A 288358-nucleotide genomic window follows, 5' to 3' on the forward strand; every position below is an offset into this window, starting at 1 on the left:
GGAGCCTTTGAGGACACCCACCTTTAGCAGGAATAACCTAAATGAGAATCCAGCAAAGAAAACAAAATATTTAGAAGAACCAGGCTAAAGAATAGTGATGTAAAAATCTGAAGTGTGAGAAATAATTGCTAATAACTAATATCTTAGAGGTTTCAGAACTGATTGAACTCTTGTTATCCTTCAAATTTCCATGCCGGTGGAAGCCATTGGGTTCTGCTCAGACTTGGCTGGAGTGTGCATTCTTAGAATTGATAGCCTAAAGTTATGGGAAGTCTAGTAAAGATAATTTTCTCTATCCATCTCCAAGAGATAAGCCCTTTTAAAATAAAGCCTACATCCAATCATTTGTTGATCAGTTATAGATTTGATTGCTATTTGATAAACTCCCTACTGTTTTGAGTGGTGTGTGAGCTGTGGGTCTGCCCTTGATAGATTTTGGTCTTAAGAAGGCCAATTGACCATCTTTTTATTAATAACCTGCTGGCCTATTAATAAAATGGTTAAATTGCTCAGAAATTTCTCTCAAATTTTTTGAGAGCTATGGCAGTCAGAGGGGCTTTAGAAGAAAAGAGACATGTCTGGCTTCAGGTCTCCAAAAATGTCCCTCCTCATTCAAGTGTTGATGATGTGGTCTCCACCTAGAGAGAGATCCTTTCTTGAGGAACTTGTAAATGAAGATTTTGATTTTGCTCAACCCAAAACTTCTGATTCCAACCTATCATCATCTCTAGTTAAGTGCATGTCAAGCTATTAGGAGACCCCATTTTCCTGAGCCAAGGGCTCAGCAAGCAGGTTGTGCCCTGAGCTTGGCAGAATGGCAATCCTTTGAATTTACCCTCTGGATCTCAGCCCAGCAAACTCCCACAAATGTTTGTGGAGCCCAAACATGTCTGCAAGCCTAAGACCCATGAGCAGGCCAGCTTATTCTGGGACCACATCAACACATGATGGTTACTACAAATTGACGCAGAAACCGGCCAATAAGGAGGCAGCACCACCAGGATGCAGAAGAGGACACTGCACTGCCAGCCCATCAGTCTTGCCCCCAACCTGGTACCTACACAGCCCGCTCCCTTCGCTGTCCTTGGGTAGACTTAAGCTAGTTTTACTGTCACCACCTGTGAGGGAGACTTTGCTGAGCTCTCTGGGTAACCACGTGCAGTTCCACAAAGCCCCTTCATACTAGCAAACACTCTCAGGGCCTCAGAATTTACTATCTGAGGATGTAATTGTCCGCATTTGCTCTATAAGTCTTTGTCCGGCTTTGCCGGACTGCTGTCCCCTTCGGGGAACTTGGGCCACCACTGGGGCAGCAGCGGGACACGGGCCTGGTACCTCAGCAGCTCTGCTATCTGGCCTTTGCTCATGTGGGCAGCTCCACGCTCAACCAAATTTTGAACCTGCAATTGGGAGTGCTCACTTGGGTAGAATCCTTTGTGTCCGTATCCGTCTTATACTTGGTCTTGGCTTTGTAAAACGGAGAATGTGGTGTCGTGCTTGTGTTGTGAGCTAGATTCTGAACTTCAAAAGGTTTAAAATGTAGCCATGCAGGAAAACTGAGGGTGAGCCCGAGAATTTAAAACCCTGGAAAAGATGAATGAACTTTCATCGTTGAAGCAATTGTCCCAGTAAGCAGATGGGATTGCCACTTTAGGCTTTCCTTGGGAGATTAGGTTGTAAGAAGAGGAAAAAACAAACTTGTAAGATACTTTTTTTTTCTTGCCATTCCAGTTTTGGCTGTGTTAGGATGCGGGTGGGAAGGGAAATCATCTAAGTTTATAGAACCATTAAAAACATCATCACATTCTGGAGATTTGGAAATTAGACATTAAGGAGTTAGATTTAACATTTTTAAGACTGCAGGAGACAACTCCTAAGACTTTGGAGGTAATTCTGGGAATTTAATTCATTATAAAATGTCTTAGTAAGTTTTGGGGTACTAACTCTATAGAATTTGTTTTAAGAAAAAAATAAGGATTAAATTTTATACTACTTAAATGGCAGGATTACTAGCCTCATTCTAGGAAAATGAAGGAAGTCAGCTAGTTTGAAAGTGATGTGAAGAAAGAAAAAAAAGTTAGGTAAACAGTTTGCATCTTAACAGTAGCAGCCTCTTATTAGCTCTTCATATTTCTGCCATGAAAAGAGAAAAGAGTGTTTAAACCAAAGCAATTGCTGTGACTCCCTCAGGTCAAGAGATGTAATCCCTGTTATGTCCACTCATCTTAGTTCAGACCCCAAATACAGATATTGAAAAAAATGCTGGAAAAATATAGGGAAATTTAAATTACATTCTGCCCTCCAGGGCCCACATGGTGGAGGAAAGAAGCAGCTGCAGTGAATTCCACCATTGGTAGTAACCACCACAACCCGGTAACCCTGTGCATCCCTCACTCTTTTTTTTAATTAAAGCTTTTTATTTTCAAAACATGCATAAATAATTTTCAACATTCATCCTTGCAAAATCTTGTTTTAAATTTTTTTCTCCTTCCCTTTCCCCCACCTCTTCCCCTAGATGGCAAGTAATACAATATATGTTAAATATGTACAATTCTATACATATTTTCACAATTATTATTCTGTACAAAAAAAAATCAGATCAAAAAAAGAAAAGATGACAAAGAAAAAATACGAACTTAAAAAAGCGAAAATACTATGTCCCCACTCAGTCCTCTCTCTGGGTGCAGGTGACAGCCTAACTTTCTAAGATATCACCTCGGGGGCACTGTCTCATGCCCACTACAGAAATTGCCCATGGCCTTAGCCCCAGCAGCACCTGACCCCAAACCTGTAGCTGCTAGAGGGGTCAGGTCCCATGCCAGCATCCACTTTGCCCCGCCACAAGTTGCTACTATTGATGGAAAAATCCTGGCCCTAGTCACCTCAGCCACAGGATTCCTATTTTGCATCCAGTGCCCTCTGCTTCAGCCCCAAATCTAGTCAGCTGCCTTGAGAAGGCCCTGCTCAGCTGCTGCCTGGAAAGCATCCAACATGGCAGTGTGAGGTGGGTAGGGGTGCGGCAGCCAGCCTCTTCCTTTGATGAGTCCATCTTTGTCTGCTCTGATTGCAGAAACTTGCTGTGAAATTTTAGGCAAGTTATCTCTGTCCCAGTTTCCTGATTTGTAGAGAAAAATAGCAATAGTACCCATCTCTCATTGTGAGGATCAAAATAATATGACTATAAAGTGCCTAGCCCAATGACTGGCATATGCTAAGCACTACATTATTATTATTACCATACTTCATAACTAAAGTGATTTTTAAAATGTCAAAGGTATTAAGATCAATGATTGTTAGATGTGATCATTTCCAAGTGCAACTGATATTCCCTAAAGTTAATTTTTGTATTATTATTGCATTTCTAAATTTTCTTATATTATGAAATTTGAGAAACCATTTTAACAGAAATGCTGTTAAACAAAACAATTTAATTTGGATGCTGTCATATATCAATTGCTTTTTAAAAGGATGTGATAATGGTATTTGGAAATTGTTAAATATTTCATGAAATATATTTTGTTATAAAGATAATATATAACAGTAACTTTTCATTTAAAATTCTAGACTATTATGAAATAATATAGGATGGTTTAAAGATGTAGCTTCAACATGTTAATGATGAGTCAACTATCAGGTTTTTGCTCTATGTCTAAAGCCCCAGAATATAGTTAGTTTTTACTTTATTAGAAAAGGACAACTGAAATGTTAACTGTTAGGGAAGCATCAGGAAAGATATTCAAGTACTAAGTTATGGTTAGTGAAATTTTGGTATTTAAGATAAAAAATTCCTGGGATTGTAATTTGCTATTATTTTGAGTTTTGATTACAGGGTTAGATGTTTAGGTTTTCATGAAGCTAATAATAGAAGATGGTATGTGCTAGTCTGGAAACTGCTAAAGGTAAATACTTATGCTCAGGAAAACTTTGGGCGATGATGGGGTTTAGGTAGGATCTTCCAGATTCTGTTTCTCTCATCTACTCTTTCTTTTATGAAAAGAAAAATCCCCATCTGATTAATACTAAACCTTGCACTGTAGAGACAGGGCATGGTTTGGCTCTCATATATGACTCATGTCTAGAATCAAACAGAGGTAAGGGAGTTTTTCCTCTCTGTCATGATATGGGACATTATAACTATATCCTTCATTTTCCACGTATAGCAAATTACTATAATCAAGAAGTTTTGTAAGTACAATATGAAATCTATTAAATAATAGAATGATGTTACAACCTATCTGTTACTATAGTAGGATATAAATATGAACATCTTACCATTTTAATCTTTTTGTGGTCAATTTGTAATATAGGAATGTCATCCTCCTAAGGAGGAAATGATTAGACAAAGTAATAAGACAAAGTTTTAATGTTGTGGAGATTGCTAAGAACACAACAGTCCCTGCCTCTGTTAACACTCACATCCCAGATCAGATTAATAAAATGCTGGAGAATTGTAGAGAAACTTGAATCACATTTTAGCCCACCTGATACAGGGAGGTGCAGCAGCCACAGCACCTCCTCTCATCACCCCTGGCAATGGCCCTAGTCTCCCAGCACCCGCAGCTGTCAGGGATGGTGAGGTTCCATAGTCAGTCTTTGCTTTGTCCTGCCACCAATGGGGAGGTCCTGCACCAGCCACCTGCAGGCAGTGCCCTCTACTGTACTCCCCAAAGCCCAATCAATCAGTACCAAGGGCAGGTCCCCACCCAGTTGCTGCCTTTGACAGGACCCAGTGTGACAGGATGAGCTGGGGGAGCCAGCCAGCACTTCCCTTTGGTGAGTCCACCTTTTTGTGTTTGGGATAAAAAACTGTATTAGCAGTGTAATCTTAGACAAATTATCTTTTCTCTATTTGCTTCCTGGTGTATAAAGAGAAAAATAACAAGGATTGTAGGGAGATCAAAATGATTTAATGATTCTAAAGTGCTTACCACAGTGACTGGCATATGCTAAGCACTTTATTTTTTTCTTTAATTGAATGTAATTGTTCCATGACTGGTAACTCTAAAGTGGTTTTAAAGTGCCAAAGGCACTAAGACCAATAATTTTTATATGTGATGATTTGGAAATACAATTGATGTCCTCTGAAGTTAATTGTTTATATTTGTATTTTTATTATTTTATTATTGTATTTCTAAATCTATATTGTAGAATTTGAGAGACCACTGTAAATCAGAAATGCTGTTAGAGAAAACTTCCCTTTTTAATCTGGATGCTATTACACATGAATCAGGCCTTTTAAAAAGATGTGATTAAAAATGGATATTTGAAAATTGTTAAATGTTTAATGAGTAAGTAAATACTACTACTACTACTACTGGACCTATTAATAATGTTTGCTACAATAGTGGATTTTCATTTTAAAATTCTTGGCTATTATGAAAGGGTTATAGATTGTTTTAAAGTTTAAATCAATACGATTGTTCATCATATTGATGATGAGTCAATTATCAGGTATTTGTTCTATGTCTGAAGCTCCTGTAGTAGTTTTAATTTATAAATAAAGGATTAATGAGTTAAGTGTTAGGGAAATATCAAGTTGTGACTAGTGAAATTGTACTATTTAAGATAATCTGTATTTTACTATTTCTTTGAACTTTGATTACAGGGATAGTGGTGTGAATTGTCCTGAAACCAATAGTAGAAAATACCATGGACAGCTAGGTAGAACAATGGACATAGTACCAGGCCTGGTCTCAGACACTTAACACTTGGTAGCTATGTGACCCAGGCAAGTAACAACCCCAGTTGCCTTACTCTTCCCACCCCCTCTCCCTCAAAATGACATGTGCTAAAATCTGAGAATTGCAAAAGGTTGGTTTTCCAAATTTGATTTTCTAATAATAGATATAAGGTCTGAGCTAACTTTCATTGTCTGAACTGATAATTAGCAAAGTAAATTAAACTTGTAATAAGATAAATTTTGTAGGAAATTTTTGGTAAAGAATTTCTGTGACAAATCAGAGAAGAACTGCTCTAAGACCACACCCAAGCCACAGGGCTACATCAGATGTTTCTAGAGGAACAGAAGGAAGACAAATCTACAAATTTTGTTTTACTGTTTATTTTTTTTCTCTTTATGCCTTTTATTTGTATGGTCTACTTATCTAAGGGGATCGCCCTCTTTGATTTTTTCAAAATGTTACCAAAAGAAATTACCTTTTTCATCTTTCCCTTTTTCTTCTCATATTGTCTCCTCTTATAAGTCCCATAGTTAGAAATCCTTGATCAAATGTCATATCAGTTATTGGTTCATTGAGATATCACACTTCTCAAGAATCAAATGGAGAATATGAGAAATGATTATCAATAACTAATTATCTTGGGGAGCTTCAGAACTTCCCCTTCCCTTTTAAAGTCCTGACTTTTAAGTTAAATTTTTAAAAGATATTGCTGATGATGCTGAGGTCATTCAAGACCTCATCCTGGTAGAAGCCATTGTGTTCTCCTCCGGCTTGGATGGGGTATATATTCTTTGAATTGATAATCTAAAGCTATGAGAGGTCTGGTATAGAGATACTTTCCCCATCCAAGAGACACTCAGCCCTTCATTTTAATGTAACCCACCTCCAATCATATTGATCATATAGATTTGATTGCTGTTTGATAGATCACTTATTGTTTTGAGAGGCATATGAACTGTGAGTCTGTCCATGATTATCTTTGGTCTTTGGTCTAAAAAGAAAGCCAGTTGGCTATCCTTATTAATAAACAAAATTAAAATACCCAGAAACTATGTCTACTGAAATTGTTACAAGACAGAAAAAAATATCAAGAAGCAGGGTGTGATAAATAGTACAAAGAGGTCAGTCAGGATAAGGACTGAAAGAAGGCCATTAGAATTCAATTAAGAAATTATTGGTAACTTTGGAGAGAGCAATTTCAGTTGGCTCAACTTCTCAGCGGGCTTTTTCAAAAGAAATTTAGCAAAGCTGGGTTTTAGCAAAAATGGGCTTACACTGTGAAATAATGTCCTCAGTGGGCCAAATAGCGAAAGGAATTAGCAAAGATGGGTTTACACTGAGAAGAAACAAGTTCCCAGTAGGCCAAATCCTGTTGGGATTTTTAGCAAAGCATTGGAGTTCAGCCTTTCATTATATTGGGTTTTTATGGCCTGAAGCTAGGGAATGATCTCCAGAGGAATTTGAGGGACTAATTTTCAATTCAATAAAGGGTGGTGATTATGTCCTAGGCCAAGATCCCCAGTTGAATTGTAGGTGGAGCTCGATGTGGGAGTTTCCCCAAGGAACAGAAGAGTGGGGTATTTCCCAGACATCAGGAAAGGTTGAGATTTTAGGGTTTCTCTAACCCAGTCCACCCCCCCACACACAGTTTACATCAAATCCAGGGGAAAAGAAGCCACCCAGGGACCAAGCAAACCAATATATCCAATGAGATAGAAAAATTTGTGACAATAGTAATCCTTTGTGATCCAGGATTCTATTCTAGAATAGAGCAGCCCAGTTAAGGGCCCTCCAAGGAACAGTCTTAAGATGGGAGGGAAAACTTCTAGACAAAGGTGTTTGGGGTGGGGGCAGAGGTAAGGATCTCTTTCCCCAAATTCCCCAAAATAGTCCAAAATAGTCCAAAAAGGGCTGAGTAAATATTAGGGTGATCTAGGATCACAGGAGTATGGAAGAGTTTCACATGGGAATGCGGAAAGGATATTGTAATGCCAGAGAAACTGAGGCAAGATAGAAATTAAAGTTTTTAATGTTTTATTTGAGAAGGAGAGATTATGCTGGGGGTATGTTGCCCCCAGGGCTGATGTCCGAAGCATCCAGCTGGGAATGTGAGGTTCCCATAAAATATATATATATATATTCACATTAGGCTCCAACCTACCAGGGTAGACTGAGGCAAGGGCATAGTCAGAGCACTGAGAACGGGAACGGACTATCAATACGGTTCTGACAGGGTGGGGGGAGGCACTGGACATTCTGATAAGTAGGGAATGTGTGGGGTCATGATGTCTAAGATAGAAGGTCTTTCTCCCTATCTGGATTAAACATTTACAATTTTTAATCTTAGCATAGGCAGCCCTAAATTATATCAGTTCTAATGATCAGGAGGGAAGGATGGTGTTGCAACCAGGGGGATTGAGGCAGAACAATTAAGGGAAACTGAGGCAGGACAATTAGGGAAACTGAGGTAGGACAATAAAAAGGAACTGTGGCACAACAATATTTACAAGAAACTCTAGGGGATAAGGATTAAAGAGGTGGGGCCTCTCTTCTCTGGAAAACATTTCTCTAAAAAGAGGTGAAAATAGGGAAGGAACAACTCTGTACTAAACAGAAAGAAAAGGAGTTTAAAAGCTGCATGTGTGTGTGTGTGTGTGTGTGTGTGTGAGGGAGAAAGTCCACAACGACTCTAAAAGAAGAAAAGGTGGAGCTGGATAAGCAGGGTGTGTAGGATAAGTACTAGACCCCCTTCCCCAAATTAACTAAGCAGAGACATCTTCAGGCACAACGAGAAAACATTTATTTAGTCTCTGCAGGGAGAGGCCCAAACACACCTGGGAGACATCTCAGCTCCCAATATGTGCTCATCAACCTGACAAGCCAGAAGCAGTAAAGCTAGTGAAATACAAAAGACCCAAGCTTTCCATTGGGTAGACTAAAAGGAAGTAATCACTACTGACCAATGGTCACCAGTGTTGTCTGCTTTCTGTGGGTCACGTCACTTCCTGTCATTAACCTAGGGTCTTAGTCTTTAGAGACTTCTAGGCTTTGAGAGCATGTGACTTCCTGCAACCTGGGCCCAAGACCTGATCTTCAGTCTCTGGAGACCTCTGGGAATAGGGATCACGTGACTTAGGCTTAGTCTCATAGACTTTGAGAAAATTTCACCCACGCAGTCCCATTCAAGGAGAAGCAGACTGAGGTCCCTTCCCCCTAATTTATAAACTGGACTGGTTTTTTAACCGTTTTTCTAGCAAGGTTATTTCATCAGCCCCAGAAAAAAAGCTTGATCCTTAATATAAAATTCCCTTTGCAGGTGAAATTGTTTTGAAATCTCTCCACTTTTGAATTTATGAAAATTCTTGATTAGGATTTTGCGGAATTAAAATTTAGGATTTCCTAATCCTGAAATGTAGGATTAACAATTCTAAAGTAGTTATTTGCGTGGTTTTATTTTAGATTAGTTGATTCTAGAAGGTGAGGGCATAGTCCATCTTTTCCACACTGGGTGTGACTGCTCCTTAGTTCTGGCCTGAACCTTAACCCTGGGGGCAAGAGAGGGAAATGAAGTGGAAAAAACCTACCATTTTACTAGTGATCAAACCCACTCCACTCCTGAACCCTCTCTGGTCAAGAGAACTAACCAAGATTTCTGGTTAACTAAAATTTCCAAAAATGGTTATTTCAAAACCCATTATTTATACCATGGTTTCCAGCTGCCTTCAGCAAATTATTTAATATTAATTGCATCATGGTCTCATTGTTTAATGAATATAATAGCAAATATGATCTACAGCTTTCTTAAAATACCTAAAAGCAGGATTTTAATCTGACAGTCCTGCTCCTAGTTTTGAATACGCTTTGCCCAAGTGACTCCTAAAAGTGCCATTAAATCTCCTCTTCTAAAACATGTTCAGAAGAGGAATACTTGTCTAAAAGACTGACAGACTTTTCACAAATATTTCATGTACAAATTTGGGTTAAACTCTCTATCTCAACATCCTGTTTTTTTTTTTTTTTTTCCCCAGGGGATTACTCTCAGATTGTTGTTAAGGAAGGATTGAATGCCTCTATGAGTCTGGTGGGCCCCTCCTTCCTGAAAATTGTTTTAGGGTTTAATATAAGTTCAATTCCCTAAAGCAGTCTCCTTAATGAGGGTCTTGAATTATTCCCTTTGCTTGATCCCTCACTTCTAATCAACATCCCAACATTAAGTGTGACTTTTGTTCTTAAATAGGCTTTTGGTGGAGGTCCTAGAAACCAAGATATCTGGAGACTTCACCCTATCCTTCCTTTTAATTGTTTTAATTGTTACTTTCTTTATTAAATGAGTGCACGGTTTCTCCTTGCAGATAATGTAGTTTCTATTAAGAGATTGATGCTTAACTAGCTATTTGAAGAATCTTTAGAGAAGATATAACCATATCTACATCTAAGTTCTTGTCCCCTCCCCTCCCCTCTCCTCTCCCCTCCCCTCTCCTCTCCTCTCCTCTCCTCTCCTCTCCTCTCCTCTCCTCTCCTCTCCTCTCTCTCCTCTCCTCTCCTCTCCTCTCCTCTCCTCTCTCTTTTTCTCAGGAGTGCCTGCCAGCACTCTCATCTGTTCCCATTCAATGGAAAACTATTACACTGGTATGGCTGGAACAGTAGTAGCCCTTAACTAGTGAAAAAATTCAGGCCTTATTAGATATAGTAAGGACACTTAGAACCTTATCTAAATCCTTGAAATTTCTCTGTATTTGCTATAAAAAAGAAATTTGGAAAATGGAAGATGTTGACTGATCTAAAAAAAGTAAATGAACAAATAGAAACTATGGGAACTCTTCAGCCTGGACTTCCATCTCCTATTCAATTGCCTCGAGAATGGCCTCTTTGGGTTATAGACATTAAGGATTGTTTCTATTCTATCCCTCTAGATAAAGAGGATTTGAAAAGATTTGTCCTTTCAATGCCCAGTGTTAATTTAGCTGAGTCTTATAAAAGATATGAATGGACAGTTTTGCCACAGGGAATGAAAAATAGCCCTACTATGTGTCAAATATATGTGGCTGCTGCTCTTACTCCAGTAAGAAAAGCATTTCCAAAAGTTATGTTATTACATTACATGGATGATACATTGGGATATGCACCTGAGGAGCAAATGTTAGAAGCATGTCTACAAAAGACTATTATAGAAACAGTAAGGAACTACAAATTGCACATAGCTCCAGAAAAAATTCAAAGACATGCTCCTTTTCAATAGTTAGGATATGAAGCCTATCCTAACATGCTTACGGTACAAAAACTTTCTTTAAGAACAGAGAAGATTGAATACCTTAAATGACTTTCAGAAATTGATAGGAGATATCCAGTGGATGCATCCAACTTAATTACCTATCAATTACAACCATTATGTGACATTTTAAGGGGAGGCATTGCTTTAAATTCACCATCCCAGCTTACAAAAGAAACTCAAGAGGCTTTGAGAGAGGTTGAACTATCCAATGTGGTTGAAAGAGTTACTCAAAAACCTTTGGAAATATCAGTTTTTGCTATAAAAGAGGCACCCACAGCAGTCCTTCATCAAGGAGACTTTGTGATTTATCCAATGTGGTTGAAAGAGTTACTCAAAAACCTTTGGAAATATCAGTTTTTGCTATAAAAGAGGCACCCACAGCAGTCCTTCATCAAGGAGACTTTGTGATTTATCCAATGTGGTTGAAAGAGTTACTCAAAAACCTTTGGAAATATCAGTTTTTGCTATAAAAGAGGCACCCACAGCAGTCCTTCATCAAGGAGACTTTGTGATAGAGTGGGTGAACTTCCCAGTGCAACCAGAACAAAGCCTTACTCCTTACCCAGTGTTTGTGGCTAGAATTTTATTAAAGGCTATTAAGCAAGCAGTATAATTATCTAGTGTGGGGAATAGATAAGGTGAAGAACTTACAGCAATGTATGAATTATTTTTCTGTATTTTATTATTTCTGTGTCTCACCTATGACCTGTATAATATGTGCAGGCTCATATCTACTTGAGCCTTGGCCAGCTAGAAACATATTTACTTAACCTGAGCTGATGACATTTATTGGTATTGACATTTATCAATATTTAGTCTATTAGCTGGACCACTGTCTGCTTGATTAAGCTTGAAGGCCTGACTTTCTGTTTCCTAGAAATTGGGAGATTTCAGGGAAACAGAAACCTTCCATCCCAATCTCTCCAAATAGCAACAACCAATTAGATGCCTCCCCATCCCTTTCTCAATGCTCTTTTACTTGTGATGTAATTTCTTGTATAAAAGCTATTTATCTTTACTACTTCTTTAGCCCTCCTACCACGAGCTTTCTCTTTCTTATCTCGTGATGGAACGGCTCATCCTCCGGAGGTTTTCAATAAACAACTTTTCTGCCTTCTACTTAGTGATCTCTGAGTAGTCATTTTGAATAAGGGTCTTCTACATCCCTCACAGTTGGGGGCTCATCCGGGATGGGGTCTTTGGGGGAGATGACTATGTGCACCCCGAACCCCTGTTTTCTCCATGGCCTCTGGCTCTGGGTGAGCAGCCTCCCTCCCCTCTTAGACAACAACCTGAAGCAGGGATACTCAGTGGAACGCAGAATTGAAGATTGAAAGAAATAGAGTCCTGATGGCCAGCATTTGCAACCTGAAAAGAAACATATGTTCTCAAGGTAAAGCTCTTGGGAAGTCTGGATGTTTATTGGCTGGGTCAAGGGAAACACTGAGAGCCCTCTTAAATTTATTTTTGGTGTGGACTGCTGTTAACCCCAATGATAAAGGACTTTTCCTAAGGAGGCTCTCAGGTGGCTGTGGGGGCGTGAGAGTAATGTAGGGCCTCCACCAACACCTGGATCGGGTCCAGGGTGGTATAGAAGCAGTCCAAAAATTAGTATTAGGACATTAGCTAGGAAATTCAAGACTGGAATGAACTTCCCAGATATACAAGGGAAGAAAACTGGGAGGATGTATATCCCAAGACTATTTGGGTATATCGGACTTAAATCTGTATGTAAAAGGTGAAAATAGAGTTTTGTGAATGTCTTTGTGTGTCTGCTTTGCATTGCCTTTGTTCTGTGTTAAAAGTTAGAAGGCTCATAAGAGATAAGAATTCAGCTTTGTGTTACAGGCTTAGAAAAATATCAGGCTGAATTGTGGGAACTGGAATTCATTCAGAGTAGTAATTCTTTCAGAGTGGCTCAGAATGTATTGGTCTTAGAATTTGGGAACTAGTTTTGGGCTTCTCAAGAAAAGAAAATCTTTTTTCTCTTTCTTTCCCTCTGTCTCTGGCAGTGGCTTTGAAGGAAGGGGGGAAAGAAGGGGGAAAAATAAAAACATAGATTGAAAGTTTGGAAAGTTTTGAGAAAATAGAAGAACAGTGGCTATAACCCCTGTAAACAAGGAGCCTGTTATAAGGACTCAGCCAGAGAAAAGAATTCTCAAGGTAAAGCAAAGATTGGTGCTTAACTCTTTCCTGGTTACTAAAGAAAAGATGTGGGAATGAAGTACCTAGGTAGATTTTAGGAAATTTCACAAACTAAAGTACTAGTTAATTTTAAAATAACTTTAAATTGGTGTGTGTGTGGGGGGGTTAAGATTGGAAAATTTAAGAATGGAAATAAGAAACTGCAGATATTGGAAGCGAGGAATAAAAATAGAGTAAGAGAGGTAAATAGCTGAACACAGGGGTGCTCTGACCTGTTGGACCTGTGGGAAAACTAGCTATACTTCTAAAAAAAAAATTCCAGGAGAAGAAAGAAAAATCATTATTCGTAAGTTTTCCTTCATGGAATTAGAGAACAGAAAGTTTAAGAAGACTAAATTGGGTAATTATTTGTCTGCAATATTTGATTAAGAGTTAGGAATTTACTATATTTTAAAGAGGTACTATAATTTTGAAATTGAAATAAAATTAAAATTGGGGGAAATAATTTTACTGTTGCCTTGCACATGTTAGATTTACTAAAAGGATAAAAATTTTAATAATTGTTTGAATATTGTGGCCTTTACAATTGAAGAGAAAAACTTTTTTTTTTTTTATTATTTGGTTGGACTTCAAATTGAAATATAGATTATTAAACAAAATGCCAGTAGCTTACCTTAGGGAGGGTTCGTGTTTGTATCTCCCTACTTAAATGGTATGTTGCTTTTTAAAAGTATTGGGTAATTTGTAAACTATATTATATGTTATATGAAATTTGATTCAAAACTAATTGTGAATCTTGAAATTTAAAGTTTTTTTTTTTTAAAGGTGATTTAAAGACAAGGGAAAAGAGATTGATTTACAAAAGCAATTAATTTAAATAGATCATCTAGTCAGAAATATTTTGGAGAAGGTTTGAGCAAGTAGGCATTGGTAGGAGACAGAGAGAAGGGACTGGAGAATGAAGGTGATTTAAAAAGGATTGATTAGTAGAAACAAATGATTTCAAGAACAAGTCAGTGGGAAAAAGAAGGAATTGGTTGGAAAGGGTAGTCACAGAGAGATGGCTGTGAGATGGGATGTGTTTTTGCGGGGAGAGAGCAGCAAAACAGCAGTGGAAAGTAGCAGCCGCTTGATTCCTTTGGCTGGAAGAAAACAAACGATTATTTAAAGGGGCAAGCTATTCTTACAAGATGTTAATTGATTGAATATTTATTTCTTTAGATAACTAATGGTTATGAATATTAAAAAATACGATCAGAAATGTGGCATATAGTTTGAAAGGGTTATTTCAAAAAGTTTAATTGATGTTTTCAAGAACTTTTCAGATGATTATTTTTATGTGAAAATAGAAAGTTTTTATTAACTGTATTGATGCCAATTATCTGAAAAGGGACTCTAAAGATAATAGCTTTTGCCTTCTTCCTTTTGAAAATGTTTTTGTTGTAAACAATATGTAGTTTGGGATTTTTCTGTGTATTAGGTATTTTACAAGCAAAATGATTGGTATAATATTCAATTTATTCAAGATGCAACATCTATTGGGTATGTAAGAATTGTGTGAATTTTCTGGGATAAATTTCTTACTGTTAGTGATATAAGGTCATGGTAAATAACTGTTTGGGATTTATCTGAAACTTCGGAGATAAAATTCTTTGGGCTTATAATTAATGCTATTTGGGAATTTTAAAGCTCCACTCCGATGTGCTGAAGATTGAGTTTTAACTACTTATATTATGTTATAGTTATGTTCTTGCATTTGTTCCTCCTGTGACTGATTTCTATGATCAGAACAATAGTTAATAAGAACTGTTAATGCAATTCAAATATGTCATACCTCGCTTATATATGTAATTATTATATCCTAAATACTTAGGCAAATAAGTATTTAGCCTGGTCATCTGTCTGTTACTGGATATTTGTGTTTTATTTTTAAAATGTTTTTTTTTTAAATGATAAGAGGACAATTTACAATAGTCTGTGAAACCTAACTGCTATTTGTTGGGACTATAACCAGCTGCTTGTCCTGTGAAGCAAACTTATTTCTTCACATAGGAACTGCTGGCCAATCTATACTGGCCTCCCCACATGTTGTTGCAGCTCCAGACTGTTCTAATCTTGTTAGATTTGGTTTTTGGTTGTTCTAGATTTTGGTGAAATTACAAATTATTGAACCTCTTCTGAGACATGGATTGGCCCATCTGAAGCTTAGATTGACACCATTCCCATCCCCCTGCTTGGACTGAGAACCAGTTCTTCACCCATTTATCAGCCCGAAGCAGCTAAGATTGAGACCATCACCCATGCTCCTGATGTAATTTGAACCGATATGGGGGACTTGGTTAAACCCTGACTTGGTCATCTATTACTGTGTGTTTAAGATTTGGGGTGGAAATTGTTAAAATTGGTAACTGCTGCTGTTAAGGAAGTTATAATATGTTTATAATATCTAAGTTCACTTCAGAATATGTAATTTTTTGAGGTATTTGATTTGATTTGATTTTAGGAAACTCCTCCTATACTAGACTGTTATGTATAGGAACTTTTAATTCACTCTTGGGATTTATATGTGGATGGTTATTTGACTATTTACTTTTTTTTTTTTGGATGATTCCTTTCCATGAGGAAAAAAAAGGAGAGGAAGAGATAGGGAACTAGGGAAACTGGTGGACTTTTCTCAAAATACCTAAAAGAGTGAGAACCCTTAGTTTTCTGTTCACTTTGCCTTAGGTACTTTTGCCCCACCCCCTATACCACCAGTTCAGATTGAATTGGAAGTCCTTAAGCAATCCTTTTTGTTTTTACTATGTTTTAGCTTTGAAACCCCTTATTCTGTGGAATTGCCTTGGCAGACTCAGTTTGGGGAACTATTCTGCTTTTAAGAAATCTCCAAGAAAAAGACACCTGTCTTGGGACTGGCAGTCTCCAACCCTGTAACCTCAGTTTCTTAACTGGTATCTCAGCATTTTAAATAACATTGCCCTTTTGAGATCAAGCCTCTAAAGTTTGGGGTTTGCCTGCCTTCATGTTCTAACTGTGCATGCTCTGAAAGCTCTGCTCAGAAATCTGTATTCCAGTAGCAGCCCTGTCTGTCCCTCTGGGTGGGGACAGGTGGAGCTACTCCAAGCCTCCTCCTTCTTCCCTGGAGTGAGGTGCCCCTCTGAATGGGCAGCATGACTGTCTCGAGTCCTGCTACTCCCTATATAAGCAGAAGCTGAGTTAAGTGCACAAATGACTGAAGACCACCTAACTCAGTGAATTGTCCATCTCAAACTGGATTCTCTGGCTGAGATGAGGGCTTTTGTACTGCTGATAACTCTGGGGCTGTCAGGAAGAAACTTGCCCTTGCCATAAGTCCTTGCATTTTCTAGTTTCATTTTGATTTATTTGCCTCACATTGAATTGGTCAAAATTATGGTGCTGAGATTTCCCAGGTTTCTAGGGGAGGTAATTCAATAATTCAAATATTCAGAAGAAGAGTGTGTAATGTTGTGCCTCAGTTTCCCTAGATTGTTATCTTGGTTTATTTATCTTTGTATTTTTATGTTTGCCAAATGCCAATCTGTTCTGTGATAACTGTTTCCAAGACAGTTGATGGAAGCAATTTTTATGGTATGAACTTATTGCAATCAGTGGTATTATCCTGTTGCCACTATGTCCTGAATAATTACATTAGTAACTAGAATAGTTCAATGGTCCCTATCAAAATATTGCATACAGAAGATGCTATTAAAATGATGATTCTTCTGAGAAAAAACTGGAATGTATTAAAGAGGGATGATCTTGATTGTGAACTTGATAAACAATGTATAGATATACTAACTGATTTTGAACAGTGTGTAAGTTTTTCATAGAAATATGATAAAAATCATTTACATATTAGAAGGAGGGAGGTGAAGAACTTACAGCAATGTATGAATTATTTTTCTGTATTTTATTATTTCTGTGTCTCCCCTATGACCTGTATAATATGTGCAGGCTCATATCTACTTGAGCCTTGGCCAGCTAGAAACATATTTACTTAACCTGAGCTGATGACATTTATTGGTATTTGACATTTACCAATATTTAGTCTATTAGCTGGACCACTGTCTGCTTGATTAAGCTTGAAGGCCTGACTTTCTGTTTCCTAGAAATCAGGAGATTTCAGGGAAACAGAAACCTTCCATTCCAATCTCCCCAAATAGCAACAACCAATTAGATGCCTCCCCCTCCCCTTCTCAATGCTCTCTTACTTGTGATGTAATTTCTTGTATAAAAGTTATGTATCTTTACTACTTCTTTCACCCTCCTACCATGAGCTTTCTCTTTCTTATCTCACGATGGGATGGCTCATCCTCCGGAGGTTTTCAATAAACAACTTTTCTGCCTTCTACTGAGTGATCTCTGAGTAGTCATTTTGGGTAAGGGTCTTCTACATTCTTCACATCTGGGATAAGACCTGACAAGATATATATCTTTTATACCAATGCACAAACTAATGTAAGCTGTGAAACCATCCCAGAGTGGCAAATTTTATTGGCCACAGCTCCAAATTTTACACATGGATCTCCATTAAAGATAACCTGGCTATCACATAATTGGCAATGGATTTTTGAAGAAAAGATTTCTAAGGTTACTCTTATTTAGGATCAACTATCTTTACAAATGCATCCAAACATTTGTGCTGTATGCTCTTGTGACTTAACTATAAAGAGAGTAGTCAGAACTCCTTTTTTTTTTTTAATAACTTTTTATTGATAGAACCCATGCCACGGTAATTTTTTACAGCATTATTCCTTGCACTCACTTCTGTTCCGATTTTTCCCCTCCCTCCCTCCACCCCCTCCCCCAGATGGCAAGCAGTCCTTTACATGTTGAATATGCAGAACTCCTTTTTAATCCACTCAGCAGAATGAATTGTTTGCAATCATTCTAGCTCTTACTTATTATCCAGGAGATATAAATATAATATCTGATTCAGCTTATTCAGTAGATGTGGTAGAAAGAATTGCCACAGCCCAAATAAAATTTGTAGCTTCTAATATATATCAGCTCATTAAGGAGCTTCAAGAGCAAGTGAGAAAGCATCCAGGTCAGATTTATATGTTGTATGTCCACTGTCATAGTGGACTTCCAGGTCCTATTTTTGATGGAAATTTAAAGGCAGATCGCCTTCTAACCATGTTAGCCAATGTTCTTTTAAATCAAGAAGCCCATTAATCTCATTCTAAATATCATCAGGCTGCTTGAGCTTTACATTTGCAATTTGGGATAACAAAAGAGGAAGCTAGGAGCATAGTAAAAGCCTGTACAGCTTTCCTTCCTGTCCATGCTCCTATGCTCCCTCCAGGGAAGAACCCTTGTGGTTTCAGACCCAATGAAATCGGCAAATGGATGTGAGCCATTATAAATCTTTTGGTCACCTGTCTTTTATCCATATTGTAGTAGACAACTTTTCAGGATTTACTTTTGCAATACCACCAGCAAAAGAGGCTACCCAAGTATTCATTGAATTCCTTATATAAGCTTTTGTAATTATGGGTGTGACACAAGCAATAAAAACAGATAATGGATCTGCATATACTTCTAAACATTTTGTACACTTTTGTGCACAATATCAGATTTTACACACCACTGGCATACCTCAAGGACAGGCAATAGTAGAGAGGAGAAACAGAGACATCAAGATGCTTGTCCAAAAACAAAAGGGGGAGCCAGAGGTAACCTTAGAAAACTTTTAAATTTAGCTCTTTACACTATTAATTTTTTGATTTTTTGATAAAGATGCACTGGCTTCAGCAGGTTTTTTTAACTACCAGAAGGGCAGTGTCCAGTGTGAGCAGTTAATGAGCAAGTAACTGCTTGGGGGAGAGGGTTTGCTTGTGTCTCTACAGATGGAGAAGGAATCAAATGGGTGCCAACAAGCCATATTTGCCTTGTCCATCTGAGAGATGGAAAAAGAGAAGACCCTTAAAACAAAGGAGAAGACCTAAGGAACATCAGATGGTTCCATTGCTGACTGTGCCCACCACTAAAAAAGCATGGCAGTTATGGCAATTGACTTATAAACAAAAAATTATCAATGAGACTGTTGCAGGACCTTAAAACCAACAGGAATTATTGGATTCCCTGAAGACATGATGAGACTGTTGCAGGACTTCAAAACTTGAGGAATCATTGGGTTCCTTAACACATGAAATAATGGACAATAGATTGGTTTTGGACTATTTTTTGGCTGCTGAAGGAAGTATATGTGTGATGGTTATTTATAGTCCCTCCTAGAACTTATGGACATGTATAATTTCTCATGTTGATTCATGTTGTTTGTTACATTAGTACTAGCCTGTGTTATATTACTATATGCTTGTGTAATACCTCCCATGCTGATGGATTTATGTGTATCTATTTCAATTACCCTTCAGCCCAGAGGAAACCTGCTAACAATATCTGGTTTGACTTCCCATTTCCCTTTGGTGTTTTCATCTCCTTTTCTGAGAAGTCAGGGAAGGTGTGACCACCTATGTTCTAAAACAAAAGAAAGCAGGAGATGCAGAGGACCAGAATTCTGAAAAGGTATACTTGTATCAAGGACAGCAAGGTGCTTATAGTTAATCACCTACTTAATGTGATTGATGGGATAATAATGCTCTAGTTAAACATATGCTTAATGTGATATAATGATATAATCACTCTAGTTGGAATATACATAGTGTAATATTACTATATGCTTGTGTAATACTTGTGTATTACTATATGCTTGTGTGATATAATGGTTCTACTTGGCACATGCTCAGTTGTTGTAGTGATATAAACGTACTGAGGTATTTAAGGGTTGAGAGGACTGAGATCTGGGAGTTTCAGCCACAGACACAGAGAAGACTTCAGCCTCATGGTGGCTTTCCTGCCTCCACTTAAGACCAAGGCTTTTCCAGAGATCCTCCAGAAAGCTAGTCTGGACCCTACATAAAAGATTTAAGACAACTGATAGACACCAATGCCTAGATAGAATTGGTAAAGTATATTTTCAAAATAGGATGGCAGCTCATCCCTGACTTACTCTCTGATACTGCTAAGTTCCATGGGGTCTTGATAAGTCTTGTTTTTAGGTAGTAGGCAACTTTACAGTATAAAAAAAGATATTGAAGATAGATGAGAAGACAGGATAGATTAGAATTTCTTATGTATGTAGAAAGGTTTTTCCTTGATAAGAAAGACCATTTATTTTATGAGACAGGGGTAGAGGAGATAGTGGGTGAAGGCATCAGAGGGATATGAATTAAGGAGGAGAGGAAAAAAGGAGCTCTGTACTGGCCTTAATGTTTTTAGTGAAATATAAGGTGAGGTTCTCATCAGAGGGAAATACATAGGTTTTAGAAATGATTAAAAAGTATGGAAGATCTGCTGTAACATAGTGGCTAGATTAGGGAGGTATAAAAAGTTTGTCTTGGCACAGAAAGACCAAATGTGATCTGCATTAAGTATCTTTGACAACTATATATTTCAAACCATTCTGTTAGTAAAACTTCTGACTACCAGGATGTTTTATGGAATTAATCTATTTTCTGCTGGTTTTAAGTAGAAACTCATTAGCAAAATGGGCAAAAATCTGGGCCATTGACTGTTAATGTTCCCATGGATTTTAGGATTCCCCACTCCCCAACATAAAAGAAATATCCTTCAAAAAAATATACACATTAGAGAGAAGATTCTGGGAAGATGGTGGAGTAGGTCAGAAAATTCCAAGCTGCTCCAGATCTCTCCGACAAACAACACAAAAATAGCACCTGAGAGTAAATGTACAGCAGGTAAAAATAAACAAAAGCTGGGGAAAAACCGTACTCCTCCTGGGACAACCAGAGAAGATCTGAAGAAAGATATCAAGACTGAGGTTTGGCTTCAGGGAAATATAAACACCTCTAGGCTAGGCTGAAAGGGCACTGGGGTTAGCTGGGTCAGAAGATAGTCTCAGCCCCAGCCATAGGAATTTTCACCTCCCAGAAAGGTATGGGGAGTCGGGCATCTGAGCTAGAGAAGACTAAAGAAACCACTGCTGAGAAGGGATACCAGGTCTAGCTGTCCTGCCAAGATGCAGTCTGGGTAAGAAGCAACTAGCACATGCCTACTGATTGAAGAGGCAGTGGGATGGGGTTGCTCTAGCTACAAGAATTTGTAGGAGGGCAAAGTTCTTGTTTTGATTCCAGGTAAGAGGGAGGAATTGAAGGACATGAAGCCAGAAATACCATCCTCCCATACCCCAGGACTACAGGTGATAACACTAACAAGCTCTTATTTTTTTTTTAAAAGAGCAAATAAAAGAGAAAGAGTCTAACTATAGAAAATTACTATGGGAATAGAGAAGACTGGGATTCATCTTCAGAGGAAAATATTGAAGCAAAAAAAAAAAAAAGTCTCACCAACCCCAAAGGGTAATGTCTTTGATAATTCTTATAAAATAATTCTTACAAATTCTTACAAAATATTTCTTACAAAAAGTTAAATAAGATTTAAAAATCAAATGAGAGAAACTGAGGAAAATTTTTTTTTTAAAAAGAATCCACAAAAAGCAAGAAGATTATGAAAAGAGTCAACCAATTGGAAAAGCAGATCCACAATCTCAGGGAAGAAAACTATTCTTTTTTTTTTTAATTTTATTTTATTTAATAATAACTTTACATTGACATAATCCATGCCAGGGTAATTTTTTACAACATTATCCCTTGCACTCGCTTATGTTTCGATTTTTCCTCTCCCTCCTTCCACTCCCTCCCCAAGATGGCAAGCAGTCTTATATATGTTAGATATGTTGCAGAAGAAAACTATTCTTTAAGAGATTAGAATTGAGCAAGAAGAAGCCAGACAAGTTACAAGAGACCAAGAGATAATAAAACAAAATATAAAGAATGAAAAAATAGAAGAGAATGCAAAATATCTTAGAAGAAAAACAAAAGATTTGGAGAACAGATCAAGAAGACAAAAAATAATAATCAGACTACCTGAAAGGTACAATCAAAAAAAGAATCTTCATACAGTCATACAATAATACAAGAAATAATTAAAGAAAATTGTCCTGAAGTATTAGAACAAGAGGAAAAGTTCTGCCCCAACTCTTGTTTATTTTTTTTCTGCTCTACATTTACTTTCAAGTGCTATTTTTTGTTGTTTATGGGAGAGATCTGCAGAGAAACAAAAAATGGAAAAAAATCCAATCACCACCTGAAAGAGATCCTACAATGAAAACCTACAGGAATATTATAGCCAAATTCTAAAGCTCTCAGCTCAAGGAAAAAATAAGAGCAATTAGGAAAAGATCATTCAAAGCTGGTAGAGCCACATTTAGAATCATACAAGACCTAGCCAGAGTTCAACAACAATACTGTATGAGGATGTATTCTGATGTTAGTGGAGTTCTTTGACAAAGAGATCTAACTCAGTTCTAACTGATAAATGATAGACAGAAGCAGCTACACCCAAAGAAAGAACACTGGGAAATGAATGTAAACTGTTTACATTTCTGTTTTTCTTCCTGGGTTATTTCTATCTTCTAAATCCAATTCTCCCTGTGCAACAAGAGAACTGTTCGGTTCTGCACACATATATTGTATCTAGAATATACTGTAACCTATTTAACATGTAAAAGACTGCTTGCCATCTGGGGGAGGGGGTAGAGAGAGGGAGGGAAAAAATCAGAACAGAAGTGAGTGCAAGGGATAATGTTGTAAAAAACTACCCTGGCATGGGTTCTGTCAATAAAAAGTTATTATAATTAAAAAAAAAGACCTAGCCAGAGATATACTAAAAGATTACAGGTCTTGGAACATTACATATTTAAAAGCAAAAGAACTAGAATTATGATCGAAAATATCATCCCCAGCAAAGTTAAGCATAATGCTGAAGGGGGAAAAAAGAATATTCAGTAAATTGCCAGACTTTCAGCATTTTGTTGGGAAAAGATGTGAACTTAATAGAAAATATGACGTATAGGATTCAAGAGAAATATAAGGTAAATATCAAAGACCAGTGTGACAAGGGTCTCAGTAAGGACAAACTTTATTTTTTATATGTGGAAATGTAAGCTGTGTATCTAAGATTGTCATTATTGATTAGGTAGTTCAAAAGAAAGATTAAGGTAGAGTTGAACTGAGTAGGAGTTATTCTACAAAACAGAATCTTATAGGAAAAGGTTAAAAAGTGTAATTATACAAATGAGGTGCAAGAGGAAGAACTAGCACAGAGGAATCTGATGAGGGAAGAGGCCTGGTGGTTCTGGAACCCTACTCTTATTGAAAACACATTAAAGGGGGGGAAATATATATATTTTTGGAAGAATATAAGTCTTCTAAATTCAGAAAGAAATAGGAGGATAAGGGGTTTTGGGAGGGAGGAGAGAATAGGGAAAGGACTTTTAGAGGAAGCCCCACTCACATCAGATCTAGATTAAAGAGAATACCATATATATTTAGAAGGGAATAAAGGTCTTCTAAATTTATAAAGAAATAAAAGGGTGAAGGAATGAGAAAAAGGGTGAAGGAGAGAAAAAGGTGTGTAGATTAATGGGAATGAAATAAAGATATTTATAAATAAATATATATAAATTCATATATAAATAAAGACACAAACATATACATTTGAAAGGTTGTAATATTCAGATAAATACAAGAGAGCAGAGAGAAAGCATTGAGGGGAGAAGATAAAAGAGGGATCCTTGGAAGTGGGGTAGGTTAAGTAATGAGAGGGGAAGGTAATGAGTAGAATTAAAACAGAGGAGTTGGAGGGATAGGAAATAAGAGGTACATAAGCATAATAAAGAGCAAGAGCAGACTGCATTAGGTAAAAAAAAAAATGCAGGAGTAGTAATAATGATGATGACAAAATTAAATCCAAAATAGATTTAATCAAAAGAGGAAAAAACAGAAAAACTACATTATATGTAAGCCATATTAATCAATATAGTTTTAGACTATATAAAATAGCTAGGAAGTATAAAGTATTGCTGGGGTACAGGAAATAATTTGGATTTAGAAAAATATGGAAAGATCTGTACTTATGAAGGAAAGCGTTATCCATTTTCAGACAAACAGAGGACAAACAAGCAAAGTATGGTCTTAGATGTATGTGAATGTATATGAACACACATATATATGATTAAATACTTATGTATATGCAAGTATGCAAATAGGTATATACACATACATGTATACATACATGAACACATGTACATATATGTGTATATACATCTGTTATTTTAGGTTAGCCATAACCTTTCTGAGGAAGGTGAGGAAGGGGGAAGATGAGGGAAAAAAGAATGAAGTAAAAATTGTACAGCAGAGACAAAAGAAAACCTATAAGGAAACAAAGAAAAGATGGATAGTTCTGAACATAATGTGTAGTATTTATTATATAGGTTTTCTTGAAATGGAAATTTAGTGCTATATATTTTGAGTTCTCTCATGTTTTGCTTTCCACATGGCAATTTTTTTTTTATATTTTGTATTTAAGTTTTAAATAAATTAAATCAAAAATATATACACCATAACAATTTTTTATTTAGAAATCTTTGGAAAATGAATTTAACCTAAAATCAGCATACAAAGAGTTTGCAGTCATATATTGATATTTTCAATCAAGTTCAAGAAGTAACATTAGTAATTCCACAGTCAATCATATGAATTTGAAAAATGAACTTGAGAGTTATGTAGGAATTTACAGTTTTTAACTAGACCAGTAGAGGGCACTTGCCCTTTGAAAATGTATCATGTGTAGCCATTAACTCCTACTAAGTTAGACATAGATATTACAATGGTAAAAATTTGAGCAGCAATATATATACTTTATTCCAAGTATCTAATGCTTAACACAATTCACACAATGATAGACAATTTAAGAAGCATTATGTAAATATCTGTCCATAAGTAGAAAGCTTAGAGTCAAACAAATAGTGTACTTGATCCCTAATTAGATATGGTCTGAATGATGTTTAGAAATCCACAGTAAGCTGAAATGCTTTGGATCATGTTCATCTTTAACTTTTTCAAAATTAAAAGAAAATTTAAAAGATTGAACTTAGCTACAAACACTATCAAAAGATTAAACTAGAATGTTAACAAACTCCTTTATTTTGAAGAGACAGGATTTATAGAACACTACACTCTAGCAGTCTAGATGAGATATTAAGGGCTCAATTTCTAAAGAATTAAATCCAATGCTTTTCCACAGGGATATATTATTTTGATTATAATCTAAGAATTGATCAATACAAATGATTTTTTTCAAATGACTTTTTAAAATAAAAATTCATAGTACTCACAAGATTTTTATTTTGTTACTATTTTGTTTGTACTACTAGTGAACAATAACTTTTACTCCTGTATTCCTTATAGTTTCCTTTACTCTAAGATATCCACACTTTTCTCATTCGCATATTGGAGGTAATCTCTCTCCCTGAGAAAAGAAAAGCATTCTGTTTAATTCTTGCTTTTACAAGCCATAGGAGTAATTTTACTCTGTTCTGAATTTAGGTATTACTAGTTAAGATAAAATGTGGAAGAAATCTTTTAGCAATTCTTTTTTTAATAGGTACTATGATCACTATTTTTCTAACAATTTCCTGTGAGCTTAGAAATATTTGGTAATGATTTTGAATGGATGCTCTCTAAAAAGTGAGAAATTTGAGATTCTTTTTGAAGCCCAGAACCATTTATTTCTGTTTTATTCTCAAGCAATGCAGGGCCTTGGAAATCCCAATTAAGTAAGTTTTTTTCTTCAGTGAATTTCAGTTTTTTATTCTAATGATTTTGGTAGTAATCTGATGATTGAGTGAATACTTTGAAGTATTCAATGTTCCAAGATCTTGTGCTATCAGGAAGATGGAAGTAAGAAAAAAAAAAAAGAACAGGAGGAGAAAACAGGGAAGGTCAGAATAAGCTCAAACATTTTATAGTTAGGTAGAATCATGCTTATTTTCCAGTCAACTATACTTGGGAGTTTATAACAAGTTCCTCACTTTTCAAAAAAAAATTTGTAGGGTGGCTAAATGGGAATATGCCTTCTTTTCAGATAGTTGATACAAAACATATTTCCTGCCATAACAAATGAAAAATTCCACTGCCCCTTTGGAAAGAAGATAACAATGAGCTCTGAACAGGGAAATGCTGAATCAAAGGGTTATAGCAGTAAAGTTCAGTTCAAAGATGCTTAAGGCACATGTGAATTGCAATTTGGTTATTAGAAAGTGAGTATGAACAAATGAGGAAACTGAATCCCAGAGACCATGGAACTTCATGGTCACTCAGAAAAGTTGGTAGTCGAGCTCAGGTAGACTGACTTATCAGTCCTAGAGCATCAAGCTATGGTCACCCACCATTTGGGACAAGTTGCACTCATAGATCAGGATTAAAGGGTGCTTGAATGACTCTTGGAAATTTTATTTTCATTGTGAAAATAACAATTGTGGATGTAGAAAGGAAAGATAGGAAATCAAAAGAAAGAAATCAGATGATCAAAACCAAATAAAAAGATTGAGGAATAATTCCATTTGAATTTTTTTTTTTTGTTTGTTCTATCTCCATGTTATTTTCAATGACTTTTATACTGTAGTTTTTATAATCTTCTGGGAAAATCTTTAGTAACAAAGACTAAAGAATAAAAAGGAAACAACTCTTAAAAGTGCTTCTTTTGGTACATTTCTTCTCATATAATTACTACTCTGATTATTTGTGTACATGTTTTATCTTTCTAAATTGGTTGTAAACTCAGCAAGGATAAGAACTATCTTATTTGTCTTTGAATCTCCTTCAGGGCTTATGTACAATGCTTTGGAAATTATAATAGTTATATAAATATTGTTGAATTAGAAAAAGGAGGAGTTTGTTCAAATCTCATAGCAGCTAGACTAAATCATACTAAAGCTCCTTTTTTCATCTCAATCCCCCATCCTCAACCTTAGGTATTAGAGGAAATTATGCCCTCTTTTGTTTTTTTCCTGTTTTACCCAACTTCCGGCAGCAAAATAAGCAGGATTTGGTGACTATAAAGACAACAGTTGCTACACAGGCAAGTAGGAAGCCAATCACATCCAAGGAGTGGTACTGATACCAGGTAAGGTCATGGGCAGCAGGTCTAAGGTGCTTAGCACCTTTGTGACGCATCACAAACTCTATCCAGAATACAGCTCGGTCTAGGGGTTTCACGGGTTGATCATGGTGAATTCTTGATAATCTCATAGCATTCTCTTTGTATCTAAAATGGAAACACATAAACAAAATAGAAGAGAGTAAATCACTTTTTTTTTGCCTTAGAGTATCTACAAAAGAGTCATCCTGCTGATAATTCTGTTTGAGAGTCATCCTGCTGATAATTCTGTTTGAGCTGGTCAAGGGAGATGAGCATCTTTCTTACCTGTCTGATTCCCATCCCATAATTATCTTTTACTAAAAAGAAACCAGGGAGATGAACTGTGAGCCATATTACTTATTATCTGAAACTCTGAAAGAATTCTTTTTTTCTCCTTCATCAAATGTCATATCAATTAAAGGTCACATGAACTTAAAAAACTTTACTTTTCCTTTTTTGCCTTTCTCTGTCTCTGTCTTTATTTTCTGAGATTGTCTCCCTATTTTGCTTAGGTTGGAAGTATAGTGACCTGCTCAAGGATCAACCCCATTGCTAATTAGCGTGGAACTTTGACATAATCTATTTCCACCTTTGTCTAATTCTTCCCTTATTAAACAGCAAAACAGAAAAGAAAATTCTTAATGTTTAATGAAGTTTTTTTTTTTTAAATACGGCATGTGTTTTATGAATCAGATGTGAAAAATCACCATGGATATGGATATCATGGCCAATCTCCTTATCTAATCATATGGGAAACATTATGAGAATTAAGAGGGTCAGGCAAAAGAGACAACATCAGCCCTTCACGAGTATCCACCAAATGTCAAAAGACCTAGTAGGACTCTTATATTTGCCAGGTCAGATCTTCTGTGGATATATATAGAAAGATATGAATAGCAAAGAAAAAATATTGGTGTTGTGAATAGCACTTATGAAGGGATGATAAGAAATTAAAGTATTCAAGCAACTATTGCATTTGGAAACTTTTGTCCCAAAGGGCTATTTTTTGTTTGTTTGTTTTTGTTTGTTGTTTTGTTTTGTTTTGTTTTGTTTTTTGCTAAGGCAAGGTCTTGCTACATAGCTAGGAAGTGTTAAGTACCTGAGGCTAGATTTGAACTCAAGTTCTCCTGATTTCAGAGCTGATATTCTATCTATTATGCCACCTAGCTGTCCCCCTCAAAGGGACGTTTTAAAAAATTTCTGACTCACTAATATTTTCATTAATTCAATTCATCACTCATTAGGCAACCATTATATATAATGTTCTATAAACATAGAGAGGTTCAGTAGCATGTTATAGAGAGAAGTAGGTGCCCAAATATAGCAGCTGCATTTCAGATATCACATTCACTCACTGAAAATAAGCTCTTTTAAGCCAAGTATAGCAGGGCACACCTTTAATCTCTAGTACAAGAGAAGTTTAGACTGGTGGATCACTTGAATTCAGGAGTTCTGAGCTACAGGAAGATTAAAGTCAATCAGATATATCTATTAAGTATTAGAAGAGATTGGGCCTTCTTTTGCTTCCTGTTTTATCAAACTTCAAGCAGCAAAACCAGTCACATTTAGTGAAGGGAAGAACTGGACAAGAGTGGATATAAATTGTGTCAAAATTCCATGCTAATTAGCAATAAGGTTGATCCTTGAGTGGCCACTATACTTCCAAGATAGAGAGACAGTCTCAGAAAAGAAAGAGAGGGGCAGAAAAAAGGCACAGTGGATAGCCCTGGTCCTGAAGTCAGGAAGACTTGAGTTCAAATTTGTCCTCATATGCTTACTAGCTGTGTGATCCTGGATAAGTCATTTATCCCCAATTGCTTCAAGAAAAAAAGGAAGGAAGAAAAAAGACAGAAAAATAAGAAAAGAAAAAAGAAAGGAAGTGTTTTTAAAATTACACATGACATTTAGTTGATAAAGATTATAGGATCAAAATTTAACCCCTCTCCCCCCAAATTTTAGAGACTATTTAATCCAACATCCAGAGAGAGGTAAAATGATTTGCCCAATGTCACAAGTTGTTGTTCAATCCATTTCAATCATGTCTAATTCTTTGTGACCCCATTTCTTAACAAAAATAGTGGAGTGATTTACCATTTCCTCCTTCAGCTCCTTTTACAGATGAGGAAAAGGAGTCAAACAAAGTGAAGTGACAGGGTCACATAGCTAGTAAGTGTCTGAGGCCAGGTTTGAACTCATGAAAATATGTTTTCCTTGATTCCAGGGTTTGCATTCTACAAGGATTCAAACTCTGGTCCTTTGATTGCACATCTAGAGGTTTGTTTCATGATACTAGTTCCTAGTAATGGCAGATAAACTTATCAGTGGTAAGAAAGCAGTGAATTATAATACTCACGAGGGGTTATTGATGACTGTCTTTAAAGCATTAACCATGTCTTCAGTTGTCATTGAGTTAAAGTCCACCTCAACAGCTGCTCCCTTGGCCTTCATGTGAGCAATGTTATCAGGCTGATCTGCAAACATGGGTACACCTATCATGGGAATTCCATGATAGATAGCTTCATAGATTCCATTGGTTCCACCATGAGTGATAAAAGCCTTGGTTTTGGGGTGACCTAAGTTAGAAATGGAAGGAAAAGGGATTTGTTTAAGTAAATTATGAGGGATTTAGGAATAAAGAAGGAATGGACAGTATAAGTCATTGAATGAGGCAGTGTAATTAAAACCGGTATAAAAATGGGATCATTTGGAACATTGGATATTTAAGGAAAGAACACAAGGTAGCATAGTGTCTACATACTGATCTCTGGCTACAGTTATGAGTAATAAGTAAAGAAATTGAAGGTAGATCAAAAAAAATCTTGCATTAAGCCACTTAATTAATGTTTAAAGAATGTATGCAGAATCAGAGAAGTCCCTTCTTCAGGAGAGCCCTCAAACAATTGTACTTTCTATGTATGCATTTGTCTAACAGAATATTTTTGTGGACATCCACTCTCCTCTATTTCTCTAATTACAACAAGAACACACAAAACAGGTCACTTTTAATTTTCTCTCACTTTAATCAACTCAATTTTTAGTTTTCATCTCAAAGTTATGTAGCTAATTTGAGATTTTACCAGATCTGTTTCCTCTCTCTTTATTGTGAACCGCTCTTATTTTATTTCTTTCTCCATTTCCTCTCCCCATTTTGGTTGACTTAGAATGTCTAAAGAACTCATGGACTTAATTCTTAGAATAATCTTTTTTTTTTTTTTTTTTAAAGAAGGAATGGAATCTCTCATAACAGAAGTTCTTATTTTTTTTGTGTGTGTCACGGATTCCTTCGGCAGTATTGTTAATCTTATGGTCTCCTTATCAGAATAATGTTTTTAAAAGCATAAAATATCAGACAGAGGATTACTAAAGATACCTGTTATTTTTAATCACAATTATCAAATACCTTTAAAAAGAAGTTTAAAGTGCTTAACTCTTTACCAAAATGCTCTACAATTTTGACTTGTTCATAGAATCACAGATTTAGAACTAGAAGGGATGTCAGAACTCATTTAGTCCTACCTTCTCTTATTTTACACAAAAGGAAAATGAAGCCCCGCAAAACTTAAATGACTTATCAAGGTCAAAATCTGGCACATAAGATTTAACCTAGATCCCTACATAAAATATTAATTTTGACTGCTTAGGTGTAAGAAGTGTTTTTTTCCCCATCATTGCAGATGATGACCTTTTTTATTGCTTAGTTATAGAGTTGCTTAAGGCTCATAGTAATAAGTTATTAGACCAGACACACTAAACTAATATGTGTCAAAGACCAAATTTGAACTTAGATCTCTCTGATTCCATATCTCTCCACTTATACATTACTTTTCTGGGGATCTTATTAACTAGAAATATTTCATAAAATTAATGACTTTTTTTTTTTAGCACAGAGAATTTTCATCAATATTTCACTTACAAAAATGTTCTAGTACTGACAATGAGAAGGTTTGTATAACAGATGGACGAGTCTCTAAAATACCCCCTCCCCCTTTTCCAATGGAAAAGAACTAAGAAGATATGATTTAATTTTGTACATTCAATATTTCTAGTTGATAGTCTTACCAAGAAGATCATTCTGGGGAATCCAGTCAAAGGTTTTGGTATTTGGACCTAATGTGTCTGGCTTCTTTCCTTTGTATCTCCATAGAACCTTTCAAAGTAAAAGAGGGGAAAATGTAATATGAGTAAAATCATAAAACTCTAAAATAAGAAGGACCTTTAATGAGAATCTTGTCCAATTCTATCATTTCTGTAATGAAGAAATGGGCCGCAGAGACAGTATGTAACAAGGACTTTCAAAACATAAAATAGCAAAGCTACTTTGTATCTATCCTTTTAAAGAAATTTCATAGACATTCTATTAAGATTATTACTATCATTCCATTTCCATTTAATAAATAAAAAAAAATAACTGATGGGATGGGGGTGGGGAACCAACACAGAATTTAAGATACTGGTTTAGAATATACAGGACAATTTATTTTATAGAAATGTGTTCTGTGAACCATTCTAGCTCTCAATTTAAATTCAGAGCTGCTTAGGATATATATTTTGTTTTAATGTTTATTGAGAAGTTTAGTTATAGTTACTTCTTCAGGAAATGTTTTATTAACTTTTTTCCCCCTGAGGCAACTGGGGTTAAGTGACTTGCCCAGGCTCTCGCAGTTAGGAAGTATTAAGTGTCTGAGATCAAATCTGAACTCAGGTCTTCCTAAGTTCTGGGCTGGTGCTCTATTCACTGCGCTACCTAGCTGCCCCAGAAATATTTTATTAACTTTATCTAATTCAACAAACATATTATATGTGTGTAAAACGTGTTTAGGTGCTGTTGAAGCAAAGGAAAAAACAGGATCCTACAGAAATTTACTAGTGGGTGCAATACATATCCAAATAAGCAAAGACAAGGAATTAGAGAAAAAAAGAAATACTATTTTACTAGGGGAGATCAGGAAAGGCATCACAGAGAAGGGAGTCCCTGAATTGAGCCTTTAAAGAAGATAAGGATTTAAAAAGAAGATGATGGGAAAAGATATAGGAGATAGCTTATCTAAAATCATGAAAAATAACAAGACAGAATTCCTAGTTCAGGGAAAAGTTAGAAATTTACTTTGGCTACAGCTAAATCATGGACAGCTTTAAATGTCAGACTTAATTATTAGTATTTTAGAAGCAATAGGGAACTAGTGAAGAATTCTGAGCTAGGGAGTAACATAATCAGAAGTGTACCTTAGGAAGATTATTTTTGTATCTGTGTAGATGAATTGAAGAGGGATAAATAGAAACAAGAAAAATAATGGGATAAAATGGGTGCAATGGAAAGATGTTGAATTAGTTGAAGAATGTTGACCTGGTGTTGTGTGACTGTGGACTTGATTCCTATGAAAAGAGAGTAATCCTTATACTATCTCCTGCTGTGAGAAATATTGGAATAAAATTCATTCTTTGTAGAAATTGTAATATATTTGACAGTCAATTTCAGGATTCCTGTTACAATGTCAAAAGGAATCACAATGTTCTAAAATCTCAAATTTAGAAGGGACCTCGGTGATCATTTAGTTCAACTTTTATTTTAATCTGTCTTCTCTCCAGTTTTCCTGACAGTGGTCAGCCCATCTTTGCTTGAAGAACTCTGATTCTTCCACCCTCCAAAACTGTTTGTTCCAATTTTGGCTCTAATTATATATATATATATTTCTTACTTTAAGCATCCATTTCCCTTTTTGGATCTTAGTCTTATCATCTGGGATCAGACAGAAATAAGATATTGCTATATGTAAAAACTATAGAATTTTAGATCTGGAAAGAATCTTAGAAGTCCTCTAGTCAATCCCTTTCATATTACAGAAGGGAAAAATGAGGCCTTAGTTCTTTAAATCTTTTTTTTTATTATGTGGCAGAGCCACAAGTCAAGTGCAGGCAATAATATAAAATGAAAGAATATCAATAAAAGTAATATTTATGAAAAGAATACATGAGCCATTTTGATTAGGGCAGAATAGAATTCAGCACCAAATGATTTTCCATTCCATTGTGTTTTAGAAAAAGTGGGTAGCTAAAGCTAATCAGACGTCTGATTAATTCCAACATTTTGCATTTGTAGAGATTATAAAAAAATATTTTTATATCACCTATATTTTCTCCCATATTCTTTTCCCTCTGCCTCTCAGAAAACCATTTCTTCTAACAACAATCAAAAAATAAAGAAATAAAGGGGAAAGAGGAGGAGAAAAAAGTTCTACCCAGTATGTCTCCCAGTTTTTAAGGTCAAACAGCATCCACCAGAATAAAAACTCGAATCCAAGTGGTATGGAGTCCAAGTCTTTGAAACCACTCCAAGTGACTCTCTAGTCACCCTCTTTCTGTATAGAGCTTTGCAGTCTGATTTCACATATATTAGTATCTCTAATTATGTATAATGGATTTTTAAAATATTAGGGTATAAAAGCTAGTGGAAATGATCCTTTAGAAATAAGGACGCTTAAACTTTTATATTTCAGTTTCACTCCATTTAAATTTTTTATATTTATTTTTATTTCATATTATAATTTTATTTATAAAATTTATAAATTTTTTTAAATTATAAAAACTTTAATTATAAAACTTGCTCAGTTCTAACAAACTAAATGTTTATTGCTGAGTGAAGGAGAGAAACATACAACTCACCGAGAGAACAAAACAAAATCAAACCCCAAACCAACAACCCCAAATACATTTAAGCCATTAAATAACATCAAAGGAAAATAGTGTAATGATATTTTTCCAGTGAGGTTTTGTCACTAGTGTAAAGAAGCTAAGTATTCTATTGCTTGCAGCAACGTATCACAAAGGCAGAAATGTACAAAACTGCAAGCCAGCTACAATCAGGCCTTTAAGTGTTATATTAAGTTGATCCACATGTAAATGAGGGTCAATATGACCGCTAAAAGAAAATTTAATAGATTTACAATTACTTTGTAATATTGCTAAGAGGAGAATGATTTTAAATAATACACTTTTGATTAGGGATATGACAAGAATTTGAAAGCATTTTCTGACCATAACTCTAATGATAGTTAAATGAGGAAGTATCTCATCAGGTTCCTTGTTCTCCCAGATTCTTTCCTGCTCTATCTGCTATCTTCTCCCTCCATCTTTTTTTTTTCCTCCCACTCACCTTCTCCTCATTCACTTGTACTTCAAACTCCTTTTTTCATTGATCTCCATTTCCTCTTCCTGCTATCCCATCCTAGAGTACTGGGTTCAAATTCTGACTCAGTTACTTATTTCCTATGCAATTTTGCCATGTCTTTTCTATTGTTCACCCCCCCCCCCCCAGTCTCTTCATCTGTAAAACGAGGGAGCTGGACTAAATGAGGCCTTTTTCTAAGGTCTCTTCTAGCTCTAAGTCTGTGATTTGTGATCTTTCCTGCACATTCGGTCTTTCCTTGGTCTCTTCCCTTAGACTCTTCCTTCTTTTTCTGGCCTCCTGAAATCTCTCATCCTCATCTGGCCTTCTCCCTACTTTCTTGCTCTTTTCCAGGACCCTCTGCTCTTTCTTTCCTCTGTTGTCTTCAATGTTCTTCCTTTTTCTCCTTGTTCCCCTACTCTTTCTTTGTTCCTCATATTTGCTCTGTTGTTCCACACTCATTTACATTCCTTGCCATCCCCTCTGTTTTTTCCCATGAGAAACTAACCATCCAGCTTTGAGATTTCGTTACCATATTTATAGACTTGGTCCTCTCTGTGACATTACCCACACTATGGCCCATCCCAAGTTCTGGATTCTCTATTTACTTTGGAACCAGGGGACACCAATGTACTAGTTATGTGATCCAGTTCTCTCTAATCTCAATTATCCACAATATCCTGAGGTTATCCACAATTGATTATATTTATATACATGGCAATGAATAGAGCACTAGTCTTGGAATCAGGAAATCTCATTGTCATGAGTTCAAATTTGGCCTTAGACACTAGTGTCTGGTTAAATGTATGATTAAATGGTTAATAGCTTTAGTAAACGACAGATTGAGGATTTGGACTGACACCTGAGAACTTTTCCCACCATGACTGCATTGAGATGAGCCCCTCATCTTAAAATGAGGTAAAGAAGGAAATGACAAACTACTCCAGTATCTTTGCTAAGAAAACTGAAAAATGGCTGAAAAAATATAGACATACATAAATATATGTGCATATACACATACATATAAATCATGTGTGTGTGTCTCTGTGTGTGTATCTGGTTTGTACATAATTATTTGAATGTTGTGCTTCCCAATGAACTGTGAATTCCTAGAATGCACCATCTTTTTTTTTTTTTTTGCATTTCTTTGTATCCTCAGCAGAGCGTCTGACACATAGATATTTGGGTAACTTTATTGTGTTATAACAAAATAACTATTGAGTATCTGAGGAGAGGAAAGAATAGAAGAGTAAGTAACTTTTAAATACATATTTAAAATATCTTTAGGACTTTCCCAAGCAAACTAGAGGGCTGGGTATAAATGGTTAGTCCCTATTAAAAAAAAAATTACCTCCAATTCTCCCTGTGCAACAGGAGAACTGTTTGGTTCTGCAAATATGTATTATATCTAGGATATACTACAACATATTTAACATATATAGGACTGCTTGCCATCTTGGGGGGGGGTGGAGGGAGGGAGGGGAAAAAACAAAACTTAAGCGAGTGCAAGGGATAATGTTGTAAAAAATTACCCTGGCATGGATTCTGTCAATACAAAGTTATTATTAAATAAAATAAAATTAAAAAAAAATTACCTATTGCTACAAATTTTTCAGAGCTGGCAATCTAGCAGCTACAATCTGGTCATAATACCAGCAAAGAGCAGGAGATGGTAGGAAAGAGTACCTGATGTTCTATGCAGAATCAGAAGAGAGCCACAGTGACTCTCCAGTTTACAGGCTCATAGAGGTGAGGTTAACAGGTTGACTTGTTTTACAGATGAGCTACTGGGGGCCCAGGATATGGATCAATGACTTGCTAAAGTCACAGTTTTAGTAAATGACAGAATGAGGATTTGAATTTACACCTGAGGACTCTTTCTACCACATTGACTGAAAATGTGCAACATAGAGGCAAGACCTAAGAGACTAGTATGCAAATGCTTAGCAGAGAACAGTATGATAGAGACTAGAGCAGCAAAAAATCCCAACTCAGTGGAGAACAAAATTTAGCCAATGAATCCTCTGATGACATCACAGGCTCTGCTGAGCTGAGGCTATGTGTTGCCTCAGCTATTAATGTAATCTGGCTATATAAGTTCTAACCCTTCAAGTAGGATAATAATGCATCAGGGAAATAGTATTGGGTTTAGATGCAGGGAATTTCAGCCAGGACTGCAACCTGGTACTTATTTGACTTGGGGTAAGAAATGTAACTTCTCAGATTCTCTCAAATTAAAAATCTTTGTGTCCTTTCACTTATTCTGTGTGTGTGTGTGTGTGTGTGTGTGTGTGTATGTACCTATGTTCTCCTCACACATGCTCTAGATATATGCTGCCTATGTGTGTGCTCTGCTATACATATTTCCCATGTCATTTAAGTTCCCTATGGTGATTCCATTCCCTCTTAGTGATATGGTAACCTGTAGAAAAGCATACTTTTTTTTTAGAGAGGAGAAAATATCACTTATATTTCTATGCTTTTAAACTATTTACTTAAAACAACAACAACAACAACAAAGAAAAACCTTTGTCCTTAGCTTAGTTGGCAAAAAAGGAACACATTGGCTGATTTTCATGAATCACAGTTTTCAGCAAATGCTGACTCACTATGACTAAGGCAAACCACCTAATCTCTTTCTGGCATATTATATAATGTGTTTAGTAGGACCCATATATAATTAAAGTCTCTGTTATGCCACTGAAAATGGTATGTGAAAATTCTTGGAATGATACAAAATGTTTTCACTAAAGAGAAACAGTTTCTAAAAACAAACATTTCCTCCTAATAGGTTTTTAGAAACTGTTTCCCTTTACTGAAATGTAACAAAATATATTCTTTTTTTTTTTTTTTTAGGCTTTTTATTTTCAAAATAGGTATCTTCAAATAACCTTTTGAGATACTGATGAGCCTGTCTTTAGACAGGTCTGCTAGATGCATTCCATCTAGCTCTCCACGCCTTCCTCTGACTTCCTGACTTTACTTCTCTGGTATCACTGAAAAAAAAACAAAACAAACCCAGGCTGTATTTCCCCTATAAAAGTAATGCTAAGGATGAAGATCTTTGCTAAGTTTTTTTCAGTACTAAACCCATTGTAAGATGACTTTCTCTTTCTCTTTATAGTGCCCTCCCTCTAATGATGTCTTTCTCTTTACTCTGGCTAACTCTGGTCAGTCTAACCTTCCAGTCAATGGCTTACTCATGGAGGATTTCCTTTCTCCTAGTTAATCATGAATTCCCCTGAAGAACTTGTCTTTTTCCTTGCCAACTATATGCTCTCCCAACTCTATTTCATGTTTACCTTTTCTGGTTCCACTTCTAGTGCCTATTTCATCTCTTCATTTTGTCTGTAACCTGTTCCCCTAAATAAACCTGCCTTCTGTCAAAGAGAATGACCATTGTGAATTTGTCACACGTTTATTTCAAACTAGGTATTGCTATCTCAACCTTATCCCATGAACAAATAAAAAGAATGAAACCATCCTTATGCCCAAGAAACTTGCATTTTAATGGGGTGAAGGAAACAACAAAAATAAATAAAATAAATACATACAAAATTAATATGAAGAGAATAAATTCAAATAAAAAGCAGTTAGCACAAAGTAGTTAGGAAGAGAGGGCAATGAAGAGATAATACAGAAGGTGTGACTTGAATTGTGTCTGGAGGAAGAAAAGGAACTCCATGAGGTGAGTGTGAGGAAGCAGAGCATTCCAGGTTTAATGGACAGCCAACACAAATATCAGAGATGAAGTGTTATTATGTTAGGAGCAGAGAAAAGAGCAATTTGGTTGGTATGTGGGAGGAAGACTGATGTACAAAGAGGATTGAAAGATAGGTTGGAGATAGATTGTGGAGGCTGTTAAAATGTAAGCAAATAAATCTATATTTTTACTTTAGAGATGATAAGGATCCAGTTCAGTTTAATGATAAAAGGAATTATATGGTTAAGGAGTTTAAAAGTTTAATATGATCTATGGTTAAGAAAATTCATTATTGGCAGCTTTTGTATGTAAGAAAGTCTGGAGAAAGAAGAGCCATGAGGAAGAATGACTAATTTGGAGACTACTGACATGTTTTATGAAAGAGGTGATGGGACCTGAAATAGGGTCCTATGAGTAGACTGATGTGAGAGGTTTGAGGAAAGAAAAAAAATGTTTGTAATATTTTCTGTGGGCAATGAGACCAGAAATTAATTAGGGAGGAATAAAAGGGTTAACTTGCTATACTGAAATTTGGATAGTATGAATTTATGGTGTTCCCAGTCAGTATAGATGTGAGATTTCCCCTCAGCATTATTCATATAACATGAGTAGAAGCTGGGAAGAGACAGATAATGAGACTAATTAAGGGCTTTTGTTTGGCAAAAAATGAGCAGTGATGAGACAAAAGGAAAAGATATCCAAGAGTAGTTGACAATGAAATGTTGAATTGGTTATCTGTATGATCAAGGAAATTATCACAATACTCAGGAACTTACCTTCGCAATTTTGTGCATATCAAGAGCAGGAGAAATATTTCAAGTCTGAAAACTTTGAAATCTACATTTTGAGTAATTCCAAAAGCTATTCTTTTTTATACTGTTCAGAGACTGAATTGGGGTGATGGTAATATTACAGGATTATAGTACATTAACTAATATACAAATTACCCAATTATAACAATGGGAAGAAATTTAGGAGAAGCCCCTGCTTAGAAAAGCCTGATACCAGTCTAAGTCTAGTTACATCTTGATCCTGAGACCCATGGGGCTAAGGTACAAGTGGACTCTACAATCTGGATTGTTTTTCTCATGATCATGTCCTACTTTTACCATCTGCTGTGTCAGCACCCATTTGTTTCCAGGTTATATAAGCTAAAAATTGTCCAGGATCCTTGGAGAAAATGCAGCTCAAGCTGGACAGTGACAAATACTCTAAATCAGCTATAGGAGTTTAGTTCCTATTTTTTTTAAACCATCAATAATCCTTTGCAATAGTAGAACAAGAGCTAAATTTGGCAGGCACATGCCTCACTTGGTTTCCCTAAGGTTTAAAACTTAAGAAGATATTTGAGGACTCATTCTATTAGAAGTAAAATTTATTATGAGTCTACTCAATTTATTTAGAAAATCTTGCTAAGAGCATGACAATCATGGAAATGTAGAAGAATTGCACATGTTTAACCTATATCATATTGCTTATTATCTTGGAGGGAGAGAAGGGAATCAAATTTGGAATACAAATTTTGCAAAGGTGAATGTTGAAAACTAATCTTTGCATGCATTTAGAAAAAATACTATAAAAAAACTAAAAAAAGAAAAGAAAAGAAAATCTTGCTTAGCAAATCTTCCTTTAACATTTCAAATAGACAAGGCAACAGAAGAGTTTTCTTCTTTTTCTCACCTTCTGTGGAATCTGGGCAAGAGCTGCAGCTATCAGGTTACTCTTTTCATCAGTTAGGTTTTTGACCATTGACCCAAGAGAAAATACCACAATACCATGTTCCCCAGAGCTCTGGACGAATTTTTCCATATCCTGTAAAGAAGAGATTTATGATCTATCAGATGGAGAAAAATACCATAAAAAAATCAATTCAACCTAATCAAGCTAACAAATATTTATGCAGTAACAAGTCTATATTAAGCATATTCTTTTTGTTTTCCATTGTCCTTCTCTGATGCCTTATGACTGTATCCTGGCTTCTCAAAGTATGCTAGCTTGCTGAAAGGCTTCAAATAAGGGCCTCCTGCGGATATTCAAACACTTGGCTAGCTGTGTTTGCAAAGGTTCACTATCAGAGGGTTTGATTACTGGTGATTATTATTAACCACGGTAATTTAATGAAAACAATTCAATCTGCCAGTCTATTTAAGTATTGAGAAGCTGCTTGTAAAAGGGAGTATTAATATCTCATTGGAAGTATTAACAAATTATATAAGAAGCAGTGTGGGAGACTCTAGGAACATAAAGCTCAGAGTTGGAAGGAACTTCAGAAATCATCTAGTTCAATATGGATCTGAAAAGGAATCCAATCAGATAAATCAAATGGTTATCCAGCTTCCTTTCTCTAAGATGTATGTACTAGGTGGTACAGTAGACCTGGAGCTAGGAAATCAGGAAAGTTCTGATTTCAAATCCAGTTTTAGACACTTCTTAGCAGTGTGATCTTGGGCAAGTCAAGTAACCTCTGTTTGCTTCAGTTTCCTAATCTGTAAAATGGGGGTGATAATAGCATCTACTTTCAGATTTATTGTGAGGATAGAATCAGATAGTATTTGTAAAATGTAAGCTTAAACTAAACATATGGCACACCCACACAATGACTGACTGATGATCCAAACCATGACATTTAAAGAACTATAACAATAGAATTAAAATTATAATGAGGCTATCTTGTTTAGAGGTGTTTAACTTACAATCTATGAACTTGTATTTTAAAATATATTTTGATAATTCTGTATATACAGAGAAAAAGAGACAGACTAGTTAGTTCTCCCTATTTTGCTCAGGCTAAAGGAATAACGGTCACTAATAAACCAATCATACTACTGTATGAGAGCACTGACATTCTCTGTTTCTACTCTGGACCAATTTGTCTTTCCTTAGGTAGTCTGGTGGCTCTCCCATATTGGTAGCAAATTTCTTATGGACACCAAGAATTCTTGAACTCAAATAACTCCCTAGACTTCATTCAGCTTTCCCTATAGCAGAGATTACTGGCATATGCTATGATATTCATCTATTAACTGTATTTCAATAACACTTGGTTCTTTATAACTATTTATTTTATTTTGTATGTATTTAAAAACATTGTTCAGAGAAAGGATCCATTGACTTTACCAGACTGCCAAAAGGACTCACAATACCAAAAAATTTTAATACTCCTGCTATATATTTCTTTTGTGCAAAGAATTGCAAACTAAAGGGAGTAACCATCAACTGGAGAATGGCTGAACAATTATGGTATATTAATATAATGGAATATTGTTCCATTAGAAAGAATGAAAAGGATGATTTCAGAGAAATTTGGTAAGACCTGTAAGAACTGATGCAGAATAAAGTGAGTCAGGAAAGCATAATACCTTGTGAAGACAAAGTATTCTATTTAATGCAATCATCAATCAGGATTCCAGAGGACAAGTGATTAAACATGCTACCAACCTCCTGCCCTTATCCTGAGGGATACTAAGTATAGATAGAAAAACATACTTTCTGAACACGGTCAATGTGAAGATTTGTTTTGATTGATTACACATATTTGTTTTAAAAAAGGATTTTTTTCTCTTCTTTTTTATAATGGGGGAATGGAGATGGGAGAGAAAATTTTTTGTTCAGTTAAAAATATATTTTTAAAAATTAAAGAACCACTATAGATGAAAATACAGAAGTTCATTTTTTTTTTGTCTGTAAAATCAATCTTCTTGCTTTATGGTTTCACTGTGTACATGTCTTAAATATACATAGTGGCCAGTGATTAGGATATTAACTTTCTGTTTTCTCTCTCTCTGGTTTGTGTTACCTTTAAGATAATTTATCTCTAACTATATTCTATACATACTGATTCTATGTATGGTGTATAGTTCTACTTCAGTCAGTTTTATAGGACCCTTGAATGAGGAGCAACGTCAAATGAACTAGTCAAATGTCCAGATCATGATGGAGAGCATCCATTTATATGAAGATTTCTCACAGGCAGAGTTCAAAACTAGTTGTGGTTGTTTTCATTTCAGCATGGCATAGTAAAAAGAATATAGTAGGAAAAACCATTTGAAGAGTTAAATTTTCATCTTGAGTTCTGCCTTTGTTATTTCCTAACCATATCACCCTGGGTAAATTATTTACCTTATCATCTCTTCCCCCAAGGAGCTAAGTTCCTATTGCTTATATTTATTTTGTTTTTTTAAAAAGTCCATAGATCATTCTTCTTGGCAGAGAAAATGGGAGCACAATTAAAACTAAACAATCATCTTTGCTTTTTGTCCCACCCACTTTAACTAGTAGTCCTATACCTCTTTATATTCCCTAAGGGGCAGCTAGATGTGTGGTTGATAGAGAATCAGGGGAATGTGAGTTTAAATGTAGCCTGAGACATTTTACACTAGGTATATTTTTCTGGGTAATTATTTAACCCCAATTGCTTCGCAAAAAAATGCAAGAATAATAAGTTATGTTTTCTTTGTTTCTCCAATATATCTAATTCCATCTTTTTGTTAACTTTGAGAATCCTGGTAACTTCAACACATTTTGAGTTTCAGCACTTCTGAAATTATTCTTACACAAATGTACTGTCTTTTTATATTTAGCCTATTATGCTGTTATCTGCTTTTCTTTCATCTTCTGTACATTTCTTAAAAAAAAAACTAAATTAATTCATATGCTCCTTTGAATGACTTCCCCTTTTCTTAATTTCTCACTGTCTCTCACTATCTTTATTCAATCAGTTGCAAAGTCTCATCAATTCTACCTATATAGCATGTTTTTCATCTGTCCCCTTCTCTTCTCTCATAGATCCACCAATATAGTTCAGATCGTTATCACCTCTTACCTTAACTACTACAATTGGTGTTCCCTTTTCTAATCTCTTTTCTCTCTGATTGATCCATTTTCCACAAAAGGAAGTGATATTCCTAAAACAGAGATCTGACTATGTCATTCCCCTGTTTAAAAAGTGGCTTCCTAGTTTCTTTAAAATAAAATGAAAATTTTACATTTTGATATTCAAAGTCTTTCACAATCTGGTCTATTTTTCCAAATTTCATCTCTCTCTTTCATATACTCTATAATTTAACAACTATATACAAAATCAAAGAGAAAGTGATCTAAAACTTCAAAAACACATGTGGTTACACACACTTCCCAGAAATCCTTTATACTGGAGCCCTTTAGATATCTCTCTTAGATATGGTGCAAATTTTTGTCTGTTTGTTTTTCTCCTGAACTTTCTGTAGAACCATCCATCTTTGTGAAATCTGTCCTTGACTCCTAATGTAGAAATGTACATGACCTGTTCTGGAGACCTTGCCAGGTCACTCAAGGGAAGTTCAAAATCCTTTGGACCCTCGGATGTTCACAGGAGATCTATGGCAAGGCATTTTTTTTCTCTTCAATAGATCAATTCTCAGATGTGGCTCTCCCTTTTCTCTATCACCACTCAAGCCTTGACTTCTGAACTGGTTTAATATTTCATAGAAGACCCATATGATGTGACTAAGTCTCTGAGCCAATCAAAACAAGTAGTGTAGTGAATAGAATAATAAACCTAAAGTCAGAAAAACTTAAGTTCAAATCCTAACTCGGACACTTACTGGTCCTATGATCTTGAACAAATCATTTAATCCCTGTCTACCTCAGTTTCCTTATTTATAAAATGAGTATAATAATAGCATCCACTTCTCAGGGATGTTGTAAAAATCAAATGAGCTAATAATATTTGTAAAGCACTTAGCATAGATCTTGATACATAGTAAATTCTATATAGTTAAATACCAGGTATTATTTGTTGTTGTTTTATATAGGGAGGCATCTAAATCTTGTTCATACTTAATGAACTCTGAAAATATATCAGAGTATAGCATTTTATCATTTAGTTTAAATGAGGATAGTTTAAATATTTCAGATAATTTTCCACTTCCCATCTGCACCAAAATTCTTTAAAACCTCTCTTGGTAAGGGAGAAAATCAATTAAATATCCACGTCTGTCCACATTTATCACATCTATAATCTCAAACTTTCTCTTCTATATTTAGGAGAAGGGAGGAATTAAATTTTCCTTTTCAATTTTCCATAACTGTACTGCATACACAATACAAAGAAAATCAGACCGCCATCCACTTTAGTTTCCTCCACTGTAAAATAAGAAAAATACTGGCACCAACTCCCAGAGTTGTGAGGATAAAATATGATATTATTTGCAAAGCAGTTAGCACATTATCTGGCATATAGTAAATACTTAATAAATGTTTGTTATTAGGGCAGCTAGGTGGCACAGTGGATAGAGCACCAGCCCTGAAGTCAGGAGGACCTGAGTTCAAATTTGACACTTAACACTTCCTAGCTATGTAACCCTGGGCAAGTCACTTAACCCCAATTGCCTCAGCCAAAAAAAAAAAAAAAAATGGTTATTATCTCTCTTCCCTCCTTGCTTTTGTGCATAGAAAACAGGCCATCTTTGCAGGAGATTAAACTTGTAAAACCATATGATAGGCTTACTTCAGGAAGAGGCTTGGCAGGTTTGCAGTGGAGTCCTCCGACAAACTCAAAATTTGGCAAGTATGGGCGAGGAAATTCAAAATCCCAGTATGTTCGAATCAGCCACATTTCAGCTTTTCCCATAGTTTCACATAATGTGGTGGGTCTTCCTAAGGGAAGAAATAAAAAAGGAGTTAGTTCTGTCATGGATAGCTACAACCTCCAGGCTAAGGAATTTTAACCTTTGGTATGTCATAAACCTTTTTGGCAGTCTGGTGAAATATTATGTGGATTCCTTCTCAGAAGAATATTTAAATGCATTAAACAAAATACATAGGAAAATAAAGGAAAGCAATTATTGAAAAAAAAAATCAGGTTAAGAACCCCTGCTCTAAGCTCAACTGAGGATCTTCAATTTCTAGGAAGGTCTCCAAACATATAGGGACTCATGGTGTTCAAAGACACCATGCTCAACCTTTTAATGCTAGTGCCTCCCTCTGAGATTATGGTCAATCTATGCTGCATATATCTGAAAATACTTGTTTGGTAGTCATGTCTTCTCAATTAAACTGTTAGCTCCTTGAACACTGGGATTGTTTCTGCTTTCTTTGTACCTCTAGACCTTAGCACAGTGCCTGCATATAATGGACACTTCATAAATGTTTACTGACTTGACTTGGTCTGGGGGGGTGGGGGGGTGGGAGGGAGTGGGAGGGAGAGATAAGGGAGGGGAGAAACAAAATACTCATCCAAACAATTTTTGTCAGGGACATATGAATAAATAAAAATGCATAATTTTGCTCCTTAAGATCATGGAAAGCAAGAATATTGCATAAAAGGTAAGAAAAAGTAGCAAAATCCAAACCAATCTATAATCCCTATTGAAATAAATCTACATTTTTTTCGACCTCAAATCATATCAACTTATAGATAATTCTCAAATATTATTCAAGACCTTCAATTAATTGTCTCTGTCTTAGCTTTCCTAATTCATCTCAAAATACTTTCTTTTTCAACCTTCTGCTTCAGTAGATTTTGTTCCTCTGAAGTATTTGTCTCATCCATTCATTGTTCACATCTTTGAATTTTCATTCATGCTATTCCTGTCACCTAGGAATAATAGGATCATCCTTTATAGTTCTAGAGATAGCAGCACTTCAGAAGCTATTTTATCCAATTTACAGATGAAGAAACTAAGACCCAGAGAGATGTCAACTTTCCTGAAGTTGGAGAAGTAGGAGGATTGGACAATGATTCCATGAGTTAACTAAGCTCTTTGTTGATGCTATTGTATATTCAAAATAATTTGGTAGAATAGGTAGTACAAATATTTTTATATTCAATTTATTGATGAGTCCAAATGGTTAGCACAAGGCAGTCAGTCTATAAATGCCAAGGATAGGGCTCAGACCTAAGTAATTAGTCCAGTTCCCCATTTTCCATCAATCTACATGCTACAATTCTACTTAAGTACAATTAAGGAATGTTTTCTCTCATATAGCCTAACATGACTAGTTCTTTTCCATAGTTATCATCCCCTTTTATTAGACCCTCTAGGTATTTGTCATCCAGCAACAAATATAAGGCACTTTCTTTAAGTTTTCTTGAAATTATTCTTTAATTCTTCAGTTATTTGCTACTTCCTTTTTTGGTAGAGAAGCATACATATTTGAAAATGCTCTGATCAACCCGAAATAATGTAATCCATCTGATCAAATTTATAGTTCACAGATCTCCTGAGTGGGGTTAAACCAGATGAAAAGTAATTGGGAAAGGTTTAACAAAACAAACAAAAAGACTATACCGCATAGATAATGCTAATTTGTGATTTTCTAAGTTGTCAATGGAATCCATTTCTATTTGAGTTTGACACTATTGAAATCCAAAGTTCTCATAACATGACCAAAAAATGATCAAAACCTGTGGGAGGTGGGGGGGAAGCCTGTCTGCAATTGGGCATTAGATGCCTGGATTCTTCTTAGCACAATCAATTTTCTGGCCTCCATCTCTTTTATTTTTCTCTAATTCCTGATGTCCATATTTTCCTTCTATAGACAATGATCAAAAAATTAGGTACATGGATAAGTATTTTTCTTACATATCTGACTGTTTCTTCTTTCTTCTTGGATAGGTCTTTATTCAGGTTATGACTTTTAAACTAAAGCTCAGTCCTGGTCCTTCTTCTCTTCTTCTGCTATACAATATCACTCAATAATTTTATCAGCTTCCATGAATTTGGTTATCATCTTTATTCAGATGATTTATAGTTCTATTCTTGCATCTATTTGTGCAATCCTAACCTCCCTCTCTATTGCTAGTCTCTTATCTCCAATTACTACTGGACATTTCAAAATGGATGTCTTATAGACATCTTAAACTAAATATATACTAATGACTGATTCTAAGGATTATTATTAAGTTCATTGGACAAAATTTTTTTCTATTTGGTCTCCAGGACCACTCATTATATATGATTTAGGGTGCCAGTCTGGCTTCTATCTTCTTCACAATCTTGCCAGATCTCTCACTGGTTTTCCCTAGTAATAGTGTTTTCTTTGTGTTATTTTTCCTTCCTTTTTAAAAAAGTGTTTCTAAGAGCTTAAGTCCTTTTGGGATGGGTTCATTCTACATGCTTCCTATCTCTGCTTTGTTTTATTACTGTGTAAAGAGAATTAGAGCCAGAAGAGCACATAGCAACAAGGAAACTGACTCCCAGAGAAACTGACTTGACCAAATTTACATAGCCAATTTGTGGGAAATACAGGGTTAGAATCTAGACCCCATGTTCCATTGATCTTGGATTCCTATATCACAATGCTTTTAACTTCAGTCTGAACTTCAGTCTGGATTTACTCAGCTTTCTCCATTAAAGGATGAACATTCTCACAGCTAGCCTCTATACTCCAATACTCTGAATTCCTGTGGATCACCACTCAAATTCTTCATTCCCTTTTTGGTTCCTCATTCTCATTCTTCCTGAACCCTTCTACCACAAAGTTTTATAATAACTTCACCCAGCCCTTCCATTTAGCCTCTAGAATGCTTGTTCCACAGGTAATAAACTTCCCTTTATTTTAAATAATTTCCTTCCATCTACTACTTCTTATTGAAAGCTGCTTTTCCCTGATGACAGTCTCTGTGGCCCCTCTTTCTAGTACTGGCTGTATCCCCATTTTTCTTGGTTTGCTGGTCAAGGTGGAAGAGTTGGAATACTCCTTGGGCCCCATTGCTACTTTCAGGCTCTCACCCCTACCTTTATCATTCAGTAATACCTCTTCCTTTGAGGTTCATATCTATCACCCAATCAAAATTCTGATTGCTATTGTCTTCAAATCCCTAGGTCACTACCCTTTTTTCCTCAATTAGTTCCTTATATTGTGTATAATTTTTCTCTTCTTCTGAACTCCTTCCCTCAAAATAGGGCACTTGACATACATTCTGACTCCCCTTAAACACCCTAACCATTTAGTTCATCAAAATTCTCAGCCTGTAACCCCAAGATATGTGAGCCAGGTATGGTGGTACATATCTGTAGTCCTTGTTACTGGGGAGGTTGAGGCTGGTGGATTAATTCAGTTTAGGAATTCTGAGATAAAATTGGGCCAGAGCCGATTACGCATGCTCACTAAGTCTAGCATCAATATGGTGAGTCTCTATGATTAAGGGAGGGAATAAGGGATGCAGGCTACTTGAGGAGGATGAACTGGCTCAGATTAGAAACAAAGCTTCTATGTCAATCAACCAAGGCTCTGACTCATGAGAGGCCACGTCAGTTTACCATGGAATATTCATATATCATAAGAATATTCAATATCAAATTAAAAAAAAAAAACAATGTTACTCTCCTCCAAATCATGTTAGTTCTTACTTTTATGAGCCAATTTTTCTGCTCTGAAGATTTAGTTCATAAAGTATCAGTTATATAGAAGTTACATATATTTTAGTTAACCAAGTCATATTGTTAAAACAAATTCCATGCCTCACCAGAAATAGTTAAACAAGGATCTTCATAACTTATCTTGAGATATAACTTTATCTTGACCCATTTATCTTGAAATATACAAAAAATTGTGGAGTGGCTATATATTCCTGATAAATAAGTCATAAAGAAACTACAGGCTTACCTAACATATTAGTGTAAAACTGATCCCAATCCTTCACATCAAAATTCTGAATCCAAAAGTCAAAATAGAGGAAGAAAAACATATTTTTCACTCTTTCCATGAATGTCATCTTATCAGTCAATTCTGTCAAGACCACAGGCACATAGGAAGGGGGGGAAGGGAGTCCTCCACAGTATTTTTCATATGTATTGCCAAAAGTGAACCGAAGAGTATAGACAACAGGTATTCCAAGCATCTCAGCTATGAGCTCACCACCAGGAGCTAAAGCATCTGAAATAACAACGTCATATTTGGCCTCCCTCAATGTCTTCATAAGCCTCTTGTTCAAAACAACACTCTCACAAAAGTGTTTGATAACCTTTGAATATTCAAAAAATATGGCCTGCATCTTTTTAGCATACTTCCAAGGTGAAAGCCTTGGCAGCTCATACACCCATTCCTCAATCCATTTGTTAAAATAAGCAACAATATCTTCTTTAGTCAATGACACAGGATAAACCTCAAATTTGAGAGCAGATGTTTCGGTAGGACCAATAAGAATGGAAGCTGTAGATGTCAGCACAGTCACCTCATGGCCCCTCTCTATAAGTCCATCCAGGATGGTCTTTAAATTGATCCAGTGGCTATATTCCATAGGCCAAACCAGGACCTTCCTACAGAATCCATAGCTGAAGCAGCACAGCTGCAGCAGCAAAAAAGTTGTAACCCACTTTTCAGATCTCATGGTTCATTTTAGGAACCACTAGCTACCTCTTATTATGTGTTATGATTTATATCATGAAAGGTATTGATAAAGAAGTTAAAGTGTAATTGAGATATGTCAAGTCCTTATCAAAAAAAAATACTTAGTCATAGTTGTTCATGGTAAAAAAAAAGTAGACAGTAGGCTGATATGACATGAGGTCAAGGTAGTTCATGGACTTTAGCGTCAAGGGAGGACATTTAGCTAATCTCACAAAAGGTTTTGGTCCAAACAAAGTTGAACATTACTTTCTTTGCTGTCACACTAATCAAGAGGCTTCTTTAGGGACTGGAATGGTTTCAATTACGAAGGCTTTAAAAAAATAACTTCACTTTTTTATTTCAGGAGAAAAAGTGAAAGGGCATAAATGATGAATGTGTTTTGATTCTCTATGTCCTTGAATGTCCAGATGGACTAGCATTGGCTCCGTGTATGCCAGAGAAAAATGCTGATGAATTTTAAAGACATCCGTTTGTAGTTCTTATTAGATTAGAGGCGATTGGGACACAGTGAAGGCCAATTTCTGATCCCATTTGGGGGGGGTGTTCTTGTTGGAAACTTTTTCTCTATTACTTCAATCTCTGTGGCCTTTAAAATTTAGGTCTGATAGTCTTCCTGTGATTATCATCTTCTTGAGCTCACAATATAACCTGGTATGTAATAAATTCAATGACTAAAAAAACTGGGAACAACCTCTTCAAAAATGATTTTATTAATAATAATCTCTTGTTCTAGCAATACTAGATATTCTGTCCAAAGTGATTTGCAATTTGGCTTTCTGTTACTGGACTTCCCAATAGTTTCTCAAGATTCCAAAGGCCATTTGACCTCACACATAGGGTGGTCTCTGTAGTTATTCCTCACATTGTTGGAAACATTCATTACTAGCTCATATTTCTTGTTCCATTGGATCTACCCATTCCCTTCACTGGAACTAATAATTCAGACACTCCTTTTGAGTTGCATTGTTGAGTAAAGAGTAATATAGGAACTACAATATGACAGGGAGTCTGAAAAATACATTCTATTAATGCATACACACACAGAATGGCCTTGAATACTTGGTTGAATCATTCCACACCCTCAGTTTGTGAATTGTAGATGGAACTATGGCAACACCAAAAGTTGAAGATCTAAAATAAATGCTTAAAGAGGTGAGATTAAAAAAAAAAAAGAAGTTCCATTTTCGAGAACCATGTTCTGGGTTATCATTTAATATGCCCTGCAAATTCTGAGTATATACTTGTCCACTGAGAGGTAGTTTTTTTTTTTTTTTCCTGTTTGATGGTGACTCTTACTCCAAATGCCAATCTATTCTTTCAGGTGAGAAAGCTACCAGTCTCCCAGCTTCTCCCAAGGAAGCAATCTGTTTTAGTTTTGTGGTCTTCAACAACCCTCATACTTTCCCAATGGGTTGGGAGATATCTTTGCAAAATAATAACCAATAACAACCCATAATAACCAAGACAATTTGACCCTATAATTTGTAGAATAATTTCCTTATTTTCTCCCTTAGTTCTTGAGGACTAACAAGTGTCAAATTTTTCTAGTTTACGGTGTAGGCAGTTACATGGTATGGAGAGAATCAGCCTTGAAAATAGGAAGACCAAGGCTCAAGATCTTCCTCTGGTACAAACAGGCTGAACATTTTAGATTGTTTCAGCCTGAAAGTCACTTTATTATAGGTGACTTTAACTTTTTAAGTTCTAGAAAAGGGGCACTGATGGAAGGGGTTTCCAGGAGTTTCCTATACTAATGAAGTCACAGTTCCTGCTACTGTGTTCATCCATTATGCAGATACTGCCAGAGTAAATAACTTTAATACATTTTAAAGGATAACCTTTAAATGGAAGTATTCTCTAGCTTGGGCCATTCTTTTCCCCCTAGAATACACATGAAACTTCACAAACAGGCTATGCCTTCATAGATGTCCTATAAATCAGGATATCTGATAAATTATAAATAAACTACTCCTGAGAAAGTGGTAGGAAATGGGAAAAAAAATAGAAGGAATATGGGATGGAGATAGTAGGGATATTTTATCAATTAATTCTGTGGTCTTAAACAAAGAAATATTTCTAAGAATTAAATTTCCAGAAAATGAATACTCAACAACACGATTGATATAACCTTCCTCTTCTAAATTATATTTCCATAATATCTGATATATAATTTTATACCCAATATACACATAAAAATATAGCCTATGTATATATACACACTTGCACATGTTATATATATATATATATATATATATATATATATATATATACACTCATCCTTTACACATATGTAAGTATATGTATATATCTTCTAAAATTCTAAGTAGCAGACATATATTTGTATACATACATATGTACACATACACACATACATAAACATAGATTTCCTAGATAACAAATATATCTATGTATACAATGTTTCAAAAATCTTAAGGTAAGTTTAAGCTTTGATAGTTTAAAGCAAGTTTAAAATTTTAATAGCTTAAGATTTCACTGAGACTTTCAGAACAGCCTGTATATAAACATATACATATATTTCCTAAGTAGCAAACATATCCATATCAGGATATATGTATATGTATGTGTCCATACAGCAATATATGGATATGTTTGCTATTTACCTTTTTTTAGTTGCAATTTCAGTTCAAGTTTCTTCCATTGTCAATCTAGATGAATGGATATTTCTTGTTGTAAGAGAACATCCACTCCTAGCTATATTATAATGGGGAGGTCTTTCCCCCCTAATTTTTATATACTGAATTTCTTGGCTTTCTTTTCAACTTGGGTAGGATTAATCTGGAAACTGGTTATTGTATTCCACGATGAATGCCTTAAACCATTTTCCATGATAATCCTAGGATAGTTTGTCTTCTCTCCAACCATGCCTCCCATTACCCATACAGTTTTTTTTGGCAGTTTCAAGATTACTTTATGTTATGCCCATAAACTGTTGGTAAAGCATTTCTTCCAAAATGATAATTATAATCATCTCAGCCTCAATGAAAAAAATTTTTTTTGATGACTCTCATTCCTATAGATAACAAGTTTTATGCATCCTAAGCAGAGAGAGAAAAATCAGCTCTACAGTAGTTCTGCCATTTGGTTACTCACTGAACTTGAATGTCTGGGCACAAGAAAATCTAAATATTTCCATTTACCCAAAATGGAACCTTTTCTGTGTAAAATGAGAGGCTTGAGGAGCCATCTTCAAGATTTCAAACTCATTGTCCATCATGGATTTATCATTACTCTGAGTGAGGTCATAAGTTTTTGCTGTATCCAGATAGCTGTTGTAGAGAGCCAAACTGAAATGAGCCTGAGGAACAATTCACATTATATCTTCTTCTCTAAGAGCTCTGCTCATTGCAAAAAAAAAAAAAATCTTTCAAAAATTCTTATTAGGTAAGGTGAAATTCTGTGCTTGTAATGTCTTTATTTCTTTGGGCACAGATAAAGGGCACAGAACTGAGGTCAAAAGATTTACAATCAAATGAAGTCTCAGAAACTTGCTAATTGTATAAACTTGAGCAAGTCACTTAACCTCAAGCTACCTCAGTTTCTTCATCTATTAAATGAGTGTAATAATCGCACCTACCTCTCAGGGTCATTGTGAAGAAAAAATGAGAGAGTATTTGTAAAGCATTTAGTACAGTACTTGACATATAGTTGATGCCATATAAATGTTATTTATTTATTATTACTATTATGCCTTGGTATGATCAGAATATGTGGAAAAAAACATCAATATCACCATTATGTGCTAGACACCTTGTTAAGAGCTATACAAATATTATTATCTAGTTTGATTTTTTACAGGATTCTTCAGGGTAGGTGATATTATTAGCTTTGTTTTTCAGTTGAGGAAACTGAGACAGACAGAGATTAAGTTTCTGCTTAGTATCTCAGGCCATATTTAAATTTAGGTTTTCATGACTCGACTTAGAGATCTAGCCCCTACACCACCTAGCTGCCTCAAAATCATTTATTTAAATTAAGGTTTCTTAACCTGGTATACATGATCACCATGGTTCCAGAAACAAATTTTAGGAGGGGGAGGATGATCTGTGAACTTTGACAGAGAAAAATACATCTCTATTTCCTCAACCTTTAATTGAAATTTATCATTTCCTTCAATTATAAATTTTAAAACAAAAACAACATCATTCTAAGGAGTCCGTGATTTTTACCAGGTTTTTAAAGAATCCATCTCACACACACACACACACACACACACACACACACACACACACACACACACACACATCTGATTACTCCTCTCTAATTTGCATAGTAATTGCTGGTTAATATTAGAAACTAATATGGGCACCAGGAGTTATTTCCTTTTTTCAAAGATTCTTTTTAAACCTCCAAATTAACCATAACTGAGAGCTAAAGGGGATAAATACCATGGTATCTACCAGAACCATAACTGTTCCAGACAGAACTGTCATTATTGGATTTAATACATTCTGTTATTGCTAGTCATCTCCATCACCATTCTAAAGAACTAATGTTTAGTTCTTTAAAAATCACCATGCAAAGAACTTGTACTAGTCAGGGACTAGTAAGCAAAAAGATTTGCAATCATATTGATTAATAAGCTTATTTCCACATAGACACACAAAACAGGGTCAATATTCTTCTTTGAAAAGCACACACACACATACAAAATAAAATCAACAGCCTTTAAACAAGCAATTTCTATAAAAATCAGCCTAAGGAGATTAAGTAGATTCTGGAAACATCATCCAGAACAAGAGGAACTCATACTTAAGAAACCCTTCCCCATATACTTCTTGTAAATCTGCTTCCCTCCACCTTTATTTTGTATTGATTCAAGTTTAAGATCATAGAGCAAAAATATACCTCAGTGACATATATTTCATGGAAAATTAAGCCATTTTGACAATTTTTTTCTTATTCTATTGACTGCTGACCAACACGATTGCCTCAAGACATTAAGCATCCTGCCCATTCACACTGAGGTGCATAAGGATGTTAGGACATTATTGAACAGGTTTGACATGAAAACCAATGAAGAAATCATAGGCTTACCTAGCATCTCACTGTAAAACTGGTCCCAATCCTTCGCCTCAAAAGTCTGGAACCAAAAATCAAAGTAAATGTAGAAAAGCATATTTTTCACCCTCTCCATAAAGGTCATCTTGTCAGTCAATACTGTCATGAGGACAGGTACATAGGAAGGAGGGGATGGGAGTCCACCACAGTATGTTTCATAGTAATTGCCTATGCTGATGCGTAAACTATAGATGGAGGGTATTCCAAGTATCTCTGCTATGAGCTCAGCACAAGGACACATAGCGTCAGAAATAATCACTTCATATCTGCTTTTTTTCAATTTCTCCATAAGATCTTTGTTCAGAACGGCACTCTCACATTGGTGTTTCACCAGCCTTGAATACTGGAACATTGTGTCTTGCATGGCTGCACCATACTCCAGTGGTGAAAGTTTTCGCCATTCATAAGTCCAAAGTGTGATAAGGGTTTCAAAAAATTTTGCCAAATCCTCTTGATTTATCCTCACAGGGAAAACCTCAGCATGGAGCCTGGATGAATTACTGGGATCAACAAAAACAGTAGCTGAGGGTGTCAGCACAGTCACCTCATGGCCCCTCTCTAGGAGCTCATCCAAGATGGTCTTTAGATTGATCCAGTGACTATACTCCATTGGCCATACCAGGACCTTCCCACAAAACCCACAGCTAAAGTAAGACAGCTGCAGCAGCCAAAGAGCTGAAACCCACTTCTCAGACCTCATGGTTATTTCTGCTTTACAAATTATTAGTCTCTTTCCATGGTTATATTGTTTATAACCAATAAGAAGGTTAAAATTTAACTTATCCCTCTAAATTCCTTATCCAAATAAGGAACCTTTCGTTTTAAGATAGAGTATAAAGAGGTCTTGAGTAGGTAAGGAATCAACAACTACATGGCATAGCTTTAGCTGGTATTAAAGTCTCCCATTTGCACAAAGTCTAATAGCCTTATTGTTTATTGGTAATTTAACCAAAGATCATAGAAGACTTTAATTTCTCTGCTTTAAGTATCAATACTATATAGATGTTAATACTATTGCATTCTTTAAAGATATGCAGATTTTCTTCTGGAAATAAATTCAATGTATCTTAAACCTCTTTGCCATTGCATCTCAAGATGAACTACCTTATAAGCAGTGTCCTCCCAGAAGTCGCTGGAAAAGTGAGTCAGTTATTAATTGCCAGTGGTAACCAGAGCAAACTGGTCTCCAATTTCTGGATGGCTGAACCCAAACTGAGCAGGCTAGAGACAAGAACAGTCAGGAATCCAAAAGAAGCTTAATTTCAAAGTGAAAACAGCAAAGAGGGAAATTAGACACTTGTACCCCAGCCCTGCCCCTTGTGGGAGGACCTGAGACAGTGTGGGGAGATGTCCATACTCATATCAATGGTTGTTCAATGAATTGTAGCTTTGATATTGAAGGGTAACAGCTACAGTATGACAAGTTTGAGTTGTATCAAGGCTTCATTCCCAGAACTTGTCTAAGCTCATAGAACACCTAGTACTAGTCAAAGTCATACAATAATTATCTGATTTTCCCAGAACTTAAGATCATTTTGAGGATGAATGCAAAGGAGTATTGTTATACCAGTCCCAGGACAGGGACTACTTGTTGGACCTTAGGTCTGGAAAATAGATTGTCTCCTAATATCTTGACATCAGGTCATCCCTCAGCTGGTCTTGTTGAATTGTGTGGTAGGGATCACAAAGAGACAAATTTCTAATCCTATTTGAAGAGTTCCTGTTGGAAGAACTTCCTAAATCTCTCCAAATCTTGTGGCTTTTCAGATAAAGGTCTGATATTCTTTTTAGTGATTATCATGCTGCCTATGATCTTGAGTTCATGGACAATTGACTATGACTTGGCATATAATAGATTCCATGACTTCATGAAAGAGAAACAGGCTCTTCTGAATAACCCAAATGATCTCATTAACAATAATCTCTTGTTCTAGCAGTAATTGATATTCTCCTAGAAATTTCTACAATTTAGCTTATTATTACTGAGTTTTCAGATACTTTTCAAAGCACTCATATTGTTGGAAATGATCATATTGGCTCACATTTCTTATTCTGTTGAACCACAGTTCCCTTTTATTGTCCTGACTCAGTTTCCCTAAATTTTTCTGCCTCAGTTTCCCTAATTGGTCCTGCCTCAGTTTCCTTAATTGTTCTGCCTCAATTCCCTTAGTTGCAAACCCACCCATCCTCTCTCTGGTTCATTAAGACTAGTATAACTCAGAGGTTATAAATTGTCAATGTGTAAATTCAAAAAGGGGGAGTCCAGACTTTCTGTCTGTAGCCAGACACTTTCTTACCTCCCCTTTAGTAAGAATTTATGGTCCTACCCTTCCCCCGCCCCCCCAACCTGTCAGAACTGGATTAATGGTTCCTGCCTGGAAACTCCTGCTTACTAGAGTTTGGATTCCACCCCCCTGCCTTTGTTTAGCTACTGTGTATGAATATTCATGGAGAACTCACTTTGACTGCTGGATGCTGGATTCTTGGAGACAATAGTCTCATTCAGCCCTGGGACCAAACCATGGATCCATTTGGTTCCAGTAAGTCTCTCCCTTTCAAATAAAATGTTAAAAACTCTCTGATCTCTATCTTGCCTCAGTTTCTCCGGCATTACAGTTCTATGGTGTTTACCCCAACTCTGAAATCTAGAACCCTTCTAGGGTTTAGGGTTGTATGCCTAAAGACTTGAAATGATGTTTCTAGGTTCTACAAAATGCCAAGGAGTCTTTAAAAAACTCACAAAAACATTCTACTAATGCATGACCACATAGAATGGTCTTAAGAATGCAATTAAAACATTTTACTAGCCATCTTGTATAAGTTGATGGTAGATGGAAGTATAATAACACAAATAGTCTGAAGATCTGCAATAGATACTCAGAGAGGTAGAATATAAAGTCCTATTTTTGATTACTTTGGTCTGGGTTCTCAGCTGACATGACCTGAGTTAAGATTTATGGACTTCTTAATCTAAATCACTTCTTCCAGGGGATCGAAGAATGATGGATTTGTTTGATGATGGATTCTTACTGCAAAATCCTGAGATTTCTTTCTTGAGGTAGGAAAGTTGAGTAACCAAATTTTACTGGATAAGGAATCCATCCTAGCTTCATTTCTTCAGTAATCCTTATGTTTTTTCATTTGTTTGGTAGGTAATTTTGCACAGAATTCTAAAATATTAGGAGATACCCTTTTTGCCAGAGTTAAAACTCAGCAGGCAGTCAGTGCTTTGAACTTGACAACAATCCTTTACACTCACCCTTAGGACGATCTTACCACCTAGGAAAACCATATAACTCTTATATTGTTTTGACTAGCACCAAGTGTTCTCTAACTTTGGACAAGTTCTGGGAATGTAGCCTTGATATGACTCAAATGGTTTTTTAGCCCATAATCCAATTTTCTCATCATTTTTTTTTTTTTTTTTGCATTTTCAGGTACTAAGAAGTGTCAAAACTCCCCATTTTGTAATGAAGTCATTGCCAGTTTCTGTGAAAGCATTTAGGGTCTATCTAAAGAAGTTCTTGAAACAGGAATTCTATAATCTGGGATAACTTGGGATAGCCCGGGCAGTTTCTTCTTTGTCAGTAGGAATACAAGATATTTCATAAACAACATATACATCTACACAGATGATTAGTATAATGTAGCCTAGCTCTGCCTGATGGCAATCTCCTTATGTTGAACCCTGAATAAAAAAAAAATCATATTCCCCCTTTCCTTGCCATTAGGACTGGAAATTAAGTAAAAAAGAAAAAAAGAAAGAAAAGAGCCCTGGAAAAACCTGGAAACTCTAACCACTTTACATACCATTGTATCACAAACTCCCAGTGCACTATCTTGATCATTGCTAGGATAATTCCCCCTTTTGAGTATTGTCTCTGGCCTCACTATCTCCTGCCCTTGACCTTCTTATCTTGACTGTCAGGAATAAATTATGATACTTTCTTGGAATTATGGCTTTTCTGTCCCCCCAGTGTTCTCGCCCTCCCTCCCCCCATCTGTTTTTGTTTCCCTTATAAGATTGTATACTCAGATTATGGATTGTGTTTGCAAATCCTGGTTAGCTAACACTTTATTGAACTTCCCTGACTCAGTTTATCTGCACCGAATGCTCAGAACAAGAGTCCCATGTGTTTGGCTAGCCTAAACTCACCACATTAAAGATTTTTTAAAAATCAATCTTTTTCTGCCTCAGTTTCTCTGGTATTATACTTACTCCTCATTTCTAAAATAATAAGATCTTCCTGTTCACTGATCTTTTTGCCAAATATATTAATTTGAAAGCTCTTTTTGTATTCTTTGACCTTGAAAAATATGCCTTCTCAGACTTCTTTTGACTGATCCGTTTTTATCCTATTGTTGCTGGGATATAGCAGTATATATGGAACCCTCACCAGCGACTGCTTGAAAATTTTCAAATTATACTCTGTCTTGGAGCCCATGAGGTGCAGTGAACAGAAACTAAATTAGATTAGAGTGTTTGCATTCTGAATCTAGAACTCCATATGACTAGAATGAGCAAATCAAATTAGATTATTTTAAAGACCATCAGATATTTAGATCTCTCTTTTTATTATCCAAGAGAAGAGAAGAGAAAGGAAGGAAAGAGAAAAAAAAGGAAAGGAAGGGAAGGAAGTGTTTAGCCTCAGACACTTACTAACTATAGGACTCTGGGTAAATCACTTAACCCTGTTTACCTCAGTTTCCTCATCTATAAAATGAGGAAGGAAAAAGCACTTTGGTATCTTTGCCAAGAAAATCCCAACTGGGTCTCAAAGAGTTGGACATGAATGAAATGATTAAACAAGAAACCTAGGAACTGCTTCCAGAAGAGTTATAATCTCTGTCTCCTCAAGGGTCACACTTACTAAGGACCTCAGAAAATAAGATCTCATCACCAAAGTCCTATCAGTTTGTTCAATGTGAGTTATGAATTTATTTTTTATCAGTAGCAATAACATTAAAGAGGATAAATTATCATTTGCTTTGTCACTATCCTCCCCAACCCTCAATCCCACTCAATCAAAACTATGTGTATTGTTTTCCTCATAGATATGCTCCTGTAAAGAAAAAAGTGGTATTACTTTTCTGCTTTTACCCCAGAACACAGCACGGTGTTTTGCACTCACAATGTGTCTAACAAGTGTTTTTATGCTGGTTCATTGATTTAATATTCTTGTTCGCTGGCTTTTCTATTTTCAAACTTCAGATTGTTTAGTAACTTTTAGATGTCATTTTTAATAATTCTTTGGATAAGTGAATAATTTTGTCACAAAACATTCCATATCTGATTGCAATTTAAAAAATTGATTTTTTTTCATGACATTAAAGTCCTGCCCATTCACACAGAGATATATAAGGATGTTAGGGCATTATTGAACAGGTTTGACATGAAAACCAATGAAGAAACCACAGGCTTACCTAGCACATCACTGTAAAACTGGTCCCAATCCTTCACATCAAAATTCTGGAACCAAAAGTCAAAGTAAATGTAGAAAAGCATATTTTTCACCCTCTCCATAAAGGTCATCTTGTCAGTCAATATTGTCATGGCGACAGGCACATAAGAAGGAGGGGATGGGAGTCCTCCACAGTATATTTCATAGTAATTGCCCATGCTGAAGCGTAAACTATAGATGAAGGGTATTTCAAGTATCTCTGCTATGAGATCAGCACAAGGACACATAGCGTCAGAAATAACCACTTCATATCTGCCTTTCTTCAATTTCTCCATAAGGTCTTTGTTCAGGACAGCGCTCTCACACTGGTGTTTCACCAGCCTTGAATACTGGAAAAATATGTCTTGCATGGCTGCACCATACTCCAGTGGTGGAAGTTTTCGCCATTCATTACTCCAAAGTGTGACAAAGTTTTCAAAAAATTTCACCAAATCCTCTTGTTTAGTCTTCACAGGGAAAACCTCAGCATGGAGCCTGGATGAATTACTGGGATCAACAAGAATAGTAGCTGAGGGTGTCAGCACAGTCACCTCATGGCCCCTCTCTAGGAGCTCATCCAACATGGCCTTTAGATTGATCCAGTGACTATACTCCATTGGCCATACCAGGACCTTCCCACAAAACGCACAGCTAAAGCAAGATAGCTGCAGCAGCCAAAGAGCTGAAACCCACTTCTCAGACCTCATGGTTATTCCTGCTTTACAAATTACTAGTCTCTTTCCTGTATGAATCCCTGGTTATATTGTTTGTAACCAATAAGGAGGTTAAATTTTAACTTATATCTCTAAATTTCTTATCAAAAAAAGGAACCTTTAGTTTCAAGATAGGATATAAGGAGCTCTTAAGTAGGTAAGGAGTCAATGAATATATGGCATAGCTTTAGCTGGTATTAAAGTCACCCATTTGCACAAAGTCTAATAGCCTTATTGTTTATTGGTAATTTAACGAAAGATCACAGAAGACTTTAATTGCTCTGCTTTAAATATCAACACTATATAGATGTTAATACTATTTCATTTTTTAAAGACATGCAGATTTTATTTTGAAATAAATTCAATGTATCTTAAACCTCTTTGCCATTGCATCTCAAGATGAGCTACCTTACAAGCAGTGTCCTCCCAGAAGTCTCTGGAAAAGTAAATCAGTGATTAATTGCCAGGGGCAACCAGAGCAGGCTGGTCTCCAACTTGTGGATGACTGAACCCAAACTGAGAGACAAGAACAGTCAGGAATCCAAAAGAAGCTTAATTTCAAAGTGAAGGAAACAGAAAGGAGGGAAATTAGACACTTGTACCCCAGCCCTGCCCCTTGTGGGAGGACCTGAGGCAGTGTGGGGAGATCTCCATACTCATATTGAGGAGGGGAGCTCTGAAACTCTTTCTCTTTATCTCTCTCTGACTTTAAGAGGGAACACTAAGCTCTCCCCTGAGAGACCTGCTCCAGAGAATCAAAATAAAGTCGTTTTCATTCTGTTCTCTGGGAGGGACCACTCCTAACCCTGGTGAGTTGGAAATTAGCCCAGAGACATTCATTCAGTTCCAATATTTTCTATTCTGATTCCAGCTCAAACTGCTTCCAGCCCCCGGAAATAGCTGTCCCCAGATTCTAGCCAAGGTTTCAATCATTAAAAGAGGCGACTTGGGGCTCACTCCTTGCACAGGACCTAACATGCCATGCCAAGGAACCTCTCTCTCCCCTTGGCATAAGCTGCCACCCTTTGCCTGCTGAAATGATATTTTCTCTCAGTGTTACTCTCTCTTTATCTTTATCTCTCTATTTCTCTAACAAGACCTTATTCACTTTCTCTGCTAGAATAGGATTTTTCTGCTAAAAACGTTATATTCCTCCATGGGACCTTGTCATCAAGGAATTCAGTCGTTCTAGCAAAGGCTGACTTCTCAAGGCCAATAATAAACTTCTTTTAATCAGTCTAGCTTTTCAGGTTCAGAAATTCCTTTGTGAAGGACCTCTGCGCCGACCAAAGAGTTTCCCACAACTCCCTGCCCTGTGCCAAATCCTAGGGGAATGAAGGGGACCCTGTGCCAAACCTCATTATTTGGGGATACAACTTTTCAATTTCAATAGTTGCTCATTGATATTGAGGGGTAACAGCTACAATGTGAGAAGTTTGAGTTACATCAAGGTTCCATTCCTAGAACTTGTCTAAGCTCATAGAACATCTAGTACTAGTCAAAGTCATGCAATCTTTATATGATTTTCCCAGAGCGTAAGATCATTTTAAGGGTGAATGCAAAGGAGTGTTGTTATACCAGTTCCAGGACAGGGAGTGGTTATTGGACCTTAGGTCTGGAAAATAGACTGTCTCCTAATATCTTGACATCAGGTCATCTCTCAGCTGGTCTTGTTGAATTGTGTGATAGGGATCACAAGGAGTCCAATTTCTGATCCTATTTGAGGAGTTCCTGTTGGAAGAACTTCCTAAACCTCTCCAAATCTTGTGGCTTTTCAGATCAGGGTCTGATATTCTTCCTAGTGATTATCATGCTGCCCATGGTCTTGAGTTTATGGACAACTGACTGTGACCTGGCATATAATAGGTTTCATGACTGAAAGGAAGAGGAACAGGCTCTTCTGAACATCCCAAATGATCTCATTAACAATAATTTCTTGTTCTAGCAGTAACTGATATTCTCCTAGAAATTTCTGCAATTTAGCTTATTCTTACTGAGTTTTCAGATCCTTTTCAAAGCACACATATTGTTGGAAATGATCAGATTGACTCACATTTCGTGCTCTACTGGGTTTACCCCTACCCTGATATCTACAACTTCTTTAGGGTTTAGGGTTGTGTGCCTAAAGATTTGAAATGGTATTTCTAGGTACTACAAAATGCCAAGGAATCTTTAAAAAACTCACAAAAACAATCTATTAATGCATGCCCATCCAGAATGGTGTTAAGAATGGAATTGAAGCATTCTAGTAGCCACTTTGTGTGTATGGTATATGGAAGTATTATAACACAAATAGTCTGAAGATCTGCAACACATATCTGAGTGTAGTAAACAGAAGTATAATAATACAGATAATCTGAAGATCTGCAACAGATACTCAAAAGGTTGGAATATAAAGTCCTATTTTTGATTACTTTGGTCTGGGTTCTCAGCTGACATGACTTGTATCAAAATTTATGGACTTCATAATCTAAATCATTTCTTCTGGAGGATAGGGGAATGATGAACTTGTTTGATGATGGATTCTTGCTCCAAAATACTGATCTGTCTTTCTTGAGATAGGGAAATTGAGCAACCTAATTTTACTGGATAAGGAATCTTTCCTAGCTTCATGTTTTTCAATAATCCTTATGTTTTCTCATCTGTTTGGTAAGTAATTTTGCACAGAACTCTAAAAATATTAGGAGATATCCTGTTTTCCAGATGCAAGACCCAGCAAGCAGTCTGTGCTTTGAGGTTGGCAATAACCTTTTGTATTCACCTGTATCATATTACTATTGTAAGGGTTTGACTAGCACCAAGTGTTCTCTGAACTTGGACAAGTTTTGGGAATGTAGCCTTCATATGACTCAAAAGGTTTTTTAGCCTGTAAAACAATTTCTTCATCATTTCTTTTTGGATTTTTCAGGTACTAAGAAGGGTTAAACTCCCCATTTCGTTGTGCAGTCACTTCCAGTTTCTGTGAAATCATTTAGGGTCTATCTAAAAAAGTACTTAAAACAGGAATCCTATAATCTGGGGTGGCTTGGGATAGCCCAGGCAGTTTCTCTCTGTCAGTAGAAATATAAGATATTTCATGAACAACATACATTTCTCCACAGATGAGTAGTATAATATGGTCTAACTCTGTTTGATAGCAACTTCCTTTCTGCTCACTTCTGCAGTGAAAAAGTCTTCCTGACCACCAACCTCCTGTTTGCCAAACCTATTAAAATAAAGGCTCTTTTTGTCTTCTTTGACTTTGAAAAATATGCCTTTTCAAACCTCTCTTGTCTAATCCATTTTCATCCTATTGTTGCTGGGATATAGCAGTATATATGGAATCTTTACCAGCCACTACTTGAAGTTTTTCAAATTATACTTTCTCGGAGCCCATGAGGTGCAGTGAACAGAATGCTAATTTAGATTAGAGTGTTTGCATTCTGAATCTAGAACTCAATATGACTGGAATGAGCAAATCAAATCAGATTATTTTAAAGACCATCAGATATTAAGATCTCTCTTTTTAATTATCCAAGAGAAGAGAAGGGAAAGGAAGGAAAGAGAAAAAAAGGAAGGAAAGGGAAGGAAGTATTTAGCCTCAGACAGTTATTAACTGTAAGACTCTGGGTACATCACTTAACCCTGTTTACCTCAATTTCCTCATCTATAAAATGAGGAAGGAAAAAGCACTTTGGTATCTTTGCCAAGAAAATCCCAATTGGGTCTCAAAGAATTGGACATGAATGAAATGATTAAACAAGAAACCTAGGAACTGCTTCCAGAAGAGTTATAATCTCTGCCTCCTCAAGGGTCACACTTACTAAGGACCTCAGAAAATAAGATCTCATCACCAAAGTCTATCAGTTTGTTCAATGTGAGTTATGAATTTATTTTTTTATCAGTAGCAATAAGTTTAAAGAGGATAAATTATCATTTGCTTTATCACTATCTTCCCCAACCCTCAATCCCATTCAATCAAAACTATGTGTATTGTTTCCCCCATAGATATGCTCCTGTAAAGAAAAAAGTGGTATTACTTTTCTACTTATACCCCAGAACACAGCACAAAGTTTTGCATGTACAATGTACTTAACAAGTGTTTTTATGCTGGTTCATTGATTTAATATTCTTGTTCGCTGGCTTTTCTATTTTCAAACAAGATTGTTTAGTAACTTTTAGATGTCATTTTTAATAATTCTTTGGATAAGTGAATAATTTTGTCACAAAACATTCCATATCTGATTGCAATTAAAAAAACTGATTTTTTTTTCATGACTTTAAAGTCCTGCCCATTCACACCGAGATGCATAAGGATGTTAGGGCATTACTGAACAGGTTTGACAAGAAAACCAATGAAGAAACCACAGGCTTACCTAGCACATCACTATAAAACTGGTCCCAATCCTTCACATCAAAATTCTGGAACCAAAAGTCAAAGTAAATGTAGAAAAGCATATTTTTCACCCTCTCCATAAAGGTCATCTTGTCAGTCAATATTGTCATGGGGACAGGCACATAGGAAGGAGGGGATGGGAGTCCTCCACAGTATATTTCATAGTAATTGCCCATGCTGAAGCGTAAACTATAGATGAAGGGTATTCCGAGTATCTCTGCTATGAGCTCACCACAAGGACAAATAGCATCAGAAATAACCACTTCATATCTGCTTTTCTTCAATTTCTCCATAAGGTCTTTGTTCAGAACGGCGCTCTCACACTGGTGTTTCACCAGCCTTGAATACTGGAACGACACGTCTTGCATGGCTGCACCATAGGCTAATGGTGAAAGTTTTCGCCATTCATTACTCCAAAGTGTGACAAAGTTTTCAAAAAATTTCGCCAAATCCTCTTGATTTATCCTCACAGGGAAAACCTCAGCGTAAAGCCTGGAAGAATTACTGGGATCAACAAAAACAGTAGCTGAGGGTGTCAGCACAGTCACCTCATGGCCCCTCTCTAGGAGCTCATCCAACATGGCCTTTAGATTGATCCAGTGACTATACTCCATTGGCCATACCAGGACCTTCCCACAAAACCCACAGCTAAAGTAAGACAGCTGCAGCAGCCAAAGAGCTGAAACCCACTTCTCAGACCTCATGGTTATTCCTGCTTTACAAATTACTAGTCTCTTTCCTGTATGAATCCCTGGTTATATTGTTGTAACCAATAAAGAGGTTAAATTTTAACTTATATCTCTAAATTTCTTATCAAAAAAAGGAACCTTTAGTTTCAAGATAGGATATAAGGAGCTCTTAAGTAGGTAAGGAGTCAATGAATATATGGCATAGCTTTAGCTGGTATTAAAGTCTCCCATTTGCACAAAGTCTAATAGCCTTATTGTTTATTGGTAATTTAACGAAAGATCATAGAAGACTTTAATTGCTCTGCTTTAAATATCAACGCTATATAGATGTTAATACTATTGCATTCTTTAAAGACATGAAGATTTTATTCTGAAATAAATTCAATGTATCTTAAACCTCTTTGTCATTGCATCTCAAGATGAGCTACCTTATAAGCAGTGTCCTCCCAGAAGTCTCTGGAAAAGTGAGTCAGTGATTAATTGCCAGTGATAACCAGAGCAGACTGGTCTCCAACTTGTGGATGGCTGAACCCAAACTGAGCAGGCTAGAGACAAGAACAGTCAGGAATCCAAAAGAAGCTTAATTTCAAAGTGAAGGAAACAGAAAGGAGGAAAATTAGACACTTGTACCACAGTCCTGCCCCTTGTGCGAGGACCTGAGGCAGTGTGGGGAGATCTCCATACTCATATTGAGGAGGGGAGCTCTGAAACTCTTTCTCTTTGTCTCTCTCTGACTTTAAGAGGGAACACTAAGCTCTCCCCTGGAAGACCTGCTCCAGAGAATCAAGATAAAGTAGTTTTCATTCTGTTCTCTGGGTGAGTTGGAAATTAGCCCAGAGACATTCATTCAATTCCAATATTTCTATTCTGATTCCAGTTCAAACTGCTTCCAGCCCCCATAAATAGCTGCTCCCAGCTTCTAGCCAAGGTTTCAATCATTAAAAGAGGCAAATTGGGGCTCACTACTTGCACAGGACCTAAGATGCCATGCCAAGGAACCTCTCTCTCCCCTTGGCATAAGCTGCCACCCTCTGCCTGCTGAAATGATATTTTCTCTCAGTGTTACTCTCTCTTTATCTTTATCTCTCTATTTCTCTAACAAGACCTTATTCACTTTCTCTGCTAGGATAGGATTTTTCTGCTAAAAACGTTATATTCCTCCATGGGACCTTGTCATCAAGGAATTCAGTCCTTCTAGCAAAGGCTGACTTCTCAAGGCCAATAATAAACTTCTTTTAATCAGTCTAGCTTTTCGGATTCAGAAATTCCTTTGCGAAGGACCTCTGAACCGACTAAAGAGTTTCCCACAACTCCCTGCCCTGTGCCAAATCCTAGGGGAATGAAGGGGACCCTGCACCAAATCTCATTATTTGGGGATACAACTTTTCAATTTCAATGGTTGCTCAGTGATATTGAGGGGTAACAAGTTTGAGTTATATCAAGGTTCCATTCCTAGAACTTGTCTAAGCTCATAGAACATCTAGTACTAGTCAAAGTCATACAATCATTATATGATTTTCCCAGAGTGTAAGATCATTTTAAGGGTGAATGCAAAGGAGTGTTGTTATACCAGTTCCAGGACAGGGAGTGCTTATTGGACCTTAGGTTTGGAAAATAGACTGTCTCCTAATATCTTGACATCAGGTCATCCCTCAGCTGGTCTTGCTGAGTTGTGTGGTAGGGATCACAAGGAGTCCAATTTCTGATCCTATTTGAGGAGTTCCTGTTGGAAGAACTTCCTAAACCTCTCCAAATCTTGTGGCTTTTCAGATCAGGGTCTGATATTCTTCCTAGTGATTATCATGCTGCCCATGGTCTTGAGTTTATGGACAACTGACTGTGACCTGGCATATAATAGGTTTCATGACTGAAAGAAAGAGGAACAGGCTCTTCTGAACATCCCAAATGATCTCATTAACAATAATTTCTTGTTCTAGTAGTAACTGATATTCTCCTAGAAATTTCTGCAATTTAGCTTACTCTTACTGAGTTTTCAGATCCTTTTCAAAGCACCCATATTGTTGGAAATGATCAGATTGACTCACATTTCATGCTCTACTGGGTTTACCCCTACCCTGATATCTACAACTTCTTTAGGGTTTAGGGTTGTGTGCCTAAAGATTTGAAATGGTATTTCTAGGTACTACAAAATGCCAAGGAGTCTTTAAAAAACTCACATAATGCATGCCCATTCAGAATGGTGTTAAGAATGGAATTGAAGCATTCTACTAGCCCCTTTGTGTGTATGGTATAATGGAAGTATTATAACACAAATAGTCTGAAGATCTGCAACACTTATTTCAGTGTAGTAAACAGAAGTATAATAATATGGATAGTCTGAAGATCTGCAACAGGTACTCAAGAGGGTAGAATATAAAGTCCTATTTTTGATTACTTTGGTCTGGGTTCTCAGCTCACATGACCTGTATCAAAATTTATGAACTTCTTAATCTAAATCATTTCTTCTAGAGGACAGAGGAATGATGAATTTGTCTGATGATGGATTCTTGCTCCAAAATACTGATCTGTCTTTCTTCAGATAGGAAAATTGAGCAACCTAATTTTACTGGATAAGGAAGGAGGAGATAAGGAATCTCTCCTAGCTTCATGTTCTTCAATAATCCTTATGTTTTCTCATCTGTTTGGTAAGTAATTTTGCACAGAACTCTAAAAATATTAGGAGATATCCTGTTTTCCAGATGCAAGACCCAGTAAGCAGTCTGTGCTTTGAGCTTAGCAATAACTTTTTGTACTCACCTGTATCATACAACTATTGTAAGGCTTTGACTAGCACCAAGTGTTCTCTGAACTTGGACAAGTTTTGGGAATGTAGCCTTGATATGACTCAAAAGTTTTTTAGCCTGTAAAACAATTTCTTCATCATTTCTTTTTGGATTTTTCAGGTACTAAGAAGGGTTAAATTTCCCATTTTGTTGTGAAGTCACTTCCAGTTTCTGTGAAAGCATTTAGGGTTTATCTAAAGAAGCACTTAAAATAGGAATTCTATAATCTGGGGTATCTTGGGATAGCCTGGGAAGTTTCTGTCTGTCAGTAGAAATATAAGATATTTCATGAACAACATATATTTCTCCACAGATGATTAGTATAACATGGTCTAACTCTGCTGGATAGCAACTTCCTTTCTGCTCACTTCTGCAGTGAAAAAATCTTCCCATACACCAACCTCCTGTTTGCCAAACCTATTAAAATAAAGACTCTTTTTGTCTTCTTTGACTTTGAAAAATATGCCTTTTCAAATCTCTCTTGTCTAATCTATTTTCATCCTATTGTTGCTGGGATATAGCAGTATATATGGAACCCTTACCAGCCACTACTTGGAGCCCATGAGGTGCAGTGAACAGAATGCTAACTTAGATTAGAGTGTTTGCATTCTGAATCTAGAACTCAATATGACTAGAATGAGCAAATCAAATCAGATTATTTTAAAGACCATCAGATATTTAGATCTCTTTTTTTATTATCCAAGAGAAGAGAAGGGAAAGGAAGGAAAGAGAAAAAAAAGGGAGGGGAAAGAAGTGTTTAGCCTCAGACACTTACTAACTGTAGGACTCTGGGTAAATCACTTAACCCTGTTTACCTCAGTTTCCTCATCTATAAAATGAGGAAGGAAAAAGCACTTTGGTATCTTTGCCAAGAAAATCCCAATTGGGTTTCAAAGAGTTGGACATGAATGAAATGATTAAACAACAAATCTAGGAACTGCTTCCAGAAGAGTTATAATCTCTGCCTCCTCAAGGGTCACACTTACTAAGGACCTCAAAAAATAAGATCTCATCACCAAAGTCCTATCAGTTTGTTCAATGTGAGTTATGAATTTATTTTTTTATCAGTAGCAATAACATTAAAGAGGATAAATTATCATTTGCTTTTTCACTATCCTCCCCAACCCTCAATCCCACTCAATCAAAACTATGTGTATTGTTTTCCTCATAGATATGCTCCTGTAAAGAAAAAAGTGGTATTACTTTTCTGCTTTTACCCCAGAACACAGCACGGTGTTTTGCACTCACAATGTGTCTAACAAGTGTTTTTATGCTGGTTCATTGATTTAATATTCTTGTTCGCTGGCTTTTCTATTTTCAAACTTCAGATTGTTTAGTAACTTTTAGATGTCACTTTTAATAATTCTTTGGATAAGTGAATAATTTTGTCACAAAACATTCCATATCTGATTGCAATTAAAAAAACTGATTTTTTTTTCATGACCTTAAAGTCCTGCCCATTCACACCGAGATGCATAAGGATGTTAGGGCATTATTGAACAGGTTTGACATGAAAACCAATGAAGAAACCACAGGCTTACCTAGCACATCACTATAAAACTGGTCCCAATCCTTCGCATCAAAACTCTGGAACCAAAAGTCAAAGTAAATGTAGAAAAACATATTTTTCACCCTCTCCATAAAGGTCATCTTGTCAGTCAATATTGCCATGGGGACAGGCACATAAGAAGGAGGGGATGGGAGTCCTCCACAGTATATTTCATAGTAATTGCCCATGCTGAAGCGCAGACTATAGATGAAGGGTATTTCAAGTATCTCTGCTATGAGATCAGCACAAAGACAAACAGCATCAGAAATAACCACTTCATATCTGCCTTTCTTCAATTTCTCCATAAGGTCTTTGTTCAGAACGGCGCTCTCACACTGGTGTTTCAACAACTTTGAATACTGGAAAAACATGTCTTGCATGGCTGCACCATACTCCAGTGGTGAAAGTTTTCGCCATTCATTACTCCAAAGTGTGATAAAGTTTTCAAAAAATTTCGCCAAATCCTCTTGATTTATCCTCACAGGGAATACTTCAGCGTGGAGCCTGGATGAATTACTTGGATCAACAAAAACAGTAGCTGAGGGTGTCAGCACAGTCACCTCATGGCCCCTCTCTAGGAGCTCATCCAAGATGGTCTTTAGATTGATCCAGTGACTATACTCCATTGGCCATACCAGGACCTTCCCACAAAACCCACAGCTAAAGCAAGACAGCTGCAGCAGCCAAAGAGCTGAAACCCACTTCTCAGACCTCATGGTTATTCCTGCTTTACAAATTACTAGTCTCTTTCCAATATGAATCCCTGGTTATATTATTTGTAACCAATAAGGAGGTTAAATTTTAACTTATATCTCTAATTTCCTTATCAAACAAACAAAGAACCTTTAGTTTCAAGACAGGATATAAGGAGCTCTTGAGTCAGTAAGGAGTCAATTAATATATGGCATAGCTTTAGCTGGTATTAAAGTCTCCCATTTGCACAAAGTCTAAGAGCCTTATTGTTTATTGGTAATTTAACCAAAGATCATAGAAGACTTTAATTGCTCTGCTTTAAATATCAACGCTATATAGATGTTAATACTATTTCATTTTTTAAAGACATGCAGATTTTATTCTGAAATAAATTCAATGTATCTTAAACCTCTTTGCCATTGCATCTCAAGATGAGCTACTTTATAAGCAGTGTCCTCCCAGAAGTCGCTGGAAAAGTGAGTCAGTGATTAATTGCCAGTGATAACCAGAGCAGACTCGTCTCCAACTTGTGGATGGCTGAACCCAAACTGAGAGACAAGAACAGTCAGGAATCCAAAAGAAGCTTAATTTCAAAGTGAAGGAAACAGAAAGGAGGGAAATTAGACACTTGTACCCCAGCCCTGCCCCTTGTGGGAGGACCTGAGGCAGTGTGGGGAGATCTCCATACTCATATTGAGGAGGGGAGCTCTGAAACTCTTTCTCTTTCTCTTTCTCTGACTTTAAGAGGGAACACTAAGCTCTCCCCTGAGAGACCTGCTCCAGAGAATCAAAATAAAGTCGTTTTCATTCTGTTCTCTGGGAGGGACCACTCCTAACCCTGGTGAGTTGGAAATTAGCCCAGAGACATTCATTCAGTTCCAATATTTTCTATTCTGATTCCAGCTCAAACTGCTTCCAGCCCCCGTAAATAGCTGCTCCCAGCTTCTAGCCAAGGTTTCAATCATTAAAAGAGGCAACTTGGGGCTCACTCCTTGCACAGGACCTAACATGCCATGCCAAGGAACCTCTCTCTCCCCTTGGCATAAGCTGCCATCCTCTGCCTGCTGAAATGATATTTTCTCTCAGTGTTACTCTCTCTTTATCTTTATCTCTCTATTTCTCTAACAAGACCTTATTCACTTTCTCTGCTAGGATAGGATTTTTCTGCTAAAAATGTTATATCCCTCCATCGGGACCTTGTCATCAAGGAATTCAGTCGTTCTAGCAAAGGCTGACTTCTCAAGGCCAATAATAAACTTCTTTTAATCAGTCTAGCTTTTCAGGTTCAGAAATTCCTTTGTGAAGGACCTCTGCGCCGACCAAAGAGTTTCCCACAACTCCCTGCCCTGTGCCAAATCCTAGGGGAATGAAGGGGACCCTGTGCCAAACCTCATTATTTGGGGATACAACTTTTCAATTTCAATGGTTGCTCATTGATATTGAGGGGTAACAAGTTTGAGTTATATCAAGGTTCCATTCCTAGAACTTGTCTAAGCTCATAGAACATCTAGTACTAGTCAAAGTCATGCAATCTTTATATGATTTTCCCAGAGTGTAAGATCATTTCAAGGGTGAATGCAAAGGAGTGTTGTTATACCAGTTCCAGGACAGGGAGTGCTTATTGGACCTTAGGTTTGGAAAATAGACTGTCTCCTAATATCTTGACATCAGGTCATCCCTCAGCTGGTCTTGCTGAGTTGTGTGGTAGGGATCACAAGGAGTCCAATTTCTGATCCTATTTGAGGAGTTCCTGTTGGAAGAACTTCCTAAACCTCTCCAAATCTTGTGGCTTTTCAGATCAGGGTCTGATATTCTTCCTAGTGATTATCATGCTGCCCATGGTCTTGAGTTTATGGACAACTGACTGTGACCTGGCATATAATAGGTTTCATGACTGAAAGAAAGAGGAACAGGCTCTTCTGAACATCCCAAATGATCTCATTAACAATAATTTCTTGTTCTAGTAGTAACTGATATTCTCCTAGAAATTTCTGCAATTTAGCTTACTCTTACTGAGTTTTCAGATCCTTTTCAAAGCACCCATATTGTTGGAAATGATCAGATTGACTCACATTTCGTGCTCTACTGGGTTTACCCCTTCCCTGATATCTACAACTTCTTTAGGGTTTAGGGTTGTGTGCCTAAAGATTTGAAATGGTATTTCTAGGTACTACAAAATGCCAAGGAGTCTTTAAAAAACTCACAAAAACAATCTACTAATGCATGCCCATCCAGAATGGTGTTAAGAATGGAATTGAAGCATTCTACTAGTCACTTTGTGTGTATGGTATGATGGAAGTATTATAACACAAATAGTCTGAAGATCTGCAACACTTATCTCAGTGTAGTAAACAGAAGTATAATAATATGGATAGTCTGAAGATCTGCAACAGGTACTCAAGAGGGTAGAATATAAAGTCCTATTTTTGATTACTTTGGTCTGGGTTCTCAGCTCACATGACCTGTATCAAAATTTATGGACTTCTTAATCTAAATCATTTCTTCTAGAGGACAGAGGAATGATGAATTTGTCTGATGATGGATTCTTGCTCCAAAATACTGATCTGTCTTTCTTCAGATAGGAAAATTGAGCAACCTAATTTTACTGGATAAGGAATCTCTCCTAGCTTCATGTTCTTCAATAATCCTTATGTTTTCTCATCTGTTTGGTAAGTAATTTTGCACAGAACTCTAAAAATATTAGGAGATATCCTGTTTTCCAGATGCAAGACCTAGCAAGCAGTCTGTGCTTTGAGCTTAGCAATAACCTTTTGTACTCCCCTGTATCATATAATTATTGTAAGGCTTTGACTAGCACCACGAGTTCTCTGAACTTGGACAAGTTTTGGGAATGTAGCCTTGATATGACTCAAAAGTTTTTTAGCCTGTAAAACAATTTCTTCATCATTTCTTTTTGGATTTTCAGGTACTAAGAAGGGTTAAATTTCCCATTTTGTTGTGAAGTCACTTCCAGTTTCTGTGAAAGCATTTAGGGTCTATCTAAAGAAGTACTTAAAATAGGAATTCTATAATCTGGGGTAGCTTGGGATAGCCCGGGAAGTTTCTGTCTGTCAGTAGAAATATAAGATATTTCATGAACAACATATGTTTCTCCACAGATGATTAATATAATATGGTCTAACTCTGATGGATAGCAACTTCCTTTCTGTTCACTTCTGCAGTGAAAAAATCTTCCCATACACCAACCTCCTGTTTGCCAAACCTATTAAAATAAAGACTCTTTTTGTCTTCTTTGACTTTGAAAAATATGCCTTTTCAAACCTCTCTTGTGTAATGCATTTTCATCCTATTGTTGCTGGGATATAGCAGTGTATATGGAACCCTTACCAGCCACTACTTGAAGTTTTTCAAATTATACTCCTTCTTGGAGCCCATGAGGTTCCGTGAACAGAATGCTAATTTAGATTATAGAGTTTGGATTCTGAATCTACACTCAATAAGAGTAGAATGAGCAAATCAGATCAGATTATTTTAAAGATCATTAAATATTAAGATATTCTTTTCATTATTCAAGGAAAGACAAGGGAAGAGAAGGGAAGAGAAAGGAAGTGAAGGAAAGTAAGAGAAGGGAAGTATCTAGCTTCAGACTCTTACTATCTGTAGGACTCTGGGTAAGCCACTTAACAATGTTTACCTCAGTTTCCTTATCTGTAAAATGAGCTGAACAAGGAAAAAGCAAACCACTTTGATATTTTTGCCATCAAAATCCCAACTGGGGTCTCAAAGAGTTGGACATGAAGTAAAGAGTAAGCAATAAATCTAGGAACTGCTTCCAAAAATGTAATAATCCTTGCCTCCTCAAGAGTCACAGTAACTGAGGACCTCAAAAAATAAGATCTCATCCCCAAAGCCCTATCAGATTGTTCAATGTAAAATATGAATTTATTTTTTATCAGTAGCAATAACATTAAAGAAGATAAAGTATCATTTGCTTTGTCACTATCTTCCCCGACCCTCAATCCCACTCAATCAAAATTTACTATGTGTCTTATTTCCCCCATTGATATGCTCCTGGTAAGAAAAAAGTGGCCTTGCTTTTCTACTTATACCCCAGGACACAGCACGGTGTTTTGCACATACAGTGTGCTTAACAAGTGTTTTTATGCTGGTTCATTGATTTCCTATTCTTGTTATCTGGCTTTTCTATTTTCATTTAGGATTCAAACTTAAGATTATTTAGCAACTTTAAGATGTCACTTTTTATAATTCTTTGGACAAGACAATGATTTTTGTCACAAACTATTTCAAGTCTGATTTCAATAAAAATAACATTGTTTTTCATAACATTAAAGTCCTACCCATTCACACTGAGATGCATAAGGACATCAGGACATTACTGAAAAGGTTTGACAAGAAAACCATTGAAGAAACCATAGGCTTACCTAGCACATCACTGTAAAACTGGTCCCAATCCTTCACATCAAAATTCTGCAACCAAAAGTCAAAGTAAATGTAGAAAAACATATTTTTCACCCTCTCCATAAAAGTCATCTTGTCAGTCAATATTGCCATGAGGACAGGCACATAGGAAGGAGGGGATGGGAGTCCTCCACAGTATTTATCAAAGTAATTGCCCATGCTGAAACGCAGACTATAGATGAAGAGTATTCCAAGTATCTCTGCTATGAGCTCAGCACAAGAACAAATAGTGTCAGAAATAACTACTTCATATCTGCCTTTCTTCAATTTCTCCATAAGGTCTTTGTTCAGAACGGCACTCTCACACTGGTGTTTCAACAACCTTAAGCTCTTGAAAAAAAAGTCTTGCATGTCTGCACCATAGGCTAATAGTGGAATTTTTCGCCATTCATAAGTCCAAAGTGTGATAAAGTTTTCAAAAAATTTCACCAAATTCTCTTGATTTATCCTCACAGGGAAAACCTCAGCGTGGAGCCTGGATGAATTACTGGATCAACAAAAACAGTAGCTGAGGGTGTCAGCACAGTCACCTCATGGCCCCTCTCTAGGAGCCCATCCAACATGGCCTTTAGACTGATCCAGTGACTATACTCCATTGGCCATACCAGGACCTTCCCACAAAACCCACAGCTAAAGTAAGACAGTGCAGCAGCCAAAGAGCTGAAACCCACTTCTCAGACCTCATGGTTATTTCTGCTTTACAAATTACTAGTCTCTTTCCAATATGAATCCCTGGTTATATTGTTTACATAACCAATAAGGAATGCAACCTTTATCTTGTATCTCTAAATTCCTCATCCAAATAAGGATCCTTTAGTTCCAAGATAGGATATAAAGAGACCTTGAGTCAGTAAGGAGTCAATGAATATATGGCATAGCTTTAATGTAAATGGGGGATACTCAGTTGGTATTAAAGTCTCCCGTTTGCACAAAGTCTAAGAGTCTTGTTGTTTATTAGTAATTTAACCAGAGATTATAGAAGACTTTAATTTCTCTGCTTTAAATATCAATACTATATAGATGTTAATACTATTTCATTCTTTAAAGACATGCAGATTTTATTCTGAAATAAATTCAATGTATCTTAACCTCTTTGTCATTGCATCTCAAGATGAGCTACCTTACAAGCAGTGTCCTCCCAGAAGTCGCTGGAAAAGTGAGTCAGTGATTAATTGCCAGGGGTAACCAGAGCAGAGCAGAGGGGTAACCAGCTTGTGGATGGCTGAACCCAAATTGAGCAGGCTAAAGCTACACTAAAACTAATACAAGAACAGTCAGGAATCCAAAAGAAGCTTAATTTCAAAGTCAAGAAAAAAGCTTTCAGGCAAGGAGGGAAAGTAGACACTTATACCACAGCCTGCCCCTCGTGGGAGAACCTGAGGCAGTGTGGGGAGATCTCCATACTCATATCAATGGTTGCTCAATGAATTGTAGCTTTGATATTGAGGGGTAACAGTTACAGTATGACTAGTTTAAGTTGTATCAAGGCTTCATCCCCAGATCTTGTCCAAGCTCAGAAAACACTTAGTACTAGTCAAAGTCATAAAATAATTGTATGATTTTTCACAGAAGGTAAGATCATTTTGAGGGTGAATGCAAAGGATTGTTGTTATACCAGTTCCAAGACACCAACTGCTTCTTGGGCCTTGGATCTGGAAAACAGACTATCTCCTAATATCTTGATATCAGGTTATCGCGACAGGGGTACAAAACTGTGTTCCCTTTAATCTGTAAAATTATCACTCTGAAATTGTGTCCCCTTTTGATCTGCAAAATAAGAGAGATTGGGGTTTCCCAGACTCCAGAGACTCTGTGAGAGAGCATATTTCTCAAGCTGGGCCTTTTTAAGGCAAATTACCCCCATTGATAGCTGAATATCCCTTCAAATCCCCCCAGTTCTGGGGCTGATACTGTGAGTGTCTTCAAACTCCACATTTCTAGGCCTGGGGGCATTGGCTTTCTTTTCAACCTGAAACCTGAGCCTCAAGATTCCCTATTAAAGGGCAATTTAAAACTCACTTCTTTGCAAAATGTCCAAAGTAGTATACTTTGTCTCTTTGGCATAGCTTCCAGGACCCTGTCACCTGTGAAGCCATTCTCTTCTGAGTGCCAGCCATCTTTTCTCTAATAGGACTTTGCCTCTAGGAAGTCAGTCTCTTTGCAAAATTGTCTTCTCATCCAACAATAAAGTTCCCTTTTTGCCACTTAAAACTCTTTAGGTTAGTAAATTCTTTCACAAAAGATTTCAGCTGACTAAAAGGGGATTTTCACAACTCTGACTGTGACTAGAACCCCATTAATCCCTCAGGGGTCTTGTTGAATTGTGTGGTAGGGATCACAAGGAATTCAATTTCTGATCCTATTTGAGGAGCTCCTGTTGGAAGATCTTCCTAAACCTTTCCAATTCTTGTGGTTTTTCAGATCAGGGTCTTATATTCTTCCTAGTGATTAACATGACAAAACTGAGCTTTTTTGCGGGGAAGGGTTGGAGAAACCCTTTAAACTGTGGGGGAAAGGTGATTCAGGTTCTCAAACTCTCCTCTAAGAGGGGCACATTCTCATGTCCATAAAGGAAACTCCCAATATAAGTAATCTCATTCAATTTTGAATTGAATTGAATTGAAAATCGGTATCTCAGCTTCATCCAAAGATCAAAAAAGCCTCAAACCTCAAAAAGCTAATAAAAGGCAACTCTGAACCCCGAATCTTTGCTAAGTCCTAACAAGATTTTGCCCACTAATAAAGATATTTTCTTCTCAATGTTAACTCACCTTTGCAATAATTCTGTCAGGACTTTGCCCACTAAGAAAGCTGTCTTTTTAGCAAGCTGTCTTCTCAGTGAAAATAAATCCCTTTTTGCCACAGACTTCAGGTTTGCCAGTTATTTCACAAGGGATCTGCAACATCAACTACAGGGGATCTCTTATCTTCAATTCTCATACCTCATCAATCATGCTGCCCATGGCCTTGAGTTCATGGACAACTGACTATGACCTGGCATATAATAGGGTTCATGATTGAAAGAATGAGGAAGAGGCTCTTCTGAACATCCCAAATGATCTCATTAATAATCTCTTGTTTTAGAAGTAATTGATATTCTCCTAGAAATTTCTACAATTTAGGATTACTCTTACTGAGTTTTCAGATACCTTTCAATGGCGCTTATATTATTGGAAATGATCATATTGGCTCACATTTCTTGTTCTATTGGGTTAACCCATAACCTGAAATCTAGAAGACCTTTAGGGTTTAGGGTTGTATGCCTAAAGATTTGAAATGGTGTTCTAGGTACTACAAAATGACAAGGAGTCTTTTAAAAAAAACACAAAAATATTCTACTAATGCATGCCCATACAGAATAGTCTTAAGAATTCAATGGAAGCATTCTACTAGCCATCTTATGCCTGTAGATAATAGATAGAAGTATAATGACACAAATAATCTGAAAATCTGCAACAGATACTTAAATATAAAGTCTTATTTTTGGCAACTTTGATCACCTGATATGACATACATCAAAATTTATGAACTTCTAAATCTAAATCACTTCTTCCAGGGGATAGAAGAATGGTGGATTTGTTTGATGATGGATTCTTGCTCCAAAATACTAATCTCTCTTTCTTAAGGTAGGAAAGTTGAGCAACCTAATTTTACTGGATAAGGAATCTCTCCTAGCCTCATGTTCTTCAATAATCCTTATGTTTTCTCATCTGTTTGGTAGGTAATTTTGTACAGAACTCTAAAAATATTAGGAGATATCCTGTTTTCCAGAGTTAAGACCCAGCAGGCAGTCAGTGCTTTGAGCTTGGCAACACTTCTTTACACACTCTCTCCTAGGACGATCTTACCATCTGGGAAAATCATATAACTGTTGTATTGCTTTGACTAGCACCAAGTGTTCTCTTACCTTGGACAAGTTCTGGGAATGTAGCCTTGATATGATTCAAATGGTTTTTTAGAGTGTAAAATAATTTCATCATCATTTCTTTTTGGATTTTCAGGTACAAAGAAATATCAAACTCCCCATTTTGTTGTGAAGTAATTCCCAATTCCTGTGAAAGCATTTAGGGTCTATCTCAAGAAGTACTTGAAACAGGAATTCTATAATCTGAGGTAGCTTGGGATAGCCTTCACAGTTTCTCTCTGTCAGTAGGAATATAAGATATTTCATGAACAACATATATATTTCCACAGATGATTAGTATAACATGGTCTAACTCTGCTTGATAATAACCTTCTTACTGTTCACTTCTGAACTGAAAAAATCTACACTCAATAAGAATAGAAAGAGCAAATTAGATCAGATTATTTTAAAGACCATCAGATATTAAGATATCTCTTTTCATTATCCAAGGAAAGACAAGGGAAGAAAAGGGAAGAGAAAGGAAGAGAAGGGAAGTAAGAGAAGGGAAGTGTCTAGCCTCAGACTCTTACTAGCTGTAGGACCCTGGGTAAGCCACTTAACTCTGTTTACCTCAGTTTCCTCATCTGTAAAATGAGCTGAACAAGAAAAAAGCAAACACTTTGATATTTTTGCCAAGAAAATCCCAACTGGGGACCTCAAAAAATAATATCTCATTCCCCAAGTCTTATCACATCATCTAATATGAGATATGGATTTGTTTTTTATCAGTAGCAATTAACATTAAAGATTTATTATCATTTGCTTTGTCACTATCCTTCCCACCCAGCAATCCCACTCAATGAAAACTTACTATGTGTATTTTTCCCCCCATTGATATATTCCTAGAAAGAAAAAAAAATGGTCTTGCTTTTCTGTTTATACCCCAGAACACAGCATGGGGTTTTGCACACACAATGTGCTTAACAGATGTTTTTATATTAGTACATTGATTTATTGTTCTTATTATCCTGCTTTTCTATTTTCACTTAGGATTCAAATTTAAGATTATTTAGTAACTTAGATGTCAATTTCTATATTTCTTTGGAAAAGACAATGATTTTTATCTCAAACCATTTCAAGTCTGATTTCAATAAAAATAACTGACTGTTTTTCATAACATTAAAGTCCTACCCACTCACACTGAGATGCATAAGGATGTCAGGGCATTACTGAAAAGGTTTGACAAGAAAACCAATGAAGAAACCATAGGCTTACCTAGCACATCACTGTAAAACTGGTCCCAATCCTTCACATCAAAATTCTGGAACCAAAAGTCAAAGTAAATGTAGAAAAGCATATTTTTCACCCTCTCCATAAAGGTCATCTTGTCAGTCAATATTGTCATGGGGACAGGCACATAGGAAGGAGGGGATGGGAGTCCTCCACAGTATTTTTCATATGTATTGCCCATGCTGAAGCGTAGACTATAGATGGAGGGTATTCCAAGTATCTCTGCTATGAGCTCAGCACAAGGATACATAGCATCAGAAATAACAACTTCATATCTACCTTTCTTCAATTTCTCCATAAGGTCTTTGTTCAGAACGGCGCTCTCACATTGGTGTTTCACCACCCTTGAATACTGGAAAAACATATCCTGCATGGCTGCACCATAGGCTAATGGTGGAAGTTTTCTCCATTCATAAGTCCAAAGTGTGATAAAGTTTTCAAAAAAATTTGCCAAATCCTCTTGATTTATCCTCACAGGGAAAACCTCAGCATGGAGCCTGGATGAATTACTGGGATCAACAAAAACAGTAGCTGAAGGTGTCAGCACAGTCACCTCATGGCCCCTGTCTAGGAGCTCATCCAAGATGGTCTTTAGATTGATCCAGTGACTATACTCCATTGGCCATACCAGGACCTTCCCACAAAACCCACAGCTAAAGCAAGACAGCTGCAGCAGCCAAAGAGCTGAAATCCACTTCTCAGACCTCATGGTTATTCCTGCTTTACAAATTATTGAGCTTTTTCCAGTATTAGTCCCTGGTTATACTGTTTATAACCAACAAGGAGCTAAAATTTTAACTTATATCTCTAAATTCCTTATCCAAATAAGGAACCTTTAGCTTCAAGATAGCATATAAAGAGGCCTTGACTAGGGAAGGAGTCAATGAATATATGGCATAGTTTTAGCTAGTCTTAAAGTCTCCCATTTGTACAAAGTCTAAGAGATTTACTGTTTATTGGTAATTTAACCAGAGATCATAGAAGACTTTAATTTCTCTGCTTTAAATATCAACACTATATAGATGTTAATACTATTTCATTTTTTAAAGACATGCAGATTTTATTCTGAAATAAATTCAATATATCTTAAACCTCTCTTCCATTGCATCTCAAGATGAGCTACCTTATAAGCAGTGTCCTCCCAGAAGTCTTGGAAAAGTGAGTCAGTGATTAATTGCCAGTGGTAACCAGAGCAAACTGGTCTCCAATTTGTGGATGGCTGAACCCAAACTGAGCAGACTAGAGACAAGAACAGTCAGGAATCCAAAAGAAGCTTAATTCCAAAGTGAAGGAAACAACTTTCATGCAAGAAGGAAAAATAGACACTTATTCCACAGCCCTGCCCCTTGTGGGAGGACCTGAGACAGTGTGGGGAGATTTTCATACTCATATCAATGGTTGCTCAATGAATTGTAGCTTTGATGTTGAGGGGTAACAGCTACAGTATGACAAGTTTGAATTGTATCAAGGCTTCATCCCCAGAACTTGTCCAAGCTAAGAGAACATTTAGTACTAGTCAAAGTCATACAATAATTATCTGATTTTCCCAGAACTTAAGATCATTTTGAGGATGAATGCAAAGGAGTGTTGTTATACCAGTCCCAGGATACAGACTGCTTGTTGGATCTTAGGTCTGGAAAACAAACTGTCTCCTAATATCTTAACATCAGGTCATCCCTCAGCTGATCTTGTTGAGTTGTGTGGTAGCGATCACAAGGAGTCCAATTTCGGATCCTATTTGAGGAGTTTCCACTGGAAGAACTTCCTAAATCTCTCCAATTCTTGTGGCTTTTCAAAACAGAGTCTGATATTCCTCCTAGTGATTATCATGCTGCCTATGGTCTTGAGTTTATGACAGTGACCTGGGATATAATAGTTTCCATGACTGAAAGAAAGAGGAGCAGGCTCTTCTGAACATCCCAAATGATCTCATTAACAATCTCATGTTCTAGCAGTACTTGATATTCTGGCAGAAATTTCAACAATTTAGCTTAATGTTGTTGAGTTTTCAGATACTTTTGAATGGCACTTATACTGTTGGAAATGATCATATTGGATCACATTTCTTGTTCTACTGTATTTACCCCTACCCTGAAGTCCAGAACCCCTTTAGGGTTTAGAGTTGTATGCCTAAAAATTTAAGGTGATGTTTCCAGATACTTCAAAATGCCAAGGAGTTTTAAAAAAATTCACAAAAACCATCTACTAATGCATGCTCACACAGAATGGTCTTAAGAATTCAATTGACCTATTCTACTAGCCATCTTTTGTCTGCAGAGGATAGAAGTATGATAACACAAATAATCTGAAGATCTGCAACAGATACTTAAAGAGATGACATATAAAGCCCGATTTTTCATAACTTTGGTATGGCTTTTCAGCTGACCTGATCTGGATCAATATTTATCAACTTTTTTTTTTAAATAAATAAAAACAGGAAAAGAAAAAAAGAAAAACAGAAAAGGAATACAAACAAAAGAAAACATTGTCATGTGCCCAGCAGTACACCGGGGAGAACTGAAAATATATAATCACAAATGACCAGTTTACTACTTTTTTGACTTTATTCCTTTTTTTCTCCTTTCTTCCCCCTATCCATCCTGAACCAGGCTATGGTTATGAAAAGATATATTTATGTATACATTTGTCAATTTATACATATACATACATACACATAGAGACACATTCTCCCCCAAACTACAGACATATTTCTTATTCCTGCAGACACTTTGCTTTAATTCTGCTCCTTAACTTGCCTTACTATTACTTAAGCTTTCATCACCTATGGATTCTTCCATTATCTTCTTCCTTCACCCTTTGCTTCCTTTTCCCCCCTTATTTCTTTGTGGATTTTGGAGGATACTATACCCTTCAGGTATATATGTAGTGTTGCCTCTTTAACCCATTTCTAATGTGAATAGGTTTTTGGAACTTCAAGAACATCTTCCCCCTTTAATGCTTTTCTGCAACTCATTTGCATAATATGATTACTATTGTTATCTCAACTCTGTCTCAATATTTCTTTTGAACTACCCTAATGTTGATGTCAGTCTTAAATATATGGTGTCTATTTCCCCTGAAAAAAATTAATTTGTCCATCGGAGTTGCTTAAAATTGATCTTTGATATTGGTTCTTATGTGTTAAGTTTTGTATTAAGTTGGGTTTGTTAATAGAAAGCCCTGAAAATCTGCAAGTTCACTGAATATCCATTTTTTCTCATTCAGTGTGAGTTAATTTTGCTGAATATGATATTTTGACCACAAGACTAGCTCTTTTGATCATTGGTAGCTATGATTCCAGGACATGTGAACTTTTATTATGGCTGCTAAGTCTTATACAATTCTCATTGTAGCTTCAGTATATTTTAATGTTTTTTCTTGATTCTTGCAAATTTTTCTCTTTGATCTGGGGATGTTGAAATTTGTCAATAATATTTCTATGTGTTTTCCACAGAGGATCTCATTGAGGGGATGATCAGTGGATTTTTTTCTATTTCAAATTTCCTCTCATATTCTATAACTTCAGGACAATTTTCTTGGACTTTTTTTTTTTTTGCACTAGTGTGTCAAGATTCTTTTTTTTAAATCACAACTTTCAGGCAGTCCAATTATTCTTATATTTTTTCTTCTTGATTTTTCTCCAGATCTGTTTTTTTTTTTTAATGTCTCACATATTGTTCTATTTGTTCATTCTTTAAAATCTGTTATTTCTTGGTCTTTAATATCTTCACTGGTTTCCCCTTGTCCAATTCTAATTTTTAAAGAGTTATTTTTATCTTTGAGACTTTGTATTGTAATACTTCAGTTTCCCTACCTCAGTTTCCCCAAATTATTCTGCCTCAGTTTCCCTGGTGGCCATCTCCCTCTCCTTAACTCATTAAGCCTGAGAGAACTGGGGCCTCAAAACTCTGGCCACTCTCACATTCTAAAGAGTCATAAAACTCCAGATGGTTTATCTCAAAATATCTGGTTATCTCCTGCCTCAGACTTGTCTTCTGTTGACCATCTTTTTGAACCCCAACCTATCAGAATTAAAAAGTTATGGTCCTTTTCTGAAATTTCCACTCACCCAGTGTTCTGCCCCCTCCCTCCCCTTTGTTTCTTTGATATCTGGAGCCCTATAAAATTCTCTGGAATTACTTGCTTGATGCTGGATGTTTTGAGACAAGAGTCCCATCCAGCCTACTGGCTATGGCTAGTTCAAATTCTCCACTATTAAAATATTAAAAACCTAATCTCTGTCTTGCTTCAGGTTCTCTGCTATTACATTTCCTCTTTTTCTAATTGGTTAACATTATTTTCATAATCTTGTTTTTCTTGGATGGTTTTTATTTTTTAAGGTTTTTTTTTTCCCCATGCCTCATTTGATTCCTAAATTCTTTTGAGTTCTTCTATGAATTCTCTCTGTGCATGAAGCCATTTCACATTACTCTTTGGGGTAGAAGATTTTTTTGTACTTCAGTATCCTCCTCTGAATAAGAATCCCAGTTTTTCCTGTTCTCATAATAGGGAGGTTCTCTAGGGGGTTCATTTTTTAAAACAAGCATTATTAACATAAGTACCTCTAATCCAGAGATGGGGGGATGGTGCCTCAGGTCTCCACTTTGACCAGGAACCCCAAACCAAGAGCTCCACTCTCCTTCAACTGATCACAGCCAGCAGTGTCCCTACCCTCCAGCTTCTGCACTTCCTGGGTGCTTCTCCCTCAGGGCTGTGACTCAGCATCATAGTGGGTCCTAAGATTCCCAAACAGTTGAGGTTCACTTTGTTCAGGACTCAGACCCAGATTCTCCAAAAGTTAAAATCCCTGTGGTTTCTGCTGAAGTTCCAGCAACACCCACAGCCTGAGGGCTCCCCACTTAGAGCCAAGTGTTTGCACTTGGCTAGCTAGCAAGGAGGTGTTTGCACTTCAGACAGGTTAATCCTCAGGCTGGGGTCTTCCTTTAGATATTCTTGGTTGTGTCAGGAGGACCTGTTCTACCCGAAGTCTTCTTGATTTTTCACCAGTCTATGTTCAGAACTCTGAGGCACAAATTTGTTCTGTATGTGGGAGAAATCATGAAAGCTTACAATTTACCAATGTACTGTGCCATTTTCCCAGAATCCTCATTTATGAATTTGTTCATCTAAATTGCTTCTTCTAAGGGATAGAAGGAGTTTTCTCTTGTTTGATGATAGATTCTTACTCCAAAATCCTGATATCTCTTTTTTGAGATAGGAAAGTTGAGTAACCAAATTTTACTGGATATGGAATCTCACCTAGCTTCATGTTCTTCAATAACCCTTATGTTTTTCATCTGTTTGGTAGGTAATTTTGCACAAAATTCTAAAATATTAGGAAATATCCTGTTTTCCAGAGTTAAGACCCAGCAGGCAGTTGGTGCTTTGAGCTTGGCAACAATCCTTTACACACTCTCTCTTAGGGTGATCTTACCACCTGAGAAAATTATATAACTTCTGTATGGCTTTGACTAGCACCAAGCGTTCTCCGACCTTGGATAAGTTCTGTGCATGTAGCCTTGATTCAAATGATTCAAATGGCTTTTTTAGCCTGTAAAACAATTTCCTCATCATTTTTTTTTACTGTCAGGTACTAACAAGGGGCAAAATTTCCCAATTTGTTGTGAAGTCACTGCCAGTTTCTGGGAAAGCATTTAGGGTTATCTAAAGAAGTACTTGAAATAGGAATTCTGCAATCTGGGGTAGTTTAGGATTGCTTGGGCAGTTTCTCTCTATCAGTAAGAATATAAGGTACTTCATGAACAACATATATGTCTCCACAGATGATCAGTAAAACATGGCCTAACTCTGCCTGATAGCAACCTCCTTACTGCTCACTTCTGAAGTGAAAATAGTCTCCCTCTTCACTGACCTCCTTTTTGCCAAACCTAATAAGCTGAAGGCTCTTTTTGTCTTCTTTGACCTTGAAAAATATACCTTTTCAAACCTCTCTTGACTGATCCATTTTTATCCTATTGTTGCTGAGATGTAGCAGTATATATGGAACCCTCACCAGCCACTGCTTGAAGTTTTTCAAATTATACTGTCTCTTGGAGCTCAGAATACTAATTTAGATTAGAGAGGATGCATTCTGGGTTTGCATTCTGAATCTACAAGTCAATATGACTAGAATGAACAAATCAGATCAGATTATTTTAAAGACCATCAGATATTAAGATATTCCTTTTCATTATCCAAGGGGAGAAAAGGGAAGAGAAGGGAAGAGAAAGGAAGGCAAAAGAGGGGAAGGGAAGGGAAGGGAAGAGAGGGGAGGGTTAGGGAGGAAAAACGAAGAGGAAAAGAGGAGAGGGGAAATCCCAACTGGGGTCACAAAGAATTGGACATGAATAAAATGATTAAACAACAAACCTAGGAACTGCTTCCAGAAGATTTATAATCTCTTTCTCCACAACAGTCATAGTTATTAAGGACCTCAAAAAATAAGATCTCATTCCCAAAGTCTTATCAGATTGTTCAATATGACGCCTGGATTTATTTTTTATCAGTAACAATAACAATAAAGAGGATGCATTATCATTTGCTTTGTCAATATCCTCTCCATCTCTCAATTCCATAAGGATCATGGGGAGGGACTCTGTCAGACATTCAACTAAAACTTTCTATATGTATTTTCTCCCATTAATACACTCCTAGAAAAGGTTGTCCTTCTTTTCTGTTTATCCTCCAGAACACAGCAGTGTTTTACACATTAGCTGTGCTTAACAAATGCTTTTACACTCATTCCTTGCTTTATTATTCTTGTTACCCCACTTTTCTGTTTTGACTAAAGATTCAAACTTCAGATTATTTAGTAAGTTTTAGATGGCAGTTTTCAGGTTTACTTGGAGAACTGAATCATTTTGTCACAAAATATTCCATATCTGATGGCAATTTTTAAAAAACCTGATTTTTTTTTTCATGACATTAAAGTCCTCCCCATTCACACCGAGATACATAAGGATGTCAGGGCATTAATGAACAGGTTTGAGATAAAAACCAATGAAGAAACCACAGGCTTACCTAGCACATCACTATAAAACTGGTCCCAATCCTTCGCATCAAAACTCTGGAACCAAAAGTCAAAGTAAATGTAGAAAAGCATATTTTTCACCCTCTCCATAAAGGTCATCTTGTCAGTCAATATTGTCATGGGGACAGGCACATAGGAAGGAGGGGATGGGAGTCCTCCACAGTATTTTTCATAGTAATTGCCCATGCTGAAGCGTAAACTATAGATGAAGGGTATTCCGAGTATCTCTGCTATGAGCTCAGCACAAGGACACATAGCGTCAGAAATAACCACTTCATATCTGCCCTTCTTCAATTTCTCCATAAGGTCTTTGTTCAGAATGGCGCTCTCACACTGGTGTTTCACCAGCCATGAATACTGGAAAAATATGTCTTGCATGGCTGCACCATACTCCAGTGGTGGAAGTTTTCGCCATTCATAAGTCCAAAGTGTGATAAGGTTTTCAAAAAATTTCGCTAAATCCTCTTGATTTATCCTCACAGGGAAAACCTCAGCGTAAAGCCTGGAAGAATTACTGGGATCAACAAAAACAGTAGCTGAGGGTGTCAGCACAGTCACCTCATGGCCCTTCTCTAGGAGCTGATCCAAGATGGCCTTTAGATTGATCCAGTGACTATACTCCATTGGCCATACCAGGACCTTCCCACAAAACGCACAGCTAAAGCAAGACAGCTGCAGCAGCCAAAGAGCTGAAATACACTTCTCAGACCTCATGGTTATTTCTGCTTTACAAATTACTAGTCTCTTTCCAGCATGAGTCTCTGCTTATATTGATTATCATCATAAGGAGGTTAAAATTTAACTTACATTTCCAAATTTCTTGTCCCAATAAGGAGACTTTAGTTTTAAGATAACTTATAAGGAGACCTTGAGTAAGTAAGGAGTCAATGAATATATGGCATAGGTTTAGTATCCATGGAGGATACTTTGCTGGTATTAAAGTCCCCAATTTGCACAGTCTTATGTCCCTATTGTTTGTTGGTGCTTTATGCAGGGATCATAGAATACTGTAATTACTCTAATTTAAATATTAACCCTTTTCAAATATTATTATTACTTCATTCTTTAAAGACATACAGATTTTTTTCTGAAATAAATTCATTGTATCTTAAACCTCATTGCCATTAGATTTCAAAATGAGCTACCTTACAAGCACTGTCCTTCCAGAAGTAGCTGAGGAAATTGAATCACGTCAGAGTAATAGCTCTTCTTCTTCTTCTTTGAGCTATCTTCCAGCTGCAAAGAATATTCTTTATTAAACTGCGTTAGGATATGTTAAATTGTCTGTGACCTATTTATTGCTTCCTTTGGCAAGGTTGTAACTTTATCACAAAATTTTTTTTGAAAGGAAAGTGCTCTTTAGTGTGGAAGTAATATGGAAAGGAGAATAGGATCAATATTTTTCTTTTGCTTCTTGTAGATTCTCAAAGTACTTCTAATTCATTTTTTTTTAAAGGAGTAGGGTGCTAAAACCATCTCTACAGTCACTTCTAGAGCCAAAGTTAAATAATTTATCTCCAATCACCTTTGTCCCTAGCTTCCAATAACCCTTGATCTTTGTAGCTAAGGTCTGGACTTTCTGGATGTCACAAATCCAGCTGCTAGTAGGCATTTCCATCGATCGGGTACAAATAATCATGCCATAACCACGCTCAGGTCAAGACAAAAGGAGTTGTCGATGATAGGGACACTGACAAACACAAGGGTTTGTAATCATATTTGTTCAACATATTGTCCCAGATGTACTCATAAGACTCAATATTTTATTATATTTCAATATCTATATTAAACAATCCAAACAAAACAAAACAAAATGATATCCTTAGCTAGATTAAAGAGTTTCTGGCAATGGCAACTAGAATACGGAAAACTTTTACTTTAGAAAACCAAATGGCAATGACAGATCTTACCAGCTTAGAAAAATCAGGAAAACATCAAAGGAGGGAAAGGGCATGAAAGGGAAGTAAATCTATTGCTCCCATGATTCACACCAAGATGCATAACGATGTCAGAGCATTATTGAACAGGTTTGACATGAAAACCAATGAAGAAACCACAGGCTTACCTAGCACATCACTGTAAAACTGGTCCCAATCCTTCACATCAAAATTCTGGAACCAAAAGTCAAAGTAAATGTAGAAAAGCATATTTTTCACCCTCTCCATAAAGGTCATCTTGTCAGTCAATATTGTCATGGCGACAGGCACATAAGAAGGAGGGGATGGGAGTCCTCCACAGTATATTTCATAGTAATTGCCCATGCTGAAGCGTAAACTATAGATGAAGGGTATTCCGAGTATCTCTGCTATGAGCTCAGCACAAGGACACATAGCGTCAGAAATAACCACTTCATATCTGCCTTTCTTCAATTTCTCCATAAGGTCTTTGTTCAGAACGGCGCTCTCACACTGGTGTTTCACCAGCCTTGAATACTGGAAAAATATGTCTTGCATGGCTGCACCATACTTCAGTGGTGGAAGTTTTCGCCATTCATTACTCCAAAGTGTGACAAAGTTTTCAAAAAAATTAGCCAAATCCTCTTGATTTATCCTCACAGGGAAAACCTCAGCATGGAGCCTGGATGAATTACTGGGATCAACAAAAACAGTAGCTGAAGGTGTCAGCACAGTCACCTCATGGCCCCTCTCTAGGAGCCCATCCAACATGGCCTTTAGATTGATCCAGTGACTATACTCCATTGGCCATACCAGGACCTTCCCACAAAACGCACAGCTAAAGCAAGACAGCTGCAGCAGCCAAAGAGCTGAAATCCACTTGTCAGACCTCATGGTTATTCCTGCTTTACAAACTACTGAGCTCTTTCCATCATGAGTCTCTGCTTATATTGATTATTGTAAATAAGATGGTTAAAATTTAACTTATATCTCTCAATTCCTTATCCAAATAAGGAACCTTTAGTTAGGTTTTTTTTTTTTTTTTTTTTGTTATCATAGCTTTTATTTACAAGTTATATGCATGGGTAATTTTTCAGCATTGACAATTGACAAACCTTTTGTTCCAATTTTTCCCCTCCTTCTCCCTCCCCCTCCCCCAAATGGCACATTGACTAATACATGTTAAATATGTTATAGCATAAATTATATACAATACAAGTATACATGTCCTAACAGTTATTTTGCTGTACAAAAAGAATTGGACTTTGAAATAGTGTACAATTAGCCTGTGAAGGAAATCAAAAATGCAGGCGGACAAAAATATAGGCATTGGGAATTTCATGTAGTGATTCATAGTCATCTCGCAGAGTTCTTTTGCTGGGTGTAGCTGGTTCAGTTCATTACTGCTCTATTGGAACTGATTTGGTTCATCTCATTGCTGGAGATGGCCATGTCCATCAGAATTGATCATCATATAGTATTGTTGTTGAAGTATATAATGATGTACTGATCCTGCTCATTTCACTCAGCATTAGTTCATGTAAGTCTCTCCAGGCTTTTCTGAAATCATTCTGCTGGTCATTTCTTACTGAACAATAATATTCCATAATATTTATACACCACAATTTATTCAGCCCTTCTCCAATTGATGGGCATCCATTCATTTTCCAGTTTCTAGCCACTACAAACAGGGCAACCACAAACATTTTGGCACATACAGGTCCCTTTCCCTTCTTTAGTATCTCTTTGGGATATAAGCCCAGTAGAAACACTGCTGGATCAAAGGGTATGCACACTTTGATAACTTTTTGATCATAGTTCCAAATTGCTCTCCAGAATGGCAAATGTATTCACAATTCCACCAACAATATATCAGTGTCCCAGTTTTCCCACATCCCCTCAAACATTACGCATTATCTTTCCCTTTCATTCTAGCCAATCTGACAGGTGTGTAATAGTATCTCAGAGTTGTCTTAATTTGCATTTCTCTGATTAATAATGACTTGGAGCACCTTTTCATATGCCTAGAAATAGTTTCATTTTCTTCGTCTGAGAATTGTCTGTTCATATCCTTTGACCATTTGTCAATTGGAGAATGGCTTGATTTCTTATAAATTATAGTCAATTTCTCTATATATTTTGGAAATGAGGCTTTTATCAGAACCTTTGACTGTAAAAATGTTTTCCCATTTTATTGCTTCCCTTCTAATCTTGGCTGCATTAGTTTTGTTTGTACAAAAACTTTTCAATTTGATATAATCAAAATTTTCTATTGTGTGATCAATAATGATCTCTAATTCTTCTTTGGTCATAAATTCTTTCCTCTTCCACAGGTCTGAGAGAACCTTTAGTTTCAAGATAGGACATAAAGAGGTCTTGAGTAGGGACGGAGTCAATGAATATAAGGCATAGCTTTAATGTAAATGGGGGCTACTCAGCTGGTATTAAAGTCTCCCATTTGCACAAAGTCTAAGAGCCTTATTGTTGATTGGTAATTTAACCAGAGACCATAGAAGACTTTAATTGCTCTGCTTTAAATACCAACACTATATAGATGTTAATACTATTTCATTCTTTAAAGATATGAAGATTTTATTCTGAAATAAATTCAATGTATCTTAAATCTCTTTGCCATTGCATCTCAAGATCATCTATCTTAAAACCAGTGTCCTCCCAGTTGTCTCTGGAAAAGTGAGTAATTAATTGCCAGTGGTAACCAGAGCAAACTGGTCTTCAATTTATGGATGGCTGAACCCAAACTGAGTAGGCTAGAGACAAGAACAGTCAGGAATCAAAAAAGAAGCTTAATTTGAAAGTGAAAGAAGCAGCTTGCAGGTAAGGGGGGAAATTAGACATTGTACCACAGCCCTGCCCCTTGTGGGAGGACCTGAGGCAGTGTGGGGAGATCTCCATACTCATATCAATGGTTGCTCAATGAATTGTAGCTTTGATATTGAGGGGTAACAGCTACAATCCGACAAATTTGACTTGTATCAAGTTTTCATCCCCAGAACTTGTCCAAGCTAAGAGAACATTTAGTACTAGTCAAAGTCAATCAATAATTATCTGATTTTCCCAGAATTTAAGATTATTTTGAGGGTGAATTCAAAGGAGTCTTGTTATACCAGTCCCAAGACACAGACTGCTTATTGGGTATTAGATCTGGAAAACAGACTGTCTCTTAATATCTTAACATCAGGTCATCCCTCAGCTGATCTTGCTGAGTTGTGTGGTAGTGATCACAAGGAGTCCAATTTCAGATCCTATTTGAGGAGTTTCCATTGAAAGAACTTCCTAAACCTCTCTAATTCTTTTCAAATGGCTTTTCAAATCAGAGTCTGATATTCTTCCTAGTGATTATTATGCTGTGTTTATGGACTACTGTGACCTGGGATATAATAGTTTCCATGATTGAAAGAAAGAGGACCAGACTCTTCTGAACATCCCAAATGATCTCATTAACAATACTCTCTTGTTCTAGCAGTACTTGATATTCTGGCAGAAATTTCTACAATTTAGCTTAATGTTGTTGAGTTTTCAGATACTTTTGAATGGCACTCATACTGTTGGAAATGATCATATTGGTTCACATTTCTTGTTCTACTGTATTTACCCCTACCCAGAAGTCCAGAACCCCTTTAGGGTTTAGAGTTGTATGCCTAAAAATTTAAGGTGATGTTTCCAGATACTTTAAAATGCCAAGGAGTCTTAAAAAAATTCACAAAAACCATCTGCTAATGCATGTTCACACAGAATGGTCTTAAGAATGCAGTTGAACCATTCTACTAGCCATCTTGTGTCTGTAGATGATAGAAGGATAATATCACAAATAATCTGAAGATCTGCAACAGATACTCAAAGAGATGACATATAAAGCCCTATTTTTCATAACTTTGGTATGGCTTTTCAGCTGATCTGATCTGAATCAATATTTATCAACTTTTCAAAAAATAAATAAAAACAGGAAAAGAAAAACAGAAAAGGAATACTAACAAAAGAAAACATTGCCATATACCCAGCAGTACACTGGGGAGAACTGAAAATATATAATCACAAATTACAAGTTCAAGAAAGTATATGTATATATTAGTAGAAGAACTTCATGAGTCTATCTTTGCTTTACTTCCTTGTAAATTGTTCTTTTGTTCTCTACTGAACACCTTTTTGACTTTATTCCTTTTTTCTCCTTTCTTCCCCCTATCTACCTCGAACCAGGCTATGGTTATGAAAGGATATATTTATGTATACATCTGTCAATTTGTACCTACACATACAAACACATAGAGAAACATTCCTCCCCAAACTACAGACACATATTTCGTATTCCTGCTGACACTTTGCTTTAATTCTGCTCCTTAACTTGCCTTGCTATGACTTAAGCTTCCAACACCTATGGATTCTTCCACTATCTTCTTCCTTCACCCTTTGCTTCCCTTACCTCCTTATTTTTTTGTCAATTTTGGAGGGTACCATGTCCTTCATGTATATATGTAGTGTTGCCTCTTTAATCCATTTCTAATGTGAATAGGTTTTTGAAACTTCAAGCCCACCTTCCCCCGCTAATGCTTCCCTGCAAGTCATTTGTATACTATGATTACTATTGTTATCTTAACTCTGTCTCAATATTTCTTTTGATCTACCCTAATTTTGATGTCAGAGTTAAACATATGGTTTATATTTCCCATGTAAAAAAAAAAAGAATTTGTCCATCTGAGTTGCTTGAAATTGATCTTTGATATTGTTCTTATGTGTTAAATTTTCTATTAAGTTGGGTTTGTCAATAGAAAGCCCTGAAAATCTACAATTTCACTGAATATCCATTTTTTCTCATTCAGTATGAGTTAATTTTGCTGAATATGATATTTTGACCACAAGCCTAATTCTTTTGATCATTGGTAGTTATGATTCCAGGACATGTGATCTTTTATTGTAGCTGCTAAGTCTTATACAATTCTCATTGCAGCTTCAGTATATTTTAATGTTTTTTCTTGATTCTTGCAAAATTTTCTCTTTGATCTGGGGATTTTGAAATTTGTCAATAATATTCCTATGTGTTTTCCACAGATGATCTCACTGAGGGGATGATCAGTGGATTTTTTTTCCATTTCTAATTTCCTTTCATATTCTATAACTGCAGGACAATTTTCTTGGATTTTTTCTTGCATTATTGCATCGATTCTTTTTTTTTTAAATCACAACTTTCAGGCAGTCCAATTATTCTTATATTTTTTCTTCTTGATTTTTCTCCACATCTGTTTTTTTTAATGTCTCACATACTGTTCTATTTTTTCATTCTTTATAATCTGTTATTTCTTGGTCTTTCATAGGTTTACTGGTTCCCTCTTGCGCAATTCTAATTTTCAAAGAGTTATTTTTATCTTTGAGACTTTGTTCTATAATATTTCAGTTTCCCTGCCTCAGTTTCCTTGGTGGCCAACTCCCTTTACTTACCCCATTAAGACTGAGAGAATTGGGGCCTCAAAGCTCTCACTACTCTCCCATTCTAAAGAGTCATAAAACTCCAAATGGCTTATCTCAAATACCTTATTATCTCCTGCCTCAGACTTCAGTTTTCTGTTGACCATGTTTTTGACCCCCAACCTATCAGAATTAAAAAGTTATGGCCCTTTTCTCGAATTTCCAGTCTCCCAGTGTTCTGCTTCTCCTTTCCCCCCCTCTTCCCCCCTTCCCTACCCCCTTTCTCTCCTCCCCTTTCTTTCCTTGATAGCTGGAGCCCTATAAAATTCTCTGGAATTACTTGCTTGATGCTGGATGTTTTGAGACAAGAGTCCCATCCAGCCCACTGGCTATGGCTAGTCCCAATTCTCCACTATTAAAATATTAAAAACCTAATCTCTGTCTTCCTTCAGTTTCTCTGCTATTACATTTCCTCTTTTTCTAATTGGTTAACATTATTTTCATAATCTTGTTTTTCTTGGATGGCTTTTATTTTTTTAAGATTTTTTTCCCCATGCCTCATTTGATTTCTAAATTCCTTTGAGTTCTTCTATAAATTCTCTCTGGGCATGGAGCCATTTCACCATTACTCTTTGGGGTAGAAGATTTTTTTTTTTTTTACTTCAGTGTCCTCCTCTGAATAAGAATCCCAGTTTTTCCTTTCTCATAATAAGGAGGGTCTCTAGGGGGTTCATTTTTAAACACAAGCATTATTAATATAAGCACCTCTAATCCAGAGATGGGGGGATGGTGCCTCAAGCTTCCCCTCAGGTCTCCACTTTGACCAGGAACCCCAAACCAAGAGCTCCACTCTCCTTCAACTGATCACAGCCAGCAGTGTCCCTACCCCCCAGCTTCTGCACTTCCTGGGTGCTTCTCCCTCAGGGCTGTGACTCAGCACCATAGTGGGTCCTAAGATTCCCAAACAGTTGAGGTTCACTTTGTTCAGGACTCAGATCCAGATTCTCCAAAAGTGAAAGTCTTTTTGGTTTCTGCTGAAGTTCCAGCAACACCACAGCCAGAGGGCTCCCCACTTAGAGCCAAGTGTTTGCACTTGGCTAGCTAGCAAGGAGGTATTTGCACTTCAGACAGGTTAATCCCCAGGCTGGGGTCTTCCTTCAGATATTCTTGGGTTGTATCAGGAGGACCTGTTCTACCCAAAGTCTTCTTGATTTTTCACCAGTCTATGTTCAGAACTCTGAGGCACAATTTTTTTCTGTATGTAGGGGAAATCAAGAAAGCTTACAATTTACCAATGTACTGTGCCATTTTTCCAGAATCCTCATTTATGAATTTGTTCATCTAAATTATTTCTTCCAGGGGATAGAAGGAGTTTTCTCTTGTTTGATGATAGATTTTTACTCCAAAATCCTGATATCTCTTTCTTGTGGTAGGAAAGTTGAATAACCAAATTTTATGGATATGGAATCTCACCTAGCTTCATGTTCTTCAATAACCCTTATGTTTTTCATCTGTTTGGTAGGCAGTTTTGCACAGAATTCTAAAATATTAGGAGATACCCTGTTTTCCAGAGTTAAGACCCAGCAGGCAGTTGGTGCTTTGAGCTTGGCAAAAATCCTTTACACACTTTCTCTTAGGATGATCTTACCACCTGGGAAAATCATATAATTGTTGTATGGCTTTGACTAGCACCAAGTGTTCTCTGATCTTGGATAAGTTCTGTGCATGTAGCCTTGAGTCAAATGATTCAAATGGCTTTTTTAGCCTGTAAAACAATTTCCTCATCATTTTTTTTTCACTGTCAGGTACTAACAAGGGGCAAAATTTCCCAATTTGTTGTGAAGTCACTGCCAGGTTCTGGGAAAACATTTAGAGTTTATCTAAACAAGTACTTGAAATAGGAATTCTGCAATCTGGGGTAGTTTAGAATTGCTTGGGCAGTTTCTCTCTATCAATAAGAATATAAGGTACTTCATGAACAACATATATGTCTCCACAGATATCAGTACAACATGGCCTAACTCTGCCTGATAGCAACCTCCTTACTGCTCACTTCTGAAGTGAAAATAGTCTCCCTGTCCACTGACCTCCTTTTTGCCAAACCTAATAAGCTGAAGGCTCTTTTTGTCTTCTTTGACCTTGAAAAATATACCTTTTCAAACCTCTCTTGACTGATCCATTTTTATCCTATTGTTGCTGAGATGTAGCAGTATATATGGTACCCTCACCAGCCACTGCTTGAAGTTTTTCAAATTATACTGTCTCTTGGAGCCCAGAATGCTAATTTAGATTAGAGAGGATGCATTCTGGGTTTGCATTCTGAATCTACAAGTCAATATGACTAGAATGAACAAATCAGATCAGATTATTTTAAAGACCATCAGATATTAAGATATTCCTTTTCATTATCCAAGGGGAGAAAAGGGAAGAGAAGGGAAGAGAAAGGAAGGCAAAAGAGGGGAAGGGAAGGGAAGGGAAGAGAGGGGAGGGTTAGGGAGGAAAAACGAAGAGGAAAGGAGGAGAGGGGAAATCCCAACTCGGGCCACAAAGAATTGGACATGAATAAAATGATTAAACAACAAACATAGGAACTGCTTCTAGAAGATTTATAATCTCTTCCTCCCCAACAATCACAGTTATTAAGGACCTCAAAAAATAAGATCTCATTTCCAAAATCTTATCAGATTGTTCAATATGACACCTGGATTTTTTTTTTTTTTATCAGTAGCCATAACATTAAAGAGGATGCATTATCATTTGCTTTGTCAATATCCTCTCCATCTCTCAATCCCACAAGGATCATGGGGAGGGACTCTCAGACTTTCAACTCAAACTTTCTACATGTATTTTTTCCCATTAATACACTCCTAGAAAAGGTTGTCTTTCTTTTCTATTTATCCTCCAGAACACAGCAGTGTTTTGCACATTAGCTGTGCTTAACAAATGCTTTTACACTCATTCCTTGCCTTTTTATTCTTGTTACCCCGCTTTTCTGTTTTGACTAAAGATTCAAACTTCAGATTACTTAGTAACTTTTAGATGGCATTTTTCAGGTTTCTTTGGAGAAGTGAATCGTTTTGTCACAAAACATTCCATTTCTGATGGCAATTTTTAAAAAAAAACCTGATTTTTTTTCCCATGACATTAAAGTCCTGCCCATTCACACCGAGATACATAAGGATGTCAGGGAATTAATGAACAGGTTTGACATGAAAACCAATGAAAAAACCACAGGCTTACCTAGCACCTCACTGTAAAACTGGTTCCACTCTTTCACACGAAAATACTGGAACCAAAAGTCAAAGTAAATGTAGAAAAGCATATTTTTCACCCTCTCCATAAAGGTCATCTTGTCAGTCAATATTGTCATGGGGACAGGCACATAGGAAGGAGGGGATGGGAGTCCTCCACAGTATTTTTCATAGTAATTGCCCATGCTGAAGCGTAAACTATAGATAAAGGGTATTCCAAGTATCTCTGCTATGAGCTCGGCACAAAGACAAACAGCGTCAGAAATAACCACTTCATATCTGCCTTTCTTCAATTTCTTCATAAGGTCTTTGTTCAGGACAGCGCTCTCACACTGGTGTTTCATCAGTCTTGAATACTGGAATGCCATGTCTTGCATGGCTGCACCATACTCCAGTAGTGAAAGTTTTCGCCATTCATTACTCCAAAGTGTGATAAAGTTTTCAAAAAATTTCACCAAATCCTCTTGTTTAGTCCTCACAGAGAAAACCTCAGCATGGAGCCTGGATGAATTACTGGGATCAACAAGAATAGTAGTTGAGGGTGTCAGCACAGTCACCTCATGGCCCCTCTCTAGGAGCTGATCCAAGATGGTCTTTAGATTGATCCAGTGACTATACTCCATTGGCCATACCAGGACCTTCCCACAAAACGCACAGCTAAAGCAAGACAGCTGCAGCAGCCAAAGAGCTGAAATCCACTTGTCAGACCTCATGGTTATTCCTGCTTTACAAACTACTGAGCTCTTTCCATCATGAGTCTCTGCTTATATTGATTATTGTAAATAAGATGGTTAAAATTTAACTTATATCTCTCAATTCCTTATCCAAATAAGGAACCTTTAGTTAGGTTTTTTTTTTTTTTTTTTTTTTTTTTTTTTTTTTTATCATAGCTTTTATTTACAAGTTATATGCATGGGTAATTTTTCAGCATTGACAATTGACAAACCTTTTGTTCCAATTTTTCCCCTCCTTTCCCCTACCCCTCCCCCAAATGGCACATTGACTAATACATGTTAAATATGTTATAGCATAAATTATATACAATACAAGTATACATGTCCTAACAGTTATTTTGCTGTACAAAAAGAATTGGACTTTGAAATAGTGTACAATTAGCCTGTGAAGGAAATCAAAAATGCAGGCGGACAAAAATATAGGCATTGGGAATTCCATGTAGTGGTTCATAGTCATCTCGCAGAGTTCTTTTGCTGGGTGTAGCTGGTTCAGTTCATTACTGCTCTATTGGAACTGATTTGGTTCATCTCATTGCTGGAGATGGCCATGTCCATCAGAATTGATCATCATATAGTATTGTTATTGAAGTATATAATGATCTCGTGGTCCTGCTTATTTCACTCAGCATTAGTTCATGTAAGTCTCTCCAGGCCTTTCTGAAATCATTCTGCTGGTCATTTTTTTACTGAACAATAATATTCCATGATATTCATATATCACAATTTATTCAACCCTTCTCCAATTGATGGGCATCCATTCATTTTCCAGCTTCTAGCCACTACAAACAGGGCTGCCACAAACATTTTGGCACATACAGGTCACTTTCCCTTCTTTAGTATTTCTTTAGAGTATAAGCCCAGTAGAAACACTGCTGGATCAAAGAGTATGCACAGTTTGATAACTTTTTGAGCATAGTTCCAAATTGCTCTCCAGAATGGCTGGATGTGTTCACAATTCCACCAACAATGTGTCAGTGTCCCTGTTTTCCCATATCCCCTCCAACATTCCACATTATCTTTCCCTTTCATTCTAGCCAATCTGACAGGTGTTGTCTTGCTTTGCATTTCTCTGATTAATAATGACTTGGAGCATCTTTTCATATCCTAGAAATAGTTTCATTTTCTTCATCTGAGAATTGTCTGTTCATATCCTTTGAGTATTTGTCAATTGGAGAATGGCTTGATTTCTTATAAATTAGAGTCAATTCTCTATATATTTTGGAAATGAGGCTTTTATCAGAACCTTTGACTGTAAAAATGTTTTCCCATTTTATTGCTTCCCTTCTAATCTTGGCTGCATTAGTTTTGTTTGTACAAAAACTTTTCAATTTGATATAATCAAAATTTTCTATTGTGTGATCAACAATGATCTCTAATTCTTCTTTGGTCATAAATTCTTTCCTCTTCCACAGGTCTGAGAGAACCTTTAGTTTCAAGATAGGACATAAAGAGGTCTTGAGTAGGGATGGAGTCAATGAATATAAGGCATAGCTTTAATGTAAATGGGGGCTACTCAGCTGGTATTAAAGTCTCCCATTTGCACAAAGTCTAAGAGCCTTATTGTTGATTGGTAATTTAACCAGAGACCATAGAAGACTTTAATTGCTCTGCTTTAAATACCAACACTATATAGATGTTAATACTATTTCATTCTTTAAAGATATGAAGATTTTATTCTGAAATAAATTCAATGTATCTTAAATCTCTTTGCCATTGCATCTCAAGAAGAGCTATCTTAAAACCAGTGTCCTCCCAGTTGTCTCTGGAAAAGTGAGTAATTAATTAATTGCCAGTGGTAACCAGAGCAGACTGGTCTCCAATTTATGGATGGCTGAACCCAAACTGAGCAGGCTAGAGACAAGAACAGTCAGGAATCCAAAAGAAGCTTAATTTGAAAGTGAAAGAAGCAGCTTGCAGATAAGGGGGGAAATTAGACATTGTACCACAGCCCTGCCCCTTGTGGGAGGACCTGAGGCAGTGTGGAGAGATCTCTATACTCATATCAATGGTTGCTCAATGAATTGTAGCTTTGATATTGAGGGATAACAGTTACAGTCTGACAAATTTGAGTTGCATGAAGTCTTCATCCCCAGAACTTGTCCAAACTAAGAAACACTGGAACTTCCAGTTAAGATGGCGGAGAGGAGGCACACAACTGCATAAGCTCCGTGCTTTCTCTCACTATCCATTTCATTACAAGCCTCTGAATTAATGCTTGACTGAAAAAAACCCCACAAATAGTTACCAAGAGAAGCCATCCTTGAGATTCGCCAAGAAAGGTCTGTCTTTACTGGAGGGCTGGGACGGTTTTAGATAGGGCGCAGGCGGCGGGCAGTGGCAGTGAGAGCACGGGAGCAGACTGGAGAGGGGGTGGGGAGTGATCGCAGCCGTCTCTGCGGGGAGAGCTTCGCTACAGGACTGGATACTTTGCTCCGGCAGCAAGTCAGCAGCCCAGCAGAGAAGCTAAAAACACCGGGGCTGAAGAATACAACCCCTAACAGCTGGAGTCTCTCGGGACCTGGCCGCTCCCCCTTACCCCCCGACAGTGACTCAGCATGCTCTGGGATCTCAGAGCACAGGCGCACACAGTCCTGCTAGTGCCTCACTGCTGCCCCCTGCAGTCTGGAGAGGAAGCTTGGTAACATACCCAGCCCCCCCCCCCCCCCCCCCCAAGAAAGACTCCAGTTTTTTCTGTTTTTCTTTGGTAGTTTGTCTTTGATTATTAGACAGAATGAGCAAGAAGCTGAAGAGGACTTTAACCCTTGACAGCTTCTACACAGATAGAGAGCAGACTCTAAATCCTGAGGAGACTAAAAACAGACAGTCCCCAGGTGAATCCCCAAAGGAGGAGATCATCTGTTCCTCAGCACAGATGAACCTCATAGAAGTAATTAAAAAGGCTCTCACAAGGGAGCTAGAAGAAAAATGGGGAAAGCAGAGTGAGGCTTGGCAAAAGGAGAGGGAAGCTTGGGAAAAGGAGAGGGAGGCTTGGCAAAAGAGTCTGGAGAAAGTTAAAGAGAGAGTGGATAAAGAAGTAAAATCCTTGAAAAATAGGATTGGTGAACTGGAAAACAAAATTGGCGAAATGGAAAAAAATTCCACAGAACAAAAGAACTCAATGGGACAATTAGAAAAAGATTTTTAAAAAGTGAGTGAAGAAAATACTTCACTGAAAATCAGAACTGAACAAGTGGAATTGAATGACTCGAGGAGACAAGAAGAATCAGTCAAGCAAATCCAAAAAAATCAAACAATGGAGAAAAATGTGAAATACCTTCTGGGGAAGACAACAGACCTGGAAAACAGATCCAGGAGAGACAATTTGAGAATCATTGGACTTCCAGAAAAACATGATGAAAAAAAGAGCCTGGATACGATTTTCCAGGAAATTATCAAAGAGAACTGCCCAGAAGTCATAGGAACAGAGGAAAAAATAAACATTGAAAGGATTCATCGATCACCCACTGAAAGGGATCCTAAAATCAAAACACCAAGGAATATAGTGGCCAAATGCCAGAACCCTCAGATGAAGGAAAAAAAATATTGCAAGCAGCTAGAAAAACCCAATTCAAGTATCAAGGAGCCACAATAAGGATCACCCAGGATCTGGCAGCATCCACATTAAAAGATCGAAGGGCCTGGAATATGATATTCCGAAAGGCTAAGGGACTTGGTATGCAACCAAAAATAACTTACCCAGCGAGAATGAGCATCTTTTTCCAGGGAAGAAGATGGACATTCAACGAAGTAAGCGAATTTCATCTATTTCTGATGAAAAAACCAGAACTTAACAAAAAGTTTGATCTACAAATATAGAACTCAAGAGAAATCTAAAAAGGTAAAGATTAATCTTGGGAACTATATTTTGACTATATAGATGTATAAAGAATACATATATACCTTGTTCTAGAAATTGATGTGGAAAGGACATTGTATCAGAAAAAGGGTAAAGTGGGGGTAGTACATCTCATGAAGAGGCATAGGAAACCTATTATATCTGAGAGAAAGAATGGAGGGGGATGAATATAGTGGGTATCTTACTGCCTTCAGAATTGGCTTTAAGTGAAAAATCTTAAGACATATTCAATCTATGCTGAAACTTCTCCCACCTCATTGAAAAGTAGAAGGGAAAAGTGAAAAGGGAAGGAATAAGCTAAGCGGAAGGGAATACGGGAACTGGGAGGGAAAGGGGTAAGATAGGGGGAGGAACTCTAAGGCGGGGGGAGGGATACTAAAAAGGGAGGGCTGTGAGAAGCAAGTGGTGCTCACAAGCTTAATACTGGGAAGGGGGGGGGAAAGGGGAAAGAAGGGAGAAAAGCATAAACCGGGGTTAACAAGATGGCAAGTAATACAGAATTGGTCATTCTAACCATAAACGTGAACGGGGTAAACTCCCCCATAAAGAGGAAGCGGTTAGCAGAATGGATTAAAAGCCAGAATCCTACAATATGTTGTTTACAGGAAACACACCTGAAGCGGGGAGATACATGCAGGTTAAAGGTAAAAGGTTGGAGCAAAATCTACTATGCTTCAGGTGAAGTCAAAAAAGCAGGGGTAGCCATCCTGATCTCAGATCAAGCTAAAGCAAAAATTGATCTAATTAAAAGAGATAAGGAAGGGCACTATATCTTGCTAAAGGGTACCATGGATAATGAAGCACTATCTATATTAAACATATATGCACCAAGTGGGGTAGCATCTAAATTCTTAAAAGAGAAACTAAGAGAGCTGCAAGAAGAAATAGACAGTAAAACTATAATAGTGGGAGAGCTTAACCTTGCACTCTCAGAATTAGATAAATCAAACCACAAAATAAATAAGAAAGAAGTCAAAGAGGTAAATAGAATACTAGAAAAGTTAGATATGCTAGATCTCTGGAGAAAATGTAATGGAGACAGAAAGGAATACACTTTCTTTTCAGCAGTTCATGGAACCTATACAAAAATTGACCATATATTAGGACATAAAAACCTCAAACTCAAATGCAGTAAGGCAGAAATAGTAAAGGCATCCTTTTCAGACCACGATGCAATGAAAATTACATTCAACAAAAAACCAGGGGGAAGTAGACCAAAAAATAATTGGAAACTAAATAATCTCATACTAAAGAATGATTGGGTGAAACAGCAAATCATAGACATAATTAATAACTTCACCCAAGAAAACAATAATAATGAGACATCATACCAAAATGTATGGGATGCAGCCAAAGCGGTAATAAGGGGAAATCTCATATCTCTAGAGGCCTATTTGTATAAAATAGAGAAAGAGAAGGTCAATGAATTGGGTTTGCAACTAAAAATGCTAGAAAAGGAACAAATTAAAAACCCCCAGTCAAACACTAAGCTTGAAATTCTAAAAATAAAAGGTGAGATCAATAAAATTGAAAGTAAAAAAACTATTGAATTGATTAATAAAACTAAGAGTTGGTTCTATGAAAAAACTAACAAAATAGACAAACCCCTAGTAAATCTGATTAAAAAAAGGAAAGAGGAAAATCAAATTGTTAGTCTTAAAAATGAAAAGGGAGAACTCACCACTAACGAAGAGGAAATTAGAGCAATAATTAGGAGTTACTTTGCCCAACTTTATACCAATAAATTCGACAACTTAAATGAAATAGAAAAATACCTCCAAAAATATAGCTTGCCCAAACTAACAGAGGAAGAAGTAAATATCCTAAACAGTCCCATCTCAGAAAAAGAAATAGAACAAACTATCAATCAACTCCCTAAGAAAAAATCCCCAGGACCAGATGGATTTACATGTGAATTCTACCAAACATTTAAAGAACAATTAATTCCAATGTTATATAAACTATTTGAAAAAATAGGGATTGAAGGAGTCCTACCAAACTCCTTTTATGACACAGACATGGTACTGATACCTAAACCAGGTAGGCTGAAAACAAACTAAGAAACACTTAGTACTAGTCAAAGTCATACAATAATTATATGATTTTCACAGAGCTTAAGATTATTTTGAGGGTGAATTCAAAGGAGTGTTGTTATATGAATTCAAAGGAGTGTTGTCACACCAGTCCCAGGACACAGACTGCTTGTTTGATATTAGATCTGGAAAATAGACTGTCTCTTAATATCTTAACATCAGGTCATCCTTCTGCTGATCTTGTTGAGTTGTGTGGTAGAGATCACAAGGAGTCCAATTTTGGATCCTATTTGAGGAGTTTCCATTGGAAGAGCTTCCTAAACCTCTCTAATTCTTTTCAAATGGCTTTTCAAATCAGAGTCTGATATTCTTCCTAGTGATTATCATGCTATTTTATGGACAACTGTGACCTGGGAGTGAAATGGACAAATCTCTCCTTTCCGCCTCGGGCCAGCAGAAGAAAGTTTGCTTAGTTAGATTGGGGATCTCTTTTGTATTTCAAAAGACCGGGTCAACGATGCCCTTAAGGTTATCTGTTCCAGGTGGGTGGTCTATTTATGCAACAGAATACCTACTCCCACCCTGTAGTAAAATGCTAATCACAGATTCCAATGTAATAATAGCCAAACAAATATAAAAGCTATCCCTAGTGTTGTGAGGGCAGGGAATTCAATTAGAACTCCGGCCTGAGCTTGTTACCAAATAAATCCTAAATCTACCTCATTGTGGCTGTCTCGAATTTTATTGCCTGGGCTATTTCAGGATATAATAGTTTCCATGACTGAAAGAAAGAGGACCAGGCTCTTCTGAATATCCCAAATGATCTCATTAACAATAATCTCTTGTTCTAGCAGTATTTGATATTTTGGCAGACATTTCTACAATTTAGCTTACTATTACTGAGTTTTCAGATATTTTTCAATGGCATTCATATTGTTGGAAATGATCATATTGGTTCGCATTTCTTATTCTACTATATTTACCCTTACCCTGAAGTCCAGAACCCCTTTAGGGTTTAGGGTTGTATGCCTAAAAATTTAAGGTGATGTTTCCTGATACTTCAAAATGCCAAGGAGTCTTAAAAAAAATTCACAAAAACCATCTGCTAATGCATGTTCACACAGAATGGTCTTAAGAATTCAGTTGAACCATTCTACTAGCCATCTTTTGTCTGTAGATGATAGATAGAAGTATAATAACACAAATAATCTGAAGATCTGCAACAGATACTCAAAGAGATGACATATAAAGCCCTATTTTTCATAACTTTGGTATGGCTTTTCAGCTGACCTGATCTGGATAAATATTTATCAACTTTTTTTAAAAATAAAAACAGGAAAAGAAAAAAGAAAAACAGAAAAGGAATACAAACAAAAGAAAACATTGCCATGTACCCAGCAGTACATTGGGGAGAACTGAAAATATATAATCACAAATTACAAGTTCAAGAAAGTATATGTATATATTAGTAGAAAAACTTCATGAGTCTATCTTTGCTTTACTTCCTTGTAAATTGTTCTTTTGTTCTCTACTGAACACCTTTTTGACTTTATTCCTTTTTTTCTCCTTTCTTCCCCCTATCCACCCTGAACCAGGCTATGGTTATGAAAGGATATATTTATGTTTACATCTGTCAATTTATACATACACATACATACCCATAGAGAAACATTCCCCCCCAACTACAGACACATATTTCGCATTCCTGCTGACACTTTGCTTTAATTTCTGCTCCTTAATTTGCCTTGCTATTACTTAAGCTTCCAACACCTATGGATTTTTCCATTATCTTCTTCCTTCACCCTTTGCTTCCATTCCCTCCTTATTTTTTTGTGGATTTTGGAGGGTACTATACCCTTCAGGTATATATGTTGCCTCTTTAACCCATTTCTAATGTGAATAGGTTTTTGGAACTTCAAGCCCATCTTCCCCTGCTAATGCTTCTCTGCAACTCATTTGCATAATATGATTACTATTTTTTACCTTAACTCTGTCTCAATATTTCTTTTGATCTGCCCTAAAGTTGATGTCAGAGTTAAACACATGGTGCATATTTCCCATGTAAAAAAAAAAGAATTTGTCCATCTGAGTTGCTTAAAATTGATCTTTGATATTGGTTCTTATATGTTAAATTTTCTATTAAGTTGGGTTTCTTTAATAGAAAGCCCTGAAAATGCATTTTTCCTCATTCAGTATGAGTTAATTTTGCTGAATATGATATTTTGATCTCAAGCTTAGTTCGTTTTATCATTGGTAGTTATGATTCCAGGACTTGTGATCTTTTATTGTGGCTTCTAAGTCTTATACAATTCTCATTGTAGCTTCAGTATATTTTAATGTTTTTTCTTGATTCTTGCAAATTTTTCTCTTTGATCTGGGGAATTTTGAAATTTGTCAGTAATATTCCTATGTGTTTTCCATAGAGGATCTCATTGAGGGGATGATCAGTGGATTTTTTTCTATTTCTAATTTCCTCTCATATTCTATAACTGCAGGACAATTTTCTTGGATTTTTTCTTGCATTATTGTGTCAAGATTCTTTTTTTTTTTATCATAACTTTCAGGCAGTCCAATTATTCTTATATTCTTTCTTCTTGATTTTTCTCCAGATCTGTTTTTTTTTTTAAATGTCTCACATACTGTTCTATTTTTTGTAATGGGCTGAGGCTTGAGTTGATGCACTGAGGTCCCAAACGTGTGAGGCTAACTAGTAATTGGACCATACTCTATTAATATATATACTTGGGAAAAGAATGGCCCTCGCCCACTCTTTGTGCAAGTCCTGATGTGTTGTATAGGAAATGACGATTTTGGTGGGTGGAGGCAGGGTTGTAGAAAGGGAAGTGGAAAGAGAGACTGCTGGCTGGCATCTTGTCATAGCTGCTTGCATTACTATCATGACCGCCCTTCACCTCTGATCCCCCTCTGCTAGCTGGCTTCCTATTGCAGCTGCCCATATTGCTATCGCAATCCTTCTTCATCTCTACTGAGAATAAATATTGAAGATTTTTCCTTTAACCTGAATTCCTGGCTCTGGCTGATTTTAAATACGCAGTCATTACAATTTTTTCATTCTTTATAATCTGTTATTTCTTGGTCTTCCATTGCTTTACTGGTCTCCCCTTGTCCAATTCTAATTTTCAACGAGTTATTTTTATCTTTGAGACTTTGTACTGCAATACGTTAGTTTCCCTGCCTCAGTTTCCCTGAATTGTTCTGCCTCAGTCTCCCTGGTAGCCAGCTCCCTTTCCTTACTTCATTAAGACTGAGAGAATTGGGGCCTCAAACCTCTGACCAGTCTCACATTCTAAAGAGTCATAAAACTTCAGATGGTTTATCTCAAATACCTGGTTATCTCCTGCCTCAGACTTCTATCTTCTGTTGACCATGTTTTTGACCCCCAACCTATCAGAATTAAAAAGTTATGGTCCTTTTCTGGAATTTCCAATCTCCCAATGTTCTCTGTTCCGCCCCTCCCCCCTCCTCATTGTTGTCTCCCTGATAGCTGGAACCCTATAAAATTCTCTGGAATTATTTGCTTGATGCTGGATGTTTTAAGGCAAGAGTCCCATCCAGCCCACTGGCTATGGCTAGTCCAAATTCTCCACTATTAAAATATTAAAAACCTAATCTCTGTCTTGCTTCAGGTTCTCTGCTATTACATTTCCTCTTTTTCTAGTTGGTTAATGTTATTTTCATAATCTTCTTGTTTTTCTTAGTTTTTATTTTTAAAGTTTTTTCCCCCATGCCTCATTTGATTTCTAAATTTTTTTGAGTTCTTCTGTAAATGCTCTCTGAGCATGGAGCCATTTCACATTACTCTTTGGGGTAGAAGATTTTTTTGTACTTCAGTGTCCTCCTCTGAATAAGAATCCCAGTTTTTCCTGTTCTCATAATAGGGAGGTTCTCTAGGGGGTTCATTTTTTTTAAGAAGCATTATTAGCAAAAACACTTCTAATCCAGAGGTGGGGGGATGGTGCCTCAAGCTTCCCCTCAGGTCTCCACTTTGACCAGGAACCCCAAACCAAGAGCTCCACTCTTTTTCAACTGATCACAGCCAGCAGTGTCCCTACTCCCCAGCTTCTGCACTTCTTGGGTGCTTCTCCCTTGGGGCTATGACTCAGCATTATAGTGGGTTCTACGATTCCCAAACAGTTGAGGTTCACTTTGTTCAGGATTCAGACCCAAATTCTCCAAAAGTGAAAGTCCCTGTGGTTTCTGCTGAAGTTCCAGCAACACCCACAGCCTGAGGGCTCCCCACTTAGAGCCAAGTGTTTGCACTTGGCTAGTTAGCAAGGAGGTATTTGCACTTCAGACAGGTTAATTCCCAGGCTGGGGTCTTCCTTCAAATATTCTTGGGTTGTATCAGGAGGACCTGTTCTACCCGAAGTTTTCTTGATTTTTTCACCAGTCTATGTTCAGAACTCTGAGGCATAAATTTGTTTTGCATGTGGGGGAAATCATGAAAGCTTAAAATTTACCAATGTACTGTGCCATTTTCCCAGAATCCTCATTTATGAATTTGTTCATCTAAATTGCTTCTTCTAAGGGATAGAAGGAGTTTTCTCTTGTTTGATGATAGATTCTTACTCCAAAATCCTGATATCTCTTTTTTGAGATAGGAAAGTTGAGTAACCAAATTTTACTGGATATGGAATCTCACCTAGCTTCATGTTCTTCAATAACCCTTATGTTTTTCATCTGTTTGGTAGGTAATTTTGCACAAAATTCTAAAATATTAGGAAATATCCTGTTTTCCAGAGTTAAGACCCAGCAGGCAGTTGGTGCTTTGAGCTTGGCAACAATCCTTTACACACTCTCTCTTAGGGTGATCTTACCACCTGGGAAAATTATATAACTGCTGTATGGCTTTGACTAGCACCAAGTGTTCTCTGATCTTGGATAAGTTCTGTGCATGTAGGCTTGAGTCAAATGATTCAAATGGCTTTTTTAGCCTGTAAAACAATTTCCTCATCATTTTTTTTTCACTGTCAGGTACTAACAAGGGGCAAAATTTCCCAATTTGTTGTGAAGTCACTGCCAGTTTCTGGGAAAACATTTAGAGTTTATCTAAACAAGTACTTGAAATAGGAATTCTGCAATATGGGGTAGTTTAGAATTGCTTGGGCAGTTTCTCTCTATCAATAAGAATATAAGGTACTTCATGAACAATATATATGTCTCCACAGATATCAGTACAACATGGCCTAACTCTGCCTGATAGCAACCTCCTTACTGCTCACTTCTGAAGTGAAAATAGTCTCCCTGTCCACTGACCTCCTTTTTGCCAAACCTAATAAGCTGAAGGCTCTTTTTGTCTTCTTTGACCTTGAAAAATATACCTTTTCAAACCTCTCTTGACTGATCCATTTTTATCCTATTGTTGCTGAGATGTAGCAGTATATATGGAACCCTCACCAGCCACTGCTTGAAGTTTTTCAAATTATACTGTCTCTTGGAGCCCAGAATGCTAATTTAGATTAGAGAGGATGCATTCTGGGTTTGCATTCTGAATCTACAAGTCAATATGACTAGAATGAACAAATCAGATCAGATTATTTTAAAGACCATCAGATATTAAGATATTCCTTTTCATTATCCAAGGGGAGAAAAGGGAAGAGAAGGGAAGAGAAAGGAAGGCAAAAGAGGGGAAGGGAAGGGAAGGGAAGGGAAGAGAGGGGAGGGTTAGGGAGGAAAAACGAAGGGGAAAGGAGGAGAGGGGAAATCCCAACTCGGGCCACAAAGAATTGGACATGAATAAAATGATTAAACAACAAAAATAGGAATTGCTTCTAGAAGATTTATAATCTCTTCCTCCCCAACAATCACAGTTATTAAGGACCTCAAAAAAATAAGATCTCATTCCCAAAGTCTTATCAGATTGTTCAATATGACACCTGGATTTATTTTTTATCAGTAGCCATAACATTAAAGAGGATGCATTATCATTTGCTTTGTCAATATCCTCTCCATCTCTCAATTCCATAAGGATCATGGGGAGGGACTCTTTGTCAGACCTTCAACTAAAACTTTCTATATGTATTTTCTCCCATTAATACACTCCTAGAAAATGTTGTCCTTCTTTTCTGTTTATCCTCCAGAACACAACAGTGTTTTGCACATTAGCTGTGCTTAACAAACGCTTTTACACTCATTCCTTGCTTTATTATTCTTGTTACCCCACTTTTCTGTTTTGACTACAGATTCAAACTTCAGATTATTTAGTAAGTTTTAGATGGCAGTTTTCAGGTTTCTTTGGAGAAGTGAATCGTTTTGTCACAAAACATCCCATATCAGATGGCAATTTAAAAAAACCTGATTTTTTTTTTTCATGACATTAAAGTCCTGCCCATTCACACCAAGATGCATAAGGATGTCAGGGCATTAATGAACAGGTTTGAGATAAAAACCAATGAAGAAAACACAGGCTTACCTAGCACCTCACTGTAAAACTGGTCCCAATCCTTCACATCAACATGCTGAAACCAAAAGTCAAAGTAAATGTAGAAAAGCATATTTTTCACCCTCTCCATAAAAGTCATCTTGTCAGTCAACATTGTCATGGGGACAGGCACATAAGAAGGAGGAGACCGGAGTCCTCCGCAGTATTTTTCATAGTAATTGCCCATGCTGAAGCGCAGACTATAGATGAAGGGTATTCCAAGTACCTCTGCTATGAGCTCAGCACAAAGACAAACAGCATCAGAAATAACAACATCATATCTGCCTTTCTTCAATTTCTCCATAAGGTCTTTGTTTAGAACAACGCTCTCACAATGATGTTTCATCATCCCTGAGGTCTTGAAAAACATGTCTTGCATGTCTGCACCATAGGCTAATAGTGGAAGTTTTTGCCATTCGTAAGTCCAAAGTGTGACAAAGATTTCAAAAAATTTCACCAAATCCTCTTGTTTAGTCCTCACAGGGAAAACCTCAGCATGGAGCCTGGATGAATTACTGGGATCAACAAGAATAGTAGCTGAGGGTGTCAGCACAGTCACCTCATGGCCCCTCTCTAGGAGCTCATCCAAGATGGTCTTCAGATTGATCCAGTGACTATACTCCATTGGCCATACCAGGACCTTCCCACAAAACCCACAGCTAAAGGAAGACAGCTGCAGCAGCCAAAGAGCTGAAACCCACTTCTCAGACCTCATGGTTATTTCTGCTTTACAAACTACTGAGCTTATATTGATTATCACTGTAAGGAAGTTAAAATTTAACTTACATTTCTAAATTTCTTGTCCCAATAAGGAGACTTTAGTTTTAAGATAAGTTTTAAGGAGACCTTGAATAAGTAAGGAGTCAATGAACATATGGCACAGGCCATAGTATCCATGGAGGATATTTAGCTGCTATTAAAGTCCCCAATTTGCACAAAATCTTATGTCCCCATTCTTTGTTGGTGCTTTATGCAGAGATCATAGAATACTATAATTGCTCTACTTTAATATTAGCCCTTTTCAAATATTAATATTACTTCATTCTTTAAAGACATATAGATTTTGTTCTGAAATAAATTCATTGTATCTTAAACCTCATTGCCATTAGATTTCAAAATGAGCTACCTTACAAGCACTGTCCTTCCAGAAGTAGCTGAGGAAATTGAGTCAGATCAGAGAAATAGCTGTTCTTATTTCTTATTCTTTAAGCTACCTTCTAGCTGCAAAGAATATTCTTTATTAAACTGCATTAGGATATGTTAAATTGTCTGTGGCCTATTTGTTGCTTCCTTCGACAAGATTATAGGTTTATCACAAAATCATTTATTTAGAAGGGAAGTGCTTCTTAGTGTGGAAGTAATATGGAAAGGAGAATAGGATCAATTCTTTTGCTTCTTGCAGATTCTCAAAGTAACTCTAATTCATTTTTTAAAAAGGAGTAGAGTGCTAAAACAATCTCTACACTCACTTCTAGAACAAAAGTTAAACAATTTATCTCCAATCACCTTTGTCCCTATCTTCTAATAACCCTTGACCTTAGTAGCTAAGGTCTGAAGTTTCTGGATGCTACAGATCCAGCTGCTAGTAGGCATTTCCATCGATCAGGTACAAATAATCATGCCATAAACATGCTCGGGTCAAGATAAAAGAAGTTGTCAACAACAGGGAGACTGACAAACACAAGGGTTTGTAATCAGATTTGTTCAACATATTGTCCCAGATGTACCCATAAGACTCAATATTTTATTATATTTCAATATCTATTTTTAAAAACCCAAACAAAACAAAACAAAATGATATCCTTAGCTAGATTAAAGAGTTTCTGGGAATAGCATCTAGAATAAGGAAAACTTTTACTTTGGAAAACCAGGTGCTATTGATAGGACAGGCAAACCTGCTTACCTAAATCAGGAAACCATCAAAGGAGGGAAAGGGAATGACAGGGAAAGAAACTTATTGCTCCCATGATTCACACCAAGATGCATAAAGATGCCAGGACATTATTGAACAGGTTTGACATGAAAACCAGTGAAGAAACCACAGACTTACCTAGCACCTCACTGTAAAACTGGTCCCAATCCTTCACATCAAAATTCTGGAACCAAAAGTCAAAGTAAATGTAGAAAAGCATATTTTTCACCCTCTCCATAAAGGTCATCTTGTCAGTCAATATTGCCATGGGGACAGGCACATAGGAAGGAGGGGATGGGAGTCCTCCACAGTATTTTTCAAAGTAATTGCCCATGCTGAAGCGCAGACTATAGATGAAGGGTATTCCAAGTATCTCTGCTATGAGCTCAGCACAAGGACAAATAGCGTCAGAAATAACTACTTCATATCTGCCTTTCTTCAATTTCTCCATAAGGTCTTTGTTCAGAACGGCACTCTCACAATGCTGTTTCACCAGCTTTGAATACTGGAACACCATGTCTTGCATGGCTGCACCATACTCCAGTGGTGGAAGTTTTCGCCATTCATAACTCCAAAGTGTGATAAGGTTTTCAAAAAATTTCGCTAAATCCTCTTGATTTATCCTCACAGGAAAAACCTCAGCGTGGAGCCCAGATGAATTACTGGGGTCAACAAAAACAGTAGCCGAGGGTGTCAGCACAGTCACCTCATGGCCCCTGTCTAGGAGCTCATCCAAGATGGTCTTTAGGTTGATCCAGTGACTATACTCCATTGGCCATACCAGGACCTTCCCACAAAACGCACAGCTAAAGTAAAACAGCTGCAGCAGCCAAAGAGCTGAAATCCATTTCTCAGACCTCATGGTTATTTCTGCTTTACAAATTACTAGTCTCTTTCCAGTATGAGTCTCTGTATATATTGATTATTGCCAATAAGACAGTTAAAATTTAACTTATATCTTTGAATTCCTTATTCAAATAGTCATAGTTAGTGATAATCAACAGGAGTTAATACATCTCATGGCTTTCCTGCAAGAGAAAAATAATTGTCTGGTATCATTCATGTTCCTAATTTGCACAAAGTTTATGTTTTTATCCATTATTTGAACTACTTTACTAAATAGGGTTCTTCAGGAACTAGAGAATAATTGTAATCATTGGACTTTAAATGTTAATAGTATTTAATTTTTTTTTAAGGCACACAGGTTTTAGAGGAAAATGTTCTCATTTTTCTCTATCTCACTTGTATCTCAAGTTTCCCTGATCTTAGATTTCAAGATGAGACATTTTATCATCACTGTCCTCTGAAGATTAACTGAGAAAAATGAGTTAAGATTCTATTTTTCAACCCGTCTCACTTAGTTGTACATAATTGAATACCAAAGGAGACCAGCCCCTAATTTCACTAGGGAAACTGCTTCTATACATTCTTTCTTCACTTCTATTGTTTTTGATCTAAAATAGATATTTTCCCAAATGTTTATCATGAAGCACATGGGCTTGGGGGCATTTAAGTGGCATATTGGATAGAATGCCAGGCCTTGAATTAGGAAGACTTATTCCTGAGTTCAAATTTGGCCCCAGACAGTTATTCTGGTACAATGTCCTTTCCACATCAATTTCTAGAACAAGGTATACATGTATTCTTTATACATCTATATAGTCAAAATATAGTTCCCAAGATTAATCTTTGCCTTTTTAGATTTCTCTTGAGTTCTATATTTGTAGATCAAACTTTTTGTTAAGTTCTGGTTTTTTCATCAGAAATAGATGAAATTCGCTTACTTCGTTGAATGTCCATCTTCTTCCCTGGAAAAAGATGCTCATTCTCGCTGGGTAAGTTATTTTTGGTTGCATACCAAGTCCCTTAGCCTTTCGGAATATCATATTCCAGGCCCTTCGATCTTTTAATGTGGATGCTGCCAGATCCTGGGTGATCCTTATTGTGGCTCCTTGATACTTGAATTGGGTTTTTCTAGCCGCTTGCAATATTTTTTTTCCTTCATCTGAGGGTTCTGGCATTTGGCCACTATATTCCTTAGTGTTTTGATTTTAGGATCCCTTTCAATGGGTGATCAATGAATCCTTTCAATGTTTATTTTTTCCTCTGTTCCTATGACTTCTGGGCAGTTCTCTTTGATAATTTCCTGGAAAATCGTGTCCAGACTCTTTTTTTCATCATGTTTTTCTGGAATTCCAATGATTCTCAAATTGTCTCTCCTGGATCTGTTTTCCAGGTCTGTTGTCTTCCCCAGAAGGTATTTCACATTTTTCTCCATTGTTTGATTTTTTTGGATTTGCTTGACTGATTCTTCTTGTCTCCTCGAGTCATTCAATTCCACTTGTTCAATTCTGATTTTCAGTGAAGTATTTTCTTCACTCACTTTTTAAAAATCTTTTTCTAATTGTCCCATTGAGTTCTTTTGTTCTGTGGAATTTTTTTCCATTTCGCCAATTTTGTTTTCCAGTTCACCAATCCTATTTTTCAAGGATTTTACTTCTTTATCCACTCTCTCTTTAACTTTCTCCAGGCTCTTTTGCCAAGCCTCACTCTGCTTTCCCCATTTTTCTTCTAGCTCCCTTGTGAGAGCCTTTTTAATTACTTCTATGAGGTTCATCTGTGCTGAGGAACAGATGATCTCCTCCTTTGGGGATTCACCTGGGGACTGTCTGTTTTTAGTCTCCTCAGGATTTAGAGTCTGCTCTCTATCTGTGTAGAAGCTGTCAAGGGTTAAAGTCCTCTTCAGCTTCTTGCTCATTCTGTCTAATAATCAAAGACAAACTACCAAAGAAAACAGAAAAAACTGGAGTCTTTCTTTGGGGGGGGAGGGTCTGGGTATGTTACCGAGCTTCCTCTACAGACTGCGGGGGGCAGCAGTGAGGCACTAGCAGGACTGTGTGCGCCTGTGCTCTGAGATCCCAGAGCATGCTGAGTCACTGTGGGGGGGGGGGGGGAAAGGGGGGGCGGCCAGGTCCCGAGAGATTCCAGCTGTTTGGGGTTGTATTCTCCAGCCCCGGTGTTTTTAGCTTCTCTGCTGGGCTGCTGACTTGCTGCCGGAGCAAAGTATCCAGTCCTGTAGCGAAGCTCTCCCCGCAGAGACGGCTGCGATCACTCCCCACCCCCTCTCCAGTCTGCTCCCGTGCTCTCACTGCCGCTGCCCGCCGCCTGCGCCCGATCTAAAACCGTCCCAGCCCTCCAGTAAAGACAGACCTTTCTTGGCGAATCTCAAGGATGGCTTCTCTTGGTAAGTATTTGTAGGTTTTTTTTCAGTCAAGCATTAATTCAGAGGCTTGTAATGAAATGGATAGTGAGAGAAAGCGTGGAGCTTATGCAGCTGTGAGCCTCCTCTCCACCATCTTAACCGGAAGTCCTTTCCTATCTTTTATCATGATAATTGCTAAAACTTGTGTGATCCTAATTGTGGCTTACATTTGAATATTTCATTCTGAAAACTTGCAATATTTTTCCCTTGACTTAGGAGTTTCTAGAATTTGGCTATAATATTTCTGAGAATTTTCATTTTGAGATTTCTCTTGGGAGATGACTAGTGAATTTTTTTTGATTTTTACTTTTTTCTCTTGTTTTAAGACGTCTTAGAATTAAAAAAAAATCTGAGATAAAAAAAATTTATTTTTTGGAATATGATATCTAGACTTTTTTTTTGTAACTGTTGTTTGTGGATTTTAGGTAATCCAGTGATTCTAAATTATATATCTCCTAGATCTATCTCCTGGTTTTATGAGACTTTTTATATTTTCTTATGAGATATTTCATATTTCCTGCTACTTTTTCAGTATTTTGACTTCATTTTATTATTTCTTGATGTTTTATGGATTTATTTGCTTTCATCTGTACAATTTTAACTTTTAAGGAATTATTTTCTTCAATAATGATGAGGTTAGGGAACCAAATGATGCAGTCAGTGGCAGTACAGAATTGTGGGCACCCCTCTTTGGTCAACGCAGGTCCAATGTGATAGAATTCACAAACCTGAAATATTAGACTGGCAAAAAGGAAGCTTATTTTGCCACTGCAGAAGTCAGCTTTTGCTAGGAAGACTAACTTCCGAGTGACAAAGTCCTGGCAGAGAGATAAAGATCCTAGTAGAGAAATCCTGGCAGAGAGATAAACAGAGATGTTAACACTGAGAAGAGACTGTCTTCACAGCAGGCAGGGATCCTGACAGGCAGATATGTCAAGAAAAAAGAAAGGTTCTTTGGCATGGTATGGTCCTGCTTTTAGACCTCTGCAAAGAAATGAGCCACAAATACCCTTTAATAAGAAATCTGAGACGGAAGTTTCAACTGAATGAAATTCCTTCAGTGTTGTCACTGCCCCCAGGCCTAGATTTCCAGTTGAATAAAATAGGAGTGGTCCTGGACTAATTTTCAGTTCAGTTGAGGGTGCATCCAGCTACTCAATAAAAATATCAAATCCAAATCTCCAGCTAAATGAGACCACTTAAGTTCGAGCTAAGTAGGGAGTGGTCCTGGGCCAATCTTAATGAAACCCCTTAACTGCCCCGAAGGGTGGGTCCCTGTCAGAGGAGAGTTTTAGGGCTCACTCCAAAAGTCAAGAAGAACAGTTTCAAGGAGGACAGTTTCAGAGTTCCCCCCATCAGTAATATTTTGAACCTCCTTTTACTAACCTGTTAATTCTATGTTTATAACTTTCTTTCAAAGCATTCACCCCGCTACCCCTATTTTCCCCACACCTCTCTTATATGGTTTGTTTTTGTTGCTTTTCTTTTGAGAGGCAATTGAGATTAAATGACTTATCCAGGGTTACCCAGCTAGAAAATGTTAAATATCTGAGGCCAGATTTGAACTCAGGTTCTCCTAACTCCAGAGCCAGTGCTCTATTCACTGCATTGTCTAATTGTTCTTATAAATGGTTTTTAATTTTTTTTTGTTTTTTTTAATTTCTTGCTTTAACTCTTTTAAGAATTCTTGTTGAGGTCTTATGATGAAGAAAGCCATTTGCATCCAGAGAGAGGACAGTAGGAACTAAATATAGACCACAACATAATATTTTCACTCTTCTTATTGTTTTGTTGCATTTTGTTTTCTTTCTCAATTTTTTTTTTTCCTTTTTGATCTGATTTTTCTTGTGTAGCATGATAATTGGGGAAATATGTATAGAGGATTTGTACATGTTCAACATATATTGGATCACTTGCCAACTGGGGGATGGAATGAGGGAATGGAGGGAAAAAATAGAACACAATGTTTTGTAGGGGTGAATGGTGAAAATTATCCATGTATATATTTTGAAAATAAAAAGCTTTAATGAAGTAAAATAAATGTCTAATTAAAAAAAAAAGAGTTCTCATTGAGTTTGTGTCCAAACTACATTTTTCTTTGAAATTCTTCTTGTAGATGTTTTCAAGTTATTTTGTTTGTGTCTTCTGTGTTTTATGTGACCTTCCCTGTCATCAAAGTAGTTCTTTAAGGTTAGTTTCTTTTTTTGTTTGTTTGTTGGCTCATTCTTTCAGGCTACTTTTTGATTTTGGATTTTTTGTTAATGTAGAGTCCTGCTAACTTCTGAGGGGAGAGGGTGTTTGAGATGAACTTCTATCTTTTTATGTCTTTGTGTTTCATATCTGTCTAAGAGCCTGCAAGTATTCAGTGCTTCCAAGGGGTGTGATCGTGAGAAAAATTTGTTCACTGCTCTTCTGGTATAACTTTGTGAGTTCTTGATCCATATATAAATCTGTTGGATCACATGTGCTTGAATTTCAATAGACTGCAGCTGGACTCAGTTATTGTGAGTCCACAATATTGAGTGAACTTCTTGACTCTCCTTTCATATGGTTTCCTGCCCTACTTCTTCCACCGTGAGCTTATGTGATGGGCTAAAGGTAAGACCTGAAATCATTTTCTGCCCTTGGGCTCAGACTCACACATTTAATTTTGGGGAACTTCTTTCTTTCTTTTTTTTTCTTTTAAACACATTTCCATATTTGTCATGCTACACAAGAAAAACCAGATCAAAATGGGAAAAGATACAAGAAAGAAAAACAAGCAAACAAACAATAGCAAAAAGGGTATAAATAATAAGCTTTAATTCATGTTCAGTCTCCATAACTGCTTCTCTGGTTGTAGCAGGCACTTTCTATCACAAGTCTCTTGGAATTGTCTTAGATCATCTCATTGTTGAAAAGAGCCAAATTCATCATAGTTGATCATCACATAATCTTGTTACTATATACAATGTTCTCTTGGTTCTGTTCATTTCACTCAAAATCAGTTCATGTAAGTCTTACCAGGCTTTCTGAAATCAGCCTGCTCATCATTTCTTATAGAATAATAATATTCTATTACATTCAGATACCATAACTTAGTCATTCCCCAACATGATTTAGCTTAACTAGTGTATCAAAGTTCATGAAAATCTTAATCCACATAATCTGTAACAAAATTACTTCACAATCCACATCAAAGTCAACACTTTAATGTCTCACTTCTTCAATTAGTATACAAAACCTTAAATTTCTAGTATTATCAAAATTTTATCTAACAATCCTTAAGAGAGTGGTTACTTAAATCATTTAGCCAAAATCTTAAGACCTTACTTCTTCTGCATGCCACCTAATAATTGCAATTCTAGGATGTCTTTTTAGATTGTTTATTGTTTTTTTTTTCATATTCAGAAATACCATGTGACCCCTGTCATGATGCAAGTCAAAAAAAGATGCTGGGTATATTGAGTAAGATAGGTGAAACTTAGTGGATTGTTGCTCTAAAGTTCTAATCTCTTTCTTGACTTGGGATAGATGAGCCATTACCTTCATCCAGATAATGCATCACTTCTAACATCATATTCTAGACCAGGCTTTGTAATTTCTCTACTGGTTGGCAGATGTCTGTACACAGAGCAAAATGGTACAATCATATATACCATTAAAGTCTATCATCTGTAAAGTAATTCTGTTCTTTCTCCTGACTTGACAGAAAGAATGTCTAGGGAAGCATCTTTTCTCTTTGTCATTACCCTAGGGTACCTGGGTAACCTAGATACCATGGAGCAAAGCTCCCCATTGTGCAGCTTCTAGCTTGACTGAAAGAACCACAGACATGGAGATATCCCTCCTCTCATAATCTTTCTGAATGATCTAGACACAATGGAGATCTTGGAAAGGAAAAGCAACATGGCTCTTCACACTCTGTGAATGAGCTGGGAATCATCTATGATCCTTCCAATGAAAAAAGGACTATTACTACTATCATCTATCTTGTCACTGTCATGAACAATTATAGTGGATTGAAGCTATTTTTAAAAAATCATTTCCTTGTTTTAAAAAAACCTGCCTTTTAAGTAGATCTGAGAAAGCAAAGTTTTAATGGCAGAGAGACAGGGAAGTTGGAACATGGACATATTTGGATTCAGTAGATAGGTACAAAATCTATAAATATTAGGAAAAGAACCAGTTTAGAATTACTATATAGGGTGTCCCAAAATTCTTAGTTTTAGTTTTAGTTTTAGGTTATTATTATTTTAGTATTTTCTTAGTATTTAGTATTAGGTTATTATATTAATATTAATATTAGGTCATTAAAGTTATTTATTAATTTAAGTTATTATAACTACACTAAGTTTTTTGATTAAAGCTTAAAGTATACTGTTTGTTTCAGTCACTATTGAAATTCTTAATCTGTGAGTTGGTTGCATTACTGAATGTGGGGGTGGCAAAACATGAAAATATCAATCAATTCTGAAAAATGTTGAAAATGCTCTACTTCCTTACAGTATCAAATATTCCACTAAGATTTAATTCTTTATGTAAAAATAGACAAGCACATCCATCTCTTTAGTATATAAATTTATTTTCATCTTTAATAAATGATAAAATTATGTTTACTAAAAAAAAAAATCCCTGCCTTTTAGAATCCTTATGCGTGGCTCTTCTTGGACATAAGCATGAGTTACATTAATTTCTGCTAGATCTCCATCAGATACAATTTAAGACTTCTTTAAATTTTTCTTCCACCAGGAGGCAGTGTGGTATAATCCAGCAAGTGTTGGATGTGGAGGCTGTGGACATGGGTTTTGGAATCTCACTTTGCTACTTACTACCCAAGTGCTCTTAAGCAAATCATTTCCTTTCTCTTGTCTTAATTTTCTTGGCTATAAAATAAGCAGGTTAGATTAGATGACCTCTAAGGTTCCTACACAAATCTCTCTCTCTCTCTTTCTCTCTCTCTCTCTAATCAGTAGTACATAGCACCCATAAAACAAAACAAAACAGTGACCATGTTTTAAGACATAAAAACTTCATACCCAGGAGGCAGAGCCAAGTTGGTGGAGTAAAACCAGAGACTCATTCAATTCTCCCTCAAATCCTTCCAAATTCCTTTAAATAATGATTCTAAACAAATTTCAGAGCATCAGAACACAGAAAAACATCAAGTGGAATAATTTCCCAGTCAAAGACTATATAAGGTCTTTATATAAGGTCAGCAGAAAAGGGTTAAAGTTCTAGTGTGTAGTCTCAGGGCAAATCGTGCCAGAGCTATCCTAGTCCCAGTTCCCAGAAAGCAGAAATGGGCTTAGGAGTCTCTGAATCAGCAGCAACTCTGGTGATTCCAGGCATCTCTGCACAGAGACACTAAAGATAACTTGAAAGTTCAGCAGGAAAGGTTTATCGATAGGGTGAAAGAATCTTGGGAAACCAAGAATGGACATGGGTAGTGGTGGTAGATGTAGCTTTTAGAGACTTTAGTTCACAAAAAGTCTCTTTGCTGGCATTGAGGAAGGACTTTGTTGCTTTGGCACACTAAAACTTACAGCCACATTGGAATAGGGATACTCCTCACAATTCCAGGCAAAAAAGATTGTTTGTAGTCAGGTCCTTAGAAGGATCTCTGAAAATAACTGCATAAGAGCCCTGACACTTGGGACAATGCACCCTTAATGCCGGAAACAGAGTTCTACTTTAACAAAGAGTTAAAAGTCAAGTAATAGGATGGGAAAATGAGCAGACAACAGGAAAAGATTCTGATCATAGAAAGTTAATTTGGTGACAAGGAAGGTCAAAACACACACTCAGAAAATAAAAAAAAGTCAAAGCTCCAACATCCAAAGCCTCCAAGAAAAATAAGAACTGGTCTCAGGCCATGGAAGAACTCAGAAATCAAGTAAGAGCAATAGAGGAAAAACTGGAAGAGAACTGAGAGTAATGCAAAATGAAATACAAAAAGCTAATGAGGAAAAGAATGCCTTAAAAAGCAAAACTGGCCAAGTGGGGAGTGGGGAAGATACTAAAACTCACTGAGGAAAATAATTTCTTGAAAATTAGAATTGAACAAATCGAAGATAATGACTTTATGAGAAATCAAAATACAATAAAACAAAACCAAAAGGATGAAAAAATAATGTGAAATATCTCATTTAAAAAATTGACCTGAAAATAGATCTGGGAGAGAGAATTTAAACATTATGGTCTATCTGAAAATCATGATTTTTAAATAGAGTCTAAGGTTTATCTGCTTATATTCCTACATGGGAAGATGATCTTAAAACTCATAAGAATTTTTTCATTATTATGGCAGTCAGGAGTACATATAGACAGAGGGCAAAGGTAGAAGTTAAATATGAAGGCATAATATCTAAAAAAATTAAGTGGTAAGAGCGGAAAATGGGAAAATGGGAAAGGAAGAGGTGGAATGGTATAAATGACATAAATTATCTCTTATAAAAGAGTCAAGAATAAGTTTTTATAGTGGAGGAGTAGAGAGATGGGGGAACAAGGAGTGAGTAAACCTTACTCTCATCAGAATGAGCTTAAAGAGAAAATAGCGAACATCCATTCAGTATGGATACAGAAATCTATCTTACCCTGTAGGAAACTAGGAGAAGGGATATAGGAAGGGTGGAAGGGTGATATAAAAGAGGACATATTGGGGAAGGGGTGGTCAGTAGCAAAACACTTTTGAGGAGAGTCAGGGTGAAAGGAAAGAGAACAGAATAAACAGAGGGAAATGCAGTTGTCAGTAGTAATTGAGAAAATAATTTTGAGGCAAGTTTTCTGATAAAGATTTCATGTTTCAAATGTACAAGGAAGTGAGTTAAATATGTGTGTGTGTGTATGTGTGTATGTGTGTATGCCATTCCCCAGTTGATAGATGATCAAAAGATATGAACAATGCCTAAAGGGCTATAAAATCATGCATATCTTTGGACCTAACAATGCCACTACAAGGCATGACTCCCAAAAGAGATGAAAAAAAAAAAAGGAAAGGGACCTATATGCATAAAATTTTTATAGCAGCTCTTTTCTCAGTATGCACAATTGGAGAATTAGGGGATACCTATCAATTGGGGAATAGTATGTGATTATAATGAAGCATTATGTTTTATGGGAAATGATGAGCAGGATGTTCTCAGAAAAATCCATAAAATAATTCACAAACTTAAGCAAAATGAAATGTATTGTGCACAAAGTAATAACAATGTTGTGGGATGATTAGCTATGAATTATTTTGCTCTTCTCAGCAATACAGTGATCTGTGGTTATTCTGAAACTTATGATGAAAAATTTATTCATACCCAGGGAAAAACCTGATTGCATCGGAATTCAAATTGAAGTATATTGTTTTTAACTTCCTTTTTCTTGAGGGTTTTTTTTGGAGGGGGGAGGAGAACTATGTTTTCTTTCACAACATGACTTTTATGGAAATGTTTTGCATAACTTTACATATACTTTCTTAATGGAAGTGGAGGTAGAGAGGAAGGGAAAGAATCTGGAACTCAAAGTTTAAAAAAAGTAAAATATTGTTTTACATGCAACAGGAAAATGAAAATAAATAAAAATTTAAAATTAATGAAATGAAATAAAATTAAAATGTTAAATAAAAAAAAACCTCATAGTCAAATGCAGAAAAACAAAAAAACATCTTTTTTTTTTCAGATCATAATGTGATAAAAATTGCATTCAATAATGGATAATGGAAAGAGAGATTAAAATTTTTTGGAAACTAAATAACCTAATTCTAAAAAATGGCTCAAAGAAGAAATCAAAAAAATTGATAATTAAAGAAAATGATAGTGAGACAACATACCAATATTTATGGGATGGTGGTACATAGGGGAAATGTCATATCTCTAATTGTTTATAAGAATAAAATTTTTTAAAAGGAGGTCAATGAATTGGGCATGTAACCTAAAAAGAGGAAGAAAAGAACAAAGTTTAAAAAACTAATTAAATACCAAATTGGAAATCCTGAAAATCAAAGGAGAGATTAATAAAATGGAAAGTAAGAAAACCATTGTAGTAATAAATGAAACTACAAATGGGTTTTATGAAGAAACTAACAAAACAGACAAACCAATGGTTAATTTTATTTTAAAAAATGAAAAAAAGAAAAACAAATCACTAGTATCAAAAAAGAAAGGGGTGAATTCATCACCAATGAAGAGGAAATTAAGACAATTGCTAGGAATTATTTTGCCCAATTATTTGCCAATTAATTTGACAATCTAAAATAAAATAGATGAATATCTACAAAATATAAATTGTCCAGATTAATAGAAAAAAATAAAATACTTAAATATTCCAATCTTAGAAAAAAGAAATTGATCAAGTAATCAATGATCTTCCTAAGAAAAAATGCCTAAGACTAGACAGATTCACAAGCAAATTTTACAAAACTTTTAAAGAACAATTAATCCCAGAACTACATAAAGTTATTTGGGGAAATAGGAAAAGAAGAAGTTCTATCAAATTCCTTTTATGATACAAATATGGTGCTGATCTCTAAACCAGGAAGAGCCAAAACAGAAAAAGAAAATTATAGACATTCATTTCATTAATGTATATTGATGGAAAAAATTAAATAAAATACTAGCAAAGAGATTACAGCAATACATCTCAAGGATGATACACTATGACCAGGTGAGATTTATACCAGGAATGCAGGGCCAGTTCAAGATTAGGAAAATCATTAGTGGAATTGACCCTATCAATAAGAAAATCAATAGAAATCATATGATTATCTTAGTAGATATGGGGAAAATCTTTGATAAAATACAGCATCATTCCTATTAAAAACACTAGAGAACCATTAGCAAACATTATCTCTAATGATATACACTAAAAACCTTCCTAATACAATCAGGAATCAAGCAAAGATAGCTATTATCACCCCTATTATTGATCGTTGTCCTTTATTCTCAAAGAGGACCAAAATAATATCACTATGTTAAGAGTCAAGTTAGTGTGTCTGACTATGGTTGATCAGACCAATATGAGCTCAGAATACTCTGCCACAGGTAGACACAAATAATCTCTATGAACATTTGGACTGGATTCTCTAACTTTGTGCTTCTCACATTTATTCTAAACTAATTCACAGAACACAGCACCATTTCTGATCAGGGTATACCATGAAGAGCAGTTCTGTATCAGTGTTGTCCATGTCAATCAAAAAAAATTTTTTTTTTGCTGAGGCAATTGGGATTAAACAATTTATCCAGGGTCACACAGTTAAGAAGTATAATTTTTTTTTTCATACAATCAATTCTAAAGTTCTTAAGAGAGACCTCAGTATTTGGTATCTCATCCTGCCAGGTGATCTTCAAAATCTTCCTACATCCATAAAAAATGGGAGCAATTCAGTTTTCTCTCATGGCTCTGGTATACTGTCCAGGTTTTACAGGCATACAAAAAGGTCAGCACAATGACTAAATAGCTCTTCAGTTTGCTTTCAGTCTAATACTTCTCCTCTCCCACACTTTCCCTTGAAACCTTCCAAGTACTGAGCTGCTTCTGGCAATGCATATGAAAACCTCATTAGCATTGTGTGCATCCCTGAAAAGTATATTGGCAAGGTAAGTGAATTTATTCACAGCACTCAAAACTTCTCCATTTGCTGTGACCAATAGTTCCATATATGGATGGTTTGGTGCTGTCTGATGGAGTACCTGCATTTTCTTGGTGTTAATTGCTAGACCAAAATTAGCACAAGCAGTAAAGAATTAATCAATACTTTGTTGCATGTCAACTTTAGAGGCTGCACTGAGTGCACAATCATTTGCAAATAAAAAAATTATGCACAAACATACCCTCCATTTTAATTTTGGCTGGTAGTCTTTTCAAGAATGCCATCATGAAATTGATTTATTATATTAATGAACTTCTTTGGGCAATAAAATTTTTACATAATTTTCTATAAAGCCTCATAACTGACAATATCAAAAGCCTTGGTCAGATGTACAAATGTTGTATACAGACTTCTGTTCTCCTCTGGCATTTTTTCCTAAAGTTATTGAGTAGCAAACACTATATCAACTGTTCCTTAGTCACACTGATTCTCAGGTATATGACCTTTTTCCTGGTGTAGGATCAGACTATTATGGAGGTCTCTGGCAAGATTCTTTTTTTTTTTCTTCAATTATAGCTTTTATTTTTAAAATATATACATGGATAATTTTTGACATTGACTCCTACAAAACCCTATGTTCTGATTTTTTCTCTCCTTTCTCCCCAAGTTGGCAAGTGATCCAATAAATGTTAAACGTGTAATTCCTCTATACATATTTCCACAAATTCCATGCTGCACAAGAAAAATCAGATCCAAAAGGAAAAAAAATTGAGAATGAAAACAAAATACAAGCAAACAACAACAAAAAGAGTGAAAATACTATGTTGTGGTCCATATATTCAAGTGTCCTCTCTCTAAGTGTGGATAGCTTTTTTCATCACAAGACCACTGGAACTGGTGAATTACCTCATTGATGATGAGAACCATGTCCATCAGAATTGATCATCATATAATCTTGCTGTTGTCTGGCAAGATTCTTGCCAACAATGACTAAGAGAGAGATCCCTCTATGATTATCACAGGACAATCTATTTTCTTTACTTTTATAGAGAAAGACAATGAAGGCATCCTTAAATTCCTAGGACATCAGTACTCTAATCATATAATGTGCAAAATTTTAATTGGCTTTTGTATGAGCAATGGGCCTCCTACTTTGTAAATTTTAGCTGGAATAAAATCCCATATGTTTTGCAACATGAAAGTAGTCTACCAATATTCAAAACTTTTTTTTTTTAGTTGGAGCTTCAATAGGGAGTGATTGATTTCAATCTAAGGTAATTAGTCAATGGTTTCAGCATTGATTGATGATGATCTGTTGAGAACACTATGGGAGTGATCAGCCCATCTCTCAAGGATCATGTCTTTATCACTAAGCAATATGACTCCATCAGCAGTGACTGAGTAGCTGAAATGCACCATAAGTCTTTGGCCCATAATTAGCCTTCATTGCATTATAAAAGCATTTTGAATTGTTACTATCAGTTTAAAATTGAATTTCATTTGCCTTATCAAGTCAAAAATCCTACTTTTCTTTCCATTTTAATTGTACTTTACTTTTGATGGAATTCAATAATACCGTCTTGTAGTTCGATTTATCTAGTTTAGAGAGAGCAAGATTGAGATCCCTCACTAGTATAGTTTTGCTGTCTATCTCTTCTTGCAGCTCTCTTAACTGCGCCTATAGGAATTTCCATTCTATACCACTTGGTGCCCATATCTTTGGTATTTATATTGCTTCATTATCTATGGTACCCTTTAGTAAGATATAGTTTTCTTCCTTATCTCTTTTAATTAGATCTATCTTTGCTCTTACTTGATCTGAGATCAGGATTGCTACCCCTGCTCTTTTTCCTCATCTGAAATATAATATATTCTGCTCCAGCTCTTTACCTTCAGTCTGCATGTATCACTATTCTTTAAATGTGTTTCTTGTAAACAACATATTGTAGGATTCTGGCTTTTAATCCAGTCTGCTATCTGCTTCCATTTTATGGGGAAGTTCATCTCATTCACATTCACAGTTAAAATAACTAATTCTATATTTCCTGCCAGCAATGATACTTTTTAGAAATGGATAAACTATCTTTCTGGTTCAGTCTCTGGAGTTCTTGTTTTTCATTTAGCAGTTTCTGAGTTTCCCCATCATTTTTATCAAACCAATATTGATGTTTGGAAGTGTTCTGATCCAGATAAGAAAATGTAGGTGTACTCCAAATCTATGAAAGCTGCTCACCCCTTTTCTGCTCCATTATTACTAACTGTGCTGGCTCAGCTTTTTCTCCAAGTTGACAACAAATTATTCCCTCTCAGAGAAGCACTCTAATCTATTGACATTAATTTTTTTTGCTATTGACTAAGAAAAAGATTGATGTATCAGTGGAAAAGATTAGTATAAGATAACCCCAAAGATGCAAATTATTTTTTGGGGAAAAATTCATATTTGACAAAAACTGCTGGAAAACTGGAAAATATTACATTAGAAACTAGATATAAACAAACATCTCATACAATATGCCAACTTAAGGTCAAAATAAGTACATAATTTACACATAAAGGGTAATAATATAAGCAAATTAAGAGCATAAAATAGTCTATTTGTCATATTCATGGATAAGAGAAAAATTTAGGACCTCTGAAAATCTAGAAAGCATAACAAAATGTAAAGTAGATAATTTTGATTCTATAAAATGAAAAAAAAACTTTTATATAAACAAAACCACTGTAACCAAAATTATCAGGAAAACAGGAAACTATTCGGAAAATTGGGATGTCACTGATAAAAGCTTCATTTCTCTAAAGACCTCATTTCTCAAATATATAAAGAACTTAATAAAATTTATAAAAAATATAAGTCATTCCCCAATTGATAAATGATCAAAGGATATGAACTGGCAGTTTTTCTGACAAAGAAATCAAAATTCTCTATAGTTATATGAAAATCTGCTCTAAACCACTATTGATGAGAGAAATGCAAATTAAAGCAGCTTTGAGGTACCAACTCTCAACCTATCAGAGTGGCTAATACAACTAAAAAAGATAATGTTAAATGCTGAAGGGATATGGGAAAACTGGGACACTAATAATAGAGTTGTGAACTGATTCCAACTACTCTGGAAAGCAATTTGGAACTATGTCAAAAATACTATAAAATGTATATATACCCTTTCATCCAGCAATATCATTGCTAGATCTATATCCCAAAGATATCCAAATAAAAGGGAGAAAGGACCACTTTGTACAAAATATTTATAAAAGCTCTTTTTGTGATGGCTAAGAATCAGAAATCAAATATATGCTCTTTGAGTGGGAAATGACTAAACAAGCTATAGTGTGTGATTGCAATGGAATATTATGGGAAATGACAAGCAGGATGCTGTCAGATAAATTTAGGCTTTTATGAACTGATGCACATGAACAAAACCAGGTAAATTTTGTATACCATCTGAACAATATTGTTCATTGAATAATAATGAATGATTTAGCTGTTCTCAGCAATATAATGATCCAAAATAATTCCAAAGGACTAATAACGAAACTATCCATTATCCACCTTCAGATAAAGAAATGATATTGAATTAATGCAGACTGAAGCATGCTATTTTTCACTTTTTACCTTTTCTTTTATTCTTCTTGTATAAGACGAGTAATAGGGTAATGTTTTGCATTGTTGCACATATATAACCTATATCTGATTGCTTACCATCTCAGGGAGAAAGAAGGTGATGAAAGGAAGGAAGAATAGAAATTACAGCTCAAAACTTTAAATAAAAAAGCTTAGCAGACCTTGAAAAGAAATCCTTTTAAAAAAAAAAAAAGCTAAAGAAAGTTTCCATTTTGGAGAATTAGGTTGCTGAAATCAGAAGAAATAAATAAATATTCTCTTGCTGGTCTAAGTAAAGTCCAGTGGAAGGAATTTCAGATTGCAAGAAGGGATTAATGGCAGTGAGTCACTAACTGGGGTATCCAGTTGCCTAAGCTTTAAGATTTGATGGTAGATACAAATGAGAAACATAGGATTATGGAATCACAATGCAAGACATTCAAAGATCATGAAGATAGATCAGAAGTGGGAAAATACAAGCAACACACAATAATAAAAAATTGATTTAGATCAATTTTTTTTCAATGAATATTATTTGTTAACTCTTACTACGTGAAGAGTATTTGTTATTAGTATAGTAGCCCAGTCATTCTACATGGAAATACGATATTAAGGCAGTCTTCTTTATACTTTATTCTCTATTACAGGTGTATATCTGCTTTTTATTCTAATAAAAACTTTGCTTGTTTTCCCAGTTTCTATGTGATCTACAGAGGAGAAAAGCTTAAGCTAGTGAAGTGAAATAAGCTTAGCAGACAAAATTGAAAATAAAATGATATAGTTCAAAAAAACTCTTGAAAACAACCCATTTTCCTTATCTCCCTGTAAAACTTCTCCCACTTTTCTTCAAATGAATGGAATCAGAAATAGTCAAAGAAGAGAGACAGTAGCATATTCTCAACTCTTTCAATAAAGATCATCTTGTTAATCAGCCTATTTAGTGCCACAGGCACACAGGAAAGAGGAAATGGAATTCCCCCACAGTATTTCTCATAGACATTCCCTGTGGTCATCCGAAGATTATTTATGAAAGGGATTTCTAGCAGCTCAGCTATCAAATCTCCACATGGAAGTATAGCATCTATAAATAGTACATCATAGCTAGTTTTAGCACAGAGAATTTGATTTTAGGGAATAAATGGAAGTGGTTTAAAAAACAGGTTAAGTGCTTGTGTGTTCCACTTGGTTGTGTTCTGAAAATATTAGGCTGCTAAAGGGTAACATTTTGCCTTTCTGGAGAGAATAGCCACACACAGTAAAGCTCAGGGCACCAAACATTTTTTTTTTCTTGTAAAAAGGTTGCTGAAATCAGAAGAAATAAATAAATATTCTCTTGCTGGTCTAAGTAAAGTCCAGTGGAAGGAATTTCAGATTGCAAGAAGGGATTAATGGCAGTTTTCAGTGCCATGGGTCTCTGGAAACTGGTGAAGCCTATGTACTCATTAGAACAAATAGATCTTTTTTCCAATGTATTCCTCATTCTTTTGTCAGTGTGAGCTTCTTAAACCACAGCTTTAACCATGTCATTAGGTGATGAAGGGTATAGAATGTCTGGTCTAGAGCCAGGAAGATTCTTCTTCCTGAGTTCCAATCTGGCCTGAAATACTTAATTGTGTGATGATGGGTTAATCACTTAACCCAGTTTACCTCATTTTCTTCACCTGTAAAAAATGAGCTGGAGAAGAAAATGGTAAACCATTTCAGTATCTTTACTAATAAAACCCAAATGGGATCATCAGGAATCAGAGATGACTGGAAAATGAGTAAACAACCTCTTGTCCCCTTCAATAAATAAGTAGCTTTTTATTAACAAAAGAATCACATATTAAATCTCCTATTTGCTTTCCCTACTCGTTATTCAGAACTCATAATCAATTGACCTTTCCAGTCTTCTTACATAAAATCACTCTCTCTCCCACTCACTCTAATTAATGTTCTTTTAACCAGTAACACTAGCCTATTTGATGCTACTCAAACAAGACTCTCAGCTGCTGATCCTGCCTCTTTTTTTCCCCTTTCCACTGACTGTCCTCCATGCAAGAAACAGTCTCCATCCACATCTCTGTCTTCTGGCTTCCTTGGGGTTTTTCAAGTCCCAGCTAAAATTCTACTTTTTTCAATTCTCCCTCTGTTGTTTTTTTTCTCCTAATTTATCTTCTTTGTAGCTCTTTTGTACAAAGTTACTTGCATGTTGTCTCTCTCATTAGACTGTGAGTTCTCAAGAGCAAAAACTTTCTTTACCTTCCTTGTATTCTTGTTCCTTAAGACAGGGCTTGGTACAGAGTAAATGGCTATGAAGTATTTATTGACTGATTGGTTGACTTAAAAGCAAAATATAAAATAACACATGATTAGCTAGCTATGTGACCTTGGGTAAGTAACTTAACTCCAATTGCCTCAGCAAAAAAAAAAAAAAAAAAATACACATGATTACAAAGAAAAAGAATTATATTGAAATAAAGATTTAATTTTACCTTCAAGCAAGTTTGTATGTTTGTGAAATCTGAGGAGTTTCAGTATCCCAGATAGGGATTTCTGTCACAGTGAATAACCAAGGCTTTTTATTCTAGTTTGATGACGAAGTATAGGAAAGATCTACCTCTTCCCACTAAAAGAGCTTAAAGTCCCAATCTGAGCTGAGTATTATAACAGATATAGCAGAATTTCTTTTATAAGCTAGGAAGATTACCACAAAGGAAACTCTAGCTGAAACTCAGGAACTAGAAACAAAGAGTTCTGCAACCATCCATGCATGATGCATCCATCAATGGAGATACTCTCCATTGACCAGAAGACTGAGGGAGCCACACCATAAAGTATAGTTTCTACACACAATTTCTTTAGCAATGGCTACAGCTAATAATCTCATAATCTTAATGATAGAGAGCCTAAATTGGGAAATTTCCAAGTAAAAGGACAAGAACAAAGACAATACTCTCCCCTGAACATCTTTATACACCCTTCCCACTCTGGATCCCTTTGCCTCTCATCCCTTCTTCTGACATCACTATTCTCAATTACGGACCCCCAGCTTATTTCTAAAAAAGCACAGAAATCTATTATAAAGATCAACCTCCTACTGAGGCTCCTTTGTATTAGCTTCTTATGAAGATTACATATCTTTTGTTCTTAATGTTACTATCTGTAATGAAAGACCTTAGTTTAAAAATGTCAAGGTGGGAGACCTTGGGTGTTCATTTACAGTCATTCTTTTCTATGCCTTTCCACTGAACTCAGATCATCTTGGAGGAGAAAGTGAGGCTGCTGACTTTGCATAGCTCTGCCTCACTTAAATCCAATTCACTTGTGAAAACATCACCCTCCTGATATGATTGGTCCTCTTTGAAAACAACAAATGAGCAACAACAACAATCAGTAATATTGCTTTTATTCAATCCTCTGTATATTAAAAAGCAATTGATATTTATGCTAGAAAATTGGGGAAAAATCTGTGTGTTAAAAGCTTCAATTTTGAGGTTAATAACCAAGAATAAGGAGGAGGGTGGTGGTGGTGAAAGCCTACCTCCACAAGTTCAGAGCATTCTGTTTTCCTTGTGACCTTGTTACAAAGTGTTTCCCTCTCTTCTTGTTATGTTGTTTCTTGTTATCTTGTTATTTTGATCTTGTTATGAAATGTTTCTCTTCCAGTGGATCTGCCTACACCATCCCCAATTACTTCTATCAGTGAACAGGCCAATGATTCCCAGTTTTTATTCTTTGATGTGACAATTTGTAATATGTTTAGTTTTGAAATATAGTTTGGTTTTATAGTCTTCCCATATTGCATAATTAACAAAGTATATCATAAAAATTTCTTCACCTCTTCCTCAACATCCAAGTTCACAGATTCACAGAATTGTAGAAATTCTAATTTGGAGTGGACTAACAAATTACCATACAAGCTTTGCTTGAATACTATAAATGAGGTGGTGCTAGTGCTTATTACAACTTTCTATGAGCACATCACTTTTGGAAAGCATTAATTGTTAGGAAGCTTTTTCTTACATGAATATTCTTTGTCATTTTTCTCATTGCAACCTCCAATCATAGTTTCTAGTTTGGGGAGTCAAAATATCTGAATTTGAACTCCTTCTCTGTGGCTTAGGATCTGTGTGTCATTCAGTAATTTCATTTAACCTCACTGAGCCTAAATTCCTTTTTTGTAAAATAAAGAGTTAAGACTAGATGCCCAGCTTAAAAAAAAAAAAAAAAACTCATGATTTACTATCACAAGATGATCCAATTCATCTTCCACAGGATAGACACACACTTATTCCATGTCCACTATCTTATTTTCTCTCAGATATTTCTAAGTAAAAGGATTCTTAATCTGGCTCCGTGAATTTGTTGTTTTACATTTTGATAACTGTTTCATTGTGATAGGTTTCTTTTGTTTATTATCTTATGTATTTAAAAACATAGTTCTGGGAAAGCTTCCACAGGCTTCAACAGACTGTCAAGGGAATCCATAATTCCAAAAACGTTAGAAGCCCCTGCCCTAGTTTCTTAAATAAAATCTCATAGACCATGAACACAACATCCTTCATCATTCTGGCAGCACTCCTATCAAACTTTATAGTTAGATAATATCCTTTCTGAATTAGAGTCCAAAAGAGAACTGTTGTCATCTAAATATTATCAGACCAGGGTGGATTTCAGTGGAATAATCATTCCTTCCTTAACGAAGTCCCCAAATAACAACGGTTTTCCTCTCTGCTTTACCAGTGCTTCTTAAACTTTTCCCACTCATGACCACTTTTTGCCCAAGAAATTTTTATACAACCCTGGGTATATAGATATATAAAATAAGTGTACAAGTCAAACATTTATTCATAATAAATCACAATGAATTAAAATAGTTCTTTGTCATACATAAAAATTTATCATTTATTAAAGATGAAAGCAAATTAATATATTGATGACTTGAATATGCTTGTTTATTTTTACATGAAGAATTAAGGTTTGGAAGTATCTTTGACATCTTTTACTGTTGCCCAGTTTTTTTCAACCCCTTTAGTTATGCAACTTCATATGGGACAGTGTCTCACAGTTTAAGAAGTTTTATGCTATATCATACTATCAACTCACTGTTAAGCTTGTACCACAAAAAACTCTTGAATCTTGTAATTTTGAAGCTGACATTTTGCATTTAATTATAAGACTTTAACTTTTATCTTGTTTGATTTGGTGAAGTGATTTATTCTATTAAGAATTTTTTTTGAGCCTTATTAGTCATGAGTCAGTGTGTTAGTTGTTTTTCCTAGCTTTATGTTATCCACTGATTTCTGAATATTTTAAATAGGGTAGTGCCAAGTGCAGATCCTTGGGCTTCTACTCTGGAGAATTCCTTCCAACTTGGCTTAAAAAGCACAAATTAGTAAGCTTTGGGTTTGGCCACTTAATCAGTTCCCAATACACTTAATTTTATATACTGTCTAGCCTACATTTATTCATTTTTTTTCCATAAGAGTAGTTTGAGAGATTTCATGAAATGTTTGACTAAAATGTATGTTATATCCTATCACACTGGTCTGATCTACTAGTTGAGTAACCTATAAGAAAACATCAAATGAAGATGGTCTGAAATGATCTATATTTAATGAAGTACAAGCATTATTTGTGATCCTTAGCATCATTGACCTTTATGGTATTCAGCCTCTATTCTTTACCCTCTTTTGAAAATCATCATCTTTGTCCATTAATTTTATAATACTTTTCTCATTCTCTACCATCTTGAGAATATCACTGAATGATTAAGCAATCCTCTCTAGAAATTCCTTTAACAACCTTTTTCTGAGTTTTCCCTTTACTTTCATTATACCCAGAATGAAATGAATGCCTCAGCCCAAAGAAGAGCTGAGATTATTGTTTGTGTTAAACCTCAAACCTTTAAAAGGCTGTTCACCTGTATTCTAAGAAGTGTGCTTTTGACCTTCTTGTTCAATTGTTTCAGTCCTGTGTGACTCTTTGTGAACACATTTGTTTTTGTTTGTTTATTAGTTTTAGCAAATATGATAGAGTAGTTTGCCATTTTCTTCAGCTCATTTCACAGATGAAGAAACTGAGGAAAACAAAGTTATATGATTTACCCAGAATTAGAACTGGTAAGACTTTAAGGCTGTACTTGAACCCACAAAGATAAATCTTCATGATTCTAAGCTCTATCTATGTACCACCTAGTTGCCCTGCCAGATAAGGGGGTGCCAATACAATTTGTTAGAAAGCATAAAATTATGTGGTAAATGGATTTCAGCTTCAAAATCAAATTCCAATGAGTTCTGGAGAGAAAGGTTATACCAACAGAAGCAATGAGAGAGAAAAGATTTTCTGGAAAATACAGAAAATGAATTAGGCTTTAAAATGGAAACAGCTACAACAATCCAAGAGAAAAAAATATGGCCATTACAGGGATATAGAATAACAAAAACATAGAGGCATTAAAGGGCAAGTAGGAACAATGTGTGAGATCCTTCTTCAATCAGAGCTTCTCCCCTCTATTGAAACATCCAGGTCTTTTTGCATACCTCAAGGCAATGACTGTATATATCATTAACCATTTATTCAACATTTAAAAAATAAATTCTCCTCCAGTCATCTGAGTCCAGTGGCAAGAGATAGATCTTAAAGCTGATGACTTTGCACAGTCCTCCTTCATTTCAATCTAATTCATTTGTATGTCATGCATCACTTTAATGATATCATGTTCATCTTTGAGAACAAAGGACAAATAACAACAACAAAGAAAAAATATTAAGCGACAACATGATTCTGAGTATTATAGTGAGTAGTAGTGTGTTATATGCCAGAACTTGAAACACGGTGTTAACTCACTGGAATTGATAGAAACAATGTTTATGTACTTAAGTTTACACCTTTAAGAATTCACACATTAGCTCACAAGTTACACCTCCCACAATCCCACTCTTGGAGGAGGAGTCAACCTTTGGGCTCACACCTCTAAAAGAGCATATAAAAGGACGAGCCTCAGTGAGGAGTCAGTTCAGGAGATTGCAGAGTCAGAATTCAGTCGAGAGATTCAGAACTGGAGACTCAGAGAGAGCTGGAGGCTGAAGCTGGCAGAGGCAAAGGACAAGCTGCAAGAACTCTTGGAACCAAGGAGGGAGATAGGCCTCTAAGAAAACTAACTGGGCTATTTTGGAAGAAACAATAAAGGACTGGATTTTAACTCCTGCCTACGTTTGAGGTGATTATTATTTGAACTGAACTGAAACTAAGGCTGCCTCCAGAAGCCCCCCAAGAAATCTGCTCCCGGAGAATGATTATATATTTTATTTTATTTATTTATTTATTTATTTGTTTATTAGATTTTTTAAAATAACTTTTTATTGATAGAACTCATGCCAGGGTAATTTTTTACAGCATTATCCCTTGCATTCACTTCTGTTCCGATTTTTCCCCTCCCTCCCTCCACCGCTTCCCCCAGATGGCAAGCAATCCTTTACATGTTGAATAGGTTACAGTATATCCTCAATACAATATATGTGTGCAGAACCAAACAGTTTTCTTGTTGCACAGGGAGAATTGGATTCAGAATGTATAAATAATCCGGGAAGAAAAACAAAAATACAAGCAGTTTATATTCATCTCCCAGTGTTCTTTCTTTGGGTATAGCTGCTTCTGCCCATCTTTGATCAATTGAAACTGAATTAGCTCTCTTTATCAAAGAGATCCACTTCCATCAGAATACATCCTCAAATAGTATCATTGTTGAGGTATATAATGATCTCCTGGTTCTGCTCATTTCATTTAGCATCAGTTCATGTAAGTCTCGCCAGTCCTCTCTGTATTCTTCCTGCTGGTCATTCCTTACAGAACAATAACATTCCATAACATTCATATACCACAATTCACTCAACCATTCTCCAATTGATGGGCATCCTTTCATTTTCCAGCTTCTAGCCACTACAAACAAGGCTGCCACAAACATTTGGCACATACAGGTCCCTTTCCTTTCTTTAGTATCTCTTTGGGGTATAAGCCCAGTAGAAACACTGCTGGATCAAAGGGTATGCACAGTTTGATAACTTTTTGAGCATAGTTCCAAATTGCTCTCCAGAATGGCTGGATGTGTCCACAATTCCACCAACAATGTATCAGTGTCCCTGCTTTCCCACATCCCCTCCAACATTCCACATTATCTTTCCCTGTCACTCTAGCCAATCTAATAGGTGTGTAGGAATGATTATATATTTTAGAAAAGAAGAGAACACTACAGTAGTAGAAGTAATAAGATGTAATTCTCTTCTCATTATGAAGTTAGCACATATGAAAATAACTTACAGAAGAATTCAGAAAAGACAGAATAGGCTGGATACTTTTTGAATCATTTGATAGATTGAGTTATAAGGTTTGACCTAGTCTTTGTAGGATTAATGATGTGTAAGTGAGAAAAGAGAATTAAAAGTTAGAGGACATTAATGATATCTATTGATGATGAACAAGGATAATAGGAAAAGAGCAGTATGTCAGAAGGTGTGACTTCACTTGGAGTGTGAGGTAATGACTATACATCAGATAATTTGGTTTCATTAAAAAAATTAAGCCAGACTATATCCCTCATCAATATCAACACAAAAATTTTAAATAAAAATTGACTAGAGATTAGAACTTATAAAGATTTTACATTGCAAGTATGTTGAATTTATAATAGAAATAAAAGGTTCATTCACCAGGAAAACTAGCCATGTAATTATACATTTTAATTTTAATTTTTTATTTTAATAAAAAAGAACTAAAAACCATATAATTGTGTAGCTTTTGATAAGATATAACATCTATAACCATTGAAAATAAAACAAAGGAGTAAACTGGGTTTTCCTTATTATGACAGGTCATATCTATTTACAACTAATAACTACTATTATACATAACTGGGGCAAACTATAAAGTTTTCCAATAAGATTAGGGGTAAATAAAAAAAAAAGATTCATTCTCAGCATTACTATTTGATTTAGTTCTAGAAGTCTGAGTTATGGTCAAATTTTTTTTTTAGAGAATAAGCATAGGGAAAGAAGAAATAAAAATAGGGCTTTGGGGGGACAGATATTATGATTTACTTAGAAAACCCTAGAGAATCAACTAAAATAATGAAAATAATTAAAAACTTTAGTCAACAAATTCAGAAACAATCAAAAACATCAGTAAATAATTAAACATACACAAATCATAAAAATTTCAGTGTATTATCAACCAAACCTAGAAAGTAGCAATTGAAAGAGAAATATATTTGAAAATAAATATAGAACACAAAATAATTAGAGAAATATAAGGTAATCATGACTGTGCTATGCTAATATAATGAAAATTACAATACTACTAAATTTTCATGTTTATACCATATCAAAGTACCAAAGGAATACTTTATAGAGCCAGAAACAATGACAACAAAATTAATTCAGAAGAACAAAATTTTTAGAATATTGAGACAAATAATAACAAGTGATAGAATTGAAGGTGAGGAATAGCATTACCAGATCTCAAGTTATGTCACAAATCATCAATCATCAAAACCATTGAGATTGGTTTAAAAAATTAGAAAAGGATTCAGTGGAACAAACTAGATTAGGGAGAATAAGAAATTTTTAAAAACTCAATAACAATTTTTAACAAACTTGAAAATCAATTCCATAACAAAGTGTTTCTTATTTAATATGTACTGATGGGACAACTAGAAAGTAGTCTGGCAGAAATTAGGTTTAGATATAATGAATCTGGTGAAAGAGTGAAGGGAAAAGAATCTGACCAGAAAGAACAGCCCACTCAAATCCAAGTTTCCACACCATGGGGAGAGTCTACTCCACTCTTCCCTGAAGACAGGTGGGCATAGAAAGTAATTTGTTGTTGGCAAGTTGATTAGTTGTGTGACTCTTTGAACCTGAATTGGGATGTTCTTGGGAAAGAGGCAACTAATCTTTTCTTTCCATAGTGCCATCTGCTGGTTACAATGGAAAATGGATAAAACAGGTTTCTGGTCTTTCTCTTATCCTAACTTTGCAAAATAATTTGGGAAGTAGTCCAGAAATAGGAAGGTGGTGCTAATCCCAATAGCAGTCAGAGTGGAGTTCCAGGAAGACCACTGGATGTATAATCATAGAACCTGGATCAAAATCCTGATTCTTCTATATATTCTTTCTGTGACCTTAGGAAAGATTCTGAGTCTGAGTTTCCCTTTCTAACAAATAAATAGATTGGGCTAGATTTTCTCTAAAGTTGTCTTCCAGTCCTGGAAGTGAGTAGAGTTTTGAATAGGAAAAGTTTAATTTGCAGTGGGAGAACTTGTAAAAAGTAGGCAAGAGATAACCAGGATTCAAGGATAATAAAAGAATAATAGATGGAGGAGGAAATTATTACCTCAAGGATAGGACCGGTCATAAGAAAAGCAAATACTTGTTAATGATTTATTTCAGAAAAGGTCCTCAGGATACAAAGAAATTGATCAAAGTGGATCAAAATGCAGCAACCAAAATTATTGAAATGTGCCTGACTGTCAGAACAACACAGGAAAGACTGAAGCATGAAGATCTTTTAGAGGCTTGATATTGAAGACTCTTATTTAAGAAAACAAGACAAAAACAACACCTCAAAAAGCACAGAACTATTGGAAACTTCCCAGAAGCCAAAGGGAGGCACTTGTAAGGGTCCTTACAGGAGAACAGTAGTTGAAAAATTGAAGGATTTCAAGTCAGAGGATTCAGATTCATGTTCTGCTATTTGTGTGATTTTAGACAACTGGCTTCATTTCTCTAGGTCTCAGTTTTTTCACTTGTAAAATGAGGAGGTTGGGCATAGAGACATCAATAATAGAGCCAGTGATACAAATCATGGAAATGGCTAAAGGAAGGGGAAAAAAGAAGTCATAAAAGAGTCTGTTTAGAAGTCAAAAAGTAACATATTAGGGCAAGTATTAAGAGGTGATTTCCATCAATGGTTTTCCAATGAAAATTACTTGTTCTTGACAGACAGACAGAATTACTTCATGCAAGACCCCTCTAAAAACAATGAATTTTATCTAATACTTCAATGAAAAGCTGGTCCCAAATCCAGCCATTCTGGAGAGCGATCTGGAATTATGCCCAAAAAGTTATCAAACTGTGCATACCCTTTGATCCAGCAGTGTTTCTATTGGGCTTATACCCCAAAGAGATACTAAAAAAGGGAAGGGGACCTGTATGTGCCAAAATGTTTGTAGCAGCCCTGTTTGTAGTGGCTAGAAACTGGAAAATGAATGGATGCCCATCAATTGGAGAATGGCTGGGTAAATTGTGGTATATGAATGTTATGGAATATTATTGCTCTGTAAGGAATGACCAGCAGGATGAATACAGAGAGGCTTGGAGAGACCTACATGGACTGATGCTAAGTGAGATGAGCAGAACCAGGAGATCATTATACACTTCGACAACGATATTGTATGAGGATGTATTCTGATGGAAGTGGATTTCTCTGACAAAGAGACTTAACTGAGTTTCATTGGAGAAATGATGGACAGAAACAGCTACACCCAAAGAAGGAATACTGGGAAATGAATGTGAACTATTTGCATTTTTGATTTTCTTCCCGAGTTATTTTTACCTTCTGAATCCAATTCTCCCTGTGCAACAAGAGAACTGTTCGGTTCTGCAAATATGTATTGTATCTAGGATATACTGCAACATATTTAACATATATAGGACTGCTTGCCATCCTGGGGGGGGGGGAGGAGGGAGGGAGGGGAAAAAACGAAACATAAGTGATTGCAAGGGATAATGTCGTGTAAAAATTATCCTGGCATGGATTCTGTCAATACAAAGTTATTATTAAATAAAATAAAATTTAAAATTAAAAAAAAAAAAAAAACAAAAGCTGGTCCCATACTTTGTTTAATGACAGGAATCCAAAATCAAAGTGAAAAGAAAGCATCATATTCTTCACCCTCTCTGTAAATGTCATTTTGTCTGTCAGTCTGCTTAGGGGAGTAGGTACACAGGAAAGTGGAAATGGAAGTCTTGCACAGTATTTCTCTAAATTATTCCCTAAACTGTACCAGAGACTGTGCACAACAGGAAGTTCAAGCTTCTCAGATATCAGACCCCCACAAGAAAAAAGAGTATCTGAGATCATCAAATCATAACCAATTTCTTGGAACTTTTGCATGAGGTTCTGGTTAAAGACTGCCTTCTCACAAAATGATTCCATAAGTTAATTAACAGAGCTTTTTTGTTTATGAAATTGTAGCAATGCTTTCCAGTATGAAATATTTGATATCACATAAATCAAAATCTCCAAATTCCTTTCTAAAAGGTTTTGCATTTCCTTTTTTTTTTTCATATGGTATAGGAAAATCTTGTGGGGTCAATGAGAAACAAAACAGAAGGTACCAACACAGTCATCATATGTCCCCTCTGTGTGAGCTCATCTAAGATGGTTTTTAAATTAATCCAATGACTATTCTCCATGGGCCATATCAGGCTTTCCTCACAATATGAAAAGCTGAAGCAACAGATATTCAACAGTAGCAGAACAGAAACCCACTTTTCACACATGACCCTTGTGTATTTGCATATTTTGTCTCATGTTTTTCTGCCTTTACTGCTATCAGTGAAACTCTCATTTAGAAACATACTAGTGAGAAGCTTTTAGCTAGCTAAAATTAACTTTAATTCAATAATTACCTGAAACATAAAGAAAATGTGATCTCATTATACTTTTTTTTATTATGAAGAATCAAGTATTTTAGAAGAACAAAAACAGAACCTTATAGGCTCTCTTATAACAAGACATCTTCTATCCATGTATCAAAATAGTTCAAGTTCTCTTAGAAAAAATAACAAGAGACAGATAGGATCATAAAGATTAAAATGAGAGTTTGATTATATAAAGTTAAAAAGTTTTCCCATAAATAAATTTAATATAGATACGATTAGAAGGGAGATATCAGAGAGATCATTTATCTAATAAAGGTTCAAAGATATAAAAGGAATTAACTTTTTAAGAATAAGAGCCATTTCCCAAATGATAAGTTGTCAACTAAGATCAATATGAATTATATTTTAAAGAATATTTCATATTTTCTACTCCAAGTTGATTAATTCATTTTTAATTCCATATTAACCATATAAAAAGAGTTTTTGTTTTTTGTTTTTTGTTGTTGTTGTTGTTGATGATGCATTTGGAGTTAAATGACTTGCTCTGGGTCACACAGCAAGGAAGTGTTTAAAAAGGCATTTTTCAAAAGAAAAAATTCAAGCTTTCATTTTCTTCAATCTAACTATATGAAAAAATACTTCAAAACACTAATAATAAGAGAAATTCAAATTTAATCAAACCTGATTTCCACCTGACCTCCATTAGATTGACATAGAAGACAAAAAAGAAAGATGACATATATTGACAGGTCTGTGGGAAAAGAGGTAGGAACTGTTTATTGTTTCAGCCACTTTGTAAAACACTTTGAAGTCACAAAATTGTACATACCTCTTAAAATTTAATAATATTAGAAGAAAAAGAGATTCATATCTACAAAACTATTCTGTTTTATAGTGGCAAAGAACTAGCAACTCATGTGGTTTCTATCATTTGGAGAACAAAAAATCTTAGGGTATATGAATGTAATGGAAGACTAAAGTGCCATAAGAAGGGATAAAGGGGAGAATTTCATAGAAACCTTCATCTATGAATTTATGCAAAATAAAGTGAGCCAAATCAGGAGAACAACTTATAAGACAAAAGCAACAACATTATAAAAAATAAACACCTTTTAAAACCTTAATAATTATGAACATTGAAATGGCCAACTATGATTCAGAGGACAAACAAAGATTATGACCCATTTCCTGCCATCAAGGTGATGAATTCAAGATGCAGAATATATGTTTGGACCTGGCCAATGTAAGAATCTATTTTATCCACTATGTATATTTATTATCTTTTTTCCCTTTTTAATAAACAGCTAGTGGGTAAAAGAGAAAAGATATTTGTTCATTGAAAAAAATTGTAAAAACATTCAACATCAAAAAGATCACTCATGTTAGTTTGGATTAGGGGAAAGAGGCTTCATCTCTGGAAAATAAACAATTCAAGAAAACAAATTCAGAAGGCTCTTTCACACTTACCTGAAGGAAGCACCGGGCAGATGCTGCCCTGTACTAATCTTATTTCTGTTTCTTTACATTTATTCTACTAAAAAATATATTTGGGGTATTAAATACTATTTCTTATAAATATCTAAGGTTAACCCTTTCCTTAATTTTCAAGTGACCTTTTGGCTATGGCATTAGGACACTATGGAAATCACATAGAAAAGAAAGAGCTTTCCTACTCAGGGTTTGGAGTCTGTTAGAGAATTGTGCTTTCTAACTGAAGGAGTCATTTTGTAACTAAATGCCAAATGAGTATAACAAAGGTCCTATTTTAAAAATCTGCTATATAGGTGCCATGAAACATATATAACTTGTTAAGGATTGTTAAGGGGTCCCATGAACTTGTCTTACTGAGTTGTCATATTTTCTGGAAACACTGGACCCAGAGCATGCAAGAGGCCCTGAATGTATCATGGAGGAAGCTCCGCAGCCCTCCAAACCCAGTTGACAAAATTCATTATTTACATTTCAGACTGTACTTGGCATGTATGTCCTTGGGAGCCTTGGACTACATTGAGAAACTGTCATTGTGACCTGTGTAGATAAGCAAACTATCCTGTTTTCATAACCTGGGAGTTCCCAAGGGGAAAAATGAACATGACTTTTGCCACAGCTTTGTTCTTCCTCTTTGGGAAGGATTTTGTCCTTTTCCTATCTGTACTGTAGGGGCTTCATTTGAGAAGATTTGATGACCAATTAATTATTGATTATTATAAATAAGTAAATTAACTACAAAGGATCTACGAAGGAAGACTGTTTGCATCCAAAGAAAAAATGATGTATATATATATATATATATATATATATATATATATATATATATATATATATATTATATATATATGTGTGTGTGTGTGTGTGTGTGTGTGTGATTTTACACACACACACACACACACACACATACACAATTTTACACACATGTAGAGAACCAGTATTGAATAAGTCCATGTATAGGAAGAGTCCAGTTCAGGTATTACTTGAGACCTGCCTTCTGTAAGGGCTTGCAGTTCAACGCAAATTCACCATCTTTCAACAATGAATGAAAGACATGCTCAAGATTAATTTAGGATAATTTTGGTGAAGAATGCATGTATAAGAACAAAGCATCACAAACTATTCTATGTATGACTGTTATGATAAGTACCTTGTTATTGGTAATTACTGCTATTTAAAATTCTGTTATGATAAGTACTTAGTTACCACCAGATACTGCTGTTTATGATTGTGTTATAGTCACTGCTATTTAGTTACTGCTTAAAGTTAATGTCAAACTGAAATGTCAAAGTATGATATATACATTAACCCTGGAGTGTACATAGTGCCACCTGGAGACATCTGATATTAATACAATACTAGCTTAATTCTGGTTTTAATACACTAGCTTAATCCTGGTATTAATATAGCACTAACTTAAAGATTATATAAACTCTTGCTCTCAGATTAATAAACAGACTGCTTAACAGATTCCTGTCTGGCTTGTGCATATTAAATTCATAAGAGAATAGCACAGTTACTAATTATGCCTTATAGAGAGCAAATCTTAAGTAATACCTGGACAGGGCTCTTCCTGTACATGGACTTATTCAATACTGGCCCTCTACACATGCACACACACACACATACATGCACACACACATACATATTTAACCGTCTCTAGCATAAGGAAGGAGAGAGGAAAAGGAAAAAAAATATTTACTTGATATATTTAGTATATATTTTAAAAGAATAGGAAATTGTCCACAATAGAGTTGCAGTTTCATGTGCAATCATCTATTAAAAATTATATTATGGAAAGGCTTGTTTTATTCCATAATTTTAAAATAAAATATTTTAAAAAGGAAAATAAGGGAGGAGTGATTGAAAGTTATTCAAAGATTTTGAGCATAAGTGATGAAAGTGATGGTCCTATACTCAAACATAAAGAAAGGACTATTTAGAGAGAAAGATAATGAGTAGAGCTAGAAATTGAGGTGCCTTTGGAACACAGGTAGTTGATGTGGCAATGGAGTTTAGGAGCAAGATTAGGGCTGCATATATAGAGCTATGTTATCTTTGTAGATATGACAACTGAAAGGATGGAAAAATCTGATATGTGCTGGACAAAACACAAATGAGAAAGGTAGAGGTATAGGTGGACAAAAGAGGATCTAGATTCAATTTCTCCCTCTAAAACATACTAGATGTGTGACCCTATGCAATTCATTCATTTAAGCTGTCAGTGACCTGTTACATTTTTTAAAACTGTAAGCTGCAGAAAGGGTGCAGACTGGCATTGTCCCAAAGGCATGGGTATTAAATCAATGATACCATGATATAGGGAGGAAACTCCCTCTAACATTATGAGTCTGTATCTTCCTGGTAGTTTACAGTTTTAAAAAGTTGAAGAGGGCCCTGAGGGCACCCGAAGCTTGTCCTCAACTTCTTTTTGCTATTTTTTTATTAGGAAGTACTGGCAAGAATTTCTTTTCATTTCCCTCTATGTTGCAAATAAATTTATACTGTTAACCATTTTTCTTTAGTTTTCTCATTTGGGAAGGATATTAAGTGTTTGTTTGATGGAGCTTCTGATCTACTTTGGCATCTTTGTTATGAATTTTGCTCTCACTAAACTTTCTCTAAGAAATGACATGGTTAGAGTTAATGACATGGTTTTGCCCAAAAGGCAAACATTCAGCTTCTCAGAGACCCCTTACTACAAGGGTTCTTAACTTTGTTTTTTATTACATGTACATATTTGATAGATTGGTGAAACTTATGGCCTCTTTCATTTTTTCTCGAAATAATGAGGTTTTTAAAAAACAAAGTAGTTACTAAATTTTAGTTAGAGATTTGTGAAATTAATATATATGTTTTTTCCTATCCAAGTTTATAAATTCCTGTAAATTGTCCTTGAGGATAAATCTGATCTTTGGGGATTTGAAGAAGTTGGGTGAACATTCCAGGAAAACATAAAAAGGTAAAAATTAAATAAGAAATTCAATAAAATTAAGCTGCTTATATTTATAGATTACAAGATAATATTTATACGCCTTAATAACTTTATTAATTTAAGAGGGATTAGAAGGAACATATGTTGACAGTGGATGTGGATATAAAGGGACTTTGATGAGATGATACCACCACCATCACTATCACCATCTCAAAAAAAGATTGAACTGGAAGAAGGAAAAAGGGTGATTGAACAGGTAAATTATTCCACACAAAAGATGCATAAAAGAATCATTATAATGGATAGGAAGATATGTGGGGGTGGCAGAAAAAGATTAAAACTTACTCTCATCAAAAAAAGTTTCAAAGAGGGAATAATATACATACATACATATCAATTGGATAGAAAAAATCTATCTTAGCCTATAAGGCAGAAATAAGAGACAGAAATAAGAGGAGGGGAACTGATAAAATGGAGGGTATATTGGGGAAAATGGTGTTCAGAAGTAAAGCACTTGTGAGCAGGGAAAAGGTAAGGCAGAGATGGACAGACAGACAAGGAGAAAGACAGAGACAGATAAGGAGAGATAGAAAGAGACAGACACACAGAGAGGGAAAAACAAAGGGAACATAGCATGGAGGAAAATATATAATTACTTATCATAATTATAAATGTAAATGGGATGAACATACCCATAAAATAGAAACGGATAGTATAATTAATTTTAAAAAATACGGAATTCTACAATGTGTTATTTACAAGGAATACATTTGAAGTAGAGAGATACAATCAGGGTAAAAGTAAGGGGCTACAGCAGATTCTATCATGCTTCAATTTAAGCAAAGAAAACAAATAGCAATCATGATTTGAGACAAAACAAAAGCAAACACTGATCTAAAAAATAAGGAAGGAAATCATCTTGCTGAAGGATGCCATAAATCAGGGCTTCTTAAACTTTTTCCACTTACTATGCCTTTTCACTTGAGAAGTTTTTTTACAAGATCCTGCATATATAAGTATATAAAATATGTATAGAAACTAAATATTTGATTTGTATTTTATTGTATTTGATAATATATTAAGTTCACAACTCCCAAATTCAGTTATGATACTTTTTACTATGATCCTTTTCGGGCCATAATGCAATAAAAGTTACATTCAATAATAATGGGCAATGGAGAGATTAAAATTAATTGGAAACTAAGCAGATCAGAGAGCAAACCAACAAACAATTGGTTACTTCTTTAGATAAAATGACAACAATGAGACAACATACAAAAATTTATGGGATTCAGTCAAAGTGGTACTTTGAAAGAAGAAAATTAAATGATTAGTATGAAAAATGAAATGGATGAATTCACTACTCATAAAGAGAAAATTAAAACATCTGTTAGAGTTCTTTGACCCAATTATATATCAATAAATTTGATAGTCTAAGTGAAGTAGATGAAAGTCTACAAAAATATAAATTACCCAGATTAATAAATAAAACATTTAACTAAATCTAAGAAAAAGAAATTGAACAAGTCATCAATGAACTTCCTAAAAAAAAAATTCCCAGAAACAGATGGATTCACAAGAAAATTCTATCAAATATTTAAAGAACAATCAATCCTGTTACAATAGAAGTTATTTGGAAAAATAGGCAAAGAAAAAGTCCTATCAAATTCCTTTTATAATATGGGTTTATACCTAAACTAGGAAGAACCAAAATAGAGAAATAAAATTGTAGGTCATTTTCCCTAATGAATATTAATGCAAACATTTTAAATAAAAATATTAACAAAAAGATTATACCAATATATCACGAAGATGATATACTATTTCCAGATGGGATTTATACCAGAAATGTAGAGCTGGTTCAAGATTAGGAAGACTAATAGCATGATTGATCATATCAATAACAAAAAACAACAGAAATCATATAATTATTTAAATAGATTCAGAATAAGCTTTTGACAAAATATAGCAACCATTCCTATTAGAAGCATTAGAGAACATAGGAATAAATGGAGTTTATCTTAAAATGCTAAGTAATATTATCTAAAAGTATCAACAAGCATTATCTGTAATGAGGATATTCTAGAAGCCTTACCCATCAGTTGGGGAATAGCTAAATAATGAAGAGGTAAAGCAGAGACACCCATTATCACCTCTATTATTTAATATCATAATAGAAATTTTAGTAATAAGAAGAAAAGAAAACAAAATTAAAAGAATTAGTACAGACAATAAGGAAACAAAATGATCATTCTTTGCAGATGTCATCATAGTATACTTAGAAAATCCTAGAAAATCAATTTTAAAACTGCTTGAAATTATTAACAACTTTAACAAAGCTGTAGGATACAAAATAAGCCTACATAAATCATCAGCATTTCTCTATATTACCAATAAAATTCAGCAGCAAGATATAGAAAGAGAAATTCCATTTAAAACAACTGTAGATAATACACAATATCTGGGAGTCTATCTGTAAATTTCTCAAACTCAGAAACTATAACTACCACTTAATAATACAGTTTGATATCTAGTATACCTGTACCACTTTCATAATTTTTCCCCTGTTCATTCCCTTGACATCCTTGAGCTTTTGTTCTTCCAGGTGAATTTTGTTATTTTTTTTTAGGTCTATAAAATAATTTTTGATAGTTGGATTGGTATAATTTAGATAGGATTGTCATTTTTATCACATTGGCTAGGCCCACCATGAGCAATTAATCTTTCTGATTATTTAGATTTGATTTTATTGGTATGAAAGGTGCTTTACATTTGTGTTCACATAGTTCCTAGATAGAATACTTTCAGAAAAAGCCTAGAAAGATCCACATGAACTGATGCATAGTGAAGTGAACAGCACCAGGAGAACACTGTAAACAGTAATAGCAACATTGTTCAAAGACATATGAATGGCTTAGCTTTTCTCATTATACAATGATCTAAGACAGTCCCAAAGGAATAATGATGAAACATACTATCCAACTCCAGAGAAAAAAGTGATATCAATTGAATACTGACTGAAGCATTCTATTTTCATTTTGTCTTTCATTATTTTTCTTTTGTCTCCTACAAAATATTTTACATAATTGCACATTTAGGGCCTGTATATGATTGCTTACTGTCTCAGGTGGGGAAGAGAGATGAATAGGATTTGTAACTCAAAAAAAGTTTAAAAATTGTTTTCGTGTATAATAGAGGGGGAAAATAAAACATATATTAAAAAAGAGAAAGGAAAATAGACTGAAAACTAATAGGCAAAGATAATGAAAAAAGTAATCATTGTTAAGAGAGACTGTGGGAGAACATGCATACTTGTGGATTATTGGTAAAATTATTAGCTCAGTTCAGGTTGTAAGAAGAGATCAGTGGCAGTGAATAGCTAACTAGGAATTCTATGTCACACAGGCCATAAGATTTGCTGGTAGTCACAAATTGGAAATATAAGATTATATGATCACAAGGGATTGTGGAATCATGAAGATGATTCAGGAGTAGAAAAAAAAAACACAAGCAACATATAATAAGAAAATTAATTTATATCAAAGTTTTTTTCAATGAATTTTATAGTTGTCATTTTTCAGTCATGTTTGACTCCTTGTGACTCCATTTAGAGTTTTCTTGGCAAAGATTCTGAAATAGCTTGGCATTTCCTTCTGCAGCTCATTTTATAAATGAGACAACTGAGTCAAATGGGATTAAATGACTTGTCTAGGGTAATATAGCTGGTAAGTGTATGAAGCTAGAGTTAAACTCAAGATGAGTCTTCTTTATTCTACAACTGGCACTATATTCAATGCATCACCTATTTGCTCATAATCTCTAATCATCATTATATGTTATTTCTTGCTACATGAAGATTATTTGTTACTAGTCTAGTAACCCAATCATTCTAAAGATAGTATATTTAAAGCAGTCTTCATTATATTTTATAAACACTTGCTTTTTTATATTAAGAAAGAATTTGCTTGAAGCTTTCTCAGTCTCTTTATGATGTTCAAGGGAGAAAACCTCAAGTTGGAATAATGAAGTCCATGAAAATCAGCTTGGCAGTCAAAAATGAAAGTAAAATAATTAAGTCTAAAAAACTCCTATAAACAACCAAACTTAGCTAATATTTTGCTGTAAAAGTGCTCCTACTATTTTTCAAATGAAAGGAACCAGAAATAGTCAAAGAAGAGAGACAGTAGCACATTCTCCATCCTTTCCATAAAGGTCATCTTGTCAGTCAGCCTGTCTAGTGCCACAGGCACATAGGAAAGAGGAAATGGAAGCAGTCCACAATTTTTCTCATAGACATTCCCCATCATCCATTGGAGACTATTTATCAAAGGGCTTTAAAGCATCTCAGCTATCAGATCTTCACATGGAAATAAAGCATTTGTAAATAGCACATTATGACTAAGGTTTTTTTTTTTTTTTTGGCAGTTTCTCCATGAGTGTCTAATTGAATATTATACTTTCACACCTTGATTTTCTGATAGGAATTAACTGGCTAAAGAATTCATGAAATTCCCAGTCTTACTCAATGTGAAAAAAATGAATTTTTTTGTTTATCGGATCATCCAAAGAAGCATCCAAAGAGCTCCATTTTTCTTTTTTTGTATGTGCTACAAGATGACTCTTAGGTTTCTAAAAGGCAAAACTTTGCCTTTGAAGAGAAAAGCCATACATAGCTAAGTCTATGAGAACTGACGTTATTGAATAAGAATTCTTAAAGTTTTTAATATCAAGAACCTCTGGCAACTGATAAAGCCCATGAATCTGCTTCTTAGAACAATTCTCTTCCTATTCCAGTTTGCCCTTCAATTCGCTGTAAAATGATCTTCTTAAATCAAAGGTCTAATCTTGTGACCCTCTTCCTTAGCCCCATGCAATAAATTTCAGTGATTTCTTATTAACAAGAGGATAAAATATTTAAAATCCTTGTTTGTTCAAAGCCCTTAATAATTTTTCTTCTTAACAATTATTCCCTCTTCTCCCACACATTTCAGTAATCCTTGATTCAGCCTTCTAGATGTTATTCAAATAAGATTCTTATCTTCTGACTCTGGATCTTTTCATCCTTTCCATTGATTGTCCTTTATGCCAACAATGGTTTCTATCTTCATCTCTGCTTCTTAGCTACCCTGATTTTCTTCATGTTCCAACTAAAATCTCATTTTTTTTTTTTACATCTCTCCCTCTACTGATTAGTTCCAGCTATTTTCTATGTAGCTTGTTTGCATAGTTATTTACAAGTTGCTTCTCCCACTGGAATGTGAACTAGTTAACAACAAACTTTAACTTTCCTTTATATTCCCATTTCTTAGCACAATGCCCAGTACAGAGTGAGTCCTTAACAAAGGTTTACTGACAGATTGGTTGACCTAAATGCAAAGTATAAAATTCAAATGAATTCAAAAGAAACCAACTATGATCCCTCCATCCAAGTTTCTGGGATCATGAAATCTGAGGAATCTCTGGACCTCTTGTCCCATATGACAGGTATTCATACTTACCATACATATTTTAGCTTTTCTTTACCCAGATAATTGTTTCTTGTTCAAAGGGTTCTTAATCTGGGCCTGTGAATTTTTTGTAGCTTTACATTTTGATAACTGTTTTACTGTAATTGATTTCTTTTGCAACTATGTATATTATAATATATATTTAAAAACATTACCCTGAGAAGACTCCATAGGCTTTAACAGATTGTTAAAAGAGTCCACAACACCAAAAAAGTTTAGACCCCTGCCCCAGTTCCTTTAATAAATCCTCATACACTATAAATACAAGATCTTGACCATTCTTGCTGTACTCCTATCAGTGTTTTCCAGTTAGTTAATGCCCTTTCTGAAATACAGAGTTCAAAATGAAACAGTTCTCTAGATGTTATCAGAGCATCAGGGCAGATTACAGTAGATCAATAATTCCTTGATGCTATGCCTCTCTTAATGCTGCCTCCAAATAACAATGGTTTTCTAATCTTCTATATCACACTTTTAATGCATGTTGAGCTTGTACTAAAAGCCTCAGATCTTGTAATTGGAAAGCTGACATTTGAAAACTAATTATAAGACTTAAATTTCACCTTATTTTATTTAGCCCAATGATTTACCCTATTAAGAACATTTTTGATCCTGATTATTCAGGCTCTGCTGTTCATGGTGTTAGTTACTAACTAGATTTCTGCATTCAACAAATTTGTTTAGGATGTGTGAATCACTATGTAAACAATTTAAATCATAGATGCCAATCACAGATGCCTGGGTCACTATTCTAGAGAATAGAATTTAAGTGAGGGAGGATTGTACAAGGTTACCTGTCTCACTTTCCCCCACAAAGCCCTATGAGTCCAGTGGCAAGAAATAAATCAAGGCAACTGGAGATGACCCTGGATGAAATGGGAGACTTTGGCTTTTTTAAGCCTAGGTCTTCAACAGGTCTGAGTTTGACTGAGGTTACACCCATTCACTGATTTGGCCTGAAGAGTCAATGAAAATCATAACAAAAGGTATTAACAGAGTCACCATGTAACCCCTTCGTGCCAGAACTTCAAGAACTAGCTTCATATTCAGCCAATGGCTATGATCCGGTGGCCACCCCAGGAGCTTTCCACAGATCATATCCAAAGCAGTAGACAAGAAGCTTACTTTTTAGGCATATTGCTTGAGTTGTAGGTTTTCTAATGTGCTACTGCTCGTTCTGTTTCCTGGCTAAATAAATACAAATAAGCCAAGGATCAAAATTTATTTCCAAAAGAAATTTTCAGGAAACTGAAATTAAAAACTGAAAGGGAGGGGAGAAGCTTTATTGGGGCTTCCTACCTTTTTTTTTTTTTTAAATCATTCATTCTGCCATTTATTTGCTTGGGAGATTAAAAGGATCTCATAAGACTAGAAAGCTGAGGGAAAACAATTGTACTTCAGACCTATTCAGTTCTTATAGAATTTTTTGGCAGAAATTATTGACACAATTTAACTTTCAGAGAGATTGTTAGCACAGAGAACTTTGTCTTAGGGAACAAAAGGAAGTGATTTTTAAAATAGATTAAACTTCTTGTGGGTTCTACTTAGTTTTAGCTTTTTCAGTGAGAGAGGCAAAACTTTCCTATACTTGGCACTCAAACTAGAAAGAAAACTTATATTTGCTTATTCTCTATAACAGAAATTCCTAACCTGAAGTACAGGGACTCCTCAGATTTCATAAACTCACAAACTTGAATAGAGACAATATTAAATATTGGTTTTTATAGAATTGTTTTTCTTTGCAATCACATATATTTCATACTTTGCTTCTAAGTTAATCAATTGGTCAACAGACATTTCTTAGGCACAAACTGTGCCTTGCACTGACCTAAGGAATAGGAATTAAAAAAAAAAAGCAGTTTTGAGGAGCTCACAATCTAGTGAGAGAGACAGCATGGATATAACTATGTATAAGCAAACTACATACAAGATAAATTAGAAACAACTAGAAAAAAAAGCTAAAACCTCAATCTCTGAGCTGAGTATTGAAAAAGATAGGAAGAAAACATCAGCTAAGAACGCTAGCTGAAGCTCAAAAAGTAGAAACAGAGAATTCTGCAACCATATGTATACATGAGATGGCTTCCACTGATCAGGAAGAGGGAACTATTTCAGAGAGTACAGGGCACTTTCTCTCCAGTCATTTGACAAAGGCTGCTTCTAAAAATCTCGTAATCCTAATGACAGAGGAGCTGGAACTGGGAAGGTTTCAAGCAACAAGACAGGAACAAAAAGCAATATCCTCCCCCGAACATCTGTATATCCCTCCTTTCTACACTGGATCCTTTTGCCTCTCATCCCCTCCCTCTACTATCACCACTTTCAGTTACTGACCCCAGATTTATTTCTAAAAATCCACAGAAAGCTACTAGAATGATCCACCTCTGACTGAGGCTTTTTAGTATTAACCTCTTGTGCAGTTTGCATAACTTTTGTTCTTAATATTGCTTAATATTGCCAAGGTCTCCCACTGCATCTGGGGTCATCTCCAGTCAGAATGACCTAATCTTATCATTGTACTCAGATGATTCTGGAGAAGAGAGACTAAGGTTGATGAATTTGCATAGTTCTGCCTCACTTAAATCCAATTCTCCTTCAAGTCAAGACATCAACTTCCTGATGTTATTGGTCCTCTTTGAGAATGAGAACAAACAACAATAATCGGTAATATTACTTTTAATGGGTTTCTATTCCCTATGCATATTAAAAAGCAACTGATATTTATGCTGTAAAATTGCACCAACAAAAATTTTGCACACCAATTGTGTATTAAAAGTGTTAACCTTAAAGTTAATATCAAGAGTGAGATAAGAAAAAAAGAAAGAAAGAAAGAAAGAAAGAAAGCCTGCTTCCAAGAGTTCAGAGCATTCTGTTTTCTTTGTGACCTTATTACTTTGTTTCTGGTCTCATTATGAAATATTTTTTCAGCCAATAATCTGCCCACACCATCCCCAAGTACACTTATTAGTTATCAGGCAGGAACCCTTGACCAGTTATTGCTCTGTGGTATAACAATTTGTTGTATGTTAAGCTTTTGAAATATTGTTTGATTTTATAGTCTCCTCATAATGCATGTTTAACAAAGTATATCATAAAACACTATAGTTTTCACTTCTTCTCCAACAAAGAAGTCCACAGACTCACAGAATTGTTGGGATTCAAATATTTGAAGGACTAACAAATCACTATACAAATTTTGCTGGAATATCATCAATGAGGTGGTTCACACTATTTCATAAGACAAACTAGTTCACTTTTGGGGAGCATTCATTGTTAGGAATTTTTTTCTCATATAAATGCTATACTTCACTTGCATCACTGCAATGTCCACTCATAATTTCATAATTCTTTGCAGTAAAAAATACTTGGATTTGAACTCCTCCCCTAGTGACCTAGGACCTATGCAATACTAGGCAATTTTATTTAACTTCACTGAGTCTCAATTCCTCATTTGTAAAATAAGGAAATTAGATGATCTTTAATTTCTTTTCTTCCAGCTAAAAAGTTCATGATCTGTGATTTTGTAACATCCACTCCCTCTTCAACAATTCAAGATATTGATACTTGCTACAAGTCTACTCTTTTATCTCCTCCCAGACAATTTTTGCTAGTTCAAGGGGTTCTTAATCTGGGTCCATGAATTTATTGCTTTGTCTTTTGATAAATCCTGTGATCGGTCTCTTTTATAACTATGTATATTATCATATATATATTTTAAAAATTATGGTGACAAGGGCTCCACTAGACTGTGAAAGGAGTCCATGACATCAAAAAAAATTAAGAACTCCTGCCTTAGTTCCTTTAATAAATCCTCATTCACCATGAGCACAAGACCTTTCATTATTCTTCCTGTATTCCTATTGTAGTTTTTTAGTTAATGTCCTTTCTAAAATATGGAGTCCAAAATGGAATAGTATTTTAGAAGTGATCAGACAAGGACAGTGGACAATCATTAGATGTTGTGCCTCTCTTGATGCAGTCTCCAAATAGCAATGGGACTGTCTGCTCTATCATGCTATCAACTGTCCTTGCTCTACTAAAACCCTTGAGAAGCTGAGGTTTGGATCCAAATGATTTAACCCAGTGATTTATTTTGTTTAAAACTTTTTTTGATCCTAATTATTCAGGATTTACTATTTAATGTGCAGTTATTTTTCCTAGATTTATGCCATAAGATATAATTAGAATAAACAAGACACAGCTAAACATGTTAAACAGTAGAGCACCAAGCGCAGATACCTGACTCATTCCTCTGGAGAATACTTCCTAAATTGCCTTAAAACCATCATTTATAAGCTTTCAGTCTAACCATTTAACTTTTACAAATTATCTAACCCCATCTATCCATTTCTTCCATAAAATAGATTTAGAGAGTTCGTCATATGTTTGATTAAAATCTAGCTTAAACACATTGCTCTGATCTATCAAAAAATGGAAATGAAGTCATGAGTACTATTTGTGATTCTTCAGGGAAATGATCTTTATAGTAGACAGATTCTATTCTTTCCCCCTTTTTGAAAATCATCATATTTTCCCACTAGTTTTATAATGTCTCACATTCTTCACTGTTTGGGGAAAATCAGTGATTGATTAAGAAATCATATTCAGAAATTTAGATAATCCAAGAAATTTAGATAATCTGGGTGAGATAATGGATATTTTTGATAACATGAAATGTGAAAGCTTTTGGACAACAAAAACAATGTACTTAGGATAAGAAAGTTAGCAGTAAATAGGAAAATTAGTTTGTATCAAACTTAAATACATCAAGGGTAACTAGATGTTTTCTTAATATTTCCTTTCTTTTCTTGAAAATTGGATCCATGTTAGAAATATTTATTCAGTTCTTTTCATTTCAAGTAGTTTTCCCTTTGGCAGAGAAAATGGAAGCAGAAAAAGAATGAGAAACTGTCTTCTTGTCATCATTAAATATCATAGTTCCAGACATTCAAGATATACCATCAGTTTTTTAAACCCCCTTTCTCTAGATTTAAAAAAAAGAAAACAAAGGTAATTTTGTCATCTTTACCAATCCTTAATACCTTCAGCTTATTCTGGGATTTAGAAAGTCCTGACACTATTTTTTTTTTTCATAATCATGCTGTTTTTAAAAAATAATTCTTTCCTTTATTTCCTGCTCTTGTTTCTATAGTTTCAATATGGATTTAAAAAAAACCTAACTCATCAGTGTGTTTTCTGTTTATTCATATTAGTCTCTTTATATAATTATCTTTTTTTCTTCCTCATTAAAATTGTTAATCTTTGTATTATCAAAAAATTTATCTTAGATGGTTGCCACCCTTCTTAGGTCTAACTCCCTATAGAATTTTAGGTCATGAGATCCTGTTCTTCCCCCTTAATGCTTTAAAACTTTCTGTTATATAATCAAGAGCATATGTCAGAATATTTCTCACTATTCTGTCTTCATCACAAACTTAAAGGTAGAAGAGTCACTTTTCAGTGTGTCCAAATCAGCAAAAAGTTTTTCCCTGCTATGGACAATTATAGCTGTAAGTGTATTTTTTCTGGGCTGTTTCTTTTACTTTTGAAGGATAGAATCAAGATGAGTAAGATATAATTAGCTATTCTACTTTTGACATAATTGAGTCTGAATAAATAAATGAAATTAACTTAAAATGCTATTTATCAGCTTTCAAAACTGTCTAATCATTCTTGGCTCCATTCTTTCCTATTTTTCCCATTGCATAATTGATAAATACTTATTTTAGAAAAAGATCTTTGTACCCCCCCATCCAAAATAGACAGATTTATATTATAACAGTCCCTTGATTCTTTCTGTGAGTCAAGCTTAATGGAGTCCTATTTTAGATTTGGGTCCAGTGGGTCCAATACATCCTAAAAAGACTCTTTCCTGGTATAGGGATGTGGCAGGATATATTGAGGGAAGAAGACTTTCTTGCCTCAAATCATAAGAGCTCATTGTTAAGTATAGTTTATTTTGTTTAGGGTTTTTTAGGGTTTTTTTTGGCATCAAAAGTTCATATCAGTCAAACTGATAATGCAAGGAAGTAATAGGCATAATGATCATAAAGTAAAAATAAAATAATGAAAATTAGTATGCTACCTTAGTAAATTTACACTTGTAATACTATTCAATCAAACTATCTAAAGGATACTTTACAATGCTAAAAACCATAATAACAAATAATTTGGAGGAAAGACTAATGTCGATGGAAATAACGAAAAAAATAGGATTGAGATAGAAGAGTATACTTCATATTTATTACAAAGCAACAATTCACCAAAATAGTCTACTATTGTCTAAAAAATAGAAAGGTAGATCAATGGAATAAGATTAGTCATGCGGAATGAGAAATAAATGAATTCAAGATGATGTCTAATAGGAAAACAGAAGATAAGTCTGGGGAAAAAAAGGGTTAGATTGATGTTCAATGAATAAATACAAAATGGATATGATACTTAAATATTAAAGATTAAAGAATAAAAATCAGATCCCAAGATTAAACCTCCATCTATAAGCAATCCTTACCCAAATTAAAATCAGAGACTCTCAAAGTAAAAAGCAAAATAAGGATTTATTATGATCTCCCAAGAAAGAGCAACTTCCAACAAACAATTTGTTGTCAGTAGAGGAGAGCAAAGCACAAGCTGCAAACACAGGATTATATAGACTATAATACAGAAGCCCTCACCTCCTTCTAATCTTTTTTTCCCCATTGTCTGGGGAGTCCAGGTTTACATTCTAACTTATAAAATAAATTAGAATGTTTCCAGAGACTAAAAATATACTCCAGAAACAAAGAATTACACATTCTTTGCCATAGTAGGTACTTAATGCTAATGAAAGAATTGGAGGGGGGAAATGGGGGCAGGAGGGAAATGTAAGTTTATTTAAGATAATTGCACACTTACAGTTTTAGCTATAACTCAATTTTTTATTGCAAAGTCTCAAGTCACAATTAGGGCATAGGTTGAGGTCATTTTTTTTTTTTTTTTTTTTTTTTTTTTTTTTTTTGCTGAGGCAATTGAGGTTAAGTGACTTGCCCAGGGTTACACAGCAGAGAAGTGTTAAGTGTCTGAGACAAGATTTGAACTCAGATCCTCCTGAGTTCAGGGCTGGTTCTCTATCCATTAGCTGCCCCAAGCTACATTCTTATGAGAGGTCTTCACCTCACTCAGTTTATCCCATTCAGGCATTTACACCACAGCATATCTTTTATCTTAGTTCTGAAAATAATTTGGGAGCCAGATGGATTCCAGAAATCAAAACACATATTTATGTAGCACTTTAAGACTTCAAAAGGCAAAGTAGAGAAGTAGTAGGAAAAAAAAAGAATAAGAGTAATGCAAGGAAAAAAAAAAATTAGGAGTCAATAGCATAGAGAAAAATAAGAAAAAATTTATCAAAGAAAAAACTCCCTAAAAATAAAATTCACCAAATAGAAAAGGAAATATAAAAGCTCACATAAGAAAATAATTTTTAAAAATTAGAATTGAGCAAATACAAGCTAAGTACTCTATGAGACAGCAAGATACAATAAAACAAAATTTAAAAATAGAAGGAAATTTCATATTTTGCAAAATTCCAAAAAAGAACTGATTTAGAAAATAGATCTGGGAAAGTAACATAAAAATCAGTAGACTACATGAAAAATATAATCCAAGGAGGAAAAAAAGTTTGGACAACATCTTTCAAGAAATCATCAAAGAAAAATGTCATAACATATTAGAGCCAGAAAGCAAAGTAGAAATTGAAAGAATTGACCAATCATGCCAGAAAGAAATCCCCAAATGAAAACTTCTAGAAACATCATAGCCAAATTCCAGATCTCACAAGTCAAGGAGAAAGTATATTAAAAAGTCAAAAAGAAACAATTCAAATATTATGGAGCTAGAGTGACTGTCAGGATTACACAGGATTTGGCAACTTCCAAAGTTTATAATATGATAGATAAGAAGGCAAAGGAGTTAGGAGTATAACCAAGTCATCTACCCAGCAAAATCAAATATAAATTTCCAGGGAAAAGAACATTTAGTGAAATAGAGGACTTTCAAGAATTCCTAATTAAAAGACCAGACTTAAATAAAAAATATGAATTCAAATACAAAACTCAATGGAGACACAAGAGAAAAAGAAAAAAGGCTTAAGAAGAAGAAGAAAAGAAGAAGAAGAAGAAGAAGAAGAAGAAGAAGAAGAAGAAGAGAAGAAGAAGAAGAAGAGAAGAAGAAGAAGAAGAAGAAGGAAAGAAAGAAAAAAAGAAAGAAAGAAAGAAAGAAAGAAAGAAAGAAAGAAAGAAAGAAAGAAAGAAAGAAAGAAAGAAAAAGAAAGAAAGAAAGAAAGAAAGAAAGAAAGAAAGAAAGAAAGAAAGAAAGAAAGAAAGAAAGAAAGAAAGAAAAGAAAGAAAGAAAGAAAGAAAAGAAAGAAAGAAAGAAAGAAAGAAGAGAAAACACAAGAAATTCAATTAGGTTAAACTGTTTATATTTCTATATGAAAAGATAATATTTGTAAGTTAAAACTTTATTACTATTAGAGCAATTAGGAGTATATGTAGTTAGACAATGTGAATATAAGGTGAATTTGATGAGATATCCCCCCCAAAAAAAAAAACAACAATATGGAGAGATGAGAAATTAAGATGGGCTGGAAGAAGAAGGAGGGGAGAGGTTAGGGCAAATTATCCCACATAAAAGAAGCATGGAAGGGTTATTATAAGGGAGGAGAAGGTGGAGGTGAGGTGGGTGGCAGGCAAATCTTATTTTTGGAGAAAAATGAATGGGAATAGAAAGGAATATACCTTTTTTTTTTCTTCAGCAGTAAATGGCATTTACACAAAACTAACCATGTATTAGGACATTAAAAAACATCATAACTAAATATACAAAAGCAGAAATAATAAATACAACCTTTTCAGACATTAATGTGATAAAAATCATATTCAGTAATGGACAATAGACAGAGAGATTAAAAATTAGTGGAAACTAAATATTATAATCCTAAAGAAAATGTCAAAGAAAAAAATCATAATAAAATTGATAATTTCATTAAAAAATGGTAATAATGAGTCAACATATCAGAATTTATGAGTTATAGCCAAAGCATCACATAGAAAAATTTTTATATTTCTAATTGCTTATATCAATGAAGTAGGGGGGAAAGTAGATCAATGAATTGAACATACAACTAAAAAAAATAGAAAAAAGAACAAATTTAAAATCCTCAATTAAATGCCAAATTGGAAATTCTGAAAATGCAAAGAGAAATTAATAAAAATTAAATTTAAAAATCTATAAAATGAATAAAGAAAAATAGAAGTTGGTTTTATGAAATAACCATTAAAATATATAAACTTGGTTAATTTGATTTTAAAAGGCAAAGAAAAAAAAACCATTATTAATATCAAAATTGAAAGTGGTGAAATCACCACTGATAGAGGTTAAATTATTTTGCCCAATTAAATATTAATAAATTAACAATCTAAATGAAATGGATGAATTATCTACCAAAAAAAATAAATTACCCAGAGAAGAAGAAATAAAATATTTAAATGACCCAACCTTAAAAAAAGAAATTCAACAAACCATCAATGAATTTCTTATGAAAAAATTTCCAGTACCTGATGGATTCATGCAAATTCTACCAAACAATTAAAGAACAATTAATCCCCAAACTACATAAACTATTTGGGAAAATAGACCAAGAAAGAATCCTACCATATTCCTTTTATGACATAAATGTGGTGTTGATACCGAAACCAGGAAGAGTCAAACAGAGAAAAACATTCATTACCCTAATGAATATTGACAAGAAAAATTAAATAAAACACTAGCAAAGAAATTACAGGAGTATATTGCGAGGAACTATGTACTATGATCAAGTGAGATTTATACCAGGAATTCAGACCCAGTTCAATATTAGGAAAAATATCAGCATAATTGACCCTATCAATAACAAAACTAACAGAAATTATATGATTATCTCAATAGAGAAAAACATTTACAAAATATAGCACCCATTCCTATTTAAAACACTAAAGAACCTAAGAATAAAAGGAGCTTACCATAACATGCTTAGTAATATTTATCAAAAACCATCAGCAAGCATTATATGTAATGGGGATACATTATGATGTCTCCCCAAAACAAACCTCGCAACAAGCAAGGATGCCCATTATTACCTCTAGTATTTAATATCATACTAGAAATATTCAACAGAAATGAATTTAGAAGAGAATGAAATTGAAATAGAGTTGGCAATAAGGAATGAAAATTATCACTCTTTGTAGATGATATGATGTTGAAGTTAGAAAATCCTAGAAAATCAACTAAAAACCTATTTGAAATTATTAACAATTTTAGCAAAGCTGTGGAACACTGATTCTAAACTTCAAAAATAAGAACTATTCTTCAATCAGTAAATTGTGGAAAGATATTAATAGATATATTTCAAAGGAAGATATCCCAGCTTTCAACAGCCATATGAAGAAATTATCTAAATCACTTAATAATGGGGATATACAAATTAAAGGAAAACTGAGATTCTACCTCACAACCAAAAGAGTCCTAAAGAATACTAGAAAGAAAAATGACAAATGTTTGAGAGACTATGGGAAAACAGGCAGGAGCTGTAATTGGTCTAACGACTTTTTTTTTTTACCATGCTGTTTTAGTTTACATTTTAACTTATCAGAAGATATTCTAAGATATTATAGCTATTTATTATTATTCTTTCAAGGGAAATACACATTTATATTTCCTACTATGGATTCTTCTTCAAAGTTTTGTCAGAATGTATGCTTTAACTAGTGAACCATAAATCCAAAGAAAAGGTGTCACCACGATTTGTATACTATTTTGCCTTCTCTTGAGTTTTTATTTAGTATTTTATTTTTCCCCAGTTACATGTCAAAACTATTTTTAACATTTGTTTTAAAACTTTGAGCTCCAAATCCTCTCTCTTCCTCCCTCCTACCTCTTTCCCTCTTTTATGCTTCTCTTGAGTCTTATATTTGACAGCCATCATAATAACTATCTATGGTCAGAATTTTTTCCTTGTTTGCTGTTTTTCTGTGGTTCTATTCATTTTCCTAACCTATTTCTTAACCTGTAATTCTTTATTAAAGTAGAGGACATTTTCTAGGGTGGAGGTTGTTGCACTATTTCAAGTTTCAGGGGGTTTGTGCAGTTGTTTTCAGAAATACAGCTACGGACCGGTAAGTTTTCAGGTCTTTCAAAATAGCATGACTGAAGAAGAGGTATGTTAACTATTCTTCTGGCTTGTGCTCTGGTCTGTGAGCAACAAGAACTCTTCTGCCTGGAATTGTGAAGAGGATCCCCATTCCACTGTGAATGCAAACTCTAGTGGGCTAGTGCGCCTCTTCACTCTGGGATTACCAATCAGGTTTGTGCCTCAAATTCAAGGCGGTTTGGTTGCCAACTTTTAAATCAATTTAAAATTCTTCTTCTAAATCATAGGAAAGTGTGTATAAGAAGCAATAGGCGAGATATTTTCTCATGGTACCAAATCACTTGTATTTGACAGAAATTCCAGGCTTTTTTTCTGGCTTACAATTAGGTCAGATACAAGACAATGTATTGAAAAGTAGCAATAACACTATTAGTATTATTCCCCAAAGAGATCAAAGAAAGAAGAAAAAGATTGATATATATCAAATTATTTATGGCAATTCCTTTGTAATGACAAAGAATCAGCACCTAACTGGCTCCCATCATTTGGAAGAGTAGCTGAACAAATTATGGTATAACAAAATAATGGAATATTATTTTTTAAAGGGATGAAAGGAAAAGTTTCATACAAAGCTAGAAGTACTAATATGAAATGATGCAGAATAAAGTGAACAGTATGAGGAGTAAAACATATGTGTGGACATATACATATGACTACAACATTATTAAAAACAAATAATGTTGAAGGTTTTAATAACTAATATCAACACAATGATCAACCATGTTTCCAGAGGACAAATAAAGCATGCTACTCATATCCTAAGGTAGCTAGGTGGTGCAGGAGATTGAGAATTAGGCCTGAAGTCAGGATGGCTCATCTTCTTAAATTCAAATCTGGTCTCAGGCTAGTTGCATGATCCTGGGCATGTCACTGTACCTTGTTTCCCTTTGTTCCTCAACTATAAAAATGAGAAGGAAATGGCAAATCAATCCAGTATTTTTGCCAAGAAAATCCCAAAATGGAGTTACAAAATCAGACACAAAATTCACACAAAATTCAGAAACAACTAACATTAACCACAAACCCATAACCTGTCAGAGAAGTGATAGACTCAAGACGTAAAATATAGTTTTGGAAATGGACAACCATCTCTAAAAACACCACAAAACTATGGTTGTGCAGCATAATGTGAAATTTAGATGTTATCTGTGATTACAGAGCAGACAAGCTGACTAAAAAAGGCACTTTGACTATTAGATGCAATTGACTAGAAAATCCTACCGTTTTCTGTTCCTTTTGTGCAAGAGAGAAGCAATAGGCGAGATATTTTCTCATGGTACCAAATCACTTGTGTTTGACAGAAATTCCAGGCTTTTTTTTTCTGGCTTACAATTAGGTCAGATACAAGACAATGTATCAGTCATTTATTGTGGGCTATGTACATGGGATGGGATGGTCAGAGACTGAATGACCCTTTGATATAAAAAGAATATAGACAAATTGTTCCAGAGCAAAGTAAATTTCCCTAATTTCCAGATATTTCAGTAATTGTGAGCCACTCAGGTGCAGATTCAGCAGACAAAAGAACTTAGGAAGCTGAATTTTAAATCTTCTAGCAGCTTTTGCATTGTGGAATTTAAGATGCTTCTGAGTTATTTTCTAATTTGTCTTTCAAAAAAGCTGTTGCAGGGAAAGATAATGCAGAATGTTGGAGGGTATGTGGGAAAACAGGGACACTGATACATTGTTGGTGGAATTGTAAACACATCCAGCCATTCTGGAGAGCAATTTGGAACTATGCTCAAAAAGTTATCAAACTGTGCCTACCCTTTGATCCAGCAGTATTTCTACTGGGCTTATACCCCAAGTGTTGTGATCGTTTTCTTCTCAAAAAGCAGCCAGGTGATAAAAGTTCAGATCTTTTATTATCTCCAATATAGCCCGGTTAGCTTAGAGGCCTATCTCTCTGCTTGGTTCCAAGAGCTCTCTCCAAATGTCTTTAAATCCAAAGGTCTGGTCCTTCAGCCTCTGCCTCTGCTTTCTTCAGCCTCCAGCCAGCTCCAGTCTTCATGTCATTCCGGTGAAATCTCGACTTGTAGCATCTTCCTCTGAAGAACATCTTCGACTGGCCCATTGGCCTATTTATGCTCCTTCCAGAGAGAGGGATTATGGGTTTTCTCCCATAGTGCTCTCTGCCCCAAAAAGCTTCAAGGGAGGTGTGAACTCATTGAACTCCAATGAGTAAAGGTGTGAACACAAGCCTTGTATTAATTAGTTCTACTTAGTACCTTGTTTCAGGTTCTGGCCAAAACATCTTCTTGTAAGATTAGATCAACTCTAATTAGTTAGCAGTTAGTAAGGATTCCAACATCTCCCCCTTTCTTTTGTTTTAAAACATAGGGGGTTTCTGAGGGGGTACACATAAATCCATCAATATGGGCCAGAACTTTGTAACAGATATACATGGTATACATAAATCCATCAATATGGGAGGCATTATACATAATTTACATAAGCACATAGCAATATAACACAGGCTAGTAGTAGTGTAACAAATAACATGAATCATCCTGAAAATTTACCCATGTCCATAAGTCCTAGAAACAGTCCAATAGGATTCCATTGTCCATTAGTTCATGTGCCAGGAATCTAATAATTCCTGTACGCTCTGAAGTACTGCAAAAGGTCTCATCAACAATTTTTCATCTCAGGGAACCCAATGATTCTTGCTGTTTTTTTAAGAACTAAAACAGTTTCATCCTTGTCAGCCATTTGATTCTTTCTCCATCTGTGGAAATATAAGCAGATCCTCTTCCCCAAGCAGTTAATCTAATTCCCTTCTATTTACCAAATTCGGGATTTCTCCTCGTCATCTGGTAATTACATTGGAGTTGTTTGCATTGGATATTGTCTTGTTGTCTTAAAAGGCCTGTGTTCTTCCCAACTGTAATCCTGATTGCTTTTCTGTTGGTTGATGACATCAGAATCCTGAATTTCTAAAGTCTCTCTGGGTGTAACCTCAGCTGCTATCATGCCCCACCTGTCCTTTGATTGATACTTTGGAGCTGGGCCTTGCCTCTCATTCTTCTGGGTCAATATACATTTAGAGGCCCAGTGAAAGCCTCCATTACATTTTGGACATGGGGTTTTGGGTTTTCTCTCACCCTGTCTTCTCACTCTATCTCTATATCTACAATGAGCTCTCAAATGTCCAATTTTTCCGCACTGAAAACATCGACGAGTTTCTCTAGAATTCCTCTGCCAAGAAGGACCTTGTCTTCCCATGTTCATCATAGTCTGGGCATAATAAGCATTTGTGCCCACTGTGGCACAGCGTCTTATGATTTCCTCTAAAGGAGCATCTTTGTCTAGCCCCCATATAATTCTTTTGCAAACCTCATTGGCATTTTCCTTAGCCAGATGTCTGGTCATTATTTCTGTTGCTGCATTATCTCCAATGGTTCTTATTACAGCTGTTTGTAAACGTCCCACAAAATCTGCAAAAGGTTCATTGGGACCTTGCTCTATTTTTGTGAAAGCATTATTTCCATCTTTCTGTCCAGAGAGAGAATTCCAAGCTTTTATTGCAGCCTTAGAAATTTGCTCATACACTGTTATGGGATAATAAATCTGTTCTGAACTCTCTGCATACTGACCTTCACCAGCTAGTTGGTCAAAAGCAACTTGTACAATAGCTCCTGTTTGCCTATTGCGTTGGGCTTGAATCCTACATAATTCATGAAATTCCGAAAGCCACAATAAATTTTGTCCCGGTTCTAGACAAGTTTTCGTTATGGATTTCCAGTCATTCGGGGTTAGGATTTCATAAGACAAATTATCTAGTAACATCTTCACATAAGATGATGTAGCCCCATAAAGAGTACAACCCTTTTTCAAATCTTTAATTTTTCCCAAATTAAAAGCAGTGTATTTTCTCTCTTTTTGACCTGAGGAGTTGAGCTCTTCAATCACAGGATATGCATTTATAAAATCAGATATATCTTCTCCTTCATTTTTTGCCTTAATTAATGCTTTTTCTAATCTTGTTAAATTCTGCTTTACAGGAGAAGCTGACTGTGTTTCTGTCTCTCTCCCTCCCCCTTGTTCCACCCATGAAGGGTTAATTGCGGAGGGAGGGTCATGAGATGTGGAATCACCTAATTCCTCCTGCTGTGAAGTATCATACTCAGAATTGTAATTAACTCCATTCTCATCTGATTCGTGCTCCTTTTCACCTAGTAAAGTTGGCATTTCTTCCTCCTGTACTTTCCTTTTCATCATTCTATCACTTAAATAACTTCTTATAGCCAATTGTATTACATTATATGTATTAATTATTGAGTTAGGCCCATTTTTGTCATAGAATTGACAAAGATCCTCTCCAACCAATTTCCATTCATTTAGATCTAATTCCTTATCAAGAGAGAAACAAGGACATATGTCCTTTACAGTTTGTAAAAGTTCAGTGATTTGCTGTAAACTTATAATTAAACCTTGGCTTTCCATAACTTTGACAATGCTCTCTAAACATTTTCCTTGAACAGAAACAAGCTGTTTTCTAAATATCTGTCCCATCTTAGCTGAAATTCTACTTTAACTCTTCTAACAAAATTTCTTTGTTGCACTCACCCTAATTTCTGGGTTGAAGAGTCTTTTCCACTGGATCAGGATCAGAGGCTTTTCCACTTGAATCAGGATCGGAGCTTTTCCACTTGAATCAGGATCGGAGCTTTTCCACTGAAATCCACTGGCGGGGGGGGGGGGGGGGGTCTGTTTGCCCCACGTTGGGCGCCAAATGTTAAGAGTTCAAATGTTGGAGTTTGTTCTTCTCAGAGCACAGCCGGTTTAGAGGCTTAGAGCCCTTCGGATGTCTCCAAATCCAAAGGTTCTGTCCTTCAGCCTCTGCCTCTGCTTTCTTCTGCCTCCAACAGAGATGGAAGATCTCTCTTATCTCCTTCTGGGGAGCCCAGCCACCAACTTGCCGCGGAGAGAGGGCTTCTGGCATAGCTCCACTGAAGTCCGTCAAAAGTGTTCTCTGCACCAGAGTCGTTCCTCTCGAGTCTAGCGCGATCAGCCAGCCAAGAGGAAAAAATGTATTCTGGAATGGCTGTCTCGCCTTATATGTGAACCTTCTGAGAGAATGGGATTATGGGTTTTCTCCCATAGTGCTCTCTGGCCCAAAGAGCTTTAAGGTGTGGACTCCCTTGAGTAAAGGTGGGAACACAAGCCTTGTCTTGATTAGTTCTACTTAGTACCTTGTTTCAGGTTCTGGCCAAAACAACTTCTTGTAAGATTAGATCAACTCTAATTACTTAGCAGTTAGTAAGGATTCCAACACCCAAGGAGATACCAAAGAAGGGAAAGGGACCTGTATGTGCCAAAATGTTCATGGCAGCCCTGTTTGTATTGGCTAGAAGCTGGAAAATGAATGGATGCCCATCAATTGGAGAATGGTTGAGTAAATTGTGGTATATGAATGTTATGGAATATTATTGTTCTGTAAGAAATGACCAGCAGGATGAATACAGAGAGGACTGGCGAGACTTACATGAACTGATGCTAAGTGAAATGAGCAGAACCAGGAGATCATTATATACCTCAACAACGATACTGTATGAGGATGTATTCTAATGGAAGTGGATTTCTTCAACAAAGAGAAGATCTAATTCAGTTCCAATTGATCAAGGATGGACAGAAGCAGCTACACCCAAAGAAAGAACACTGGGAAATGAATATAAACTGCTTGCATTTTTGTTTTTCTTCCTGGGTTATTTATACCTTCTGAATCCAACTCTTCCTGTGCAACAAGAGAACTGTTTATTTTTGCAAACATATATTGTGTCTAGGATATACTGTAACCTATTTAACATGTATAGGACTGCTTGCCATCTCGGGGAGGGGGTGGAGGGAGGGAGGGGAAAAATCGGAACAGAAGTGAGTGCAGGCATAATGTTGTAAAAAATTACCCTGGCATGGGTTCTGTCAATAAAAAGTTATTTTTTTTTAAAAAGGAAATGATTAAAACTTTACAATTTGTTTAAAAAAAAAAAAAAGCTGTTGCAATGAAAGAGGCATCCTCATCCAGAGAAAGAACTATGGAGACTCAATGTTGATCAAAGCATAGTATTTTCACCTTTTATGGTGGTTGTTTGTTTGCTTTTTTTCCCTTGTGTTTTTTTTTTCTTTTGATTTGAGACAGTAATATTTTACTTTTCTAGCTGCTCAATGCTTTCCAAAATTAGAAAGGGAGAAAATGATGTGTGTGTTTCTAGGAAAAATCCTCCCACCACTCCTAACTCCATTTAATCATAACATTCAGTCTTTGGTCTTGGTTTTCTGCTAAAGAGAGTTTGTGAAAAAAGAGAACTTGACTCATTGCAATAGAATGAATGAATGAATAAACAAGTGAACCCATGAATAAATAAATAAATAAATTTGTAAAGTAGGCAGAACTCAGTTAGAAGGAGTTTCTCAAGAGATAATATCCTTTATCGGAACTCTAATCTCAATGCCTTTGGACTAAAGAAGGACAGTGGCAGCCAGGGAAAAGAGACTGGACCGGAGTCAAGATTTGAGTAAGAACCCATCAAATGATTAGGTCAGGATGGTTCCAAGGTTCCTTATAAAACAAAAAAATCTAAGGAGTCGAGGCATATGAGGGAGGGGAAGGTTACAAGATTAGGCAATTAGGTCAGTACTAAATTAGGTGGCAGAAACAGAACATTATAGACAGGTCAAATTATTTGTCTAATTGATCTGAATATCTACAGCTTCAGTTATCTATGATAAATGTCAGAATTTCTCCCCCATCTAGTGATAATGTACAATTGTGATTCTAGTTCTAATTCAGCTAAAATAATAATGCTGATGTAATGTAACCTCTAGGGGAGACAGCAATGATTTTGAGGTCCCCCCAACCTTGAACTGCTATTGTTCTAACAATCTGTCTGTCAATGATTGTAAGAGTCTTCGAGCCAAGGAATGTGGTAATGTTTTTTTCCCTTAAACTTTAGGGAAGCTGTATCAATGATCCTGAGAGCCCCTGACCTTAGAGTGCTATTGTTCTGACAATCTGTCTGTCAATGATTTTAAAGCCTTCTGGCCTTAGAATAGTCCTACAAACTTTACTGACTGAAAATCTGTTGGTCAGAGATAAATAAGTTCCTGAGACAATAGTGAATAAGACCACTCCTCAAACCTACCCAAAAGCCATAAAATTAACAAATAAGTAACATGCAGTTCTGATTCAACTCTGTCCTACAAATCTGTCTCCTTTCTCTCTGTTCCTTGCTAATCTCTTTTGGAATTTAGCCCATTTTAATTGGTGTTATAATTCCAATAAACTTTGTCCCTAGATTAGGAAATTGGTTCAAGCTTGCAAATTCTTTTGAGACACCTCCAATGCTGGTCTATGACTTTTGGGGCCCCCTTCCCAACCTCAACAATGTGATATTTTCAGACTCTTCATGTTTTCCATCATTGTTGTGCCTTCATTGAAGATATGGTACTATGGGGTGCTAAATTTTTATTTAAAAAAATCATCTACAAATATTTGAATGATTGGTTGTTTTATCAAGGTTATCTTTGACACATTGACATTGACTATTCTCATCAAGATTTTATACAATGGAGAAAATTGCCATACCAACATTGATAGGAGTGCTTAAAGATATGCAAAAGGTATAGAATACATTAGCTCACTTCTTATCTTAGAACAACTGAAAAATATGTACTACAAATATTATCTTGTTTTATGAGCAAAATAGTTCTCAGAAAGGTTGAGTGACTAGTCCATAGTCACATAGTTTATGAGTATCAGAAAGAGGAGCAAAGACAGATTTATAATAATTCTAAACCCAGCATTCTCCTCCACTATACCATATGGCTCATTTTTGTCTCAGTTGTTTAAAAAATACTGTCCATGATGTTTTCCTGACCTTTTTCTGAGAGAGCTTGACAAGTGTTCCTTGAGACCCTATAAAGTTGCCTTTCTTTCAAAATAGATTTCTTCCATGTACTTCATAAGATCTAACTGTTTTCCCCTAACTTCATCTGCCTAAGAGCTTTTGGCCTTTTTTTCTTCACATAGATAATAAGAGTAGAGTCCCAAAGCTTTGATTCATTTCCCATAGCTCATGAGGAAAAAATGCTGTAAAAATAATGACAGGTCTACTCTATTTATATCTGTTTGTTGTCCTCTTTCCAAGACTATCTAAATATGATCTCAGCATGATCTGGTTCAAAGGATCTCATGCCAAACTTTTTTTTCCCTCAACTGCTTTTTTTTTTTTTTTTTTTTTTTTTTGCTATGTTTGTTAGTCAATACTGGCAAGAATCTTTTATCTTCTGTGATATTTAGCAAGTGAACTTGTACTGTTTTTTTTTTAACTTATTTATTTTATACTTTAATGGAAAATAGGAAAAGAAAAAAAATTGCCATGAGCACAGCAGAACATAAGAGGATTTAAAATATAAAGCAATACATTTCTATTTCAAGAAAGCCTATATAATAAATACTACACATTGTGTTCAGAGTTGTCCCTCTTTTCTTAACTTTCTAGTAGGTTTTCTTTTGTTCTCTGCTGTGCATTTTTTTACTTTATTTTTTTCCATCCTCTCCACTCCGTCAAAAGGAGGCTCACACATAGGTATATACACACATACACATATACAAACAAATATATATGTAATGTATGTACAAATACATACACATATACATATATGTGTCTCTGTAAGCCTACATTATGTTTTTCTGTCCTCTGTTCTCTGCAGAGAAGGAAGGACTTCTCTGTAAAGGAAGAACTTTCTCACCTCATAAGATAATTACGTGTTTAACTTTTTTCTACACAGTTTTGCTTTTCAGAGTCACATCATAATCAACTAGTCTTTTCCCAATCTTTCTTTCAAATTATCCAATTATGACTGACAATCTTAGAAAGATGAGTTATATTTCCATTTATGAAACTTAAGTGATTTTTCCCTATTGAGTCCCTTGTAGTCAGTCTTTGATGTTTACCTAACATAGTTCTTGGATCTTATATGTCAAATTGTCTCTTAAATTCATTCCTTTTTGCAACAAAAATCCTGAAACAAAATTCACTGAATATTTTTTCTTGTTCAGGATTATGCTTAACTTTGCTGGGGATGATATTTTCAACTGCAATGCCAGTTTTTTTTTTCTCTTTTATATATAGTATTCCAACACCTGTGGTCTTATAACATAGCCATTGCTAGGTTTTGTTTGATTCTAATTGTGGCTCCACCATATTTGAATTGTTTTGTTTCTTGTCACAAATTTTTTTTCCTTACCCGGGGGTTTCAGAATTCACTTTCTGAATGGTGGTGATCATTGGTGGTGTTTTTTGTTTTTCTATTTCTATTTTCCCTTCCTGTTCTAACACTTCAAGACAATTTTATTGAATTCTTGCATTATTGTATTAAGATTCTTTTTTTGATCATACCTTTCAGGTAGTCCAATTGATGTAATATCTTCTAGGGAAGATAGCAATGATTTTGAGATCCCCTGGCCTTAGGGGGCTTCTATTCTAACAATAAGCCAGTGATTTTTAAATCCTCTGACTTTGGAGTCTGGCCCTCACCCAATCTATTCTAAAGTCTTATAGACTCAGGATAGTCCCACAGATCAAATTCCTGAGACAATATTGAATAGACTACTCAGTTCTTTGCTGACTGTTAGATAGATAATCTGTTTGTTAGTCAGTGATAGCCAAATTCTAGAGACTACTTCTTAGCTCTATCTGTGGGCCATAAAATTTACATATCTTTAAGGTAAAAGACTAGATAAATGTTTCTCTTTGTTTTTGTTTCTTTGCTAAATTCTCTATTCTTAATTATTTGCTTCATGGATCCTGGGAAAGTAACTTAACTCTAATTGCCTCCCAAAACAAGTTTAACCAGAACAAAGCTAAAGCAATTAGAGTTTAGTGACTTGCCCAGGGTCACATAGTCAGGAAGTGTTAAGTGCCTGAGGTCAGATTTGAACTCAGATCTTCCTGACTTCATGGCTGGTTTTCTATCCACTAAACCAACTAGCTGCCCCTTGAATTTACATTCTTAACCCTTTATCTTCACTGACAGGTTCCATCATTTGCTAAGGAGATTATATGTTTTCTGATGAATGTATTTTCTGAGCTGCTTGGTACTTTTGCTGTGAGTTTTGCTCCGGTTAAACTTTCTCTAAGAAATGGTAATGATCAGAGTTAATGACATGGGTTTACCTGAATAACAAACACAAGGTCTTCAGAAAGCCTTTATTCTTAATTTTTTGCTTCATGGATCCTGGAAAAGTAACTTAACTCTAATTGCCTCCGAAAACAAGCAAAAAACAATAAGGCACTTAGCAAGTGCCAGGTACACTATAGGCAATTAATAAATGCTTATTTCCTCCTTTCCTTCCTTAATGGAAAAATAAATTACACAGATAATCTAGAGGTAGATCTAGTCTATTTTGATGATAATAAGAGGAAAAAGAAAGGCGTCACCTCATATGTTTCAGAGAAAGGAGTTGGATGAATTGAAAACAAAGAAAAGAAAAAATACAAAACAGTCTTTATTGATTATAACACAATAAAATAAAATATAATCAATAAATGTTCTCTGAGGAAAGGATTCAAATTTACTATTTCTCTTGTAATCAAATTCAAGAAGAGCATGCAAAAGAATAAGTATAGTGAAATGGATACCACATGAAACTTGCTTTTATCTGGATAGAAGAAGGTTCCTATACACAGATGCAAAACACATACACTCACAAAATTTTGTGTGTAAATACATTAAAATTATGGAGAAACTTGAAAAAAGAGGGAAGAAGATATTAAGGCTCTAATAGAATTTTAGAAAATTTGAATATGATAGCTCTAGCCATTACTGTGAATCAAAAGGATTAAATATATGTGTATGACATTTCTCTAAAATCTAGCAGGTATTTAATACCTCATAAATGAAGATAGATGTTACAATGACTAGAGAGTCAGTCTTTGGTCCTGGAGTTAGAAGGATCTGAATTCAAATTTGACCTTGAACACCTGACACTTAGCTGTGAGATTGTGAGCAAGTCACTTAACTCTGATTGCCTTGCCAAAATAAATAAATAAGTAAATAAATGAAATTAATTAAGACAGAAAAGCAGAATTGACCACAATATAATAGAATATAGGTGTAATCAACAAATGTCCTTTGAAGTAAAATTCAAATATTAGCATAGATTAAACAGTCTAATTCTAAAGAATTGGTGCGTCAAAAATCCATGGCTTCCTAATTCAATTCTCTTTCATCATGTTTCTCTCCTCCCTAATTCATTCTTCACAGAGTTACAAAAGTGATTTTCCTAATGCACAGACTTGACCATGCTACCTTCCCATTTGATAAATACTAATAGCTCCTAACTAATTCTAGAATCAGAAATTGACTGGTATTTAAAATTCTTTCCAACCTGGACTTTTTCTATTTTCCTACTTAATCTGCCAACATGTTTCTCCCTTCCATGTACTATAGGTTTAAGCCACAATGAACAATTGGCTATTCATCAGAGATCGTGCATAATTTCTCTCAGTACTTTTACATTTGGGTCCTCTGTGCTTGAAATGTTGTCCTCCCTCATCTCCATCTTTTTAAGTCTCCCTCTTCCTCTAAGAGTCACTTCAAACACCACTTTGTATAAAAGGCCTTTGCTGATTGTTCTAGCTGTTAACAAACTCCCTTCTAGGTTTTGATTTTATACCAACATTGCCATCCAATTAGAATGTAAACTCCTTAATTGCAGGGGCTATTTCACTTATCTCTTTGAATTTCCAAGATTTAATATAGTACCTGACACAGAAAAATTGCTTAATAAATAGTTGATGGTCAAATCATCAATTTATAAGCTTGTCCCACCCTAGATAAAATATCTAGATTTTGATACAGATGAGAATGGGTTAGCTAGATTAGCATGGAGATCTGCCTTGTAAGAAAAGGGAGAATAAAAACTAAAACCAATTTTCTTTTTTCTTTGCATGGAAGACTAAGAATAAATGAGATTTTTATAATCTTTCACTTTTCCTTTGTACATAATTTTAAGGTTTGCAGTTATTTGTAGTAAAGTTAAAAAAAGGTAAGGAAAAACTTGGCACAGATTTCAGGGGGGACACCCTCTGAAATCATGAGAAATTAAGATCTCCATATTCTTGTACAAGCAAAGCTTAGTGAGGAAGAAAGGCATATAGCAAGAAAAAGAAGTTGAAATGAGCATCCCATAGGAAAATCCACCCAGCTAATTCCCTGGGTTTCCTGGGAAAAGATAGATGAGGAACACAGACTCAGAGAGCAATAGAACTGGAGATCATGAAGCTCCATCAAGAATGGGGAAATGCAATGACAATAAGAGAATTTATTCTGGTCAAATTAAAAAAAAAATTTATTCCTTACTGCTCACAATGTACTGCCAATGGTCTGGTTATTGCTACAGATACCTGGAGATACTATATCTAAGGAGGCAAACAATCTGTTTCTCTATACTGAGCAAGATTTGACTTAAAACAGGTGAGTGTAGTAGAGTCCAGGATAATCACTTTGGCAACCATTCTGGAGAGCAATTTGGAACTATGCCCAAAGGGCTATAAAACTGTGCATGCCCTTTGATCCAGTAGGGTCTCTACTGGATCTGGATCCCAATCATAAAAGAGGGGAAATGACTCACATGTGCAAAAATGTTTTTGTAGTGGCAAAGAATTGGAAAATAAGTGGATGGCTATCATTTGCGCAATAGCTAAATAAGTTAGGGTATATGAGTATAATGGAATATTACTGTTTTATAAAAAATCATAAGCAGACTGGTTTCAGAAAAGCCTGAAAAGACTTACATGAATTGATGCTGAGTGAAGTAAACAGAACTAAGAGAACATCGTATACAGTAACAACAAGGTTGTGTGTTGATCAACCATAATGGACTCTTCTTAACAATACTGTTTCAATAGATTGGGATGGAAAACGCTATCTGCCTCCAGAGAGGAAAGTATGGAGTCTAAATGTGGTTGGAAGCATAGTATCTTTTGTTTGTTTTCTTGTTTGCTTTTTCTTTCTCATATTTTTTTTTCTTTTGATCTGGTTTTTCTTTCATAAAATGACAAATATGGAAATATATTTAAAAGGTTTGCACATATTCAACCTATATCAGATCATTGTTGTCTTGACAAGGGGGGATATAAGGGACAAGGAAAAAAATTTGGAACACAAAGCTTACCAAAAAAAAGAATGTTGAGAACTGTCTTTATATCTATTTGGAAAAATAAAATACCATTGAAAAGTTTTTTTTTTAAATCATCTTGGCAGACAAAACTGAAAGTAAAACAAATCAGACCAAAACATTCAGGAAATGATTCCTAAAGACTTATTGACTTACCTAAGGCCTCAGTGTAAAAATGCTTCCAAATTTTGTTAGACAAATCGAAATAGTAGTAAAAGAAGAAAGACAATAGCATATTCCTCAACCTTTCCATAAAGGTCATTTTGTCAGTCAGACTGCCCAAGCTTCTAAGCCCATAGGACAGATGAGATGGAAGTCCCTCACAGTATTTCTCATAGGTAAATTGGACAGTATATACCAAAGGAATTGGAAGCATTTCAGCAATCAGATCTCCACATAGATGTACAGGATCTGAAAACAGGACATTGTAGCCCACTTTTTGCAGCTTTTGCATGAGTGTCTAAATGAAGACTAAAGCTTAAATTTATCCTTTGAACAAATAGATTCAGGGTCACAAAAATTTCCAGATTTTTTCCCCAGTATGAAAGATTAGGAAACTCATAAATCATTTTGAACAAAGTTTCTTCTATCTCTTTTACTGCTTCTTCTATCTCAAATGGCATTGGACAAAATTCATAGTTTAGCCTTGAGATATGTGAGAAAAGGTGCTAACACAGTGTATCCCCTCTGTGCCAGCTTTTCCAGAATGGTTTTTAAATTGATCCAATGACTATACTCTGTAGGCCACACCAGCACTTTTCCATAGGACCCATAGCTGAAGCAAAAGAGTTGCAGCAGTAGAACAGAGACCTACTTCTTAGACATAATAATTCTGCTTGCTTGTCTAGGTTCACCAACTTAATAAATATGGGCACTTTTTTAAAACAAAGAATTCAGTTGATCAACAATATTCACTGCCAAACATAAAATGGTCCTTTTCATAAAGCTTATAAATATATTATATATTATAGATCTATGTATATACACACATATATACATTTATCTATATATATATACCTTCACATATAGGAAAGAAATTTAAATATTTTGAATTCTAATCTAAGTTTAAAAATATTTCTGGAAAACTATTCTTTTTTAATAGTATTTGATTTTTCCAAATGCATGCAAAGATAGTTTTCAACATTCAACATTCATCTTTGCAAAACCTTGTGTTGCAATCTCTCTCTCTCTCTCTCTCTCTCTCTCTCTCTCTCTCTCTCTCTCTCTCTCTCTCTCTTTCTCTCCTTCTCCTCCTCTCCCTCTTCCCCAAGACAGCAAACAAGCCAATATAGGTTAAACATATACAATTTTTCTAAACATATTCCCATTTTCATCATGCTGTGCAAGAAAATTCAGATCAAAAGGGAAAAAAAAACATGAGAAAGAAAAAATACACAAACAACAAAGGTGAAAATAGTATGTTTTGATCCAATTCAATTTCCATAATTCTCTGTCTGGATATAGATGGTACATTCCATAACAAGAATATTGGAATTATCTTGAATCACCTATTGTTTAAAAGAGCCAGATCCATCATAATTGATGTTCACATAATCATTTTGTCACTGTGTACAGTATTCTCTTGGCTATTAACTTCACTCGGCATCAGTTCATGTAAGTCTTTCCACTCTTTTCTGAAATCAGGATTGCTCATTATTTCTTATAGAATAATAACATTCCATTCCATTCCTATACATGATTTATTCAGCCATTCCTCAATTGATAGGCATCCACAGGAAATGAGTCTTTTTCTTTTTCTAGGCTTTCCTAGCTCCTGAAAATATTGGAGTTTTCTTTCTAAGCTTATTTTCTACTACTCTGAAGGTAACATGTACCTATTTATTCACATTAGCATGTGAGATCTGGAATTAAAAAAAAAATCTTTCTTCTTATCTGAAGCACTTAGTACAAGTACCAGACTCATTGTAATGCTTAATAAATATCTGTTCATTGGCAGTTATAATATTCTAAGAAAGACTTTTCTTTTTATTGCATATGAATAAGTGTGATATAAGGAGGTGCACCTGGAACCAAGAAGATCAGTTTTCAGATATGTCCTCAGTACTCCGTATTGTCCTTGGACAAGATTGATCTGCCTCAGTTTCCTCAGCTTTAAAATGGTAATAACATAGCATCTACACTTCAGGGTTGTCATCAAGATGAAAGAAGATATTTGTAACCCATTTTTATACTCTAAAGGGCTATAGAAACAAAAGGTAGAACTTTATGAGTCATCTAAACCAGGTGCTTTAAGAGTTCAGAGGAGGCAAACATCACTTTCTGATGTAGAAATCAGTATAAGTTTATTGGAAGTCATAGTGATTGAGGTCATCTGCCCCAATCTCCTCTCAGACCTCACCCCAACAATCATTCTCTCCACCATATGCATCTTTAATCTTTGATTCTCCTTGCAAGAAAACTGAATCAGTCCCTCAAATTTTGAGGTTTTTAATCTTTCTTTGTTTCATGGATTCCTTTGACAGTCTACAGAAACCCATAGAATCGTTTCTCAAAATAATGCATTTAATTGTATAAATGAAGTACATCGTATTTCAAAGAAAATAAATTATATATATATGCATACCTCTACTATCTAGCTGCAGTCCAAGTTGATGGACTCATTCTGTTCGAATTAGTTCTGGGAAGTTTCTTTTCTTTCCTTATAATACTATCCTGAAACACAAGTATTTTTGCAAAGGCAAACTTACATATAAGATTAATATTGAACTTCCAAATGACCTTAGTAAATTTCCATGTTTATCCTCATTGAAGGTATTTGACGTGACTAAAAACATCATGCTAAAAAATATAGGAGCAAGCTACACGGCCTTGTTTTATTCTATTGGTGACTGAGAAAGCTTAAGAGCATTGTCCTTTGTCCAGAACCTAGGCAAGTATGTCATCATAAAAGTGTCATGCAATACTGATAAACTTCTCTGAGCAATCAAATTTTGACATAATTTTCCCGAGAGTATCAAAAGCCTTGATCAGATCTACAAACGTTTTATATAGACATGTTCGGCTCCTGGTATTTCTCCTTGAGTTGTCAGGCAGCAAACTGTTCTTCAGTCTCTCTACTTCAGAGAACACAATTCCACTGGGACAACCACATTGTTCCAGTGCCAAATGTACACTTGCCAAAAAGGTTATTTTATTCAGAACTCACAGAGGGCAGGAGTTCACAAGATTTAGAAAAAGTGATACAAGAATATTCTTAAGGTCTCTCTTAAGAACTTTAAAATTGATTGGATAACTATGGATCATACTGATAAAAGACCATGGGAGACACTGATATAATGATACACAGATACACCACTCAGGATGACATACCCTCATCAGACAAGGTGCTGTGCTCTATGAGCAAAGAAGAATTGAATTAGCTCAGAAGAATGTGAGATGTATAAAGTTAGAGAATCTGCCCCAAATAGGAACTATTTGTGTCCAATCTATGGCAGAGCATTCCAAACTCATATTGGTCTGATCAGCCACAGTCAGATACACGATAACTCAACTCTAACATACCGGGTCTTCTGAGAATGAAGGACAATAATCAATCAGGTATTAATCAATCAATTTTCTAGGACTCATCCATTAAACCACAACTAAGTGATTAACAGTGAAAAGTGTTCTTACAAATGTGGGAAGACCTCATCAAGAAAAACTTTGCCCTTATAGCTGATTCTGCAGTTTTTTATCTCATATTCCACATCCACAGCCACATATTTCTCTGCCACAGAAGAGAGATATAATTTCTTATTACAGATCCTGGAGAAAAATTAATAATCATCATAATAAATCAGAGTACCATGGACTTTTTGTATTATCAGTTATATTATATTGTTGTCATTGTTTTCTAAAATGGTTGACCAAAGTTTCAGCTCCATGGGCACTGTATCAGCTTGATAGACTTCCAGAATCCTCCTTAACATGAATTCTGTACCCTGGATATTAAATTTGCTGATATCATAGCCATGGTGTGAAAGTTCATAGATGTTTTGCAAAGTTTCCACTTTTATTATTGATAATATGAGGAAGATAGTGAGGAAGAAAAAAATTACGAAGTTAGAAAGATTAAATTCTAATGTTTCATACCTTTGCCTATAAGAGCTTCAGCTAAAGTTATCTGCAGTTTTTAACCTTCACTCTTTTAATTCTATGCACTTCTTAGGAATAAAAATCCTTTAAAAAATTAAAGCACGTTTTTGTTCTGATTTCAGAGAGCTATATTGCCATACATACACACCTCAATAAATGCTTTGTCTTGTGATATCTCAGTAGAGAGAAAATCTAGGTTTCAAGAAGGGGTTAATGGCAATGAGTAACTCACAGGGAGATCCAAGCATTCAACCCCTAAAATTTATTGACAAACACAAATTGAAAACATAGGATTATAAGGTGATAAGGAAAGACATTTGAGGATCATGAAAATGCATCAGGAGTGGAGAAACACAAGGAGCACATAATCATAAGAGAATTGATTTAAGTCGATGTTTTCTTTTTCTACTAGTGAAAATTGTTTCTCATCACTACAGAAAGATTATTTATTACTATTGCAGTCATTATAGATAGTATTACTATATTTAAGGTGGTTAGAAACCTGCATCTTTATACTAGAAAAGATTTTATGTGAAGCTTTCTCAGTCTGTTTATGTTCTACAAAGTAGAAAAGCTTAAATTCATGGAAGAAGGCCATAATAATCACCATGAGAGACAAAACTGAAAATAAGACAACTCATAGGAAAATACTTCTAAAATTATTTTTCTTACCTAATGCTTCACTGAAAAACTGCTCCCAAATTGTGTCATATGAAGGAAGGAAGATATCAAAGAAGAGAGATAATAGCATATTGTATACTCTTTCCATAAAGGTCATCTTGTCAGTCAGTGTGGACAGGGGCAAAGGAACATAGGAAAGAGGACATGGAAGTCCTCCACAGTGTTTCTCATAGGCATTCCCCATGCTGAATCGGAGACTATTTACAGAAGGGATTCCAAGCATCTCTGCTATCAGGCTTCCACATGGAAATGCAGCATCGGTAAATAGGACGTCATAATCAGTTTTTTTTAGTTTTTCCATGAGAGTCTGATTGAAAACTACAGCTGCACAGTGTGATATTATTTCACTAGCAGATTTCTTCATCATTGTATGAAATTTCCATGCAGTTTCCCAGGATGAAAGTCTGTTAACTTGGTAAATAAGATCATCCAAAAAGCTTTCCAATCTATTTATTACTTCCTCTTTAGTTTCTGACGTAGGGAAAACTTCATAGTTCAGGCCTGAAGAGTCAGTGGGATCAATGAGAATTGTAACAGAAGGTATTAACACAGTCACAGAGTGACCTCTTTTTACCAGCTCTTCAAGAATTGTCTTTATATTAATCCAGTGACTGCATTCCACTGGCCATACCAGAACCTTCCCGCAAGCCCCATAGCCAAAGCAGCAGAGCTGCAGCCCCAGTAGAATAGTAGCCCAGTTTTTTGGCATATTGCTTGAGCCTGAAGTCTTCTATCACACTGGACTGCTGTTCTTTTGAAGACATAGAGGCAAATCAAGGGACAAGTAGAAGATTAATCTCTAAATGCAATTCTCCTCCCACTGAAAATAACCACCCATTCACCACATACAAACAAACACATTTACTACAGTGAACTCTGTCCATCACTCAATAATATTTGCCAAGCCCTTGGCAGACAGCTGTATTAAGTGAATCTGTAGGTAGAAATCAAAAAAGAGAATATAAAAAGGTATGGTTCCATTCTTTATAATTCTTACAATTGAAATAGAGAGAACCAATATATGCTCAAGAAACAAATCAAGGAACACAATGTAATACAACAAAACTGGCTAATTAATTCAGTGCAATTCAAGAAATATTTTTAAGACACTCGGCTGAATTATAAAAGGCAAGGCAATTGGGGTGAAGTGACTCAGGGTTAATATAGCCAATAAGTATCAAGTGTCTGAGATCATATTTGAACTCAGGGCCTCCTGATTTCAGTTCTGGTACTCTATATACTGCATCCACCAATCTATAGAATTTCTTCCCTTGAGATTGAGTATCCTTTCTCTTTTGTTCTATTAATTTGAGTACTTCCTCTTTTCATAAATGTATGTTTATTTAACCTAATCTGTTAGTTTTATTGTTGAGCAAAGTAGTTTCTAGGCAGCTAGGTGACTCAATGGACAGAGCACTGGATCTGGATTCAAGAAGAACCATCGATCAAGGAATGGCTGCACAAGTTATGGTATATGAATGTGGTGACTTACCATACTACTGTGCATTAAGAAATGAGGAAATAGATAATTTTAAATATATATGGAAAGATGTGTGAACTGAATCAAAGTGATATTTTTCCAAACCAGAAATTAATTTATATTATATTAATATTATAAAAATAAAGGGAAATTAGAAAAATGTTTACAGTTAACACAACACTGTAAAAAAAACAACTTTAAAAGCTGTAAGAATTGTGGTAAATATGATGCTCAGCCATTTTTTTCAGCTGTGTCTGACTTTTCAAACTCATCTGGGTTTTCTAGGCAAAGATACTACAATGGTCTGCCATTTTCTTTTCCATATCACTTTACAGATAAGAAAATTAAGGCAAATGGGGTTAAATGATTTGCCAGAGTCACATAGCCAGTAAGCATCTGAGGCAGATGTGCATAGTTCAGGGTCAGCATGTGCTAGATTAAAGGCAAAGAATAACCGGTGTGAAATGATCTTGGAGGAAGTGACATGGTAAAGTACAAATAGTATTAAATTTATATTCATTTTCTTCATCTACAAAAAGAAGGGGGTGTATTACATATGAGAGAAATTTCTAAGGTATTTTGCCACTCTAAATTCTATGGGAGAGGAATTTATCCTGTAATTTCATTGGCATAAGACTTTCCTACATGGGTAAAATTTACCAATTCATTTTGGTACCTTTTTTTCTTAAGACTTACAAAATTGTTTAGAGTCCTGAGGGATTAAGTGGTTTACAAAGAATAATACAGCCAGAGATGATGATAATAATAATAGTAATAATAGCAAGCATTTATATAGATCCCATTATATACACAAATACTATGCTAAATATTAGAAATATGATTTATTTGATCTTCATAACAATGTTGGGAGAATAATGCTATAATTATCTCCATTTTATAGGTGAGAAAATTGAGGCAGAATTTAAGGACTTGTCTAAGGTCAAACAACTAGTAAATTCCTGTGATCAGATCTGAATTCACAATTTCCAGAATATAGACTTAACAGCTCTATCCACTGCCCCACATAGCTGCCTCAGTATATGCTAGCATAGTACTTGAACCATAGTCTTTCTGTCTTTCATGTTCAGTATTGAATCTACTATGTCATCCTCTCTACAACCTTCTGAAATTTGAGTCTCAAAGGGCAAGAATTTTTATTACTCATTATAAATTCAAGTCAAATTCCTTGATAACCTGTTCTTTACATACAATCTCTCAAGGTTCCCATTGAGTCATAGGATCGTACTGACTGCTTCAAACTCTAAAAAAATAAGAAATGGTTTTTACCTAAAATTCTGCTCTACTATTCATTCCAAAATAGACAATATACCACTATAACCAAATGTATTGCATCACTAAAAGTGTAAGACACACAATTCTTCACCTTACATCAAAGGACATCCCACCCATTAGCCAACGTTAGTTGGTGCGCAGATGTTATCTCCAAGGTATTTTCATGAGAAAATCGAATGGTTCCCACAACTGGAATGCTGAGTAGTTCAACTACTAGATTGACAAGGGGGAAATTCATATGCCAGAAACACAAAAAACCCAACTTCCTAAAATCTCCTTTAACAACATCTCTTTTAACACAGCACCAAAACATACTTTTTTGTTTCATAGATAAAAGTCAAAAAATGCTTTGGATAGTCTTACTGGTACCTGCCACCAGGAAAGAATTCAAGACATATAATACCTAGGCATGTAGTTCACCAATCAGTTTTATCTTAATTATTGGCAAGATGAGCACTTCAACCTTAAAAGGAAATTGGGTCGAAGCAAGAAGAATATTTAGTGAAGGCATCAAGACGGTGATTTCATGGCCCTGTAGTTTGAGTTCTTCTACAATGATATTGATATGGAGTGAGTGACTAAAATTCACAGACCTGAAGAGCATTTTGCCATATTTTGCAGGAGCAGAGGAAGATAGCTGGAGCAGGAAAACACTAAAACACCCCCTGCTGGCTTCTAGTGAGTTTCACTTTTGTTTCCATTACAATTAGAATGCCTAAATCCAAAAAGTATCCAAGGAAATTATTTTACTTGTGCTAAATCTCAAACCTTCGACAGGATATTGACCCAAACTACAAGCAGCATGCTTTGGACTTATAAAACTGTAACCTTTTTAGAAAGCTAATACAATTAAGTGCACAGATTTTGTCCCTTTTTCTTGACTACTATCTTGGGAAAGAATGCACTGATTCTACACAAATTCTGTTATATAATGCTATGCTGAGCAAAACAACCAATATTTACAGACACACGCTATCTACAAAGCACGGTACAAAACCATGGGCGTTACAAAAATCCATATAGGACAAAAGTTCCCAGTGAACTTACAAACTAGTACTTTGTGTGATAAAGGGGTGGTAAGGTGTCAGAAAGCATACAATTATATAGTAAGAGCATTTCAGTTATAAAATCAACTGCTAGGTTAGATCTGAAGGTAAAGGTTGTTATTGATAGAAGAAATCAGGAAGAAGACTTTCTGGAAAAGGTTGGAAATGAATTAGGCTTTAAAGGTTGGTGAGACAGCAACAATCCAAAGTGTAGGTATTCTAAGGATAGGGAAGAACAAAAACAAGGAGATATGAAAGGGCAAGTAGGAACAGCCTGTGTAAGATTCTGCCTCAGCTTCCCTGATGGCTTCTCCCCTTTATTGAAAGATCTAATTCTTTGCCACAAAGGCAGCTAGGTGATATAGTGGATAGAGGGTTGGTCCTGGAATCAGAAAGATTTGAATTCAAATCCAGCCTCAGACCCTAACTAACTCTGTGATTCTGGGCAAATCGTTTAACATTCCTCTGCCTCAGTTCTCTCAAATATAAAATGGGGATCATAACAACACCAACCTCAAAGGGCTTTATGAGGAAATAATGCAATAATGTATGTAAAGTGCTTAGCACAATACCTAGTAAGCACTTAATACATACTTTCCTCCCTTCTCCTTTCCTCTACCACTCTGGGACAATGACTCTAATAAATTACAAGTCATTCAGTGAATATTTAAAGAATAATTGCTATGTGACAGCATGGTTCTAGGCACTATGAATACTGTTAGAGGTTGTAATATAGAACTTTCTCCTCAAAGAACTTACAAAGTTAGGAATATCTGAGCTCATATCTTACCTCAGATACTTACCTATCTGCCTACACTCAAAAATATAGTCAGTAGTCATATGGAACTAACTGCCTCAGGATAGTAAAATATAAAACAAAGTAAAATAAATATGATTCTTTGTTAATTTGATTGACTTGGTCTGATTTGACCTGAAAGGATTAGTGATATTTAACAGAAAAGGTCAGGAAGGGGTATTTAAAAAAGTAGAATTTCAATGAAGGCAGATGGTGATAAACAATTTGGAAAAATAACAGTAATTCAGTGAGGATTTCAAGATTTCTTTTGAGAATTGCTGAGTTTGACATAATGTAATGGTGAGAAATCCAAATAATGAAGTTCTGTGGAAAACTAGGAATATAGAATTCTAGCATAGATAAAAGTGAAGGGTGGATGTTCATGCTGTAGCTAATGGGCTGATAGAGATATGACTGAAACTAGGAGATATTTCTGGTTCAATAAAGCAATGAGTATAGAGAGGAACAAATATACCCAAGGAGAAAAGACCTAAACACTTGAAGGAAAAGCTTGGTGAGTTTCAGGGGTAAATTATAAAGCTATCATAGACGTGGAGATCAATGCACCCCTTTCAGATCTAGACAAATCTAATTTGAAAGTTAAAAAAAAATCAAATTAGGACATTCTATTGGAAAGTCAAAAAAGTTAGATATGAAAGTATTTCAGCAATTACTAAATAGGAATAGAAAACTGAGTGTGTGTGTTTGTGTGTGTGTGTGTGTGTGTGTGTGTGTGTCTACCCTAAAGCTACTGGGTGGTGTAGAGAAAGGTTTCTTAAACATTTTCTACTTATAACCCACTTTTGCATGAAAAATTTTTACATAACACATTGGGTTAACCGTATAAAATAGGTATACAAATCAAACATTTACTGATAATAAGTTATAATTTCATGACTCTTTAGAAGCTGAAGTATAGAGGATAGAATGTTGGATCTGGAGTGAGGAATACCTGAGTTTATCTTACTTCAGACCTTTATCTACACTTTCAAGTCACTCAAATATTTGCCTATACTCAAATATAAAATGAAGATCTTAATATCATATACTTCACAGGGATGTTTCAAAGATATAATGAGATAATATTTGATGAATAAATTATTTTTGGTTGCAATACTTATTTTTTTGCCTTTCAATGTATAAGGCTAGAAGGGGAAAACTATACTTTTTAATGAAATAGAAGATTTTCAAATGAAGGGTAGAAACACAGAGTTGAAAAGAAACTTTGAAATACATTTCAGGAGTCAAGAGAAAAAAAAATCTGAAAATATGTACCAAAAAAATAAAAAGGGACAGTGATGAGCTATTACATTTTAATGGAGGGGAAATGATAAAAAGGTCTTTCCAGAATCTTAGACTTCACACATTGAAAGTACTTCCTGTTAATTTGTATTCTTCCTCTGATTGACTGGTTCTTCCTACTTTTAGGAGGGCTAACCAGCCATGCCTTTCTCTCCAGGTTTCATTACTGTCTCTCCTGGACTTTCTCTACAATATAAATTCCAGCTGATATGTACTCCACTTTTCAATTCCTTTTTATGTTTTGTTTTCCCTCCATTAGAGGGCAGGGGCTATTTTTCTGATTTTATTTGTATTTCCAGCATTTAGCACTGAGTCTGGAATGTTGAAAGTGCTTAACAAAAGCTCCTTGACTGGACTTGGAAGCTTAATAATTATTAATGAATAGAATGAAGAATTAAAATTAAAATGGCAATACTACCTAAATTAATTATATCATGTGTCTAGTGTTGGGAATATTCCATTGAATGCCAGCAAAATTCTTGTTTGTAGATAGACACCATATTTGATCTTTTATATCTCCTACAAATTCCATCTAGTTCAACAAAACAGTAAGCAGGAATAAGTATAATAGTTTTCTAACAACAGTAGAAGAACAGAAAACTACTTCACCAGGAACTTGAATGTTATCAAAGTGCAAGTCATAGAACCTCGTTATTCTCCCTAGATGGAAGTGGGTGATTTCTATTGTATTTTAAAATGGAAATAAAATGAATCTAAGTGAACTGATCACAGACAATGAACCCAACAATCAGACGCTGAAAAATTCTGGATCAAAGAATCCTCTAATCAGACATAATGTTGTTGCATCAAAATAAGGTTATGTGTGAAGTAGTCATATGCAGATCACATTTCAGGAGAGAAGAGTGAGGTTCTGACAATGAACTCCCTTCAAACTTTATAATCTGCCTCTTGTCACTTGTGTCATTTTTATACAAACCCTATGCATTGCCAATGAGATATGAATGATCAGAGACTAAGTTCAATGCACAATGGCCATAGTAAGGAGATAATATTTCCTAGAAGTTTGGCTTGATATGAAGTGATAGTTTGAGGGGATGAAAGTGGAGTTTATTAAATGAGGGAAACATGGGCATATTTGTTGGTAAGAGGATGAGACCGAAGATGGAATAAAGGTCTATATAATCAGCAAATGGGCAAAGACTTGGAGATGGGAAAGAGGGAATAAAAGCCATAATGAGAGGACTTTCTCTTGGCAAAGAGAAGAAACACCTCTTTATCTGAGCATGGAAGAGAGAAAAGGAGAATGGGAGAAAATGTGAAAACGTTTTAAGATATAGAACAGTGAAGAAAAAGGTAGCAGTGACACTAAATCTCATATACATTTCTCTCTAGGTTTCACTAGATGGCAGCAGTATATTTCCATCTGGATTTTTATCATCATAATCAATGCTATTCTGGGAGGCTGAATATTATTTTACTCTGAACCTAAAAATCTCTTACGGGCAATTTAACTAATATAAACAAATAAGTTAATCATTGAAATTAGATAACTTCCTCCTAGTTTGTTTGCCCCACATACAGGTCAGGCTGATGTATTCTGTATTCTTTACCAATGTCCCATATATTCCTATTTCACCTTTAATTGTCCTTGTCCATTTTATTTCTTCACACGAAACCTAAGAAAACCTGTTAGCATGGATGGGCTATTGCAGGTGAATATGAGTTATTTAATCTGTTCCAATCACAGAAACACAGAACAATGCTAAAACTGAGAATGTTTTTGCCTGATTAAAATATTGTTTTACAGTGATCAGGTGCTACCAGTGCATAAGCTAACGAATAATAGATTATTTATGTAAAGCCTTCAGATAAAGATCATATGTTTAAACTATGTCCCAAAGAAGTGATACCAATTGTAAATCTTCAGTCACATGAGACTCATAGGGAATAAAAGCAAATTATGAAGCTTAGCTGTACAAAAACTATGAGCTAATCATTCTGGCTTCCTTTTATATATAGCTGGCAAATTGGGGACTTTCTAATTTTTAAGAAGTTTTATCACAAATTGCACATTTTAAATGTCTTTGAGACCATAAGCAAATCATTGTACCTCTTCAGGCCTCCAGCTCCTCATTTGTCAAGTGATAGTGTTAAACTAGAAGGTCTCTTGTTCTGAGTAAATGACTCTTTGATTAATTATACTTGTAAGTGGGATAAGTTTTTGACAACTCTGCTACCCAAAGTAAAGAGAGGAAAGGAAAAACAAGGGTATGCTTTGACTTTAGACTTTAATTTCCTGAAGTTTGGCTTGCAGATGTTATACAGAGTCATTCTCATCTTCTGTGTTTATGTCTTAAGCATCTCTGGATTCACAATATTTCTTCATTGTTGATGTTCTGTTGTATTTATTCATTTTCTAGCTTTACATTTTAAATTGAGTTTATATCTCAGTATTAAAGTTTCTTCATTTGAGAGAATAAAACTAGATGACTCCAAGGCTTCTTTTGGATCTATTTTGAAGGATGGAGGCACCAATTTATGGTGATGAGAAGAAAGAGTAAAATCCTACAACTTAATGTTTTTTATAATATCTTTACATAGTTTGCAGTTAGAGAGTAGGTGTATAAGCCCATGCAAATGTTTTGTGTACATCTATATTATTTGGAAAACATCTACCTTGTAATATTTGAAAATTTGGAGTGATTGAATATGGACATTTGGAGAAAGAATGACCGAGAATTTTTATGTTTGCTTTAAATGATGGTATTTGTCATGGATACATTGAGAAGTTTTTTTCAAGTTCCCTTAGTATTGCACAACAAACCCATGGAAGAATGAACTATTCTTGGAACCAACATATCATCACTGGATAAAAAGATAAAAATTTATTGTGTTAGGGAAAAATGTGCCAGAAAAAGTCAAATCAAGCACTTATAAAGTATATATTATGTATATACATACTAGGCACTAGGACTGTGCTAAGCACAAGGGAAGGCAAAGATAGTCCCTAATCTCAATAACTTCACTGACAAATTAACTATATATAAGCAAGATAAATTGCAGATTATCTCAAAGGGAAAGTACTAGCTTTAAGAAGACTGGGAAAAACAGGTGGGAAGGTGGGAAATGAATTGCCCTATATAGTATCAGATTTGTTAAAGACTGTCTCCAAGAGCCACACAATGAGATCCATGCTAATAGCTGCAAAACCTTGGATCTTAGAGATAAGTATTTTAACTGCTTGATTCACATTAGATCTTTACATCCAAAAAGACATTATTTTCAGGGCTATTCTATTCTCTTTCTTCTAAGTACATGTCTTTTATTTTTTTACAATGTAATTCTTAAAGTTGTATGTCAGAAGAGAGAGGTTAGGTGTCAACAAACTGTGACTCAAAGTTTCTGCCTGGAACTTCTAAAATTTAGTGCTAGTGAGCACCCCCAGAAAATAAAAACTTTGCCAATTTCTCAGAAATCTCTCAGGGCTTACTCTAATTTAGCAATGCCCAAACAGCCATTCTTCCATAGTCTTAGAGCATAGGAAATCTGCATAGAGAAATGTCTGATCCAGGGAACTGAGATGAACGGATAATAGTTACAGAACAATTTGCATAGTTTTTTAAGTTTTCAAGAACTTTTCTTTTGATGATTCTATTTGTAGTATTCTTTTTTATTTATTTAAAACTAAATATAAAATAAGAAAAATATAAAATAAAAAAAAGAAAGATGGAAAAGAAAAATTAAAAAAAATCATTGTGCTCAGCAGAAATTCAAGGAAGATTCAAAATATGTAACAATAAATTTCCATTTCAAGAAAGCATATGTAATAATAGAAGAATTATATATCATTATTGTCCATCTTTACTTCCTTATAAGTTATTCTTTTATTCTCTGCTGTGTACTTTTTACTTTATTTTTATCCTCTTTCATGCTTCTCTCTTTCCCCCCACAAGCTACAATTAAGCATAGGTATATTTCTAACCACACACACACACACACACAAACATACACACACACACATATATATTTATATCCATACCCACACACATACATCTATCTACATATATACATACATACACATGTATTTATACATATGGAGACATTAATTTAAAACAATATCAAAATAGCTGACATATAATGTTGATTTCTCTCTTGATTGAATCTTTAAGTTTGATTTTGTCTAAGATTAATGGTTACTAGTTCTACTTTTTTTTCCTAATGAAAGCTACTCCTGATCTTTGTTATAGAGTTTGTGTGTATATCTCTTTATTTCCTATGCCTGCTAACTCTTCTACTTTAATTCTAGTCCTTAACTTACCTTGTTATACTTAACCTTTCCTCGCCTATATTTATTATTATTAAAATATGTTTGCAGATGAGAAAACTGAGATTCAGGAACAATAAGTGATTTTTCCAGTTATAAGTCACTGAGACAAGATTCAGACCCAAATTTCCTGCCTCTTAAGTCTATTAAACCATCGTGCCTTTGTGAATTAAAATACAGTAAGCATATTCACTGTAATTATTCCTCTCAGATTCTTCTGATTCTATTTTTTCTTTCCCAGAAGAACTGAGATAAAATCTGTAGAAGTAGTGGAGAAATTACATTCTACTTTTGATTCAACCTCTTACAAACTTAGGGTGGACTGAAGGGTTATAATAGTACATGTTTTCCATTCTGAAAGCCAAGGGATTTGACTTGATGAGAATTTTTTTGGTAGGGAAAACACTTTTCAAAGTTGTCAATAGACTCTTTTCAAAGATCACTGGACATAGGAAGGCTTTTCTTTTTTTTTTTTTAATAACTTTTTATTGACAGAACTCATGCCAGGGTAATTTTTTTACAGCATTATCCCTTGCACTCACTTCTGTTCCGATTTTTCCCTCCCTCCCTCCACCGCCTCCCCCAGATGGCAAGCAGTCCTATACATGTTAAATAGGTTACAGTATATTCTAGATATAATATATGTGTGCAGAACCGAACAGTTTTTTGTTGTTGTTGTTGTTGCACAGGGATAGGAAGACTTTAAAAAAAAAACTATTTGGGATAATGATTTTCACTTCTCAGACAATATAGCAGAATTATATCAATCTAAAATCTATAATAAAATAATAATAATATATGCCATTGAACTTCATTAGACTAAGCCTCTTCCCAGAGAAGTGAGACAGTTAAAGTGATTGATGAACCCATAAAGGACAGCTCCTGAGTCAATCAATTACTCAATCAACAAGTATTTATTAAGTGCTTATTGTGTACCAGACACTTTTCAAGGCACACAAATTATATGTATATATAGATATATCTGTGCTTAGCTGTGGTCTGCTTGGGGGTGGTGGAGAGCATTAAAGGAGGAAAAAAAGAATAAAGTAAAGAGTGCACAGCAGAGAACAAAAGAATAATCTACAAGAAAACAAGAAAAGATAAGACATCTGAGTCTAATGTCTTCTATTATTATATATGCTTTCTTGAAATAGAAAAGTTACATATTTTGAATCCTTCCTGATATCCTGCTGGGCACATTACAATGTTCTGCTTTGTTTTTTTAATTTCCCCTTTTCTGTCTTTCTTTTTTCTATTTTGTTTTTTCTTATTTTGTATTTAGTTTTAAATAAATAATTTTTCTAAAGGGAATGCTCTTCTGTGATGAAAATCACAACCTATCAATATTTGTGCATCCTCCTCAACTCTTGCCCATAGGAGTTCACCCAATATGTTGGAAGCCTTCCATTTTCTCCTAGCATCAATTGGCCAACAAAGCACATAATAGGAACTTTGTTCACAGTCTGAAGGGTAAGGTGTGGATTAATTACAGAGATTTCCAAGTTAGACAAATGATCAGATTATGGATCATTGTTGAAAAATAGGAATAAAGTGGGTTAGGAAATGAACTGCATGCTCGGCATTGAAGAGATTTTAAATTCCAGGCCACTCAGCAAAAATTTTCAAAGGGGTTCATGTCTATGCTAGCAACACAGAAACATTGAAATCCTTGAAACCTCAAAAATCTGCCTTTTACTGGAGCTACTTAGTTGACAGGTTCATATTTATAAGTTCTGGCATATTTACCAACCTGTCAAACTATGATGCCAGTGGACTGGGAAAGGGTAGAATATGAGTTAGCAATGATGGCTATATAAGCCCACATTTTTAAAATTTCAGAACTTTGAAACTTTATAAACTTCTGAAATGGCCAATATTTGTCCTGACTGGATAATCTTTATGGGTCATATTTTTTCTTTATCACCAAGAAATGAAGCAGCTTTTTTTTCCTAACATAACCTGAGGAGTCACAAATACTAATTCAATTACTACTGGATTTATATAATGTTTGATCATGAGAAAATTGTCTTATTTTTACAATGGGATTTTTAAAACTTTTAATTCCAGATTCCCTTCTTCCCTCCCCATCCATCCTCTCCAAAAAAGCACGCATGAAGTCATACCAAATATTATCATAAAAAAATCAAAATGTGAAAGGAAACACAGACATCCTCTTAAAAAAAACTCTCAGAAAGATTTTTTTTTAAAAGAAAAGGTGCTTCATTCAGTTCTTTCTCTGGGTATAGATAACAATTTTCATTACAAGTCCTTTAGAGTTGTCTTACATCATTGCATTGCTGAAAATAGCCAAGTCATTTACTGAAGATCATGCCACAATATTGCTGTTAATTTGTAATGTTTATTTATTCATATTTAATTTTTTTATTTATATTTATCTGAGATCTTAATTAGTTATTATATTTAATGAGGTCTTAATACAGTAAAAATGTGACTAGGTGTAAAGCAACTAGTATAAGGCGATTAAGGTGGTGCAGTGGATTTTGTGTCAGACTAGAACTCAGAAAGACACAGTTCAAATCTTGCCTCAGATATTTACTAGCTGTATGACCCTAGGAAAATCATTTAATTTTTCTTGGTCTCATTTTCCTAATAATAGTACCTATATTAAAGGGTTATTTTGGAGATTAAATGAAATGATATATGTATAGAATTTTGCATATATCTAGTATATGCATATAGTTTAAGAAACTATATGAAAAATAAATTATTGCTAATAATAATTGATATTAATAAAATTGTCAATAATGATAATAATACTACTGAGCTGAAAAAACCAAGCATAACATTTTGATGTAGGTGAGAATAAACTATGTTTCTTTAGGGAAGGCTCTTGAGAAATTAAAAAAAAATAGCTATGAGTGATAGTTTACTACTTTAAAATGTGACATCACAGTCATGTATAAATCCTTGCAAAAAGGGGAGAAAACATTCTCATATGTTGTTTTCTTCAAGACGCAACAAACTGGGGGAAAGCAAAAAAGATCTGAGACTTTGGTCCAAAGAATTGGTCCAAATTTGGTCCAATTTTGAATTGGTCCAAAGAATTTAAATGCTAACAACAATGTTCCCAGCCTCAGTCGCTTCTCTCAAATATTCTGGGTTGATGTGAAGATTACAGATGTATCTCTCTTGGGTCATATACTAATTTATATATTTTATAAGAAACGAAGAAAGCCCTTCTCATATAAACCTTATGTGGAGAACTCTTGGTAATCTTTTTCTTGATAATCCATTTCATATTAATTCGATCATTCTCTCTCCTCAAGATAATAAGGAGTTTCCTTTAATAGACTGGTTCAGGCTTAAAACAGTCAATAGAAAGAAAAACTTTGTAGATTAACCAGACTTACCCAATATTTTGCTGTAGTATAAATCCCATTCTCCCCAGTAGGACTGAAATATATAGTCTTGCAGAGGATAAGATAACATGTTTTTAATTCGTTCTCCAAAGGGCATCTGGTCTGTGAGTTCTGACAAGGCCGCTGGTACATAGGAGACAGGGGCTGGGATTTTCCCACAGTGTCTCTCCACTGTTGAGGCAGGTGTGAATCTCAAGGTGTACATAAATGGAATTCCTAACTTGAGAGCAACTAAGTCCCCACAGATGGTTACTGGGTCTGCTAGTAATACATCAAACCTTGCCATTTGAAGCTTTGCCATTAACCCTCGGTTGTTTAGCACTCCATCACAGATTTGCATATTAATTTTAAAGATGGTCTCAAAGAATTTTCCCAGTTCCTGATAGAATTTCCAGAGCGTCAAAGGAGTTGGCCTGTGGTCTAACCACAGCATAATCAAATCATGAATCAAGGAATCTATATCCTTCTTCCCAAAAGGAACAGGAAACACCTCAAAGTTCACCTGTAAATCGGGACTAGATTTAATGAAGAGTGCACTTGGTGATGTCAGCACAGTGACATTATGATTTCTTTGAATCAGTTCCTCTATAATGATCTTAATATTTAGCCAGTGGCTGGCATCTGTAGGCCAAATCAAAATATTCCCACTGAAGACTGTTCCTGTTAGAGTCATAGAAAGAATAAGTAGCCAAACAGACTTCTTGGACATCATGATACTCACTATGGAAACCACTTTGTCTCAGATGACTAGGATGATTTTCAAAATATATTTAAGCAGAGATCTTTTTCCTCAAAGAAAGCAACAACTTTATATATGGTGTTTGTGCCTGATTCACAGGTATAATTTAATTCTCTAGATTAAAAAGAAAAGTAAAAACATTTCAGATTTCAATAAATTCATGTTTCTTATTTTACCAAACAATCTGAGTTCATCTCTGTCCCCTTTAGTAATGGGAGAGAGGGGGAAGAGGACCAGAGATTAGGAACTTACCTATAGCCACTTACCTAGAAGTACAGCCTATATGAGTTTAGCTAAGACATTGAGAGGTTATTGACATGCTCATGGTCACACAATTAGTACGAATCAGAATGGAGATTTGAACCTACTAATTTACTCCTCTGCTATGCTGCCTCTCAGTCTGGATCATAAAAAATCAAAAAAGCAAAACCAAAAAGCAGAAGACATATGCTATGCAAAACTTAACTCCCTGCAAATTGCCCATAAAAGCTGTCATTCAGAAAACCTGTCTGCAACCTAAGACATCTTTTTAAAAAAATTTATTGATATGCTATATACATTTTCAAATTGCTCCCATTTTGTGAAGTCTCTGACAACAAAGTAAAAGAGTTAAGTAAAAATAAAAATACAATAATTTCATTTGAAAATGTATGCAATCACATCTGTAGCATCCTCCTACCTTTATTTTCTAATGAAAAGAAATCTATTTCATCTTCCCTCTACCTCCAGCTCCACTGGGGGAAAAAACATTTCTCTGGATAAATATCCATAGTCAAGCAAAACAAATTCACTCAATAGTTGTATACAGGATATTTTATAGCAATACAAATATGTTTCCTCCCTCTCTGGGTTGGATTGCATATTTTTTCATTAGTCTTCTAGATCCATGAGTAGCCATTATATAGATCATATTTCTTATATCTTTCAAATGTGTTTTTTCTACAGTATTGTCATTATTACTGTTATTATTTCAGTAGATAGAGTCAGGAAGAAATGAGTTTACATTGCATCTCAGATACTTCCTACCTGTGATCCTGGCCAAGTCATTTAACCTCTTTGCCTCAGTTTCTTAGTCTATAAAATAGTGCCGTAAATAATACCACCTACTTCTCAGAGTTGTTGTGAGGATAAATGACATAAAAATTGTAAAGCACTTAATAGTATGGTAGCTGGTACACAATAAACACCATACAAATGTTTGATTACAATGATGATTGCATAAATTGCTCCTGTAATTCTGCTCACTTTACTGCATCAATTCATAGTAGCGAAAGCTAAAATGTAACTTCAAATTCAGCTAATATAAGCTGATCCTCTACAATGTGAAATAAATTGAACTAGATTTTTTTTCAGAAAATACAAAAATGAATATTAGATTGGATCTGCTCTCAGATATTACAATTTATTAATTCTATTTATTTCAAGTCAAAAATCATTTATCAATCCCTCAGGAAAATCACAAAGTTCTAACTGAAGTAAGAAGACATCTATTTAAGAAGAAATAATCTGCCAAACATGGTAGTACAGATTTCTAGTCCCTGCTGCTGGGGAGATTGATTCTGAAGAATCATTTGAATTCTGGAGTTCTGAGTTTTAATAAGACTAAAGCTCACTGAGTGTTGGCACTGTCTTACACCAATATTATAAGCCCCTAAGGGCAGAGGACTACTAGATGGCCTAAGTATCAAAGAACTGTTCCAGATTGGAAAAATGGATCAGGTTAAAGCTTCCTGGCTGATCAGAAATGGAATCAGGACCATGAATGGCCACTGTAGCTCCAGCCTTCACCCAAAATCTAAATTTAAAAAAAAACTAACTATATAAGTCATTAAAATATGTAAACTGATATCTAAGCTGATTTCAAATCCTTTAAAAAATATATCGGAATCAAATTCCCTTTTCCTTATATTCATTGTTTACTTTGAAGTGGAAAGCTCAGGAGATTAAAGGCCCCAGAGAAAACATCTCAAAGCTGTGTTTATTCTTTATTTGAGAAACATATAGTTATTGAGGAATGTGTAATACTTCTGCCTGAATTTTGCATAGGGCTCTCTGAGTTTCTAGTTTTTTTAATGACAAAAAAAATTGCAAATGGGGTGAATCTTGCAACCCAGCATTCCATGAAATAGCTTCATCTGGAAGTCTCTTAACTGTTAAGGCTCTCCAGGTTCTGCAGATGTGATATTATTTGGGACTACACTTTCCATCAACATTATCACTTTATAATCCTAGAATCTTAGAATGGAAGCATCTTTCAGACATTATGCTTCTGCATCTTTTTCTCATTGGTAGAATGAGACAGTGGAATAAATTTATTTCAGATTTGAATTCTATCAAACAGCTCCAGTAACTGAGAGGTTCCTACCCCGGAGCAACTTATTCCATTTATTGACAACACTGATTGTAAGAAAATTCTTCCTTTTCCAACTGAAATCTGCCTATTCCTATTGGTCTAATTTTTTTCTCTTAAATCAACTTTGCATTACAAGTCTATCCTGTCTATTATATAACAAATCTGAATAGTTAGCATATTGTCCCTTTTTTTTCATCAGACTTAAATTTCTTAATCCTACAACAATCCCTCATAGTTCAGACTGAATATTTTACCACCCTCGCTTCCATACGATTTCACTATTATTTTTGAGATTGGTGAAAATAACTAGATACATTACTTCAGCTGTGGGTTGAGCTATGTAGAGCCCACTGTGCTAACTCCCTTAGCTAAGATGCTATCTTTCTAAAAATGGATAAGTATTTTATTAGAATCTTAGTTACACCATTGGTTCATTTAGTGTTTATGGTCACATATATCCTAAGTGCTATTTACATAGTAAAGTTAAGTTATCTGCTAGTTGTATAATTATTTTTAAAATAGGACTTGTATGTATTAGGTGATCAGTAAATATATGTTAAATTAAAATAAATGCAGGAATTTGGGTTTTTCCTTAAGAAATTTTATTTTATCTTGAACCACCTATTTATTCCACTTTTGTTTTTGATACTTCCTAATTGAACAACTTTGTGCAAATCAGTCTTTCAGAACCTTAGTTTCCTTATCTGTAAAATAAAGACAATTAAAATTTCATTATCTACTTGATAGTGGGAAGCTAGGTAGCAGAGTAGCTAGACCACTGGGCTTGGAGTCAGGAAGACTCATCTTCATGATTTCAAATCTGGCCTCAGACACTTAGTACTGGTGTGAATCTGGATAGGTCACTTTATTCTGGTAGCTTTATTTCATCATTTGTAAAATGATCCAGAGAAAGAAATAGAAAACCACTCTAGTATCTCTGCCAAGAAAAACCCAAATGGGGTATGGAGAGTTGGACACAATGGGAAAAAAACTTAACAATAACCTAAAAGTGCTATATAAATTGGAGCTCATTGTTTTCATTTAAATCATGTGTTGGCAACCTTTTAAAAATGGGATGCTAAGATGGAAACCACTGAACTTCATTCTAAAGTGAGGAAAGGGACAGCAATGGTGGGGACTAACCCAACTAAAATGATGGCAGGATTTGAAAGAGTTAAATTTCTATATCTACTATGAAAAATCTTAGGAAGAGGCTCAGTGGCATTAGTCCACCATCATGTCATACAAAATCTACTTGAAGATGAAGCTATTAATTCTGGATTCTTGGCTTACTCTTTCAACCTGAGTCTTCTCTTATCTTTTGACATTTTTACTCAATTCTGTCTATTTGTTCTTTAATTTACTATCTCAGAAAAGCAACAGTACCTAGCACATAAGGGAAACCATCCATTTTGGTAGTTGTTTCTTATAGCTCCATACTTTTTTTTTTTCTAGCAGTGCTATCGAATAACTAAGTCTCTGAATTTCTTTCTCTTTTCAACATCATAGACGTTCTGTGTCTGAGAGGGAGAGAGGGGATTACAGTTAACATTCTTTCCATTATTGACCTCTTAGAGCAGCAGAACCCCAACCCACAGAGAGAAAAAGATAGAGCTGATTTATCCCCTCTTCAGCAGCCAGCTGGTGAGGTTCTGTGTTTCTCTCAGTTCATTAAATAACGGTACAGAATTCTAATATTGATGTGTAAGTATAGACTAGGGTCTATAGCCCTCATTTTAAGAAGCTACAAAGTGAAGTTTTTCAAACAAATGAACCACAGAACAGAAGGCTCCAACTAGTTTTTTTCATATAAGCTAACTACCAAACTGCTTGGATGGATGCACATGACACTGGGATGAGTGTAGCCAATGTCACATTCCATGGTTGTTTGATGCTTTCAAATGACTTATATTTAACCTATCAACCAAGAAACATATTTATTGAACATCAGCTGTAAACAAAGCATTAACTATATACATATGCTTCACTTAGGGTTACGTTTTAAGGGAATTCGCTAGTTAGATGGTATAGTGGATAAAATGCTGGATCTGGAGCAGGAAGACCTGAGTTCAAATCTGCCCTCAAATACTAGTTGTGTAAATCTGGACAAGTCATTTAATCTCTGTCTGCCTCAGTTTCTTCATCTGTTAAATGAGAAGAATAATAATAGCACACACCTTTCAGGCTCATTGAGGATCAAATGAGATAATTGTAAAGTGCTTAGCAGAGTTAGCATATGAATTATCATGTGTACTGGTGCATATTTAGCTTTATATTAATTTTATAGCTATTATTATTAATTATGTCAATTTAATTTAGCATATTTGCAACATGTTTTAGACATAAACTCCATGAAGCATGAGTGAGAAGTCTCACAGTTATGTAGAAATTGGTTCAATGTTTTCTTTTCTTCGGGTAGGAAAGCGGGAGGGGGGGAAGGGGCAGGGGAGAATTCTATAGTTTTATGGATTACAAAGGTGATTATCAGTGCTAGAATAGTGAAACACCCCTTCTCTGAACAGCCCCATCCTTTTTATGACATCTATTTGGAAAACTGAAAATTCAATTTACCTGCTCAGTTTTAAATTGGAAAGCATGGAATTCAGGTGAGGCCATTTCTTGGTTATATTCAGAGACTGCTTGATATTAAGAGCAGAAAGAAACTCTCAGCTAAATGACTCACCATTATAGGTATATGCACAGTCCCCAGGTGCAAGTCAATTCCCCTGGTCCCTAGCTTCTAAGGAACAATAATTTACCCAAGAACATCCTAGTCAGAAATACACTGTACATCCCACCCTTCCACTAGATGATTATAATCAAGCCTTTTTCCTTTTATCTTCCTCAATAGAAACTGATAACAAATGGCTACATACAGTCCTTTCTTTCTCCTCAGACATTTGAAAATAGCTACAGATATAATTACATGTTATAATACATATCTTATATTTTATATATTGTTGTATATAATATATATAGTGTGTTACATATTAATATATATATATATATATATATATATATATATATATATTAGAAAGACTATTGGGATTATCATCAAAGGTTATGGGTAGAGTCTAAACTCTTCAATATACTTCCAATGTGACCTCAGGCAAGGCACTCAACCACTCTGGATCTCAGTTTCCTACTCTGTAAAATGCGGAAGGAAAAGATTAGATGATCACTAAGAATCAATCCAGTTCTGGATTCTATGATTTTATATTGTTTCCCAAAATGAATAAACTCACTTTCATAATAATTTTTTATTTATCTCCATAGCAAAAAAGAGAGCAGATTAATACAATTATGATCATATGTCTCCTTTTAAAGCAGTGTGAGATGAGATGTCCTATGTTATCTCTGCAATAACATATTTCAAATGTGTGCATGTCGAAAAAAAAGACAGTCAAGTTCAAAGAGAGGTTCACATTTACAGTGATTCTTAAAACTTCTGAGAACAAAAATGGAAGGTTAAAAATGAGGCAAAAATGTTTCTAGAACAATAAAATTGAAGGAAAAAATTACAAAAAAGATACTACATAAATATCTCTGAAATATGATACTATACTAGTGATTTTTAGTTAAAAGCAATATCTCCATATCCTAGTAATTTATAGAGATTAAGGGGCTTAACTATAAGAAAAATAGAATTTCACAATAAATATCTCTCCTCTTGTCCACCTATTCAGTAATCTATTTTAGAGATGTGGTAGATACATAAAATTCAATGATTATTATAAGGCTACTTAGGATATTTAAATAAGAGAAACAAAGACTAGAAGTTCATAAGTTAATAGATTTTCAGCCTTATAAGAAATTATATAATGAAGAAACCAGGTTCCAGAGAGTTAGTGACTTGCCCAAAATCTCCCAGGTAAATGGCAAGGCTAAGTTTAAAAAATCTTTTCCTCTTGACTCTGAATCCAGTAAATAACTTTTCCACAATAGTACTATCTCACGGTTTTATGTTTATATCATTTGTCCATTAATTATTTCAATATAACACTGCATTACCCTGTCCTTGTAGGACATTATTTCATTGATTCTTACCTGATCTTTCCAGTAGAAGTTATCCTATCCATAGGACATCAACAAGAAAATTGAGCTTTGGTAAGTTTAACCTTAAATAGTGATTCTAACTAGGAAGAGAGTAATTTGATAAGAAACATGATCTTAACTATATGAGATTAAAAAGATCATGTAAAAGCTGTATTATTCTCCCATGATCAAATATCATTTTATCCGAAATATCATATTTATCCCAATAACTTGAGCACAAGAGATACTCTATTTTAAGGCAAAAAGAAATGAACTTTTAAAATAGTCTTAATTTTTCTATTTTTCAATTAACAAGTGTTTAAAAAAATAACCTGATCTTCCTACTACCTTCCCATATTTGACCATATTTAAAAAAAAAAAAAAACAAGCTCTTACTTTCTACATAGTATAGCAAAATGTATTCCCACATTAGTCATATCGATAAATCTAAGTCTTTTTCATTTTAATTTCATCATATCTCTGCCAAAAAGTGTTATATGTTTCATGTTTATCCTTTTGGACAGTGGATTTTCATTTTTTGATCAGAGTCCTACTGTTTTTTTTCTCTTAATAGCATTTTTGTGCCAATTACATGTCAAGGCAATTTTTATCATTCAATTTGACAAGATATTAAGTTTCAAACTTTTCTCCTTCCTTTCTTCCCTCCTCTTCCCTATTCTAAAGTATTTTAAGTAGTTTTTCTCTATAATGTTGTCATCATTGTATAAATTTTTCTCCTAGTTCTATTTACTTCTTTCTGAATCAGTTAAAAGATGTATTCCCAATTTCCTTTAAGATTATCCATTTTATTATTTCTTATGGCACAATTATTTTCCATTGCATTCACATAACACAATTTGTTTAACTGTTCTGACATAATAGCACATTTCCTTGATTTCCAATCTCTGGCTATTGAGCCCAGAAAAGCTCTTCTGAAAAGAGATGCTATAAATAGTTTTGTGCATATAGATCCTTTTTCTCTTTCCTTGGCTTCATAAATAGTTTGGTAACTTTCTGAACATAGTTCTAAATTGCCTATCAGAATGTTTGGACCAGTTCATAGCTCTACCAATAGTATACTTATGTACTTGTTTTTCTTCAGTATTTATTACTTTCCTCTTTTGTCATCTTTATCAGTATGATAGGTGTGAGGTGGAACCTCAAAGTTGTTTTAATTTATGTTTTTATCATTATTTGAGTATTGAATGTGATTATTAATAGCTTGAATTTTTTCCTTTGAAAACTGTTCATATGGGAAACAACTTTTTGATGAACCAACCAGTACTAAGTAATATTTGAGTTCAGAAATTCAATGAAGCTAAAACTAGTATGTACAAAGCTTTGAACCAGATCCAGTTCATAGTCATCATCTTGTAAAGCAACCTCTGTGCAGCCGGCACAATTAGATACAGCTTGGCCAATGATCCTGCTGATGCTGCAGTCACAGCTACTGATGACCCAAAAAAGAAAGAGTTTCTCATCAAAGTCTTTGGCAACTACAAATGTTTTGACCTCACAAATGAATGGGATTTTTTCAGTGCAAACGACCTTAAGGCATTAACATCTGCTTTGTTGCTGTATCCTATGGACCATGGGATCTTTCTATCTGATTTATAGCTGAAACCTCCTATTGTCTCCTACATTAAAATGTGAGATCCTTTAGAGCAGAAACTCTTTTGCTCCCCAATCTATCTTTTAAAACCTGTTTTGTATCCATTGAGAGGAGCTGTCCTCTCAAAGAATGGTGTCCAGAACATAACTGATTTGGAAGCATGGCAAAGCAACACAGGAATCCAGTTATTGGTATTAGATATTAGTCCTTTAAAATCTTACTCTGATATCACACTGGGAATATAGCCACCTCTGAGTTCTTTTAGATTTTGCCAACTAAATGCAACCAGACAGTGTTTCACAGATGTCTTTGTCTATTAAGGACTAGTCAAGTCAATTTAGAAAACCATTAGATAACAACTGGAATATTGGTCACTATCAAATTTCTTCAACCACAGGAAATCATGAAAATCTATCCTCTAGAGAAATTATCATCTGTGCCATGTTCTGAAAGGATGGTGTCCTGTAATTATCTAGAACCCATTTTGCAAATACTAGGCTTTCACAAAACAACTACTGATCAACACACTCTACTTAATTATTATATCCTGGTTTTCCCAACAAACATAGGATAATAAGATCATAGAATTATAGAGCCAAATCTAGAAAGATCCTCACAAGCTATCCAGTAAAATCTCTTCATTTTACTAATAAGAAAACTGAATTTTCTGTACAGATTAATGGACTTTCCCAAGGTCACAGAATTAGTAAGAATCAAAAATAGGAAATCAGTAGAAAGAAATGAGCAAAATCAAAGTTTGATAAAATAGGGGAAAGCAAAAGAAAAAGCATGATAGTGCTCACAACTAGCCTTTTTTCTTCACAAAAATCATTAGTAAAAATTCACCTTTGTGTCTGCTTTTTACCCATTAAAAAAATCACAGTGATCAATATGATAGATTTAGTTCTTCTCAGCAATTGAGGGTTGCAAGACAATTCCAATAAACTTGGGATAGAAAATGCCTTCCACATCCATAGAGAGAACTATGGATATTGAATGTGGATTAGAAGCACACAATTTTCACCTTTTTTGTTTGTTTTTTGCTATTTTTGCTTGCTTTTTTTCTCTCATGAGTTTCCCCTTTTATTCTGATTTTTCTGACTAATATGGAAATACGTTTAAAATGATTGTACATATCTAACATATCAGATTGCTTGCTGTTTTGGGAAGGGGGAAAGTAACAGAGAGAAAAGATTGGAATTTAAAATCTTACAAAAACAAAAGTTGTATACTATCTTTACATGTAATTGGAAAAATACTATTAAAAATTTTAAAAATAAATTAATTTAAAATAAAAATTAAAAAATAAGAAGTTTTAAAGATTAGAAATATCACACTCTTCTAATTAATAGATTTCTTAATTTTGACTTTGCCTAATAGATTTTTAAACTTGTCAAATGTGCTATTATGTCAAAGTTTTAATACACAGACATTTTTATCAGAATAGAAATGATTTAAAGTTTATGGTATAGTTTATTTGGGCTTTTGTTCCTTTGACACTTTGATTTTATTTGCTAAGTTTGTTATTAAACACACTTTTCAATTCAAATTCAATTCAAATACATTTGAAATTGAGAACTACATTCCCTTTATTTCTTTTCCCACTTGAAGTATGTTTATTTTTTTTCTTTAATGAGCATCAAATAACCATTAAAAGAAAAAAAATGAAATTAAGTATTCACTTTCTACCATTTTACCTTCCTTACATATTTTTCTTTTCTCTTATGAAAAAAGATTGTGCTGCTCTGAACCACCTTCTTACAAAGCCACTGGCAAGTTCACAACCTCTAATATACAAGCACTTAGCCTTAGTTTTCCTCCTCTATAAATTGCAAAAAAAAAAAAAAAATCTTTTCTTCTATTTTCATATCTTTCCCCATTTCTGAGGGCCGGAGTAATCGGCCAAGGTAGTGAACCCTATACCTGCATGATCAGGTGAGTGTTGACGGCCTCAGCTTCCTGGTAGTTGAGCATGACGGTGAAGAAGCTTTTCCCCACTGCAGCTCCCTTTTAAGCAGCAAGCTGACTCCAGAGCTCTCCATTTCGCCTCTACACTTGCAGAGGGCCACTGAACGCGAAAGAGAAGATGGAGCTCGCGATGTACGAGCAGCATCAGTAGCCTGAGCTTACAACCCTTGCTTGACATCAGCTGAAGTTATCTGCGCAGACTCTGCGCTTGCACATGGATCTCTGGGCCCCTACACTTAAATTGCACGGTCTGCCTGCCCTGAGTAGTGCAACAATTTGTTTTGAATGGATGGTAATAATAGATCCTTTTTCCTTCTTCTCCACCTGCCTATTTGCCACAATTCCGATTTCTTTGAACACTACTTAGGCTCAGTCTTTCTGGAAAGCAAAACTTGTCTCAAAAGTTACTATGTTGCAAAAGTTACTATGTCTCAAAAGTTACTATGTCCCCAAAAGTTACTATGTCCAAAAAATTACTGTCCCAAAAAGTTACTATGTCTCAAAAGTTACTCTCCCAAAAAGTTACTATGTCCCCAAAGTTACTATCCCAAAGGTTACTATGTCCCAAAAAGTTTCTATGTCTCAAAAGTTATTCTCCCAAAAAGTTACTATGTCCCAAAAGTTACTGTCCCAAAGGTTACTATGTCCCAAAAAGTTATGATGTCCCAAAAAGTTATGATGTCCCAAAAAATTACTATGTCCCAAAAGTTACTATGTCCCCAAAGATACTAAAATGTGCATAATCTTTGATCTATATTTACCATATCCAAGATATCATTCCAAGAATTCTATACCCAAAGAGATTAAAGAAAGGAAAAAAATGCCCATATGTATAAAACTTTTCACTTTTTGTGGTGACAGTACTGATGCCATCAAATGAACAATGGTTGTACAAAATATAGTATATTATTTTAGTGGAATACTACAATGCCACAAGAAATAAAGAATGGGATGGCTTCACAGAAACTGATACAAAGTGAAGTGAGCAAAACAAAGAGTACACTTTATAACAATAACATTATAAAAAGTATAGATTTGAACAACTTAGAAACTCTTATCAATATATTGACCAAACATGATTCTGAGAACTATATCTTCTGACAGAGAGATGAGGAACTTAATATGAAGAAGGAGGCATATTTTTTGGCTATAACCAATGTAAGAATTTGTTTTCTATGATCCTGTATATCTGTTAAAAGGGTTTTGTTTTGTTTTTTTCTTCTTTTTTAAAAGGGGAGTGGGGAGAAAAGAAATACCTGTTAATTGAAAAAAAAATTAATGATGTACCATTTAGGATCAGAGAATTGAAGGCAACAAGAAAACTTAGAGATCATATAAGTCCATCTAATGTCATCTCATTTTTCAAATGAGGAAATTTGTTCAAGATCTCATGGATAGCAAATATCATATGAATGTTTGAAGTTGGAAAAGTTAAATGTGTGAATATTGAGGGCTGACTTTAAATAACTATTCCCTATTTAGGGATATTACCAAACTATCAAAAAGAACAGTCTTTTTCTTTCTTTCTTTCTTTCTTTCTTTCTTTCTTTCTTTCTTTCTTTCTTTCTTTCTTTCTTTCTTTCTTTCTTTCTTTCTCTCTCTCTCTCTCTCTCTCTCTCTCTCTCTCTCTCTCTCTCTGTCTCTCTCTCTGTCTCTCTCTCTCTCTATCTCTCTCTGTCTCTCTCTCTCTGTCTCTCTCTCTCTCTGTCTGTCTCTCTCTCTCTGTCTGTCTCTGTCTCTCTCTCTGTCTCTCTCTCTGTCTCTCTGTCTCTCTCTCTCTCTCTGTCTCTGTCTCTCTCTCTCTCTCTCTCACACACACACACACACACACACACACACACACACACACACACACACACACACTCTGATTTGGGGACATAGTGGATAACATCAGTCCTGGAGTCAGGAAGAACTAAGTTAAATGTGAACTCAGATGCTTAGTAGCTATGTGATTCTGGGAAATCGCTTGACCCTGTTTGCCTCACTTATAAAATTCACTTATTAAAAAAAAAGTTCTTCATTTATAAAACAAGCTGTAGAAGAAAATGACAAACCATTTCAGGGTCTTTGCCAAGAAAATCCCAAAAATGGGGTCATAGAGAATCAGTCACAACTGAAATGACTCAATAACAACATTGAAAGTGTGTGTGCGCGAGAGAGAGAAAGACAGGGAGAGAGACACACATATACAGAGAGACAGACTCAGAGAGACAGAGACAGAGAGAAGGAAGAAAAAGAAGAGATAGACAGAGAGAGAAATAATTAAATCTTAATTACATAAGGAGGATTTCTAAAAGGTATTATGAGGGATGTAGAAGACTCTTACCTAAAATGACTACTCAGAGATCACTCAGTAGAAGGCAGAAAAATTGTTTATTGAAAACCTCCAGAGGATGAGCCATCCCATCGCGAGATAAGAAAGAGAAAGCTCGTGTGGTAGGAGAGCTAAAGAAGTAGTAAAGATATATAGCTTTTATACAAAAAATTATATCACAAATGATGGACAGAAGCAGCTACTTCCAAAGAAAGAACACGGGGAAATGAGTGTGAACTATTTGCATTTTTGTTTTTCTTCCCGGTTATTTTTACCTTCTGAATCCAATTCTCCCTGTGCAACAAGAGAACTGTTAGGTTCTGCAAACATATATTGTATCTAGGATATACTGCAACATATCTAACATATATAAGACTGCTTGCCATCTAGGGGAGGGGGTGGAGGGAGGGAGGGGAAAAATCGGAACAGAAGTGAGTGCAGGGATAATGTTGTAAAAAAAAAATTACCCTGGCATGGATTCTGTCAATATAAAGTTATTATAAAATTAAATTAAATTAAAAAATAAATTAAAAAAAAAGAATATGTGGAAAATCTTTGGGGAAAAAAATTATATCACAAGTAAGAGAGCACTGAGAAGGTGTGGTGGCAGGGAGGGGAAGGCATCTAATTGGTTGTTACTATTTGGAGAGATTGGAATAGAAGGTTTCTGTTTTCCTGAAATTTCTAGGAAAGAGAAAGTCAGTCCTTCAGGCTTAATCAAGCAGACAGTGGTCCAGCTAATAGACTAAATATCGATAAATGCCAAATACCAAGAAATGTCATCAGCTCAGGTTAAGTAAATATGTTTCTAGCTGGCCAAGGCTCAAGTAGATATGAGCCTATACATATTGTACAGGTCATAGGGGAAACACAGAAATAATGAAAATAAAATACAGAAAAAGAATTCCCATATTCCTGTAAGTTCTTCACCTTATCTCTCTCTATTCCATACAGTATTATATCCCATAAACTCTATTCAACAAACTAGGGATGACACCATTATCTGCATTATATAATATAATTGTCAGAAAAGAAACTTGTTATAACCAAATACAAAGGCAGAAAATTGAGAGTAAATCTTTTTTTTTTTTTTTTGATCATGCACCCTTATTAAAACCTTGTTTTTCTCAGTGACCACTGAGTTGGGACAGGAAGGAAGAGGGATGTTGTTGGAAAGATTTATTTTCTCAATGGCATCTGTCCATTTCCAGTTGTGGATGCCCAGGTTGGAGCTGGATTATAACTATCCTGAAATGCCCACTATCACCATTATTATTCAATATTGTATTAGAAATGCTAGCCTTGGTAATAAGAGTCCAGAAAGAGATTAAAGGAATTAGAGTAGGTAATGAGGAAACCAAATTATCACTCTTTGCAGATGATATGATGGTATACTTAGAGAACCCCAGAGATTCTACTAAAAAACTATTAGAAATAATTCACAACTTTAGCAAAGTTGCAGGATACAAAATAAATGCATATAAATCCTCAGCATTTTTATACATCACCAACAAAATTCAACAGCAAGAGATACAAAGAGAAATTCCATTCAAAAGAACTGTCAATAGCATAAAATATTTGGGAATCTATCTATCAAAGGAAAATCAGGAATTATGTGAGCAAAATTACAAAAAACTTTCCACACAAATAAAGTCAGATCTAACCAATTGGAAAAATATTAAGTGCTCTTGGATAGGCCGAGCGAATATAATAAAGATGACAATACTCATCTAAACTAATCTATTTATTTAGTGCTATACCAATCAGACTCCCAAAAAACTTTTTAATGACTTAGAAAAAAACATTAAAATTCATATGGAAGAATAAAATGTTGAGAATTTCAAGGGAATTAATGAAAAAAAATCAAATGAAGATGGCCTAGCTGTGCCTGATCTAAAACTACATTATAAAGCAGCAGTCACCAAAACCATTTGGTATTGGCTAATAGATTAGTACATCAGTGGAATAGGTTAGGTTCACAGGACAAAACAGTCAATAACTATAGCAATCTAGTGTTTGACAAACCCAAAGACCCCAACTTTTGGGATAAGAATTCATTATTTGACAAAAAGTGCTGGGAAAACTGGAAATCAGTATGGCAGAAATTAGGCATGGACCCACACTTAACACCGTATACCAAGATAAGATCAAAATGGGTCCATGATTTAGGCATAAAGAACAAGATCATAAATAAATTAGAGGAACATAGGATAGTTTACCTCTCAGACTTGTGGAGGAGGAAGGAATTTGTGACCCAAGAAGAACTAGAGATCATTATTGATTACAAAATAGGAAATTTTTATTACATCAAATTAAAAAGCCTTTGTACAAGCAAATCTAATGCAAACAAGATTAGAAGGGAAGCATCAAACTGGGAAAACATTTTTACAGTTAAAGGTTCTGATAAAGGCCTCATTTCCAAAATATATAGAGAATTGACTCTAATTTATAAGAAATCAAGCCATTCTCCAACTTGATAAATAATCAAAGGATACGAACAGACAATTTTCAGATGATGAAATTGAAACTATTACCACTCATATGAAAGAAAGTTCCAAATCACTATTGATCAGAGAAATGCAAATTAAGACAACTCTGAGATACCACTCCACACCTATCAGATTGGCTAAAATGACAGGAAAAAAATAATGATGAATGTTGGAGGGGATGCTGGAAAACTGGGACACTGATGCATTGTTGGTGGAGTTGTGAACAAATCCAACCACTCTGGAGAGCAATCTGGAATTATGCCTCCAAAGTTATCAAATTGTGCATAACCTTTGGTCCAGCAGTGCTACTACTGGGCTTATATCCCAAAGAGATACTAAAGAAGGGAAAGGGACCTGTATGTGCCAAAATGTTTGTAGCAGCCCTGTTTGTAGTGGCTAGAAACTGGAAAATGAATGGATGCCCATCAATTGGAGAATGGCTGGGTAAATTGTGGTATATGAATGTTACGGAATATTATTGTTCTGTAAGAAATGACCAGCAGAATGAATACAGAGAGGCTTGGAGAGACTTACATGAACTGATGCTGAGTGAAATGAGCAGAACCAGGAGATCATTATACACTTCGACAACGATACTTTATGAGAATGTATTCTGATGGAAATGGATATCTTCAACAAAGAGAAGATCTAATTCAGTTCCAATTGATCAATGATGGACAGAATCAGCTACACTCAGAGAAGGAACACTGGGAAATGAGTTTGAACTTTGTGCATTTTTGTTTTTCTTCTCAGGTTATTTTTACCTTCTGAATCCAATTCTTCCTGTGCAACAAGAGAACTGTTCGGTTCTGCACACATATATTGTGTCTCAGATATACTATAACATATTTAACATGTGTAAGACTGCTTGCCATCTAGGGGAGGGGGTGAAGGGAGGGAAGGGAAAAGTCAGAACAGAAATGAGTGTAAGGGATAATGTTGTAAAAAATTACCCAGACAAATGTACTGTCAATAAAAAGTTATTAAAAAAAAACTATCCTGAAAAATTAATGCCCTATTTAGAAGAGGAAAAGTTGGGAATTTGCATAACACTGTAAGGGGTTGAAGGTAGGGTTGGGTTAGGGTATAATGAATGAAGGGTAGATGTGGCTAGATGAGAAAAGCTTCATGGTTGGTTACTGTGGGAAAAATCAAATTGCCACAAATTCCCACCCTCTAATTGATAACACATTCCTTGAGGCTGAAGTCATGACCTTGTAGAGCTGAGCTACAGACTTCAGGAAGTCATGCCTTCCATTTTGAATATAAATTATGTACAACATATATGTATAAAACAATGTATCATAATAGTAGCTGTATTTTTGGTCATAATTACCATTCTCTTCAGAAAGTCCTATACCAGGCCATCTTGGAAAATTCAACTTTATTCACACCAATAACTAGGAGTATAATAGGCTAAAATAAGATAATGACTGTGAAACACTTTGTAAACTTTAAATTGCTATATAAATGTCAGTTATAATCATTATTATTGACCTACAGTCACCAGTCTAATTAAGATTTTTCCTGAGCCTTTTATTGCACTCTTGCTGAACTTAATGTTGACAAAGCAATATAGAGGTAGGTTGGTAGATGTTCAACAACCAGGATCTCCAGGAAAACCAATTTTTTGGCATGCATACTTTTTAAATTTAATAAGGCAGCTAGATAGAACAATGATACAGTTGACACAGTTAGTGCTCTGGGCCTGAAATAAAGAAGATCTGAGTTCAAATATAACTTCCAAAACTTATCAGCTATAGAGGAGCTCTCTTAACCTATTTTCAGCAGTTTCCCCAAATGTATCTACCTCCCAATGTGAGAATCAACTGAGATAATATTTGAAAAGTGTCTGTCACATTGTAGGTGTCATAAAATATAAATCTGCATTATTAACACATTCTTAAGACAAGATAGTCCAAAACCAAAACAAAACAAAAAATTCAATAAACCAAACCTTGATTTGTAGTGACTGCCATTTATGAGATTTAAACGTCACCTGAAAATTTAACAGTCTATTACAAGTCAATCAGTGCTGGTTCCAACAAAGCCTTGCTAATAACTTCCCACTGTAGTTTAAAGCTACAAATTATAAAACAATACAATCCCCGAAGAATCAAAAATATGAATAAGATAAAGATAAGCAGTCTGAATTGTTTGTGTTACCAGTAATAACCAATAAACAAGAAGTAAAGAAAAAAAAGATATTCTGGAATATGGTTGGAAAATGTCATAGAGCAAGAATAAGGGATAACATCAATAAATTAGAGTATCATAGGGGAAAATATTGTGTACATTATTAGATGTAGTCACTATATCGATTTTTGCTTGACTTTTTAATTTTTTATTAGAGAATGTTCAACTCTGCTGGTAGAAGAGCAAAAAAGGTTAGTCAATAATCATTTATTAAGTACCTATTATGTTCTTGGCTTTCTGCAATAGCAGAAAACACTGTATGAATGAATATACTCATAACACAAAAAAAAGAAGCAGCAGTGTACATTTAAATGGAGGAAATAACATATAAAATAATTAAATATATATGTAATATATATGCAGAGTAGATGGAAAGGTGGGGATGATGATTGCAAGTTAATAGAGAATAGCATTCTTTGTTTTAAAATTAGGTGTTCAATTGAACACCTCTCACTGAGTCCATAGCTTAAGCATATTCTTAATTTGTTTCTAACTTGGAGTGATCAGGGTTTTGCCCCACGATACTGAAATTCCTTGATAGTGCAAAATTGTTTATCATGTCAAATTTTGTCCCTGAACCTTATTTTATGGATCTTCTATGATTCCTCTTCCCAGGACCTTCTCCTGAATTTGTGCAAGGTTGAAAGCTCCGTGGAATTCCATAATATGAGTCAACCTATTCCTGCATGTGTGTGTGACTGCATGTAAATCTGCACTTTCCTTTGCCCTCCTGTTGCCATATCTACCTACCTTTTACATATGACTGAATTACTTCCAAGAACAATAATGCCTAGTATGAATTTTTCCTGTTCTTTCAAACAGTCAAAAGATAATGGTTACTTACCACCGTGTTCTTGAAGCTAACTTTATAAAGATTGGTGTTAAATAAATATTGATTGATTGGTGGTGTTTAATTGCTCTGGTTTAGTTTCGCAATCATTATTTGTTAATATAAATAAAAAAAGATAAGATATTGAAGAAGACATTAAAGGAAAATAGTCAAAAGAATAAATAATATGACAAGGGATGGGGGGAGAAGAATGATAGAGTATCAAGAATCCAAGAAAATTCTGAATTTACCCATGACTTTTTTTTCAAAGCAAATTGATCATGAATAGTATAGTTATATATCTGCTTTCTTTTTTCCTTATAACAAAAAAAATGAGGATAATCATATCACTTACTGGCATTTACTTCTTAGAACTGTAAAATGTTCCACATTGACTGCTTGAAAATTATAGTTGCTTTATCAAAATTATTAATAATTTAAAAATTAAGTCACTATTTTTTCAAATTTGTTTTTAATGTAATCAATAATGTTAGACAATAACCAAAACAAAGCAAATTTTAAAATTTTTCTGTCTAAAGAAAGGACATATTGTCCAAATCAAAATGCACAGGGGAACCAAGTTATTATATTGTCTAAGATGGTTTCTTCTATTACATAATATTATGTGAAAGACTCAATAGTTTAAGACAGACTGGAAGATTTTAATTTTAGATTTTTCATGTTTGTTTGCATTTAAATTGCTGTAAACACATATGTACAATGTAAGCCAAAGTAGGAAGATGACCTGTGACTCCATAGAAAAATATTAATTACTCTAAGGAACTGTAAATAATAAAAGAAGCTTTAAGTATCCCATGGGAAGATGAATTTGGGACCTTAGGTCATCCTGATACTATGTCTTCTTTCTTTTATTTTTATATATTACCTGACTTGGCTTGAAATTGGTGAGGGGATCCATGATGTTAGATCCTGCTGCCACTTAGGATGATTGACCTCTTGTGAATAAACTCCCCCAAATAGCCTAACCAGCCCTAATAAACCCTATTAACAATCAAGCTAATGTGAGTCTTTCTTTGGTATCTTAGTATTTTCTTGGAGTGTATGTTATCTAACAATTGGCATAATTAGGGCAGAACAGATTTGCCTCCTTACAGCCGGTATCATTGTCAGGATAGCCTGCTTCTTTACCACATATAACACAACTAGATGATGGTCAGATGATGCAGTTGATAGAGCAGTAAGCCTGGAGTTAGAAACACCTGAGTTAAATCTAGTCTCAGAAACTTACTAGCCATGTGACACTGTGTAAGTTATGTAAAAAACAAAACAACAACAACAACAAAAACCCTGTTTACTTAGTTTCTCCAATTACAAAATGGGGGTAATAACAATATTTCTCTGTCTTAGGATCAAATTATATGATATTTATATAATACATGGAACAGTGCCTGGAAGAAAGTAGATGCTTATTTAATGCTAACCATGATTATTGTTAAGCAATAGAGCAAAAAAAAAAAAGAATAAAGCAATTTTATAGGGAAAGAGTCTTATAGGTTTATATCAAATATTAAAAATAAGTTCCACATAATTTCATCTTAAGTTATAATTTTGATGTATACTTACATATTAAAAAAAGTAATTATTCTTTTAATTTTTTTGAAAAATATTAGGAAAAATTGTTGTATCAGAGTTTTCAGAAAATAGAAACCCTGAAATGTGAAGATAGTATTAACATTATACTTACTGGTTTATTTGTACTGACAACACAAGTGATATTTAAACCTTAATGTAAGAAATAGTTATCTTTATCTTTAAAATTATCTATTTCATGCAAATTAATATCATTATTAGGCCTTCTATGAAGAGTCCTTTTTTTCATAAGAAACATGTGGAAATAGAAGTTTTTACGTACTCTTTTATTCTTCAACATATGTTTTTTCAAAAAATGGCAATATTGCCCATTTTTCTTGAAACATGTTATTGGGGAATTATAGTTCAGTAAATTCTCACTTCTGAGTGTTAAATACAGAATGGCATGGAAAACACTTTCTGAAAATGAAGCTATGGATGTTTCTGGGTGTTTTGAGAGACTGAAGATTTCATTCTACTGAAGTGAATCATTATTTCATGGAATAAATTGTTTTCCTGAAATATCTGAAGAATAGAGTTTCTAACAGGTGCATAGGTGAAAGGCGGATTCATTCTTTAACCTTTAGTGGTCATAGCAAAAAAAGCAAAAAGAGAGAACTGAAATGACGGATAATTTTAGAGAGTTATTTCATCCTGGTACTGCAGGGTGTTTTCAATCATAATATTATTTATGAAAAGGTATATGATGTAAGTTAATATGAATCATTATCAATAAATTAGTATATATCACATGGGCTCATGGATTCAGTAAGATAGAGAGATAGATAGATAGATAGATAGATGATAGATAAATAGATAGATAGATCAAATTGATTATACAGACATGGAGCCCGGAAAAAAAAAATAATAATAATTACCCAAGATACCTGCTTCTAAGTATTTGAGGGGGAAAAAAGCTCAGACTTTGAACCTTAGATCCAAGTTGGTGTTGGAAGGCTGAGGAGGGGATGGGAGGCCTGCTAGATTAAATGTCCCAGGATGTGGCTAATACTAAGTGGGAAACTAGATGTTGGCAGGAGCTCATTAATACTGAAAACAACAACAGGGATAATAGCAATAATAATGAACTGAAGATAGAATTGGAAAACTATGCCAGTTTGTTTTTTTTTTTGCCAAAAAACCCCCAAATGACATCATGGAGAATTGTACACAACAACCACAAAATCTTTATATAGTGTTTTAAGATTTGTAATGTGTTTTACCTATCTTATTTAAGCAAGATATAGGTCTCTGAACAGCACCTATTTGAATTGATCATGCAAAAACTCGCTACCTCCCACCACTCCTATAAAAACAAGACAAATCAAGAACAAAAACAAAACAAAAGCAAAACAATAACAACACCAAAAATTAAATTAAATTAAAAAACAAGAAAAGAATTTCTGGCTGCTATAGGACCTGCTTAGGAAAAAAAAAAATTTAAAAACTGGTCAAGTTGTGACATCTGCTGGCCATAGGTAAGAACAGCAAATAGAGGGAGGTGTCTTTCATGCAGAATAGTCAGGAAAATGTAGAGGAAAAAAGAGAAAGGAATGACTCATACCAGTTTATAAGAGTTCAGGAAACCCCCTTCTGAAACATATTTGGAAACACCACAAGAGGCAGTATTAGCTGAGAACCTGAACTAGTATAAGGCTGTGAGTGAAGCCATCAAGTCTTTAAAGACAGATGTCCATTTCCACGAACTCTTGTATGAGTACTATTTCCTTTCTTTAACTTGTAAGTAAAACTGTTCAATTTTTGATTTGATTAACTGTTTGTTTGTGAGGTCACTCCACAATGTCTGATAGGGATGGTAGCAGATTTTCAGCATAAGGACAATGAGTCAGAGAATTCAGAAATTTTCTCAAATGATACATTGCCTTTTCCTGTCAAATAAGAAGCATTAATACAATGCCTGCCCCATAGGCATCTCAAACTCGACAAGTCCCAAACAGAATTCCTCAGCTCTGCCAACCTACTCTATATTTACCTTTTCTATCCATAGTATACCAATCTTCCACTCATCCAAATTCACAACCTGGGAGTAATCAATATGTTTTGTATTAAGCAGTGGGCACTGTTCCAGGCATGCTGGAGATATAAAGATAAAGCAGTCTTTGCTATGACAGCTTACTTTCAACTCTTCAAGTCAATCCTTTAATTTTTATTCTTCCACTCTCCTCTAATTAGTTGCCAAATAGTTTAGATTGTATCTTCCTAAAATTCCCTTCTCTTTCTTTACCAATTAATTCAGGCTTCCATCACCTTTTGCCTGGAATACTGATGTAGCCACCTAATTAGTTTCCTTTTATCCAGCCTGATCCTTCCCTGATCCATTATCTACCCAACTGTCAAATTCATATTCCTAAACAATAAATTGACCATATGAGTCTCCTACATAAGAATGTTCAGTGGGGTTCCATTGGTTCCCAAGAAAAATACAAATTCTCTTATTTGGCTTTTAAATCCTCGTTAAATTTAGCTCAAACAGAGGGACATTCTGAGATGATAGGAGAGTGGCTCAGAAATTTCCAGATGCTCCACATTTCCTCCACATACAAATGATAAATAGCCACAATATGAACATAGAACAGCAAAAATAAAGGAATAAAGCAGTTGTCCTCCTAAGACAACTTAAGAGGAACTCAGAAAGGATAGGGTCTCCAGGGGTTGAGATTTGGCCTTAATAAAGTAAAGACACTTCTAGACTGTGCGCTGAATCCAATAAATCAATAAACAGTAGACCCTAAGGCCAATTCCACTGGAAAGAAACAAAGCTTTAAGAAGTTTCACCTTACAAACTTTCACCTTAAATCATCAGGAACTTTTTTATAAAGGACAGAATACTGCTGAGTGGGGGGGAGATTGAAGGACTCCTGCTGTCTCCAGAAGCCAGTCCTAGCAGTGCTGAATAGAAGCAATCCCAGGCTGCCCTCACATTCCGCTTTTAATAGAAGCTAGTAAAGCTGCTCTTCTCTTGACTAAACATTCTATCCCTTGTCTCTGAGGTTCTTTTTGATTCCATAAGTTATAAATCCATTATTGTGAATATATTTTATATTACTTACCTATAAGATTGGATATTTGGAAAACATTTTGCAAACCTAAAGGACTATATAAATGCTAGTTGTTATTACTCTTGTTGTTATTATCTGTGTTTCCTATTTCCTCTCTGAAGAATGTAAGTGCTAGAGAGTATCAACTTTCTATCTTTGTATCCCATATATCCTGCACAAGCTAGCTACTTAATAAATTCTTCTTGAATTAAACTGATAATGGCCACATTTCTTTTCTCTTCACTGTCCAAATATTTGCTCTCTATTCAAGTTTTCCTTGAAAGGTTATGTTCCCTGATAATCATGCCTCCAAGAGTTAATTCCCCAAAGTTGGAAGCTGTACCTTGAAACTCAGATGTTGTATAATTTTTCATATGAAAATGTCGGATGGTGCTAGGGAGGACTTATTTTCAAGCCACGTGAGAACAAAATTCCTGATGACACCTATTTTTTCCTTTCCAAGTGATACTTTATATACTTCAAACCTCAGAGGTAAATCAGTAATGTGATGAAGAGTGCTCCAGAAGCAACCAGTCCTGTGACATTTTCATATTAAAATTGTTTCATATTAAAATTTTTAACATGAAAGTTTATATCAACAACTGAAATGCATTCTATTTGATCTCATCTTAAATTATAATCTTGATTTATTTTGTATATTTTTGGAAAGATATTTTAATGTTGAGGAAAAGCTATTTAGTATCTGGAATTTAAAAAAAAAAAAAAAGGAATCCTGAAATGTGAAGACAGCATCAATGTTACAAATAATATTTTAAAATCACAATTTAAATGTTAATGTGAAATATAATAAAAATTATCTTGTCATGAAAATTAATATCATTATCAGAGCCTTCTACAAAGGGATTTTTTTATGAGAAACATGAAGAGATAGAATTTCCATCTATGATAAAAATTTTTATTAACTATATTTTATTCTTTGACACACACTTTTGCAAAAATGGCAACACTTCCAGTTTTTCTTGGGGTGTGTGACTTTGTCATTTCATCACAATATTGATATCCTTGATATACATAATGTCCCAAGGAGAAAATAGAATCTGACCATTATTAGCACTTAGTATATGCCCAATAAGATACATTATCCCCATCATTTCTTTAGACAATCACCAAATAACAAACTAAATGCTAATTTCTAGCATTTGTCAGTGCTGTAAATGCTGAGATGTAAATGCTTACACTGAAAATTTAATAATCAACAGATCCATCTCCCATTAACTCCTTTCCTAAGTTGTGGCACATGTAACTGAATACAATTCCTCAGATATGTTCTGATTGTTATAGTGGAGGTATTACTTCCCATATTCCATACAAAATCCTTTTTGTTCAAGAAATCTTATATTGCATAGGCTTCTCTCTCATATTCTTGAATTACAATGAGTTTGTGTCCTTGGATCTTTTAAACTGCCACTAGGTGCATTTGTATTAACAGAGTTGACTATTGAAGTCAGTCATAAGACTTTATATTTATTCCTCTTACATCCATTGGATCAGATTTGACCCCATCTTCTAACTAAGATTTTTTAGAATACTTAATCTGCTGTCCAATACATTAGAAATCCCGCCAAACTTTGTGTGATATGTAGATTTGAAAAGTATAGTAGCTATCTTCATCCAAGATTGTTGGAAAATGGCCCACAGATAACTAATGACTACTCTTTGAATCTGACCATTCAGCCAGTTCCAAATACATTTTGTACTTTACAGGTGTCTAGCAGACATATTTCCATCTTGACCATAAGAACAGAATTTGAGACTTTGTCAAAGTCTTAGCTAAAGTTTAGGCAAAGTCTATCTAAAATAATCCCTTGATCTACATGTATAACAACCTTGTCAAAGAAGGAAATCAAGGTAGTCTAGTAAGAGTCAGACTGGTTTCTTGTGATCATATATCACTTCCACAAATTCACTTACACCAGATTTATTACAGAGTCAAATGGAGAAATCCAAAAGAATCTCACAAATATCAGGATACAATATGATCAGGATACAAATATGAAAATGGAAAGTGCAACTTACCCAAAATTTTGCTATAGTAGGAATCCCATGGGGACCAAAGAGTATTAAACATGTAGTCCTGTAAATGGTAGGAGATGTAGTTTCTTATTCTGTCACTAAAAGACATCTGGTCGGTGAGCTCTGACAAGACAGCAGGAACATAGGAAGGAGGATATGGCACTTTCCCACAGTGTTTTTCCACTGTGGAGGCTGGAGAGAATCTCAAGGAATATATAAATGGGATTCCCAGCTTAAGCGCAATCAGGTCACCACAGGGAAATACTGGATCGGAGACTAAAATATCAAATTTGCCCTTCTGGAGTTTATCCATTAACTTCTGATTGGTAAGCACACCATCACAAATTGCTCTAGATACTTGGTGGAACTCATGAATGACTGTGGTCATTTTTGAGTAGAAACGCCAGATAGTTGCAGGAGAAGGCTTATTTTCCAGCCATGTGAGAACAAAATTCCTGATGACACCCTCTATTTTTTCCTTTTCAAAGGATACTTTATATACTTCAAATTTCAAAGACGAATCAGTAGTAGGTGTGATGAAGAGTGCTCCAGAAGCAACCAGTACTGTGACATTGTGCTGTTTTTCTATCAGTTTCCCTAAAATTATCTTGATATTAAGCCAGTGACTACCTTCCATTGGCCAAATCAGAACATTTCCACCAAAGACTGTCCCTAGCAGAGCCATGTGAAAAGCCAGAAACAGGGTAGTCTTCCCCAACATGATGCACGTTGATGGAAGTCTTACTGTGGTCCAAAGCAAACAGATGTTTTTCCTCTTAAGTCTAAAATATAAAACAACAACAGGGCTTTTAAACATATTTTTATTCTTGTATAAGTTTAATGCCAAAAGTCAGATTCATTCAGAAATAACTAGAAAAGGACAAGGATGAAGCAAAATTTTGTACTTTGACATAGCTCTTTGAAAAATTTCCTTTTAGAACTGGAAATTGATTGGAAGTATTTTGATCTCTCTAGTAGACCACATGTTCCCCCAGCACAGGAACTGGGATTTCTTTGTGTAATTTGCATTACAACACACTCTACTTTGTATCCCAAGTCCCCAGCACATAACCTGGTGTATTAGAGATGCTTAATAAAATTCTTGTTGATTGATAGGTCTGCCAAATCTCTAGCCTAACGACAATTTTCTGAATCTATTGTTTATTTTTTCTTTTTCTTTTTTCTTTATTCTTTCTTTCTTTTTTTTTTTTGAAATTTGTTTTATTTTTTTAAAGGAATTTTAAAAAGAAAAACAAAATAAAACAAGACAAAACAGAACATTGTCATGTGCCCAACAGAACATCAGGGAGGATTCAAAATATATAACAATAAATTATCAGTTCAAGAAAGAATATGTAATAATAGAAAAAAATATATGCAGGAATGTTCATTTTTTTTTCTTTACTTCCTTCTAGGCCATTCTTTTGTTCTCTGCTGTACACTTTTTTTTTTTTACTTTATCCTTTTTTTATTCTCTCCACCTCACCCAAGCAGGCTATAGTTAAGTAAGGATATATTTATGTATACACAATAGATATATACATATACACACATACACATGCACCCTCCCCTCCCCAAACACACATATCTTTCCTATCTCTGCTAACTAGCCTTAATTCTGTTTCTTCACTTGTCTTGGTATTACTTTACATCTCCCCCACCCAGGAATTACCTTGTCTTCTTCCCCCACCCTTTGCTTCCTTCTCTGTCCATCCCTCTCCCCCTTAATTTTTATAGATTTTGGAGAGTGCTATACCTTTTATGGTATATATATAGTGATGCCTATTTAACACATTCTCAGTGTGAATGGGTTTTCAGAATTATGAGTCCTTTTCTCTCCTCTAATGATTCTGGGTCTATTCTTCTTCTGCATCTCATTTGTATAACATAATTACTATTTCTATCTTAACTACCTCAATCTTTCTTTTGAGCTACCCAATTACTAATATCAATCTTAAACATATGGTATACATTTGCATGTAAAAAACATAAATAATTTATCTATGTTAAGTTCCTTGAAATTGACCTTTGAAATTGTTATAGATTAAATAGATTGTTATAGATTAAATTTTCTATTGTTTGAGTTTGGTTGAAAGTTCTAAAATCTGCAAGTTTGTTGAATTCCATCTTTTTTTTTCATTCAACATTACAGATAATTTTACTGAATATGATATTTTAGGCCATAGGTTTAGTTCTTTTGATTACTGATATATATGATTCCAGGACCTATGTTCTTTTACTGTGGCTGCTGATAAGTGCTGTACAATTCTAATTGTAGCTCTGACATATTTGAATTGTTTTTTCCTTTGTTTCTTGCAAATTTTTCTTTTGGATCTAAGGGTTTTGAAATTTGGCAATAATATTCCTATGTGTGTCCCACAAAGGATCTCTTTAAAGTGATGATCAGTGGATTTTTTTCTATCTCTACTTTCCCCACAAGTTCTATTACTCTGGGACAATATTATTGGATTATTTCGTCAAGGTTCTTTTTTTGGTCACAGCTTTCAGGTAGTCCAATTATTCTTTTCTTTTGTTTTCTTGATTTATTCTCTTGATCTGTTGTTTTCTTATAAGATATTTCACATTCTGTTCTATTTTTTTCATTCTTTGTATTCCATTTTGTTATTTCTCGGTCTCTTATAGTTTCAAGGGCTTCCCCTAGCCCAATTCTAATTTTTAAAGAGTTATTTTCATCTTTAAAACTGCATCTCCTTTTCTAGTAAGTTTTTTCATAATCTTCTTGTTTTTCTTGGATGTTTTTTAAAAAAGTTTTTCCTCAATGTCTCTCATTTGATTTTTAAATTATTTTTTTGAATTCTATAAATTCTTTCTGGGCAAAGAGCTATTTAACATTATTATTTGGGGGAGAAGAAGCAGCTTTTTTTTTTAACTTCAATTCCCTCTTAAGATGAACCCCAATCGTCCCTGTTCCCATATTAAATTTCTATAGTTATTTTTTTCTTCTTTGCTAGCTCATTTTTTTAAAAGTAAGTATTAATAGAAATATTTCTAATTGTGAGGTGAAAAAATGGTGCATCTAGCTTTACTTCATTTCTCTTTTCTGATCTGAAACCCCAAACCAAGAGCTTCCCCACTCCTGAAAGTGCCTATTGCCTGCATTTTCTCTGCCCCACTTCTGCACTCACTCAGCCAGTGTGCTGGTTCCTTCTTGCCCAGGGCTATTTTTCTGCAACATAGCTGGGCCTAGTGTTCGTAACCAACCAAGGTTCACGAGGTTTTCCTGGTTTCCCACCACCACCCCCATTCTACATGCAGTTTGGGTGTTGAAAATTTCTGTGGTTCCTCGTGAAGCTTCAGCCAAATCAAGCTAGTCCCAAGGCTCCCCACTTGGTGTTTCTGTGGAGCTAGTCTGGAAGTGTTTGTACTTCACATTGGTTAATCGTGGCCTGAGATCTTTCTTCATATCTTGTTTGTACCAGAAAAATCTCTGTTTTGCCACAAATCCTCGTTGTGTTTCATCAGTCTATATATGCCTATGTTTGTGGAGGAAATCTGGAGAGCTTGGAATTTGTTTATCTACTCTGCCTTCTTCCCAGAATCTTCCCCTGAATCTATATAAAGTTGATTTCATTTGGAAATCTGAACTTTTTTTTTCAAAAAGAAGACCACCATCCCCTCCAAAAAGGAAAGAAAGGTGGGCATCAATAAAAGTACCAAAAAAGAGAGAATAAAAGAGAGAGAAGAAAGAAAAAAAGAGAGAGAATGAAAGAAAAAGAAAGAACAAAAAGGAAAGAAAAGAAAAATAAAAGAAATCAAACAAGCACAAATTGTCTGTCAGCAACTAGCCTTTATTATTCTATCATTTTAATTACTTGGTCTCTGTGCCTCAGTTTAACAAGTTGAATTTAAATGAATCCTCAATTTGATAAGAAAATATATAAGGGATTTAGTCTCAAATGAAGAACAGATTATAAATAATTTAGACTGTTAACTGCTTTCCAACTGAGAAGCAGATTGACATTGTAAAACATTTCAGGAGAGGATTCCACATATGTTTTTAAATGTATTATTTTAAGTATAAGTTAGGAAGAAAATACGGTCTTAAGGGAAGCCAGATGAAGGTCAATCACTTGTCCTTAGATTAGTAGAATCCCTCATAACAGATGAGGTTTGAACTGAGATTTTCTGAGTTCTAAACCAGAGTTATTTCTACAACGCCATCCTGCATAGAAATAACAGAGCCTTGGGGGAAATATGGATATTTTTCTCATCCTCCACCTGTTTTTATTCTCCCATGTCCTGGATTCCAATCTCTTTGTTTTTACTTTTTAATATATTTACACCTATTTATTTGTATAGAATTTTTATTTTTTTATGTTTTAATATTTTTATTTTCCTGAGTTATAGGTAAAGCAATTTTTTTACATTTGTTTTTAAAACTTTGAGTTCCGGATTCTCTTCCTCCCCACTCCTCATTGAGAAGATACATGTGAAGTTAATGCAAAACTTTTTTATTAAAGTCATGTTATACATATGGTTTTCTCTTCAGTAACATATAAAGTATTTGAGAGGATGTTCTGATGAGTTTTTCTCTAAATGTTTGTTGAATTTTAATCAAATTATCAATAAATTGATAGACTACCTAGTCTTCAATTTCCATCTCCAGGCAGAATAACATCTAAACCCATTAAGTGGGATAAAAAGTATAACATTTTTAAGTCCTTCAGAGTAAAATATTTCACCATATTTTACAGTATCTGCATTCTAAGATTTGATTTAATGCACCAGGAGAGAATCCTTTTACTCAACTAATCTAATTTCCAAACATTGCAATCTAAATTGACTTCATGTTCTGTATTTAATACAAATGATCCTAGACTTTCACATTATAGCTTTGTTTTCATTTTTAAAAGCACAGTAACAATTTCAATCTCAAATATTTATTTAAGGAAATATTTTCCATCCTTTTAATTAGACTAATTAGTTTTTCTCTCAAATTATCCCTTCATCTAAAGTTTCCTGTTACAATCCAAAGCACTAATGTCCTCCCAATCACTGAAACTTATACACCTTGATGCTATTTTCTATTCTTCATTGTATATTCCCTGTTCTCCATTCAGATAGGTAAGACTCCAATTCAGGTACTAACTACTTTTTACCTTCAATATTACAAAGCCTTTTTAAAAGCTCCCTTCCTCAAGTTTTCCCTCATTTTTTCCTTCTTCTACTCATTTGTCAAAGTGATTTTCTAAAGTACAGGTTTGTTCATTTCTCAACTCACTCTATTTAATAATTTCCAGTGACTATTACTTTTGGGAGAAAATAAAAAATACTCTATTTGACATTTAAAGCTTTTCATAATCTGAATCTTTCATAACTTTCCCAGCTGTCTATATATTACTTGCCTGATATACTCTAAGATTCAGCTTTACTAAGCTATTTATTTATTGTTCTCTGAACATACAACTCCATTCCTTATATTTTTCTGCTCATGTTATTTTTCTTGTCTAGAAGGTTCTATCCCTTCATCTGGCCTTGTGCCTTCCTTCAAGTCTCAGGTCCAACCTCACATTCTTTAAGAGACCTTTTTTAGTCTTTCTAACTGTTAGTACCTTCCCTTCTCAGACTGTTCTTTAACTTCTTTCTTGTATGTACCTAGTTATTTATTTTATAACCCCATTAGAATATGAAGTCTTCAAGGAAAGGATTAATTTTTTGCTTTGCTTTGTATTACTAGGGCTTAATTTAATGACATAGTAAACCTATAATGAAGTCTTATTAACTAATAGATAAATGGTGTTTTTCTTTCCCCTAGAGGTTTTTACATTTATGAATTGCGGAGCCCAGACTTGGGCAGTCTTTAAGTAAGGGTCTAACCAATATTAAGTGACTCTTTTTTATCCTATTCTTAGTTATGCATCCTTAATATAGAGCTTAATCACTTAATCTTAACAGATGCTGAGAATCTTCATTTGGATCATGGCGTCCCCTCCCCCTCCTCTAACCAATGTTTGTTGATCTTATTATATCATAAAGGATAATTAGGATAGATCATAAAGATTTTCTAAAGAGAAATCAGAGAACCTTTGTTCTTAAAGAGATCTTTAAGATCACTTTGGTCATGACAATCCCTGCTTTATAGATGACAAAACTGAATTTGAAAAAGTTAAATTTCTTGCCCAAATTATACAGCTGCCAGATCCTCTACCAGATAACTGGATTTGAACATCATGTGATTTAATTTGTTAAAGTTTCCCTTGATTGACTAAGTATATCTATAGCAACATATGGGGCCTAAAAAATGTTTGAGGTATGTTGTAGTATTGCAACTTTTTTCACAAATAAGAGATTCTCTCCCAAATTTGTTAAGGGTATAGATGGATCACTTGACTTTACCTGTGTATATTGTTCCCCCTTCCTCTTTCTTTCCTTCTATTTCCACAATCAGTCACTTCTGCTCTCCAATGTTAAATTTATTAAGGAAATGTTAATTTCATTGATATTAAGTTCTCAAGTCCCTCCTCCCCCTTGCAGGAAATAAAAGCATATACTTCTCTTCATGGATATCTCAGGAATATCTTGATTCTACCCATGGTATTTGATTATTTCTGAAATCATTCTTGAGAGTAAACATGGAAGGGATGACAAATAATAAGATTCTAAGATCTACTTCAAATATATGATCAAGTCACTTTACATTTTGAAGTTTCTATTTCCTCATTTATAAAATAAGAGGGTTGGATTATATAGTCTCCAAGGTCTCTTCCAATTCTGACCTTCTGTGGTATTATAATTTGTGCTCTTCATGTCATTTAGAGCCAGGGTAATCGAGCTAAACAAGAAACAACCGACCCATAAGCAATGTTTCAAATGTGTGCATTATTAGATATTCAAATAAAAGTTTATTAAGTTTGGGAACAGATTCTAGGAAGATAGTATTGTGTAGCTGGATATAGTGTTTGACTTGAAGTTAGGATGATCCAAAATTCAGAGTCCAATCACTTAATCTCCCTAACTTTCAATTTGCTCATCTAAAATGATGGACAGCTAAGTGGTTAGAATTCTGAATCTGAAGTCAGGAACTTTATCTTCCTAAATTCAAATCTGGGCTCAAACACTTATTGACTGTGCAAGTCACTTAACCCAGGTTGCCTCAATTCCTAATCTATAAAATTAGCTGGAGATTATAATGATGAGCCACTCTAGTACCTTTGTCAAGAAAACCCTAAATGGGATCCTGAAGAATCTTAATAGCAAGAAAATATCACAAGGCTGTTATAAGGATCAAATAAGATCACTTTTTAAAATAATAGCTTTTTATTTACAAAATACATACAAAAATAGTTTTCAACATTCATCTTTGCAAAACCTTGTGTTCCAAAATTTTCTCCCTCCTCCCCCCTACTCTCTCCCTTAGACAAGTAATCCAATACATGTTAAAAATGTGCAATTCTTCTATACATATATATATATATATTATATATATGCACATTTATCATATTGCACAAGAAAAATCAGAGATCATGTTTATGATCCTACAAGTCAGTTAATAATGTCTTAAGCTTCCCTTAATTATGCAATAAATATGCAGTCTCACTGATATCAGTACTCTTCTTGTGCCTTCTCTTCCTCTGTAATTCCACATTCTTTTAAGGATCTTCCACAGAGCATCCAACATGTTGGAGATCTTCCTCTAGTTATTTTAAATTTCATGGCTCTTACTAAAACACTTAAGGGTTGTTGGATATGATAGGCTATAAAATAATGAGCTAGAAGGCTATTTCAAGTACTTTTCATCAAAGCTACATCTATAATGTGAGCTTCTTCTTCCATGGTATCTTGACCATCCATAGGTTTTACACAGTAGAATAAATTAAAGTTAACAGCAAAACTCTCTTTTAGGGATAAGGAGAGAGACTGGAGCTATGATCTCATTGGTATAGGCAACTCTTTGATGAGGAATCTGCCTTTACTAATACAGATTAGTAGATTTAGAACTGCAAGTTGTATATTAAGAAACCTTACTAAAACACAAAGAGGTGATATCTTTTGCCTAAGGATACATACCTACCATAGCAGAGAGAGAGAGAGGATCTCAACTTATGTCTTCTAGTTTCCAAAAGGCAGCTCCCTATTCAGTGTGCCACACTGCTTCTTTATTTAGTCCCACTAAATTGACTGTTTCCAAAGCTAAAATAAGTCTTATGGCTTATAAATAATATTATGGAATTCTTGCCTTGGATTGGCCCTATATATTCTAACTAGTAGCCAATATTTCAGACTTATTCTCCCAATATTACAGCATCCCTCCTCCTCCTCCTCCTATTGTGTGGTCGAATGGTACTATTCCTGTTTCATCCCTAGTCCTAAATTCATGTTACCTTAGACACACCTTAAGATAGTGTCTTAAATGACTTTTGTTCTGTTGCCTTTCATTTATTCAGAAGTGAAAAGTGGTGGACCTTGAGGCAAAATACATTCAGCAGATAGGTAAAGGGAATTTAGCCTCTCCCATCGTCTAGTAATACTAACAAAGTCAAGGACAAAAGCAGAATGTAATAGAAGAAAGGCAAAGCAAAAAATTAGCTTTTTTCCTTATTTCATTATTTTCTCTCTTGGTTCAAACATTTGGTTTGAAAAGCCAAGTTCTCTGCAGGGGATTTAGCAACAATTGAAAAGAGATTGAGTCCATATCTAGTTTTTAGGTTTTTAAAACAATTCTATGGCTTAGATAAAGTTGAATGTAAGATATTTTAATATCCAAAATGGGAAGGAGGAAGCCAGATGCTATGGTTTGAGAGTCAAAATCCATAATCATAAAAATAAATTATGGATTCGGTAGTTTTCTGGATATCATAAACCTGTCTTAAATTTAATAATGTAGAGATTTATAAGCATACAAGTATACATACATGCACAGAGTGAGAAAGAGAAAGAGAGATAGAGAGAGAGAGAGAGAGAGAGAGAGAGAGAGAGAGAGAGAGAGAGAGAGAGAGAAAGAGAGAATGTTAGAGACAGGGCAGAAGTGGGAGAGGAATTGGGATATTGGGATGGATTCCTAAAGCAGAAATCAAAGAACTTACAGGAACAGTTTGGGGACACTTGCCATCTAGACATAACCACATATGTGGCAAATATGGTCAAGCTATAGCTTGTTAGCCCTCCCTCCTGAGATACTATTTCTGCTCAAGTCCCATTTGGCATTTTAGCATAAGGAGGTAGGATCACCTGGCATCTTGCCTTTATCAGGTGCAATTCTGAGACAATTCTGCTAGATCCAGAGGAAAAAAAAGTATTATTTATATTATAATCTATAACATCTGGTCAATTCGAAGTCCTAAGAAAGATTATGCTACCAAAAACAAATAGTTGGATAAGCCCACAAATACTTGTTGCATAAAGTCACAATCAATTTCCTTCCAACAAATCAATTTTTTACCTCTGACATTGAAGATATCACAACTCATACTTCATCTTCTAATTTTAAACATTATGTCAAGTCTGCTTACCTGATCTTTCCATAGGAGTCTCTGCACCATACAATAAAGAACTGGACTTAAAGCCAGTCTTAAATCATAATCCCAACAAGGAATCAGTAATTTGATGTGGTAAAATGATGATCTTAAGAAGAGAGATTAAGGGGAAAAAAGAAAAGCTCAAATGTTCTCTGAGAGTTAAATAACTGAGAAGATTAATTTCCTTTTGAAAGAGAAAGGATAAGATTTTATTACTGGGATTTCTAAAACTCTAGACAAAAGAAACTTGAAATTGATAATAACCAAGGCAAATGTTAAATCAACTGGTGAGGCTAAAGTGTTAGTCTCTCCAGAATGCAAGGATCATAAGCAATACAAGGTTAAAGACCTAGCTAAAACACTGCAGTTTCCTCACATTTAAAAGATTTCACACTATAACTGGATTTAAACCTTGCAGGGACTTCCATTCTCCATCCAGAATAACCTTTCAGTCAGTTCTATATAAGAAACAGCATTCCAACCCAAATGCTCAATGTCATAAGATGAGTCACATCAAAGACATTAATAGAATCATCACAAATAATGCCAATAGTGAAGAACAGTAGAAATGTGGAAAGTTTGATTTCAAATATTACAAAGTGAAGGGGGAAAGCAAAACTAGGACTGCCATATACATAACCTGACAACTATGTCAAAACATATATCCATATTTCTATAAAGATTTATGAAAAGACAGAAATGAGAATTACACTGGATGAAAAAAGATTAACGGCAATGCAATCTGTATCAATGAAAGGAATACCATAGATTTTGCTTGTCATCTTGTTAATCACTAAAAAAGACCCTGTCAACCCTTATTTGGGATTTTTGGTCCTATCAGAGACCATTGAGCCCATTTATTGACAATTGCTAGCTTTGCTAACAAATGGATCATGCTTGGAACTTTGTCTCTTAGAATTTCTTTCATTTTACATGTGTGTATATATGTAGGTATATATCATATATGTATACATACATGTGTTTGTTTATGTATACAAGTAGCTCAGAACTTATCATTAGTTAATGATGAAACCATTAATTGAAAACAAGAAGTCCTGAATGAATTTTTCCCATAAAGAATACATCTTCAGTCTGCAGTCTAACCATTCCTCCCAATCCAGTTTTCCAAAGGGGCAAATGGGGGTTCTAGCTTCAGAGAAACAAGCCCACCTAGACCAGCCCAGTTGAGCTTTTCTCTCATTGAGCCAACTCACTTTCTAAGAGGAACCATGACTTTTATACTCTCCCCCCATCCCATGCCACCCAAACTTCCTTTAAGGGGAGTGGGCTAGATGTGAAGTACAAGCCATGGTTCTGAGCCCTCCAATACCCAGAGCTCTGGCTGTCTTCCTGCAGCTTGGGGCTGCCAGGAGTCCTGGGTCTTCTGCCACCATTGCCATCCCTTGCTGCTGTTGTTTGGGCCACTACTACTGCTTCTCCTCCTACTAAACATGCTGGCCACTCAATCCCTCTTTTAGTACTAACTGTTTTGGGAGCTGGGAGACTATATGCTACAATCACATCATCCTGTAGGAGTTTTTCCATGAACTCCCTGCCTATGAGTACAACCTCAGCATCTTGGGCCCCAACCTTATAATCCTTAGTAGTGCAGCTTTCATTGGGGAGGTGCTGCCCATGGCCAATAGCACTAGCAGCAGCAGCAAGGGGTGGCCAGTACCTCTAGCCAACCTCACATCCCTACTACTTAACCAAGACAACAACCAAGTATCAAGCACTGAAGCATTTTTTTTCTTGTAGAAATGCATTGAGTACTGAATTTGCTGAGTTTCAAAGCAGACAATTTTGCCAAGGTACCACTGTATATATCTATGGATGTATATTCATATACACATACACATACACACACACACACACACACACACACATATATATATATATACAGAGAGAGATATGTGTGTGTATATATGTATTGTGGACATATAAACATTTGTGTGTATGTGTGTTTGTATGTATATATACATACCTACATAGAAAATGGCTCTATAATTTAATGTATGCAGTTATTCCTTCCACTGATGAAGTTCAAAACCTCTCTACTCACTTTCTTTCTCTTTTTTTACAAACCAGAGTCTCTTTGAATTTATATAATTGTACCTTTAAATAAATCTATCAAAAAATCAGTTATCCAAAATTTATCATTAAGTGCTCTTTAGACTGATGTAGATTGCTATAATTCTATAATTTGAAGACTATGGTCTTCAAATATTGCTGCAACTGAAAAATCTAACATGCTGTGATCCATTGGATGTTAAGTCTCTCCTAATATAGTGATGGACCTTTCATGGAAGTCACTCATTAAATCCATACTTGAAGCCTTTATAGGTTTATAGAATCAATCTGCCAAAATATATATCTCATTGGCTTAACCTTCAAGAACCATGTTTAAGAAAGGCCATTGAAAGATAACTTTTTGTAATATACAGTGAGACGAAATATGTTCATTTTCATTTAGTCAATGGAAGAAGATATTAGCATAAAGAATAGCAAATATTGAGAATATACAGAAAAATACAATGTTGTATAGTGGCTGGAGAGCTGTCCTCAAAGCCAGGAAGCCCTGAGGTCAGTTCAATCTCTAACACATACTAGCTCTGAGATCCTGGACAAGACACAACCACTCCAGCAAAAGGCAAAATTAGAAAGCTCAAAATTGAGATAGATGTGTCTGTTATTCTTCATTGGTAGGAGGGGATTCCTCATCTGAGAGTTCTCAATCAAATCACAGGTCTAGTCTCTTTCCCTATTCTTGTGGAAAGGGTTATATTAAATAATACAAAGTAGAAAAAGGATAAAATAGATATTCTTCTATAAATATTAGATTTAATATAAAACTAAAACTATTATTTGTGTGCATAAATTGACTTTTTCTTTAGCTTTCATTCAGAACAGTTGTATGTCAAGAAGTATTTCTACCAGGTTCGTCCTTTTTTTTTTTTTTCTTTCCTTCCCCCTAATCACTGGATTCAATTGGAATGCCTGGACAATGGGAAAACCTAATAAGACTTGTATGAGATGACAGTCAAAAAGTCAATTTCTTTCAGTGAGATGAAGACCCATGAGGCACTATCATCTGAACTACTTGAAGGACTCCTGGACACTGCCTCACAAATGTACCATAGTATTTGTCATATTATTTTTTTTAAAAATCACTTATTAAATGATAATACAGTTAAAAAAAAAACAAACTAACTAAAACTATGTTAGGTAGGGTGTATGAATCTATTTATCTGGTTTTGTCATTTCATTAGTCCTCCACAGACACAGACTGTTTCACTGACCTGCCTCATCCACATAGTTCTGTTACTTCTATATTCCTGAAGTAACACAATAGCTCCTAGCACCCTCTAAATTCAGTATATTACTCTCTGTATTCTGAACTCTTAGTCATAGGCTGTTACCCTGCCCCCAAAATAAATGAGGAAGCACTTGTAAAGGACTTATTGTTTGATTCTGCAGTGCCAGTTTCTTGTCCCATAAACTCCTGCCTCCCTATCTAGAAACTCTATACCACTACTTTAAAATGTTTCTAAAATGAGGTATTAAGCTATTAATTTAAAATAACAAAATCAAATATGTATGCATTTATAATTTTTTACATATAAAAATTAATTAATGTGAAAATATTTCCATATCTTATTTGATACCCTTATATTACCTTTGGTGCTCTGTCCATTAATTTATCTTTCCATTTGTGTTTATATTTTTTCCCTTGTTGCACTGTCATGCTGCAATATCTGGTAGATCTTTAGTTTTTCAGAATACTGTCTTCATGTTACATCATTACATATGTCTTTCCAAATTCCTAACAGATATCATTTTCATAGTTTCCCATTGCATTGCAATTTCATGGTTTATTCAATCGATGTGCATTGGGGCATTAGGTAATTTCTTGAGATTATCAAATCTAAGCCTCTCATTTTATAGATGAGACTCAGACAGGTGGAATAACTTGTCCAGCCACTTAGGTAGTAATATCCACGCTGGGTTTGAACTCAAGATCACTAACTCCAAAAAATAATGTTGCTTTATGATTTTTCAAAGCAGATATCACTTAGTTTTTCTTCATAATAAGATTTTTGTATAAACTATATATGCTGTACAACTGATGAGATTATTAGATCAAAATATATTACACTTGTGTTCTAAAACTATTACCAATAATAGTTTCCTTTAAGTCCCGTCTATAAAACACAATCTTATTGAGCACTCAGGGTAAGTGGTCAGAAAAAAAATTGGTATCAGGTCACTCTCAAGATCTCACTTAAAAACTTTTGAATTTATTGCAGGACATGGCAGACACTGGCACAGAACCACCCCAGCATGGCAAGCTGTGATCCAAAAAGGTGCTGTGCTCTATGAGCAAAGCAGAATTGCAGTAGCTAAAAAGAAACTTATGATGTGCAAAATTAGAGAATCCATCCCAAATGTTCATTTGTGTTCAACCTGTGTCCGAGCATTCCGAGCTTCTTGGTCTGATCAGTCACAGTTGGATACACTGACTTGACTCTAACCTAATGATACCATTTTGGTCCTCTTCAAGAATGAAGGACAACAATCAATTAATAATTCCACTTTCTACAGGAAGTCTTCCACAACCATTTTTAATTTTAGAATCTTTCCTCTAGTTAATTAATTCCTATTTGTCCTGTATATAGCCTAGGACTTAGCACAGTGCCTGGCAAATATAAGGTACTCAATAAATGTTTATTGATAGAGAGAGCTTTAACAAAGAACCCTACAGATAATAGAAGTATAACATTAAGCTTCAGTTTCTCTCTTCTAAATAAGAAAACATTTTCTACATATCACAGTGTACTTTAAGAAAATGCTGACTTCTCTTATTTCAGCTCCCAATCACACTGATAGGCCAGGTCTCTCTTCAGCATAAAATAATATTTTGCACTTAAATATTTTTCTATCATTCTTATCAAAGGCCTAACCAGAAGCTAAGACACAATTAGGAACCCTTTCTACAAATTGACTCAGAAAGGCCTCCTCCCTGAAGTTATTAGGGGCAATGATCAAACTAAGAGGAGGAACATCAATTTGATTAATTAAAAAAAACAAAATACAGAAATACTTTTGGAGTTCTCTGTTGGAAATAGTGGTTGAAAAAGGACTGAATGTTTTTAGGGGGAAAAGATGATCCCCTAAAACCATGGTTCTTAACATTCTTTGTCATGAACCTCTTGGCTATCTGATATGCCAGTGGAGCATGCAGAGCTTTTCTTAAAATAATATTTTTAAATCAATAAAAGAAAATACATAAGATTACAAAGGAAACCAATAAAAATAAAGATAAAAATTTTCCCATCCAATCATGCTGTCACCAGAGCTCTGTAACTATGTTCTATCTTATTTTAGACTTTTCTCTGTTGTCTTGGGGATACTGTAAATTTTAGCTCCTAATGGTTTTCATTAGATTTTCAGAGACATAAAGTATCTCTCCCATCTTTGGACCTTCTTCTCTTTAAGCAGAACTGTTTAAAGTTAGTTTAATATAAATTAATAAAAAATGATTTTGGCAGGCTCCTGCATAAAATATAGAGTACAGAATTATTTTCTATAAGACGTTATCTGATTTAGCACTTATGAACTTCCAATTTCTGCTATTGTTTTAAGCCTATTTTTTCTCCTTCAGAATTTCATATTTTAAAAATGATAATTGGAAATATTTTTTGGACTTGTCATGAGTCTAGGGTTTTGCCTTATTAGTAAATATATGGGAATGTCTCTGGGTAGATACATCCTGGAGGTTGGTATTTTACTATCACAGATTCAAACTATTTAAAGGATAAAAGTGAAGATAAGTCTTGATTTAATATAACCCAATAACGTGTAATTACATCACCAATAAATATTGGCTGACTCTGGGAAGACATCCTTTTAGTTTCCATATGAAGCCAAACTAGCTCCTAGTAGAATTTTCCCTTTAGTAGAATTTTTTTTAATTTAATTTTTTTAAAACTGAAACCTAGACAGGAAATTATCAAGACAAGAAATCCCTGAGTCTATATTCCAAATCGCTACTAATTAGAGAACTTCAAATTAAAACAATCCTATAATTATACCTTATAACTATCAGAATGACAAAGATGGCACAAAAAATGACAAATGTCAGAAGGGTTGTTGGGAAAATAGTTACATTAATGCACTGTTGGTGGATCTGTGAATGTATCCAACCATTCTGGAAAACAATGTGGAAATGTGTAAACAAAAAAGTTATGAAAGAATTTTTCCTCTTTGACCCAACTATACGACTGCTAGGTCTATGCCCTAAAGAGATCAAAGAAAGAAGAAAAGGTCCTTTATGTACAAAGATATTTATAGAAGATCTTTTAGTGGTAGCAAAAAAGTGGAACCTTGGGGAGGAATCATTAACAGAGGAATGGTTGAATAAATTGTGGTAGATGGATGTAATAGAATATTATTATGCTTAAGAATTAAGGAAAATGGCAGTTTCCAAAAGTCATAGAGAGATTTGTGTGAAATGATTGCAGAATAAAATGAGCAACACTAGGAAGAAAATACATTTTAGCATACAAATAGTGAAAACAAATCATTCTGAAAGATAAAGACTCATCAAGTATATGATCAATCATAATTTGAGAGGATTGATAATGCAGGATACTGTCCATCTCATGACAGAAAAATGATGGACTAATACATAGGATAAGAAATACATTTTTTTAAATGACCAATATGGGAATTTGTTTTGATTGATTGATTGTGCTTATGTAATACAAGGAATCTATATTTCTTTGTTGCTTTCTATTTTTTTCCCTCAGTGACTGGAAAGAGATGGGAAGAAGGGGGAAAAAATTAAAATCAAAACAAATGCTCGATGACTAAAAAATATTTTTTTAAAGAATAGAACTGGAACCATGACAGTCCAATCATGCTAGTGAAACTCAGAAGTAGCAACAGAAGTCACAGTAACAATGCTGAAATTGGAGTACAGAGAGACATCCATTCAAATTATATCTCTGATACTTCCAAACTATGTGATTGAGCAAATTTCTTAAACTCTATGAATCTGTTTCCTTATTTGTGAAATGGTGATAATATTATGTTCAGAAATTACCTCACTAAGTCTTCATTTATTCATGGATATAACAGAGGTAATATTTATTACCTTCAATACCTATTACCTTTAAAATCCATCTTGATTGAGTGAATTCCCATCAACTGAGGAATGGTTGAATAAATTATGGTATATGAATATAAGGAAAGATTATTGTTCTATCAGAAATAACAAGCAGGCTGATTTCAGAAAAGCCTGGAAAGATTTCCATGAACTGATGCTAAGTGAAGTGAGGAGGACCAGGAGAACATGATAGAAAGTAACAGCAAGATTATATAATGATCAATTGTGATAGACTTGGCTTTTCCCAAAATTGAAGTGATTAAAGGCAATTCCAATAGATTTGAGATAGAAAATGCCATCTATATTCAGAGAGAGAACTATGGAAACTGAATATGTATGGAAGTATAGTATTTTTACTTTTGTTTGTTTGTTTGCTTCTTTTTTCTTACTCATTTTTTTTTTTTTTTACCTTCTGATCTAATTTTTTCCTGCGCAATGTGACAAATAGAGAAATTTTTTTTTTTTTAAAAGAATCTATCTCAATTATATACACAACTGGAAGGGACCTTAAAGGTTATGTACACGTAAAGGTTATGTTACACTTGAGGAAACTGAGGTCTAAAGGGATTCAGTGACTTGCTTGTGTTCATAAGTATCAGAGTTTAGATCTGAACTAAGGTTTATTAGCTCCACACCCAGCTGTCTTCTCCCCTGTGCTATGCACATTGCATCCATGGATTTGTCATGGGGATCAAATGAGATGATGCATATAAAGAGCTTTGCACACTTTAAAGCATAACAGATCTATCAGTTATCACTGTTATTATTTGCTGTATTCTATCTCCTTTTTCCCACTGGAGAGAGGCTAAAAATAATATACAGCTTGAGTAGCAGCAGCATCTATAGCAACAGAACAGGTAGGAGGTAGTGGCTTTTATTTTCTGTGCTTTCATTTTCTTCAAATATTCAACAGTATAGGACAGATACACACATACACTTATCCATTGCACAAAACCCAATTAGGATTTTGGACTGGAGACGGCAGTATATCCCAGATATCTGCTTGGTCTAACTTGATATACTAGCTAATAATCAGGACAACTGGAAAATCAAAAATAAAATCTGATATGTTAAAATAATATTCCTCAATCACAATTTTTAAGTGGCTTTGTGAGAGTTCTTTGCCTTAATCCCTTAACAATAACTGGATTTGGGCTTTTAACTCCCAGAGTAGGACTTTGAAAATGTGGCTTAAAGGAGAAGAAACGGAGGTAATCTTCTACCTATCCTTAGAGAAGTAGGTTGGTTTGCTTGTTTTTTTAAAGAAACAAAACCTTTTAAGTGATCTATCCTGGAAAAATGTGATCTAATACATCTCCTTTCTCCTAGGATATATAGAGACTTGTATGACTAAATGTGTGTGTGTGTGTGTGTGTGTGTGTGTGTGTGTGTGTGTGTGTGTAACTACTGAGCTCCAGAGATGGAGTTTGAACACTATTCTCTGTTTCTTAGTAAACACTGCAGTATCATTTTCTCCTTCTCCTTCATTTTCTCCTTGACACAGGAGCTGTTGATTGCGTCATCTGGAAAAATCAAGATTGTCACGTTGGCACACAGCTGCCCCTGGAAGCCCGGGGAAGGGATTTTTCCAGGTGAACATCAGAGACATTTTATCATTCGGTGGGAAAGGCAGGTACGCGTCCTCCTGGGGCTGCGGGCCTGATGTTCCAGGAGCAGCAGCCGCTGGAGGCCATCAGCGTGTCCTGTCCAGCTGTTCTCTGGAGTCCAAAGGAGGAGGAGGAAGGAGCTCCTGGGGGGTGGGAGAGTCCTGGGGCAGAAGCTCGGGACTGCTTGTGAAGAAGCTCACACGCACTCCAGGGATTCAGCGAGAGCCTTGGCGCTCGCTGCGGCAGGCGGCGTAGCCGTAGCCGGGAGGTGGCAGTACTTTACAGAGCGGCTCCGAGCCCTCCCTCGAGAAGAAGTGCTCGCTTACAAAGGTCTCATCATTGTGTCACCTGAAAATCATGGGCGGAGGATGGGGAGGAAGGAAGGGAGGGAGGGAAGGAGGAGGGTTGGCGGCGGTGCTGGAGGTGGGGGAGAAAGCTGGAAACCTGCAGAAAGCTGCATTTTTAAAGAGGCTGAATTCTTGGCCGCAATCATCCACCCAAACTCTCTAATTTCTTACCACTCAGGGCTCATAGCTACCTTTCCCCTTTCCACTCGAAGCTCCCTGAGTGGGTGAGAGCTGTTTCCCAGAGTCTTCGGATTGTCTTTTTTTTTTTTTTTTTTTTTTTTTTTTTTTGCGGGGGCGGGGGTGGAAGGTAGGGAGAATATAGAGGTAGGGGAGGATGGGCTCAAGAAGCTGTGTCTTTGGGAGGATCTGAATCCAGGTTTTCCTGGTCCCAAGTCCATTACTAATCATTACACCACACTGTCGTGTGTGTGTGTGTGTGTGTGTGTGTGTGTGTGTGTGTGTGTGTGTGAGAGAGAGAGAGAGAGAGAGAGAGAGAGAGAGAGAGAGAGAAGAAGAAGAAGGGAAGGAGGGAGACAGAGACAAAGAGAGAAAGAAAATTATATACAAGGTGTCATAGCGCACATGATTATAGGTTTAATGCTGCAAGGATCATTAATGTCCTCTTAACCTAATCTCATTTTGCAGATGGGGAAACTGAGGACTAGAGATTGAATATCATATGGATTAAAGATTAAATATGTGGCAGAAGCATATCTATATGACAGGCCCTGACTATGCCCTCTTAATATACACTGATCTATAAATTCAAGGAAGAAAACAACAACAAAAACCTGGCCTGGCATTTCAATTTACTGTTAGACACCATGGGGTGACACAAGAACTTTTCCTCCAATTGTCAGTGACTTCCCTCTGAGATTACTTTCCATCTACTCTTGGGATCTCTTATAGGTCTAACTGTTTACATGTTGTCTACTCATGTTAGCTTTTAAAGAATGGGGATTGTATTTTCGGCTTTCTTTGTATTCCCAGCATTTAGCACAGTGCCTGGCAAATAGGTCTTAATAGATGTTTGTTGACTGATTGACTGATGGAGTGATGTGATCTTGGCAGCAGCCCCAGATACCGGTACTCCTTGTGTGCTCTACACAAGTTATCAGGACAAATAAATGCCTTTGGTGGAGTAGTCCTTCCCCCAAAGATCCATGCCCCATAATCAAGTTAATCAGTAGACTCATAAAAATGATAAAGAGCTTCCCTAACCAACCTTCTTTACAATTCTATAATATCCCATAATCAATAGAGATAAAGAGGCCATCATTCTCAGGCTTTATTCTCATTAGTTTGTGTGTTTCCATTCCACTAAAAAAATCCTCCAAATCCTTTTTGATCCTGCTTTCGTTTTTCACTTTACCAATCACCTCCGCATCTTAAAATAAGTTTTAAATATAAAAAAAATTAAAAAAAAAAAACAAAAAACAATGGCCACAGTAGCGATAGTATCAGAATTTCAATTCCTCCTTTCCTAGCTCCTCATCCTGCCTCCAAGACAAAGTCCCAGTCCCTCCTCCCTCTCTTATATCTTCTGAACTGCAAAGCCCAGAAGTCAGAAAGTTCAACTGCATGATATCTATTTCTTGTCTCTCAATGCCATGGGCACAGGAAAGGGGTAATGGCAGCCATTCACAACATTTGCTATAGAAAAAAGTGACCAGCCATGCAAGAGATGATGACTATTACTTCCACAAAGGTTAAATGAGCATCAGACTGGACACCTTGTCCAGCTGACTGAGGAAATAGCAGAAATTAAATAGGTGCACACACTTGCTCCCTGAGATGCACCAAATCTACTTGCTCCAATCAACAGGACAGAAATGATTGCTCACCCAGCTTCATGTGTCACCACATGGAATGAAGAGAATTACTGTCTACTCAGTTCCAGAAATGGGGAAAGGAACTACAAGTGCAGATATGTCCTTTTTTGCCTCCTCACTGTTTCTCTATTTGCTTTGGCCTTTTCTCCAGGCATTTTGTTTTATATCTTGCCACTGGACCACATGGCTTTGTCAGGGAAAGTTAGGCAGGTGACCTTGCACAACCCTCTCTCCCTCATGTCATGGCATCACCTCCCTGATATCATGGTCATCTTCAAGAACAAAGGACAGACAACAACAACCTCGTTCCTTTCAACAGAAATCCTCCCCCATCACACCCCACTTCATATCCATAGTCAAAACTGAAATACAAGCTTATCTTAGCACTAAAGCCAAGAAAAAAATTTCCCAGTGCTGTGAAAACACTTTCATCCAAAAGACATATTTTCTATAATTCCAATGATCCCTTAGTTAGTAGTGATTGGAAGTTTCATTGTGAAAGTGTGATGTTTTATGTTGAAAAAAAAAACATGATCTAATTGAAAAGATTCAAGGTTCTAGGTCAATCTCTGTTACTAGTCCTTTAGTTCAAACTCTTTGTGTCAGCTCTGAGAATATCATCTCCAAAATCCATCCTGGAGATATCCTGTGTAAGGAAGATGTAAACTCTGTTCTAAGTAACATCTCCCTTCACCTCCATTAACTACATACACACTATGAGTCACTGAGAACCTTTTAATCTGGGACAGACTACCCCATCTGGAGTGAGAATGGAAAGTCTTAATCCTCCACAGTCTTAATCCTCCACTTATGGGCACTGGTGTGGACATAACAGTCTGCTTAGAGAGAGATGCAGTATCTTCCTACTTCCTTAGCTTTGCCAATATTGGCTCAACTCAATGACCAAGCTTTTTTTCTCAAAAGCCAGCAGGACATGGTAGAAAAAGTGTTCATTTGCAGTCAGAGGTCTGAAATCACCAGGTTTTTTTTAGATTGCAGAATGTGTGAAAGACAATAATAGGATTGGAGCCAAATTGTAAAGGGCTATAAAGGATAGTTTGTGTAGAGGGCTTTAATTACTATCCTTCCTAGAGGCTAAAGGAGCTAAAGAAGGTCTTGGGGAGGAGTGATTGTTCAGGCCTGTATCTTAGGTGAAAGCATTCAGCATCTGTGTAGAAAATGGATTGGAAACGAGAATGGAAAGAGGAAAGATTGCAAAAACTCTGCACAAAAGATAGTAGAGATGTAGAATGTCTGATCAAGGATTTGGAAGTAAGGACCCTATGAATAGAGATAAAACAGATGGATAAATAGGTACATAGATGAAAGAAAGAGAGAGAGAGAGAAGAGAGAGAGAGAGAGAGAGAGAGAGAGAGAGAGAGAGAGAGAGAGAAAGAAAGAGAGAGAGAAAGAGAGAGAGAGAGAAGAGAGAGAGAGAGAGAGAGAGAAGAGAGAGAGAGAGAGAAAGAAAGAGAGAAAGAGATAGGTAGATACGATTGCCAGTGTTTAGAATGTGGGAATATAGTAGAGAAAACTTGAGTGATTAAGAGGATAGTGGTGCTCTCAATAAGAAAAATAGGAAGTTGGTAGGAGAGAGCTTCATGGGAGAAGAAAACTACAAAGGAAATAAATTTTGCTTTTAAACTTCTAACACATGGAAGAAATTAAACTAATGATGAAGAGGGAGGAAAAAAGCACTGTAAAGTAATGGAAAAAATCAATTGACTTGAAGCCAATAAACCTTTTCTTAAATCTTGGCTCAGTCACTCATTGTTTATTAGGATCTTTGGGGAAAGTAATTCACTTTATGGATTTTTAATAATGTGATGGAAATAGTTCTGGACTTCAGGTCTAGAGAACTGAATCAGAATTCCAACTGCATCATTTACTTATGGCCACATTTGTGTGGCAAAATCGCTTCACCTGTAGGATTCTTGATTCTATCATCTGGAAAATGGAGATGGTAATATTCATATCCATACTTCACAATATTGTTGTAAGAAAAACTGTCTTTGTGAATTTACAAGCTCTGTTTAAATTTGATTTATTGTTCTTATTGCAAAATAAGTTTGAGAATTCCTTTTTTAAAAAGTGAGTATGGCTAAAATGGTCCTCGTTGTATGACAGTAAGTTTGGCTAAATATTCTTCACTGGCACTTCACCATGTCAGCAAGTGCTTAACTGAGGCCCCCCCAAAAGAAGAAAAGTAGCTTGTCAGCTTTTCTGCCTGTTATGACAAATTAGACCTATATCCCAAAAGGTGCACTGCAATATTAAAGTCCATTTATATGGGCTCTGAAATGTCCCCCTGTGTGTACTGGCCACCATACACGTGCTAGGGAATTGTCTAAAGGCTGATTCCTCAATAAATGATGTGGAGCTGACATGGCTGAAATCTCCTCCCAACTAGACCAAAACTGAGTGAAGCATGTGTCCTGAGGGCCAATGCAGACCAAATGTAAAAATAAATAACATTAGTCCCTTCAGAACAGGGCAGGATATAGTAATTAAGACTAGCTCCTAAAGAAACTAAAGAAACACAGAGCTTAATGAAAATGTCAGACTCGGTGACTTATTAGTTATTGCCCAAGTGTTCAGAATAGCAGGTATTTGTCTACTTGATATCTAAGAACTCAAATCTTATCAGGAAAGCCATCATAGACTAGGAGGGCTTCATTAGTACTGAAAAAGAAGCAAAGTAAATGATTAAAACACTGATGCAGTAGGTCTAAGAAAAGAATAGAGAAGATTTCTAAGATGTTGAGGTAAAGAGTGAGAAGAAAAGTGTGATTGAGAAGTGATTATCTACATGCATAAAGTATTCAATTGGGAATCTACTCATCTAGGTAACTCATGATAAGAAATATGATTTCTTAGTGATGTCTACTCTTACAGAGTTGCCTAGGGGCACTGTGAGATGTATTCCCAAGTGTCCCATAGCTAGCATGTGTTTGTCAAGGGCAGGACTAGGTTTTCTTGACTCTAAGGTCAACTTCCTTTCCATAAAGTCATGGCACCTTTTTAAGTGTTACCATATAAAAATCATCCAAATAACCACAGCTTATTTAAAGGGAACAAGGACTTTAATGCAATGATGGCAGAAATGATGGGCAAATGTCACTATCTCTGCCCTTCTCCTTTCCTGTGTTTCCAAGTGCTTTCTTGAATAGTATCAAATCTTGAAGATAATTTGAGTGGCATAAATCTACTTATTAGATGCATGATGGGAGTGAAAAGGTCAAGTAAATATTTGAATATATTTATTCCCAGCTTCAGAAGAACCCAGTTGGTAGAGATAGAATTGACTAAAAAATAACAACTAATTGGTTATTGGAAGTGAGAGAAAGGGAAGAATCAAGAATAACTTCGACACTAAGAAGCTAGGTGTTTGGAACATTTGTAGTACAGAAACAAGGGAATTTGGGGTATACTTTAAGTTCAGGGCATGTTAAATTAAAGGTTTCTCTGGGACATCTAGAAAGACTGTGAGTCTTAGATGCTTACCTACTGAAAGAAGGAAGAAGAATTTGGGACCCAGTTTATGATAGCAGCAAGTATCAGGAGAGGGTGGCATAAATCAATGGAGTAAAATTCAAAGGAAGAGTGATTGGTGAGCAATGTCAGCAAAAAGGGAGGTCTGGAAGTGGTGATGGAGAGAAAGTTACATACTAGGCTCCTTCTACAAGCTCAGTGTGTTGGGCCATGAAAGAAGTATCAACCAGATAGTAACCAAGGGATGAAGTATCACCTAGAGTAGGGGTAGGGAACTTCCAGGCCACATATAAGGCCTGCAAAATTATTTGCTAAGGCAACTGCAGGTGATGATAACTGAAAACTAGGTACAAAAGCCTCCCACTGTTTGAGTTCTACAGGTTGCTAATTTTGTATGCCTGATGAATAACATTATAAACATCCAAATGGCCTTTGGCAGGAAAAAAAAAGTTCCCCATCACTAATCTAGAGAAAGCTATGATTCCATGACCACCAGAAGATGCAAAGAATATGAAAGGAAGAGATTTAGGTTATAGGAAACCTTCATCTTAGGGCCAAAAGTTCAGAAGGCATAAGCAGAGGGAGGAAAGGAGTATATGAAATACAGAGACCCGAATTGGACAGATATAAAAGTTCAGGGTAATGTAACAGGAGAAAGGCTTTTTGCCTTACAACTTCAAATTCCAGAAATTTGAGAATTAGGAATTAGTCATTGAAAATTATCAGAATTACAGAATCATAGAATTTAGAAGTTAGAAGGGAATCCATCAGTCATGTAGCTGAACCCCATCATTATAACATAACTGAAGAGTGTTTATCCAAAATAGGGTGAGTGTCAGTTGATCAAAATGGGGGAAGAGAGGTTTGGTGGTAGAGATGATAAAGATGGTAATGAAGGAGACTATTGAAAGGTCAGTTCTAGTGATAGAGAAAGGGGAGTTCAGTTGTGAAGGCAGTCTTGAGTTTAAAGAAACAAGAGTCTCTTCACTTTCTATTCCTCTCCATCATTGTACTATTGAGGGGCTTAGGACTCTTGAATATGGGGAGTAAATGCATGCCAAACAGGATAACCAGTGCCAACAATGTCATTATCATCTGGGCAGTACCTGGGACCTGGTGGAAATGGAGGATAAAAGGTGCTATATTCTTAAATGGTGGGGGTAAACACCATCAAGTGATGGAAGATAGAATTAGTATATTCTTCACAAGAAGAAGAGCCATGTATTCAAAAAACATCAAATCTTGAGAAGATCTGAAGTCAAGGGTCTTACTTTCAACACACATAATGATGACAAAGGGTGAAGCAAACAATTGACAAGCACTTATTAAATGCTTAAAAATATATGGCATGTGTCCAGGGAAGAACTTCAACATCAGAGTATCATTGGCACTTCTTTTTCCTCTACAATAGGGGTCCTTACATATTTGTTTTTTCACTGTTTGTGAATCTTCTTTGTTTCTAGTCTATAAAATGTCTATAATCAAAATGGGTCATATCAGACATTTGCATACATATGGATGCTGGTGAGATCAGAGTACTTCAGTAACTTATTTTTTCACGCTCATAGGATTTACATGGTATATTTATGTCAGTGATTCTTGCCTAATCTCAGATCAAGAAAGAAAATTGAAAAAAATAGGAAATAAAGGGGATTTCTGAAAAAATCTGAGCCAGTCATTTTAGACACTAGAACTAAAATGACATATTGATGCATTGGTTTGATGATTTTCTCTTATGAAATTACTTGTGAAATGTTTCATATTTTCATGCTCTGAAGCTCAACTCTTAACTTAATCTGAGACTTACACCATACCAGTACTATCTTTAAAAGCCTATGGGCAAAGAAATCTGATGTGACATAAATGAACTGTGCTCAGTAAAAACTGCTTCTCAATACTATCATGGTGACCTGAAAGAGTTAATGCAGTTTCCAGAATGTATGATGTCCTCTAGGAAAATAACATATACTGGCAAGTAATAGTTTAACAAATTGAGTTCTGGGTGCTACAGAATTATAAGAACATTGACAAGCTGTGACATGTCCAGAGCAAATGAACTCAACTGGTGAATTGCCTCCAAAACAAGTCTCTAGAACAAGGGTTGTTAACTATTTTGATGTCATGGATCCCTTTTCAGAATAATGTTTTTAAATGCATACAGTAAAACACATAAGGTTGCAAAAGAAAAAAAGATATATGTATACTGAAATAGTAATCAAAAGACATATTTTTAAAGTTCAAGTTCATGATTCTCAGGTTAAAAACCACTGCTTTAGAGAATCAGTTGGAGGAACTAGAGGTGTTATACTTAAGAGAAGACTTGGGGGGGGGGAGATCTGATTAGTTTCTTAAAGTATTTTAAGGGCTTTCATGAACTTGTTCTGTTTAGCATTGGAATAGAGAATTCAGAACAAAAGGTAGAAGTTTCAGAGGTAGGTTTTAGCTCCATGTTGGGAAAAACTTCTTAACAATCCAACTGTTTTTAATTGTTCAAAAGAGGAATACAGCATGCACTTATATAGGTATTTATAGATCACATACAAAACAGGTACACTGTAATATGGGAGAGAAAGTTTTAAGCAACAGAGTGATCCAGAAAGGTGTATGGAATAAGATGCTTGAGGTAACTCTTGAAGAAAAACACATAGCCCAAGAGGTAGAGTTTAGGGATAAGAATCTTTCAGACCTGGGGGAAGGCCAGTACAAAGGCATGGAAAGAGTGAGTATTGAATATAAAGAATAACAAAAAGACAAGTTTGGCTACACTGTGGAGTGTGTGAGGGGAGTAATGTTTAAAAAGATTTGGAAGAGTAGGATGGGGCCAGGTTGTGAAGAGCCCCCAAAGGCATTTGTATGTGATATTAAAGATATTAGGGAGCCACTGGAATAAATTAAAGAGGGAGTGGCAAGGTTAAACATGCAATTTAGGAAAAAAAACACTTTTGTGGCTTTTGGAGGATAGAATATGGTGGGGTTGAGACATGAGTCAGAGAGATTAATAAGGAAACTATGGCAGTAATCCAAGCAAGAGGTTATGAGGGCCTGAACTAGGGTGGTGGCTGTATAAGTAAAGAAAAAGGAGACTATCCAATGACGATAATAGGACAAAGTTTGCCAAGTGACTGTTTATGTGGGAACAGAGTCAAGAATAGCCCAATATTGCTAATCTGGCAATATTGACTAGCAGTATGGAATCATAATAAGAAGGAAGTTAAGAAGAGAGATGGGTTTTGGGGGAAAGATAATCATTCTGTTTTAATCATGTTGAGTTTGAAATGCCTATGGGCTGTCCAATAGGCAATATAAATGCATGAATAATACTCAGGATAGAGGCCAAGAATAGCTAGCTAGCTAGGTATGTGTATGTGTGTGTATATATATACACACACATACATATGCATACATATATATATATATACATATGCATACACACATATACATGTGTGTGTATAAGACGTCCATAATGAGGTAAAAATTGAACCCATGGGAACTGATGAGGTAACAATTAAGAAATCAGAGGATAAAAGAGAACAGTGCTCAGTACAGAACCATGTAATACATGTACATTTAGTGGATTTGACTTAGATGAAATCAAACAAAGGAAACTGAAGAGAGGTTAGATAGCTAGAAAAAAATCAAAGACAAAGCAGTGCTACAAAAACACAGAAAAGAGAGAGAATTCGGGAGGGAAAAGGTGGTCAACATTATTGTGCTACAAAGAAATCAAGAAAAATGAGGATGGTGGGGGGGGAAGCCATAAGATTTGGCTTTTAAGAAGGAGCCATTAATTTTTAGAGGGATAAGTTTTAGTTGAGCGATTGGATATGATTAGATATGGAGCCTGATTGGATATGATTTAGAAGACAATGAAAGGAAGTAGAGGTAATGGGTATGACATCTCTATCAAGACTGAGAATGAGAGGAGGTATGGAAGAACAGAGAAGAGGGTAGATTTTAATGTGGTCATGTTTGTAGGTAGTAAAGAAGCAGATAGGGAGAGACTGAAAATTAGAGAAAGAAACAATGGTATTGTTGGAGAAGACATGAAGGATCAAGGTATATAAAGAATGGTAAAGAAAAGATCAGAGACTACAATAAAGGAGAAATGGCAGCTAATTACTAAAGTGAATTCTGGTTTCTTTGGTAAAATATAAGGTAAGTTTTGGGGATATGGTTGCTGTGCAAGAATTGAGGATACTATAACGAAAAGGTTATCAGTACATTCTGTAGTGAGTGGGATACTAGATGAGAGTAAAAGAATCATTTTTCTGACCTTAGATATTTGATTTGATATTATTTTACCTTAGATAACATAAATTTGTAGTGAGCCCAATCAACATAATTTTGTGACTTTCTTCATTTCCATTCAAGGGCATATGAGTAGGAATAGAAAATCAAATGGCTAGAGTAATCCAAAACTGGAATTTAACAAGGTGAAATAAGATAGACAAAGGGATTCAACAGTGGAGAACAGTAAACAGTTGAACTAGTTCAATAAAGAGTAAAAATTGGGAAGAAAATGTGTAGCTGGAACAGGAATGATGTCCTGAAAAAATACAGATGGATAGCAAGATTAAAGGTCATAGTGAGGATAAAAAAATGCTTTATAAGGAGTAAAGCATAGAGAGAGATATGATTATTATAGAATAAAGGAATTCCAAAGGTCATGATCGTGGAAATGAAACACTTATACTTAGTTTCCTCCCCTGTAAAATGAAGGTTTTGGCCTTTAAGTTACCTTCAAGGTCTACATTCTCTGTGATTGTAAACAGAACATGGAAATAGAATTAAAAGGAAGTAGGATGTTAATGGAGCTCTCCAGTAACAATTCCTGGAGTCCCTAGCTTACAAACACAAATTTGGAATTAGAGGAATTGAAAATTCACTTAAAGAAATTCCAGTTCCACTGCTGATGCTGGTCCTCTCTGCTACTTTTGACATCCTTTGTAAATGATGTCTTAGGTGAAATTCCAGGTCACCTGCATCAAAGGCTGCCTCTGTATTGAATAGAGATATGAAATGTCTGGGAAGATGTTGCCTGCCAACTTGGGAATTGCGGTTCAAAATTAATGAGAAGAGATAGCTAACATTGCATAATTAGACCGATTTCCTTCCTAATTGTGGTGTATGAGTAATGGAGCTTCAATTTAATAGAGCAGTAACTATTCTTATTGCAACATTAATTGGCCCACATGATTAAAACTATTTACATTAATGCTGATGTTTCAAGACCTGGTTAATACTGAAAATATAAAAATGTAATGTGTGTTAACATTGTTCAAAGAACTACAACTTCCTGACTTTTTTTTTGCTTTAAAATGAGTCTATCTAATGGTTTATTAATTCTGTTTCATTTAAAGACTTCATTTTCTTATCATATGAGCCAGAGGAGGGAATAACAAGTAAGAAAAACTGCATTTCACCATGCAGATCTTGTCTTCCAATCAGGTATCAAAAAATAAAGACAACATTATTTTAGAGCTGGAGGAAATGTTAGAGCTCATTTAGTATAATCCTCTCATTTTGTAGATGAGAAAACTGAAAGGAATGTCCAAAGTCACACAGATAGTAAGTACTAGAGTAAGATTTGAGCTAAGTTTACAGATTCCAAATCCAAATCCACCCTATCAGACCACCTCCCTTCAGATTCCATTTCAACTTGGTTATAACTCTTTTCTGTTCTTATTAACATCTCACTAGCAAATATTTATTGAACATCAATTAGATTAATGATGCTAACTTAAGAATATGAGCATAAAGTTACTTGCCCTCATAGTATTTATATTTGAAAGTAACTGTGGTATTGGGGGGAAGGGGAGGAGGAGAAGGGAGAAAGAAGATATTACATGACAAAAAGACAAACTTAAAATATTCAGTTATTGAAAGCTGTACCTGCTTTGAGTGTTTTTTAAATACATTTTCCACTCCCCTCTTATTATAGAATTTTTGTAGCTGAAAGTGGGAGATAATGGATGTGTGGCTACATCATATATGTGATGCCCTATAAGCTTTCAGAACCATGGATAGAGACAGCACTCTCTATTCACTGAATACTGTCCAAATATCCCTTTCAGGCTCATAGGTGATAACAAGTAATACTACATGTATTATTGTACCCCAGTACAATACAAATAGTATTACAAAGACAATGAACAGAACTCCCTACTTGCAAGGAGCTTATATTCTAATGGAGAGGAGAAGCATATAAATAAGTATATGCAAAATAAATTAAAAGAATAGATATATTAATGAAAACAAAACAAATATAAAAAGAATAAAGTCAAGTAGTTAAATACAAGGTAGTTTGGGAGGAAGGGGTCTAATAATTGGTGGAATCAGGAAAGGCTTAAATAAAAAGTAGGGCTTGAGCAGAATCTTAAAAGAAAAGAATATTTTATGAGGTTTACCTGAGAAGGAAGTGTATTCCAGGCATGAGAGACAATCAGTGAATAGATGCAAAAATGGATATTAAGTATCTGCATATGAAGAATACTGAGAAGTTTGACAAAAACATCACAGACCTATTTAGTTTACATAATAGCTATGATAATAATAACTAGCATTTAAGTAACACTTTAAGGTTACTTAAACCATTTAAGTTTCTTATATATGTTATCTCACTTAATCCTCATGGTAACTCTGTGAGGTTGTATTATTATTGTAGGTGTTGTCATTACCTACAGGGTAATATAGGAAGTATCTGAAGCAGGATCTGAATTAAGAACTTTCTGAGTCTATTCCACATAACTGCTTCTAGGTAAATTCAATTATTTGCATACACACACACACACACACACACACACACACATAGTGATGGCTTTTTCTGTACAGCATCTTATTAGTGATGTGGCACTTTCCTATGATGCTACTTATGATGCCAGCTGCTGAGATTGAGATGAGGAACCCAAGCACAGGAGATGGTATCCTGGAGGTCATTACAATTATGAAAATTCCTAGAACTTTCTATATTCCTGATCCATTTATCTTTCCTTTTCTAAAAATCTTTCCTCCCAGCCTTAGTCTCCCAGCATATTTGTACTCTTGACTTCATCCTTGAAGGAAGATTCCAGCAATTTGTCCCTTATTTTTGAGGGATAATAAGTGTCTCCTGTTACTCCAAACATTCATTGGAAATGTTGGGGATTGGGAAATATATGTGGGAGGGGCAGCGTGCTGCTTCCTTCTTCTTCATGGGCTGGACCTGCTTGTTTTTATTTTAAATACCAAAAGGGAAAGAAAATTTTACACTTTTTAACTCCTTCATAATTTTTCATCTTCCTCAGTAAAGTAGGTGAATTGTAGGGGACTAATTGTCCCTTTAAGTTAAATTCTACATGAAGAAGACCGATGTGTTTAACCAATTAAAAGAACGGAAAAGATTAGTAAAGACAAAATGGCATTAAATTTATGTGTGAAAGTTATGAACTGCAAATGTGTGCCTATCAATGGCAACATGTTATGAGAAAATACTGTTAACCTCTTCAAAACTTTCTGGTAAAATGGACAGTCTTCTAATGAGAAACAATTCAAACCCTTAAGAGATTTTCAGTAGTAATTTTGTCTGTATCTAATCTGAGGTCTGAAATCTGCCTTTGACATGGATATAACATGTGACTGTGGAGAGCAAATCAAAGATTTAGAGCTGCACAGGATCTTACAGATTATCAAGCTAAACCTTTTCAGTTTACTAATGAGAAAAATAAAAGATATGACTCTATAATATTGTATCTAGGAAACTAAGAGTTATTTGTTTTCTATAATACAGCCCTACCTATTTGGCTACGTCTCTGTTCTCAGCATGCTGTCAATCAAACCTTTAGGCCATTGCTTAGCAAGCAGCTTAATTGAATTAAATAAAAGAGTAAAATGTGTGTGTGTGTGTATGTGTGTGTGTGTATAGGCAGCATATTTAGGGGGAAAGTGCTAAATTTCTCTTCATATTCCAACTCCAAGGCTAAAATGCCATTCTTTATGGTTCCCATAGAGTGAGAAGAACAAAATTCTGTACTTCAGAAAAACATTCCAGTTAGTACCAACTGTGGACAGAATGTGATCTCAGTTATTTATCGCAGTCTGCATTATCTGTAAATAATAAATTATAAATTATAAATAAATAATAAATCTGTAAGCTAGATTCCTCATCTAGTTATACAGTCAAATAACTGTATAACATTTGGTCCTGTCTTTATCATATCTCTGTGTTGCTTGCTCATTGGCTTATTGAAGAGAAAATCATTTGTCCAACGTTGATCATAATTGCTCATACCTGTGCGGTGGTGCAGTGGATACAGTGCCAGGCCTGGAGTCAGGAAGACTCCACTTCCTGAATTCAAATCTAGCACCAGATTCTTACTAGTTGTGTGGCCCTGGACAAGCTATTTAACCCTGCTTGCTTCAGTTTCTCATCTGCAACATGAGGTAGAGAAAGAAATAGCTATTCTACTGTTCACTACATTTGAGATCTTAAGTATTCCACTTAATTCCAATATCTTTGTCAAGAAAACAACAAATGGGTTCTTGAAGAGTTAGACATGATTAAAACAAACAACAGGAAAAGATAACATCCACCTCCAGTGAAGCAATTAGTTTCCATGCCCTTTGTAGAAGCAGGCTATAGCATGGAAAGACATGCTCCCTGCTAATATGCTTCCACTTCTGTGTCATCATCCTTCAGTTTGAAAGTCTATGTCTAATGACATAGATGTCCATCTTGTATGAGCCCCTGAGGAAACTACTTGTTTTTCATAACAATACTCATTATTCATGACCCTAAACTCTTTTAAGTGATGGAATTCATGGGAAAGAAAAAAAAGCAAATTTCCAGACAAAAATCTACAGGAGTCTATATATTGATAACCAAGACATAAAGAGTTGACTTTGAAGGTGGAAAGAGAAAATAAAAAGGGAACAAGAAAAGATAATGGAAAAATGAAACTGTTATCTTCTGAGGTCAGGTTTATGGAAACAAAGGAAGTAGTAGGCTTTGCTGACTATAAGATGTACCTAACACCAGAAAAAAAAAAAAAAAGAAAGGAAAGTAAATAAGGTAAAATATTCACAAGATCATAGATTTAGGGCAGAAAGGGGCTTTTTAAAGTCCTCTAATCAACACCCCTTATTCTACAAAGTAGAAAATTGAAGTCTCCAGACTAAGTGGAATGCTTAAGATCTCACAAGTAGTAAGTGTAGAGCTGAGTCTTAAATCAGAGCCCCTGATTTCAAATCATTTTTATTTCATTGACTTTCATTGATGATCAAGTTATTGCTTAAATTATTTTTCTGAATGTCCAACTTTAAGGTCCAGCTTTGCAAAATCTCCCATTTCTGCCTTTATATAGCCTTTGTTTCATCTTTCCTTTTGTCCTCCTTCTTACTCTCACAAATCCTTTAGTCTCAAAGACAAAGTAAAAACTCTGAAGATGAAGAGAAGGATTTTGGGACATCTCTACCAACCAAAAGATATCCATTTTATGTCTCTTTATCTTCCTAGTGCAGCCCACATGAGTTGTGTCTGTCCATAATAGCATTTATGCAAAATGAGAGTGTTTACTTCAATAGTCTCTTGGGTTCCTTCCAACAATTGATATTTTCTTCTGATCCATGATCTACTAAGTTATATACAGGTATATTGGTGAAGGGAGTTCCTTGGGAGAAAGGGTACTCATAGTAGCAATTCCCTATACTGATAAAAAGGCATCATTTTGAGTTTTCAGGTATGCATATAAAATGTATGTTATATGCATGTACATTATACAAACATAATTTGTGCATACATATAATGAATATGTATGTGTATTATATTATGTTTATATTTGTTTTATGTTAATTCTGAATATAATTATATATTTATTTGTTATCTCCCCATTGGAATGTAAATTTCTTACAAATAGGGCTTGTTTCATTCTTTGTACTCATGTCTCCAATACCTAGCACAATGCTTGGAATATTGTAGATGCTTTATAAAAATATGTTGATTGATTGAATGTAGTAAATATATACCAATACAATTCATGTCTGCCATATTTTAACCTGTATATTATATGTGTGTTTCTATGTTTTATATATGTATTTAATGTCATATAATTGATATATTTAAATGCAAAAAAGGAAGTCACTTCTGGAAATGCATTATCCTCAAAGATTGAGCATCTCGTTTCCCTTTTTCTTAGACAATTTCTTTTCATTGACTATAATCTTTTCTAAATTTTATGTTCTGCTTTCATGTTCCTACTGGGTTCAGTAACTAATCTCCATGTTTGTGTTGCCCTGGTGAAGCCCATGGGACTGAAGTCATAAATTAAGGGCATATGTTTGTAGCTATAAACAGGGGACAGATTCAGAAAAACACAAATATGCCAAGGACTCTATTCTTACAATGGCAATGCTAAACTGCCGATTAACCTTAGACTTACAGATTTAATCAAACACCACATCCCTGCTGACATCAAAGAACTGAACACTTTAAATTGGCATGATTGTATAGGCAGCCCCAGGAAGGAAGGGGAGAAGGAGGGAAAGCAGGATTACTCCCTTCAGGCATTCAGTTACCACTTAGTGGCCTAGTAGAAGCAATCTATTCAGTGGGGCTTAGAAGAATAAATATGCTATACAACACAAAAGATATTGTTTGTGGGCATGCACTTTCATGTACATACATAGATATGTGTCTATATATACAAAAGTGTTTTACACACCTACACACAAAATTTTCCTGTCATCCTAGCCAATCTGAGAGGTGTGTGGTGGTATCTCAGAATTGTCTTAATTTGCATTTCTCTGATTAATAATGCTTTGGAGCATTTTTTCATATGGCTGGAAATAGTTTCCATTTCTCCATCAGAAAATTGACTGTTCATATCCTTTGACCATTTATCAATTGGAGAATGGCTTGATTTTTTACAAATTAAAGTTAATTCTCTATATATTTTGGAACTGAGGCCTTTATCAGAACCTTTGACTGTAAATATGTTTCCCCAGGTTATTGCTTCCCTTCTAATCTTGTCTGCATTCGTTTTGTTTGTATAAAAGCTTTTTAATTTGATATAATCAAAATTTTCTATTTTGTGGTCAATAGTGATCTCTAGTTCTTCTTTGGTCATAACTTCCTTTCTCCTCCACAGGTCTGAGAGGTAAACTATCCTATGCTCTTCCAGTTTATTTATAATCCCATTCTTTATATCTAGATCATGAACCCATTTTGACTTTATCTTGGTTACAGTGTTAAGTATGGGTCAATATCTAGTTTCTGCCATACTAATTTCCAATTTTCCCAGCAGTTTTTGTCAAGCAGTGAATTCTGTTTCACTGGGATCTTTGGGTTTGTCAAACACTAGATTATTAAAGTTATTGACTATTTTGTCCTGTGAACCTAACCTATTCCACTGATCAACTAATCTATTTCTTAGCCAATACCAAGTGGTTTTGGTGACCACTGCTTTATAATATAGTTTTAGATCTGGTACAGCTAGACCACCTTCATTTCAATTTTTTTTATTAGTTCCCTTGAAAGTCTTGACCTTTTATTCTTCCAAATGAATTTTGTTGTTATTTTTTTCTAGGTCATTAAAATTGTTTTTTTGGGAGTCTGATTGGCATAGCACTAAATAAATAGATTAGTTTAGGTAGTATTATCATCTTTATTATATTTACTCAACCTATCCAAGAGCACTTAATATTTTTCCAGTTGGTTAGATCTGACTTTATTTGTGTGGAAAGTGCAGAACACATATTTTAACACACATATTTTGAAAAGGCAATGTATAATTCCCTGACACTAGAGACTTAAGTTTGAATCTTGTACTTATCATTCCTGTTACTTACAAAGATTGTTTTTTATTCTCTGTACTTTTTGGACTACAAATTGAGGGTGTTAGAATAGATGATTTCTAAAGTTCACAGTCTACTCCCAACCTCTGGTTCTATGGAAAAATCAGTGGCTAGATCAGGAATCTAGAAGCTAGAAGACCTGAGACCGACCTCTTATGATCTGTGCGGCCTTGGTAAAATGATTCAACTTTTCTGAGCCCTTGTTAACTCTTGTATAAAATAAAGATCATAGTAATGAAAATAATGTTCTCTACCTATCAAATGGCTGGTTGGAAAAATCAAAGATTATCATAATGGCTTATATAGTCAACCTTCAACTTTTGCATGGATAATGTTCCTAGAAAACAATGTAAAATTAAAAAACACAAATGTTGATACATTGAATCTATGGGACATAGGTAGTGAGGTTCCCACATCTACCCAAAGTATATAATCTTTCTCTAGAGATTACTGAAAAAATACACTTTTTCTTTAAACAATTCTTTATGGCAAAACATTAATTTTGGGTAATATGCATGTTTTTCTAACACAAAAAATAGGAAAGAACCTATAAAACAAAGTACACAAAATAAAATTGGTAACACGTAAAACGTTTTTTTCTCTCTAGCAATTCCCTAGAACTCTGTGTTCTTTTGAGCTAACATCTCAATTAAAAAAATGATTTCAGACAATATTCATTTATAGCATCTTAAATGTTGTGTAGCAAATAAAATTTCTGAAACTAAAACATTTCTTAACATAAATCTTTCCTTCTATATTGTATCAGATGGCAGTATAAGGAAGTTGTATTTATATAATGAATAGTCATTAAGTAATACCAAATTTGCTCCAGACATTTGGGCATGAAGTTTACTTCACACCTTTAATTTTTTACCAAGCCTTATCACTGACTTTGCTTGCTTGGACTTAGAGCTTAAAGAACTTTCAGTAAATGTTTTAGACTATTTTATGGAGAAGTTACACAGGGCAAGCACTCACAAAGTGGTCAGAGAAATGATAAAAGACAGTTGCATGATCTCTATTAAGAAGTTTAGAATTAATTTTATGATTACAGGGAGACACTGGCACAGGACCACCAACATGGCATACCTTCATCAGAGAAGGTACTATGCTCTACAAGCAAAACAATTGTTTGACATATGCAAACTGAGAGAATCTACCTCAAATGTTCATAGGAACTATTTGTGTCCAACCTGTGACAGAGCATTCCAAGTTTATATTGGTCTGATCAATCACAGTCACACACACTAACTTGATTCTAATACAGTAATGTCATTTGGGTTCTTTTCAAGAATGAAGGATAACAACAGTAACAGAAAATTTAAATTTTAAAGGCAAACAAGAAAAATATGTCCTGAATGCATTTGAAGCTCTTTATAACAATAGAGTGAATAAGACCACTGGAGTGTCTAGGAGGATACCAGCTGCTTCCCAAGCTTGTGCACATTGCACTTCTCATTTTTTTCTCTATTGCACATATCTGCAAATGGGCAGTTGCCAATGCAAAAATGAAAATGTGGTTACTAATGAAATCACATGAATGCTTGAAGTTGTGAAAGTTAAACCTGTGAATGTTGAGGACTGACTGTATTTATAAAATACTTTTCCTCACATTTTCATCTCTCTATGATGACTCCCAGATCTATCTAGCTAGTTCCAGTCTCTTCAAAGTTCCAGTTCACATCAATCAATCAATAAAACTTATTAAACAACCAGAAAATATGCTAAATGCTAAGAATACAAAGAGCAAGATAGATAGATAGGTAAGTAGGTAAGTAGGGGGAGAGAGAAAGAGAGAGAGAGAGAGAGAGAGAGAGAGAGAGAGAGAGAGAGAGAGAGAGAGAGAGAGAGAGATGATAGATTTTGGAAATCAGATGTAAGTCCTTTGGAAGGCCTAAGCAAGGTGAGGCTATTTGGAGGAAGCTTTTAGGAGGCTTAACAAGGCCAATTTCCCAGTTGATATGAATCTGAGCTCCTTCAGATTATTTACTGACAGTTGACATGACCGAAGTACATTTTGAACATACATCTCAAATTCAAGTCTAATATGGAATTCTCATCATCTTTCCCTTATAACCAACCTATTTTAATGCTTTGGATTAAGTTCAAAGTTCACTATAAAAAAGTTTGAAGTACACAATAGAGTGAGAAGAAAATAAAGCCACACTTCTTTATTGAAGAAAAATACTCATAAGTCAATAAGCATTTTATTAAAAACTTATAGTTTAAAAACTTAAGTTCCTGATCTCTCTCTCTCTCTCTCTCTCTCTCTCTCTCTCTCTCTCTGTGTGTGTGTGTGTGTGTATGTGTGTATACACATGTATATGCAGAAAGACAATCTTTGACTTTAAGAATAATATATTCTACTGAGGTAATACAACACATAGAAAGAAATCGGAAAAGGGAGGTAGAAGGTACACAGTCAGAAACACTGTCCAGGTAAAGTCCAGGTAGGAGAAAAAAAGAGAGCCTTGAAAAAAATGAAAACATGATTGGTCTTGGCTTCCTCCTTAAAAAGTTTCAGGTAAGAACTTACCAATTGGAGGGAACCCAATCAGAGGTCGACAAATATTCCAATGTATGAAGTCCAGGACTAGAATCAGCTTCTAGGGTGGAGAGGTTTCTGGAACATTGTAGAGAAAGTCTTGAAGGAGAGTTAGTTCAGTTTGGAAAGGAATAAAGACAATAAGTAATAAGGGGCAGCACAAACAAAACAGTGTAGTTTTTTAATCAGGTTCTTATTTTGATCAAGCAAGATTAGGAATTGTAGATAAATGCTGATGTATAGGGAAGAAATGAAAAAAGATTCTAGAGGATTGAATTGATATTGCAAGAAGATGGCAGGTTAGAGGCAGCAACCCATCCAAACTCTGACAATATTTTCCTCTGAACAACTTAAAAATAGTGCCTTAAAATTTTAGAGCAGCAGAGCCAACAAAAGATCAAGATGATCTGATCTTTCTAGCCGGAGACAGCTCCAAAGGTCTGCAGGAGAAGTATGTTCTACCAAGGTAGGGGGCTGATCCCATATACACAGATCTAGGAGACCACTGTGATAGCAGCAGCAGCAGCAGCAGCAGCAACTTCAGGAACTCTCAGCCCAGAGTTCCTCAGCCCAAATAGTAAGGGGTTCAGTCAACAGGTCAGAAAGCGTTTAGAGGGGACCCTTTGCTAACACTGGATATGGCTGGTGCTGATTCACAAACCTATTTATTACTCAAAGTTTTTAGTTGCAGTTCTAGGATGAATAGAATGAGTGTGATTGGAAACAAGAGAGCAGGAGCTCGAATTGTAGTTCCAAGGAAGAAAAGAAGACTAGTGCTTGTGGTTGAAAGAAAGCAAGGGACCAGGTCACAGTTTCAGGGCCAAAAAAGATTCTAGCCCTTAGGGTTGTAGAGTAGTAGGGGCTCTTCATGGCTAAAAACTAGAATGCAGACCAGGAAACCAGGGACCACACCTCTCTCTAGATCATACTATCTTGGAAGCACCAAAAATTTGCAGAATCTCAGAAATAGCTCTGAAAATGTTATTTAGTTGAGGTCCTATACTTTATGAAACAATTTTGGGAGTTTCTTGGCAAAGATACTGGTGCTGGAGTGTTTTGCCACTTCCTTCTCCAGTTCATTTTTACATATGAGAAATTGAGGCAAACATTAAATGACTCGCCCAGTATTTTTGAAAACCACAGCACACAAAAGCTTAATGCTTGGAATGCTGACTCCTCAATCCCATGTGAGAGAGTTTAACATAAAGTTTGAAGTCAAGAAATAAACTTGAAAAGTGAATAAATAACAGCAATACTACCAACAAAAAACTTGACCATAAAAAATTACCATAGTGTCAGGGAAGATCAAGACACTAATTTAGAAGGAGACAACAAGGTAAAAATTCTTACAACCAAGCCTAAGGAAAAATACATAAGCTCAATTAAAATTCCTGGAAGAATTAGATAAGAGGGATAGAGAAAAAAATTGGGAAAAGAAATGAGAGTAATGCAAAAAAAATCATAAAGAGAATAGCTAATAAAAGAGGAACAAATGATATTGAAGAAAATAATACCTTAAAAAAACAGAATGTTTTTCCTAATGTAAAAGAGGCACAATTCACTAAAGGAAAGAATTTAAAAAGAAAAATTGGTCAAATTGAAAAAGAGGTACAAAAACTAAAGAAAATAATTCCTTAAAAATTCGAGGTTAAAATAGAATTGAAAGAATCCATTGATCATCTCCTGAAAGAGATCCCAAAATTAAAACTCCAATAAATATTGTAGCCAAATTGCAAAGCTCCCAAGTCAAAGAGAAAATATTGTAAGAAGCCAGAAAGAAGCAGTTCAAATATGATGGAGCCACAATCAGATTCACACAAAATTTAATACTTTTCACCTTAAAGAAGTAAAAGGCTTGGAATATGATATCACAGAAGGCAAAAGAGCTAGGATTACAACCAAGAATAACCTATCCAGCAAAATTGCCTTTGGAGGAGGAATAGATATTTAATGAAATAGAATCTTTTTTTTTTCTTTTGCTGAGGCAGTTGGGGTTAAGTGACTCACCCAGGGTCACACAATTAGGAAATGTTAAGTGTCTGAGATCAGATTTGAACTCAGATCCTCCTGACTTCAGGGCTGGTGCTTTATCCACTGCACCACCTAGATACCCTTGAAATAAAATCTTTCAACCATTCCTCCTTTTCTTTCTTCTTCCTTATCTCCTTCCTTTCTTTCCTTCCTCCTTTCCTTCCTTTTTTCTTCTCTTCCTTCCTTGCTTGCTTCCTTTCCTCCCTTCCTTCTCTCTCTCTCTCTCCCTCTCCACCTTCTTTCCTTTCCAATTGATTAAAATTTACTTTGTTTTCAATTCTTTGTGATCACAAAAAGTACAGCTATATATTGTATTGGTATATATTGGAACTTTTTTCTTATCAGTGGCTACCTTAGGAGATAGGCCTCCTTCTCAAAGTATGCTGAACATAATTGAAAGAAGCAGTTAAGTGACTCAGTGAATAGAATACTGCAGGCAGGAGTCAGTGAGCCCTGAGTTCAAATTAGACCTTAGATACTTACTAGGTGTGGAACAATGGGCAATTCACTTAATCATGTTTTCCTCAGTTTCCTCATTTATAAAATGAGCTAGAGAATGAAATGATGACAAACCACTCCAGTATTTTTGCCAAGAAAACCCCAAATGGGATCACACAAAAATGGGAAAGGACTGAAAATGACTGACCAACTATAAAAACTTATTCTTCTCTGCTAAGCTAAGCTCTTCTCTTTTTATAAAAATCTAAGGAAAGTCCAATTTTTTTTTTCATTTCAACTATCTAAGCTTTCTCTGAGCTCCTGTAGCATTACTGTCACTTGAGTAACTTGGGATTTATTCTATGGTATTATGAATTTTTATTCCTCTCCCAATTATCAGTGCTTTCCCTTATAAGTTTTCAATGTATTCACTCTGTACCTTATAAATTCCTGGTGAGGTACATGTTTTCTCCTTCCTTAAAAAGTAAGTTCCTTGGGAACAAAAACAGTTTCCAATTTTTTTTTTTTTTATATCCCAAGTACTTACTTAGCATAGCACCAGATATTACATATCTGGTGCTTAATAGATGTTGATTGATTGATGTGTTAGCTGTCTTGGTTGATTGTTTCCCTTAATTATTTTTCTATGTTACAATGGAGGGTTTTATATAGGAAGGGTTTATTATATTTCTTTATCAGATGAAGAGTATATTTTAATAAATCAAACAGAATAAAATCAGGAACTGTAAAATGAATCCAAAATTTTATGTCAGCCTATTTTACTTCTCAAGATCAAGTGATGCTACTATAACTCAACATTTATAATAGATGTCTCTTGAGAGCAGCATTTCCTAATCACTAGTGCATAGTCTTTTTTTTTTGTTATATATTAAACTTTTTTAAACACTACTTTTTAAAAAATTAAATTAATTTCTTTTCAATTAACAAGAACATATTTTCTTTCCTTTCTGCTCACTATCTCTTCTACCCCTCCCATGGAGAGGTCTATCAGGAAAAAAACCCAAAACACTGTCATGTAAAAACAACAGGTCTCAATAAAGTAAGTTATATCTCAACAGATGGTCTGTTTATTTGGAGCAATATTCAACAATGAAGTTCCAAAATGGATTAGACCTTTAAAGGACATGAAAGCATTTTTCCATAATTCTTTCTTTGTTTAGGAAAACTTGCATCCAAAATTTACCTCCATCATTCTGAATACTGAAAAGTTAATAAAATGGAATGGTCACCCTGGAAAGAACAGAAAGGCACATATTTCATAACAAAGTCTGCCACCCAGTGGTAACAACGATGCTGAGGGTTTATAAACTCTTCTGTGGAGAGGTCGTGTCGCCATTTCTAAAGCAGTAACTCTAAGAGGTATCTGTACTAGGAATACTAACAGGCATCCTGCAGGCACTACAGGCCATGGATTTTTTTTCTTTTCATGCTGTGTAATCACTTGCCCATTGGGGGAGCTTCACAGGGGGTCAAATACCCCCATGAAAAATGAATGTTGTATTTAAGGGGATCCTGCAAACCCCTAATAATCTCTCCCAGCATGCCTTGCTGTCTTTGAACAAAGTGAACTGACTGTTGTGTGAGAATTATAAAAGCAGTAGGGAGTGTGACAGTATGAAGGAAGGGGAAATCATCCTTAAACCAACGAGAGAACATGTACTTTATTCTATCTTGACCCGGGAGCAATGTCCTTTAAAAACAGAATCATTTTAAATTAATGTGAGCACCTTTAGTGAACTCAGTGGGAAATTCTTTTTTAATTTGAAAGTTTGGGTTCTAATCTTATGCCTGCAAGGAAACCATATAGAAATTGCTTTGCCAGTTTCTCATCCTCTCTCTAGAACTGTAACTGGGTCTGGGTAAATGGGGCTCTATTACAGTGTACCTGACATTCAAGGTACCCTTTTTTCTCTCATGGGGTCAATCTTGCTTTGAGATCCTCTGTATCTTTGCATTGCTATCTTTCTTATCCTGATTTCTCAATGACTTTTTCCACTCCATTGTAAACTTTCAGGTCATCCCCCCCTCCTACCTCCATAGATGTCATTACTCTTGCATTTTTCTACTGATACTTGGTAGATAATCCATTCCCAGACAAGAATTTCTTTTGTATATGGGGTCAAGTAGGATCCACTTCTGCCACACCTTCCTCTACCTCCCTTTTTCCTTTTGTGATGACGGCAGGGGTGGAATTTAGAGCAATATCCTATATGTCAGGGATCTGGGCAGCTTCCATGCTTTTGATAAGACATTATAAAGCTCAGTTGCTATTGGAGACTGGAATCAGAGTCAGCAATGAGACTGTCAAGAGTTTATGAAGGGTAAGAAACAAATAGGTTACAGACAGAGTAAATGAAATCACAGGATCAGGTTTTAAATGGGTAGGAATTTTTTTTTTCACTATAACTTTTTATTGACAGTACATATGCATGGGTAACTTTTTACACCATTATCCCTTGCACTCACTTCTGTTCCGATTTTTCCCCTCCCTCCCTCCACCCCCTCTCCTAGAAGGCAGGCAGTCTTATACATGTTAAATAGGTTACAGTATATCCTAGATACAATATATGTTTGCAGAACCGAACAGTTCTCTTGTTGCACAGAGAGAATTGGATCCAGAAGGTAAAAATAACCTGAGAAGAAAAACAAAAATGCAAAAAGTTCACACTCATTTCCCAGTGTTCCTTCTTTGGATGTAGCTGCTTCTGTCTATCATTAATCAATTGGAACTGAATTAGATCTTCTCTTTGTCGAAGAAATCCACTTCCATCAGAATACATCCTCATACAGTATGTTGAAGTATATAATGATCTCCTGGTTTTGTTCATTTCACTCAGCATCAGTTCATAAGTCTCTTCAGACCTCTCTATATTCATCCTGCAGGTCATTTATTACAGAACAATAATATTCCATAACATTCATATACCACAATTTACCCAACCATTCTCCAATTGATGGGCATCCATTCATTTTCCAGTTTCTAGCCACTACAAAGAGGGCTGCCACAAACATTTTGGCACATACAGGTCCCTTTCCCTTCTTTAGTATTTCTTTGGGGTATAAGCCCAGTAGCAGCACTGCTAGATAAAAGGGTATGCACAGTTTGATAATTTTGGGGGCATCATTCCAGATTGATCTCCAGAATGATAATCGGTAGGAAATTTAGAGATTATCTAATCTAAGGTTCTTAAACTGAATTTCACGAACTTTTACAAAATATTTTTATAACTGCATTTCAATATAATTGATTTCCTTTATAATACTATGTATTTTATTTTGTGCGTTTAAAAACATCATTCTGAGGCAAGAGTAGGGAATGTTCAGTCTACAGGCTACATAAGGCCTGCAAAATCATTTACTAAGGCAACCACCAGTGATAATGAGCTGAAAGCTAGATACAACAACATCCCACTGATTGAGTCTATAAAGCTGATCATTTTGTATGGTCTGCTAATGATGTTGCAAATATCCAAATGGCCCTTGGCAGAAAAAAGTTGCCTGTTCTAATGGATTCACACACTTAATCAGATTGCCAAAAAAAAAATTGTGAAACTTTCAAAAAGTTAAGAATCCCAAATCTAATCCAAAACTTCATCTTATTGACAAGGATACTAGTCCAGAGAAGGTGAAATGGCTTATAGTTATACAGGTAAGAAATAGCAAAGCCAAGATTAAAACTCAGATTTTCTGATCCATTGTTTCTTCTATCACATCATGATTAAAGATGTCACCTTTCATGCACTCCCTTTCCAACCAAGCCTGTTAGCCATCTGTAGTTTCTAAGTCTTTGCACAGTTGTTTCTCCTAATCAGGAATGTCCCTTCCTCACCTCTACCTCATATATTTCCAAGTTTCATTCAAAACAGAGCTTGGATGTTCCCTCTTCAATGAATTTTTGATCTCTCAGTTGTTAGCAATCTCTCTTTTTGGAAATTATTTTGTGCTTATAATATCCTTTGTCCTTTAGCTTTCCCTACTTTCCTCTTTGAAATTTGAAATTACAATATGCGGGGGTGCCTTTCTCAAGGCTGTACAGAAAAACATCAGGGTAGCATGGTGGTAATAGATCTACCTCCTTGGCAGGGATGACTGCTGAGTCCACTTCTGCTGCTTTGTAATGGACAGGCTGGCTAAAGTCAAAGCAGTTAGAGTTTCATGACAATGAATGGGGCAGCCAAGACCAGAGAAATCATCAAATGCATACTTTGAAGTGAGTTTCACCTCCTGGACATCTGGCATAGCTATATTTTCATCAGATGACTGATCTATCTCAATATCTGTTGAACATCTTATGGAAACTTCATTGTTTCCCTTTCATGGGGACCAAAATATTTCTAGAACTTTTGGGATGGAAGAAATTTCAGAACTATGGCTAATATGTTTAACTATGCATATGTTCATTACTATGTATTGTTTATTTGCTTATCAATTCTATCTTTGAAAAACTCATATGTAGTATCTAAGCATATTTATTTGCTTCTTTAGGGAGCCACTATGCTGAGGTCAAATGATTAAGGAGTCAAAATTATAGTGGATGCTAGTGCAATACCTGGCATACAGTAGGCACTAAATAAATGCTTACTTGCCCATTGGGGGAGCTTCACAGAGGGTCAAATACCCCCATGAAAAATGAGTGTTGTATTTAAGAGGATCCTGCAAACCCCTAATAATCTCTCCCAGCATGCCTTGCTGCCTTTGAACAAAGTGAAGTGACTGTTGTGTGAGAATTATAAAAGCAGTAGAGAGTGTGACAGTAAGAAGGAAAGGGAAATCATCCTTGGGGTTTTTTTTAAGTGTCTGGTAGGGTAGAGAATTCCTATAATCTCATCTACTGGGGATGCAGAGGCTAATAGATCTTTTGAGTTTGGACTTCTGAGTTGTAGTGGGCAAAGCTGATATATATGTAATCTGCATTTAGTATTTACATGAAGAACTTTTGGGAATGGGGGAACATGAGTTTGCCCAAAGAAGAAAGCCTACATCAGAAATGGAGCAGGTCAAAGATTGTTAGCAATCACTAGTGACTTCTGTCCATGAGTAGCTTCCTGAACTCCCAGCCCTGATGAAATCAGGAGAGCTAATCTTTTAAAAAGAAGAAAAAAAAAAGATTGGGGAGTAAATTTAACTAGAAGATAGGGCCTCTGAGCTTATTTTAATTGGGTAACTCCAGATAGCTCTTCATTGTAAATTGATATTGCTCAGAGAGTAAACTGAATTGACCTGAGAAATGGGTACTTCTTCCCATCTGGACATATACAAATTACCAAGATGAATGAAACTGACCAACTCCAGTAATAGGCTGTAAAATGTTTAACAACTGGTTTTTGGAGAGAAAAATATACTTAAAACATACTTTTAAGTTTAATCTGCATTATTAACATTGTCTCTATTAATTTATTCCTAACCAACCATAAATCAAATCATAATTTGTGGCACTTGTCCATTTCCAAAGTTTAAAAATTTAAGATGTAGCTCTCAGAGGAGCCAATGCATTAAGACAACTCTGAGGTCCCACTACACACCTCAGATTGGCTAAGATGACTACAAAAGATTATGACAAATATTAGAGGAGATGTGGGAAAATTGGGACACCAATACATTGTTGATAGAGTTGTGAACTGATCCACCCTTTCTGGAAAGCAGTATGGAACTATGCCCAAAAGGCTATCAAATTGTGCATACCGTTGGATGCAGCAGTGTCTCTACTGGGCCTCTATCCCAAAGAGATTATAAAAAAGGGAAAAGGACCCTTATATACAAAAATGATTGTAGCAACCCTTTTGTAGTGGCAAGGAAGTGGAAAATGAGTGGATGCCCATCAGTTGGAGAATGGCTGAACAAGTTCTATTCTATGAATGTTACGGAATATTATTGTTCTATAAGAAATGACCAGCAGGATGATTTCACAGAGCCTGGAGAGACTTGTAGGAACTGATGCTAAGGGAAGTGAGTAAAACCAAGAGAATATTGTACACAGAAACAATAAAATTATTTAATGATCAATTCTGATGAATGTGGCTCTTTTCAACAATATTTTCAACAATTCCAATAGACTTGTGATGGAGAGAACCATCTGAACTCAGGAAGGAGATTGTGGGGACTGAATGTGGATCACAACATAGTACTTTCGCCTTTTTGTTGTTTGCTTTTTGTTTTTTTCTCATTTTTTTTCCCTTTTTGATTTGATTTTTCTTGTGTGACATGATCATTATGGAAATATGTATAGAAGAATTGCACATGTTTAACATATATTGGATTTTTTGCTGTCTAGGGGAGGGGGTTGGAAAATGGAGAGAAAAAAATTTAGAACATAAGATTTTGCAAGGGTGAATGTTGAAAACTATCTGCATATATTTTGAAAATAAAAAGCTAGTATTAAAAAGAAGGAATGTCCTCTATGTCACCACTGACTCCCCCCACCCCACCACCACCACCACACACACACATAAATACTAACAATTTGTTTCACATGCAGTTCCCAAATATTAGGTGAATTATCAAAACTGGTTTCTGGCATGCCATTTTTTTTTTCATTTCCTTTTTGAAAAAACAAAAAAGCTCACACATTGGGAATATTATTTTCATTATTTTATTGGGCAATCTAGTAGCATACATAAATTGTATTGCTTTCCTGTTGTGATTTTTTGGGGGGCTTAATTTTTAAAAATTTAGCTACTACTTTTCTTTGAATAATTCCTATTTCAATAGAAACAGTCGATGGTTACAACTGAACAAACTTATATTGGCTGATTGATTTCTATTGGGGGGTCAAAGACAAAACATTAGCCTTATCATAATGTGGCCTCATGTATAAAAGGTTTATTATGGTCACAGGAGGGAGGAAGCTAAATAATCAGCTCCCTTCTCCAAGCCTTTTGTTCTGAGGCAGACCTTTGATTGAGACTTCAATCAAACCACAGCTATCAGGCAGTTGATTTGGAAAGTGAAAAAAGGCCATACCACCTATGAAGCAAGGCACATGAGAGACAGCAAGATATAATGGATAAAGATCCAGGATTAGGTCAGGGAAGATTCAATGCAAAATTCAAGTCAAAGGGAGTTTCTATGGAGACAATGAAGTTGTCCAGATATACCTCTTTGCAGAGTACATTGTACTGTTTGCATAAAACTCTGAAAAATGACAGAGCCTCCTAGAAAATATCTTTAACCACTAAAATAATTTAGCCTTAGCAGCTACAAAGAAAGACCAAATGGATGAGAAAATATATTGTAGAGTGGAAGACATGCATTTGCCTAGAGAGTTTGTCCATCAGAGTGCATATCTGAGACACATGACTCAAGAGAAGCAACAAATTTAGTCCGGAGTTGAACAAGAGAAGGGTAGACTGGATTACATTACCACCAATTATAAAACACCTTCAATCCTATGCATTGCCTGAACTCAAAGAACCATATTTTTTATGCTAACACCTAACCAATATGGCTATATGATCATAAGAAATGGAATATATTAATGTGTAAAAACAATTTTAAGAGGATTTGGGGAAGGTAGTGGAACAAAATTGAAATAGTGGAAAAGTGGAATAAAATTCCAAGCTCTTCAAATCACCCCCAAACAAGACAAAATAGTATCTCAGGGCAAGCATAGTAAAAATAAAGTTGGGGCAGAACAGTGATTTTCCTGAAAGAAGATAACAGAACAGAGGTTTGGCCCTGATGAGGTATAAATACCTCCAGGCTGGCTCTGTGGAACCAGCAAGCAGTAAGCCCTGTGGCTAGTTGTTTTGGGAGGTGATCTTGGCCCCAACCACAAGAATTTTCACCTCTCTGACAGTATTGGGAATCTGACATCTGAGCAGAGGAAACATTCTTTGATAAGGGACATCAGGTCTAGTTATGTTGCTGAGATTTGGCTCTGAGCAAGAGGGAAACCAGAATATGCCTAGTGAGTGCAAAAGCTGTGGACTAGGGGTGCTGCAGGTTGCAGACACTTACAGGAAAGCTGAGTTCTTATTTTTTTATTCCAGACTAAAGGAGAGAACAGTAGGAGGACCTGAGGCAAACCCCCACACCCCAGGACTAGAGATGGTTACACTGACAACCATAGAAAGTTAGTTTAGGAATCGAGAAACCTGGGGTTCATTTTCAGAGAAGGATACTGAAGTTTAAAAAAAGCCTCTCCCACCTCCAAAGAATAATGTTAAATGATTACTTGTCCAAAAAGAAATCATAGAAGAACTCAAAAAAGACTTAAAAAATCAAATGAGACCGAGAAAATTAATTTTGTATATAATTTTAAAATAAATAAATAAAAAGAAAGGGAAAAGTAAAATAAACAATCTTAAAATATTCCACAGAACACAATGGAGAAGGAAATGTGTATTAGAGGGGTATAGGGATGTTTTAGAAATTTATTTTATTTTTAATATATAAAATAAAGCAAGAATTTCCATAACATAGTATAAGAAAAAAAAAAGATGATTGCATATGAAACTGCAAATCTACCATGCATCACTTGTTTTATACAATGTTATCTTGTACATTTATTTTTTTATTTTTTCCTTTTCCCTTCCTATCTTACCCTAGAGATGGCCACCAATAGACACAAATAGGTACACACTCACATATCCACACACATTCTATATATCTATCAGTTCTTTCTCTGGTTGCAGAGAATTTCTTTATATGTTCTTTATAAGTAATTTGAATATATATGAGTCAAAATAATTTATTTGTTCAACATCAGTCTTAAAACAATATTGGTATTACTGTATACAATGTTCTCTTGGTTCTGCAACTCTTTCCATGTTTTTTCTAAGATCGTTGAGCTCACCATTTCTTATAACATAGTAGTATTCTATTGTAATCATATACCACAACTTTTTTAATCATTCCCCAATTGATAAGTATCCCTGAAATTTCCAGTTCATTGTCACAAAAAGAGATGTGATAAGCATTTTAGAACATACAATTTCTTTTCCTTTTTCCCTAATCATCTTTGGAAATAAATCTAGTAGTGGTATTTCTGGGTCAAAAGTTATAAGTAGTTTAATAACTCTTTGGGCATAATTCCAGACTGCTCTCCAAAATGATTGGATCAGTTCACAATTCGGCCACCAACAAATTAGTGTCCCAATTTTTCCATATCCCCTATAAACATTTTTCTCTATAAGAATTTAACAAATGAAGGACATTGAAGAAAATATATTATCAAAGAAATGTATGTTAAGAAGCAAGGGTGATAGTAAGAGTAAGAAATTAAAGACAGTCCAAGTACTTGGATACGCTGATATCTCACTGATAACCTTTTTACAATGCCAGGGTCAAAAAAGAAAGTTTGAAGCACTTTGGAGAGGTCTCATTTGGCAATCAAGGATATTAAAAACAAGTCACCCAGAATGCATAATCATGATACATTGTGATCTGTATTGTTGGAACTCTTAAAATGATGAGATCCATTTGTATTTTTGAGTATTTGACTATGTCCCTATGAAAAGTCCCTCATTTAGAGTTAGCCTCACTTATGGAGATGAGATGAAATTTTTTAAAAAGAGAGAGTTAAAATTAGGAGACTCAGAGTAGTCTCTGGGGCAGAAATGACAAAGTCATGCCTCATTTCCCTCATGAGTATGATAGCCCTAAGAGAGAGAGACACAGTATCAGGGGGAAAAAAGGAGGAAAGATGGAATAAAATTAACAAAGACAAAAATGGAAATTGAATAAAAGAAAAAGCTCAAAGTTGTAACTTCAGATCAAAGTTTGAGTTCTGGGAGACAGGAAAAAAAGATGAGATGACCAATGGAACAACGTTTATTCTGCTACTGTAGCCATTTTCCCATGATAAGACTGTAGTAGCAAAGCTTTGCATCTGGGTAGGAATTGGTTCATAAAGCAAGGCAAAAAAAAAAAAAAAAAAAAAAGCTTTATTTATGTCCAAAGCAGAGAAATGAGGAAAAACAAATAGAGGAAGAATCATTTCTGAATGATTGGTGGCTATCTTAGAGGAAGATCCAAAGACTTGTCAAATCATCCCAGATTCAAAGTTATATAATGACTACAATTTGACTCTTTGGAAATCCATGGGTGGAAATGCTGGTGATTTTCTGCTAAATTCACATTTAGGATATTTGCAGTTCCTGGTGGAAGCAGCTAATTCTAGATATCTGAATTATGTTCAGGAACTTTTAAATTTGAAGCTTATATAGAGATATATCTATATGTATATATAGAAACCACGGTAATTCACACAGCTGTTTATAATGTATTTTGATTGCTTTACTTTTAAAGTTATGAGTTTAAAAGTAAAGAAAATTAAGCCATTCCTATAGTTGGTTCCATTATTTCACATTCATGTAATTTGTGTTTGTTAGAATTAAGTAATGGAGAAAGAGGACAGAATTTCCTGGTATGTAAGGATTCTAAATTGACAGAAGGATTCCATAGTGACCACAAATCCCTTGACCAACAAGGTGAACAGCTGCAAAGTGCATAATGACAGAGGTAGAAATATAAATAACAGCTTTCTAAGAACCCTGGAGGAACCATAATTTATCTCTTTAACTAAGCTCTGGCATTTGGTGGAACATACAATCATTAGGGCCACTTTGTTTTAACAGAAAAAAAGAGAAAAAAATAGTAATTGATCAACTTTGTCATCCCTCTCTTTTGGGTTATTTTTGTCTAATGCTCCTGGATCTTAGTAAATCTTAGCCAGTCAATTTCACAAGCACATACTATGTACAAGGGACTGTGTCAAACACTAGGATACAATGAAAGGCAAAAAAGGCAAAAAAAGAAGTTCAAATTCTAATGAGGGAGACAACTTGCAAACAAGTACATCCATACAAGATATACATGGGATAAATTGGAAATAATCTCAGAAGGTTCTGAAGGAAACTAGGTGGGGACGTGCCCTGGAGATGTTCTTTTGTAGAAGACAGATTTTGTGGTCATTTTTAAAGAAGCCAGGGAGGCTAGGAAGTAGGGTGAGGAGGGAAAGCATTGCAGGTGTGGTAGACAGTCAGTGAAAAGGCACAGAAGAAATTCGCCAACTTATTCTCAGTGAGGGATCTGAAACTCAATGAAGAGACCATGTTGCATGGGAGGAACAAGAAGAAGACCAATATTGCTGGATCAGAGAATAGTTGGAGATGAGTAAAGTATAAGAAGAATGGAAGGACAAGAAGAAGCAAGGTTGTGAAGAGCTTGAAAAGATAAATGGAAGATTTTATAGTTGATCCTTGAGATAACAGAGAGCCACAAGAGTTAATTGAATGGAATGTCACATCAGACCTTTGCTTTTAAAGGTTATCTGGTGGCTGAGGGGATGATGAATTACAGTAGAAACAGAGACTAAGGTGATGGTCATTGAAATAGAGCAGAAAAAAATAAACTTAATAACTATTGATAGAACTTTGTGATTGATTAATATAGGAAATGGAGAAAAGAAAGATTCCTGAGTGCTTAGATGAATGATATGAATATAGACTTGTGACTCTTCATCAAAGAAGTGACAATTGAAGTTATAGAAATTGGTAAGCTCTCAAGAAGAGAGTAGCCATGGAATAGAGGACCAAGGAGCAGCCTACCAGCAGTTTTGTGAGATAAATATCCTAGCCATGATCAGTCCAATCCTATAGATGAGGAATCTGAAACTCAGGTTTGTATTCTTTTTAATTCTTTGGTCGCTCATGGCCACATAGCTGTAGTTGTCAGAAATGGTCTTAAAACTCTATCTTCTTGACTCCAAGGCTAGCACTTTATCCACAATCCCACGCTGAGAGTCATTGGAAATGGACAGATTTAAGATGCTAGAGGGATAAGGGATAAACATGAGAACAAGATATGTCAGGAGGGGATGGATCTACATCACAGGTTGAAATGTTATCATCATAGAGGATTAAGGAAGCTCTTTCTTGGAGCATGGAGAAAAAAATGAAGGGCAAAATGTAGCCACGAGATAGCCTTAGGTGAAGGTTAAAGTGGCTGAGGGAGCTTATGCCATATGGCCTCCATCTCAGGTGAAAAACACAGCAATGCCTTCTGGAGCATAGGTCTCAGCTTACAAGAAGAAAGAACAATCATAGTGGGAAGTGTGCCAGAAGGTTGTTGAGGACTGAATTGTAGAAAGAGCTTGATAGACATTAAGCATCACAAGTTTAAAGCTGACTTGTTTTCAGTGTTTTCACAGTATACTCAAAACCCTGAAGTATGGTAGAGGTATCAACTGGTAGAGTGGGTGGTTATCAAGAATAGGTTAACATTTTACATACATACACCTGCATGTGTGTATTTGTATATGTTTCATCTATATGATCTCTGAGGCATCTTCACCTTAAATCCCACTTCCACAGAGGAGCCAACTTCACAAAGCTAAATTGGCTGAATTTCCCCCTTGGGGTTTTAGTCATATCATTCAGAGAAGAGTATCTTTCCCCAATTCAAGAATTCTTAATCTGGGGTCCATAAAGCCTTCAAATAACCTGTGTGTTTCAGGGAGCTCTGCGAACTTGGATGGGAAAAAATCTTTACTATCACTAATCTCTAATTGAAATTTCTTATTTTCTTCAATTATGGATTTTTCAAAAAATTATTCCAATGAGTCCATAAATTTCACTAGATTGCCAAAGGAAACAAAAAAAGTTTAGGGATCTCTAATCTAATTCCATCAATTATTCCCCATTGGTATACACTTTTACCCAAGATTATCAATTAAGAAATATTTAGTCAGCCAACTCTAAATAGTTTTTAGAAAGGGGTATTTGCTAAGGGAGTATAATAGTGGCAGTTAGTATGAAATATCTGCCCTGGAGGTCTGAGATGCTCTCCCATAAATGCTTACAGAATCCAGGGGAAAGGTAGTATAAAAAGCAATCTGCAGCAAAAAGGGAGCTATCAGTCCTTGGCTTCTGGAAGTTCTTTTCTCCCATTCAGTGTGGGGTGCCCCCACAAGTTCCCCTTAGTTGTGATAGAATCTCTTTGCTTGGCTCCTTGTAGATCCAAGAGCACAATATTTCTTTGACTTCTAATGATACAGACCTTGTTCCAAGGAAACCATTTAGGACAATAATGGAAAATCCAACATCTTTCAGATTCTTTGAAAGTGGAAGAGCAGCTTCTTTTTAGGGATGTACTGGAAAGCATCACTTGCTCCATTTTGTGGAAAAGTCTACTTTAGGTTTTGATACAATTCCCAGGGAGTGTAAGAAAATATCACAACTTTTTTGGACTAGTATAATTTCAGTAAAATTTCACACTGATGCATTCTCATCTAATTAAAATACAAGATAAAATGAGCTGAGATAGTTGTGTGAAATATATGTGTTTATGTGTAAACATGCAACATATGTACAATAAGGCATACACATAAGTATATAGGTATGTCAATATATACACGTATATACATGTTTCCTTATATGCTCTGGGATAGTAACTCCTTCACCTGTGATATAGATCCATTTCTTCATAACGTTTGCATTTTGAAGAGGAAAAAAAAATAAAACACAAAACCCATATTTCATCACTTTGCTTTTTGTCCTCTGAGTAACATGGATGAGAAAGTTTCCTAACTTGGTTAAAGCTTTGTAACAACTACCAGGCCACAATCAGAGATTGATTCTCATTGCTACAAGAAGGAATTGAGGGGAGTGGTTGAAGTCTTAAAAGTGACTTTCTTTACAGCAATCTCTCCACAACTCTCATTTCCTCTCCAATGTGTATGCAGGTTTTTTACTTCAGGGCATCCTTAGCTCTTAGCAATCCTCAATCCACTTTCTTTCACTTCAGATTTCTTTCTGCAAAATATAATAAAAAGCTCTATTCCTCTGATTGAACAATGATCTGTGAGGTCCCAAACAGGTGAAATTGGAATAGAATACTGAGATTTGCTGTACTATTTAATTCAATAAGCATTTACAAAGCAACTAAGTATTTACACTATGTGGCTATTACTCTGAGAGGATGCAGGGTATAATGGATAGAAAGCCAGTTTTGAAGTCAGAAAGGGTTCAAATTCTGCTTCTGACATTTATTAGCTGTGTGACCCTGGACAGGTCATTTAGCTACTTCTCTAAGCATATTAAGGGAAGATGAGTTATAGAACTGCATGGAACAAAAAATTTTGCATCAAGCTTTTGTAAGGCATTGGGGATGCAAAGACAAAGGTCACAGTCCCCTACGTTCAAGTAGGCTACATTCTACCGAAGGAGAGCAGACTCAAGACTATATCATATGCATGAATAAATAAATAACTAATTTCAGGAGTGCACAGATAATACAAATTAATTTCATGAGGATGTGAGTACTCATCCCCAACAGCTATGGGGAAAGAGGGAAGGTAAAAACAGGAAAGATTTTGTGCCGTACCTATTGCTAGGAAGATGAGAGCACTGGTATCCAGGAATCATTAATCCAAAGGCCTCAATTGATCTTTAGGTCCAATTTGAGAGAAAGAAGGAATCCTTAATGTTTATGACCTACTTAGGTGCATTCTGTTCTGGCTGGCAGCCAGCACAGATTTCATTTTTTTTGTTTTCCAGGGTGAGAAGAAAAGGTTCCAGGCATAAATTATGAAAGACACTTGACCTGATAATAGAGACATCCTTGTTTTCATAGATGCAAATAGTTTCTCCTGTAATTAGTTAAACACTTTCACTGTCTGCTTCAGTGTCTTTCACACTCTCTGCTCACAAAATGTTAGAACTGGAAGAGCTCTTTGAGGTCATGTACATTTTTCTTATTTTATAGATAAAAACAGAAAAAAAGGGAAAACACCTATCCAATCATAAAATGGGGAAGACATTCAATCCACTTACCTCTTCTATGATCCTAGAAGGGCAATATGGTAGAATGGATGAAGTGATGGATTATACTTGGACCCTTTGGTCTCAATCCTTTTCAGATTAACTCAGTTATTATTGTTGTTATTAATTCCTTCTGACAAATATATTTTCCTCCCCATTATTACTCTTGCTTTCTTTTGTGTTTAAGGATTAATATGATACTCCTGTTTGAAAATCCTATTCACCTCTTTCCAAGCCAAATGATTATGCATTTTCAAAGTTACCTCTCTCTGCTTAGCACAAAGTTGAGGAACTATGAGGCAGAATTTTGCATATAAGAGAAGGTTCAATACTGGAGTGGATGCAAGGCATGAGCATGCTAGTATATATTTAACAACTAGTTCTCTGAAAAAAATAGATCACTCATGGCACACTTTTAAGTTTTAAACTGAATTATCAACATTTTCTCCATCATGTTAAGTCTACACAATCAATAAAAGGGTAAACCAAGAGTTGATCTGTAATTTGCTGATTTCTGAGCTATAACTGCTCCCAATGAAAATATATCAATTGGCTCTCTGAGTAGGTAGGAACTAGATCCAGCACACCTACAAAGGGTCTTTCTGGAAATGACAGTGATTTAAGACAAAAGGAAAAAAAAACACTTGTTCCATACAATTCTTGGTTGCTATCATGTCAGAAGCTTCTGACTAATAGAATCTGGGCTCACTTTCAAGAATTTCTACTTTTTCTTTCTTATTGTCCAAATTCAGTTCTTCCAAAATGTTTGAAAATCTGAAACCCCATTGCTCTCACCCAGATATGATCCCCAATTCACTTCCCAAGCTCTTGGACTCACAAAACACAAAACATGGAAAAGTTTCTTTAATTAAAGGTTATGGAAACAAGTAAGGTTCTTCAGAATCCACAGGAAGTAGCAATTACCACCTATTAATAATCCTCAAATGATGTCATACTTGTAAAGCATCTAGTACAGTCCCTGACATATATCAGGCACTTAATAAATGCTTTCTTTCTTCCCTTTCATCATTCCATTTCCAGAGCCCTGTAATACCCTCAGCCCCATAGTACTTAGGTAGGGACATGTGAACAAGAATGAAGGGTTCATTCCCCTACATAATCCCATGAACACTAGTGGTCACTGGTCCTTCCCTCTGGTCTTTATTGCTGTAAATTCTTCTTTCTGCCATCTGTCTTCCTGATGTTCTTACCAGCCCCAGTACATGGTGTTCATTCTCTTTGTGGGAAGCCAACTCTAAGACTCCAAGTGTCTCTAGTAGAATGTGTGTAGAGGACTCTTTTTGTGATCATCTTTATGGGCTCTTGCTTAGGTCTCTAGTCCTTCCACACAAAAAGTAACTAACTTAGAGGTTAAAAGGAGTCCTCCATGGTCTGTGCCTCTAATTCCAGACTGTTGTCACAATTACTCTTTCCTCTGGCCCCCTTTTTTGACCGGTTTGAAGCCTGTCTAATCATCTCTGCTTTGACTATAGAGTTTGATTACAGGGATTTGACCTTGGGGATCAACTCATTTCTCTTCCTAGTTGTCCGCTAGGTCACTGCTATGTTCCAAGGAAGTTATGAAGAATTATATAAATTACCTGATATAAAACATCTAGAATACGGAAGGAAGAGGATCCTCCCAGTATCAGCCTGTCTATAAGACAGAGGCTCAGAGAAGACTGGTTCTTAGCCACTGTATAAAAGGGAGAATTTGAATCCAGAACTTTCTTACTCCAGGTTTATAGTTTCATCCTCATGACATACTACTTTATTTTTTTTGTTTGTTTATAGAAGGATTTTTTTTATATAGCTTTTCATTTATAAGTTATGCAGGGATCCTCAAACTTTTTAAATAGGGGGCCAGTTCACTGTCCCTCAGACTGTTGGAGGAACGGACTATAGTAAAAACAAAAACTTTGTTTTGTGGGCCTTTAAATAAAGAAACTTCATAGCCCTGGGTGAGGGGGATAATCATCCTCAGCTGCTGCATCTGGCCCACAGGCTGTAGTTTGAGGACCCTTGGATATGCATGGGTAATTTTACAGAAGATAAACTACTTTAAGACAAATATAAAAAATACACACACTGAAAAGAAATTTTCTTTTTTATAATAGCTTTTTATTTTTCAAAATACATGCAAAGATAGTTTTCAATATTCAGCTTTGAAAAATATCATGTTCCATACTTTTTTCCCTTCTCTCCCTACCACCCACCCTTTAGACAGCAAGTAATCCAATAGAGGTTAAACATGTACAAAAGAAAAATTCTTAATGAATGAACTTTGACCTTTAGGAAATGACATTAGAAGACATTTTTTCACTCATTCATTCATTTACTCAACTAATATTTATTTATGAAGCCATATTATACTTTTACTAGTGCTTGTTAATAAAATCATTAGTGGGCAAAAATGTGAGAGCAGCAAAGGCTTCTTTTTTAATATGAGTGAGCAAATACATTAAAAAAATTTTTGACTTAGCTGCTGGCTCCTTAATCACACAACCCAGATTTGTGGGCAATTTGGATGTGAAATTCTCATGATTATTTTTACTGAGTTTCCAATGAGGTGATTTGACACACTGACCTATAAAAATATGAATTTCCCTGGGATTAAGAGGAGGTTTCTACAGTAATTGAGTGTGCCTGAAGATTAATTTCTTCTTTTTACATTTCTTTGCATTCATCTTGGTCTCTTGTGTCCCACTCTCAGGATTGTCGAATGTAATGAATTTCCCTTCTTGTACTCCAGGGAGCATCATTATCCTGTGGAACTCTTAAGTGTGAGGGGGTTTAGTGATCTTGGGGTATTTCAAGGTACTGTAAGACCTCAATTTTCAGGAATGCTCAGGGAATGCCGGTGTTAATGAATTTTCTTAGGTAGATGAGGGTTAACCAGAAAACCATTTTTTCTAACTCTTGTTGAAAATCTTTGTAAAATATTAGTTCATTTTCCTACCTAACAAGTAGAATATACTAAAAAAGAGTTCTGATGGATTACCAGCTTTGGATCCTTCCCATAATCACCCTCAGTAGATTGTAAGCTAGCTGAAGGCAAAGGCTTTCATTTTTTATTTTATTTTTTTTTGTCTTTGTTATATGGCAATGTTAATTCTAGCGTCTCTTACCTAACAGGTACTTGTTAAGTACTTATTGGATTGGACTGAAGTGAATTTTCATTTTAAACACTTTTCCTTATTTTGCATTGCATTCCTAGAAGTTATATCAGGCCAAATTTAGATTCAGTGTAGGAAAGTTCTTGTCATAGTCTCAGAATCTGAGTTGGAACTCCAGTCGCCTTCTAGTCCAGCCTGTGTCTGAATTCTCTTTACAGCACTTCAGATGAGTGATCACCCAGCCTCCTCCCGAAGGCCTCCAGTCTAGGAAAACCCATTACTTCCTGAGGCAGCTCATTCCACTTTTTGACAGCCCTAATTGTGAAGAAGTCTTACCTTATATTGAACTGAAAACTGCTTCTCTGCAACTTCCACCTATTATTTCTTGTTTAGTTTCTTGTTCCAAGCAGAACAAGTTTAATCCTTCTTCTATGTGAAGACATTTCAAATAATTGAAGATAGTTTTCTTGTCTTCTCAAAGTGTTCCTTTTTTTCCAGACCAAATTTGCCCAGTTTCTTTAATTAATTCTGGCATGGCATGATCTCAAAGCAATGAATTAAGCATTGGAACTGGAATCTGGAAAATATGAGTTCAAATTTGACCTCAGACACTTACTAGCTACATAATTCTAGGCAAGTTACTTAACCTATCTGCCTTAGTTTCGTCATGTAGAAAATGGAGATAATCTGTATACTTTTTTAGGATTGTTACGAGAATCAATTGGGATAGTAGTTGTCAAATGTTTTGTAAACCTTGAAGTGATATATAAATTATTATTGATGTTGTTATTAAACATCCTCGTCCCAATACTTCAGATGTGGACGATCTAGGTTGAGGACATACAATAGTACTATTACAGCTCTCTCTGATTTACCCACCTTGACTTGGACGCCATACCTCCTTAATTCATCCTTGATACACCATTTCACCTCCAAGGCTCACCAGCTTTGTCCATGTGTGGAGATGAATCAATGGCAGGCTGTATGTGTGTGTGTCAGTCTCTGAAATCCTTTGATATATGTCTAAGAGTAAGATTCTCTATGGTTTAAATAATTAAATTAATGATTGGTGGATTCTTTTGGTAACCAAAGATGATCCATGGAGAGCCTGAAAGCCTTAAATATTTTTTGAAAGGTAATTCCTTTGACAAGTGAAAATCAGCCCTGATTGGTGGGCATTTAATGAGGAGGTGGACTAAAAGGCTTTAGTTTCACCTGCTGATCATGAGATCCACCTGCCTTCAGCTATCTGGATAGGAGAATCCATCTCCATCCAGAACATTCTGATTGGTTATTTTCCCTGATGAGTTGAGTCATTCTATATTCCATAGGAGGGATATAAGGAGAAGGACTCTTTTTCCTCACGGTAAGAATTCACCAAGACTGGATTTTGTTTATACTTTAGACTGAAGGTAAGTCTCCTGTTTGGATGGATTATGGCCCAAGATTGAAGATGATGTTCCTTGAGGGTAGGGGCAATCTTATCAATCAGTGATGTCCTTCAGAGAATGACTTCTTATAGAAACTGAGCCTTAATGAGAAAATTAAGAAGAAAAGCTTGTATCTCAATTTAATAATTAGTTAATAATATTAATAGTTTTTATGATATATGTTATATGTAACATAATTTAATAATTGGTTAATAATATTAATAGTAAAATATTATTTTTTCTCATTGGAAAGGTATGAAATGTTTAGAGTTTTTTCTTACATAATTTCAAATTGTTTTCCAGGACTGAACCAATTCATATCTCCAAAGGTGAAAATTCAGCATTGTTTTAGTTTTCAGCATTGTTTTAGTTTGTATTAGACTTATTAGTTTGGAACACTTTTTCCCATGACAGTTTGCAATTTTTTTCAAAATTATTTATATCTTATCTTTTGGAGAATGGCTTTTGGTTTTACAGTGTTTATTTCCGTAGATTCATTTTTTGTTTTGTGATTGCCTTGCACATTGCAGTCACTTAATAAATGCTGAATTGAATGACAGTGATTGTAAAAAGTAAAAAGCTTAAAGATGGAATACAGGTATCTATTTTTATACCTCATGTGTCTGTAAATGTTCAACAAGTCAAGTAGCCTTGGACCCATACTATATTCTTGCCTAGAGAGCCAGACAAACAAATGGCTTGGTGTAGGGTCAGATCTAGGGAAGAAGCCTAAAGAATTTTTGTCAAATACCTTTCTTTTTAAAACAGATTATTCTACAGAAAAAATATCTATAAAGGATAGCAAGATAATAAAAAGAAACAATGTAAATTTTAAAAATCCTGGTTTGGAGCCAGGGAAGTTGGACTTAAATACTAGCTCTTCTAGTTATGAATGGCGTGGGCTTAGGCAAACCACCTTACTTCTCTGGAATGCTATTTGGTCATCTGGAAAATGAAGTTAGACTAGATGATTTCTAAAGCAACAGTCCCTCAATCCCATATCCTATCTTGATTCTAGAGAGGGAAGCAATGTACTAGAATAGAAAAATATTGAGTCAATCAGAAAATTTGGGTCCAAAAATCTGGCTCTTCCACTTATCACCTGTATAAATGTAGTCAAGTTTTTTGGGTCTCAGTTTTCTTTTATGTAAAATGAGGCAACTGAATCAGATGACCTCCAAGGTTTCTTTCAGTTCTATGTCGATGATGTCATCTTATCCTGGGCAAATATCTCTAAAGCTTGCAAAATGTTTGTTATATCCTTAAAGTAAATAATGCATGTAATATCACTTCCATATTACACATAGGGAAATTGAAGATTGAGGTTGTGACTTGTTACAGTCACCCAGTAAGCATGTGAGATAGGATTCAGATCTAGGTCTCATAATCCCATTGACCCTTTATACTGTGTAGTTGCTTGGTAGCAAAGCCAGTTCAGTGGTGGAAATGATGGGGTTGGTCTGAAATGCTGCAGATCCAGGAACTTTGCGCTCCACCCAGATGCAAACTATTCTCAGTTTATGAATAATTCAGCAAGAATCATCGTGGCCAACCAAGTTTATTTTGTACATGGTGAGTCAGTCTTGGAATCCTGGCCAAACTCCAGTGTAGCCCCTTGAAATTTCAACACAATATGGAATGACTTATTACTTCCTGATCTAAATGGCTGGGTGGGATTATGACTAGTCATATTGTTGAGAAACTACGTGTTTTATCTCTACTCAGAAATGACTCCTAACCACACAGTTGAACATCCAAATGATAGTTTCCTAGATTTTTTTTCTCTTTTCCTTTTTAAAAAACAATCTTGTATTATTAATTTCCTAAGACATTAGCAAAAAGTTAAAAAAAAAAAAAACTATGAATTTAAAAATAATTAAGACATTGGAGAAGTTTGAATTTGTGAGTTGGGGAAGATGTGTGTTTTTTTAACCATAGATACTTTCAGTGAGTTTTTGTTCTTTGGTCATTTTTCAATTGTGTCCTTGTTGAGGATATTGGAATTATTTTTCATTTCCTTCTACAGCTCATTAACAGATGAGGAAACTGAGGCAAACAGACTTAAGTGACTTGCCCAGACTCACACGACTAGTAAGTATCTGAGACCAGACTTAAACTGAGGAAAATGAATCTTTCTGACTCCAATCTTAACACTTTATCCACTAGCTTGTCTTTCAGTGAATAATGAGATATAAATAGAATTATTTTGTCTCAGCTGATTTCTGTATTTGGTGGAAATTTCAAATCAAGACAGAACTATGGATATGTACATAGTTTGCCTGCTTAACCATCTTTAATAATTTGGTAACAAAAAGATACTCTCTCTGGAATCAAGAGCCTGGGTTCAAATTCCATCTTTGATGTTTGTTCATTGTAAACTCAACTAGTAAGCAGTTGGTAATATGGGATTAGAGCTCAGTAGAAAAAATGAGGATGAAAATGTAGATCTTGGAGTCATCAGTATAGAGGTAGTAATTAAACCCACTTGAGCTGATATTAGTAATGAGAGTTTAAATAATATAAAGTTTAGCCACTCCTACCCTCTCCTTCAGTTAAACTGCTCCCTCCCCTATCATAGGGCTGCATGCAATACTTATTAGGTGAGCTGATTCAAAATTGACTTCTTCCTAGACAAGGAATACTTATTGACCTTCAGATACTCTTACTCTCCTTTTTCTTATAAGCAAGGGTGAATAGAAAATTGGTTTTCTGGTAGAAAAATAACCAATGTTTAAAACAATTTCCCGCTCCTTCCCTTTTCTCTTCCCTCTTTTCCCTCCCCTTACCTCGTCCCTCCTCTTCTTTCTTCCCTCCCCTTCCCTTCCCTGCCCTTCCTTTCCCTTCTCTTCTGTTCTCAGCATGTTGGAATGATTTCCTGATAAATTTTCATGTGTGAATTGAGGTAGGGTCTTACTGAATGAATGAATGCATATAGGACTCCATGTTGCAAACAGAAGGAGATCTCAGAAACTACCAAAAACAACTGATTATTTTACAATTAGATTATCATACTATCATGAGATTTAGGTGTACGGGGTGTATTTAAGGCCATCTAATCCAACCTCTTTCTTTTATAAAGGTGGAAACTCAGGCCCAGAGAATTTCAGTGACTTATTTAAGCATAAGTAACAAGCTCCACATCCTCAGACTCCAGCATTTGAACCCAGCTTCTCACACTCGGAGAACAGCCCAATTTTCATTGCACCATCTGGCTTCCCTAGGGCCCTTCTCATTCTTCTTCTGACTGGCATGTTTGAGTCACCTGATTCTGTCCTAAAATGTCCACTCTGTCTTGTTAGAGCCTTCCATGTAACTGCATTCCAGGGGTAGCTTGGCTCCCCTGGGGTTATTAGAGATGATGTCAAAGAGGTTGTACAGCCTTTCTCATTTCTCAGGGACAAAATGGAAAACTCTGTCATATGCATTCAGCATCAATTTTCATTCTTTGGCTGCAGAAACGCTTTTGACTGTTATTGCAAATGAACACAACAAAATCTCACAATTAAAGGGGAAATCATATATTTATCTAGAACGAAGCATCCCAGGTTTCAGAATGAAATATTTAAAAATAATAAGGATGCGTCATATTTATGGCATCTAAATGTTAATGGTCTTTCCTTTACTTATCTCTCAAAGCCTGTTGTCAGAGACTCTTGTTTTCACTGCCAAAATTGAAGATATCATTAAAAAGGGAAGTTATGAAGGGTTTTGTCCCCCATTTGACAGGACAGATGTCAGCAAGTGCTGCAGGGAAATTAGAATTGGGTGTTGGCAGTCAGCTGAAGAAGACAGGTTAGTGAGTTTATTTTTATCTTTTATTTCCTGCTTTCTTCTTTAAATTACAAACATTAAAAAGAAACTCTGAAGATCCTTAAATATTATAGTGATCAAACTTAAGTTTACCTTTATGCAGATATCAGAAACATAATATTTTAGTTTACCTTTATGCAGATATCAGAATCATATTTTAGAATCAGCAAGTACCTTAGCAGCCAAATGATCCAATTCATGGGAAAGGAATTCCCAGCATAACATACCTGACAAGTGCCTGTCCAGCTTCTTCTTGAAGACTTTTTGAGGGACAGTTAAGTGGTGCAGTGGATAAAGAACCAACCCTGAAGTTAGGAGGACCTGAGTTCAAATTTGATCTCAGACACTTAACACTTCCTAGTTGTGTGACCCTGGGCAAGTCATTTATCCCCAACTGCTTCAGCAAAAAAAAAAAAAAAAAAAAAAAAAAGACTTTTTGAGGAGATATCTCTGATTTTTAAGAATTTTTTTCTGATCATAAACCCAAATACGCTATTTTGAAGCTATTGCCCATTGGAGCTAATTCTGGTCTCCAGGGGCAAGCAGTGACCTTCATGTATCTGATAACATTCTTTGCAAGAGGAGAGTTTTAAAAAACCAGACCCTTGATTTTATTGGTCTAAGGCACTTCTAGAGGGAAACTCCATCTACCTATGTTGGTGGATATCTGCTGTGCAACTTAAAATATTAGGGAATTGTCTGAAACTCAGAGAGCTTAAACAACATTTCTAAGATCATATAATATGTCAGAGGCAGGATGTGTTTTATTTCTCTGTCTACTGTAGCACACTCTATAAGATACTGAAAAATAATAATAGATTACATACAGATCATTCTGTTTGATTACAAAGGATTTTATAACTGTCGTTTCATTTGATCCTCAAAACAATTCTTAGAAGTGGATAGTGCAGATGTTAATATTCTCAAGTGATGGATGAGAAAACTGAAATATAAATTAAAAACTTGCCTCCCCGCCCCGATATAGCCGGGGTTTGAATTCAGTCTTCTAAGTCCAACATACTTTGTATTACTTCAGGTTGCTCTCAGAAAGCTTCCAATCTGGTAAAGATTAGATATGTATAATCATAACTGCAAAAGGAGATAAAATTCCTTTCATAGAAATTCCTTTTACCATGTGAGTTTTGAAGAAGAAATTTCCTTTATGAAGCTAAATGTGAGGTTAGGAGATCCTCTTTTCATTTCTTAGCCTTTCCTTCTAATTGGCAAGGATTCTTCATAGCTACTGAGATCTTGTTTTGTTTTTCTATTTGGGGAAATGTGATGTCTTCTCCAACATTGCTGATTAGTGTGAGGTCAACTCGTGCAGCGATATTAGGAAATGCTTTGGGGAAAACATTTATATATGGACAAAGAGTAACAAAGAAGATTGTAAATGGACTACAATGATTTTGCCCCAAGTGTTATTTCATTAATAAAGTAGTGTTCAATTAGCAGGCAACTTTCCCAGTGAGACAGATAACATAATCCCTTCAAAATGATGATCTGACTCTTGATTGTCCAAAACCAGCTGTTCTCAGTCTGTCTATTGACTTTCAACTCAGAATCATTGACAATTCTTTCACAAGGGATGTTGTTAAAATTAGTTTCTAAAAAGTTACCATATAACACCATATCGGATGAGGAGATCTTTTGTGATTGGCTTGTCCCTCATAGATGTGGTGGTTTAAATACCCTAAGCAAAATCAAAGTGAAAGATTTTTCCTGTTTTCTGTCTTGAAGGGGGAATAGACTTGGTCTAAGATGCCTTTTGAAGTAGCCCTGGCACCTGGGGAAATAAAATCTTTAGTTTTCAAATTGCCTTAGCTTTGACAAATATTAGAATTGCTAGAAGTATTCAATAAATTCAGCAGGATTGTAGATTATTAATAGATTTTTGTAATTTGTTCCTTTAAACTATATTTGTTATGAGACATAGTTTAGATATTTTTGTGATATTATTTCTATTCAGTAATTGTAAAATATTGTAAATGATTCCTTACCTATGAAAAGGGATTTTTATTATATTTTTAATTTGTCAAATAAAATAAGCATTTCCAAAACTGCATAATAAAAGAGATGATTGTACATGAAACTGCAAATCTACTATGCACAATTTGTTGTTCCATTCAAATACACAACAAAATTATCATGTAAATTTCTTTTTTTTTTAACCTTCCTCCCACCTCTCCACTCTGGAGATGGCTACCATTAGACACAAACAGATATATATGTAAAATTATTCTCTATATAGTTCAATTTATCAGTTCTTTGAGTCTTTGGGATTTTCTAAAAATATAATTATATCATCTGACAAAAGAGATAGCGAAAAGGGAGTTGTAAACATGAAATCAAAACAAACAAACAAAAGAAAAAACTAAAACAACCTTGGCTAAAGTATCCACACCAAGTAGATAAAGGTTGAAGAATGATTATTATCTAGATTATCATATTTAGTTAGTTGGGCAACCCATAATGCTAATTTATATTGGATCTCAGAGTTCAATACAACAGATATGAATTTGAATTAAAAGAAGAAAATAGGTTGGCTTGCTTTTAATGATCTAAGCTTCCCTGAAAGGCCACGTTTTTGGAAGGGGGAAGTTTTTTTAAACTCTTATTTTGTTTTTGTTTTCATTGAATAAACATTGATTTTTCTCTCTCACTTCTCTTCTAGAACAGAAAAAGAAAATGTCTCTTTTATAATAAAGCCAATTTTAAAAATTCTACAACTAGCCATGTCTAAAAATCTGTCTCATTCTGCATCTTTAGTCCCATCATGTTTCTGTGAGGAGTGAGTAGCATTATTGATGGTCCAGAATCATGGCTGGACATCAATATTCTTCCTGTGACACTGTATGATTGCAAGTCACTGAATCCCAAACATCTTCAAAGAATTAAAGTGGAGGGTAATCCAAAGAGCAATGAAGAGAATTTTGGTAGTCATGAGAAGGCCATAACACCTTCTCAAGGTAGAGTTGCCCAGGAGAAATGAATGTAAAGTAAGTCACTAGAGAGCTTTAGGAATGAAATAGGTGGCAGAAGTGTAGTAAGAACAATGGATGACTAACCAACAGTCATCCATCCTGTGTGCTCCAATGGTAGCCATCCAATATTAAAAGAGCTAGAGCATGGTGGATGAACCCCTATGGAAGATTTACCAGAAGACCTGAATAAGAATAAATTGGAGTAAGATGGCTTTGAAAGGAAAAGTGACTCCTGAAAGACAATATGAACATTGACATTGATATGATCATATAGCCATCAAAATATTGGAAGAAAGAGCCAGATGGTAAACTAGATATTCTCTAGTTTCTCTTTCAGCCTCAAATTCTGAGATTCTAATTCATTAGTTTGTCTCTTGTCCTTGATACACAAGACTGGTGGTTTATTCACCCTAAACAAAACCAAGTGAAAATATATTTTCAATTTTATGTCTTAAAGGAAAAATAGATTGACTCCATGATTCTGTTTCCTCATATATAACAGCACCTCCCTCATGGGGGTTTATATGAATGCTGGATATTATTATTTATCAAATTTGGAAGTCATTGATATCATAAGAAATGATCCTTGGGGATCTGAGGACTTAGATTTGAATCTGCTTCTTTTATTTACTACTCATGTAAACTTGGGTAAGGCAATTCATCTTGTTAGCTTTAGTTTCCTCATTTATAGAATATAGATGTTGGACTGGATGGCCTCTAGGGTCCATTTCAGCTCTAAATCTATCTTATGCTCTTATGACAAATATTTTGCATAGCTTTGTTTCTTCAGTGAAATTCCCTTGACTCAATAAAATGTCTTTATATTCTCAAGAAAATGACTAGGAAATGCCGGGTTCTTTGAAATGTTGACAAGAGGCAATTGAGTAAAACCCTACTCAAAAAGCAACCGTGTAAGATGATTTATGTTCTAGTAAGGATGGATGGACTTGGATTAATAGCCAGTGAGAAGTGCCCTGAAACATGGAAGGCACTGAAAAATATAATGAAATCCTTTCTCTCTTATCTATGTGGCATGGGTATGAATAGAACTTTATTTAGAGTGCAGAGATGTACGATTGTGTGTCAGGATACCCAGGAGCAACAGAGCTATTTTTATCCCCAGATGTCAGAGTCAAAGTACGTTACAGGTGAGTTAACTGAGACTGAGAGAGGGCAAGTGACTTATTTAGGGTCACAACGGCTGAAGCAAGATTCAAACTCAAGTCTTCTGGATTCCAATGCCAATCCTTTTCAAAGAGTCTGCCTCTATAGTAATAATATAGTTATAATGATATGTAATATATTATATGTAATTACACATATATAAACATACATGTGTAATTATATATAATATATATAAATAACTATGTATGATATTATATAATTCTTAATAGTGATGGTATAGTAATAGCTACCCAAAGTCCTCCTCTGGTGCAGGCTTTATTGGAGTATGGAGTGAGCCTTCATTAGAGTATGGAGTATTGAATTATGCTAACAGGAATGGAATCTGAGGCAGCTAGATGGCACTGGCTCTGGATTCAAATCCAGTCTCAGAAACTTATTAGCTATGTGACTTTGGACAAATTACTTGAACTCTGTTTGTCTCACTTTCCCCATCTACAAAATAGGGATAATAATA

At 35.4% G+C, this 288358-nt stretch overlaps 2 protein-coding genes and 1 long non-coding RNA gene across 20 annotated transcripts in view; 1 reads left to right on the forward strand and 2 right to left on the reverse strand.

Annotated features, from left to right (window-relative positions):
• Nucleotides 1-24600: 24600 nt before the first annotated feature.
• LOC127541237 (UDP-glucuronosyltransferase 2A1-like) lies at nt 24601-181729 on the reverse strand. 18 transcript variants are annotated; one of them, XM_051966456.1, is made up of 6 exons: nt 181026-181729; nt 44539-44687; nt 39732-39863; nt 31246-31333; nt 29540-29759; nt 24601-27312 (listed from the first exon to the last, which is right to left on the reverse strand). In XM_051966456.1, the coding sequence occupies exons 1-6, from the start codon at nt 181399-181401 to the stop codon at nt 27033-27035; spliced, it is 1245 nt and encodes a 414-aa protein (XP_051822416.1). In that variant the 5' UTR covers nt 181402-181729; the 3' UTR covers nt 24601-27032. The 18 variants fall into 18 exon arrangements, with proteins under 18 accessions (XP_051822416.1, XP_051822421.1, XP_051822427.1 ...); XM_051966461.1 differs by lacking the exon at nt 181026-181729 and adding an exon at nt 112991-113120; XM_051966467.1 differs by lacking the exon at nt 181026-181729 and adding an exon at nt 110932-110950.
• LOC127541389 (uncharacterized) lies at nt 181634-220555 on the reverse strand. The gene is made up of 3 exons (XM_051966672.1): nt 219838-220555; nt 194608-195237; nt 181634-181785 (listed from the first exon to the last, which is right to left on the reverse strand). Exons 1-3 carry the CDS (start codon nt 220553-220555, stop codon nt 181634-181636), a joined length of 1500 nt encoding a protein of 499 aa, XP_051822632.1.
• A 61400-nt stretch (nt 220556-281955) lies between these two features.
• The window catches only part of LOC127540856 (uncharacterized), a 10280-nt gene continuing 3877 nt past the window's right edge, over nt 281956-288358 (forward strand). The window contains exon 1 of the long non-coding RNA XR_007948299.1: nt 281956-282016. This is a non-coding gene — a long non-coding RNA (uncharacterized LOC127540856). The remainder of the gene's footprint in view (nt 282017-288358) is intronic.

The sequence above is a fragment of the Antechinus flavipes genome, chromosome 6 (genome assembly GCF_016432865.1).
Source record: "Antechinus flavipes isolate AdamAnt ecotype Samford, QLD, Australia chromosome 6, AdamAnt_v2, whole genome shotgun sequence".
Classification (NCBI taxonomy): Eukaryota; Metazoa; Chordata; class Mammalia; order Dasyuromorphia; family Dasyuridae; genus Antechinus; species Antechinus flavipes.

Excerpts from the sequence above, each read along its gene's own strand:
- LOC127541237 (XM_051966455.1), bottom strand. The coding sequence starts at position 98,588 with ATGAGGTCTGACAAGTGGATTTCAGCTCTTTGGCTGCTGCAGCTGTCT. Across the intron at positions 44,688-97,864 it reads GTTTTACAGTGAGGTGCTAG|GAAGACCCACCACATTATGT; the intron begins GTAAGCCTGTGG and ends TTCTTCCCTTAG. Across the intron at positions 39,864-44,538 it reads CTGCCAAGCCTCTTCCTGAA|GATATGGAAAAATTCGTCCA; the intron begins GTAAGCCTATCA and ends TCTTCTTTACAG.
- LOC127541389 (XM_051966672.1), bottom strand. The coding sequence starts at position 220,555 with ATGTTGGGGAAGACTACCCTGTTTCTGGCTTTTCACATGGCTCTGCTA. Across the intron at positions 195,238-219,837 it reads CTACTATAGCAAAATTTTGG|ATGCCAGCCACTGGCTAAAT; the intron begins GTAAGTTGCACT and ends TTTGGCCTACAG. Across the intron at positions 181,786-194,607 it reads ATACTACAGCAAAATATTGG|AACAGCAGTCCAGTGTGATA; the intron begins GTAAGTCTGGTT and ends TGTCTTCAAAAG.